The sequence below is a fragment of the Kogia breviceps genome, chromosome 8 (assembly GCF_026419965.1).
Source record: "Kogia breviceps isolate mKogBre1 chromosome 8, mKogBre1 haplotype 1, whole genome shotgun sequence".
Lineage (NCBI taxonomy): Eukaryota > Metazoa > Chordata > Mammalia > Artiodactyla > Physeteridae > Kogia > Kogia breviceps.
Window position 1 is genome coordinate 106,307,860 of NC_081317.1, and position 288,358 is coordinate 106,596,217.

Here is a 288,358-nt window from a genome sequence, read left to right on the forward strand (position 1 = left end):
CCCCAGGCTAAGGAGAAAGAAGCAAACATGTATAGAGCTGACACTTTTATATTCATTTTTTAAATTTAAACCTCAACCTTGGCGGGAAAATAAGCTTGGCGTAAAGGTCTTCTTATCACTATTTTTACAGAGGAAGAAGCTGTAGCTCCTTAAGATAATTTTCTGATAGTTATACAGTTACAGTAAGGGACGGAAGTGGGATTTGAACTCAGGTTGCTAATTTCCAGCGTTCCCACTCTTTTTGCCACTCCACAGTGTCTAGAATGGAAGTTTAGCATTTTCACTGTATTAGTCATTATCATTATTATTGCTAACAACAAGTGTTATTCATATTTGATGACTAATATTTCAAATTTATGTAGTCACAATCTTTGAGGCACTAAAAACTTTATGCAACTCTTCCGCTCTTGCCTAGTGCAGAAATGGTAGATATTTGGATTTGATATTATAAGTCATTCTGGTCTCATTCCCGTCTTAAAAGCAATTTTTCATGGGTTCAAACTCTAGGACTTGCGAAAATCTGGAATTGAAAACAATGCTTGCTTTGTCTTCAAAAGTCAGATTCATGACACACCAGATGTTCTGGTCTATGATAAAAAAATTCTTCTTAACCTTTAATGGAAGGAAACATAGACTGGTGATTGGGACACACATCCTTTACTCTTTTTTTATTATCACTTAAAAAGAACTGGGACTGTGGCTTCTCTTGGGTATACCACTCCCAAGGATGCAGAGTGCTGGAGAACTATTTCCTGGCCATGGGGCCTATTGTTCTACCCTAATGTTTACTGTTGGCTCAAAGGGTATCCATGACCAAATAATGGTCTCATTGCTCTTCACTCTTTTATCCCCCAAACAGACTGGAGTGAACCGTGTGCTCTGACTGCTTCCCTTCTTAGCTCCCGTCTGAGAAGCAGCTGGAACCGTGTGAGAGGAAGATGTTAAGTGAGTCCAAGGCAGGACCAGGCACGATAGTTTGGCTCTTTCAAAGGTGATGAACCAGAGAGTGCTGAGCTCCCGTGCGTAGTCCATCCTTTGACTGGCAAATGGGAGAACTAGGATGCCAACCTGAGGCCGTAGAACTCGAAAGCCCATGCTGAAGCTGTGGTTTTGAATTCACTGAGCCTCTACCACATGTAGGCATTTTACATATTCATTTAATTGTTAATTTTTTATTGAGGGCTGCCTCCTCAGTACTATTTTTAGCGCTGGGAATAGAGTAGTAAACAGACCAAAACCAGAAAATTATCACTCATGGAGCTTACATCCTTTAATGTACATATATGTTTTCTTTTAATCCTAATAACAATGATACGTATATACATACATAATGATATCGATCCTTAGCTGTGTACGTCCTTAGTTATGTAATCTTGAATAAATTGCTGCATTGGGTCTTAGTCTTCTCAAATGCAAAACAAGGAAAAGAACAACTCTGTGTATATATGGGGTGTGTATAATATACACATGATATCCACGTGTATATACATATAGATGTATAGTTGTTCTTGGTTTACACTTGAAAAGGATAAGACTTAATGTAGTGATTTACTCAAGATTACATAGATAAGGATAGTAGAATTTGAATTTGTATCAAGATCTCTGAATTCTAGCCATTCCCATTTTATCATACTGCCTTCTATGCATATGATTTATGGAAAACAGAGTTTTACTATTTAAAGTGGGATCATCTTTGGGGGAATAACCAAGAGCACTGATGGCATGACAGAGTATGTGCCATTTCATCGTATTTCCAAGAGTCAACCTATGGGTCCCTTTTTGTGTTTTATTCATTGTGACAAATTTCAGCTGGACAATCATTTTAGTAGTCCTTTGGGGAATTACGTGTATCTTATTATTTGTGTTTGGCAGAGTCCAATGGAGAAAGTGAACAACGTAGCCAGTGAGGTGGGCCCCAAGAGCTGGTTATCAAGGGTAATCTACAAGGTCAAAGGTAGAATGGTGGTAGAATGAAGGAGTTCATAGCCCTGTGCAGCAATCCCTTTTTTGTGAATTACCAAGATGCAAGGCAGAGAATATGAAGACATCAGATGAAAATGCTATCATAAGACCTTTTCCATCAATTCCCACTCAGAATCACTCAAAAGAAAACAAGGAAAGGAGAAGGAGAGGCATGAATTTCATCTTTGATGAAACTAGGGAAATTGGTTACCCCAAAACACAATTAATGAGGAAGGGATGGCAATGGCAGTGAAAGTCAAACAGGAATGGGCAGAGACTGAGAAAGGATGCTTCAGATGCTAATGTCAGACAAAGCTGTTGGGATAAATGTGGCTATCCTAAGGGTCAAAACCCACAGTCTCTTGTTGAAACAATTGGAGCGAACAGAATCTGACCATAGACATATCTCTGGACCCCATTTGACAGAGGCAAGAAGCACAGAAGGCAAGACTGATGAGGGAATTGCCCAAACAAGCCAGATGTGTAAGAAGCAGCCAGTTGGTGAGGAAGAGTAGTATGTATCGTGAGCAATGGTGGAAATGCTGATTTATTTTGCCCAAGAAGAAGTAAAAGCTAAAAGAAGTCTCTCCACCTCCCCACCCTGCCACTATTCTTGTATACAAACACAAACACATGCACATCTCTGAAATAAGAATTCCTGCTGGTCTGGTACATGGTCCTAGACCCTCTGCTCTCAAGCTTCTGGCAAATAGCTGATCCAGGAAAAGCTCACCTCAATCAAAGATGAATATTCTCAAAGAGGTATCTAAATATGATTTATATACATAGACCATGAAGGGAAAAAAGAAAAAGTAAACAAATGATAGGTCAAGACACTTGCCTGAAAAAAATCAATTTTTATGGAGCAGATGGTAATTCTGATGGAGTTCTTTATGATGATAATAATAATAAAATAACAAAATAATTTCTCTATGAAACAATAGCTCAGAGCAGAGATGCAATAGCTCAAAGAAAATAAGCAACACAATAGAAAATGATAGGATATAAGGTGGCACAGCTTATGAAAAAGTGAAAGAGAAAAATAAAACTATCTGAGAAATTAAGGCCACATGAGAAGGGATACGGAGGAGGACAAGAGTGAGAAAAGCAAGCATACAAATGACCTAAGAGCCAAGAGTGGCTGGAGAGAATGTGATAGAGATGAATGGTGGACCCTAGAGATCCAGCAAATGCAAAATTTGTGTCTCTAGTAAGAACAGCGAAAATAAAAGGAACAGAGAAAATATTTTAATATTGTATTTAAAGAAAAACTTCCAGAAATTAAAGAAGACTTGAATCTACACATTGAGAGGGAATGCTGCATCCTAGGGGGGAAAAAATTACACAGAACAATCAACACTAAGACACATCCCAATAAAGTTACTGGACTTCAAATACAAAGAAAGACTCCTTTGGGCAGGCAGACAAAAATACGAAGCCATTTATAAGTAGAGTGACCAAGAGCCAGTTTACTTCTGTTTTCCAGGCATAATTATTGTGGCCTTTTCACTCTCAAAAGTGTCCTGACTTAGCAAACAAATTATAGGATTGCCTTGCTTATATGAGGGCAATAAAAGAAGAGAATGAGAAAAAGAGGCATGCTTCAGACATCATCACAGAAACATTCAACACTAGAAGATAGTTTTTTAAAACTCCTATGAAGTCCTCAAAGAAAGAGAGTGTAACTCAGGAAAATTTTATACCCAACTAAACAGCCAATCAAATAGAAATAGAGTAGCCATTTGTTTTTGTATGTGTGAACCAGGGTGTATAATTCTTCTGAGTCCTTGCTGAATAAACTGTAGAAAGCAATCATCAAGTAACCATGAAAGAAAAGGAGGAACTGCAACAGATGTGCCCCAATTTAAAATCATCATATCTTTCAACTCCCTGCAACAGGTTTCTCTCTTTATTCCCTACTTCAGCTAATGCTACCACAAAATCCAATAGTCTAACTAGCAAACTGGGAGTTATCCTAGTCACCCCATCTCCTTCATTCTCACATCTAACCAGTTATAAAGTCCTGTCAAAGTGCAAAGCTTTCTCTCAAATCTTTCCTCTACTTTCCATCTCTGTTGCCCAGCCTTAGTTCAGGTATGACTCTCTCTTGTCTGGATTATTGCCATAGTCTCCTACCTGCAGAGTAATTTTAAAACATTTATCAGCTTGCATGGCACAGACACTGACCAACCAGAATGACGCCAGTTGTAGCGATGGTCCAGCACACCGATCCTTGTCAGCTGTCTTTTATCCCTAGCCTAATTGGTCTCCTCGCCTCCAATATCCACTTGCTCCGATTCATAATCCTCACTGTGATTTTTCTATGGCATAATGTGGATCGTATCACTCCTTGACTCAAGTTCTTTTAACAGTTTTCCATTACCTACAGCATAGTCCTATGGATGAAGACTAAACTCTCTGGCATGATGAACGAGGTCCCTTAGGACCTAGTCCCCACCTAGTTCTTAAAGTTTTCAATCTCATCACAGTCTCCCATTCAGTGCCCTACAGCCACTCTGAACTTCTCGCAGTTTGGTGAATGCCGCATAAGCTCTTTGAGATTCAGGTCTGCAGTGGACAAGTCAAGTGGCATATCTGGAATAGGAATGGAATGTACATTTCCCCAAAGGACCCCATTTCTGGTTCTGGAATGACATCTGAGCATCAGGAGAATCCACAGAAGTTCCAGGGCCAAGGGACAAAGTGACCTACCCAACAGGATACCAGCCACAGATCTTTTTTTATTCCTCACTTCCTTCTCATTTTGAGTTTCCTATGTTTATTAAACAGCGAGTCACTTTATATTATAGACACACTCCATCATTTTTTTTTTTTGGATTAGCTGACTGACAAGATAGTCCCTAAAGAGTGGATTCTCAAAGTGATACTGTTTCCTATCATTTGTGACAGATCAGCTACCTCTCCCACACGCCAACAAGGCAGGGCTGCCTCTAGGGATTAGAATTCAGTCTCTCATTTGCTCATTTAACAAGTGTTCGTGGGGCATCTCAGGCACTGGGCTCTGAGCTCCACATCCAGGATTGTGACAGATACGGGCCCTGTTCTTACGAGCCTTCAATTTTAAGTGGACCGCAAATGAATACAAATTACAAGGACACAAACAGAGTCCAGCTAAAGAGAATAGGTGGAAAATCTGCACGGTCGGAGGTCAGCAAAGTCCTCCCTGAGTAGATGCTACTTAAGCTGTGGCCTGAAGGCTGAGAAGGCACCAGGCAAAGACCTGGGGGAAACACAGTCTACGCAGAGGGCTGGTCAACACGGAAAAAAGCAAAACCACAGTGGCTTTCTCAGAACAGCGCTTAGAAAGAGCATCTCATCCGCTTATGCAAGGAGCACAATTTGTGTTCCTTGCAGATCTCTATACCCTTGTAAAAGAAATCAGACAGTCCTATTGTGAGTGTGCTTGTGAATAGTCTGGTGGAAAAATCGTGCTCAGAATCACATTCTCCTAAATGTGGTTTGTGAATTTCCCTTTACTTGCCTTTTTCATGACGGCCTTCCCCTCTGCAGTGCTCACTGCCAACCTCTACTGCAACATTTCTACCATCCTTTGAAGGCCCCATCAAGCCCTGCCTCCCCCATGGAAGCTTCTCTGACCACTCCAGCTCTCTGTGATCACCATCTTCTCTGAGCTCCTACAGCGCTTCCGTCTTCCTGTATGAGCTATTTTCTATAAAATATTTCCTTCCAGAGGCATGTGTCTTGTTCTCTTCCGATGATCTAAAAATAAGCATCACGTCTGTGTCCAGCCTCAGTGTCTGATGGATCAGCCTATAACATTTGTTCAATTTTGCAGTTTCAAATCTAAGTCGACTACTCACCTACCCTAAGAAGTCCAACACTGGATGTAGGATCATTGAGGTTTTATGAAGGGATTTGACCAGATGGATACATAAATAAATACATACAGAAAAATGGCCTAAAGTCATACATATTTCGTCTTCCAGGTAAGCACCTCAGAACACTTTCCATGTAAGCAAAAGATCATAGGAAGATTTCCTCAACCAGAATTCAGGGACTCGCAGCTATGAGAAAATCCCCAAACTTAAGAATCAGTCCCAAACTCAATTTTTAACACTTCAAAAAAAAAAAAAATAAGGCCAGGCTTCCCTGGTGGCTCAGTGGTTAAGAATCCGCCTGCCAATGCGGGGGACACGGGCTCGAGCCCTGGTCTGGGAAGATCCCACATGCCGCGGAGCAACTAAGCCCGTGCACCACAACTACTGAGCCTGTGCTCTAGAGCCCACGAGCCACAACGACTAAGCCCGTGAGCCACAACTACTGAAGCCCACGTGCCAAGAGCCCGTGCTCCGCAACAAGAGAAGCCACCGCGATGAGAAGCCCGCGCACCGCAGCGAAGAGTAGCCCCCGCTCGCCGCAACTAGAGAAAGTCCGTGTGTAGCAACAAAGACCCAATGCAGCCAAAAAATAATTTTTTAAAAAAAAAGGCCAAGTTCCAATTATTTTTACAGTACAAAAATTTTATTTTTTGTTAGGATAATTTAAAGTTTAAAACTGAAGTAGACATATTCATTTTACAAACAAGATATTCTTTCATAAGTAAGACCATTAAAAACAGTAAACAAAAAAGCTGTCTTTACAAAAAGCTCTGTGCATAGCAACTTTATACTGTATATAACTGACAAAGCAAAACGATAAAATGAAACTATACAGTTTGAAAATGAGACCTTACTGTACAAAAGGTAGAGAAGGGGATGGTTTTTAAACCATGCATATTGAAATGTGCAAAGAAAAACGGGGGGGAAAATACGATGCTATAACAAAAAATGAGATAAATAATGAAGTAAGTTGTCCCTTTAAGTGAAAAATCTTAACACAGCTCCTTTTACAAAGATAGGATAGAATTTGTAGTAACCTATAGAAATACGTATTCCAAGTGGCACAAAAATAACCTGGGACCGGAATGATTTAACAGCAATGACTAAAGAGGACAGAGTAGCTTTGTTTTTAATTTATTAGTACACTAAAACTCATCCTTACACACATTTGTACACTTAAATAGATCTGTCACTGCTGAGGTTCTAGCTGAATGGTCAAGGATGTCTGGTATTTAGTTACACACATTTTTCGGTGTAAAGCTACCAAGAAATTCTACAATCATTTTGAAGACAGTACTGCACTCATCTTCATGCAAGAGCAAACTTCACAGATTCTAAAAGCAATGCTACTTAAACAAAAACATTTCCTTATGTTGGACTGGCTCAAACCCAGGTCTAAACATGCTTAATTTTGTTCTGCTTTCACTTTTGGATGGTGACGTCTGTCACCACACTCTTCCTCTCCCATCCCGTTTTTCACTGGGGAACATTCTCTCGTGTGTTTCCCTGTTTTTTCGGTGCTTTAAGCCCTGACTAGGAGGGACAGGGGTGGTCAGCAGGAATTACAAGTATGCCAGGTTTCCAAACCCTTGGATTATCGTGTGCGTAGAAATACTATTTGGGTCCTATTGGGCAGTTCTAGAATGGATTAAAGGCAAACAAGACCACTGGGGGTTGAATAGGTGTGAGCACATGGAAGGGAGGCTGAATTTCTGAAGTTGTCCAAAATTGGCTCAGATGCACGAAACGTGTTTTTCCAGCAGAGCTGCATCCGTTGCTAATAGAACCCCGACCAAGAAGCCCAGACTGAAGTCTGCATAGAGACTGTACTGTGGTGCTAGTGAGTCAGCAAGGAGAACCCTGGTCTGGAAAAAAAAAATGACATCCTTGTTGGCAATCCAGATAATTCTGGATACATCTCCAGGATCGCACAGGCTTTCAAGACTTTACTCCATGTTAGCAGTTCCTGCAAGGCTTCTCCCGCTAAGAGCTAGTCCCAGAACTTACGAGTGCCTGTCGCAGGCCTGGGGAAATGCGTTGCTTGGAACACAGTTGCCCCTACTCTCTGACCCTGCCAAGAATCTAGGTGTCCATTTCTTTGAAGATCAGAAGAGAGATTAGGGCTTTTAACATGCCTCTTCTGTACCCCGTCACATTCTTGCCTGGAAAGCGTGTCAAGTTGAATACATATTTTTTTTCTTCAAGTGAGTTTAATGCCAAGAAAGGGGAAATCTGCAGCGAGAAGAAAGGATGTGGACATCCTAAGATTGACGATGAAGAGTCCAAGAAACAGAGTCACCGTCTTCAAATCAAGTTTCGGAAGTTCTGTGGGGCTTAAAGCTCTGTGCTGAACCAGGTAACCAAAGAGGAGGGGGGGGGGCTCTGAAAGGGAGATTCCACAGAGGCCACTTGGTTGGGAAAGTCACATGGCTTTGGCTGTCTTTAAGGTGAGACCCGTCTTTCCCTGGGATGCAAAGCCGGGGACACACTAAAACACGGGAATTCTCTGCACTGCTCAGGGGAGAATGTTGAACACTAATATAAATTTTAAAAATTACGTATTCACGAAGAGTGAATACCTAAAGGGACATGTAGACTATTTAGAAAGCAGACGGAGCTGGGAATGGATTGATGGGTTTGAGTATTCGTGTACGTGCATGGACTTGCATCACTGTTTCTGCATCGGGTTGTTCTACATAAGATACATGTTCTTGCCTGTGGGTCAGTAAAATGATGGAAAAAGAGGGGGATGCGGGATGGGGGATAAGAGTCTAGTAAGTAACTGCAGTAATAATCACACACCTTTTAAACTTGTTACTACATGTTTGCATCACTTCCATTTTACATCAGGAAGAGAGATTCCTCTCTCTTCCAAAAAGGTCTTAATTTCTACCTCTACTTACAATAAGTTACACGTTTATTTATTTAAATAATTGTAAAACATTTTAAAATTTTTCCCTTTTTTTGTTTTTTTTTTGTTTGTTTTTTAAAGAGATTAAACTATAAGCAAACACACATACAACAACATTTCATCATTCAATTCAGGTTTCATTTTAAGAAAGTCTTCCATGCTGGTACCCTGTTTTGTTCAATTTTTTTTCCTGCATAAACTAAATTGGTATCTGAAAGGCTTCATAGAAAATAGAAACTTTCAACTTTTTTTTTTCCTACAAAGAAAAACAAATAGTATCCAAAATATTAAGCATGAATCGTTTGCCAATTTTTTTTTCTTAAATATTTTACAAACATAGGAAGGTGGTTCTCATAATGTTCATAACAAAGAATTGCATTTCTGCTCTTAGCACTGACTACGTCAATGACATCTTTTGTCCTTGTTCCCAAGAGGGTCAGTTTGTGTAGTTACCGTCAGAGCTACACAAGAAATGTGAGACCAGGTAAGAGGCAGCTCCTTGCAAACCCAGATCTGTCCATCATGTTCACTTGGGGCACAACTTTCCCCAGAGAGCTCCTAGTGCTTTCTTCATTATTGGTCCATCAGAGTGAGCAGTTTTGTGCTATAAGAAAGCAGTTCTTCCTCTTCTTTACATCGGGGGCACGACAAGTCCGGTCATGGCTGCAAGGGAAGAGTGGCACAGGCATGAGACTTAGAGATTCTTTGCATTAAGGTCTAGAAACCAGAGAGAGGGGCGGGGCCTGGGATGGACAGCCTGGTACCATCCAGGGCGACGGTGCCCTCAGCTGATACGGGAACCCATTTTCTCCAGGTCTGGTCTAGCAGGCAGCCAATGAGAGGCACCGAAGCCTTACTGAATCACTGAAACATAAACAAAGCTTGTTGAAGTTTTGCTTGGGAGGCCGAAACTTACGTTTTGCTTTGCATTAGTTGTATACATGACGTAAGAGACATAACCATGTAAACTAAATTGTAATATATGTCTAATATATTTTTCACTATTAGACTAAAATAATTTCTAGATTATATGGTTGGGAGAGGAAAATAAATTCCAGGTGCCAAGCCTATTGAGTTACTTACTAGGCATCGTTTATAACAAATCGGACTTTCTATCCATCCTAGCTGAAATTGGATGAGTTGTTTTTTTTTTTTGTTTTCCTAGCTAGCTCATCTTCCTTTGGGGCTCACTGCTGTGTGTGATGTCCATTCACTAAGGGATGCTGATCCACTGGAACAAAAGACAATTTAGTTCCTAATTTGGGAGTCACCCCAGTCTCTGCTCTTCACCCCCAATCCAAGCGCGGTGTCCAGCGCCCCTGTGTCAAGAGGATATGGAAAATGCCTGTCTGGGTGGCATCAGGTCCAAGGTTTCCCCTCGATATATGAGAAATAAAGCAGCATCAGCACAGTGTGGAAAAATCACACAGCAAAACGCAACCCTCTGGCCTTGGCTTTCGGGTGATGAACCCATCGGATCTTCACATTCTTGGAAACCGGCAGAATAGTTTCCTTGTGTCCAGACTTCACACTGCATCTAGAATTTGGCCCTGTGAGTTTTGCTGTCTAAGCCTCATCTAGAGGGCTTATCAAACATCACGGAAGCATTTTCCTGAACCGTGCTCACTAACCTGATAAGCAAATGGACAAAATTCTTCCTGCTTCTTCCAACCTCTCTCTCTCTCTCTCTCTCCCCCTCCCTCCCTCCTTCCCTCCTCTCTCCCCCACCCCTCCCTTCCCCTCGCCCTCTCCTCTTCCCTTCCCTCCCTCTACCTCGTCTCCCTGCCAGCCAGTCTTCTTGGGCAACATTGTCAGCCATCTATTTCCCTGACCATACAGCCTTTATTGAATGTTTGTGAGATCCAGATTAAGGTCTTACACAGCGAGCAAACCCTTAATTATTTCTGCCTGTATTACTATATATTGAATCGATGTAACTTTTCAATAAAGGCAGTTCAATTCTGGACACTCCCCAGTGATTTGGAGATATAGCAACCCTGGTAATTATCCCAGAGTGTAGGGGGTATTTTATTTTATTCTTTTTTTTTTTTTTTCCTGGAGGGAGCTGGAAAACGAATCTGGCACATAGTGCATATACTATTATCTCGGCGATCTATACTCATCAACTGTGAATGCCTGATAAATGAGGTAGAAGGTGAGGAAAATGAACACTGCCTGTATAGCTCCCCAGCAGTAGGTGTTGGGCTCGCGTTTCCAACTTTAACTTGTCTATTACACTTCAGACTCATCAGCCCCTTCCTTTTCCCGCGTCCTCAGAGAGTTAGCTAAGGAGCTTATTAAAAGGGCAGAGCCTCTCCAGGAACAAGACCCACTGCATCACTGAAGAACAGCGGGTTTCATGGCTTTTCCTTCTTCTGCTTCTCACACCAGGCACTGCGCGGGCCGCACGCTGCTCCGTGGTGACCCCGACCTTTTGCTTGTGGAAACCGTAGCCAACAGACAGAAAGCAGCAGTTACTTGGGAGACTCCTTAACTGCGCCTTGTCCAATTTCTTTTTGCCTTTGACATTTCATGGGAATGTAATAATCCCTCCTTGGTCCAGGTGGAAAGTTGGTACGGGCGAACGGTGAAGAGAGGACCTATACTACTTCTGTCCCCGGAGAGACAGCGGGCTGTCGCAGCGCAGGCTCTGGGGTCAAAACGTCTGCGTTCAAGTCATCAGTCCCTGGCCGTGTGGCCCTGGGCAAGCTCCTTAACTAAAACTGGTGATACCAGCATGACCTTCGCCTTTGGGTCACACGAGAGGCTGGAACAAGATAATTCCTGTAAGGCCCTTGGTTCGGCATCCTGCACGTGGGATCCAGGCACCGTCAGCGAGTCTCGGAGAGTGTTGGCGGCACAGTCCCCCTGCAGGTGACTAAGACCACCTCACCTTCGAGCAAGTGGAGAGAAGAAACTCCCTCTCAGCCTGTGACCACCCTCCACCTCAGGCCACGTTTACACTCACCCACTGTCCCTGAAGAGACGGAGCGCCCTGCCACCCAGCAGCCCTTCATTCAGTGATTGCAGGCAGTGCTTTCAAGATCAGCGTGGCTCTCTCCCTCTCTGCACCCAACGGGACACCTGGTGATGCTGGACCTTGAACTGCTAGTCACCGGCCCCAAATGAGGAAGAACCAGAGGGAAGGCTTCCGGAAGGCGTCCTTTGTCAGCTCCAGCCTCTCTCCGCTATACGAAACGTCCTTCACCTTTCCTACTTCTTCGCACACGTTGCTTCTCAACCACCTTGGGATTGAGCGATCAGTCCTCCTGCTCAACAGACTAGGAGGCTGAGGCTCTCAGATGATAAGTGACTGGTACGGATGCACTGGTACGGCCTGCGGTGTCCGCTGAAGTCGAGTTCCGTGTTCTTCCCACATCTTGGAGGTTTCTCCTCGGAATTCTCTCCTATTTCTCCACGCACTACTTTTGTGTTTTCACAGGTCTTCGTTGTTTCGTCTCCAGCTCCTAATTTAAGTGTCGTTGTCTCCTTCCCCTCCCCCTTCAGGTTAAAGTCGCCAGGGAAATTCGGAGGGAGTTGTAGGACCTCGAAGAGGCTCAGGACTTCTCAGTGACTCTACAGAAATGAACTAGAGCCCAGGACCTGAGTCTGTGTGTAGCCAACTCAATTGTCACTCCTGCACACACAGCTGAGAACGTGCTGCTCCCGCACTCCGTCACCGGTAGTGACAGAAGCTCGCGTGGCTGAGGACCCTTAGAGGGGCTCTTCTGGCTGTTTCAGCTGCTGCTGCCTGCACCAGGAAACCTTGCTGTGACCACACAGACCGTTCCAGCTCTTTGGGACAACTGCACCCTGACCAGGTGACACCACAGGGGCCCTTCTTGGCATGCAGCCACTAGCAGGGTGGGGATTCCAGGCCACGGCTGCCAGTGCGAACTCTGTCCTGGCCTCCCTGCGGGCTGCAAGCTGGACAGGCCCCACGGATGGGTCTCCCTGGACACCACGGGCCCAGAAGGGTCTCAGTCAACCAGCACCGCTCCCCTGACTCAGTCCCTGCGTGAGAGAGGGGCTGGGGGAGGGGTGGCAAGTGGCAGTCGAGTTGCACTTTTCTTCCTCAAAGTGAAGCTGCAAATATTTGCAGGAGTCGCCTGGAATGAAGGAAGGGCTGTACCCCTCCTGTCCTGCTCCTGCCCCTGCGCTCACCCTGGCCCCTAGTCTTTCCTGGGCCTCTCACTCTGCCTTTGCCCAGCGAAACCTGTATGGCCCCCGCCAGGTTTTTTTGTGTTTTTAAAAAAGTTTTCTTGGAGCCTAGTTGATTTACAGTGCTGTGTTAGTTTCTGCTGTACAGCACCGTGAATCAGTGATACATATACATATATCCACTCTTTCTGAGGTTCTTTTCCCACATAGGCCGTGACAGAGTATTGAGCAGAGTTCCCTGGGCTCTACAGTAGGTCCTTATTGGTCATCTGTTGTATATATAGTAGTGTGTATACGTCAACCCCAATCCCCCAATTGGATAAATATCCCTCCCCACCCTTACCCCCTGGTAACCGTAAGTTTGTTTTCTGCATCTGTAACTCTATTTCTGTTTCGTAGATAGGTACGAGTTCCTTTGTACCCTTTTTTTAGATTCCACATGTAAGCCATATCATACGATATTTGTCTTTCTCTTTCTGACTTACTTCACTCAGTATGACAGTCTCTAGGTCCATCCATGTTGCTGCAACCCTGCCAGGTTTAAGGGACATGACTAAAACCATAGTACTTAGAAGGGGGGTTCACATTGCTGACGGGGAGATAAGGAAGGGGAATATGCAGCGAAAATTCAACAGTTGTTTTCCTATCCCAGTCTGGAGGTGAAGCCATCGTGGGAAAAGTTCTGAGCATGTCCCCTAACGACAGGCTAGAAACCACTGGTCTTTGTTGGGAGGTGTGGCAGGTGGAGACGCATAGCTACAGGCTGAGCCTGTTTCTCTCTGGATCTGACATCTGGATAAAAAGCAAATACATATATATATATATATATATATATATATATTTTTTTTCCCTTCAAATATACAGATGTTTCCAACTATTCCCATGCTGAGCGGCATGTAGACCCAGCTGCTTTGTCTAGTTAGAAGCAAAAGAATTTTTAGGGGCTCTTCTGAGGGCTGGGCTTTCAACTCCTATTTCACAGTTTGTCTGTCAAGTCACTTGACTTCAAGGAGGTACCATCGCTCTAATGGCAGAATGTGTCAGGAACCTGACATACCTCCCAGAGCTGTGCTTGGCCACAACGGGCGACTGCACCCTCACGGGTGTCCCCAAAGGCTCGGGAGCCCCTACGCAATCATAAAGCCACGAGGCAGATGCCATTCCAGGGACAGCACAGCCCATTCGAGGCTCTGCTGACCTCAGAGGCTTTGATCCGCGAGGGGTTAACCAAACCTCTGCCCTCTTTGGTTTTATCCAGCATTGCTTGCCGTGAATGTTTTCATGTCAAGACGCAGGGAGCAGCCTAAAAATAATGTGGGTCGTTAAGCTCCCTGGCGTTCAGCAGTTTCCAATTTGCTCTTTTGCCATCAGCTGCCTCCCATTCACAATGAGATGATTAGATTCTCATGTACTCATCACATTTGTGCTATGTCATGTCATATTATATTTTAGGACATTGCTCAAAAGTGGGTTTGACGGGGGATATTAATGTTTGTTCTTAGACCCAGTATCTCTTTTTTTTTTTCCTTTCTTCCCTACCCCACCCCTGATCAGGCACCTGCTATCAATTTTGACCAGCATGTAACCAGAATCCTCAGAACTTGCTCGTTGCTCCCGATGGATCTTGTCCATTCGTGCCATGGGACCGGGAATGCAGTGCAGATGGCAGGCTGACTCGGTAAGCGGTCGTCACCATGTGGCATCTGCTGTGGTGGCCAGGCACCTTCTGGGAGATGGTGACGTGGCCTTGTGAAAAGCAGAGGTCTGGGGAGTCCAGTGCTCCTGGAGGGCATATACGACCCACCGTAGTGAACTTGCGTCCTTGCAGAGTTGTGCGACTTCGCTGTTATTCCCCCGTCTTGCTCTTGGATAGAGAACTAGCCCACTTGTACAAGTCACCCGGGTCTCGTGATGAAAACGCCAAAGCATCTCCTTGTCGGTAAATGGCTAGAGATACAGGAGGGTGCTGAGCCGTTTGCTCTTTACTCCGCCGACCCCGCGGCTCACGTGCCACGCTCATGCCCTAGGTGCCGCTGCGCTTACCTCTGAATCCATTCCCGCTGCCGCTGGAGCAAGCAGGTGAAGGGGAGCCTTGGGGCCTGATGACAGGGGCAAAGGCACTCTTCTGTTTGACAGCAGGAAAAACTGAAGAGGAAAATGGGAGGATGGAGGACGTGCTGGAAGATCCAACAGTGGGGCTTGATGACATGACTGGAAAGCAAACAAACGCACAATCCTTTTTTTAGAAAGAGAAACATCTAGGAGGTAAGTTCTTTCTTCAGTACATACAAGCCCTACACATTGACTGAGAAATTACGGGTTTATTCCAGGCATTGTTCCTGATTCCAGGGATTCAGAGAAGAAGTTGAATGTGACAGTGTCCCTGCCCTGTCCCATGGGAGGAGGAAACGAACAAAACAACAAATAGAGAGTCATTGTCCTACTGGAGGAGCGTACACGACGCTGAGATACAGCAGGCAGAGTGCCTTTCCGCCTGGAGGAGTCGGGAAAGTGTCAGCAGGAGATGAAATTGTGATAGGTCTTAGTCCACAAGTAGAAGCTCGACAAGAGAAGGCTAAGACCAACAACTGAAAATTTCTCGAGTCTGCTAAAAACCAGAAACCTCTTTTTTCACCCTAAAAAGTAGTCCTGTCTGGGAGCCACGTGCTTCCCCGGCAATTCGAAGGGCACCAGAGGTTTGACCTGTACGGTCGGCATCTCTGAGCGCACCATCTCTGTGGGCCACTTCCTCATTAAATGTAAAAGTTTATTAACATTTAAGAGGATACCTCCTTCTTCCTCTACTTTCAGAGCTCCTGGGAAATAAAGCTGCAAGTCAGCCTCCTCTGATGTGATGTGTAGAAAAAAATACCAATATTAACATTAAAGTGACGTAAAGGAAGCCAAGAAATAAGTGTTGTGGATTTCCAGGGAACATAAAAGGCAATTTACGCAACCAAGGGCCCCCCACGTCTTAATGTTAGACGCTCCACCAACTCACATCATACAAGAAGATAATCTTCTCCTAGGTCCAGCCTGCTCGAGAAAGGGGTAAACTTGAGTTCACAAGGGTAGAATTGTTCGAGATAGCGTTTTATAGTACAAGGTCAAGTTTCAGGGGCTCATTTTAGCATAATGTCCAGAATTCTGAACTGTCCAAGTCACATGACTTGGTAAAAGAATTACTGGCATGTAATGGCAAAGGCCACGACAAAGGCTAGGAGTGCTGACTTCTACTTCAGAGCATCAGTGGTCCAGATACTCCACAAAGTAAATCTGAAAGTGAGAACGTGAGTGCGAGTTATGGTTCAAAGACCAAGTACAAGGTGAATTGAAGGTCCAGTGTTCCGATATCCTGTGGAAGACTCCATCCCCATTTCCCCCCTCTCCATATAAAGATGGACTTTGGGCTGTGTTCACAAATTGCCTATATAAAGCAGTCATACAGCGTACCTCCAATATGATGTCTTTTACAGCCGTACAACAAACCAAAGACTTCAAAAAAAAAAAAAGAGCTTTATCTAAAAACTTCTTATCCTGAAGCGGTCCTGATTTAAAGGGCAGTGCAGACGGAAGCATCCGAATACATCTCGGTCTTTCCACAAGTAATATGAATCAAAAGAAAAGAAATGGTGGTATCGATATATATAGAAGGAATAAACAAGGTCCTACTGTGTAGCACGGGGAACTACATTCAGTATCCTATGATAAACCGTAATGGAAAAGAATATGAAAAAGAACGTATATATATGTATAACTGAGTCACTTTGCTGTACAGCAGTAATTAACACAACATTGTAATTCAACTATACGTCAATAAAAAAATTAATTAAAAAAGAAAAAATTGGAAAGGAGGGAAAAAAATCCTTAAAGAATCTCACGTAATACTTGAAGATGCAAATGAAGAAGAAATCTGGCTAATTCACTATTGTTATGGGAGAGGATACAGGTTTAAGCACTGAGAATGGATCTTATTTATAGTTCTAAGTCAATCTCCTCTTCTAGCCTTGGTTTTAGCATCAGTGAAATGTGTGTGTGTGAGCAGGGTGGGTGGGTGAGTCCTCTCCTCTTTCTGTAAGTCACAGAATCAGAGGCCAAAGGCTCAGGAGCCCGATTCTGACCATAATCCAATCTCTGCCGTACTATGGGACCCATGCGAGTACCAAAATGGCACCTTGGTTTCTGAGTCTGCAATAGCACAATCTCCCCTCATACACCACGATAGAGGAGGGTTTTGATAATGTGAATTAGAGACACACACACACACACACACACTCAATTCCATGTATGTTCAGCCTATGACTCACTTTTACAAATACTTCTTTTCTAGTAACAGACCTAAAAGCATGCTCAATAGCATGGCCACCTCTCAGTGGGAAAGGAGTCACTTCAAGCTTCATTCACCAAGTGGTGTAAAAGAATTGTTACAGAGTTGAATAAGCACAGAGCTGTAACATGCCCATTTAAAATATTTTTAACAGAATTTTTGTAAAATGTCAAATTACATCCAAATTTAAAATTTAATGCAGCTATAAAAAAATCCTAAAGGAAATTGTAATCTGTGTGTGTCAACAAACGTAACTTCTATGTTTCTCTATTTAAGACAACACCACTGTTAGAGCCAGAAAGTTTTGTTAAAAACATTTTTCTTAAGGAGGCATTTGTCTTAACAGATATTAAAACTCACGAGAAGCCTACACAAATGAAATCAGTGTTATACTAGCATAGAAATAGGCAGACAAGTCCTTGGCGAAAATAGAGTCCAGAAACAGACCTGAGGATACATGAGAATTAGAACTTAATAAAGGTGACATTTCAAATTAGTGGGGAAATAAACACATGGGAACAATATGCTAGCCATTTGGAGACAGAATTTAGAGTGCTTCCTCTTGTTGAACACGAAAGTAAATCTAAGTGGATTAAACAGTTATTTGTAAAAGCAAAATTATAAAGGAGCTAGTAGAAGAATTAGGAAGTTATGTGATTTACCTAATCCTTTCAACCCCAAAACCTAAACAGAACATCACAAGACATGACAAAAATATTTCTGTAGCACATACAGAAACGGCAAATGACAAATTAGGAAAAATATCTGTCATAATTATTTAGATATATTCAGATTCTCGGTAGCTAATAAGTTTTTATAAATTAATCAGAGAACATCCCACTAGAAAAATGGGCAAGGGGAGTGAAAAGGAATGTCACAGAAGGAAAAATGAAAATGACCAAAAGGCCTTTATAGACCTATAAATGGTCAAACCGATTAGTAATCATATGCACATTAAAACAGTAATGAGATGTTATTTTCCACTTGCCAAATTGATAAAGATTAAGAAAAAATTAAGAGGGCAGGGAAACAGATACTATTCCTTTTCTAAGGGGAGTACTAACCTCTCTGGAGAGACTTCAATAATATGTATCAAAGTATTTGAAAATGTGCATATTTTTAACCCAGTAATTTAATTTCTAGAAATTAATCCCAAGAAGATAATCATAAATTTGCAAAAAAAAAAAAAAAAAAAAATCCAAGGGCATTTTTACAGTCTTGAAACACTGGGAAATAAGTGAAGTGACCAGCAATAGGGTAAACTATATTGGGTCCATAAAATGGAACACTATGCAGACATTAAAACTAATATTGGAGAAGAATATTTAATGGCATGGAAAGATACGCCTCCTTAGATGACTAAAGCAGATTACATAATAACATAAACAACGAGCCCACTTTTACTTTTTAAAAAATACACAAAGCAAAAGTCTAGAAGGATGTGATATACATCCAAATTTTTTTTTTTTTTTTTTTGCGGTACGCGGGCCTCTCACTGTTGTGGCCTCTCCCGTTGCGGAGCACAGGCTCCGGACGCGCAGGCTCAGCGGCCATGGCTCACGGGCCCAGCCGCCCCGCGGCATGTGGGATCTTCCCGGACCGGGGCTCAAACCCGCGTCCCCTGCACCGGCAGGCGGACTCTCAACCACTGAGCCACCAGGGAAGCCCCACATCCAAATTTTTAATGACTATATCTGGCTGACAAAATTGAGGATTCTTAACATTTCTTTCTCTTGTCTATATTTTCAAAATTTCCTACAACGAACATGTATTACTTTTGATGTAGCAGAAAGCAGCAAAAGCTGTTAAAAGAAACGGAAAATTCTCTGTTTCTTTGGGATGTTAATGTGCCTCTTTGATCTCAGGCTGAACTGCCTGTAGACAAGGTTGCCTGTTACCTCTTCTTTCACAAATTGCTGGGAGAGGCTTGTTGATTGTAGTTAACTCTGCAGTGCAAACGCCACGCCTAATATCTGTTCTCCATTCTTGGGACACAGGTCTGCACTGATGGATTTTTATGGAGCCTAGCTTCATATCTGTGACTGAGAATTTTGCCATTTCTCTTCTGCTCTCTTTTTCATTGATCTTACTGCTGAAACCCATTAGCTGTGCATCAGAGCAGACGCTGTAATTTTCAAAATGTATCTATCCATAACTGCAAGGCGATACTTTTTGAAAGTTAACCATGGTTATCTCTGCATAGAAATAAAGTGTGTCATTTTTCTTTTCTTTTTTACATAGGCGTGCTTTTCAATGCGTCTACAGTGAGAAAGTTACAATTGTCATAAGGTATTTATTTTTTTTTCCTTTCTGAAGAAAAAGATAATAGAAATACACCAAAATATTAACGAGGTGGTTTTTTACAATGGGAGTATACTTTCTTTTAAAAACCATTTCCACATGTTGTAAATGTTCTACCATAATCATTTAACACTCTACGACAGAAAATGTCTTGATATTTATTTTTGAAAATATGAAAATATTGAGGCCTGGGACAGACTCTAAGACTATATAACTGAAGTAGGACTCCCTGAGGCCAGGTTGGATTCTGTCTGTATGGATCCTGTTCCAAACTTTGCATGTGCTTGGTGGCTATTCTACTTTGGAAGAAGTGGTCCCTTGGGTGTTGCAGGCTTGTTGAGTAGAACATCTTGGGGACACCAGAGTGTACTGTTTTAGGAAAGCTGATCACACATACTTGAAATTGAAAATTTCTCTGGACACCTCTCTCTCTCTGTGGATAGAGGCCAAAGTAAAAGCAAGCACTTCTAGCCCAGAAATCTCCGTGAACGTGGGGAGTTAAGGAAAAACCACTTTTCTTCTTCTAAGGATTGATTGGCTTGCACCGTCCCAGCTGGAACTCACCAGGCACACATCCTCCTTTGCATCGAGCCATTGCATTTGTTGGCGCTAAGGGCTCTGTCAGCGTTTCATTATAACCTCCTATTGTCAGGGGTTTAGAATTCAGCCATAAAAACTTGCACTGAGCTGGAACTTGGCACATACTGCTACCGCCAGGAAGTGAAGTTTGTACGTGAAATTGAAAAAACATCTGTTTGGCCATTTCTGAAGTGGTATGAGAGCAAAAACAGTAAAGATGCAGGTTTCTGATACTCTGCGTTGGCCGTCATGCAAGTCAACTTGACTGAGAGGTTTGACTTTATTTCTTTTTAACGTCTCTGGCAAGTGACTGCTCCGTGGCATGGCCCAGCCACATCAGACTGGTTTAAAAAATAAAATGAAAAATCAGAGAAGGGTGTTTTCAGACACAAGCAACTGAACTGACGAAATGGCATCCCCCTGAACTTTTAAATTTTTTTTATTTTAAAAAATTCTTTTGTATTTCCCAGAGAATTTGAGACTTAGCTGGGTAGAAATACAGGTCACGTGCTATTGTAATGAACTCCATGGGGTATTCAGTATTTTTGCAGTAGGGGATTTTATTGTAATGAATGCACTGTTTGGAATTCCATTCCCAGTCTGCAATTCCTTGAGACCGTTCCTCAGAAAAGGAAGGTGCAAGGGTTCTCACAGACCCAGTAGGAAACAAGAGGACATTCTCTGCTGTGTCTCCCACTCCCTTTGGGCAGGGCACCTTCCTCTTTCTATTTTGTGTATGCTCTCTTGTTTTAATGGGTGACTTGAAGACAGGGTGTTACTATTTTTCTTGTGGCAGTGCGACTGACTGATCAAAAAAGGATAGTGGAGGGCTTCCCTGGTGGCGCAGTGGTTGGGAGTCCGCCTGCCGGTGCGGGGGACGCGGGTTCGTGCCCCGGTCCGGGAGGATCCCGCATGCCGCGGAGCGGCTGGGCCCGTGAGCCATGGCTGCTGAGCCTGCGCGTCCGGAGCCTGTGCTCCGCGACGGGAGAGGCCACAGCAGTGAGAGGCCCGCATACTGCAAAAAAAAAAAAAGAAAAAAAAAAAAAAAAAGGATAGTGGAAGGAAGTTGTCACTTGCTGGAGTGGGAAGGGTCCCTTTCTACCGAATGAATTATCTAGTAAGAAACATCAAGCCATTCACACCAGATGGGCAATTTCATCCATCCATTCACTCTCTCTCTCACTCTCTCTCTCTCTCTCTCTCTCTCTCTCTCTCTTTCTGTCTCTCCACCCACATCCCACCCACTCCTTCCTGTCTTTTTTATCTCTCTCCCTCACCCATCGCCACACTAAACACTATATTGTTATATTAACGATTTTGATCTACAAAAATGAGAATTTCACATCGTTCAACCTTGTATGTATGGTTGAACATATGAAATTACACATTTTGGAACTAAAAAAGAGGTGGTTTCACACGGCTCAGCCTAATAATGTGTTATAAAGACACGAAATATTTTTAATATTATTGAATAATTTTAAAACATGATATCCTGAATCTGATGATGTATGATCTAGCCACATTTTTACTGTTTATTGGCAATGAACCCTTGAGTAAGTCATTTAATAACCCTTCATATCTTAGAAGGGAAAATGATACTAGTATAATAAATTCTATTAATAAATATATAAACATGTAAATTATATACATAATAAATTATTATGATTATTATATCCATATTATATGGTTGTGAGGGTCTGATTGGACTCTGTGTGAACATGCTTTTTAAGCTGTAAAGGTGGAATGTGATTGTAAATTACTCTTACTGTTGTGACCGTTATCATGTGACATTATTTACACAATGGCTCTTTTGCCCTTGTATCACTTGCAGGGGCTATTGAAGATGTGGTCCTTTCTGCACACAGGGGGTGCCCTCTCCACAGGGATGCATGGGAGAAATCTCTCCAGGGTCTCAGCCACAGAAAAATCAGGTTTCTCTTGAGCGGCTGCTACTACTACTACTACGACTGTTGCTACTACTAATACTGTGTGGACATACAATTTTATAACAAATCGTGTTTGTCTCTTTGCTTTACCATCTTGTAAGCCTCCGAACCAAGTTAGTGACTCCCTTGAACAGACAGAACGGCATCCATACTAACCCTTGGATTCATCTAATTTTCCGATACATACTTTTCTCTTTTATCTGTTTCTTATAGTTTCTATTTTACACTTTCACACTACCCATCTGACTATTAATATTCCCCCAGAACATTTTTTGGAACAAGAGAAGGGAAAAACAAGTAAGTAAGTAAATAAATAAATGAAGCAAGCAACAGTTTGTTTTCCTCGGCCCCTCTGATCTCATTGATCTAACTGGCCATCTGACAGGAGACCACGAAGAGCTCATGTCTCCGCAGCACCGAGATTTTAGTTGTCCTGGGAGAACCAGCCTCTGCTGCTTGGCTACTGTATCTTCACCGCACGTAGTAGAGTGTTGAGTGTAATGAATTGAACAGATAACCCAGAAGTAACTCCTGGATGTGTGTCCCCAGGGAACCACAGGCCCAAAGGCTGAGAGCGGTGGCCTCCAGGCCCTAGGCACCACTTCCCGATCTGCGGTAGAAATGGCCTTGACTCGCCCCCGATCCTGGCACGAGGGAACCGCTCTGGGCAGCAGCGCCTTGCAACAAGGCACAGCATTTCAAGGACACTCCACTCAGTCACTCAGACTCTCCGCGGTGGCTTCTCCGCCAGCCTGAAATATTCCCTAAGTAGCCTCATCTGCTCTCAGCCTCCTGGGCTCACTGTGCAAGGTCCCAGCTTAGCCCCCAAAGCCACCCGCACGAGTTTTCATAACTTCCTAGAACGTCTGGCTTGCTGCTGGCCCACAGATTAGGATAAGAGCCTCTGTCCCCATATATTACCCTGTCACCGGCAGTCACGTCCCGTCTCTCTGGAGGTACATAAGGGAGGGGAGAGCCGTGTAACAAAGTGAAGAGGGAGATGGTGTGTTACACAGAATCACCTGAAGTCATCAGCTCTGTGTCCAGATTCTTGTCCTGCTCCATTCTAGCTGTGTGATCTTGCACAAGTCAGTTAACTGCTGGGTACCTAAACTTCCTTGCCTATACTGACCTCAGAGAATTCTTGTGAAGATTAAATAAAACACTACATCTGAAAGTGCCTAATGAGGGGTGTACAGAATGTTAACTGAATTGGAATCTTAATTCCTCGCTCTCATCTACACGAGCCACATCTGTTGTTTCCCTGTAAAAAGGGCATCGTTTCACTCCTTTTCTCTCCCTTGAAAGGCTTTGAGTAACCAGATGAGCCCAAGTCCACTAAAGGAAAAGTGCAAAAGGCAGGAAGGACCACTCCTCCGTGAGTCAGTAGGATGTTGGAATGCTACTCTCCCTCAACAGGCTGAAGAGTAAAACCCAGGGATAGAGAGACAGGGAGAGCTGGAGGGATGGACAGGGCACTTACTTCCATAAGGGGAGCCTGTGGGGGAGCCGTTCAGAAATCCTGGAGATCCTGGGACACCCAGGTTGGCCATAGGGACGTTGCTGTAGCCATTCATACTGTTACTGGAGGTGCTGTAGTTAGACTGCTGAGGGGTGGAGCTGGAAGAATAGCCCCGCGGAGAGATGCTGCTTGTGTTGCGGATGTATCCTGGACAACAGAGAGAAAGCCCAGATAAATGAACCTGTACACACACACACACACACACACACACACACACACACACACAGAGCACAGGCCAAATATGGCAGCATAGGTCCACACGGCCCCCAGTCTATAGAACTCCAAGTTGACTGTGGGCTGTAGTGGAAAAGTCTGCAGTTTTGTCTTCAAACTTTTTATACCTTCCTGTCTCTTCCCCATCTCGCACAAAACCATATCCCTGTAATTCCCCCCTTCCTCCTCTTTAGCATTGGCAGTCAACATCTCCAACTCACACCAAGGAGTGAATGACTAACGGCCGTGTGCAGTGACACCTCCCAAGTCCTATTTCATGTAACGCTAGAGCCCTCTGAGATACTGATGGGTATCACTGAGAAAAGCATTCTGTGGTCAAATAAAGCTTGGCAGACGGTGCGCACCACAGCATATTGAAGATTCGTACATGAAGGGCCTGGAGAATAAATAAACCGGTTTAACTTTGCTAACCTAGTGTTTTCCCAAATTGAACATAACATAGCATCTTTTCTGGGTATGATGGGGAAAAGGCATCCTAATAACATTTCAGGAGGCACTAGGGCTCTGAAGTTCACAGCTACAGAAGTCTGAAGTTGTTACCATGCCCTGCTGTGTGGGGCGGGGAACGTTTTCATTTAAAATGCATTGATAAGTTCATCTAAATGGGCTGTTCTTTCGAAATAATGCCATTTGCAGCAACATGGATAACACCCGAGCTTACCCTACTAAGTGAAGTAAGTGGGAAAGAAAAAGACAAATACCATATGATATCACTTATATGTGGAATCTAAAACATGGCACAAATGAACCAATCTGGGAAACAGAAAGAGACTCACAGACATAGAGAACAGACTTGTGGTTACCAAGGTGGAGGGATGGATTGGGAGTTTGGGGTTAGTAGATGCAAACTGTTAACATTTAGGATGGATAAACAACAAGGTCCTACTGTAGAGCACATGGAACTATATCCAATCTCCTGGGATAAACCATAATGGAAAAGAATATCAAAAAGAATGTACATATGTGTATAACTGAGTCATTCTTCTGTACAGCAGAAATTAATGCAACACTGTAAATCAACTACACTTCAATTTTTAAAAATAAGTTAAGCAAATAAATAAATGGGCTGTTCTTTGACCAAAGACTTGGAAGCATCAGCAATTGAATGCACGGAGATCCAATCCAGAGTGGGGTGGGTCCTCCCCATACTTCTGAAAGCCCAGCACAGAGACCTCACCTAATCTATCCTGAAATAACCCACATAGGATAGCTGTCTCTAAAGCTATTTAAGAAATGACCCAAATTTAGGGGGAAAAAGAAAGGTAATAATATGCCCACCCATATTTCTGTAAGAAGAACTCACCCTGAACATGAGACTGAGGGGTTCCCTTGCAATGGATGATAGAATTAGAAACAAAACTATCCCAAGGTTAGGTACATCCGCAGAAACATGTGCTCCTTTTAAAAAATGATTTATGATACAATTTAGCACCGTAATAAAATCAACCCCGGTGACAAAAACCTTTACTCAATATGCTTCACATGTGAAAGCACTGTTAACTGTGTTGCTGTATTTATATGTTTGTATACATTTGCATATACGTATGAGATAATACACAAACAGAAGTTACCAAACAAATCTAAGCCATTCACCCTTGGGACTAGGAATTTGGGTGTGATTAACGATAAGAGCGAAATAACTCAGCTTCTTTCCATTATTCAGTTTGATGATCACAATAGCAGAGGTGTAGATTTTATTCAAATAATACCCGCAAATCCAGTAAACCTAAACTTTCCTAAATTCACAATACTTAATCTCATTCTTAAATGTTTCCAATTAAAGGATTCTGCCAGCCACCTAAAGAGCTCAAAGTCTAACAATACACCTAATGTTGAGATAATCCAATGACTGCATTGCTTATGTGGGACACACTCTTCTGATGGCATAAGAACCAAGCTTTAACTCCTTCCACTCCAGCAGAACCAACCTTTTAAATGTGTAAGGTGTTTGACTTTTGACTCTGAGAAAGGCAGTACCTTGATTATTTCCCTGCGTCGACTCCGAGATGCTGGCCCCAAGCTGGCTGCCATAAGCATTGATGCCCATCACACTGCTGTGAGCTGGGGAGCTGGAGAGAGCCGGGATCTGGCCGGGGTTCCTGGGGACACTGTACAGGGCTTCAGCGATGTCTGCGGCACGCTTCAAAATGATGTCCTACAAAGTGGCAGGTCGAGGTGAGTGTTTTTAATCGAGCAGTAAGAGTTAAGAGAGTGCAAAATGCGAGCACCTAACCTGGTTATTGTGTGGTGTCCCATAGAGCGCCTCCACCAGATCTGCAGCTCTTTTCAACAGCATTTCCTAGAAAAAGAAAAGAAAAGGGTGGGACATAAGCAAAGGTAAGACCCCAAATGGCCAACACAGGGGAAAATTAACATAGAAAAATCAAAAGTCCAGGCATCCCCCCAAAGTGTAAGTAACTAGCCAAGAGGTCCTGTATTTGGTTTGACAGGTAGAATATAATCACACGTATGAATCCCCCTATAAATGCATATCTACATGAAATACCTCTCGATAAAAGGGCTCCATAAATTGCTTGGCTACCAAAACAAAACACAACCAAATTAAGGGCAAAGTTGGCTAAAATTAATAACGTCATGGGAGTTCCATTAAAAACTACGTACAGACCGTTCCATTAAAAAAACCTGGTATTCTGATTAACCAAATAGTCTCAAAGTGATTGATTGACCTGAGTTTAGCTGCTTGCCAAGGAGTTGTCCAGAGTACTGAAATTATCTTGGCAATGCCTTCCGCAAAATTTTACTCTAATAAAGATGAATTCTTTCAGTAATATTTCCCCCTGTTCACTTTAACCAGAGAGAATTAGTAATCAGGACTCCCTTTCCTCTCATTTTGTCTTTTCCACCTTCTGTTTTTAACAGTCTTTTAAATTGCTATTAACCTACTTTCCAGATATCATCTAATTTAATGGCGGGGCTGGGGATTTTTCCAAGAGGAAAATAAAGGTGCGATGCAGAAGCAACTGCGGCACTTGAAGTTCACTCACACCACAGAAAAGAGAACATGGCATTTTATAATGTATGTGCTTAAAATGCAAATTAAAATGTTAAAATTTCATAATTTCTCATTAACTAATACCTAATAAATTGACGTATTTTTAAATAAAGAAAGCTAAAATAATGGGCCAGATTCACTGTATAATTTTTGTGAGCAAGTTCATTTGAAACGGATACATTTCGTAGAAATCATACATGGATGTGTTTCTCACTTCCTTAAATATCTGTGTACGTACTAGGCCTTCAGTGAATACTTGATTGTGGATTACTATGTTCCTGTTAATTACGGGTAAACAAAATTATGTTTAAATACAAAGGGATGGGAACTTATACTTTTAAGCACTTATACAATTATTTATTTTCATAAAGTTGGCAATGTTTTATAAGCTGAGTAACTGTAGTGTGTTTGTTTTATAGGCCCAAATTTTCAGATTTCATATTTCCTCAGAGATTGATCATAACATATTTTAGTTAGTAGATACTTTATGCGCATCTTGTATCTCCAGCTTAGCCAAATGTCAATGCCTAATTTAATTTTAAAGATACTTAAGTCTCTAGATTTATCTAACTTCGCTGAAATTCTCCAAGAAGGTTTTCACATGTCATTTTCCAAAGCATTTTACCTTAGCTAATCTCTCAGGATCTCCAGGATGCCTTGGGATGACTTTCTGCAGTCTCTGAAAGCCATAGTCTATGGTGGGTTCATTTAAGGCTGAAAAACAAAAGTCTTCTTTTTGAGTACATAAACTGGCCATAAAGCAAAGCTTCTAATTAAGTCTGCCATGGGTAACAGAAAGGTCTCCAAATTTCAGGATTGTTATAATTATTTTATCATTTCTGCCTTAAGTACACACACTTATCATTCTCTCCTCGCTCTCAAATAATCAGAAACATTACACAATCAACCCTATCCCATCCCAGTTTCTTAGGAAGACGATAAGGACCTTTACATGCTTTTCCCTTCTTCCCCAGTACACCTTCATCATCTAGTAATTCTCCTAAACATCACTTTTTCTTAATTATGCCCTTAAATATTTATGTTCATACATATATAAACCTGTGAGTTTATTCTCATAAAACCCTCTTCTTATGCGTAATCGACTTTAAGAATTTTCAATTATGTTTTGTTACACATACGTTCACTTCATGTCAGGCTTCACCAGATACTGCCAAGTTCCATAGGAGCAGAATTCACACTTATTTTGTTTTGCCACTGTGTTCTCATTGTTGGAGATAGAGCCTGGCACATAATAGGCACTTATTGTCAGCAATTGTAAAATGAATGAGTGAGGGAATGAATGAATGAATGAATTTTGGCATTTCTACTGTGCTAAAGAGTTTTGGGGGTTGATTCCTTTAGCCTTTGTCCTTCTTTCCTCTCCTCTACTTTTTAAAAATTTGTTGCTTATATTTTATGGTTTTAAAATTAATACATGATCAAAGTAAAGAAGAAGATATAAAGGGTAAGATAATAATCACCTCCACTCCCATTAGGCAGCAGTAAACACAGGAGGGTGTATTTCCTTTTTAATCTTTTTGCATATATGTTTTATAAATATTTGTTTCTTTTATTTGAACTCTCAAAGCAACACCTTTTATTTAAAGAAATTATTAAAAATTTTTACATATAGAAGCAAAAATAAAATCATCCATAATCTCACCGTTTTAGAGATGATCTGGGTTAACATTTTTGCTTATATCCTCCAAGATTTAAACACACACACATACTTAAAATTATTCAGAGCATACTATTCACACCATTACATAACCTACTTTTTATCCATTTATCAAATTTTTCCCTAGGTTATTAAATATTCTTTTATAACATTACTTAAAATTCCTGCATATTTTTCCACGACATGGTCTATAATTTATTTAAATGGCTTCCTAATGTTTGGCATTTAACGTGGTCCTAATTTCTCACTATTATAAAAATCAGAGCAAAAAGTATCCTTTGTGCATAACTTTAATTCTTTCAATTAGAAAATTCTAAGAATTAGAATTACCGGAGCAAAAATTATGATTTATATTTAAGGCCTTTCACACTTACTGTCCGACCCCTCCTCAGGAGAACATATAAATTTATACTCACTCCAGCAAGGCATGTGGTCATTTTAACTTACATTTCTTTATTCATCAGTGAGGCTGACGTTTTTTTCCTTATACTTGCCGATCATTTTAATTTTTTCTTTTATGAACTGCTTGTAATACTTTCTGCACTCTTTTCTATTGAGAATTAGGCCTTTTTTTTTTTTTTTTACTTGTAAAAACACTTTACATATTAATACTTTTAACACTCGGGCACCATGTTACAGCGTGATGTCCTAATTTGTCGTTAGGTATTACAGGTAGAAAGACCATCCCAACTCCAAGATCTGGCAAGTACACATTCACACACACACACACACACACACACACACACACACACACACACACACACACGGTGGGGGGGTGTTGCATATACATACATATACATATAACGAATTCTTTAGGTCCACCAGTAAAATGTGTACTGTTCATCGTACAGGTAATAAGTTTTTCGGTTTTCATTTTTTGCTATGTATTTCACTTTTTGTTGATTTTATTGTGAATATGATTACTCCCTCATCATATTTTCTAAGAGTTTTACTAGCGCCTAGAAACACTTTGGTGGTTATATGTCTGCACAGGCAGTGTGTGTGAGGGTAGTGTGTGGTAGTATATACTATAGTCATTAAGAGAATCAGCTTTCGAGTCGGGTAGATCTTGGGTTTAAATTCCAGCTCCGCCATTAACTTCTGTGAGCTTCTGTTTAAAATCCATCTCATGGGTTTGCTGTCAAAATTAAATGAAACAATGTATAGCATGCGCCCAGCACAGTTCTTTGCAGGCAAAAGATCTTAACCGATAGTAGTTCTCTCTCATTTTGTAACCAAACCCCTGACAGATGTACTTATTTTTTCTGTTCATTCTTAGGCTTGTACATTCAGAGCATCTATATGTGATGATCATTTTGTCTCCTTTTGATAAGTACATTAATTCCGTTTAGTTCTCTGAATCCCATTCTTGTATTGGCTAAAACTTCCCAAAAAGTGTCTGAAAAGAGGATGATAGTGGATATTCTTGCTTTTTTTCCTTTAAAGTGGGAATGACACTCACACTTCAACACCAAATGTGATGTTGGCTATTTGAGGTAGATACTAGTTATCATGTTTTGATAAGGGCTTTTATCAGGACTTCTTAGAATTTTAGGAAATTACAGTCATACGAATTTTCTCCCTGGACCAATTTAAATTGTATTTTAGAGTAGATTTCTCAATGTTTCACAATTAATCCTTGACTCATGGATGTGGTATATCATTTGCTCAGTATACTTCTGAATACAATTTGTTAATGTTTCCTTATGATTGCTGGTGGGAGGATGAAATCCACGACATTACTGAGAATAGCGCCTGGCACATTTTAAGCCCTCAACGAGCGTCTGTTACTATTCTTGTCGCCGGGGATTTGTGTGCCCATGTTAATAACTGGGACAGTGTGCGTGGTGTCGTCGGCTTCTGAATTTTTATTTTATACCAGCTTGGAAAAAAATAAATTGAGAAGCTTTCTGTATTTTATCCTATGCACTATAAAACTCATATTGCATGGATATTATCTCTTGATTCAAAGTTTGAAAGAACCCCCGTGAAACTGCTCTTGTCAAAGTCACCAATAACATCTTAGCCAAACCAAGAGGAAATTTTCCATTCTTATCTTAAACTCAAGTGAGCATTTGACACTGGGAAAAACTCTCCCGCTGGAAATACTTCCACTCATTGGCTTCCACGAACGCACGCTGCCCTGTTTCACCCAGGCAATCGCAGCCTACTTCGAGGACTGCGCTTCCTCTGCCCCTCTGATGCTCCTTGTTGCCGAGGCAGTCTTCTGCTTGCCGATACGTTCTTCCTCAGCCACCTCGTTAGTGCCCCCTGGATTCCCATGTCAGGCGACCTGCGATTGCAAATCTTTATCTCCAGTTCAGATAGCTTGCCCAAGATTCAGCCTTATTTATCCAAGTATTGGCTGGAAATGTCCACCTGGATGGCCCATAGACTCCTCCCATTCAAGACACCCCGACCTCATGCTACTCACACTGAATGGCCACGAGCCATCAAGAAATCATGCATTTCATTAAGATTTTAACTGTTTTAGCATAGACTCTACTATAGTATTTGTTTGAAATTTCTAATCTCCTAGTTAAGACCCTCCACACCATCCGTCACCCCGCACCAACTTTGTTACAACATTCGGAATAGTCCTGTTTCTAATTTCGTCTTCCTTTAGTTCCAGAGAGAATATCCTAAAATTTCTAGGTGATTGAGCATTAAACTCTTAATTATTTATTCTAATTAATTGCACTGGATTCAAAAAGGTGGCCTGCAGAATAATCTGCCTTTTGAAATTTATTAAGTTTCTTGTGAATTCATATTAGTCTTGTCTGTGTTCCACGGGAAATGCCTTCAATGTATTATTTAATCTATCTTTTTGATCATATTATTTAACATCTTTTATACATAATTGCTACTATAAATTTATCCTTCCACATGTTCCTTGTATGTCTAATAGGTTTTTAATGTATATGTTTTTCTCTAGTGATTAGCAAGACGCACATCCTATTTTAATTTAAAATAGTCCCTCTGGCTTTCTGTAGAAGTATTTTATTTTTCCTAATTGTTTGAGTCTATGGAGCCCCCCCCCTCACATATTAAAAAAAAACTGTTGGGCTTCCCTGGTGGCTCAGTGGTTGAGAGTCCGCCTGCCGATGCAGGGGATATGGGTTCGTGCCCCGGTCCCGGAAGATCCCACGTGCCGCGGAGCAGCTGGGCCCGTGAGCCGTGGCCGCTGAGCCTGTGCGTCCGGAGCCTGTGCTCCCCAACGGGAGAGGCCCAAGTACCGCAAAAAAAAAAACAACACTGTTGCTTACCCTTAATTTCCCCACCTCATTCTCTGTACTTCTGCATTTTTGTTGATGGTTGATCCTCTTCGGCCAATATTCCTATTATTAGATTTTCTATGATCTGTCCCTTTAAGACATTAATTCTCATGTGTATGTTAAGCTTTGTCATCGTATTAACAATAATTCAGATACTATATGTTTAACCGCTTTCTCTGCTGACCAGGGGTCCTGAGGTGCCATAACTTTTCCTTTCTTGCATTCCTCACCGATCAGTTCTCCAGTAGTCGGGTTACCTCAGTAGGAATAAGAACTGAATTCTGTCAGGGCCCTTGAAATAAGAGAATGTCTTTCTGTTTTCCTCACATGTTAATGACAACTTCTCTGGACATGGAATTGTTGAGTGTACTCTTTCCATTCAAGATCTAGTTTCTGCTGTGTCGCTTGTTCTCACTCGGGGGGAGGGATCTGGGAGGCTTTGTCAGGGTTTCCCCCATTATTTCCTGGCCCAGCTCTTCTTTTCCCACGAGCGGAATGTCACACATCCTCCAACACAACCCCATCTGCACACATCAGCACAATGGCACAAAATTTCTGGCATATTGATGAGACCAGCCTAGCTTCACGCACGAATACCAGATTTCCCTTATTTTTATGTTTTCTTGAAAATATTCTCCAATATATCCTGGGGATGGGGGCCGATTAAACACTTGTACTCAGATTACCATCTTACCCAGAAACACATGTAAGAATAGCTGTGTGTATAATTGGAATCATTCCGTAAACTGTTTTTTTTTTTTTCTTTCTCCACTTAGCACTATAATGTCAGCAATTTTTGAAGACTTTTTCTTTAATAGTAGGATTTTTAGTGGCTATAATACTCAATAATGAAAATTGTGACGATCTCTGTTAGAATGAAGGTTTTACTATGTTACAGGCGTTATGCTAACGCCTTTTACATATATTAGCTCATTCAATCCTCATTACAACCCTAAGACATGGATTTTATCCCCATTTTAAATGCACCTCCAGGCAGTAAAGGTGGGATCTGTACCCTGGATTCTATAACCTCAAGGCCTGTGCTCTTCACCTTTTCTGCTGTAGAGCCAGAGATGTCATTCCAAGCCCCCGCTAGATATGCCAGCAGCCCCCGGGCCAAAGGCTACCACCCCTCTGGCCTTCGCTGCTGGACTGGAGTTGGCCAAGGGCAGAGTGTTGAAAGTGGCCGTGCTACCCTCTGCTCCCACCCAGCCACTCCCTGCGCCCCCTGCCCCCTCCTCAGACTCCTTCTGCAGCTTCTAGCAAAGGGCAGGTCAGAAAGTGCAGACCTGCCCAGAACACTGAGGGAGAGAGAAGCCCCATTTGGTATCAATCAGCAAACACAAACAGCGTCCCAGCGCTGCGGGGTGAGCAGACATAGTGAAAAAAATGGTCTAGATCAATCATAGCCTCGTCTTTTTTCAAATATGCACCACCTCATTACCTAAGATGCTGATTTTCTTACATGGAGAAAACGGAAATTTTAAACATGGGTACACTCGCACCGCGCTGAGCATAAAGTACGGGAATAGCCCATAAGGCAGGGAATCGAGCCGCCCTCCCCAAGGCCCCCGCTGTCTCCGTGACTGTCCTTGTCCCTCCTCTTCCAGCTGCATGGGCGACAGGTTCTCGCTCCCTCTCACCAGGGCTCTGGCGGTCCACCCTCAGCCGCCACTAACCTCCTTACTCCTCGGTCCTTCCTGCTGCCCACAGAGGGATCTGCTAAAGCTGGGCTCTGATCGGCGCGCGTAATGCTTCCTCTCTCTCATAGACGTTATCACACGGTTGTACCCACCGTTTTCCCTGTTAGATGAAAACCCCCAGGACACAAGGGTGATGTCTGGTTCATCTTGTCTGCCCCCCGCTCCTCGCTCCCCACCTAAGTCAGAAATAGCAGATTCTCCTGACCACACTGGGTTAGCAATTCACGTTTTAAACTGAATAAGCAACACAGACGTCGTACTCGTCTATTTCAAGATGAGAAAGGCAGTGACACACACCGTCACGTATATCTGTATGGACAGGGAATCATCGCACGGATATGCCTGTGAACAAACACACACACACACACACACACACACACACACACACACACACACACACACACACACACACACACACACACACACACACACACACACACACACCATGCCACTTAAGTGCAATTGTGAAGTAAAAATCATGAAGTCCAAACCGTTTACTCCACACCAAACTGTAAGAGGAAAAATCAGTCAGTCCCTCAAGGGTTCAGCCTTCAAAACACCAGGATTGCATTGGACAACTTTTACTCTGGTTCCAAACTCACGTCGCATCGGACCAGTTGTTTGGCCTCCTATCGCTTCAGCCTCACCTTGAGTCCCAACTTCCCCCCTCCCCCCTCCCTGGGTGTTCTCTGACTTTTCAGGCCTGGTGGGAGCCCAGTAAACCTCAATTAGCTAATGAGCTACCCGAGACCAGCACCGAGACTGTCTCTAAGGGCCAACCAGATCATTAACTGCCATCATCAGTGTGAATTTACAGCCTCTGCTACCACATGGAGCGGGGATGGTGTGAAGTCCTGCCAGCCCCTTGGCTGACGGGGCCATAGAGAAATGCTGGCAAGGCAAAAACACAGTAAATTAAAAATATGCTTCAATGTATAGGCTCTATTTATCTATGTCTTTCTTTAGTAACATAACATTAAGGTAAAAGGTCATATCCCCACTGAAATATAATTTATATTTACCTTTTATTAAATAATTATGGCATGGCATGAAGTTAAATATTACAGAAGCTAATCAAGGGGGAATTCAATAGAGAAAACTCAGACATGAGAATTTCGCCTTTGCTATACATAGAATGTCTTAATCCTCCACTGGGAGTCATTCGGGTTTGCTTAAGGAGTTTAATAATACACATTTCAACTGCCACAGAATCTAAATCCCATTTGGATCAGCCTTGGAAAAACTTCATCAATACCTTGAGATTTCATAATATTTCTCCCGAGAGCTTGGATCTTACGTGTCATTTCTTATTTTGACTGCAGGGATAATATATGAGGTTACTTACGTATCTTGGACCCAACGACTAGATATAAACTATAAGCAACGTGTGAAGGGTTCCTTTTATAAGTAAATAGTATTTAACTAAAAATATTTAACCCTGGGAACCACTCATTTAAAAAAAGGCTGGCTGTTGCTCAACATTAATTTTCCCAAAGCGTTGGTGAGATGGATAAATTCTATATGATTGTTTTTCCTTGGGAGGAGTCACAGAGAGAAGATAATGCTTACCCCAGCTTATGCCTCTACTTCTGTTTCCCAGAAATAGAGGGAACACTGGCTAACATGGAAAGGGGACTCCTGGCTAGAGTTCTGGTCAACCCTCAACAAAGACAGTGTTGACTTTGCAGGTAGGCGGTCACTTCTGCCATTGACCAGCAGAAGTACTTAGCACAAAGGCGGCATTATCAAGGGCCGATTGAGTTCCTTTACAGAACTTTGAGAGGAGGCCAAGAAGACGATGGGGTGAGGGAGATCTGAGTGTTCTGGCAGGCTGCCACTCTGGGATGCTGGCCTGGGTTGCAGCTTTCCTCACTAGTAAGTCTTCAGTTGGAGCCTAGGACATTACAGAGTCTATGGATGGCCATCAAGAGGCCGAGCCAACAAACGTCTAGAAGTCCGAGCCTAGTTGTGTGTCTGCAGCAAAGGATCTTCACTTCTATCACAGAGACCATGGGCCACTAAGGGGTCCAGGCCACAGAACTAGACGATCTCTCCAGTCCTAAGTCTCAAGTCCAACCTTCTCCAAGAATAAAGAAAGCAACGGAGAAAGAATCCTGCTCAAGAAAACGAAAATCTATGTAACGTGACTGCCAGATCAGAGGATGGACTTTTTTTTTTTTTTTTTCTCACTGCTGTGGCCTCTCCCGTTGCGGAGCACAGGCTCCGGACGCGCAGGCTCAGCGGCCACGGCTCACGGGCCCAGCCGCTCCGCGGCACGTGGGATCTTCCCGGACCGGGGCTCGAACCCGCGCATCCCCTGCATCGGCAGGCGGACTCTCAACCACTGCGCCACCGGGGAAGCCCAGAAGATGGACTTTGCTGTGCCAGCTGAGGAGAAAACATGCGTGAGGAACACCGCTCCCTACAGCTCTGGTCAAAGACAGTTACTCTCTATTGACAGGACAGGAAGGAGTACAACAGCCTTGTTTGCCTGGGGAGGAATCTGCATGCACACAGACTAGCTCCTGCCCTCGTGCCACCTTTAGGATGTCTCCATTCTGCTCTTCCCTCAGTGTCTGTGTCTTCAGAGTGCTTTGATCTTAACGTATTGATTCCTGTGAGGTCTGCCTTCTTTGTGCTATGATTTTGGTTCCTCTCTTTCTCTCCCAGTCCTTCCAATTTTCTCGTCTATTCATCTACCTTCTGCCATACTCCTCAGGTGTCCAAGATTCAAGGCTGTGTTCAATTGGCATTTTAATGCTCCCAAATTAAATAGTTTCATAGCATTTGATGGTGTGGTGGAGATAAAGCTGGCCTTTTCCTGGGATGCCTTAATTCCTAACCCTGACCAATCACACCACCTCCAAGGGCAGGTGGACTTTGCTTTATGTCTCTGCAAAAACAAAAGGTTGGGCTAACTGGCCTCTAAGACCCCTTGTAAGCTCTTGCATTATATGATCCTAAGACTGTTACTTATTTGGTGCAATGAAATTCTTCCTTGAGAAGTGGAGATGGGTGGAGTTGAGGCCAAGGGCTGTTGAATTAAGTTGTCTTTAACCTTTGCTACACTGAAATCTCTCCCTACGTCCATTTGTTTCAATGTAGCAAAGGTTCAGTGTCACCAATGTAAAAAGAAAAAGAACAAAGATAATATAGGAACACATTATTAAGAGGTGGTACCTGCCTTTGTGGACACAGGAATGAGAACACGAGGTGAGAAATAGCAGTGCACAAGTGAAAGATTAGAGGAAGCCTTTGATATTTAATTTTAAATGAAATATTAATTTAATATTTAATTACGCTTTGGTTTCAAGAAAAACTGCAGCAGCAAGACAGATTGTTTGAAGAAGGGAGTAATATACATGGTTAAGGAGACAACTGTAAAAATTAAAGATAAATTTCAAGGGTAAATCTAAATGCCACCACGGAGCAGTTATGAATATGCTCTGCTCTCTGTAATGCGTATTTAGAATATTATAGCTGAGACCACCAGGCCATTAAGAGGCTGTGATGTCTCTAGTGAAACAACAGCCCCTATTCTGGGGCCTCCAACGGAGACGACATTCCTCAGACTCGGCCGAATGATGGATCCGAATTTTACGGACAGTGGGAGTTTTAACTTCAGTAAAGCTACAGGCTACCAGGAGGGCTCTTCATGCAACCTGTTTCTAGTGCAAACCGGGAACAACTGGTACTTGGGCCCCTTTATGATATCCGAATTGGGTATTTTTAAGTAAAAATCAGATTCACTTCTTAAATGAGATTTTTCTTTTCAGGATAATGCTATAAGAAAAAAAAAGGAGAAATGTGAAGTGGGTGAGCTGTTGACAGTTGCCATCCAGCGTGCACGTCTGTGCAGTGCGGGTCAGTGGAAGCAGGACCCCACGCCCCGTGCCCAGCCTCGGGGAGGAGGCTATACGGGGTATGAGGTGGGCGGCAGGGCTGTGGAAATATCTAGGCCTCCCATTTCTCCTCCGAGCTGCTGCCTGGTTTGGGCCCTTTTCTTGTTGATTAATGCTTTCGCCCAAATAATGAACAGGGAAATCAAATGCATTTGTTTGTGCTAAAGGACTTGAGGACACGGGGAGGGGGAAGGGTAAGCTGTGACGAAGTGAGAGAGTGGCATGGACATATATACGCTACCAAACGTAAAACAGATAGCTAGTGGGAAGCAGCCGCATAGCACAGGGAGATCAGCTCGGTGCTCTGTGACCACCTAGAGGGGTGGCATAGGGAGGGTGGGAGGGAGGGAGACGCAAGAGGGAAGAGATATGGGGATACATGTATATGTATAGCTGATTCACTTTGTTATACAGCAGAAACTAGCACAACATTGTAAAGCAATGATACTCCAATAAAGATATTTTTTTTTAAAAAAAGTAAAACATAAGAATTGTTCTGGGAAGGAGGTGAGTTGACATGGATCCTTTGGCTTCTACTTGTGTCTCCATAGCCAGGGTGTTCTGTCGGCTTCTAAGTTCACTGCACACCTTGGGAAGCAGCTCCTGAGCCTGCACCTGGGCCAGCTGGGCCCTGTCGGCCTCTCCTCGGAAAGCCTGTTTCCCCTCCAACCCACGTGCAAACAGCACCCGTGCTCTCGGGCCGCCTTGGCCTCTACTCTGTCACCTAAAAACCCTGATTTCTAATCTTGACCCAGATATGAAAGGCGTGATATGGTGGGTCTTTCAAGAAGAAGCCACCTTTTACAGAAGAGAAGGCATGCAAAAGCAAGTCCACCCTTGATCAAACAGCAGTGAGGAAGGAAGCTACCAAGAACTCATCCCAGGAACTCTGTACCCCACAGCCAAGCACTTAGAATAGTATGTTTTGCTCATATTTGTATATTCCTGTACAAAATACATTTGCATATCTATGTAATTTCATCCTCCCCGTAAGATAGGTATCTTCCTATTTTTTAGGTTAGAAAACTAAGGTGAAGTATAGTTAGGTGATTTGCTGGAAAGTTCAGACTCAAATTCAGACCTCTAAACTGTGTCACTGACTGTCTTCCATTCCAATGCTAAGTTTTCTCAAGTTTAATAACAAACTGGAGTTCATACTTTTATGCCTTCTGCAATTTCAGTTATTCATGAAGAGGATAATTTCTATGACTTCTAGGGAATTCAAAGCACTTCATGGGCTCTAAGCCTACATATCACACTGAAATAGAAATATCCATTTAGCAATCTGGAACACCAGGGCACGAGTAAGGCAACCTCTGAGGCCCCCTCCATGCTCACTGGCCAGGCCTGTCTCCCGTGCACCTCCTCAGAGTAACAGCCAGAGAGACAAGGCCACTGGCATTTGCCAAGTAAAACTCCGGATGAAGCCAAATAATGGCCTTAGCGTGATTTCGTCGAAGAAGCTATACACCATTGGTAAATAGCACAGTTCAGTGGTTAAGAGCACAACTTTGGGATAAGGCTGCTATGTTCGGACCCAGCTCGGTGACCTTAGGCAGCAGGACTCTCATCTATAAAGTTGAGATATGAATGGAACCATTGACATGGGAAAAGGTGGTGATTATATGAGCTCAAAAGACAGAGCCTGGCCCTACGTGCTCAGTAGATGACAGACGTCATCACTGAAGTACTAGCATCATTTTTTTTTCTTAGAAGTTCTGTCGGAACTTAACCAGCAATCAAATGTGAGACCCAGACTCTGCAGAAGGTCATAGGAAGATCCTGAAAAGCTGTGCACATCTGCCCCCATACCCTCAGTGACCTGCCATCCACTCATGCATCATGATTTTTCACTGGTTTCTGTGGACGGTACAGATTTTACAATTGTAGATGGTGGAAATTCTACCCCCAAATGCCTTGTTCCAGACTTTCTCTCCCTGCATCCTCAAGACAGACAAGAAGTATACTGAACAACCGATAACCATGGTCCCATTGGGTGCCCCTACCAGGATTATATTTCTGCACTGCCAGTTTTTTGTAGAAAAGTCTTCAAGGGGTGTAGGGGATCTCTTCCCCCCCTAAGCCTTGGCTGGTACCATCTCTAGGTCTCAGACCAGACAGAGGAAATGGGACCTTTCCTGATGAGCTAGATTCTGGTGTGGATCTCTTGACTCTGCAGCAGCAGGCTGCACTTTAGCAAATCGTGGTCGGAGGAAAACAGACCTGCAAAGTCACATGTGTGAAGAAAACGTGTTGCTTTTCAGAGCCCTGATGTTGTTTATGCTGTACTTGGCAGCAACAACTGTGGAAAGCTGATTACTGTGTTTTGTCTAATTATACCAGGTAAGTTCCATCTAACAGGCTTGGGCTTACTGTGGTGGTGCATCCTTGGACACAGGAACCATCAACAGTTGGACCATGAACCATAAGATGTGTGTGGTGGGGTGGCGGCTGAGGGAGGGGAGGTTTTCTGGAGGCTGCCTCCCTACCTCCTCCTTTTTGAGTCTCTTTCTAGAAGATTCCACCTAAGAGTCAATACTATCGCGTGCGTGGTGTAATGACTCAGTCTCAAAAGAACCGCCCCACGTTGTCGAATACTTTACAAGCCAGGAAGTCACTGCAGCAGCCTGATGAGCAGGACTCAGGTTTCCCAAACTCATTTCTTTGTTTAAAACACAGATTCTCAGACCCTCCCAGAAGAGTACAACTCGATATGTCTGGAGCGGGGCCCGGCATGATCCTTATCCTCAGCCAAATTCGGGAAGCATCTATGGGTCCTAGTCTAATTAGCACCAGAGCTTTACAGATGAAGAAAATGAGGCTCAGAGAGGTCAGGTGACTTGACAAAAGGACAAACGAGACACGGATGACACAGCCCACATCCAAAAGCAGGTCTTGTGGCTGAGTCCGCTGCCCCTCTTAGATTCCATCCCATCCCGGAATCTCACTCCATCCCCACTAAAACCCTCTAGGTTCCCTCTAGGTTCAGGGTTTCCCTTTCCTCTGGAATCAATGTGATATTTTCCACCTCACCACGGAGCTGAGTGTTGTGTCTCAGGCTTCAGTGGGCTCTGAAGCATCTTCCTGTCGTAGCACTGGTTGGGACTGGAGGAGCTGATTCCCAAGGGGCTCGCAACATGTGGCTCTGAGGCCAGGCTGGCCGGAACGCCTCGCAGGGAGACGGCCACCACGATCCTGAAGGGTCTCTGGAGGAGGCCCCAGCCCCATCTCCAGTCACCGCGGGGAAGCCACTGCCTTTCCAGCTGTTGGTCTAAGATTCCCAATGGGTTGTAAATTAGCTTGACATGTTAGTGGCTGCTAGCTGAGTGGACCAGAAAAGAGACCACCCATCCACTTCCTGTGGTGTCTGGTCCCCTCTTTGGATAACATCAGCCGCTTGTCTCCACCAACCCGAGTCGCATTTGGCTCAGGAACCTCAAAGTGGAAGTTTTTAGGGAGAGTGACCAGGCTCCTGAGCTATCCTGGACCGTGTTTGTATTTCTGTTTTCTTCTCTGACTGCGAAAGCGTACACTCCTGCCTCACCCCTAACTGCCTCCCAAGGTCCTTCCTTCTCAAAGGCGAGAAGGATGAAGTTTCACTGCTTCATCTGGAAATACTTTCTTTGTACCTAAAGAATCAAGATTGCTGATGTGTGCTGTTTCAGTATTTAAACGTGTGATGCTGGTTTCTTATATATTTTCTTCATTAATTTTTAGTTTAAAATTACTTCCTTTTGTTAGAAAATAATAAATTTAAGGAAAGAAAAGGAAAAAAATTAAATAATAATATCAACATCCAGAAGCCACCACTGTTAACACCTTAGTATGCAGGCTTTCGTACCTTGGGTTTTTAATGCAACTACTCTTTTTCATATATATATATTATATATAATTATATTATATATAATTATAATATAGTGATATTTTATATATTATATAATTATAATTTTTTCATATATATGTGAAAAAATTATATATATATTTCATATATAATATATATATATAATTGGACCATACAGTTTTTAAGCTTTTCTTTAAAAAAATCACCATCTTTCATGTAATTAAATATCCATCCACAGCATTACTTTTAATATCTAAAATGTGTTTCAGTGTAAGGATGTTTTGTGGGGGCTTTGGGGGGTTTTTTGTGTGTTTTTTTTGCGGTACGTGGGCCTGTCACTGTCGCGGCCTCTCCCGTTGCGGAGCACAGGCTCCGGACGCGCAGGCGCAGCGGCCATGGCTCACGGGCCCAGCCGCTCCGCGGCACGTGGGATCCTCCCGGACCGGGGCACGAACCCGCGTCCCCTGCATCGGCAGGCGGACTCTCAACCACTAGCACCACCAGGGAAGCCCTGTAAGGATGTGTTGTTATTTATTTAATGAGTTCCCTAATGGACACTAAGAATGCTTTTAATTTTTCACGATTATAGACAGTGCTCCAATGAATAACCTTCAGGCAAACTCAATTCTTTCCCAAGTATACATTCCTAAAAGTAGAATTGTTGAGTTAAAGGGTACATACACTTTTTTAAGGCTAGTACCGTTAGGGTACTCCCCTGGAGCCATCTACCTTCCCAGAGTAGGATGTTAGAAAGTCCCCACTTTCTTCTAATTTTGCCATCCTAGGCATTTTCTTTGTTTTAAAAAAATCTTTGCCAACTTGATAGGAAGAAAAATTTGTTATCCTGTAGTTGCCTTAATTTGCTTTTATTTGATTATTAATGTGGTTGGGATTTTTCAAAACATGTTTATTGCTTGATTATATTCCTTCCTGAATTAACTCCTGGTGCTCCTTGCTAGCTTTTTAAAATTAATCTTTATTGGCGTATAGTTGCTTCACAACGTTGTGTTAGTTTCTGCTGTACAGCACAGTGAGTCAGCTATACGTATACATAGATCCCCTCTTTTTGGGTTTCCTTCCCATTTAGGTCACCACAGAGCACTGAGAAGTGTTCCCTGTGCTATACGGTAGGCTCTCATTAGTTACCTATTTTATACCTAGTAGTGTATATATGTCAATCCCAATCTCCCAATCCATCCCACACCCCCTTCCCCCACCAGTACCTCGCTAGCTTTTAATTTGGGGGGTGTTCTGCTTAACTTGTAAGATATCTAATGTTCACCTGGTTATCCACAACGTATAACATAATGGCTGACAAAGAGTAGGCATAAAATGAAGTTTGCTGAACAAATGAATGAATCTTTTTATATGTAAGATAATATGTCATATGTAACAAATACTTTCCCAGTTTGTCCTTTTCCTTTTGATTTAATGAGGGAAACTCAGACATGCAAAAATTTTCTTTTCATGTAATAACACACTTACGCTTGGTGGTTTCTGTCTTTGGGATCAAGATTAGCAAGGCTCAATTATAATAATTTTTGAAATGCCTACATTTTTAATTAAAAATATTTAATTCAAATATGTTTCAGTTTATGATATGAAATTAGATATCTAACCTTTTTTTTAATGCTTAACTAGTTGGCCCAACACCGTTCGTTAAACATTCCATATTTTCCTCATTGACTTGAGACGTCTCCTCACGCATACAAATGCTTCCGTATTTATACTATTCGTGTGTACAAAAACTGTTTATTTTTAAGGGTTCTCTTCTGTTGCATGACATTTCTATATGTTCCTGCAAAACCCCATACTATTCTAGTTATTGAAACTTAAAATAGGTTTTAAAGTCTGGTAGGGCAAGGCCCTCTCATTTTTCAAAATGCGGGGTCCTACTTTAGCACCTTTACTTTTTACAGGTGAACTTTTGTAAAGTTTCCCCAAATGTTTTGTTGGTACTTTGATTGGCATTGTGTTAAATGTATTCATTAATCGACATCATTACAATATTAAATCTTCCCACCTCTCCGCCAGCTGGAAGTATTTTGTCCTTCCTCTGAACTCCCTTAGCACTTTATACCTTTTTAAAAATTACTTTTCTGAGCTATACCCACCCAATTTTTCAAACCTGAAACCCGAGAGTCGTCCCCTCCCCTTCCTTCCCCAACCTTCACCCCATCCAATCAATCATCAAGTCCCGTCAATGTTACCTCCTAAATTTCATCCACTCCTGCCTGTCCCCACCACCAGCACTCCAGTCCAAGCTGCCATCATTTCTGACCGGGGCCACCACACTGGCCTCCAACTGACCTCCCTAGCTTCCAAGCCATTCTCACTGCTGCAGCCAGAATGCTCTTTTAAAAGGCATATCTGATCATGGCACTCACAGCTTTAATTATTCCAACAGCTCCCATGGCACTGGGGATAGAGCCAAACAAGCAGGCTCAACCCTCTCTTCCCTTGAACCCAAGCTCTCTTTAACATTCTTTCTTCCCTGTTCATAGTTGCCATGAACTATATCCCATGTTCTTTCCTACCACAGGGCCTTTGCACATACTGCTTCATGTGTTTGAACTGTCCTTAACCTTCCCTATCGTTTTAAGATTCCTCTGACATATATCCCCAGCATCCTATACAACTCGTCACATTTGTAATTCCTTGTTCAAGTCAGCCTCCGTGATGATAACAGTAATAGCAATAATAACATTAATAATATACACCTTTTGAATAATAAGATACAGTTGCTCTCTATTTCAAATGCTTCACATGCAGAGGTGCTCTAGACCTGGTGTGTACCAGCTCATGAGAGCAGGTTGTTAAATTTTCAGGAATGCTGTGAGCTAGCTGATGTCATACTGGTAGCTTGAAATCAGCCGTGGTGAGAGTACCTGTACCATGGAAATCAGCAAATGCTACAAACCAATGCTCCCCCGTCCCTTTTCCCTGGAGAGCTGGCCGTTAAACCTTTACCGGCACACCACTGTTGCCATGCACCGTATTAGTCAGTCCTCGTCACAGGTCTGGAAGGAAGGTAGCCCATTATCTAGATGGGGAAACTAAGAGGTTAAGTCACTCCTGCCAGATTTAAAACTATGTAGAGGCCAGCCAAGCTGTGCGTCCAGCCAGTCTGACCCCAGAGCATAAGCAGTTCACGTTTATTTCACTATATCATAACGTCGAGGAAGGAAGGTTCCCCCTGGTCTGACTGGTCTGCAGTGTCCCCAGCCCAGAGCACAGAGCTGAGCAGAAGAGGCACGTTCAACTGATATTTGCTTCAGGAATCAGTCAACGATGGCTCAGCACATCAGGAAAACAGAGCTATTTGCCGACACCGCGTTGCTAAACAGAAGTCACCAGACAGGAGGGCCAGAGCCCTGCGTCCTTGTTCTGACTCCACATTGAATTCAATGGGCAAGTCATTTCTCCCTGGGTCTCAGTTTTCTCACCTGCAACAGAGGGAGTTTGACCAGATGCTCTTCGATGTCTCATTACCTCCAAAATGTTTGGATTTACTTGTAACGTAACATCTATTATTTTTGCTGTTATGTGGGCTCCTTTTATTTTTTTCTTTTTTTAAAAAATCAGGCTTATGGCCCCCTCTCAGGCTGTCATCTGTTCTCTACCTGAGACACTTGCCCCCAATTCCTTGACTGCCGGGTGCTATTCTAGCTAACGCTGGTGAACCAAACAGAAAACACAGCCCCGAGGAGGTCCAGGGACGGAGGAAATGTGAATGGAGAGGACAGGAGGTCAAAAAGATAAGGACAGAGGCAGACAGACTTCCACACCTGCGATACACGTCTCTGCTCAATGCCCCTTCCTCAGAGAGACCCTCCCTCATTCTCTATCCCGTCCTTGTCACTATCTGACATTATATCACGTATGTTCTTGTTGTTTGTCTCCGCCTCTAGAATGCAAGCTTTATTAAGATGGTGGGCTTTGTCTTGCCCACTTCTATATCCCAGAGCCCAGAGCTGTGCCAGCCCATGGTAGGCATGTAATAAATGCTCATTTAAATGACTCAACAACTATGTCCCTTTGGAGCTAGAATAGTAAATATTTTATCGCAAGTGCGATAGAGTCTTCCATAGATCCACAAAAAAGGGTAACCCAACCAAGATGTGCCTATCACAGAGAGAAAACCTCAAAGGCAAAATGTTAAATATATGCCTAAAAATCACCCTCTTCCTCCTACTCCTAACTGATATCTAACCTGACATTTATGCTTAAGAACGGGAGGTTAAGTCCAAATGAGAAAGAATACACTATAAAATAATATTATTAGAAATTCATAATATGTCTGATATCGTTTCTTGATTTCTATATTTCTTTCTTTCCCCTTATCTTCTCTTCAAAGTAACAATATTCTAGTTGATCTCCCTGCCCTCAGCTGTTCCCCTGACTAACTCAGTCTTTATATATCAACAGCATTCGTTTTTCCTAAGATAACAGCTTTGAGTTACTCTCCCTCACATAGGAACCTTCAGTGTCATCTTAGATCTTGCCAAATTAAGTCCTAGCTCCCATACAAGGCCTTTTTTTTCATTTTTTAAAACTGCGGTAAAATACACATAACCAAATTTACCCTTTTAACCCACTTCTAAATGTGCACTTCAGTGGTGTTAAGTACGTTCACTTTGTTGTGCAGCCAACCTCCAGAACTTCTGCATCTTGCAAAACTAAAACCCTGTACCCGTTAAACAACAATTGCCCCCATCCCCCCAGCCCTGGTAACCACCATTCGACTTTCTGTCTCTGTGAACACGAACTTTACATCAGTTCCCCAGGCTTTACTTCATGTGACCTTGTTTAATGTCACGTGACCCTGTCTTAGGCACCATACAGAACTTTTGAGCTGTTTTATGGTTTCCTTCCCTGCCATGCCTAGCTCATCTCAGCTAAGTTCTGGTATAAGTTCTACCTAAATGGATCCCCACAGCTGCTGAACCAGCCTTCTCTCCTACAGATACAAGCACACGTCACCCTTTGCACCTTTGCATGTAAGAGTCCCATAGTTGAAACTCTCTTCCTTTTTCTCTTTACCTATCCAAGTCCTCCCCATCCTTAAAAATGGCCTTCAACTTCATCTCCTTCTTGAAACCCCATCCCACTACTGTAGCCCACATTAAAGTCACTCTTCCTGAAACTCATATTCCATTCACTGGAAGTACTAAACATTTTTTTTTTGGTGGTATGCGGGCCTCTCACTGTTGTGGCCTCTCCCGTTGTGGAGCACAGGCTCCGGACGCACAGGCCCAGTGGCCATGGCCCACGGGCCCAGCCGCTCCGCAGCACGTGGGATCTTCCCAGCCCAGGGCACGAACCCGTGTCTCCTGCATCCGCAGGCGGACTCTCAACCACTGCGCCACCAGGGAAGCCCGGAAGTACTAAACATTTTGAACACCCTGACTCTCCTGCTGTTCTGTGCAATATACCGTTGCCTCTTCCAATAGTTTCTAAATTTCCAAATAGGGACCATGTCTTCTATGTCATTGTCCCTTTAACAAGGGAAAAAAGTAGTAGATACAATGTAGGCATTCAACAAATATTGAACCAATTAGATAATTTCTACTTTCATAAAATTTTAAAATAATTTGAATCACTCTGCAGCATCATTAGGCAACTTTCTTGAATCCTTTTCAAGAAAATTTAGTCATAGCCAGCAACTCTGTTGAATTTTTTAATCTGATTTGCTTGGATAAAAATCTAGCATGGTTCCAGCTGAATTAAATTCATAAGGATGGACTCCTGAAATGAGGTGCCATGACCGTCTCCCAGACTGCAGAAATTGCTTACATAAAATACAAATTTAGAATCAGGTTCACATGTCCCCGTGCAATGCCTATCGCCCAGTCCACACTTCCCACACCAGTAGAAAGACCTAGAAGAGTCAGAACGATTATAAAGTGTAAAGGTAGGAACTAGAGCAAAGGTGAACCAGGAGCCAGTCTCCCTCGGAATCATTTTCTCACCCACCTGTGTAAATGAACCTCCCTGGAGCTCCTTTGCAGAACTGTTTGGATTTATAAGATAATGTCACTTCTACTACTCCAGGAATGTGCCGAGGAGGAGTCTGCACTCTGATGGCATGAGGAGTTATTAGCTGAGGAATGAACAGGCAGAGAAATAAAACACCTATTGTACAAGTTATCCTGGAGATACTGAGCGCAGGAGCATCTCCTGCTGCTACCCCCTCCCCCATCCAGGGCAAACTGGTGCTCTCATGACACCCCAGATGCTTTGAATGCCCCGTCCCTGTGTCTCACGCGCTTCTCTCTCTCACCCTGGAATTTCCTTTTAACCCAACCTGTCTACGCGTCCCTTCCTATCAGCCCAGCTCAAGTCCCTCTCACCTCCTGTGCCCACCCAACCCCCCCGCCTGTAATCATTCCCTTCCCTCGTTCCTACACTGCCATGACCTCACGAGTTGATTTGGCAATTTCCATTACAACCTTAGCACCGTTACATATCTTTTGGTCACTTGTTTTGCTGTTTTTCTCATTATCACAGTAGAAAAATTGGAAATTACAGAAAAATAAAGAGAAAAATGTTAACATTGCATAACCCAGAGACAACCATTATTAATCTTTGGCATGTTTCCAGTACTCTTCTATGGTTGTGTTATATAATTAGATTTTACATCCATAGATACTGTTGTCCTGTTTTTTCTTCACTTCGCATTATAGCGTGTGTTCCCTTTGCCTGTGTCATTAAAAATATTTCAAATAAAATTTTTAAATAAATGATGACACTTCATCATTTAACCACTCTCCTATTATCCAATATGTATCCAGTTTCTAATTTTTCACAATTATAAACAGTACTGCAGTGGATATTTATCTTTTTGAGGGATCCATGCCTGCAGTGAATTGTGGCTTACATGTCTTTTAATCCTGGTGCCCCACTTATAACAGGTACTCAGTAGTGTGTGTTCATGCTGCTGATATTGCAGAATTACTAGTTTCTCCAGATCAAAACAATCTTCGGGCCAAAGAAAATCAGGGAAGCAAGGTGCCTTTGCCTACCTCGCTCCATACCAGCATAGTCCCAAACACCACTTGGAGGCCATCAAAGAAGTTGTCCCCAATGATGATGACCATAGCTCCTCCGGTGGTCCAGCCCTCACTCGGGCTAATGGCTTTGATGCATGGAGTAGCTGAGAAGATAGGAAAGAAAAAGTCAGGTTTTGCCCTGTGGTGATTGAAGTTTGGAGTTTGGGGGCTGGCTGCTCTTGAAAGCTCTTGGTCATCTCAGAAGTTCAAGTTGAGCTTTGCTGACTTGCCATCATTCCCTAATTGGTTGTTGGTTTTCACCAGGTCATTAAGGCCTAATGAGTTGACCACTATATCTGAAAATGGCCCATTGTGCAAAAGGTGCTTTTAAAACTCTGTTGTTTTTCCCCATGTTTTTATAAGTTGATCACACTACAAATGTGTAAATCCCTTTTCTCTCCCCATCTCCTCTGTCCCAAGATGTCAAGATCTACAAGGTCTCTTAATGTGCTAGAGAGAGAAGGAGAAAGCAAAACCTACCACAGTTGAAGGGTTTTTTCAGCTCTATCGGGAGACAATTTCTAATCACTTTCCTAACTTTGTAGGAAGGATTTTCCCTCCTTCTTCCATATGTTCCAGGCCTCTGGACTTTACATCCCAACAGGAACCCAATATGGTTTTCAGGCCATAACTAAAGTCAATCCATCACTCCATTTCCAAAGTTGACAGGGTCAAAGGTGGAGGAGAACTTTGGCAGGACTCCAAAAACATGAACCCCCTTTGAACAGCCAGTCAATCACATCCAATCAGTCAAAAGAAACTGGATGGGTTCCTAGTTCTGAACCCTGGGATTTTCTTCTCCCCTTTCAGTGCCCACTGTGGGAGAATTAACACCACTCCAAATTCTTTACTGATTCAATCATTTTCTTTCAGTTCATTAATTCCTGTTTGAAACAATACAAGACACATTTTAAGGGCCAAGATGGGGTGGGGTCTGGTGGGCAGTACACAGCAAGACATCACACTAAAATAGGAGCCCCGTTTAGCCATTCATTCTATATTACAAGAGTTGAGTTGTACACTAATGAGTTGAGGAGTGGGGAAAAAAGAATGTAGATGGGATTTACTTAGGTTTGTCAGTTATCTTCCTCGATATACTTTATTTTTTTGGACAACTTGAAGTTTAACAGTTACCAGTATTTCTAATTACTTTAACGCACTTGGAAAACTACCCAGAGCAGACCATGATTTCTTCTTGTCCAAGCAAACAAAAATCAATTAGTGTCAGTTTCATTCTGCACATTGTTTTGTTTTGCCCACAATCTGTTTAAGGGCACATCTGACACTTATTCATACATGTCTGGCACGGTAATGTTCCTGTTTAACTAAGATGTCATAGGCCTACATTTGCCTGAAATGCCCCTCTAGCAAAAAAAGGAAAAAAAAAAGAAAAACCCACAGAACCGAATGAAAGAGCCGATGAGGCATGGGGGCCTGAACATTGGCTGGAAGATGTGTGGGGCTTACATGAAAGCGGGCAGAAGTCACCGTTTACAGCTTCATTTTTAAATCCACATGGTCTTGTGTACTTTCTCCACTCCTACCCAGAGACATCAATTTGAAATTCAAACAAGGAAATTTGTGGAGAAGATCATTTGTCTGCCAGGCTCAGCCTGGACAGCAGAGAGCCCTACCTTCCGATGGGTCCAGCCTTCTCGCTCTCCGCCCGTGCTTCGAGTTGTTATGAACAAACATGTTGTCGGAAACAGCCAGCACGTGTCCATCCACGTTCACCGTTGTTGACAACACGACCTGCAGATTTCAAGGACGGGGTGAGGGTGGGGGTGAGTTAGTTTCTCAGAAAGTCGTAAAAGTCGCAGAACTCTTTTGCCAGACTTCCATATGGCTAACAAGAGACGGACCAGAACTTTGGGATGAGCCGTGCTCCCGGCATCTCAAAGGGTTAACCTCCTCCTGTAACAACAGCAGAGCATCGTGGAAGAAGAGGCCGCCTTTCGCCCATGTGCTGTCACGTGTTTGTGCTCCAGCTATGCCCAGGTGATGACGTGTGGAAGCTGGCAATCTGACTGGCTGGTTCTAGGAACCTCATCTCTATCAAAGGACTTGGACGATCATTCCCAGGTGACCCTTCGGGCTGCGGTCACAACAGGAGCAGATTGTGTGTGATCAGGAAGCTAAGACGGAAACACCAGCCGGGAGGTCATTTCTCCTTTCTCGGGAATGGGTTCTTGAGCATCTGATGTGTGCGCCAAAGTAACGCTGGGGTATGGACGTGCTACCTGGTGTCCCCCATGCTGGAGAGCAGCGGCAGAGATGCTCAGCCCTTGGGTGAGAAGGTAAGGTTTCGGAATTCAGTGCTGAAAATGTAGGACGTTTAGCATCTGACCAGACGAAAGGGAAGAGACGGGTGTGGAGTAGTGGAAGGGCGTGTTTTAAAGTCCAACAAAACGGAACTCAAATCCCATGCCTGCTACTGCCTAACTTAGAACCTTTGAAGAATTATACTTCACCTTTACAGGTGTCCACTTTTCTTATCTGTAAAACATACACAACAAGGCCTATCTTGAGGACTGAATGAGATAAAATAAGGATAAAATGAGAGAATAAATGTAAAGCATTTATGGATGAGTTCCCATCCGAGTTGCCTCGCCCCTGCCTTGTCTGGCCAGTGGATAGGACAGAGGATATTACTCATTGAGCCCCTCCCACAGTCTAAGCTCTGGAGGGGAGGCTCCAGCAAGGGAGACTCAGGGGCTAGGTAACCACAAAAGTTACAAGGCATAGTCCCTACCCTCAAAGAGCTTACTTTCAGGTTGGAGAAACATGGCAAACAAGCAAAACAAGTAGCACACAGAATGAGGTCAGATTGAGTTCTCTGTGTGTGCTGCAGATCAGGGTTCAGGAGAAGTTCAAAGAGGTGGTGATCAGCCAAGGAACAGTGGGAAAGCCCAGCAGAAATGCATTGACTTGGGCATATCCACCACCTACTTACTGACCCAGGAAGGTGAGTTCATCCTAGATGCCAGTCTACTTGTTAGTTACACATGGCATTTTCTTTTTGAGAAAGGAACTTGTTACATACATATTCACGTATATGTATAGACCTGAGGAAAGGCATTGAATAGATACGTAATAAAGAGCTGTGTTTAAAAATGGCTCTTCCTGTCCACTACCCAATTAAATTCACTGATATTCTACTTGGAATTTTTCTGCCATCCCTTCCTTACTTATTAAACGAAGTGGGGACAAACCTTGACGCTGCCTTACCTCTTAGCATGAAAGAAGATTCACTCGACAGCACTTCAAGTTTTTTTACTATGAATTATTCCAAGCAAACAAAATAAATATAATGAGCCCCCTTTTTTAGAGCGAAATTTACATGCATTGAAATGTACAAATCTTAGCTGCACAATTTTGACAAATGGATACAACTAGGTAATCCACGCCGTATCACAATATAGAACATTTCTATCTCCCCAGAAAGTTATCTGGTGCCCCTTTTCAGTACACCCTACCCTCTACCCCTCGCCGAGGCAACACTCTCGTGAATTTTTTTAACCTTAAATAGGATTTCAGATGGTATCTCTAAAAAGAATTTTTATATATATTGTAATATAATAAGGGTTTGGGAGAACCCCTAAAATCATGAGTCCACAAAGTATTTCACCTAGCCTGGTGCCACGGCATAACAGTGGCATACAGGAATTTTTACATGGACATAAATGGCTGTAGTTATTAACTCAAAAGCATTCACTGAGCTCCTGGTATGTATTGGGTATTATTATGTCAGGCCCTGGAGATTCTAAGACCACAGAACAATGTGTTCCTGGTTGGCTAGTGTCTCTCACTATCCTCACCTGTGAAGGCACTACCGATTTGGTGTCCCTGCCTCGCTGTGACACCAGAATGAACTTAAAGGAACCTCCGTTGTCATTTCAGAAAATTATATCAGTGTAACTGCTCACAATTCAGGGATGCAGCCTGTCTAGCTCCAGGTCTGTTTTCAATTGTGTCCATGTTAACATGGTAAGAGTGTGGGGAAAGGCCTTCCAGAAAGTTCCTATCGTGCGGTGGCAACCATAAGACAGAGACATCCATCACTCCTTGCAAGGGCACGAGGCACAAGCTCTTCTCAGGGCCTCTCAGCGGAGCACAGGATGGAATTATAGTCAAAGGGAGAGAGGGGCTGAGTCTCGTGGTCCTGGGGTTAAGATGAACGCGAAGGCTGAAAGCAATCACCTCTCTTTCTGCTTACCCGCAGAAAATAATAGGACAAAGCGGAGTAAAAAAAAGAGGAATCAGATCACTTTTATAAATTGTGTGCGTAAATGGATTTTCAAAGACATAGCTGTTAAGATGCAGGGGTGGCAAAGAAGGTAGGCTCCAAAATCCCTCTTATAGTCTTGGGCTTTGTAACTGGAAGGATGCTGATTTCATCACATTATTCAGGTCAGACCAAAGAAAGAGTATGTCTTAGTTTATATGCATAAAATACCACACCCACTCCTCAGCTTAATACTTGCTGTTCCCTTGATCAGAAACACTGTTCCCATCCTTCAACACACAAGTTTAAAAAAAAAAAAAAAAAAAAAAAAAAGACATAGCTGTCATCCCTGGAAAAAAACAAAAACGAGAGGGTGCTTCAGGCTTTAACTGCTAACGAGCTGTGCTAGGCACAAGGAGGGGAACCTCAACCTGTGTGAAGATTATGTGGATATAGAGCATTCTGTCCAAGACCACGTTAATTCATTCCACAAGCTCCTTGTTATACTGTACTTGAACGCTCCTCTTCCATTCCTGCCACAAAATATGGGGCTTTCTTGAGCCAGCTGATTTCATCATTGTCCATTTGGGTGGAGTGAGACTTGGTTCCAAAGAGAACATTTCCCGAATGACATACCCTGATGGTTCAGATGCACTTCATTATTTTCTATTAACAATGGAAATAAATTTTAATCTCTTGCTGGCTAGCGCTGGCCTCTCATGACAGCAAGGGAATTAACCTGAATTATTTCAGTGTCTGCAAAATTTATTACAAGATTTTAAATTATGTCCAAATGTATGTGCGTGTGCCTGTATATATATATAGATATGAGGCAAGTTCCCGTTTTTAATATTCCAAGTATCTTAGACTGTGAGGGATCTAAGAGAGCCTGCCAACTTAACTGAATTTATAAAACGTAAAGGATTTGATACACAAACTCCACCACGTGAAAACAGACATGTTTGGTGGTGGTTCTTTTTTTTAGGAATGGTTGTTTTTCTTATACATGGAGACACACACAAATATTGACTTTTCCATACACTCACTCTCCTTCTGGAAGAGTGAACTACATTATGGAGGTGAAGATACATTTGGTACATTCAAAGCTTCGAACTTAACTTCCTTCACTGTTTTCTGATGAACGATGACAACACTGATATTATTCTATTCAGAGCAGTTAAAGTTTCTGAATGTTTGAAGACTGAAGGAAGTGGACTGTGCATTCCAGCATCGTCTCCCTCCCAGGCCTTCCCCTTCCACAAGCCAACTTCTTTCCCCCAGTGAGTATTTCCTGGGTCACGAAGGCTGACCTTTTCCATCTGGAATCAATCAGTCAACCCCTGACAACTTCCTGAAACACCTCACTCCATTTCCTGTTCTCTCCCCCTTCTCTCTTTCCCCCTGGTTTGCTTCACTCTTCAAAACTGCAGGCCACAGCAGCTTAATGTTAGAGGGTCAGACACAGTTAGACTCCAAAACACTACACAAGGACACCTTTGACCTTCAAAAATCTTTACATCTTAGCTAAACAAATCAAGGTCAACATTTCGTACCATTACCTTGTTAACTATTTGTAGGCATCTTTGCCAACGATCTTCTGATCACAGACTCATCAATACCGCTTGTTCTCCTAAGATCATAAACTGATCTGTTTTGGAAGTAGCGAATTTAGTATTGACAAAATACCATTAGTGTTTTAGCTTGAGGGACCTGGGGCTTCCCTGGTGGCGCAGTGGTTGAGAGTCCGCCCGCCGATGCAGGGGACACGGGTTCGTGCCCCGGTCCGGGAGGATCCCACATGCCGCGGAGCGGCTGGGCCCGTGAGCCATGGCTGCTGAGCCTGTGCTCCGCAATGGGAGAGGCCACAACGGTGAGAGGCCACGACGGTGAGAGGCCCGCGTACCACAAAAAAAAAAAAAAAAAAGAGTTTGAGGGAACTGAAACTAAAAATCTCGAGTATTATAATAAACATATGGAGAGTATTCCATCCAAAAGGACTTCTCTGTCTCATCAGTGTCTCCTATCACCTAAACCTGATACCTAGTCTTTTATACAGCTGTCAGACTCTCTTGGCACTGCCATTCTGCTGGCACAGCCCGAAAGGATGCCAATTAGGAATACAGATGTCCATAATCTGTGTGGGATGGACCCCCAGCTTTTGCTGTTGACACTGGTGACAGCTTTCATTTGTTTCTCAAAGTTGGTGTATCTGTATTTCAGCTCAAAGGTCCAGTAGGAGAGTCTGCAGATCTGAAAACTAAGACATTGTAGACTAGAGCTCTCCTCAACTGGTACGCTTCAACTCAACACAAAAGCAACAACCAATTATATTCACGCAAATATCATTTATGACATGGGCGCTTTCATTCAAGGTGTCAAGAAAGAGAAGTAAGGATCTATTGAAATTGCTTGCATTTTTTTAAGCGAAAGTAGTTTTTCACGTTTTGCCATTCCTCATTTTGTTTAGCGCGATCTCTAATTTTTGGTGAGGCCAGATCAACAAACGCAGACCAATTGGTGCGTGACAGTGTAGGTTCCATTTTGAATCATCCAATTAAACGGCAGTTTTAGCTGATTATCCAGAAGTAGAAACGCAAGTAAAAAGTTTGTATCTCCCCTTGAAAATTACAAGAAAGTTTTAAGAACAAAAGCTACAACTGTGTGAGCAGTCCGCTCAAAGTACTCAAGAAAACGGATTGGCTTTCTCAAATTATATTTTCCTTCTCATTACCCAGAAGCACTTCCATGTCCCCCACTCTAATAATTTATACAAAGCAGGAGCTGAGGTGTAAAGAGCTCTTTCCTGCCTATAAAAGGCCACAGTGGGAGTTACCCTTTAGGTGGACACATCCGTTAATCTGCCTATACAACTAATTTTCCAATAGGGGAGCTGTTTCTTTGGCATCAGAATGACGGCATATGGCCGGAGGACTTCTACCACCCTGATTTATTCCCACCATTGGGTTATTTTTACGCCTCACTCCAAAATGTCTATGGCTCTTTGGAGCATCACACTTAAACAACAACAAAAAATCTATCCTTCTCAAAGCTCTAACTGTATGACTTAGTTGAATCAGAGGAATGCCAGCTTGGATACTACTCCAAGCCAGCCTTTCTCAGCCCATACTCAGGTGTTCCTACAGAGACCCTGAGTCTCACACAGGAGGGTAAAAGAAAGAGAGAAGTCAGAATGAAAAAGGTGTGGGATGACTAAATGATCTGCTCTTTGAAACAGGCGAGAATCCCAGTGTCTGTACTTGCTAGAGAATAATCGCATTGGTTGGAAACCTGCCTGTATGGATCAGAGTGGTTGCTTTGAAAACACGCGCAATTCTACCATGAGTCAGACACGTTTCCCCTCCATTTCAACGAGGATCATGTACCTTCTAACTGAAGATGGGGCGCTTGGTAGTTTAATCTCAGTACAGTTACAATAGGTAGCATTTATAGCCCGCTCGGCGTGGGAGACTCTGATACCTACTTACAAACGCGCGTACACCAAGCTAAATAAAATGGCCTCGAAAATCCCTGTTATTTTGCCAAGTATGGAAAAAAATTCTTTATGACATTTTACATCTGGAAATGGAATTAAATTCATGATGTGCTTTTCCCTTATAACTGTTCAGTTGCTGTATATGTTATTTCAGCTTTCCCAAAGCATAACTATTATGTGGGATTCTATTTTCCACCTGTGGAAGGAGGAAAGAAACACAGAGACCACTAAAGGGACAGAGAAAATCAAGACAGACTTCTGGTTGCGGTATGCAATCAGGTTTGGAGTCCATATCGTGAGAAGAAACACTCCATTGATGTTTTTAAACACTGGCGAGTTCTCACGTTCGACAAGGGGAATCTGATGAAACAATTAGCCTAAGCCTCCGTAATTCAACCCAGGCAAAGAACAAACAAATTGGCTACTGCAAATTGTTTCTCCCTACCTCTTTATTCTTGGCACACATTACATTTTCAAGCCAGATTTAAAGCCCGGATTTTTCTTTGTTACTAGACTTCGGAGTCTCCAAAATCACCTTTAAACACCTACCTACCCCGTAAGTATGGATTTCGTCATCCTTTTTTTTTTTTTTTCTATGGAATTCCCAGCATTCTTAGCAAGCGCTGATGTTTCATATTCCCCAAAGGTTACTTTTTCTGTTCAGTTGAGTATCAAGTAGCAAACGAGAGAACGCAAAGTTGATTGCTGCTGAGACAGATGTGGGCCGTTCTGGAGTTGCTCACAGCAAAAGGGAGGGGGAATGTGGCATTAATGACATAAGGCCCAAGAAGATACATTCGTAAGTCACCAGACAGCGTGCTGTGTTTCAGTGAGTCAGAGGTATTTTGTGATCTTCCAGGAACCATGCCACATGCAATGGAAGCCTACAGAAAACACTGTCACTCCCTCAAGGCGTTTACCATGCAACCGATAAAGCAGAACAAACACTACACATAATCAGGAGATATTACTATGTGGTAAGACATAATTGAGGGCTGAATTATGTGGCCACTGTATCCTCTAGGAGTCCAAAGGTAAGAAAATTAACCCGAACTGAAGGCAGTAACAAACAGTTTCATCAGGAAAATGAGATTTGAGATAGGGCCTTGAAGAGTTGAAAAACTTTTATTATACAGCTCAAGGGTACCAAAACGATTATCCTGGCAATAAAAAAAAAAAAATTCTAACTGGCGTAAGTGGAGCAGTATGCCAAAGGCCATGTCTGCTGGCATATTTTGGCAAGTCTGGCTTAGGATGGACACCTTTGGGGGCTTGTTTATTAAACACTAGTTGAATATGTACAGATATCAAGTGGCAACTTTTTTTTTTTTTTTTTTTTTTTTGCGGTACGCGGGCCTCTCACTGTTGTGGCCTCTCCCGTTGCGGAGCACAGGCTCCGGACGCGCAGGCCTAGCGGCCATGGCTCACGGGCTTAGTTGCTCCGCGGCATGTGGGATCTTCCCGGACCAGGGCACGAACCCGTGTCTCCTGCATCGGCAGGCGGATTCTCAACCACTGCGCCACCAGGGAAGCCCTCAAGTGGCAACTTTTTTATCCTGCCTTTTAGTTCATCAGGAAGCCCAAAGGTCATTAACCTGCTTTACGACCAAATTTCTCTTCATCTCAAAGGCCGGTGATGCTTGCTACATCTACCCTACATCATTTTATTCCATTGAGGGCAATGCTTGTCCCATCCGCAACGTATGCCAAGAGGGATGGTTATGGTCCAGGGCAGTATTTTACTAGCAAACATTCTGAGGCTCACAGGGGAGCCTTAACACATTCGATGCCGTTCTTGATTTGGCTGGGCCATTCTCTTTCACCAAACTCTGTCCCTAGGGACCTCGTGAATCACCTGTCATGCGTCCAAACCCAGGAGCACGTAGGCCCCCTAAGCAGCTTAAGAACCTATGCACTCTTACTGTGAAACTAAGAAAGCTTTGCTTTCCAGGAAGTTCTGCATCTGATGGTCCTGGAAAATGTTCAAGGGTAGGTTTTAGTGCCCAAATTTGAGTCTCTTAAAGCGTTGGAGCATTTAGGGTTTGTTTCTACCTAACTGAAATCTGGCATATCCTTTCCCAAGGGTTATATAGGCAGCTACCTGCTTTTGTGTCTCTCCTTTTCTCCCACAGATAATTCAAAACACAGTTCCTGTGTGAGTTGGTCAAAATTCTTAAACCCTCATTCTTGTCCTCATGTTGAGATACCAAAAGTAGGGGGTGAGGGTAGTGGGCAAAAGAGTATACTGTCCAACAGGCAAGAGCTTGAAGTGACCCACAGAAAGCTTTTCCCAAGCTTAAAGCATTAGACTGGGCAAAAGATCCTCAGACCTTCAGAGGTTTTCTTCTGACTCCAAATAGATAATTACGATTTCTTAACTTGGACTCGCTGGCTGGTGCTATCACCAGATAATGGACCCACCTGTTGATCAGAGATGCCATAAGTCAAGTGCTTTTCCTTCTGTGCTTTAAAAGTGTGGCTCAGTAGCCCAGCGACCTTCACACGGTGGGTGAGATCACAGAGCACCTGGGGTGGCTCTTGAACTGAAGAAACCTGCTCAGGAGCTGTATTAAATTTTTACCATGTGGAGTTCATTTAAGCTCTCGTTTCCCTCTTCACGGGTGTGAGAGAAATAGTCACCATTTTTTTTTTAATTTAAGGAAAATAGATGGTGATGCCATTAAAACGTTTTATATAAGAGCTGGGGTTTAAGAGGTCATACGGGTTTGTTGGATGGAGCTTGGCCCTGTTCCAAGGCATGAGTAGCCGTGCCCTTTGCTCTGGCATCGTTCAGTCACATAGACGAATGGCCGCCACCCAGCTGTGTGGACCAGGGGCCCTGCCATCCACGTGAACTTCCCCGTTGTTTTTGTGCAGTGGCTGCATCCAGCACGTTGCAGTAACAGGCTGTAGGCCTCGCACGTTATCCAACTACCCTGATGACGTCAGTGTGTCCTCAGACGCCTCACTTCGTTTCTCCATTCTGATGGAGGAGATCTTGGTGTCTTCCCGCCACCTTGCACGTCTGCTTTCTTCCTCAGAGGTCTGCGAGACCTGCTAGGTGTGTCCTTGCAAAGCGCCAACCCCTCCCTCACCTCCTCCGGGACCCCCTCAAAAGGCCCTTCTGGCAGGCCCCTCCTGGGGTTGTACACAGATCCCTATAATCAAACAGGAATCCATTCAGCACTGATGTCTCTCCCAACCTGACCCTGGAAATGACTTTTCTTTCACCGGAAAGAATGTATGCACCCCTCCACACCTCATGACTTCTTATCTTTTGAAGCAAAGGATGGCAAGAACTGTTGATATAGCTCCATTCTCTCCCTGACATAGCTATATAACAAAATGATTACTTTGGTGGACCTCATCTAAAAAGGGGATCATTAGGGGTGAACCTGAGACACCCGAGAGTCACTCAGAAAAGTTCAGCAAACGCTAGGAAGAATCTTTTTTTTTTTTTTTTTTTTTTTTTTTGCGGTACGCGGGCCTCTCACTGTTGTGGCCTCTCCCGTTGCGGAGCACAGGCTCCGGACGCGCAGGCCTAGCGGCCATGGCTCACGGGCTTAGTTGCTCCGCGGCATGTGGGATCTTCCCGGACCAGGGCACGAACCCGTGTCTCCTGCATCGGCAGGCGGATTCTCAACCACTGCGCCGCCAGGGAAGCCCTAGGAAGAATCTTTATCCCGATAACGAGAAAGCTACACGTTGGAATAAAGGAATTCAGTTTAAATGATTCTAGGGCTGGAGATTGAAGGCACCCGCTGCCTGACTCCAGAAAGAGTCATGTAGCAGTTGGTGCTAACCCATATGATGGGAAATACTGCAGTCTTCTACAGTGGTCAGGTCTGTTTAAAACAGAGTCCTTTTGAGGCAGGGCGGGGTGGGGGAATTGGCAAGGCCTCTAAGCTTCCCAGTCTCAAGTACGTGATGTGCTGACGTGTGTCCTATGATAGCTGATGCTGTGGAAAACTCTGAAAGCTACTGAGAAGAGCATCCACACTTGCTGTCAGTACAATGGCAGGTAGCGCTGGGCTCCCATACCACCCGTGCTTGGCCGCACCGCTGAGCCCCAGCAGGCAATACAGGGACACCTGGCACAGGGCCCCTGTGATCCCAGTCAGTTCACCTGAAGACCTCAGAGAGGCAGGGCGAAGCTGCGTAAACCACTCATTTAGCTCACCTTCCTTATCTCCCCACTAGGATACAAGTCCCCCAAGGGTGAGGAATTTTCTCTGTTTTGCTTGCTGATATATCTGCAGCACCTAGGATAGTGCCTGGCTCACAGAATTTCCTCAGCAGTATTGGTGGGTGAATGAATCAATGAATGAGGGCATCTGTGTTTTCACTCTGACTTGGAGCAGACCCAGCCAGCCTTTCTATGAGGGTGAACTGGAAACAAAAGCCCTGATTGTTGTCAACTTCTACTGTGTTTCAGGATTTGAATGGGGGTAATGACAGCCTGCCTGACTCTTCCAAGACAGTGGCTTGATTTTCTTCTGGATTTTCCAAGTGTCTGCTCTCCACCCACGAGGCAGAGAAATAAGGAATGAGGTGCATTATGTCTTAACAGGCCTGTCAGCTTAAACTATACATACATATTCCTTTTCCTTTCCTTCACCGAGCTGTTAATCTGCGTGTTTCAACTAATTGTTCCATTTCAAGGAGGGCAGAAGTGATTTTCTGCCTTAATGGTCCATGGATTCAGATACTTCCGGGGCCCTTTTCTTATTCTCCTTCCTCCTTTCCTCCCTCCCTCCCTCCCTTTCTTCCTTCCTTCCTATCTTTTCTCTTTCTTTCTCTTAAAAAATTCATTTAATAGGGCTTCCCTGGTGGCACAGCGGTTAAGAATCCACCTACCAAGGCAGGGGACATGGGTTGGAGCCCTGGTCCGGGAAGATCCCGCATGCCACGGAGCAACTAAGCCCGTGCACCACGACTACTGAGCCCTCGTGCCACAACTACTGAAGCCCGCACACCTAGAGCCCACACTCGGCAACAAGAGAAGCCACCTCGATGGGAAGCCCGCGCACCGCAACGAAGAGTAGCCCCTGCTCTCTGCAACTAGAGAAAGCCCGCACGCAGCAACGAAGACCCACGCAGCCAAAAATAAATAAATAAAAATTCATTAAAAAAAAAAATTCATTTAATAACAATTTTTTGAGCTCCACAGAGCGACTGGCATTGGGGAGAAATACAAAACTAAATAAAACATACAGATTATCCTCAAGCAGCACACAGGCTATTAGACAAATAATAATTGGAAGACAATGTGATCAATGGCATAGTAGAAGCCTGTAGAGAGAAGCAGGTTGGCCAATAGGTGTGCCAGAAAATGCCTCACTAAAGAGGTGACACTCAGGTGTAGGCTTGAAGCATGAACAGAAGTCACAGATTGGTGAGGAGTGAAGGGTTCCCAGGCAGCGGGGCGAACATGTGAGAAGGTTCCAAGCAATATTCCATGGAATAGAAATCAGTGAGGTGTGCCTGGTGGGTGGGGGCACGTAAGGAAGCATCAGGAAGGGCGCATAGCAGAAGCCCTGCCTGGTAGGAAGCTACTTCTCAGGCATATGCCTTTTAAAGTCTGAGCTTTTGTCCATGGACAGGAGATATTTATAACCTACTTTAAGCAGAGGAGTGACATGTTTTAAAAGATCACTTTGGCAGCTGTGCTGAGGACGCATTAGACAAGGAAGGAGGAGAGGCAAGGGCCTATTGCAGTTTTTCAGGAGAGAGAGGTGGACTTTACAGATACTTAGGAGGAAGCACTGAGTTCTGCTGTGAGCACACGCTCACTAGTCATCCAAGGGAAGATGCCCAGGAGGGAGGCAGAGCTGGGTGTCTGCGGCTCCAGAGAAGGGGGGGGGGTCTGAGGATGTGGGTCCGGGAGTCATCTAGGAACAGGTGGTCTTTAGAGCCAAGAGAATGGGAAGATCATCAGGATGAGTCCTAAGTGGACAGGTCCCCATCGTAAGGGCTAAATTACATGGAGGATGCCCATTGGGTGTTAGATGCATTTCATTTCTTTATATCAAGGGTCCGTGGAATTCTCGGAGATGTGTTAAGAGTCTCGGAACCCCTGAAATTTGAAGCAAAACTTTGTTGAAATGTAGCTTTTTACTGGGACAAAACCACAGCTCATACCAAATTCTCAAAGGGGTCTGAGCCCCCCCCCCCAAAAAAAGGGTTTAAAACCCTTGTGTTTCAATAAATATTTTATATGCCCATGATACTTAGGACTTGAACTGAATGAAAGAGAGGTTTGGTTCAGATTGGAAAATAAGTTTGATATAATGATTTTGTTCTCATTTGATCAGTTTTGGAAAAAAGAATTTAGGTTCCACCAATGTTTGGGGGGTAGTGGAAAGAGAAGGGGTGAGAGAGGAGAAAGAGATTAGCCGGATTCATGATTTGGTTAGAAATATTTTGTATTTTTATCCTGCTCCGATCAAATCTCCACGAAAAAACAAAACAAAAAACTTCAGATTAAATCTACATTTGATCATATAACAAAAGTAGAGAATTGAAGTTATTTGTCCATATGGCTTAAAATTATGACATTTGTCATTCTGAATGATATATATGTATATTCTAGGAATTCCTAAGCTACCATTCCTTTAGATCACGCTCATGATTATCTACCATCTCTGGTTTTGTTTCATATTTTGAACTTGATCCAAGCTTTTCACTTGACCACTACAGCACACAGTCAAGCCTTTCTCCATGTAAAAGATCTTTCATAGAAGGCTATACTTGTCATAGAATCTGAGTACAGTATAAAAATTGTCAATTCTTTTGTGAATCAAAGGATACTCTGAAAACCCAGTGATAGAATGAGAAAAATATTTGCAAATCACTTATCTGATAAGAGCCTAGTATTCCGAATATATAAAGAACTCTTACAACTCTACAATAAAAAAGTAAACCAGTTTGAAAATAGGCAAAAGATCCGAATAGAGATTTCTCCAGAGAAGATCCACAAATGGCCAAAAAGTACATGAAAAGATGCTCAAATATTTAGTCATTAGGGAAAGACAAATCAAAGCCATAATGAGATACCACTTCCCACTTACAGGATGGCTAGGATTTTTTCTTTTTAAACAGGAAATAACAAGTAGTGGAAAAGATATGGAGAAATTGGGACCTTTATACATTAGTGATGGGAATGTAAAATGGTGCAGCCACTGTGGAAAATAGCTTGTCAGTTCCTCAAAAAGTTAAAGCTGGAGTTACCATATGACCCAGAAATTCTACTCTTAGGTATATACCCAAGATATCAAAAACATGTTCACAAAATAACTTGTATATAAATGTTCATAACAGCATGATTTATAAAAGCCAGAAAGTAGAAACAACCATTCTTACAGTGGAATATTATTCAGCCATAAAAAGAAATGAAATACTGACGCATGCTACAATATGGATGGACCTTGAAAACATTATGCTAAGTGAAAGAAACCAGACACAAAAGGCCACATATTGTATCATTCCATTTACAGGAAATGTCCAGAATAGACAAATCTGTAGAGACGGAAAGTAGATTAGTGGTTGTCAGGGGGTCGAGAGAAAAGGGAATTGGGAAGTATGGGGTTTCTTTCTGGGATGATGGAAATGTTCTGGAATGATATGGTGGTAACTGTTGCACAACACTGTGAATATACTAAAAGCCACTGGATTGCACACTTTAAAATGGGCTAAATGATGAATATATGTTATACGAATTTTATCTCAATTAAAAAAATGCAAAGAAAATTTTTTCCAGTTGACTTTAGCTCTACCCCAGAAATAAGACAGTCCTAGAATCCACAAACTTAAAAAAAAAAATCTTTTCCCTTGTCTTTGCAAAAGTCAAGTACATTCACACAGGATGAGAATTCCTCGTATTCTGAGATGAACAATATTTATCCTAACCCTGTTAAAAAATTCAGGCACATTAAAAATTTCACTTAGTAAATAACTGGAGAAGTAGAGGAGATATTAGGTGCATCTGCTTAGTGAGTACATTTCTAAACTTTGGGATGAATAAAATAAAATAAAATAAATAAAATGACAAGGCATTCTATTTAAAGCCTCCTAGAAGTGTCTTCTCAAATTTAAAACTCTTTGGAAGGGATGATAGAGAATAAGGGGGGGATAGGAATCTAAGCTGCCTGCTTCTTTCCCTGCCTCTGTTTCTTCCAGACGTGAAAGCTAAGCTTTGGTCATCTGGGCGCTTTGGAATTCTTTTGAATTTCACTCTTTTCTGGACTGAAATTATTTACGTTTCCGTTTGGAACACTGAGTACCATACACTTCCACTATGCACAATGTTCCTGCTTGACCACCCCCACCAAGAAAATCATTTCATTTCTATTTGTCTTCTTATCATGCAGCAGGGGAAGAGTCTGCAGGATGGAGAGCTGAGGTTTAACTTGTTCAGGCGAGGCTTGTATTAGTGCTACACAACGAACAAAAAAACATGTCCCAATCACAGCCAGATTGTTTGATACCCATGATGCGATGAAAAAACATTACAGGAATTTTTGTTTTTCAGGGTCATGCTCACTGGCCTTGCATGTACCCATCTCTCCTATTAACTCTTTAATGACTCTGCTGCTAAACCACAGAAGCTCTTTTTTTTTTGCGGTACGCGGGCCTCTCGCTGTTGGGGCCTCTCCCGTTGCGGAGCACAGGCTCCGGACGCGCAGGCCCAGCGGCCATGGCTCACGGGCCCAGCCGCTCCACGGCACGTGGGATCCTCCCGGACTGGGGCACGAACCCGCGTCCCCTGCATCGGCAGGCGGACTCTCAACCACTGCGCCACCAGGGAAGCCCCACAGAAACTCTTTGAGCAACAGGCAGGAGCAGCTGCATCATTTGGAATCTGCATCATGTGGGATCCAGTGTAAAACGAATATGTGCAGCCCGTTGTTCAGAAATTATTCAGAATTTAGCAAAAGGCAACAGCAAAGCATAAACCTAGCAGCTGCACACGCTGCAAACCCAAGGTCCGGTGGAAAGAGTTTGATCAGACACATCCTCCTGGCTCTGGGTTCCACTACCTCCTTCCCGTGATTATAGAGGCGAGTTACTTAAACTCCCAGAACCGCACTTTCCCCACCTGAAACGTGTGGCTAATTATCCCCATCTCTCACGTTGCTGCCAGGATTTTTTTTTTTAAGACTCAAGCCTGAATAATATTGTTTAACGTGTTTTCCATTTTTCTATGGGGAAAGGAGCGGGAGGTATTTCAATTGGGCGTGTGTGGCAGGAAAGCCATTTGGTGGATTAAATGTGGGTCCTTCAAAGATGAAGGAAGGGGGCCAAGAGGGGCGGCTTCCCTCGCATCTCCAGCCTGACACACTTTGCCTCTCGCTCTGTGTTTTTATTAGCTTGTATCCCCAGTACATCAGTGGCAGGGGTGATGAAACCGGTGGCAGATTGAACTGCCAGGCAGCTGGGTTACTGTCCCGTGGGTCTTGTTGTCATGCTGAGATCTTAAAGTGACCACGGCTGCTTGGTCTGCTGCCCTCCCAGACACTCTGAGAGAGACCACTGAAGAGTTCGTCGTGGCAAAGGAAAGGAAGAGGCTGTTGCTTGCAGAAAGCACAGAGAAGCTGCTTTGGAAAATCCCAAGGTGGCTAAGTATCAAGAACACTGTCCCTGCTTGTGGGTAGCTGTGTGTGCCAAGGGCAGCCTGAGGGCTTAAAATGAAATCTCCAGCCTGGGTTGGTGCCCCGTCCCTGGGGCTCTGGTAATGCAGGCAGAAGGCCTTAAACACTACAAAATTGAAGAAACCCTCAGTACTATCTGAAGAGGGCGGTCATTTACAGTTATCTTTTTTGCTGTTAGCAGCACCCATGAATAATGTTTTCTAAGGGGGGGGGGGGGAAAGAAAGGAAAAGACAAAAAAAGAGTGCTAAGGAGAAAGAAAACAGGATGACTTATTTACCAGGAAAGAACGGCAGGCCCCTTACCTGAAACCTTCTCATGTCCCTTGGGTTTCCTGCTGTTTTCAAACAATTCTGATTGCACTTGAGGAAAAATTTTAAAAAGAATCTGTGAAGAGAAAGCAACGTGTTACCTTTTTAAGTAAACATGTTTTAGGAGAGAATATATCTGCATTGCATTCGATTTGATTGGAAAGTGATTGGATTTCAGGTCTGGGGAATTTCAGCCAGCCCTGCCTGGGAAGGAACGTAGCTGACCCACTGCAGTTCGCAAATTTGGATGTTCTTGGTTCCCAGTTGGCACCATCACTGCTGAGGGCTGTGAAGTGGCTCACAAGCTGGGCCTCTGGTTTGTACACCCACCCCCGAGTGGCTAGGGCATGCTCTCTCCAAAAAAGAGACACAGAGACAAGGGGAGAGAAAAGAAGAAAAAAAGGCTTCACAAGCAGCAGTGACTCCTGCTGTACAAAATTAGCTTGCTCCAGAGGGTTCAAAGTGGCATGACTTAGCCCGGAATCCCAGGGTTCGTCACGTATGTGGCTTTCCGCTGGCCACACACGTCTTCATGCACACATACACACAAAGGGGGCCTGATATTTTCAACTGATGGATATAAAATCAGAAAATAATGTTACTGTCCAAAGACAGTCTCAGTCTGTGCAGGGATATGCTGGGGTTTTTATGATTAATAACAAGTGTGAATGTCCTTTCAGACCTTCTATAGATTATCCAGAAATATACAAAGGCACAGAATAATGGTCTGAGGTTATCATTTGTAAGACATTTTTTAAGCCAATATTCTCCTAGATAACCTTTTTGTGCACTTTTAAAATTGGGCTTCTTTGATCAGATGAGTACAGAAACCAAGAAAAATGGCAGAAGTGGTCTTTTCAGCCATTTACCTATTTAATGTTTGGAATGTTGTTTCGAAATACAATAAGTTTTTCATTTATTTCACTTGCAGAGTCCTTTCCTTAAAAAAAAAAAAAAAAAAAAAAAAATCCAGCTTTTGCAGTGTTAAAGTCCCAGGTGAGCAAGGCCTATTTCCCTTTCTGTTACTATGACAACGAAATTTTACCGCAGTCCCAAAGTCCCTTCAGAACTCTACCATCCAGGCCTTGAATTAGAACTTTAAAGGAAAAGATATACATTTTTTCCCCAGGATTTACCAACAAAAATAAGTAGAAATCAACAATGCTTCCAAAAACTCTATTTTAAAGCAACGGTTGGTGAGATGCTGTCGTGGTGACCTTCTGTTTATTTTTATTTCTTTAACAATCACACGAAAGAATTAGAGAGCGCTCCAATTAATTGTATTTAGCACTTAAAAAAAAAAAGAAAACCTGATGGGGAGATAAACAGTAAATGATGAAAGGGGAGAGAAGAGGAATTGCCCTTTCAGAGCATTTTCTCTAGATTTGCTAAAAATATTTGGCCAAGTGCTCCTGACCCCTATCTATAAATAAGGTTGGGTGTGAATTTGGAAAGAATAGCTAAATATTTTTTTTCATAATTTTATAGCATCTGCTTTTCACTTCTCTCTTTGCATCCTTTCTGGGGCGGGGGCTAAACATTGCTTCCTGGGCCATAAAGGTGTCCAGGGCCTTTATCCGAGGTACCAGGCAGAGAATAACAAGGCAGAGGAAGCACTCCTTGCTGCTTTATGCGGTGTTCACATTCACAGCCTGCCTCTGCTTTCGAAAGTGCAGTGGGGCGTCTGTCCAGAGCAGCCGGAGTGCGTTAGAAAGGAGAGCTGCTTGTATTTAAGAACAGATTGGTCAAAATTCAAACATTTTCTTTCTTAAGGTGAAGCATTCTTTCACTTGTGCCTTCCTAGCGGGGTCACCTACAGCAACTTAAAATGCCTGGAGATGCTCTCACAAAAGACTTAAAACTGGCCTTTTCCTCACTTGAGTCTCTTTCCAAACAATAACGCCTGCCCTCACACCACCTTTATCCTCCAACACCCGCCCCTCTCCCATGAGTGATTTACATCTTTTCCCCTACTAAAACCAAATTTTCTTTTTCTCACAAATTCCTTGGGTTTTGGCAAGTCTTAGCACAACTGGACTCCTTATAATGCATTCTGTGTGTTACACCTCCCCTCACCTACCCACCCCCCTCACCTTCTCGAAAATGTATCTGTTGAAAACATTAATGTTCATGAAGGCATTATTATATGAATGGTATGAAAGTGCAAAGGAGATAAATGTTTACATAAAATCAAATTGATTTAGGGAAAGAAGGGGCCCGCTGAAAGGCTTTATTCATTTTAAATTATTACCCTTTACAGTTCTTTGGCTAGAAAACATCCAGTTTTGACTCTTTTGCTGGCCTGGGGTCTGAGTTTGGAACCTACCCAGCCCCCTGCACACTAAGGATATAACATCCTGTTCACAAAGGGGAAGCGAGGGGTGGAGGAGGGAGGGAGGAGGGGGAGAGAGAAAGAAAATTCTCTTACATTGTATAGTACTTTCTAAAAGAAGGCGTAGCTACTTCTAAATGGCTAGCACCAGAAATTATGACCTGAGTATTTTAGATGTGGACACAGAAATCAATTTAAAGGAATTCTGGGGCTTACAGACATCTCCATTTTTTTCCTCTTCCTTTTACTGATGTCTCCCACTTTCCTTCCCTTTCCCCCTCCACCCGCTATGCTCAGAGGCTTGGTACAGAACCCTCTACTAACCATCCCATCCATTAACCATAGGGTAACTTGCAGGGAATAAATCTCCTAGGTCTAGATCCCTCTGAAGCCTGGAAAATGTCAGCTCTCTCCACTCAGCAACGGGAAACAAAAATGAATTACAAGATTCAGACCAAATGTGCAGAGACTCATCAGGATGGAAGTTGTAATTTTCACTTTCTCCAAACAATGCTGACTCCAGAAATATTCTAACCACTTAGCAGGGTACACTCTATGAGGCTTCTGATCTCATTCCTTAAGAGTGAATGCTAACGGCGACAGGTTTATCCTTGTTTTATTAGAGAAAGAGGCATAGAGAGTGGGGTCCAAATCTGAACTCAAGCCCTCAGCTTTCAATCTGGTTTCTGGGTCGAGTGAGGCAATAGGACAGACCCAAAGGCAGTCCTTCACTGCACTGATATCTAAAATGCTGACAGTGTACTAGTCTTGAACCTGCTACCAACTAACTATGTAACCAAGTTACTTTGCTCCACTAGGCCTCAGTTTCTTTGACTGTTAAAAGGAGGGTTTAACTGGATTATCTCTAGGGTTTCTTCCAACCTTAGTATTCTATGACTGCAAAGAAAAATGTGTAGAGTTGACAACCCTCCAGAAATGGCAACGCTGGAAGAAGAAACCACTGGAAACAAAAGTCTGTGACTTAGTGAAGTCCAAGTGGGGGTGTGTGCGGGGGTTTTCTTAAAGAGAGAACAAACCCCCTGATCGGAGACTGTGAAAGAAGAATAAGCAAGGACAGCTGATGGGTGGCAAGTGGGGCATCTTGGCTGGTGCCTTGGCCAGAGCTGGTGGGACCCAGAGGTTGTATGGGCCAGTTGTTGAGTGAGAGGCACCATTCTCTTAGGATCCTTTCTCTGTGCTTCAGCAGCAGGAGAAGGTAGCTCAGGAATATCACAGATCAGAGCCATCTCTGTCCCTGCTCACCATCCTGTGTGGTCCAGAAGCTGAAGGGTACAGGGGTCACAGAGGGGGAGAAAGAAGGTTTGCCAAATGTGAGCTCCATGCCACACTCTGAGCTATGTGCTTGATATCCAACGCCTCATTTATTTCTCACAACAACTGTATGAGTGATGAATCATCTCACAGCTAGGAAAACCAAAGGCACCAAGAATTTAAGAAATTTGGCCCAAGATCACATGGCTTGTCAATGGCAGAAACGAGGATTTGAACCTGGGTCTTTCTGGCAGCAAGCTCCACTGGGCATTCTGTGTTTCCTGCACCAATTACACTGTGGTGATGGTTGCACAACTCTGTCAGTATAGGGAAAGCCATTGAATGATACGCTTTGAATGGGTGAGCTTTATAGTACGTAAACTATATCTCAATATAACTGTTTAAAAAGAAACTTCAGAAAACATAGTCTGAAAAAAATCAAAAACAACCCCCAAAGCCCATGAAGGATTCTAGTTTCTTGGCGAGGGAGAGAGAGGACTATAGTATCCCAAAAGGAAAACACGAGGTCAAAGATAGTTGCGTGGAAGTAAATGCTTACGACTGAAACCCCCTGATGAATTCATTCATTTACTCATTTGGCCGATTATTAAGTGTGGAGTACGTGCCATAAAGATTCAGCAGAATGGCCAACAAGAGGGACAAAATCTTGCCCTCATGGAGCACACAACCAAACTATTTGAAAAATGCTTCTTCAGTTTCTGAGATGAGCCTGGAGACCCCTGAATACAGGTCCGAATAAGATCCCAGAGGATTACCTAGTACCCAAGAAATCTCTTCTCCTCCTAATCTCTGGAATATTAGAACACTTGGCATCGTTCAAGAACACAATACAAGCTCGTAGGTGGCTCTAGACGTGTCCTGAGCCCACCCCAAATTAAAACTGAGACTCAAACTAGATGTACAAATAGGGTGCAGAGTTCAGGTCCAGGGGTGGGGTCCATGGGGAATCTCTAAATCACAGGAAGGGTAACTACTTAATACTCATGCCAGACTTTGAGCTTATAGCCAACGATCTAGTACAAAACACAGCATACTATTTCTCCAGAATGGTGGAAGAGGCCATTCAATTGACCTCCAATCAGAAGACCAAGATCTAGCGCCTTCTAAAAAATTATAATACAAAAAAATCTTTCAGAAAGCACCGTGGAAGGCACAAAGTCTTCTTTCAAGAAAAAAAATTAGATAGGAGTGTATATCAAAAGAATGTGAACTTGGCACTAGTAACGGCTACCATTATGCAGAGCCTTACTCTGTGCAAAATAACAAGTAAAGTACCTTTCACTTTGAAATTTCATTCCTTATTCCCTTAAAAAAAATTCTAATTCCATCTACCCTGGAAACAGCTTCTGTGATGACATGGCCACATCTTATACACAACGGAGATGGGAACGTCCCCACACTCTCTGAGGGCCGAGAACGGGGGTGCCGTATCTGGTTCCCTCTCTGCCACAATGGCCACATATGCAGGTTGGATCACTAAAGGCTGGGCCATATATAGAGTTGATAAACCATGTAGGTGCTTAAAGGTCTATGTCTATTGATTTTTCAGGAAGACACATTTCATCTGGATTAACTGCTAAACCTCCTTTTCCAGAGTCCAATAAATTAAAATATCATTGCCTTCCACTGTTTGTGCATACTTCTGAAAAGAAGATAATCCCTTTCTCTTAGAACACTCTCTCTTATCATTTGTGAGAACTACCTGGGATGGGCTGAATCATAAAATCCTATTTGAAAGAAATGGGCAGTTACCTCTCTTCTCCCAGGATGCTTTCAAGCTTACAGTCTTTACAGGAAGAGGGAGAAGTCGTGTCGGAGGGTCACGTCCATGGGGCCATTTTCTTACTCTAAGAACAGCCTGCATGGCAGCTCACTCTGCTTTAGATGGTAGGAAAACCCCTAAGTGATTGGTTTCCACTTGAGACCAGTGTAAAACACAAAGATAATGTTCTAGCTTTAATCTAGGTCTTAAGTGTAACATCCTCTTTGAACCTTCTGAGAATAGAGATAACACGTTTTCCTCCCTGCAACGCCTCCAACAGAATCCAAACTCAGGTAGCCCAAATAAGGAGAAAGACAGCAGTGGGCCCCGGCCTCGGCTGGAAGATGACGTGCCCTTGATTAATCTGTTGATTGTTGAGGTGTCAGCCCAAGATTAGAAAGGGCCCTGAAGCTCTTAAGGCCTTGTGAAGACTCTCACTCAAGTCCACAAAAAAGAAGAGACTGTGGGAGGTCAAACTTCGAGGTGGCTCTTGCTACACCCCCCAAAAAAACGTGACAATGGGACATCTGAGAATGCTTGCTACTTGCAGTCTGCTTGGTAAGATGGCAGTTGGTACAAAGACCCAAGAAGATCCATGGAAAGAGGAGATAATTTAAAATCGTTGACTGACTGGCTTATTTAAGCTTAAATCAAATACTCATTTTTATAAGCTGATTTTCCATGCAATCCATTTATTTAAATGACTCCTTAAAAGGTAAATATAAGTACACAAACAGAGTAAGTACAGCATCTTTACTCTCCACAGACATTCCTAAAGGGTTGTATTACCGCAAAAACTTATTCACCTGCATGATTCCAATGAAAGCCCATTTCAGATCTGAAAGATTTAAATTTACAGAAAATTTTTAAGGAATATATTTTCTTACTTCTGATTACATTCAATCCCTCTAACTCCCCTTGGCTCAAAGTCTAATTATGATAAGGATTATGATCATAATAAATAGCCCCTATTCATTGACTTCATATTATTAGCCATGTATGGTTTCATTTAATCGCCCCAACTCTGAGAGTAGGAGAAATAACATTACCATTTTACAGAGGAGATAATCAAGACTCATAAAGGTTAGATTACTTGCCCCAAATCAAACAGCTAGTAAGTGGAAGAGCCCGGAGTGGACCTCAGGTTTGTCTGACTCAGGAAAACGTTGTTAAGGTGGGAGCTTGGCCAAGTTTCTTCTGAAGGAAAAGATGGAACATGTTGCCAAGCAGCTCTTTTTTTCAGGGGACCAGGGAGTGCCTCATGGATCTACAGAGGGGATCATGTCGCTGTCTACATCTTACTCTCTGCAAGTAAGAATGGGGTCACTCCTCATGTTACGAAACAAAACAAGCAAACCAACAACGTCTATCATTCCTATCAGGGACTGTGTTCTCTAGAAATTCTGTGGCTGTATTGGATTCTGCAGAGGAAGATAAGCAAGTCTATCAGATACTTGGAAAACAAGACACCTCAAGAACCCACATGGTCTCAAGAGGGCATGGCCCACATAGCTGTAATCTCTACAAGAAGAGTGTAAAAGGTTGCTTGAGTGGATGAGGAAGACGCAAGGTCATTCGTCCATCAAGACTATGGAGGAAAAAAAGCTGGAAGTCAAATATGTAACATAAGAAGTTGAATTAAGTCTTGGAACATTTTTTTGAGAATAAGTCACCAAAGCTAAAATTTGAAAGCATTACCCAGGGGACGGAGGGGAGTCTTCTACATTGGAGATTTTTAAATAGACCAGCAAGCGAATTCCTTTGAAGGCAGATAATTTCACTCCATGTGGCACCTCACTGGGGTGTCCCTATCAAGCCATTTCCAGATGATGTCAAGCCTTTTGCAGTTATTATTATTGTTGTTGTTGTTGCTTAATATTTCAATAGGGACCTTCAGTTTCATCCTCTGTAACATGACCTCGTAGGCCGATAGCGAGGATTAGTTATCCATGCAAAGTCTTTGGGTAAATGCCTGGTAACGTCACCACTCGCTACGGCCCCCTCCCCCGAATTGCCCCTTCTCCCCCCACCACACTTAAAAATGGCCCATTTTCCAAACAAAACTATACCAGAGGGGAGTTGCCACAAATTCAAACCTGGTTCTCTCTGCACTGTTTATCTCTCCAGTACTGGTATATACTCCACTTGAAGAACTTCCCTTAATTTTTAGGGAGAGGTACTTTAAAAAAAAAAAAGAAGAAGAAGAAGGAAAGAGAAAAAACATGTAATTAATCCATTACAACAGATTGTAGGAAAAGCACAACAACAACAAAAAATGGTAGGTCAAAAATCCTCATCATGGTTTCCAGTAAACTATGGTCAGGCAAAAAGAATTCAGAGCCACGTACACCCGCTAACTGGCAGTGAGCCCATCAAATCATTTTCTCTTCAGCATTCACTCCAATTACAAGCTCCTGGAAGTGGCATTTCAGTTTGGCAATAAACCCTTCGTTACCAAACACCAACTCCTGAGTGGGATCTGCTGTGCTCATTTAGGTACCAGAAGGCAATGACTTCCCCCACTGTGTAATTCTGATTCCATAGCCACAGATTTCATTTCCAAGCCATTTCATGATTTCTTCCGAAGTGAGGGTCTCCCAAGCTCAAGTGTCAAGGAATTGACTGTAAACAGCCACCGAGGTGCAAAAACAGGGGCTACTTCGATTCTCCACTTATTTCTGACTAGCGACACACTACAGTTTCTGAGGACCTGGTGTTTTATGTTGGGATTTTTTTTTTTCCCTCTGTATTCAGACATGTCTTCACTCTCCTGAATTCCATCACTTGGCACCAGGAAGCTTGTAGGGAAAACAATCTCTAAGGAAAAGTCCTTGTTTTTGCACTCAGATGAAAATCTGACACCACTAAGGAAAATAATAATTGAACTCTTTGGGCTTGAATTGGAATGAAACACAACACTAAGAGCATGTTTGTAATTCCAATTGTTCTCATAAAATGTCTTTGGAGGGCTCTCTGCAACGTGCACAGTTCCATCTTTTCCTCTTTTTGTTGTTGTTTTTAACTCCAATCCTTTTCTTTGCCCTATCCTTTCCTCTCCCTTCTCACCAAGAAAGAAAAAAGACTGAGCAAAACTGAACATGCTACAGACTGACTTCAGAAAACATCTTGCAGTTGGACTTCAGAATTCGTTTACAAATCTATTTCCCTTTCTGATTCCATGACTACTCGGGTGAAGGAGAGAAATGAAGTTATTAGCCAGCCATCAGCTTAATGGGTCCTTACTATCCTATTTCCTTAGTGCCCCTTCTCCCCTTCTGCAGCCTTCCCCTCCTACTCCCGCCTTTCTGCCCTCCCCGTAAAGCTCATCTATGCTAGGCTGAGCAGTGAACACCAATTACACCAAGAGCCCTTTGCTGCTGCCTGGTCCGCTGGTTTTACTGTTTTGCCAGATGGTTGAGGCCAATGTGTAAAGCTTTCTACCCTACCATTAATTCATAACTCGGTAATAACTTTCCCACGGCTCTAGGAAATTGAAATGAAGTGCAAATGTGAATATTTGGAAAGGGAATCAGGGTTGGACAACTATTTTACACCTGACAGAATAGATACCAGTCAGACAAAAAGATGCCCCTCTTTACACAGGCTGGAGCGTTACTTTCCCGAAACTAAGGCCAACTGACTCCGTATGCGATATTGGATAATGTAGCAAACCAAGCTCAGAGTTGGGGTTCCTCCTATTCTCGCCTTCTCTCTGCAGCTTCCAGCTTTATACCTATTGCACCTATGGGTCCATTCACTAATGACCTTGAGTTTGAGCGTCTATGTAATTGTTATATTCTGATGACAGAATTATAGATTAGCAGATATGAGTGCATTCTCTTGCTGAGACAGGACACCATCCAACGTTTGTTAGCATCATTAAACTAAAACTGACTTTTCACCTGCTCCCATACCATATGCAGCTGCAAATTTTTAAATTAAACTATGAAGCCATGCATAAATTTACATATATTACAGACTAGCCTCTCCATTTAACATGCAAATGTACTCCAATGTTTCAGAACACCTTCTGTCGCTAATTAATTTGCTGAATTATAATTAGACTAATCCTGCATAATTAATAAGCACAGATTTTTTTTTAATTTGTAAGCAGCTTGAGGAGATCATTCACTTCCTTCTATAAACTGCTAAGTAAGTGTTAAAAAAAATCTGGAAAGAACATGTGTGAAAAGGTATGTTTGATGTCGCATACAAACTCAAACTAGCGTGGAAGATGCAGAAATCAGTACTGATAAAGGTACATATTTGAAGCCAACATTCAAACAATTAAAAAAAAAACCACATTCAGAGGATGGTGACTAATTCTCCCTTTGTCTCCTTGTATACAGTGTTTTATTCTTTGCCTTCTATCCATCGGCTCTTCCAAGATCACAGAGGCGGGAGAGGATTAAAGTAACCGTATGTTGTATTAGGAGAGATAATGATATTAACACTCGACTGTATATCAAAACACTCTGTGCATGCTGGGTGCTTATAAGCCCCTTTGATGGTATTTGGAATCATTTTCATTTTGGCTGCCAAAAACACCCGAGATCCATCTAGTGGAAACAATTAAGTTCCATTAGTACTGTATCCATTTGGTAATGATTACAATGAAGGGTCCCTCTTTAATGCTGAAGAGTAGAGTCTCAAAGAAACGTATGCATCTATGCACTTGAAAACGTGAAACCATACAGTTTTACAACCAAGCATGAAGCTTTAATTTTGACCCCTAAAATAAACCAGGATCAGGAGAGCTCAAAGTATGGGTAGATGACCAGTTAGAAAATTTGAAGCAAGGTGGGAATCTAGAAGGCCAAGGTATGCTTAATAGATAGCCACACAAATTGAGATTCTAGAAAGACAAAGTGGGAAATGTGTGTTCTGGCAGGGAAGTTATTAAACCTTCAAAGAGAAATCGAATTTTAGAGAAAATAGAGAGCTCCTTGGCCCTTCCACTCAGCAAAATCACTAATATCAGCGGCCAAAAGATTGTTAGGCCAAAAGGATGGAGCCACCTGAAATGAGCTTGGCTTTCTATCATTGCAATTTCATTTTTTATAGTGACTCTATACACAATAGAAACATCTTCTAAAGAATGGGAAACAATATACACTAATGATGAAAAATGTGAAAGAGAAGTTAAGGAAACACTCCCATTTACCATTGCAACAAAAAGAATAAAATACCTAGGAATAAACCGACCTATGGAGACAAAAGACCTGTATGCAGAAAACTATAAGACACTGATGACAGAAATTAAAGATGATATAAACAGATGGAGAGATATACCATGTTCTTGGACTGGAAGAATCAACATTGTGAAAAGGACTGTACTACCCAAAGCAATCTACAGAATCAATGCAATCCCTATCAAACTACCAACAGCATTTTTCACAGAAGCAGAACAAAAAATTTCACAATTTGTATGGAAACACAAAAGACCCCGAATAGCCAAAGCAATCCTGAGAAAGAAAAACGGAGCTGGAGGAATCAGGCTCTCAGACTTCAGACTATACTACAAAGCTACAGTAATCAAGACAGTATGGTACTGACACAAAAAACAGAAATATAGATAAATGAAACAGGATGGAAAGCCCAGAGATAAACTCACACACATATGGTCACCTTATTTTTAAAGGAGGCAAGAATACACTACAGAGAAAAGACAGCCTCTTCAATAAGTGGTACTGGGAAAACTGGACAGCTACATGTAAAAGAATGAAATTAGAACACTGCCTAACACCATACACAAAAATAAACTCAAAATGGATTAAAGACCTAAATGTAAGGCCAGACACTATAAAACTCTTCAAGGAAAACATAGGCAGAATACTCTATGACATAAATCACAGCAAGATCCTTTTTGACCCACCTCCTAGAGAAATGGAAATAAAAACAAAAAGAAACATATGGGACATAATGAAACTTAAAAGCTTTTGCACAGCAAAGGAGAACATAAACAAGACGAAAAGACAACCCTCAGAATGGGAGAAAATATTTGCAAATGAAGCAACTGACAAAGGATTAATCTCCAAAATTTATAAGCAGCTCATGCAGCTCAATATCAAAAAATCAAACAACCCAGTCCAAAAATGGGCAGAGGACCTAAATAGACATTTCTCCAAAGAAGATATACAGATTGCCAACAAACACATGAAAGGATGCTCTACATCACTAATCATTAGAGAAATGCAAATCAAAACTACAATGAGGTAACACCTCACACCAGTCAGAATGGGCATCATCAAAAAATCTACAAACAATAAATGCTGGAGAGGGTGTGGAGAAAAGGGAACCTTCTTGCACTGTTGGTGGGAATGTAAATTGATACAGCCACTATGGAGAACAGTATGGAGGTTCCTTAAAAAACTAAAAACAGAACTACCATATGACCCAGCAATCCCACTACTGGGCATATACCCTGAGAAAACCATAATTCAAAAAGAGTTATGTACCACAATGTTCACTGCAGCTCTATTTACAATAGCCAGGACATGGAAGCAACCTAAGTGTCCATCGACAGATGAATGGATAAAGAAGATGTGGCACGTATATACAATGGAATATTACTCAGCCATAAAAAGAAATGAAATTGAGTTATTTGTAGTGAGGTGGATGGACCTAGAGTCGGTCATACAGAGTGAAGTAAGTCAGAAAGAGAAAAACAAATACCGTATGCTAACACATATATATGGAATCTAAAAAAAAAAAAAAAAAGGTTCTGAAGAACCTAGGGGCAGGACAGGAATAAAGATGCAGACATAGAGAATGGACTTGAGGACACAGGGAGAGGAAAGGGTAAGCTGGGACAAAGTGAGAGAGTGGCATGGACATATATACACTACCAAATGTAAAACAGATAGCTAGTGGGAAGCAGCCGCATAGCACAGGGAGATCAGCTTGGTGGTTTGTGACCACCTAGAGCGGTGGGATGGGGGGGTGGGAGGGAGACGCAAGAGGGAGGAGATATGGGAATATATGTATATGTATAGCTGATTCATTTTGTTGTAAATCTGAAACTAACACACCAGTGTAAATCAATTATACTCCGATAAAGATGTTTAAAAAAAAAAGAAAAAGAATGGGAAACAATTTTCCCAGGTTCATTACCGAAACAAATATATCTTCTCCCTTACTAGCCAGCCAACATTTTTTTTCTTTTGACAAAGCTAACACATAAGCTAGCTTGAGACTTGGGAAGAAAGTTAAAAAGTGCACTGATCCCTCAGAGGCCCGTGGCCACATCCAGGAGCAGATGCCAGGGGCTAAATGGTGGGCCTGTTTCTGCTTCTGCCCTGACATGCATTTATTAGACTCCTCTCCTCCTTATCCGGAAGGAGGACCCACAACAGCTACCTCCTGGGGCTAGTGCAATGACTAACCAGAGTGAGAAGAATATTTTGAAAGCACCTGGAAAAAGCTGCTGCAATTTTTCTGAGCAAAGCAATGTTATTACTTGGATAGTTTGGACACATAAGACATTTGGACCATTCTTCTGGTCCAAACCATAGCCTTTCTTTGCCGTTGGTCTCCATCTGAAGAGATTAAATGGTTCAGGAAGATTTTTAAAAGCCTAAAAGAAAGGGAGCTTTCTGTGCCTTTCTGAGTTACTCAGAAGGAACAAAACAACAGCTGGAATAATAATATTAATAAGAGGCTAAAATTATTTCCTTTCCAAAAAATATACGAATGGCAGTGGAAATCTTTAATAATCTTCACCTTTCAAGAAAAGTCATTTTAATGTATTGTGCTTGTCTTTCAGAGTCCCCATACCCCATTTTGAGTGGTTATAAGAGGAAATCTGGTTGCTCCGTAGTTGGGAACGTGTGCGGGTCTATTTTTCTAAAGCCAAAATGTGTTTAATGGTTAAATTCAGAGTGAAAGGGAGGGTCTCCCCACTTCCTACCATAATGTGTTAGACCGACTCGGTGCATCCTACCGACTCTCTGGGGAGCATCTTAGAGATGGAAAGAGCCAGACAGGTCGCCTGGTCAAAATCCCTGTATTGACAGGAAAGTGGTTTGGTTTTGGCGTTTGGGGGGTATTTTCTTCAGCTTTGCCCAGTCAATTTATAACTATCTACCAGTGGGAGAGAGCAAAGGGGAAACAATTATGATCCACATATAGTTAGCTTTTGAGAAATTCCTGACAAGTTCTTAGGGGGGAAGAGAAATGACTTAGGGGCATTTAAACACAAAGGTGTAAAACAATTAGCTCACAAATCCACATCTCCGGCTGGCGGGTTTTTCCCCTCACAGATATATTCCAGGAAATTTCTCTAAATTAATTTTTTTGGCAGGAGGATTTTCCTCCACGAATATCATTCTAGTTTATGCTTGTGATTCATTCTCTCTCTTTCCCTTTCTCTTCTCTGTCTTCCCAGTTTCCAAATTCAGGATGGTGTGTTATGGTTTTTAAGGCCTTCATCAAAGTTTACGGGGGAGAGTTGAGTTGGGAAGAAGGGGTGACTGCAGAAAAGAAACCAGGATGAGAATTACATCAAAGCTCCATTTCATCTGAAAAGTATGACGGCTCGCCTCCACTCCAGCCATGAAGACCCACATTCACAGCTAATGTAACCTTCATGCCAAAAAAAGGGAAAAAGAAAGAACGTGTAACCTGACAGGTAGCAGGTGGTACATATGGAATTATCATTGGCTATTAACACCAGGTCAGATATCATATTAGCCACTTTCAGACTGCATTTGCCAAACCCACATAAAAATATAAAACCGGGTATTTCAATATTCTGTTGCTCCCTTAGCAAAACAGATTTCCTTATATTACTCATAGTGGAGTCAGCCGGCTTTCATTAGAATTTTTTAAACTTTTTTTTCCTTAAAGGAAGAACTAAACCTAGTTGACGGAAAAGAGAAACTGGGACAAAAATCAGGTCAAGAATTTGATACAAAAGGCATTCAGATAAAGCTAATAATATTCCAGAGTGTTGTTAGTTGAGCAGACTATGATTACATTCGTCTAATCTCAACCCAACCCCTATATAATCTACATGAGGTTCCAGGAATCAGACAATATTTCCTTTTTTTTTTTCATTCAAACTTTGTTGATTCTAAGTCCTCTATTCACTCTGTGGGATGTGACTAACTTTTTGGAGGTTTCCAAATCTTAGTACCAAAAAATGAAACCTTTCTTTTAGCTGCCTTTAAGAGATTTTTACATGTTCCCCCCTTTTCTTCATTGTCTGGAATACAATTGCATTTTGTATTAACCGTGGTCATCTCAGAAAGACCACTCACTAGTCAGTTTTCATTTTGCCCATGAGTAGAGAACCAGAATCTCTCCTTTCATTTTCTCTTTTAAAAAACTAAGGCTCTGACGAAAAATCTCATGATGGAGCCAGAAACCATCTAGACCCCAGCCTCTCCACGGAGAACACAAGCGGTCCCAGGGCACTTTTCCTGGGCCATCCCACATTTCTAACCTTTCTCTTCCATACCATAGGATCAGGACACTGGATTACCAAAACAGGACATGAAACTGAACCACTTTATTTCAAAAATGGAGCTCTTTGAGCTATTGGGATTTCTCACTCCAGGTTCAAAAGGAGGCTAGATGTGAATGGGGCAGATTCATGTGACGCCCATGAGTTGGCCCCAGTTTGCTTAAAACAAGACCCTGAGTTCATTTTCAGGGTTCAAAAGTCCTTGACTGAGCCTCGCCAAACTCCAGCTGTCCAAAGAAGTCCCAACTGATGAGATTTTATCTTTTTTTTTAAAGCTGGTTTTATGTTACTTGGTGTTGTACAAGTCCAGACCATTTCTAAAGATTAAAGTTGATTTTTGATACTTATTCCTACCCTTCATTAAATGAGATCTATTCTTAACGCCTGCTGCAGCACATAGTGTATTCACCTGAGACCGTAAAATCAGGATGACTCTAATAAAGAAAACTGTTCTTGGGCTTCCCTGGTGGCGCAGTGGTTGAGAGTCTGCCTGCCGATGCAGGGGACACGGGTTCGTGCCCCGGTCCGGGAGGATCCCACGTGCCGCGGAGCGGCTGGGCCCGTGAGCCGTGGCCGCTGAGCCTGCGCGTCCGGAGCCTGTGCTCCGCAACGGGAGAGGCCACAACAGTGAGAGGCCTGCGTACCGTTAAAAAAAAAAAAAAGAGAGAACTGTTCATTGCGTCAACACGCACACATGCACACACGAGACAGAGTAGCACAGAAAAATAGAAACGTTGCATCTAGTCCCTAAAACTCAGCTGCAACTTTCAGTGCTGTTGGCTTTCTCTCCCTCCAAAATGCCTTTGAAAGAAGTTCTCATAAGCCAAAAGAACCACCGCAAGTTCTTTTCAGGATGCGGCAGAGAATGAAATAAATGACTAAAATTTTAGCATCGTGAGGGGAAAGGAAGACCTGGGGAAACAACATGCTCAATATCAAATAATCTTCAAAAACCTGAGACTGGGTTTTACCCAAATGAGCCTTCCCTGCCCTAGACTTTGGAGTTGGGTTCATGGTCTCTCCCCACTCGGTGGATAACGGAACGCAGCCATTAACGAAAAAAAAAAAAAAAAAAGACTCCCCCTGGGGACTCAAACAGCTGACCTGGAAGTAAAACATCTCAGCCCTTCGCTCAGAGGCCACAGAGCCTGTTCAGCTTTCTCAGCGAGTAGCAGGACTGGGTCCAGGAGCATGGGAAAGCGATGGCCACAGCTCCCTGGGGAAGACGCACAGGAGGTCGCGCGGCCAGGCTGGGAGAAAGGCAGCTCTTGCAGCCCAGTAGTGGCTGACTCGGACACCAGCAATACAATGCTAGCTTCTCCCTGTCGAACCCATGGGCAGGACGGCCACCCCCAGAAACGGCCCAGAAAAGCCTCTGGCCCAGCACAATCCTGTCCCACGCATGAGTCGGAATGTATCGGCTGATCATTTGAGCTGAATTGAAGCTAAAAGTCCTCCACTCCTCCCGTTAGAATCCTGCCTTGAAATACAGCAGAACCAGAAAAATCAGGCCCACTTCTTCCACCAGCCCTCAGCTTGCCGAGGTGATCACGACAAAGCCACGCTGAACAAACAGCTAGGCTCCAGTCCGCGTCTAAAGTTCTTTATTTTTTAAGGAAAAAAAAGAAAAGAAAAGGAGATTTCACCACTCCTGGTGTGGCATGCCTGCTTCCAATATTTTTTTAATAATACAGGTTTTGAGCTGATCAAAATGTGCTCCCATCCCTCTGCTTTGTTATCCAAGGTCTTGAGCTGGAGGTGAGGGGGGCATCTTTAGTTCAAGTTCAGAATGAAAGTCAAGTCAGAATGAAAGGCCCAGTGAAGTCTAACTCATGGTCCTTCACAGTTTGTCCTAATCTTTTATGATTTCGTTAGGAATATATTCTACCTTGGGGCTGGCCAAGATGATCATAATGCCTTTTTTTGGTGAACAAAACTAGGCAGATTGACTTTTTTTTTTTTTTTTTTTGTGGTACGCGGGCCTCTCACTGTTGTGGCCTCTCCCATTGCGGGGCACAGGCTCCGGACGCGCAGGCTCAGCGGCCATGGCTCACGGGCCCAGCCGCTCCGCGGCATGTGGGATCTTCCCGGACCGGGGCACGAACCCGTATCCCCTGCATCGGCAGGCAGATTCTCAACCACTGCGCCACCAGGGAAGCCCGGCAGATTGACTTTTATGTTACAATTTAGAAAAACAACAACAACAAATAAAACAAGAGATAAAGTAGTTCGTGGACCAATTTTGTTCTTAACTCTTTGAACCTGGGCTTCACCCTTCTCCGAATGAGATGACTCACTGAAAAGTGAAGCAAAATGTCATCTCCGTTCCATGTGATGTATAAAATTAATCCCCCGCGCTTATGTTAATACCGATCACGTAACGTAGGATGCAGTCTGACCTACAGGATAAAACGGAAGAGGGAGGAGAACATGCTCCATCGCTGTCTATACTGCCGACAATATTTTCACCTCTCTGTGTTTCACTCGCCTATCTCGCGCCCCGTACACGTTACCTCACATCTTCCCTGTAAAATGGGCAGTACCTCTGAGAGATGCTGGGAGAATTACTGAGGTGCTTTGGGAAACAACTTAAAACACCTTTTAGAACTTTCCTGTAAAACGGCAGATATCGTTTCTCCCATAGAGACGATATCGGTCTTGTGGTGAAGAACCACAACACATTTAGCAAAGTGTCCTTCTCAGTAAAAAAAAGATCCCACGCAGGTGACCCTCTGCCCAAAGTGTTCCGTTTATTTCCTGAGAATAAATTACATGGAGACACTGGGCTTAAAGATGGCGGAAGAGTAAGACGCGGAGATCTCCTTCCTCCTCACAGAGACATCAGAAATACATCTACACGTGGAGCTTCTCCTGTAGAGCACCCACCGAACGCTGGCAGAGGACCTCGGACCTCCAAAAAGGCAAGAAACTCCCCACATATCTGGGTAGGGCAAAAGAAAAAAGAATAAACAGGGACAAAAGAATAGGGACGGGACCTACGCCAGTGGGAGGGAGCCGAGAAGGAGGAAAGACTCCCACACACTAGAGGCCCCTTTGCGGGCGGAGACTGCGGGCGCCGGGAGGGGGAAGCTCCGGAGCCGCGGAGGACAGCTCAGCCACAGGGGTGCGGAGGGCAAAGCGGAGAGATTCCCGCAGAGGATCGGTGCCGACCGGCGCTCACCAGCCCGAGAGGCTTGTCTGCTCGCCCGCCGGGGCGGGCGGGGCCGGGAGCTGAGGCTCGGGCTTCAGTCGGATCCCGGGGAAAGGGCTGGAGTTGGCAGAGTGAAGACAGCTTGAAGGGGGCTAGTGCACCACGGCTGGCCGGGAGGGAGTTCGGGAGAAGTCTGGAGCTGCCGAAGAGGCAAGAGACCTTTTCCTCCCTCTTTGCTGCCTGGGCGCGAGGAGAGGGGATTAAGTGCGCCGCTTAAAGGAGCTCCAGAAGCGGGCGCGGAGCTGCCGAAGAGACAAGAGACTTTTTCTTGCCTCTTTGCTTCCTCGGGTGTGAGGTGAGGGGATTAAGAGCACCGCGTAGAGGAGCTCCAGAAACGGGCGCGAGCCGCGGCTGTCGGCACGGACAGTAGAGACGGGTGTCGGACGCTAAGGTTGCTGCTGCCACCACCAAGAGGCCTGTGTGTGAGCACAGGTCACTCTCCACACCGGCCCTCCCGGGAGCCCGTGCAGTCCGCCACTGCCGGGGTCCCGGGATCCAGGGACAGCTTCCCTGGGAGAACGCACGGCGCGCCTTGGGCCTGTGCAGCGTCACGTCGGCCTCTGACGTCGCGGACTCGCCCCGCCCCCGTGCCACTCCCTCCCCGCAGCCTGAGTGAGCTGGAGCCCCCGAATCAACTGCTCCTTTAACATCGTCCTGTCTGAGCGAAGGGCAGTCGCCCTCGGACAACCTACACGCAGAGGCGGGACCAAGTCCAAAGCTGAACCCCAGGAGCTGTGCGAACAGAGAGGAGAGGGGGAGATCTCTCCCAACAGCCTCAGAAGCGGTGGATTAAAGCTCCACAATCAACTTGAAGTGCCCTGCATCTGTTGAAAACCTGAATAGACAACGAATCATCCCAAGTTGAGGAGGTGGACTTTGGGAGCAAGATATACTATTATTTTCCCCTTTTTTTTCTTTTTGTGGGTGTGTATGTGTGTGCTGCTGTGTGAGATTTTGTCTGTATAGCTTTGCTTGCACCATTTGTCCTAGGGTTAGACCGACCCATTTTTCTGTTTTTTGTTTGTTTTTTTTTGTTTTTTTGTGGTTTTTTTTTGTTTTTTTTTGTTTTTTTTTTTTTGTTTGTTTTGTTTTTTAAAAGGAAATTTTTCTTCGTAATAATTATTTTTTATTTTAATAACTATACTTTATACTACTGTCTTCTCCCTTTCTTTCTTCCTTTCATCCCTCCTTCCCTCCTTTCTTCCTTCCTTCCCCCTTCTTTCCTCCCTTCCTCTCTTCCTTCCTCCCTTTCTTCCTCTGCACCTTCCGTCCTTGCTTTCTTGCTTCCTTCCTTCATTTCTTCCTTCCTTCCCTCCCTCCCTCCTTCCTTCCTTTTCTTTCCTCTCTATTTATTCTACCTTTTATTTTGAGCCGTGTGGATTAAAGGTTCTTGGCGCCCCAGCCAGGCACCAGGGCGGTGTCCCTGAGGTGGGAGAACCAACCTCAAGACACTAGTCCACAAGAGACCTCCCAGCTCCACGTAATATCAGACGGCGAAAATCTCCCAGAGACCTCCATCTCAACACCAAGACCCAGCTTCACTCAAGGACCAGCAAAGAACAGTGCTGGACACCCTATCCCCAACAAAGAGCAAGACAGGTCTACAGCCCCATCCATTAGCAGAGAGACTGCCTAAAATCATAATAAGGTTACCAACATCCCCAAACACACCACCAGACGAGGACCTGCCCACCAGAAGGACAAGATCCAGCCTCATCCACCAGAACAGAGGCACTAGTCCCCCCAACCAGGGAATCTACTCAACCCACTGAACCAACCTTAGCCACTGGGGACAGCCACCAAAAACAACAGGAACTACGAACCTGCAGCGTGCAAAAAGGAGACCTCAAACACAGTAAGATAAGCGAAATGAGAAGACAGAAAAACACACAACAGATGAAGGAGCAAGATAAAAACACACCAGACCTAACAGATGAAGAGGTAATAGCCAATCTACCTGAAAGAGAATTTAGAATAATGATGGTGAAGATGATGCAAAATCTTGGAAATAGAATAGACAATTTGCAAGAAACAGTTAACAGGGACCTAGAAGAAATAAAGAGGAAGCAAGCAACGATGAGCAACACAATAAATGAAATTAAAAATACTCTAGATGGGATCAATAGCAGAATAACTGAGGCAGAAGGACGGATAAGTGACCTGGAAGATAAAATAGTGGAAATAACTACTGCAGAGCAGAAGAAAGAAAAAAGAATGAAAAGAACTGAGGACAGTCTCAGAGACCTCTGGGACAACATTAAACGCACCAACATTCGAATTATAGGGGTCCCAGAAGAAGAAGAGAAAAAGAAAGGGACTGAGAAAATATTTGAAGAGATTATAGTTGAAAACTTCCCTAATATAGGAAAGGAAATAGTCAATCAAGTCCAGGAAGCACAGAGAGTTCCATACAGGATAAACCCAAAGAGAAACACGCCACGACACATAATAATCAAACTGTCAAAAATTAAATACAAAGAAAACATATTAAAAGCAGCAAGGGAAAAACAACAAATAACACACAAGGGAATCCCCATAAGATTAACATCTGATCTTTCAGCAGAAACTCTACAAGCCAGAAGGGAGTGGCAGGACATATTTAAAGTGATGAAGGAAAAAAACCTACAACCAAGATTACTCTACCCAGCAAGGATCTCATTCAGATTTGATGGAGAAATTAAAACCTTTACAGACAAGCAAAAACTGAGAGAGTTCAGCACCACCAAACCAGCTCTACAACAAATGCTAAAGGAACTTCTCTAGGCAAGAAACACAAGAGAAGGAAAAGACCTACAAGAACAACCCGAAACAAGTAAATGGTAATAGGAGCATACATATCGATAATTACCTTAAATGTAAATGGATTAAATGCTCCCACCAAAAGACACAGACTGGCTGAATGGATACAAAAACAAGACCCATATATATGCTGTCTACAAGAGACCCACTTCAGACCTAGGGACACATACAGACTGAAAGTAAGGGGATGGAAAAAGATATTCCATGCAAATGGAAATCAGAAGAAAGCTGGAGTAGCAATTCTCATATCAGACAAAATAGACTTTAAAATAAAGACTATTACAAGAGACAAAGAAGGACACTACATAATGATCAAGGGATCGATCCATGAAGAAGATATAACAATTGTAAATATTTATGCACCCAACATAGGAGCACCTCAATACATAAGGCAAATACTAACAGCCTTAAAAGGGGAAATCGACAGCAACACAATTATAATGGGGGACTTTAACACCCCACTTTCACCAATGGACAGATCATCCAAAATGAAAATAAATAAGGAAACACAAGCTTTAAATGATACATTACACAAGATGGACTTAATTGATATTTATAGGACATTCCATCCAAAAACAACAGAATACACATTTTTCTCAAGTGCTCATGGAACATTCTCCAGGATTGATCATATATTGGGTCACAAATCTAGCCTTGGCAAATTTAAGAAAATTGAAATCGTATCAAGTATCTTTTCCGACCACAACGCTATGAGACTAAATATCAATTATAGGAAAAGATCTGTAAAAAATACAAACACATGGAGGCTAAACAATACACTACTTAATAACGAAGTGATCACTGAAGAAATCAAAGAGGAAATCAAAAAATACTTAGAAACAAATGACAATGGAGACACAACGACCCAAAACCTATGGGATACAGCAAAAGCAGTTCTAAGAGGCAAGTTTATAGCAATACAATCATACCTTAAGAAACAGGAAACATCTCGAATAAACAACCTAACTTTGCACTTAAAGCAATTAGAGAAAGAAGAACAAAAAACCCCCAAATTTAGCAGAAGGAAAGAAATCATAAAGATCAGATCAGAAATAAATGAAAAAGAAGTGAAGGAAACAATAGCAAAGATCAATAAAACTAAAAGCTGGTTCTTTGAGAAGATAAATAAAATTGATAAACCATTAGCCAGACTCATCAAGAATAAAAGGGAGAAGACTCAAATCAATAGAATTAGAAATGAAAAAGGAGATATAACAACTGACACTGCAGAAATACAAAAGATTATTAGAGATTACTACAAGCAACTGTATGCCAATAAAATGGACAACCTGGAAGAAATGGACAAATTCTTAGAAATGCACAACCTGCCGAGACTGAACCAGGAAGAAATAGAAAATATGAACAGACCAATCACAAGCACTGAAATTGAAACTGTGATTAAAAATCTTCCAGCAAACAAAAGTCCAGGACCAGATGGCTTCACAGGCGAATTCTATCAAACATTTAGAGAAGAGCTAACACCTATCCTTCTCAAACTCTTCCAACAGATAGCAGAGGGAGGAACACTCCCAAACTCATTCTATGAGGCCAACATCACCCTGATACCAAAACCAGACAAAGACGTCACAAAGAAAGAAAACTACAGGCCAATATCACTGATGAACATAGATGCAAAAATCCTCAACAAAATATTAGCAAACAGAATACAACAGCACATTAAAAGGATCATACACCATGATCAAGTGGGGTTTATCCCAGGAATGCAAGGATTCTTCAATATACGCAAATCAATCAATGTGATACACCATATCAACAAACTGAAGGAGAAAAACCATATGATCATCTCAATAGATGCAGAGAAAGCTTTTGACAAAATTCAACACTCATTTATGATAAAAACCTTGCAGAAAGTGGGCATAGAGGGAACTTTCCTCAACATAATAAAGGCCATATATGACAAACCCACAGCTAGCATCGTTCTCAATGGTGAAAAACTGAAACCTTTTCCACTAAGATCAGGAACAAGACAAGGTTGCCCACTCTCACCACTCTTATTCAACATAGTTTTGGAAGTTCTAGCCACAGCAATCAGAGAAGAAAAAGAAATAAAAGGAATCCAAATAGGAAAAGAAGAAGTAAAGCTGTCACTGTTTGCAGATGACATGATACTATACATAGAGAATCCTAAGGATGCTACCAGAAAACTACTAGAGCTAATCAATGAATTTGGTAAAGTTGCAGGATACAAAATTAATGCACAGAAATCTCTGGCATTCTTATACACTAATGATGAAAAATCTGAGAGTGAAATTAAGAAAACGCTCCCATTTACCATTGCAACAAAAAGAATAAAATATCTAGGAATAAACCTACCTAAGGAGACAAAAGACTTGTATGCAGAAAACTATAAGACACTGATGAAAGAAATTAAAGATGATACAAATAGGTGGAGAAATATACCATGTTCTTGGATTGGAAGAATCAACATTGTGAAAATGACTATACTACCCAAAGCAATCTACCGATTCAATGCAATCCCTATCAAATTACCACTGGCATTTTTTACAGAACTAGAACAAAAAATTTCACAATTTGTATGGAAACACAAAAGACCCCGAATAGCCAAAGCAATCTTGAGAACGAGAAATGGAGCTGGAGGAATCAGGCTCCCTGACTTCAGACTCTACTACAAGGCCACAGTAATCAAGACAGTATGGTACTGGCACAAAAACAGAAATATAGATCAATGGAACAGGATAGAGAGCCCAGAGATAAACCCACACACATATGGTCACCTTATCTTTGATAAAGGAGGGAAGGATATACAGTGGAGAAAAGACAGCCTCTTCAATAAGTGGTGCTGGGAAAACTGGACAGCTACATGTAAAAGTATGAAATTAGAACAATCCCTAACACCACACACAAAAATAAACTCAAAATGGGTTAAAGACCTAAATGTAAGGCCAGACACTATCAAACTCTTAGAGGAAAACATAGGCAGAACACTATACGACATAAATCACAGCAAGATCCTTTTTGACCCATCTCCTAGAGAAATGGAAATAAAAACACAAATAAACAAATGGGACCTAATGAAACTTAAAAGCTTTTGCACAGCAAAGGATACCATAAACAAGACCAAAAGACAACCCTCAGAATGGGAGAAAATATTTGCAAATGAAGCAACTGACAAAGGATTAATTTCCAAAATTTATAAGCAACTCATGCAGCTCAACAACAAAAAAACAAACAACCCAATCCAAAAATGGGCAGAAGAACTAAATAGACATTTCTCCAAAGAAGATATACAGATTGCTAACAAACACATGAAAGAATGCTCAACCTCATTAATCATTAGAGAAATGCAAATCAAAACTACAATGAGATATCATCTCACACCGGTCAGATTGGCCATCATCAAAAACTCTAGAAACAATAAATGCTGGAGAGGGTGTGGAGAAAAGGGAACCCTCTTGCACTGCTGGTGGGAATGTAAATTGATACAGCCGCTATGGAGAACAGTATGGAGGTTCCTTAAAAAACTACAAATAGAACTACCATACGACCCAGCAATCCCACTACTGGGAATATACCCTGAGAAAACTATAATTCAGAAAGACTCATGTACCAAAATGTTCATTGCAGCTCTATTTACAATAGCCAGGACATGGAAGCAACCTAAGTGTCCATCAACAGATGAATGGATAAAGAAGATGTGGCACATATATACAATGGAATATTACTCAGCCATAAAAAGAAATGAAACTGAGTTATTTATAATGAGGTGGATGGACCTGGAGTCTGTCATACAGAGTGAAGTAAGTCAGAAGGAGAAAAACAAATACCGTATGCTAACACATATATATGGACTCTAAGGGAAAAAAATGTCATGAAGAGGTTAGTGGTAGGATGGGAATAAAACACAGACTTACTCGAACATGGACTTGAGGATATGGGGAGGGGGAGGGGTGGGCTGTTACGAAGTGGGGGAGTGGCAGGGACATATATACACTATCAAATGTAAATTAGATAGCTGGTGGGAAGCTGCTGCATAGCACAGGGAGATCACCTCTGTGCTGTGTGACCGCCTGGGGGGGTGGGATAGGGAGGGTGGGAGAGAGGGTGATGCAAGAGGGAGGAGATGTGGGAGCATGTGTGTATGTATAACTGATTTAGTTTGTTGTAGAGGGAAAACTAACACACTATTGTAAAACAATTATACTCCAATAAAGATGTTAAAAAAAAAAAAAAATTAAAAAAAAAAAAAAAAAAAAAAAAAAAAAAAATTACATGGAAGGAGGGCACCACGTCTGGTAATTAAGTCGCCAAGTGAAGAGAAGGGATCGACGCTTACACTTTAGGGGTTAAACCCAGAGCCGATGACTTCGGGAAGGAATTCACGTTCCGTATTCAGCTGTGAAACAAACTGGGAGTTCTGTGTTTGGTGTCTGAAACATCTTTCGAAACACGAAGTCAATTTAATATCAATAATTGCCAGATAGATGCTCGATTAAATGAACCAACTCAGACAGCTTTGTTCGCAGAGAAAACAGGGCCAAATGGCTTTCATTAGCATGACTAATCCTGAAGTTGCGTGGTTCAATAATCAGACGTCTAAGCATGAATTTTGACTCTTGCAATATAGAGTCTGGCACAAGACACTATAAATCCAGCTATCCTACGCCTTTAACATACAGGCTGGATGTCAGAAAAGCAAGGTGACATTTCAAGTACCCATATCAAGTACAACGGTGCCCACTGGAGCTCGGTAAAAGACCAGATGCATGGAAAATAAGGAGCTCGCCCTTCAATGCGGGGCTGAGGCTTTTCCCAGACCTGTTTCTGGGGTGCTCTGGAAACACCTGCTTTGCCCTTGGGGGGGACAGTCTTAACGGTGGTTTCAAAAACCAGGCCTGTTTTCACAGCTCTCCAGCAGCCCTGTGATGCCGGCATTTTCCTGTTGTGATCACAAGACCAAATGGGGCCCCGTCACGTGGAGAGTTGGTAGTATTTTCACCTCAGCCCCTGAGAATATTTCTGTTTTTTGGAAATTCGGACATATCTCTTCTTGTAACGCTCTCGATTGTGAAAAGTTATGACCAATTTTATCCCTAAACTACCTGTGAATTTCAGAATCTCTCTCAGGCTTTAACTGGAAAAGAATGGGCTTTGCAGGAAAGCAGGGGTGTATAAACTGAGCCAAGGGAGGTCAGCAGAGTGACTGGTGAGGGTGGAAGCCGGGGGACTGTCAGGGCCTGGGCTCCACCGAGGTCTGGGCGCTGGTACAGGGTGGACTTGTGCAGTGTTGGCAGAGCACTTGGGACCTTGCAGAAGGCACCCTGTGTACGTTGTCACTTGTCTCTAACCCCCAGCTGCAGCCACTCGCCCTTGACCCACCATGACATCACTCCAGCTAGGCCTTGTGACTAAACCTCATCAGTTGCCTTTTGAAGAGTGTGTGTGTGTGTGTGTGTGTGTGTGTGTGTGTGTGTGTGTGTGTGTGTGCGCGCACATGTGTGTGGACTGCCAGAAACACAGAAGAGCTCTTCGGGGCCTAATCACGGGGCGGCCAAACCTCTGCTCGAGTCTCCTTTGGAGGTCTGTGGGAGCCTTTGGTCTGAGCAGCTGCCTCTGAGTCACGATGGGCCTTGGGGCCCCAAATCCCTTCATAGGCCATCTGGGGAAAGGGAGAGAGAACTCAGCTTTTCATTTCTATGATACAAAAGAAGGTGTTTTTTTAAAGCCCTTATAACCTATGCGGGGAATGCATTTAAAAGTCAAGCACGATTATCTCTATATTTTGGGTTGAAATTCACAGACGCTTGATTAGAAATGTTTCTGAAGTACAGCTGATTTCTGCAAGTATCAGCCAGTTTCTTCCAGGCTGTACTCTCTGTTGTTGTGTGTGTGTGTGTGTGTGTGTGTGTGTGTGTGTGTGTGTTTGTGTGTTGTTATCATAACAGTTCTCTTACTTTCCCAGTTTACATGGCTGCAAACTGTTCCTCAACCCTCCCTAACCCAACAAGAGTCTTCAGGAGCCTGGACTCAGACGTGCTATCAGCTCAGAGGAGTGAAGAGGTGTCGGGCCCTCTGCTGTGAGGCAGGACCACCAGGTGAGGGCTCCCTGTCCCCAGGTACCTACAGACCACACCACGACGTGTGAAGAGGACCTCTTCGTCCTCTCCCTGGGGTGGCCTGGTTGAGAAATGAAGGGTTTCTGTGAATTCCCTGGGACTGAATCAAAGGCAGCCTGGCTCACCCACTGGAGATGCCGTTGCAAAAGGAAGGTACTTAGGAAACATCCTGTCTGGCCCATGAACTCTCTCCTCCCACCCCCACCTTTCCTGTCTTTCTAATGTTCTTCCCAAGTCTCGCTAAGAAATAATACATGACTGCTTGGATTGGATGGTGATCAAGTCTCTTAGGAAATACTCTGGAGAGGTGGAGAGGACTCCTGCCTCTGTGAGCTGAGCCTCAGTCTTTATCCCTCGACCTGGACTTTTTCTCCAGCATCACCTTCTCTGATTCAGAGTGCACCCTATTGAGGGTTTTCATTTCGTCAGAAAATCTGTGTGGGTCCCAGTTTCCATGAGGCTCATTGATCCCTCCCACGTGTTTTACTTTGTAGAGAAGTGAAGGCCAACTCCCAGAGGCCCGAGTCCTGTCCACATTTCCAGGCTATTTCCTATGAGATTTTATCACCTTCAACCCAGGCAATAGTTTATTTTTTCGCAGCAAGACTTGAGAGGTACCCTAGAAAGTTCTACACATCACCCTTGAAGCAATCTAAATTCACTAAACTGCCTGAAAGGCATGAGAAGAGGGCCTCCAACAGTTCAGGTAATCTCTTGGGATCAGGAAGAAAGTCCCCATGATCCCTTGGGGCCAGCAAGAGGATGTTGAAGTCCCAGGATTCAGGAAACAGAAGAGAGTTTCAGGACTGTGATGGTTAGTTTTGAATGTCAACTTGGCTGGGCTAGAGTACCCAGTCACTCAATCAAACACTAATCCAGGTGTTACTGTGAGGGTATTTTGTGAATGTGGTTCACGTCTATAATCAGTCGACTTTCAGTAAAGAAGACCATCCTCATAATGTGGGTGGGTCTCATCCAATTGGTTGGAGGCCTCTAAAGAGCAAAGATGGACGTTTCCCAGAAATTCTGCCCCAAGATTCCAGCGTCAATTCCTGCCTGAGCCTCTAGGCTGCCAGGCTGCCCTATGGGTTTTGGACTTGCCAACCCAACTGCATGAGCCAATTCCTTAAAATAAATAAATTAATATATACACTTAATTTATTTATTTTAAGGCATTATATAGAGAGATATAATTTTTTAAATTATATATATTATTTATTTAAAGAATTATATATATGTACACACACACACACACACATATATATATGATCTCCTATTGGTTCCTCTCCAGAGAGAACTTCCATCATAGACACTTAAAGACACAGAAGAACCTGACAGGACCAAAAAGTGGGCGCTTTTTCACCTGGGTGGATAACTCCTGGGTGAGCTGTCCTGTTCTCGGTGCACATTTAACATTCCTTGTGAGTGTCAGAAGATGGGATGGGGGTGAAGAAGAGGGACTGTCACTGTGCTCGTGCGGCCATGGCCTTACAACACTTACTTCTACATCTCAGTTGGAACTTAACTCTGAAACAGAGTGAGTTTACATGATCTTGTTATTATTACGGTCCAGCTATAATTAAAGTGTGTCAAGTATTATGGGTTTTTTTTTTTTTTTTTTTTCTTCTCTGAGAAATCCCCTACGTCTCCAGAAGGGTTACATAACTAATAAGACAATCTTGTCAGGAATAAAACCTGGCCTGTATGGCCTCAGGAAATGTATTTACTCCATTCAGTGAAAACAGAAATACAAGGAATCAGGCCCATTGTATACGGAAACAAGGCTTGTCCCCTTTCCTCCACACAACTGCGGCCAAGCTTTCAGAAATGGTCAAAATGGGTTTCCCCTAATTAGTAGGGAAAAGAAACGGTTGAGAATCTGGTAGATTAAATGGTTTTCTTTAGGGTGAATTCAGTCGGGGGTGGGGGTGGGGGTGGGGTGGGGTGGGGCAGCGGGGGGAAGGCACAGCTAGCATGGATTCCTAAAACATTTACCCTGCTTTCTTGGGGCTGTTTGGCATTTACGATGCACATGCCGAATTTCCATGTGCTTCAGGAAGAGAAGAACCTCCTAGAAACCTGGTCTTTATGAGCTCAAGTCTTACATGTGTTGACTGCAAAAGAGAGTAAGAAACCCACAGAAACCTTTCATTTGTTCCAGTCCCTGGAGATGGAAATCTATTCCACCATGGAGACGGATGGTGGAAATGAACCAGAGGATGTCCCTTTTCCACCAGGAAGTGGATCAGACTTGGCAAAGCTACAAACTGGGCAGGAAATATTCCCTACCTTCCAAGATGAACCTCCTACGTGGGAGGGTCCTACCCTACAGGGCTCTTAATTGAGAAGAATATCATAGCAACACTCCATAAGTGGTAGTTGTTGTTATTATTATCAGTTCAAAAAGAACTGGGCAGAGTCCTACTGCAAATAATACAACTACCTAAGGCTCACCGAGCGCTGACAACGATCTGCTTGTATGAATCCATCTGTACGCTCACAATGCATTAACTGCATTGTATTCATGCGTTGCATTAATTGTAACGTATGAATGCGCTGAATGCTTGTGAGATGAGTATCATTCACATCCTCCTTTTACACAGACGGGGAAACTGAGATGTAAAGAGGTAAGGCACTTGCACGAGGTCACACAGCTACTGGACGACGTAGAAGGGATACGAGCCCAGGAATTCTGGCTCCAGAGTTGTGTTTAACCACAGCACTCATCCAACTCCCATGAGGGGGAGAAGTGATCACTGCAATTTCTGTTTTCCTCTGAAGCATTTTTATCGGGTGATTTAAAGCACTGAATTCAATGTTTATTGAGAGCAGACACTCAATAAGGCTGTTTATTGTGTGATCATTCTGTTTTGAAGGCAGAGAACGTTTCTGTTTTAAAATGTATTCCCTTTGTTCCTTCGTTCCCTTCTACCGGGTACCTTTTTATTTTCTGCTTTTGAAACCTAAGTTCTACCCATCTTTCGGGGCACACACAAAGGTCATCTCCTTTATAAATCTTGATCCTTCAGTCCACTGGGTTGCTCCCTCCTTGGCATACATGCACGCATGCACGAGGAAGGTCGTACTGGTCCTGGGGGAGGCTTTACAACTCCTTTCTCCACCCCCGCTCCCCCACCCTATCACTAAGTTGCAGGCCTTAACCAGATGCAGGTAACTAGTGAGAAGACAAGCGATGTGGAATTGTGTTAGAAAGGGCTGAGGTTTTCAAGAGACAGACAGACAGGGAGAGAGAAGGGGAAAAAGTGAGAGGGTGGGAACTTAGGGATGAGACTGAGGAGAGGGGATACAGATTTCGTGGCAGCTGAGGACAGGAGAAGGGTGGAGAACAAAATAACGATGCAAAATCTTATGAACTGCATTCCCCTCACTGACTTTACTGCTCCTCGAAAGATGCCTAGAAGAAAACTAGAATTATTTTCAAGTACTTCTGAAATGCTTGGATGTGACACACGCTGAGACGGGCACGCACAGGCTTTTGGTTTTACTCAGCTCACATGCCCAAGGCTCATCCAAGGTCATGTGTACTTCTTGACTGTACTGCTGACTTGGTCCTTAATCTTCCACTGACTTGAGTTGTCCCAAGTAGTATAGAAGAAAAGTTCTGGGAGAGCTGGTTTAGAGCCCATCACTTCACAGCTGTGTGACTTTAGGGAAGTCACTGAACTGCTCTGAGCCTCCCTAATATCCACCTATAAGAAGCAAGTAAGACAATCTATGCAGAAGTGTGCTGGGAACCATGAAGTGCTACATAAATGTCACCGCGGCTCACTGCCTGGAAGGGACTCATTGAAATCTTGTTGATTGATTGACTGACTGATTAACTCTGGCCAGCTTCCTTAAAACTTCCCTCACTGAGCTGAGAAGTGGGACAGCTCTGCAAGTCAAGCGACATCCAAGAAAACTCACTTGGCTTTAGAGCAGCCTAGTCCAAGGGGTTTTTAAGTTTATAAATTTACTTACAAACAAACCACTTTCTGTTGTTCAATGAATTGCACTTTGGTTGAGATGATGAGATTCTTCAGAAGAAATGAGAATGTCATTTTGGCTAAAGGCACATTTGAAGTTGGAAGGACCTGGATTCCCAGAATCTAATTGGAGAAGACAGAGACGCCAACCCCAGCTCTGGACACACAGTAGGCGTTTCTGAAAACACTAGGGCTTTGATTGGGTCCATCCATTTCTGACTACGCTGGCCTGCCTGGTAAGGTTACCGTGAAACACCTCAGCACTTCCGTGACCTCATGCAAACACAAACGACTTGAAGTTGAATAGCGTTGAAGCGAAGGAAACTTCAAACTAAATTTTTATTGAAATTCTCCCCATTGTCAGCCGACATTTTCAATTTTCATTTCCCTGCCTCAGCCCGTTTTGCCATAGAAACTTGGATGTTTTCATTGAACAGCAGCCAGTGAACATTGGACTGAAGGGGTACACTATAAATTTGGAAAAATAAATAAATGCTTCAGAACTTCCACTTGAAAACCACAGCTAAAAATGAAATCAAATCTGACCCACCCCTTTTCTTTTAAATTGTGGGAACAGACTCAGTCTGCCTCAATTTTTAAGCCCATATTAAATTTTATATAAGCACCTTGGAGACCCATGCCTGGCCTGGTCTGAAGCAACTGTGGACCCTTTGACTCATACACAAGGTTTGAACAGCTTGAATGAGAAGGTATCATCCCTCCTACACCATGTTCTTTAATAAACACGTGTGCTTAAACAATAAAAGGGAAGAAAAACCGGTTTATGGGTATAGAGAAAATAATTTACTCCAAATTGCTCCTTTGATGAATGTGGACAAAAGAATAAAATTTGTCACCCAGCTAATATTACCATCAATATTTTGTCCAGCTACATTCCTTCCAATTTAAAAACAGTTCAATATCCCTTTTACCTTCAAGTAGCAGCACTTAATAAACAGTGATGGATGGTTTTTATTTTTGTTCGCATTTCAGTCTTCCCTGCTTCTGTTACGAGGGCACTGTTTTGCTTGGGGGAAATGTAGATCTTCCGTCTTTCTTGCATTGACATACATCCCTCAAGGAAAGACGGCCATATTTAATTCATAACCCCCATCGGCTACACAAACATACAACTTCCCATCAATTAGGCAACACAGAGATGCTGTTAAAAATCAATGAGCTTATTATTAAATATATTTTTTTCATGTAGCAATAATAGTTATTGCCGCGCTATTGTTATTACTGCAATGTCAGCTGTTTAGGCAGCTTTTCAGAGAGTTTGATTGGTTTCGATGTTGCTAGCAAGGCATTCTATGAAACGAGGGATCCAGTTGAGGCTTTCCCGTTCTGTCTCCTGCCATATTTAGAAGCCATCAAGAGAAGGGGGGAAATGAATGCTGTAGAGGAAGGAAACTTGGACTGGAAGCAAAAGACCTGGGTTCTAGACCCAGCTCTGCACGTAACTAGCTGTGTGGCCTTGGGTAAGTCTCTTCTCCATTCTGAGCCTTAGCTTTCCTCATTTCTAAAAATGAGAGGGTTAGCCCACATGATTGCTGGGGTCCCCTCCATTCTGAAATGTGGGTTTTTCTAATAACTGTTGTTTTACTGGCAACGGAAACAGGGAGAAATTGGTTCAGTTCAGCAACCCTCAATTGTTCTTTTCAAAAGACTCTTGTTTTAAAAAAAAAGGAGTGGGTAGAGCAGGGGAAATGCTACCAAATCTGGAACAGACGTTCAATTGATCTGAAAACCAAATACGTCCATATTTGTGTTTTCATCCTCGTTGTGTGTTTATTAAAAATAATTTTGATATTTTGACACATGCCACTACTGTGGGAGCCTCCTGCCTACAAACAGAGATGTTAAAACTGTGCCAGCACATGCAAAGGTTAAAAACAACATTGCACAGATTTTGGCAACTACATCATATGCTGTCTGGCCGCAGCTGATCTGAACTGAGTCCCCCATAATTACAGGAGAAGGTGGAACAGGTTTGCTGCTAATTGGAAAATTCCGCAAATGGCAGCACTGAAGTAAATTGACAGTCGTTAGAATATTAGCAAAATGAGAGTACTGATTAGTAAAAAGCTCAGATGCAGACTTTTTTTTTTACTGCCGGATTCTACTGGCAAATTGATAATAAAAGCTGAACTTAATAATAACAGCTGTTATTTGACCTGGTAATATTTTTTTTAATCTGTTGCTGTTCCCAGACCAATAACACATAAAGAAGGTCTGTATCCACTGTTGCAAAATTATTTTGAATCCCAAAAGGTATGTTCAGAGTCAGTGAAGGAAAACGGTGCTTAAAGGGGCAGCCCATCAATAGCCACGTTCTAATGTGAAAGCGCATTCACTGCATAGCTGTGAGTTGTCTTGTTCTCACCTGCCACCTTCCAACAGGCCTGGGTGGAGGTGCTGGGTGTTAAGGAGTCCTTTTCGGAACAGGGCCTGAATTTTATTTACAGTTCATTTTAAATCTGTGACTGGTAACAATGTCAAAGTTAACTTATTTTTCACTTTAAAGTGGACAGGAAGGAAAGTTGGACTTTGCCAGATTCTGAGCCTTCTATCAACACTTAGCTGTTTGTACTTATTATTTTTCAGCCAGATGGGAGGACATTTGGGAATGGACATATTAATTAGGAATGCTGCCATGAATCTATGGAAAAGGGACTGTAACTTCACCACACATAGTTCTACATTATGCGGACACACACGAATATGCCCGGAAGCCTTGCATTTTGGGGTTCTCTGATCCACTATTGGTGGGGGTACAAGTTGGTCCAATCTTTCTAGCTTTATGGCAATATGGATCAAAGATCTTAAAAGTGCATATAGCCTTGGACCCAGCAATTCTTTTTTAAGGGTTTGTCCCAGAGAAAGAGTCATGGATACATCTAAAGCTTTACCTACAAAAGTTGTTCCTTGCAGCATTGTTTATAATAAATTTAAGTGCAGAAACCACGTTTGTCCTGAAATGAATAATTGACTATGATATACAAAAGAATACTACATAATTATGTAAAATCTGTTGTAGAATATTTAATGATATGGGAAGATAGTCTAATAAGTGAAAAAAAAAATCAGACAACTAAAGAATAAACAGGATATGCACTCTTTTTTAACTATACAAACAGAGACAAGACTGGAAGAGGGGTAACCAAGGAGATCAATGGTTCTTCCTGAGTGGTGGGCTAATTAATGGGTAGTTTTCATTTTATTCTCTTTTGCTGGTCTATATTTTCTAAATTTTCTCAAGTTAGCATGCATAGCTTCAGTCAGAAGAAAATACACAAATTATTTTTAGAATTAAAAAAATCTCTAGAGGGTTCCTATTGTTGTTTTACATAAAAATTCAATCTATAGCAGCGGGCACAACCATATTCCCAAATAACAAGTTGGTTCCTTGACTAAAAATCCACATTTGATCTAGGGAAGGAAAAGGACCAGCTGAAAGCAAATCCTAAAACTCTAGATAAAGAGCCAGCCTGCTGATTACAGTTAATACACACACACACACACACACACACACACACACACACACAGTAACCCTCTTTTTGACATCTGTTCTCTGAAAAACACAGGTCAGCAACCACTTTAGGCCCTTACAGAAATGGACTTCCTTTTCTGACTTTGGACCTCATACTCTGGTAGTTTTGTCGTTTTCTTTTGCCCTTACTACGATAACACAGACCCCCGTTTGTTCTGAAGACGTGCAGGAGGGGGTCACTGCAATTTTCAGGGTTTGTCTATCCACTAGTCGACTGGAGGGGCGTGGGGGGGTTGCCATATGGACACAGACAAATCCAGATCCAACCCACGGCCTCACAGAACACACTCCGTCCGTGTATTATCACAAGTAAAGTTCACTCCTAACCAGACGCAGCCATGCTGCCTAGGCCCCACTGACGGATCTCTGCATATGTAACCTCAGCCACAAAATGTTAGTACTTGAGCTCTCAAAGACACCCCCTGTACTTGAATATCAGCCAAGAAGTTGAGCCAGGCTGCAGCATTGCAGAGCTGGCCTTAGACTGCGTGTACATCTGCTGGGGCGAAGATGGATGCATTGTGTTTCTTAACAGGTCTGCTTTTAAAAAACCGTGTATTAACATCCTACGGCACCGTTGCCAAAAACATAAAATTCCAAAGGCAAATCCCCTCAGCTCCAACGCTGCCAGGACTGGGCCGCCTAGGCTCCGCCCAGGGACTGTAAACGGCCACAGTTGCTTCTAGCAAGGAGCACAAAGCCCACCCCATTAGTTTCAGTCACAGGACCAAGCGACTGTCAAGCTGCTTCTCGCCAGGAGTGTGGGTGGGCAATGAGCAGGCTCCCAACGCGACAACTAGACTCAATTGACTGTAACCCAGAATTTTTTTTAAGTGGCTTTTTTGGATGATGGTACCCAGCGCCCCCCCCGCCCCCCCCACCACATCCTTCATCCCTTCTAATGGGTTCTGCAGCACCGAGACAACAAAGCGATGGGGAGGGGGAGGGGGGCGTTGCTGCAGTCCGTGTGTGCCCAATACAGTTAAGGGTGGAGAGGGAGGTAGGATTGGAAAGGGGGTAAAAAATCAAGTCACTTTCAATCAAGTGTCACACCTTTAAATAGTGGTTAAATCTTTGCATTATGCAGCTCATCCCTTTACAACATGGGGTTCCCTTAGAGAATTCCCTGTTTACACTGGGAATTCCTCCAGGGCCTCATCAATAAAGCTGAACAGATGTCAGGGTGGAATGCCAGCGGCAATGGCTGTTGTCAGGGGTACTGGGGAGGGAGGCATAGAACAATGAGAGAGGCGTCTGCTACACAAAGCCTCACGCGTGGGTCAGGTTCTGCCAGCGTGTAGAGATTCCACCCTACCCTTTGTCTGGGCACATTGCCTTTCTTGTTTCTCGATGACAAGGGTTGACACATGTCACCCGGCCCTATCAGGAGTGTTATTTGTTTGCCACTTGCATATGCACCAGTGTTCCTGACCTCCCCTGCCTGCCTCTCCACCGAATGCACTAAGCAACGCGGAAACTCTCCAGCGCTACCCCAATCCAGGATTTCATTATGCACTTTGAGTCGAAAGTGGGATGTAGATGTCCTTCTTTTTAATTAAAAACATGATTGATGAGACTTAACTGACAGTAGGAAATGCAATTTAAATATTCCTTAAAGAGGCACTAACCCTGTTTGCGTGGCGAGGCTTGCGTCTGTCTCCAAAGTTGCAACCAGCGGGAGAGAGGAAATTAAAATAAAAGCCCGTCAAAAGTCCGCTGGCTGTGGAAGGGTTGGTAACATTACACAGCATCTGCAGCCGTGTAACCAGAAACTTAACGCGCATTAGGAGCTAATGTGAGGTGTTCCTCGGTAATGGGGCTCTTCACTGTGATGAAAGGCGGCAGATGAGTGGAGAAGAATACGACAGGGGAGCGTGTCCAAGCAAAAACCAACGAATTCACCGTATTTTTAAGGGACGATTGGCTTTGGCTTCGGAAGACCTTATCCCCACACTCCCCATTTGTCAGCTCTACAAAAGTGGTTTTTCCGCTCGCTCGCTCGCTGCCGTGTTGCTGGATTTCTCCGTCCTCGGCCCCTCTCTCGAGCTGCTTTCCCTACACCGTCCTTTTAAAGTCCTCAATACAAGAAGTCCTCCGTGCCTGGGACAGTCCATCTGCAGCCTGGACTGAGGCTGCAGGTCTAAGGCAAACAGGAAAGCGTTCACAATTTTGTTTTAAAGGGCTTCTCAGATTTATTCCCTCGGTGACTGCTAAGTTATAAGGAAAAAGTATGCGGACCACGGGATACAGTAATGGGAAGCCCAAAATGCACTAGTCGGAGGCAGGAGCAAGTTTTCCTAATTACGGGACCTTGGCCTGGGTGTTTTCAATCTAGAAATAATAGATGAAGAATCTTGGTCTGTATTAAAGTAGCATAACTTAAATACCAACAATAATAGCAGTTTGAAATTTATTTTCAAAATAAATCTCCCTTTCTCTTTCTCGGTATCATTTACAAAGGGATATTTTTGGTTGTTGTTTCGGGCTGCTTTGTCTTGTTTTCCATGGAAATAGTTATTTTCTGAGAAACAGCAACTTTGAATTAAAAAGAGAATAATACTTTCCTAAAAGTACACACAAGAATAGCCGAGTCCACCCTCTGGAAGCCTACTCACAGCACAATCTTCATATGTTTTTCAGACCTAAAGATTTTATACTAGGTTTGCAAAATCCCCTAAAGAGCAACAGATACTACACAGTCTAGATCTTTTCCATTTAAGTCCTAGTTAAAGACTGAGAAAACGAAAAGCTTTTATTGAAATGCTTGGATTAAAAGGAAACGGGGTTACAATTGGAGTTGATTTTTGGTGAGCGTTTAACTAGCAAAGGTTAATTAGAATTGTAGCAATGAGATGTAAAATAACAGATTCTGATCAATTGATTAATGAGATGTCGGAAGGAACAAGAATTCACCTTTGGGAGGAACATATTAAAAATGAAATATATTTGCAAAGCCATAATGTCTTCCCTCTGATTTCGTTCATTAACGCTAGCAGCAGCTGTAGAAGGTTTTTCCATCTATGACAATCTGCAGAAAAGGATGGCCCCCAAATCCACCAGAAGTACCACCAAAATGTTACCCAGTGTGCCCTAACACCCATAAAGGTTCACAAAGTCTCTAGGAAGAGGCCAAAATCTTCAGCAGTTCCTCTCGGTCCTCTCCTCTCTGCATTCCTTCTGCATTATAGATTCAGATTCATTTAAAAGATAAGTGGTTTTGAAATTCTGAAACTATTTAAATCGGGCACGTTATGCCCATTCTGGATTTATCGATTCATTAGCCCCCGTATCGATTTCACAGCTGACGTGGGGATGGGGTAGGGGAAAGAATGTCACGAACATTTTTCCTTTCTCATGCCGTGGTCCTGGTGGACAAACAGATCCCCCCCGTTTGTGGCATAGATGTTCTTTGTCACAATAACCTACAGTATATTATGTTTATATATGTCCTTCAGGCATGTCACAGCAGTTTGGCATTCTGAGCTGCTCTACCACAGTGTACATTAAATAGTCATGTAGTTACATTAAACAGTGGGGAGTTCACACTTCACAACCACTCAGTGTTTTAAAACAGATGTGGGCTGTCTGTTGTCAGACTCTAGTGCAAAAGCTCAGAAGGATCTGGGTGGGAAACACAATCTCCAAATGACTGAGGGCTCCCTCAATTTTCCACACAAGTTCCTTCATCCCCCACATACTAGAGGTTGAGCGTGAGAGAGATTTGGGGGAAAGGGAGAGGAAAAAAAAGACAGGGGGCCAGGAAGCGACAACTTTTATGTCTTATAGAACAGAGATCTGAAAAAAAGAATTAAGAATTCGGAATAGTTTGTGGCATGGAATATTTTGAGCGGGGTGGGCTTGCTAGGGTATCGTGGGATTTACTGACAGAAGAATTTTTGACAGTTGATGGACAGATGAATTCCGTCATGGAAGCGTTAGTCGAAAGCGGCAAGGCCAGATGGAAACTCACAGCTTGTCTTTAATATTAATTTTCTTTTTTTTTTTTTTCAGGAGATCAGAATTCCCTAATTCCCTAAAATGTTTCAATGCATCTTGAGGTATTATTTTTCAGATGCCTTTCTCCACCTACTCTTAGTAAGAGTGTTCCTTTGTGTTAATGTTTCCTCCCTTACTTTGAAAAAAAAAAAAAAAAAAGGCCTAGTTTGTTCTTTTCCTTCCTTCCTTCCTCTCTCTCTCTTTCTTTCTTTCCTTTTTTCCTCTAGCTGTACAGCTGTTAACATTTTTCCTTCATTTCCAGCAAACACAGAAAGATAAATATAGTAACCTCGTAAGATACTAAATCTAAATATGAGAAATGCATCCCGAAGCAATTGTGACTTAGAGCTCTGATAAAGGAACTAACGATAAGACTGTCTTTGTGGCTGAATGAAAGGCGTAACTCTTCCTGCTTTCCGAAAGATGGAAGGGGCAATTGTTTTCAGGGTGTCCATCTTCTGGACAGTAAGAATGAAGTCATCTACTCTGCTCAGTGATGCACTGGGGAGAGCACTGAGCTCAGAATCAAGGGCCAGACCTCCGGTCTTGGCTCTGCGTACTTCTCGGCGTGATATTACCTGAGTCACGACAGTTGCCTGGGCCTCAGTTTCCTTATCTGCAAAATATGCTTGGTATTGCAAGAAGGCAGGGATCTCCACGGCTCCTTTGAGGATACCTCAACACCTCTAGGAGTCAAGCTGACTGTTGTTATCAATAAGTCACGACTACTCCATTCCTAAGCTCACTGCCGACCTTCTTAGGGACCAGATAACCCCTCCGTGGCAGTTTAGGGACGGGAACGATGCCCCCACCTTTATTCTCAGTCTTTTTTCTGCTGTTCCACACAAAACATAACTACTGCACATCCTGTCGCGGTGACTTCATTCCTAAGGCAAATATCTAAAAATTTAAAAATGAGTGACCAGGATGATAGTCGCTATTCCAACAAAACAAAACCCAAATGCTCCTCACTTTCCAGTTCTGTGACCTTCTTTCCCTAGTTCCTTTATTTTACGTCACTAGACCCACTCAAGTGGAGAGCAGTACTTTAAAACTAAGAGATCTTTCTTCTGTGTCTGTGTGTTATCTGTTTTCCTAATAGTCTTTCAAGTTTAATGGAAAAACATTCACGTGGGACAGCTTTCTCCAGTTACCTGATGCATCACTTTGGTTAGATGTTGATTCCCTGTGTGTGTGTGTGTGTGTGAGTTTGTCTTGGTTGACCAGAAAAGTCTTTTGAAATTAATGTAATGAAAACATTTAGCTAAACCAAGGAATCCGAAACAAAGGAATGGATTGTGGTTTGTTGGAAAAATGACACGGGGGCTTCCCTACATCAGCTGCAAGACCATTTCATCTGTGGCAGTGATGTACACCCCCAGCAACAAGTTCTCATCATCCTCTGACACGTCCCAGGGACGTAACCAGGGACAAGTCACTTTGTCCTTTATCTGTGAAGCAGAGAGAAGATGATTAAGCTAGACAAGAGAAGAGTTTGAGATAGAACTAATATGAATAACGTCAGATCAATTCGGGTTCCAGAAGATGGGAAGCAAGACTAGTGGGTAGGATTTACCAAGGAGCAGATCTGGCTCAATATGAGAAAAACTTGCTAAAGTATAACACAGCTCAAAATCAAAATCGGCTCCCAGGTTGGGCAAGATTTCCCCATCATGATAACTGAGCCATTGTCAAGGGTGCTGTAAAGAGAGCTGCTGTGTGACTTAGCAGGTGTGGACTAGATGACACCTAAGCCCCTGCGAATCAAAATATATGTATCTTTGATGATTTCAGATGCACAGCTGGTCAATAGGGTGCTTCACAAAATACTTGGAAATGTAGTCACAGAAGAATAGACTATTAGAACCGGAGAAGACCTTGGGGGGGGGTGGGGAACTCGGGGCAGCCCCTACATTCCTCTGAAGCTGGTGGCAGAGCCAGGGTTAGCAATGACATGTCTGAAGAGTATTTTGTGAACTAGTTTCTCATATACCTCTGTTGAGCCTCACAGCAACCTTCTGAGGTGGCACCTACCAACTGTACATTTTACGTGACTTGCATAAGTCCGGGCAGTCAGCAAGCAGGAGAGTCAGGGTTGGAACTCCAGGTGCCATCCCCGAGCTGCTCCCTTGTCTCCTGGGCACTTTTCTTTCCAAGATCTCTGAGCATTTCTCTCTGAGTCTCCTTATTCCTGCAGCATCCACGCAGATATGCGTGAGTATTATCAGCTGCAGAGACTCATCAATTACCAGGGATGGAAAGGAAACTCTATGGTCATTTCCCTCCTTTCTTTTGTTTTCCAAAAAAGAAAACTGAGGCTTGCAGAAGTCATCGTTTAGTGAGCCCTCTGAAATGAAAACCTTGATTTCTCAAAGACCCTAAAATAGGCACCCGCCCCCTCAACAAGGCAAGTGATGATTTAAACCAGGTGAGTGCAAGAATGATTTCATTCATTGCATTTTTCCATGTGCCTCTTGAGGGAAGGCATGTGGAACATGTGTATGTAGAGAGAGACCCCCGACCACCGTCGCCTCCCCCTCCTCCTTGCACATGGTAGACTAGTAAATGTTTGCCAACTATTTGCAAGGCCAACAGTGGGGATTATTTTTCCCATGTGCCAAGCAACTTCATCCTAAAGGAAAGATTTCACTCTGGCGAGATTTAATAACAATTATAATGCTACTTTGTACAGCACTCTAGTTCTAAAATATTTTTTCCAAGCATTATTTCATTGGTTAGTTGATAGGGTGTGACACCAAACCTCAAGAGTGTGAAGAGTGAGGTGGCAGTAATAGTAGGGGTAGAGGCCACTCCTTTCTGGTCCTGGGGCCTCCCCACCCCCGTGCTTCCACTGCTGCTGAGCTGGATGACAACTGGTGTCCCCGACGCCATTGCTTCTCCCCATCCTTGATGTTTACCTTTCCCATCTGACATTTTTTGGGTGGCGGGGATGGGACAAGAGCACTACAGAAGAAGCAAGGGAACCTGGGAAAGGAAGGGGCCTCAGAAACCATGACCCCTCCCACCATATGACGCCTCCCACCATATGACCCCGTCATCTGTGCTTTATGCCATGCAGAAGCATTACAGACACCCAAGTTGACCGGAAGGCTCCAACTACAGACCCGGACCACTGGCTGTTGTCAGAGGGGCCAGACCCACGTCCACATCGCCAACGGGCCCTGTCCTCTTCCTCTCCTTCTTTACAAAACTTCCCACTGTCACCAAACTATTTTCTGCAACACTGCAATAAATTTGTTAAAATGTTGTGAGAGTCTCCAAAGTGAACCATGTCCAATCATAAGATGGCCTGGGGTCTTAGTCCGTGTTAGGCCACACCACGGCGAAATGATGGATGACCTGTTCATTCAACATATGTTTATTGATTATTTGCTAAGTACTGTGCTGGAGGCTGGAAAGAGAAAAGCATGTTCCTGCCCTCAGGGAACTTGTGATCCAGTGGAAGAGATGGACGCTGGAGAGAAAACTGTGAGATGATGTGTCGGGACGCAGGACAGAGGGGAGCCCAGGATGGAAACTCAGGAAGAACAATGAACCCCATCAGGGCACACAGGATGAGTCTCAAGCAGAGCTGCCAGTCTGAAAACTAAACATGTAAAAGCCACCTCCGGCGACCTGTATTCTAATAGAACCTTTTCCCAGCTGACTTTGGTGTGTGTCTTAGGGGATGGAGGTGTGGTTCGATGGCAGCCCCAAATCAGGCGCCTTCTTTTTTCTTTTTTTTTTTTTTTTTTTTGTGATACGCGGGCCTCTCACTGTTGTGGCCTCTCCCGTTGCGGAGCACAGGCTCCGGACGCGCAGGCTCAGCGGCCATGGCTCACGGACCCAGCCGCTCGGCGGCACGTGGGATCCTCCCGAACCGGGGCACGAACCCGCGTCCCCTGCATCGGCAGGCGGACTCCCAACCACTGCGCCACCAGGGAAGCCCGGGCGCCTTCTTTTTGAAGAATGTACAAATTCAGTCACCCTCAGGATAATATTGCTCCATGTCAGCCCTCAGTTTGTGGAGTAAATGAGGCCTCCAAGGAAAGGGGGTGTTTCCAGGGAACCTGGAAATAGACGGACTGGGCATAAGTCCTATCATGTTGTCAAGCATTCAATTTCTTTAACCTTTTTAAGATGTTGTATAATTTATGTTTGGTTCATTTGTAGGATATTTTTTGGAGGCGTTCGTATTTTGCAGTTTTGAAAACTGGTAACAAAGAACATTTTCATTCTGGAAAACAGATAACTGAAAAGCCTTCAGCATGGGCCCAGGGGGTGACCACGGGGTCCTGAAAGAGTGTCTGTTTGTGGATTCACCGCTTTGCAGTCACTCTGGGCCCTCACTCGGGTGTATGTACATGATGCAATCTGACACTGCGAATGGCTAGCATGGTGTATCTGTCGGCGTGCGCTCACTTCGATCATGGGAAATGTTGAGGATTCTTCTGAGGGATTTACTGTGTCCTAGTCCTTGATATGAGAAAAAACATATGTGGACATATTATATATATAAATAAATATTATATAGAACATATGTCATATATAATGAATATTATGTAAGATGTATACATATATTCACCTCCATAAATGTCTGTTGGATTAATATATTTATCAATATATTCATTAATTACAGCAACTCCCTTCCCAACGCCCTGGGATTTGGGCAGCAGCTCTGATGTGGTAGAAGGATTTTAGAACTGTCTCCTCCCTTTCCTTTCTTTCTTGTATTCTCAATGCTCCCCCAAACCCCTGATCTGAATTCTTCTCCCCCTTCCAGGGCCGAGCTCTTTGTTACCCAGAAGTTCCTGGATCCTCAAATGGTCTGAAAATCGGTCCACCTACGTCTGGTTCAGGATTGAGAGAAGCTGCAAATTCCTCCACCCAGCAAAGAGAAAGTCTTTAGGCTGCAGTGTCCTGGAAATACACTGTTTTTCTTTGCTGGGAGCAGCATTCCTCCAGTACTTGGGGGTTTCCGAAGCCTTTTACAGTCGTTAGTAAACTGACACGCCATCCCTGTGGGGCTTAGCCCCCCTTTTAGAGAGGCTCCAGAGAGATTAACTGCTGTCTAGGGTCACCCAGAGCAGAGTCGAAGCCCAAGCCCCCTGCCCAGGCGCCTGCAGAGATACATATATGGCAAAGTCGCTCTGCAGCTGGAAACTGAAAGCCTTCTCTAACTTGACCTAAGCCTAAATTGGAGATTCTACACATATCTCCTTTCCTCGATAATTAAATGAGGTTGGGGCTTTGAGGCCCAGAGCGGCTGTGAAAGCTGGACCGCCCCTCTGTCCCTGCCCCGCCTATACCACCTCCAGCCTAGGGGTTGCTTCCTTTTGGGGCCACAGAACTTAATGACCACTGTATATGCTCTTCTATTGGTCAAGGTTGCTTTGTGGACTTGGCGCAAATGGGTTGGAGGACGTTTTGTAGATGTGTACGTGGTGCACTGTATGCGTTCTACCTCAGGGAAGGGGTAAGTTCCTTGAGCACGGGAATTTTCTCCCTGAAACCTGTCTGAAAACTAGAGTTTATCTTCACGAGGAACTTCACAGGGCTCTTTTCTCTTTAAGCTTGAGCACCTTGTCTCAACTGGGTAGGGGCTGAATTGGACTCACAGCCAAATATTTGTTTCTTCTGTGGAATAAAACTGTTAAACTAGACTCCAGAGGCCACCTGGTGGAAACATCTTATTTAAAAGTGAGTTTTCCCAACTCCTGGCTCTCTGTTCCTTCCTGTTTCCCATCTTGCTAGGGAAGCATCTTGTACCTGGTTGCCTTCAGAAAACTAGATGACGATTGCATTAGTCCTGGACACCTGGCTCGTAGATTAGGTGACAACCCACCAGCTATTAAAACAGGACCCTCTGGGTTGAGCTGGAAAGCTGGGCGGCCCCCGAAAAATGCAGTCTTCCTAGTATAATCCCCAGCCAAAACACCAAAACACTATGAAAGAGGACTATTTTGATCTAGAATATTCTTCTCTTCCTCCCCCATTCTTTGCTGGAACTAGAGCGGAGTAAGAGACCAGAGAATTCCCATGACTGTTTTGATATCCTGAAGGATCACAAATGTCCTTATCAGCTTTCAGCCAGAGGAAGAAAAATCCTGGAGGAGAACAGGGTCCCACTGTGCTCCAGACTCGTGGCCCCCAGCCACACCCCAAACAGGCTCTTGTTCGCCCTTGGAAAACACCTGTCTGAACACATGAGCTTTAAAAAGAGGACCTCGCCATAAAAAATTCATCTCCTTAAAATTTTTTATTCAAATTATGTCAATCACTATTATTTGCTCGGCTTCTGTTGGGTACTCTATGGGGATAAGAGAAAAGCATAAGCAGGGTTCCAGAAGCCACGGCTAATATGAGGAAAAGACGTAGATGACAGAACTAGCAAGAAACTTAACAACCTAACGTTTATAGACAACTCTGTAACTCAGGTGAAGTAATCTTTCTCATCGCTAAACTCCTAAGTACACCTACGAGCCCATCTCTCTTTAGACCTCTAGCATTGCCTGCTCGGCTAGTGCATTCCTCCTGGGTGTCAGTCTTCTGTCCCCTGATACGACTAGGAATTTTTGCAGGCAGAGGTCCAAGTGTGACCTTTGAACCCCCCTTAGCATCTAGCACAGAACTTTGTACATGGGTGGCCTTCAAAAACTATAGATGGGGCTTCTTCCCTGGTGGCGCAGTGGTTGGGAGTCCGCCTGCCGATGCAGGGGACGCGGGTTCGTGCCCCGGTCCGGGAGGATCCCACGTGCCGCGGGGCGGCTGGGCCCGTGAGCCGTGGCCGCCGAGCCTGCGCGTCCGGAGCCTGTGCTCCGCGACGGGAGAGGCCACGGCGGTGAGAGGCCCGCGTACCGCAGAAAAATAAATAAATAAAAACTATAGACGGAGGCTCGATGATTAAGCGCAGTGGCATATCCAGCTAAGGAGTCGGGGCCTCAGAGGTATTCTGACTCGAGGCCTCTGTTTGGTAGGAAGGGATGCAGGTATTCGGGCCTGTTCTTAAGGAAGTTGTTTAACTCTTTGGGCTTCAGGTGTCTCAAATGCAAAACAAAATACTGGATTCGATTTTAAGACCCAAGGGTTTGATACATGTCCTTATTCCATGTGGGAATCCTTCACGCATGTGAAGATTGCTTGGCTGCTTCCAAGCTTCTCCAGAATCATGACCTGGGCTATGGGTCCATGACCCAGTTTCAGGGCCTGCATGATTCTAATTCTCTCTTTGTCACAGGCCCAGTTTATCAGTGTTCTTCTGCTGTGGCCCCAAAGCTGAACCCAATAACTTTCTATACCTTATTTCACATGAGTTTCTTTGGGGCCATAACTCTCTCAGTCTACCTTTACATGGTGGTCCATTCCAGGGAATTTCTAACATTTCTTCCCCTGTATAGTTCTGTGTGCTGCTAACTTCAGGGCCAGCTAGACTAAGGGAACCCTGCCACCCTCTTCTGTGCTTTTCCTGCATTTTATTCTCATTCTATGCAAGCTCTTGGCCTGAATGAATCTTGTTGCATCCCCTGGTTAGAGGAACAAAGAGAATCTGCCCAGGTTCACCCAACTCTGAGGGGTCTCCCGTCCCAAAAATCAAGATATGGGGAGAGTGGTATAATTTATAAAGAATTGACTCTTTCTTTCTTTCCCTACTTTATGTCTTTTTTCAACTTAAGCTGTGTTTAGCTTCAGGGGTACAGTGAAAGTCGGTGGAGTTCGTTTCTGATAATGCATTCCTTTGAGGGCCCCTGAATAATGGGTCTATAACTGAGATTATAGGGACAAAAACACAGAGAGTTGGAAGGAAGGTGGTTCTGATTCCAGCTCTGTTAAATTTTTAATGCTGCTGGAGGGTAACTAAATTGACTGGGGGACAGGGAATGTATATTCCTGGTGTTAGATAAGAATTCAGGACTCCTAAACCTCCTAAAATGATCTTTCTTTCATACTGAATGCAGGAGAGCTTTTTACTATTAATAAAGAATGCTGAAGTGTGGTCTCAGAATGAACAAGGGGCTGGAACTGGAAGGTTGGTCCAAGGTCCAAGCAGAGCGGCCGCCATCTTTGTGGTTTGCCTGCCGAGGCACCAGGAAGTCCTCACGGACCAAAGGCTTCTCTTCCACTGTCTGGTATGACGGGGAAATGCCACCATCAGATTAAATCATTTCTGAGAAGGAGTTCTTCAACTTCCAGAATCTCCTATCAAAGTGTACCCGTTTAGAACAGCCAAATCTCCTAAGCCTTTATCAGCAGTGTATTTGGAATGAGGCAATAGCTAACTAAGAACAAAGTCCCTTCGGGAGTGAGACACAGCAAATGTGAGCATCGGATGGAGGGCAGGCCAAAGAGAGTGTATACGAACGAGACCAGTACGTAGCCACCTTGGGAATGGGGCCTGTACCTTATTCTCCAAGGCCTAGCATGGTATCTTACATCATATACAAATATGCCTGCTAAGAGAAAAGTGAATGAGAGGAAAATGGAAAAGTACCAAAGACCTCCCAGTTTTCCAGTCATCTGGATGGTAGAGAGGGGACCACAGCCATTAATGGGAAAGATTTATTCTTCCGGATTCTACAGGGATGGTATCATTTTCACCCTTCTGTGCCCTCCACCCACCCCATCTCCATAACCTAAACCAGGAACTGCTCCCAAACTATCCTCAGGTCGACACCCACCTCTATATCCAATCTGCCAACCAAGGTAGAAACACAGAAGGCAGCCCAGACTTCTCCCTCTGACTCACTCTCACATCCAACCAAATCCTGCTGCTTCTGCATCTACCAGTAGCTTTCAAGATTGTCCCCTGCTCTCTGTGCCTACCGCTATGCCTTCGTTCAAGCCTCCATCACTTCTTGCTCAAATTAGCTGGCCGTCCCCTAGTTGGTTGCCCAGCCTTTGGGCTCTGTCCCCCATGCGCACCTGGCTCCACACCCCACCTCTAGTCAAAGGCAAATTCAATCAGATCACACACACACACACACCCCAAATTTTTAAATTCTTCTCCAACCACCCCCGACACCACCACTGCATTTAGACCAGAGTCCATACTTGGCCTAAGAATGCCTTGACACCCGACACCTCCCTCCCTCCCCAGCCCCACCGTGAGCCCTGCAGACACATACGCCTTCTCTCTTGCACGTGCTGTTGTTCCTTCTCCCTGGATGCTGTTCCCTCCTTCCCCCCCCCAGTAACCCTGCTTCACTCCTCACCCAGTCTGGGCATGCCCCACTTCGGGAAATTATCCATGATTCTGCTTTTTTCCAAGGCAGTAGTGGGTGCCCTTCCTATAAATTTGGCACAGACCTTTGATAAACACTTACATGTTCTTCTGTCATTTTTGGCTTCCTTGTCTTTTCCTCTAGCTGAACTAAGACCTTCTGGAGAACAGGGACTGTGACACTCAACACAGCCCATAGAGCAGAAAGTCTGTTCCGTGGAAGATGCATGATAAATATCTCTTTAAGGGCATGAATGATGCCAGAAAGTTCTTCCAAAGAGCTTAGTTGGCCAAGTATTCATTCATTCATTCTTTCTTTCTTTCTTTCTTTCTTTCATTCATGGAGTCATTCTACAAGCCTCCTCTACTTTGGAGGTAGACTCTGACTAGAGGTTAATCCTAAGGGAACGGGTTCTCTCAGTGATTCGACTTCTCCTTGCCCTGTCTTGAAGAAACCAAAATGACAACGAGTGCAGTGTCTCTCCCACCACACACACTCGCCCCAACTCAGGGGTTCTGTGGACGAGTGAAAACTCTTAGCGTGTTATTTCTCTGGAGAGCAGACACTGTCACTCTGGGGAAACAAGCCAATTCTACGACTTTGAACAAGCAACCACATAGAACAGCCTAGAAGACGACCGGTGAAAAGTCGCTTCTTTTCCGGATACCCCTCTGATCCCGAGGAAGCAAACCAGCACATCGCTTTACCTTCCCCAGTTACAACGTCTTGTGAGGGATGGGCCCAGAGTCCCACTCTAATTATACCCTGTTTGACTAGGAAACGAAGCTCCTGATTGCACTCCGAAATCTCAAACTGAAGCGACATTTATAACTACATTAAAAAGGAAACGCTCTTTTGCTGTGTGCCTTCACTCCAGATAATTGTACGGCGGTAATACTGTTGAGGGCCTAAGGCCCTTCCCAAAATGACAGAACAGAGCCATGACTCATAAAGTGAAGGAAAGAGTAGTTCCCTCCTTGAGCCCTGAACACAAGGGAAATAAACAGAGCCTTAACTGAAAGATGAACGCACCTCATGGAACTCCGGAGTCTGGGAACTCGGGAAGTTCCAAAAGCTAATCCTGCATCCGTGCTCCCTGCTTCGGCCTCTTCTTATCTCTGCGAAAGGAGGCCAGCCGGGGTGTGCCTTCACCCAGACTCCATCTACGGTCGCAGGCTCCAGGGCAGCTGGCGGGTTACCGCAAGTGATCTCTGAATCCTAACGCACACCAGATACCATGGCTAAATAAAAAATGGGTCTTGCACAGACATACTTTCTTGCACAGATATACCTTCTCCTTTCAAAAGTTTTCAGTCATCATTATCATCATCATCGTTATATATTGAGGGCTTACAACGTGCCCCGTACCTTCCAACACTGTCTATACACGAACTGATTTAATCCTCACAACCACATTACCATGTGGGGGTACATTACCATTATTGTTCCTACTTTCACAGATGAGAAAACACAGGTACAGAGAGCTCAAGTAACTTTCCCGTGGTCACACAGCTAAAAGAAGTGGAGCTGCAATTTAGCCAGACCATCAGGTTCCAGCATGCCGCACAATGACTAGATGATGCTGCCTCCCCCATTTCTCATTTAATGGTTAAAATTACCCCCCTAAGCACGTTGGGAATCTGATGATTTCCTTTTATTTATTTTTTTCTGTTTAACAAGGATCCACGCATAGTTTGGAACCATACTGATTGGGCTAAACAAAAATATTGTAAGAGCTACTCCCTGAAAAAATATTCCTCCTGCTAATGCTTGGAGTTGGCTATCAGAGATCTCTTCCATGGGTTTCAAGGTGACCTTCTTCGTGCCCTCTTAAGATGCAAGTACCTCTAACAAGGGTAATAAAAGAAGTCACTAGTACCCACGCTAAGGCGAGAGCGAGGTTTCTGGATCATTCCCTCAGTAGCAGAAAAGACAAAAATCAAGGACATTAAAAGGATATTATGGGAAGTAGGGGAAGGGGAGCTTGGGAGTGTTGGAAAAGGAGAAAAGGGAGATGGTCCTGAAAAGGATGGCAAGTGGCCACATTCGGAAACAGTCAGGGAAGTCGAAAATAAACCTGGCCTACTTCACAGTTTTGCCTAGAGCTGGCCTAGGGGCATGCGTCAGTACCACACAGGATGGCATTTTTGGTGACATGTTTTAAAGTCAGTGAAGGGCTAAATCATTATTTCTAGAACTATTAACCTCACCACCTTTTGCAATAAAAACTGTACCAATAAGCAAAAGGCCAAGCAAATCTGAGACTTTACCTGAGGAAGACAAGAGGGCATAGCTTCTCAGGCTAGAAATGTATTAACGAATAGCGTCTGATGACCAACTTTGAAAAAGGGTGGCCTCCTTTATCAGAGCATCTGAAATGAGCCACCCCACTAAGCTGGCTCTTTTCCCCTTTTATCACTGATGAAGAGTGGAAAGCTAGGTTCCTCTACTTTTGCAAAGACCCCTCTTCCGTTAAGCTCATACAATGGCCTCTCAAATTCCATAGTTTGCTAAAACAAGATGGCTGCCATCACCAACACCCACCCCATATCATACTTGCACACTTTTATTAAAAAGAATAATAGACATGTATTACAATACAATGGGTCTCATTTCTCAATTACAATGAAAGGCTGGGAAGTTCATGCAGAGTCTTTGCATAAAGATGCATCTGCAACACATGGGTCCTCAGACTCTACATGCTCCTGTGTTCCAGAAGGCTCCCGAGGGCTGAGGCAGGTAGTCAAGCCACCTTTGACCACTGCCCTGAACATCTCATCTCATTTGGTCAAAGAGGGACAAAAGTCACCATTAAGAACACCTTATCAGGGACTTCCCTGGTGGTTCAGTGGTTAAGAATCTGCCTGCCGATGAAGGGGATACGGGTTCGAGCCCTGGTCCGGGAAGATCCCACACGCCGTGGAGCAACTAAGCCCGTGCGCTACAACTGCTGAAGCCTGCGTGCCACAACTTCTGAAGCCTGCACGCCACAACTTCTGAAGCCCGCGTGCCACGACTTCTGAAGCCCGCGCGCCTAGAGCCCCTGCTCCACAACAAGAGAAGCCACCGCAACGAGAAGCCGGCACACCGCAACGAAGAGTAGCCCCAGCTCGCCGCAACTAGAGAAAGCCCGCACGTAGCAACGAGGACCCATGCGGCCAAAAATAAATAAATAAATTTATTTTAAAAACAAACAAAAAAACACCTTATCCATTGCTACACCTTAGTATTAATGCTCGGGAGTAAGAGTTATTACAGCTAAATGAACAACAAAAAGACTAGGTCTTCTTAGGGGAGGAATGGGTTAAAGTCTGTTAAACTGCTGACCCGGGGGCTCAAAGATGTCACCGGAATTGTTCATCATCTACCTCGGGCATAGAACCACAATCTTAGGATTTGGGCCACTTTCGGGCAACCTTTTTAATGCCTTGGTGCTCCAAATTGTGTCAGAAAGGCATAAATCACAGGCCAGTTAACAAAGGAGGCCAATCCTCCACAATTGTAACACAAATAGATACAAAGCATCCAGAATGAAAATAAGTGCAACTCATAAATGAAATGAAAGTAAAAGAGTTTTTTCTTCCTCCCACCACCCCTACCCTGAGCTGATACCCCAACTTAGAACAAAGTAGTTTTTACAGATTTTCAAAAGAAAAAAAATCTCTCTGAGCATGCTGTACCTTTCTCCCAAAATGAAAACCAAAAATAGATGTTGCTTCCCTAATTTATCTGATTTGGAAATTATTTGTCATATTTAGAAATTGATTTTTCCAGTCAATTAAATTAGCCAGTAATTTGATATCACCATCTTATTTCATTATATAGAACACATGCTGAAATGGCACACAACCTCATTTTCATTTATTATTTTTGCAAATTTAGTACTCATAAAAAGGTGTTGGATTGACAGTGCCAGCAGCTAGCCTCTTCCCTGCTGGCTGGGAGAGAGCCTAAGCAGTGGTTACGTGAGCTGGAGCCCAGGCCCATGCAGGCTGGGATTACCAGCTGTGAGAGCAAGATCTAATCCCACGACGGACAGCTCTTTATTCTCTGCTCCAGAATCCATCCAATTGAACATGATAAATGGCGCCACCACTGGATGGAATCCACCCCCTCACTTCTCAATGGCCACCTGGTATTTCTATGATGCCTCTGTCCAAAGAATTTTTAAACACTTTCCAAGTCATCCAACTCAGTTCTCCAACCCTTTTAGACAAAGACAGATCTTTGAAAGCCTGAAAATTCACTTGGGAGGAGAGAGGACACTCACGCACTTTGCTGGAGCAGAAATGAGTGAGTTTTTGCCTCTCTGCAGCTTCTAAGGGTGTACTGCTATGTTCTACTACAGGGAGAATGAGGTTGAAGATTTCTTTTGGCCCCATAGGTTCTTAGGAAGAAATGAAAGTACCAAGCGTTTCCTGGGTGATCAAAAGCACAGAAAGGAGCAGTGGCTTCAAGCATGCACCCTAAGACAAAAAGGCAAGGTCAAGATTAACGTTCGGCGGTCGTCAAAAATGATACTTTTGTTTAATCATTTTTAATGTGAACACTTCGAAGAGTGATCAAAGGGGGCTCTGTTAATAATTAAACCAGGAAAACAGGCATGTAAACCAGAACCGTCTGGGGCTACCTGGGGCATATGCTCACCCTGCGCATGTTGGAATTTACAAACCGCCTGGGCGATCGTTAAGTTAAGAACTATTACAAATCATTTCAGCCTTTTGACTCTTCCCCAATATGCCTGGTTCACTCCTTGCAGACTTTGTTCATTTTCCCCAACTCCCATGCCTGGAGTATCCTTCCTAACCCGCCCTTCATCTAGGCAAAACCTACACTTTAGTTAAAACCCAAATGAATGTCCATCTCTCCCCCACCGCTCTTTTTGCCTACTCCAAATCATTCTATTCTTTTCCTTTTCTGATTTTTTTTTTTTTTTTAGTATTTATTATGTATGTCATATAACACAGCTCTGATCTACAGAATGCTTTGGAGTTTCTCCTATTTGTTGTGTTCAGTATGAAGTTCTTTTCCCAATTAGGCTGTAAAGCCCCTGGAGGGCTGGGATCTCTTGTTGCTTCTCTTGCATCCTCCGCAGGACAGCCTCCCACCTTATTCAAGATGTTCAGACAGCTAGGGGCAGGACAGGAATAAAGACGCCGAGGTACAGAATGGACTTGAGGACACGGGGAGGGGGAAGGTTAAGCTGGGCTGAAGTGAGAGAGTGGCATGGACATATATACACCACCAAACGTAAACTAGACAGCTAGTGGGAAGCAGCCTCATAGCACAGGGAGATCAGCTCGGTGCTTTGTGACCACCTAGAGGGGTGGGATAGGGAGGGTGGGAGGGAGGGAGACACGAGAGGGAAGAGATATGGGGATATATGAATATGTATAGCTGATTCACTTTGTCATAAAGCAGAAACTAACACACCATTGTAAAGCAATTATACTCCAATAAAGATGTTAAAAAAAAAAAAAAAAAAAGATGTTCAGACGGGAAAACAAACAAGCAAACAAACTTCACAGAGCCCACCTAATTGAGCTGCAGATCAAGCACCTGAAGCCCAGTGCCGCCTTCCCAGAGACCCCCCAGCTCTAACACAGCCTGGGGTATGGTCCCCTGCTCTGTGTCTCCATGGGACTTAGTACAATTCACTAACTGACACACACCACTGTGGTATTTCTTGACCGTAATGACTGGACCATAATGGCTTGTTTACATGGCTGTTGATCCACCACATTGGAAAGCTTTGGAGGGCAGGAATTCTGTTGGATTGATGATTACATCTCCCACATATACATAATAGACCTTCATCGAAGGATGATCGGAGGAATGAATGAACACATCGTTTCCCTTAATGTACTAATACAAGCTCTAATTGGATTTAATCGGATTACTAAAATTTAGTCAGGAGAGAAGAGACATCTTCCCTTCCCTAGACAAGTCATAGGAAGCAGACCGGGGAAGCTGATTCCTGGCTTCTGCTTGCTTTCTAGACTGGCTAAGAGAATCCATTTCCATTGGCTTTCAGCACCCTGCCATGGAGTAGAAAATGCACTGAATTCAAAGTCAGAGCAAGTGATCTGGGAGCTGCCCTCCACTGGGTCTCTAGCACCACCAGCAAGACACTGCTTTGGGCTTCAGATTTACCATCAGAAACAGAAGAAGCCTCACCCCAAGGACCGGAGAGGCCCCTCCAACGCCAGTGCTTATTGCCCCAAACCCCAACTCATGGAGCACCCCTCCAGGTGAACGAGGGTCCCTGGGCGGGGCGACACAGCCCCACAGGGCTGGATGCACCAGGACTCCTGCTCTCCTCAGTCAGGGATTGACAGCTGAGCAGACAGAGCCTCTGACTCTCCCTCCAGCTGCTTCCCGGTGGGAAAGTGAGCTTCACAGTAGCACATTAGGTTACATATTAAACAGATGGGATGCAGATTTGAGACCTCTTAAAGGCTGGGGTTTTTCCTTTTTTTTTTTTTTCCCCCCACAAGCTGCTGTCAAGGTGTGTTCGTATCTCTTTATTTAAACAGCCTCCTTAAGTCTTGGTACCCAGAGCTGGGACTCAAAAAAACAACTGAGTAGAATAAATAATCTATCATGCTAGCAACATAATTATAAGAACATATGTTAGCTCGAACTAGCTATATTCTAATCATATTAAGGGTATGTGTGGGAGAGAGAAGGATGGCAGGAGTGTCTCAAAATAGTGCAGGCGGAGGAAGGGTGATAACAGGCTTACATGGGAATCCAAACTGCTTTCCTGGAGCCTCCATTCTAGCATCCCTAGCGTCCCAGAGGGCCGCCTCAGGGGGCTGCCTGCTGTGAAACGCAGCCACCTGGGTCTGGACCTCCAGCGGCATCTTGGCTGCCCCTCCTGAGCTCCCAGGCCAAGAAGGCAGTGTTCCCGTTTCACCCAGTCGCTCTCTGCCAGGTGCAGAGATAGCACAGGTCCAGGGAGAAGGAGCCCAAGAGGGAAGGGCAACCAACGGGTCCTGGTTCTCACAAACGTCCCACGCTCAGAGGCACCGAAGAAAACATATCCACATATTTTTTGCCAGCCTTCATCAAGGGAGTCAATTGGAAAGATATACATATATACATAGTTTCAGCTGCCTCCTCCTCTCTGCTCATCCAGATGTCACCGTTCAAGGACCTACTCAAATCTCCCTTCTCGTCCCCACCCACCGCCAGCTTCACCCACCTCTCCTGCTGGGGAGCTCCCACACATCTTCAGGCCTCCTGTCCCCATCTCTCCCAACAGGAAGCCTTTCCCGCTCCCTACACGGGTTTGGTCCCCTGGTTATTTGCTGCCATAGCGTCCTGCCGTTCTGGATGATACTGATATTCATTGCACTTTTAATTATACCGTGTCTGTCTTCCCCATATGGATTGCTGCCTCTGCAAAGGTAGAAGCTGTAATTTGTTCATCACGGTGACGGCTGCGCAGGCTTTGGGACCTGGGGTCTCCGCTCTGAGGATGCAGACACAGCGTGGCAGCTTGTGACACAGCTGTAAACTAGGTGCCCTAAGAACTGCCCTACGCTGGGAGGATCAGAGAAGGGGGTCCGGTGCACAACCTCGGGAACAACTTGAGACTGCGGCAGAGCGGAGAAACCACGTGCATCACTGTGATCAGAAAGCCTCGGCTCCGTCCTAGCCTGGCCGAGCTGGAGACCAAGGACTGATGCATGCATGGTCTTCCCTCGCAGGTACCAGAAGCTGCTGCCAGGTCCTTAAGCAGAGGTGCAGATGCCATCAAGTTTACGCTCCAGGAACTTAAAAATTCGGAGGCAGAAGAAGCGCCTGGAGACAGGAGACCAGCCGTGAGGCCACTACATTTGCCACGGTGAGAGATCAGGGGCTAAATTACGGTAAAGGCCATGGGAATGGAGAGGAGGAAACAGTTCCAGAGACATTTTCTGGGTAGGATTATTATTTGTTTTATGAGACGCTAAGCATTTGTGGGGAGGGGGCTTAAAAAGCGAAGGGCATAAAAGAGATTTAATAAATACTTGCCAACCTGTAAAATACATACACTCATGTGTTTAGGAACATATATAAAAATGAAAATGGATTTTTATGAAAATATTTAAAAATACTGTTATTTTCAGTACATCTTCTATATTTGTAGGTAGTCTGTTGATGTTTTGAAAAGGAGAAGAAATAAAAGACATGAAGGAAGGAAAAAGGATAGCGCTTGGGAGAGTCGACGGCTTATACTCTCAAAAATGCATTCACAAGCCATGTTCAAGGGCACTTTCACCTGACTGTTCCCATCCAGGTTACAGCCCTTTAAAAGGTCTCATTTTGGGGCTTCCCTGGTGGCGCAGTGGTTAAGAATCCGCCTGCCGATGCAGGGGACGCGGGTTCGTGCCCCGGACCGGGAAGATCCCACATGCCGCGGAGCGGCTGGGCCCGTGAGCCATGGCCGCTGAGTCTGTGCGTCCAGAGCCTGTGCTCCACAACGGGAGAGGCCACAACAGTGAGAGGCCCGCGTACCAAAAAAAAAAAAAAAAAGGTCTCATTTTGGCTACAGTTAACTGCTACCTTCTGTATAGGTAAGTGAGAATCGATAAGAAATGGAAATCTTGATGTACATTTTCTCCTCCCAAAAAGCAAGGTACAGGATGGTAGGATGTACAGGTAGGTCTGCAGATGCATGGGGAAGGGAGAGCGGGAACATCAGAGGAAGTCGGGAAGGCAAGGCTGGAGCCCTACGGGGGGGCAGGTGGCACTGCTGAGCCAAGGAAGTTTCCATGGTCGCCCGCTCTCCAATTCTTACCCAATTTTCGCTTTTAAATGCTAACATTTAAACAGTATTCTTTCCCAAGATGACACACAGTCAGAATTGAATGTAATCCAGACTATTATGTCAACAGCACTGATATAAAACACATGACATTTGTGCATATCCCCAAGGAAACACTGCTCATCAAGTGGAAGAAAGCGGGAAGTCCAGATTGATCTATTACCCACTGCTGTGCATTTGCCAATATCCACATTGATAGATGGGAAATCTTGGCCAGGAGCACATTTATTGCTACATTTTCTACTGCTCTTAAAACACAAACCAGAGGGGCCACAGGGCACATCAAAAAGCATTCACTTTCACTCTTTGAAAGGAAGACGACTGTGGGATGTTTGTGTCCAGACTATCTTCTGCCTCGTGACACCTCACCTCTTTGCTAAAATGCAGCTTTCACCTCTAAGAGCAGACCTTTCCGCCCACAGCTGATGAAGATGATGGTACTTTGTGTAAGAAAACACAGGATATTCTGCAAGGCCCTTTCAGACGTATTTCCTCACAAGCATCTCACCAAACAAACAAATGCTCTAAAATACATTGGGTAGTTACAGACAGTCCTGTTGGGAAAAGGAGAACTTGACATTTAAGGGTGGCAGAGTGACTTTGGCCCTTGTCCCCCTCCTGGTCCAGGATGGAAGACATTTCCACTCCCCGGCAGGTTGCCTCCACCACGCCCACTGCCTCCCAGCCCCACTGTCTATGGAACTAGTATTTGGCTGGGTCCTTCACATTATTTACTTCTGCCCAAGGATGGGCAAGAAAGAGAGAGGCTACAGTACAGAGGCCAATGGCCAATGTCAACCCTCCTGTTCGTTAAGCCAAAGAAGCCAGTGTTTAAACTCAAGGACTGTCCTGTAACTCAGCCAAAGAGGTTCAACCGAGCACCTCCGGATGGGGGTGAGACGGGGAGGGGGGCAGAACCAAAATGATCAGCCTCCCCTCCACAGCCAACCGAGAGGGTGACTGCTAGAGAGGGTCAGACCTCCTGTGAGCTCCCCAGACAGACAGCTAATCCGCACAACGGTCCGAGCTCTCCGGAGATGTCCCACTCATTTCTAACCAAAGAGCAACTCACACCTGGATTCAGCCTGCCCAGCCCCACCGGGAGCCTCCCGACAGAAACAGCCCAGTGGGTCCAGAGCAGGAAAAGGTAAAAGTAAATAAACGCTGCCTTAATCTCTCCCGTAGATTGGAACAATCTGAACCAACCTGTAATTTCAACCAGACATGCGGGGAGAATAATTTTTAAAACTTTGCAAAACAGAAATGTACCTCTACTCATTATGATTTCCTGGGCATATTTTTTTTTCCTTCCTAGCCCTTCTCCATCTGCACTTTATTCAATGAACACATCTGCATTCCTTCTCTCTCTCTCTCTCTCTTTTTTTTTTTTTTTTTTTTTTTTTGGCCAGAAACTCTATACAACCTTATCACTGACACCTCTCTGCAGTTTCAAATTCCAACTTTGCGCCAAATCCCCATTTCCTGCTGCTTAATTTCCATTCATTTACTCTTGTTTTTCCTTCTTCTGCCATTCCCAGCATGGACCAGCTCCAGCCCAGCTTCTTCTAATTTTTTAAGGAAGGCTCCCCATCGAGTGCTATTGGAATCTGAGCCTGCGCTCCATGCCAGTGACTGGCCATTGTTTATACTACCTAACAACAGTTGCCAATAGGACTGCTCCTTTCCTTTTCTTTGTTTCACTCCCTGAGTGTGTACACTAAGGCCCAAGAGAACTTTTCCCCCCCCCCCGCATATGGTGACCCAGTGGGTCTGGTTTTATTATGACTTCAGTAGAATCTGAAGTAGCCTCTTTCCATCTCTTTTCCGAGAGGAAAAATAAAAGAAAACCGAGCTCGGATGCTTTGTTTACCCTCCTCTCAGTGGCACGGATCAACCTCAGCCCCTGCTAAACTGCTCTGAGGACTGGGTCCTTGGGAGCCTCATCAAGTGAGGGCAGTAAAAGGGCAAGAGAAAGGCACTGGGGCAGGATAGGCTGAGGCCGAGCTTTACAGAGAGGTGGAGGAATGACCACTCAGGGGTTCTTGGGCTCAAGGAGGTCTTAGATTTGTTAAGATGTTTCTGCGAAGAAACGGAGTCACAGATGTAGGGAACAGACTTGTGGTTAGCAACGGGGGAAGGGGGTGGTGGGGTGATCTGGGAGGTTGGGACTGACATATACACAGTACTACGTATAAAATAGGTAACTCATGAGAACCTACTGTACAGCACAGGGCACTCTACGCAGTGCTCTGTGGTGACCGAAATGCGAAGGAAATCCAGAGAAGAAGGGATCTATGTATACGTACGGCTGATTAACTTTGCCCACAGCAGAAACTAACACAACATTGTAGAGCAACTATACTCCAATAAAAATCAATTAAAAATTAAGGCAAGATTGTTCTGCAAAGACGGGAGCTACGTAGGGTTGGTTTTCTGGCTTCTGGGGCTTGGGGTGGGGGGGACGGGGGCGGGGGGGGAGGGGAGGACTCATTCTTAAAATATGTTCTTCCAAGCAAATGACTTGTGGTATAAAAAGGTAACCAACATTTTTCTTCCCACAGAGGGACTGATTCTAATCTGTTGTTTGGGGAGGGTTTTTGTTTGTTTGTTTTTAATTTTTTCTTCCTAAACCCATAGCTCAGCTGCCAGCTCGGTCCTCCACATCACAGACATTTCATCATCACTCCAAATATCTCTGTCTGCAACTTCTGCCCCCTTCCTCTCCCTCTGGGTTTCATTACCTAGATTTACATCTCTGCAGCCCCATCGAAAACATGGCATCCAAAATAGAAGTGTTAAAAGTCAGATGCCTCAGAATCAAATGTCATCAAGAAGTGAGAGAAGAAAATCGTCCGTCGTCACAAGCACTCCTGATCATCTCTCCTCCCATCTGTTCCCACTGCAGCCCCTAAATTGCAGAGCAGCCTCCCTGAAATCCCGCTACACCCAGGTTTCTTTGTCCACCTGGCCTCTGGTCTCCTGATATCAGGTTCTCCTATGCTGCATTCCTTCTCTGAAGTTGCAGTTAAAACGTGTTGTGTCCAAGAGGAGAAAGTTCCATCCCACAAAGTCTGAAATGTTCTCAGACACTTTCTTTCCCTAGCTTGCACAGCAATAATATCACTTCTCAGGAGGGCAAAGGGAAGGCACCTTCTTACACAGTTTTATGGTGTGGATGTGCCTCCAAAACATAACTTTTTGTGGATTTACTTCATTCACATTTTAAGAGCAAAGTCATTTCTCCAGCAGAGCAGAGTTGGGTTATCCTCCTGATTCAACCCAGGCCAACAGTCCCTCAAATAGTATAACTTAAATAACACCAAAGGCCGGAAAGCATTTCTCCGACTTTCAAAAATTATTTGTGTGTCTGGTCAGTCCATCTCAAGAACAGGAACAATAATTAGATGATAAAGCTCCATTCTGCAGATAAGAAACCAATAGATCAGGGCTGTACCCAAGGGCAAGTCTGAGACAGAGTAAACATGAATGATCCAAATCCCAGCCTACTTGTGTTTCCTGGTTTCTGGCAGGGCTACCCTTGAACCCATCTGTTACCCTGAAGCAATGATCTTCAAGCATCTAAGGTAGGAGGACCGGAACTTCACTGGCAACTCAAAGATTATGACCATCCACCCTCACTTTGTTCCTCCAGCCCATGACGGACAGATTCAGCCCTTGCTCCGTGATGTAGGAATACTCAGTATCATGACCGCATTTGAGTTCCTGAGTGAAGGAAAGTCTGTCATCAGATGGACAGCCTACTTTAAAAGAGGTGGGAGTCCATCTGGAAGGACCAGTCCCACACCCCGGGCCATCTGTGGCTCTCTTCACCCAGCTTGGCATAGGGTCCCTGAAGCTAGCTTGTAAAGTAGGCAGTAATGCCCATTTTCCAACAATGGAAGGCAAAGCAAAATTACTGCCTCTGAAAACAAACTTCACATACAAATAAACAAATCGATGGCCAGAATAAATAGTCGTCAGATTACACTGGTGCGATAAATGAACGAGGGATTAAAATTTGTGGGGCTATCATTTGTCACATTAACAGTCAAGATGAACCCCACTGGGAAGGTTCAATTTACTGTAAATTTTCTGCTTTGCTGGAGGATACCTGTAGATGTTTCTCACACTAGATGACTCAGTAAAAGAAGCAACGGTCCTCTGAAAATATTTTGCATATTCAAGAGCCTTTACTCTTCGACACTGTTCTTTCTCAAAAGCATCATCAAAAGATCTCCTGAGAGCTGGAGTTGTTGGGTTGGTCAGGATTCTTTATGTCAGTGAAGAATACCACTGGTAGATTCTTCAGAAAGCCAGAATATAATATGTAATTAATTAAATCCACTTAAAGGTATCTTTTCCCACCTCTTTCAATTCCTTAACTTTAGACTCTTAAAACTATGGATGAGGATAATGCTATTGGACTATAAATATATATGTGTATATATATATCCACATTTTTTTAATGTTATATGTGTATTCATAAATATCAATATAAAAACCCCAAGACTCATTTCATTATATGCATGGCACATGGTGGGAAAAGAGGCAATAAATGTGTACTATGCTGTGTTGTACAGATGAAAAAGAGAAATAGCAGAAAGTTACGATTAGAATTCAAAAAGAAAGTTGAAACGAGCTTGGGTGATAGGATACATGAAAATTCACTATAGTATTCTCTCCACTTTTATGTGTGTTTGAAGTTTTCCAAAAGAGAAAGGTTAAAATGTAAACTTAAAAGATAGGAATTCAGGGCTTCCCTGGTGGCGCAGTGGTTGATAGTCCGCCTGCCGATGCAGGGAACACGGGTTCGAGCCCCGGTCCGGGAAGATCCCACGTGCCGCGGAGCGGCTGGGCCCATGAGCCGTGGCCGCTGAGCCTGTGCGTCCGGAGCCTGTGCTCTGCAACAGGAGAGGCCACAACAGTGAGAGGCCCGCGTACCAAAAAAAAAAAAAAAAAAAGATAGGAATTCAACTTCCCTGCAGTAATTTAAATGAATTTTATAATTTGTTATTTACGGGACATTTTGAGTAAACAACAACATGGAGACTCTTCCTCATTTTGCTGGTTTTCCTAAACTGCTCTAAATTCTGAACAGAAAAGAATGGATCTCTTTGGAAGGGCTCCGCGCACCAGGGGAGCCCACAGTTGAGAATGGGTAAACCAAATGGTAGTGTGTGTCCTCCCCGAGATGGGAAACACGATTCGTCATTATTCCTATCAAGTTAAAAGCTCACTTTTTGTTACCTTTCTGTGGATTACGGTCTATCCAAATTGTCTTTAGAAAATGTATAAGCCAACCATATTTTACATAATTCTAAAATGTCCTTGCAGGGAATTCCCTGGCTTCCACTGCAGGGGGCACGGGTTCGATCCCTGGCCGGGGAACTAAGATCCCGTAGGCCGCGCAGCACAGCCAAAAAAATACTTCCACCCATTTCCCAGCTGACCTGGGCATAAGGAATAGTCATATCTAAACACAAATAATAAACGAGGGTGGGGAGGGATGTGCGTTTTGAATACCAAATACAAATCCTATTTGTTTCCTGCTCCATTCAAACATGTATTGTGAGTTCGTATATCCCCACACATGAAGGGTAAAACAAAGAAACGAGAGGGTGGTCGAATTTTTGATTCCAAATCCTATCCGAGACCCACTTTCTTGAGGCTTATGAGCAATGTGAGTACGGGGTGTCGGGGGGTGGTACCCTCGGATGCACCTGGTTTCCTGGTACCCAGTTTCAAGAGGTCTGCCTCGGATATCAAGTTAGTCCCAGGATTAACAGTCCCCTCCAGAAGCAAGAAGTATTGGCCCTGATGTAAATATGCCGGTTCCAAGAGACGGCAACCCCTTTGGATCCACTTCTGTTATCCAGACATATCCGAACCCAAAGCCACCATCCATCACGGGAAATACCACATACTTTCTTGGATCCACACAGCCTGACCCCAAGAAAAAAAATCTGCAAGTGTGTGACATCAACATGTTTTCCTCGGCTAACAAGCTTCTCTATTCTCCAGCAGCCAAAAACTTTAAGTGCCTCTTAAACAAAGACAGCCCCACGAAGAATAATGATGTCAAGCCCAAGCCCTAGTTCCATGGTGTGAACACAACATCTACAGAACCCAAGTTAAAAATGATTTACAGACAGTTTGATCAGAGTCAGATGTAAAATGGTGTCTCACTGGAGACAGGCCAGGGGCTATCAATCCGAATCCCCTACAATAAGTGATGTCATTAGTCAGAATCGATACATTATGGAGCCGATTTTCTCTTTTGTCTCTTGGCCCCGGGAGTTTTTTGTTGCGTTTCATCAGTAGATTGCAAGGCACTCGTGTTACAAAGTGGCTGACAGGAATCACAACCGGGACTCCGTCACACGGCTCTTTGGAGGAGCAGAGGAAAAGTTCAAGGATTAAATCCAATTAGACATGGGAGACTCGGAATAACTAGTCCAAGGTCTTTGTTGGCAGGTCGATGTTGAACTTGTCTAACCCATTCCTGTTGTTTATATAACTTTGAGGGGCATGACTTTGGACTCTCAGGTGTAAGAACAGTTTGGGGGGGAAATGCTTAGTTCCACGTCCCCCCATGGGAGAAATCACCTGGTCACCCTGGCTTAGCCAAGATTTAGGGAACTGACTCTCCCTGACACCAGACAGCCCCGTTTACCTGTGAGATCTTCACGTCCCTTCATGTCCCTTTTAGTCTTCTTAAATCCCTGAAGAATGGCCAGAGTGTGGCCATTTAATATGAGGGCAGTTCTGTAAGATCCTCCCCTCGTACCAACCTGCAGACAATACTTCTTCTCTCGTTAACGTTATCAAGGATATTTTGCATCATACACAGCCTCGTGTTGTCTTTGAGGATCTTCCAAAGCTCTCTTAAGGGGTATGGTAGACAATAGGAATGAAAACAGGAGAATTAAAGAAACTTAGACTCTCATTTTCTTATTGCCTTCAAGCTCTTCCTAGAGAAAAATCCTCTCTTCAGTCCCATGTGCGTCTCCAATACAGGATATTTTTCCAGCTCACTGGTATTTCATAAACACCATTTGTTGTCATGTGGTTAAATTAAAACTGAGGATATCAAACATCAAACAGTATGTTAATGTCAAGTATGCTTGAATAAATAGTAAGAGTTCAACTGAATGGAATATGTGGATTGCTAGCTAATTAAGCAAGAAGCAGGTGTGAAAAAAATCTAATTTAGGCAATTTTTTTATAATTAATAATGTTTACTTGTAGTACCCTTCTAGTGGGGCTCTAGTTTAGCCTCTTGTGAATTGCCAGAAGTTTACTCCAGTATTTTAAAATTATAATTGAATGGAGACTTTTACGAGATATCAGGTTTCCTTGCTGATGATGAAGCAAGTGCTCTGTACATGGAAAAGTCCTGACAGTACTCTGTATCAATAGGATCAATGAGCAAATCACTCCCGGCAATTAAAACTTAAAGCACACACAGGCAGACCTCCACACCCAAAAGTTCCCTTGTAAACCCCAGCACCTGTGAAGGTAGAAGTGAACTTGGATGAACCAACGTGAATGAGAATATCGTGTGCATACCAATCGCTGGACATGGATGATAGGTGCTTTGGTGAGTGTCTGCAAAGAGCAGTGACAGGGAACATTTTGTTGCAATTAGGAACAAAAAAAATTAAGATCCTATCTAAACTGTCCTGGCAAATTGCATACCACCCATCAATGAATCCAAGTATACATTTAAATTTGGTTTTCTTTCCAAGAAGCCAAATGGAAGAAAAGGAGGAGAAAATGTCCGCAGATGTGAAAACAGACCTGGATTATTTCATGGACGTGACATATCTACTGCATTTAATTAAAAGAAGAATGTATGAGAACAATGTATCCTTCTCAATTGGGTTGAGGGAACAAAACAGGACTGGATTAGATAGGACAACTGTAATCTCCAGAGACAGGCCCGTGTTTAATGGGAGCAGCACATGTTTGATATGCAGGGAAGTAAGTGGGTGTCCTGGACACAATCCACTATTCATCATAATACCACAGCCTTGTTCATTCCCAGAGAAGAGACTGGAAACCATGAAACCATATGTAGAATATTAAAAATCATTTAACGTTAAAATGCACATTAGGAGAGCATGCACTTTGGGCAAGGCTGCAGTCCAAGAGAGCTCTGAGAACTCTCCAGTTCAGTAGATAATGGTTGTAAAGGTAGACTGAGTTGTCCACACACACACACACACACACACACGGACTCTTACAGAAAGTTGGTCCTTAGCTCTACGATGCTGCCTTTTCTCACTCTATTTTCCTTACTGATTTCTGTAGTGAAGTCACTGGTCAGTATTAATAATTGATTGAGATATGATACCTAGAGCATCATTACATCAATTTATAATTAAAGACAAGAAACACCGGTTCCTCTCCCATCACCCATCATTCGGAATCAAATTTTGTATATATATATATATATGTAAAATATATGTGTGTGTGTGTGTGTGTGTGTGTGTGGCAGATATTACATTGTTTCACAGACAGACTCAATAACCTTACTATATTTCCATGGTCTTTTCATTGTCACTTAATTATTCACAGCCCTGCCCCTAACCACATGGAATTTTATTTCCCATAAGAGCGATGTTTACTTTGGTTTCCTTTGTTGGAACTCAAAGTACGTATTCAGTCTATAAAGATTTAGTGTAACATATTTTGTTCAGCAACATTAAAAGCACGCACTAACAGACCTTGTCCTCCCTTGCTTTGCGTCTACGCAGAGTCTGTGTGCCTTCCATCTCGTATCACTCCCCAGCAAAGGCAATGCCGAGTCCCGCCCCAGGTTGCGTGGCAATGCTAATGCCTTCGGAGACCAAGAGTTCTATTTATTTTCCTCAGTTGCCAAAAATAATATATGGAGTGAAAAGTGAATGCCTCGAAGCTGAGCCTGCACCTGGGGAGAAATCCTATTCGTCAACTTTTAGCAGGAGATGACAGACATCAGAGATGGTACCAACTCAAACTGTCGGTAGTTTGAGTCTTACCATTATAACTAAAAACACAGGACAGATGACTGCTATAAGGCTGCAGGGGACATTAAAAGTCCCCTGCCGAAGGCGACCCACCTCCTTCCCCATCCCACCAACAAACTCATTGCAGGGCTCTAAAGTCACCTCTTCCACCCGTTGTCCCAGCTCTGCAGGTGGCAGATGGCAGGACATTTACTTGAATGGCAAACATCAGATCAAACGAGAGGGAAACCCAGAGGTCCGTCCCTGACCAAGAGCAGCATGGCTGTGAGACTGCCGTTGACAGGGCTCTAGCCAAGTGTTTCCTGCCCTCAGCTACACCGACTGCAGCTGACACAGCACGACTCACTGAAGAGTGCCTGACTGTGGAGGAGGTGTGTCACCCCCCTAACTGATCCTTTGGGGAGGAGGTTGAAACAGTGCAAGGAAGGGGAAGCCAAAGGGAAATTAGGGTGGGGAACTCCTAGCAACCCAGGTGTGGGTACCTATTCCAGCATGCTCCAGGTCGGGCTGGCTCCTTCTCAGAGGAAAAGAGGGCTTTTGCTCAAAGCCTGAGGCCTGAAGAACAGCGATATCTTTCTAATGGGGGAAGGGGGGCACATGATTTCTGGAGAGTTTGATGAGAAGCCTGGCAAGGCAAGAACAGGCATACTTGACGTTAGGGACTGACAACTGCCCCTGGCCCCAAGCAGATGGAGAAAGCAAAGCGCCGCACTGCAGCGTAGGCGCTGTTTTCCCTCCGCTCTCTTCCCAACCCAAGCCTGTTTCTAGGAGACTCTGGGACCCCGAGGGGATCACTTCCTGGACTTTGCCCTCACCCGCCCATTTACCAAACAACAGAACATCAGTCTAGGCAAAAAGAAAGGGAACAGTAGTTGCAAGAAGGTAACTGCAGTCTGAGAGTTTTGCTGCGAGAACTACAGGAGGGCTGTATTCCATTACATGAAGTATGAGGTGGAGGTTTCAGAACCGTCTTTGTGAAAAAACCAGAGTTCTTTCTCAGCATCCTCATGAGAAGTTGCCTTGGCCCATCTCCTCCCTGTGTGCCTGAGAAAAGATCCAGCCTATTACACTCCTTCCTGCGGCTTCAACCTTCTTGCCTTTTGGGTGATGAGAGCCTTGATAAAGCAAGGCAAACCTAGACAATCAGTGCTCTGCAGTGCACGAGAAGACAAAAAGTTTTCCAGACCAAGACGGTGCTACAAAGAGCCTGGCACCCTTCTTGGCACATGGTTGGAGATGTGCCAAAAAGAGATCTGTTTCTGTGGTCTGGCAGTGGATGACCTGACCTGACATCATACCAGAATATATATAATTTCTTAAGTCAATATCAACAGCATATGGGAGAAGTGCTCATGGATAAGTGGATTTAGCTTCAATAGATGGTGGGGAGGCTAATCAACTAATTCATCTTCAGAGATGATGCAGGAAAATGCAGATGAGTCTATATATTCGGGAAATCAAACCTCTAATGAATGGTGCACCCAGCTTGTTACTGGGTGGGAGCTGACTTTGGGTGGAGGCTGGAAAGGAAAGGGTAGTAGATGTTTATTAAATCATGGCTAAGGACAGAGGCTAGAGGTAAGAGCTTGGGAATCTGTCGTTAAGTCTTGAAAGTGAAAACAGAAAAATAGAGCTCTTTCTTGGGTAGAGAATCGGGATGCATGTGTATGTGTGTTGGGGGTGGGTAGATACATTTAATGGATCACTACCCACTTTCCATGAGAGGCAGCCAAGAGTTCAGATTGCAGTTCTGACCTCAGACTGCCTGGGTTCGAGTCCTGCTCCCCTATGTACTAACTTGGGCAGATTTCTTAATCTAAGTCTTATACACTCATATGTAAAAATACAGGTCATAATAGGAGCTCCCACACAGGAGTGTAATTGTGAAGCTAAAATGAGGTAGCTAGGTAAAACACCCCTCACGGTGCCTGGCACACGGTGTATGTACTCACAGTATGTACGCACATACTTATGTACTTACAATATGCAGCTTAACTGAAAAAATCAGGACAAAAGCTTTTAAATATATACCTAGGCTGCAGGTGGTCATTTTTCCGGACACTGGGGGGCTATTTAGTGAGACAGGGTACCTGAGAGCTACTTAAGAATGTCAGTGATGGGCTTCCCTGGTGGCGCAGTGGTTGAGAATCCGCCTGCCGATGCAGGAGACACGGGTTCGTGCCCTGGTCCGGGAAGATCCCACATGCCGCGGAGCAACTAAGCCCGTGAGCCATGGCCGCTAGGCCTGCGCATCCGGAGCCCGTGCTCCGCAACGGGAGAGGCCACAACAGTGAGAGGCCCACATACCGCAAAAAAAAAAAAGTCCTTTTCCAGTGGAGATTATGGTCACTGGTCCCTGGATTCTCCCTGTATCAGAGACTCCTTCTCTGAAGACAGCCCAAAGTCAAATCTTGGAGAATAAAGAATTGTCTAAGAAGATGTAGGTTCAAGTCTGATTAACAACAAAATCCATCCCTGAAAGTTGACAAATTCCTCCCTATTCCATATTTGAATGGCTTCCCTTGGTGTCTAGAACTGGCTCCGTTTCTGGTGGGCAGCCTAGGAATCGGAGATTTAAAAAAATACATCAAACGGTGTGAGCTAGGAAGGAGGCTCTGAAACCAATCACCTGTTCCAGAAAATGGAAGACAGTTGAGACTCTTGTCCCTGGTGGCCTCCCCGTACTTCTGAGGGGCGGGGAATGAGCCTAAGGACCCCTCTGAGTCCCACCGGACCTGGGTCTCTTTTATGGCTGGTAGGAAATACAGTATCAACGTGTGTGGAGCATCCATCCTGGGAAGACACTTTCCAAACTGAGACTGTAAAGGGCAAAGGACATTGTCAATGAGAACCCGAGAACATCTCAGGACATAGTAAATGTGTGTCACCGCCATATTACTTGGAAGGTCTTTCTCACCCATGAATCTCATTCGAAGCAGGTTAGTTAAAAGCTCAGGCTTCAGAGTCAGACAAATCTGGGTTGCTGAGTAACCATGGGCAAGGAATGTCAGCTCTCCTGGCACCAGTTTCCTCGCCTATAAAACGCGGATGACGTCATTACCTATTTCTTAAGGTTGCAGTAAAAATCCAATGGGGTGACGTGTAAAACAGGCTTAGTCCAGGGCCTAATATGCAGCAAATGCTCAACGAATGTGAGCCGTTTTATTTCTTATTCTCACAACAGGCCTTTGAAACAGGTTTTGTTCTCTTCCCATTATCAGGAAGGAAGTGGCCACACAGAGGTGAGTGACTTGGGTAAGGGGGTGCTGTCCCGTCTACATCATACCCTCTTCTGGTTCCATCCTTTCTGGTCTGCTTTCGAAAGAGAAGAGCCCTTTGGATCCCTGGACAGGACAGGCCAAGGGTCCCGGATTCCAGATAAAGCAGGAAGCTGCTTTCCGGGTTGGTCTCCGACCTTCCCATCCTGAGCTGGTGTCATTGCGTAAGTGAAATGCTCTGCCGGCACTTCCATCCTGCCCGACAGGAGCCTTTATAACTGCTCCGCCTCTGGGAGCACGTGTGGGTCTCCGAGCCTGGCGCTGAAGCAGGTGCGGGCATATTTTAAGCTCCGGCAAATAACTTTAATTGAGCTCTCCTTAGACATATGAACCCACCAAGCTATTTTTTTTTTTCCTCCCTTCTAATAAAAAAAGACCCACAACAAACCAGATGGGTCTCGGTCCCTCCCCGACACCTCCTCCCCACTCTTCAGGCTCCCCTAATAAATCTTTTAACTCTAACGAAATTACCTTGCTTGAAGTGGGTATTTTATGTGGTTGCATGTGTGCACCCGAGCTGCCTCTGTGGGCCGGAACGGGGGTCACAAGTTACGCACGCAGCCCGCAGAAGTGAGGCCTGCTGGTTCAGGCCAGGTTGGTACTCATCCAGAACTTTCTATTGCAAATTGTTTCCCTATATCTCCTGACCACCTCTGGGGCTTCCCCCACCTCTCATCAGATTACAAACCTTCACCTTTCACTGTCCTCACCTAAAGTAGAACCTCCACCTTGGTGTGGACCTTCCGTGCTGCTGGCTAATGTGGAAGGATCTAGAGAGAATCCCCTCCACTAGAAGCCAGCTTGACTCCTGGGCCACGTGTCCAGAAAGAGTGATGGAAAAAGGAAGCCGGACGCCTCCTGTCACCAGAACGAGGCAGCGCTGGGGCACGGGGTTCTGTCTCATTTTGCAGACGTGAGCTCCCTTCTGAGGCCCCATGAGAAGATGGCAGCAGGAGGAGGAGGGAAATGCGATGTGAATGGATTCCAGATCCCCACTAGAAAAAAAGACTTCAAGAATCGCCCAGGGCAAGAGAGTGAAGAGCAACACGCTCTGGGCTCTGATTTACGAGCCCTGGATTAGTGGTAGGAGGGCCCAGGAGGAGTCATTTACAACAGAAATTATTGCAGGCCAATGTTGGTTGGTATTTTAAATCACTCACTAATATTGATAGGTTAATGCCTGTCACACTTGCTTAAGGGTCACAGGGAAAAAACAAGACAAAACAAAACAAAAAACACCAAGCTTCATCCTCGACTTGGTACCGGCTAAGTATAATGTAGATACACCTTTTTTGGTTTTGTGGTTTTGTTTTGCTCTGTTTTTTTCCTTGAGCAAAGCCTGCTGTATTATTTATGGTCTTCTGAGTCACGGGCTGTAGCCTGTATGTGGATTCTAAAAGGTTGATTTGCAAAAAAACAAAAACAGGGCACCCGTCTAGCGAGGCTGGTGGGAACGCAGGCACTGCTCACAGCGGGCCCCTCCAAGGGCCCTCGGCTGTTCGGGGAGCCTCGGGCAGCCAGGGCCAGATGGCGAGGGCATATTGTTCCCTTTTCGGTGACAGTCCTGCTGTAGCAGATAAAGTTAAATCAAAAGGTTAGCGCTCTGCAAGGGGGTGGCCGAGTGGCTGCAGCTGACAGGGGCCAAGAATACTGAACAGCGAGGACACAGCGGCTGTTCCTTCCCTCGGAAGGGAACACGAGGAAGGGGGTGCAAAGGAAAAACCTTGGCTGCACAAATGAAGTGGGGAGAGTCAGGGGTCTCGGGGCCCTTCCTTCACGGGGCCTGAGGAGAAGCCGAAAAATACACCCTTGGTCCACCCACGACCAAGGCTGGAGCGAGGGACAGTTGCTCTCCATCAGTCAGAGGTCAAAAGAGCTCCCCCGCACACACACCGCACCCCGACTTGACTTTCCCCAATAAACAGTGCATTCCTTTGGGGGTGATTAGGTGGTATTTGCAAGGTCGGGGGAGCACAGCCTGGGAGGGTCAGATGCCCACATCTGTCGTGAGTGGAATAAAACTTTGGAACCCAGGCAGGCAGCTCAGGATCATTTCTAATGGGTGCATAAGATTTCCAACCCGGACACAGAATTCACGGATCACTTCCTAGGATGTCAGAGCTGGAAAAGATTGAAGAAACTATGGAAACCGCCTCTCTCCCCCCTCCACACCCCTGCAACTCACCCCACACTTTACAGATGGACCAAAAGAAGAAGGCCGGGGTGGAAAAGTGATTTGCTCAAGGCTCAAGGTCACACGAGGGAGGACGTGCATCCAGCACCGAGGGCCAGCCTTCTGCTGTACCACCTGGGCGGCCACCAGCAGGATGCATGGCGTGGCAGGGGTCCGAGTGGGGGGGTGGGGGGGGTGCAGAATCACACGATCTATAAGGTGTGCGAGTTTTAAACAGACTGGGAGAGGATGTTCCCATAAAAATAAACGGATCCAATGTGCAACAGAATGCCGTTTGGGTGTTGTTTGTTAAATCACCTTTTTCATAAATCATGTCTGAGCTTAGCTTGTGCTTCAAAATCTTCCCCCCGACCCCCAGCTCCAGGGGTGGGAGCTTCTGCTTTCCTCTCCTCTGCTGGGCTCCGCCCTGCGCTCTAACCCGAAGACACGTCCTCACGTTCCTTTTTTCTTTGAGTTTCCAAAGCACACCATTTACCCAGAGGCCTGCCGTTTCCAGGGTGTGGAATACAAGTAGGCTGTCTGCAGAGTGTCTGTTATTTACCTGTGAGACTCAGGCGGTCCTTCGGTGCCAAGGGGTCTCTCAGGTAAATATGAACTTGGGCAGACTCAAAAAGGAAAGAAAAAAAAAAAAAAGGTAAACATTAAAAGAGGTATTTAGGGAGTTTGAAAGGCTGATTCCATTCTTTTTCGTTAAGTGCCTTTCTTTCCCCTGCCCCACTTCAGTCCTCTAAACAGAATATAATTTATGCGATTTCAATGCTTCTGACGCTGTTCTAATTTAGACCATATTTACGGGCTGAGCCTTGTTTTTTTTTTTTTTACCACATTTGACTGGCTTGGCTGCATAGCAACCCGTTTCTGTTAAGCAGTGTTTTGACTTCCCTTTGAAAATTTACTTAGGAGAAGGTGGTATTTCCAACAGTGTGTACAATCATTGATGAAACCAGTTTAACTTTAAAAAAAAAAAAAAAAAAAAAAAAAAAAAGGGAGCTCTATTTCCATTCAAGCATACTTAAAAAAAAAAAAAAAAACTTCTCATATCCCTCAGTTTCCAACTCCACATCTGTCCTCGGGGGTTAGATTGCTTTACCCCCTTGAAGCTTGTGGAAGTTTCTCACTGCACTAGGAAATGCACAGGAATTTGTTCCTTCCCAAAGAGGGCGAGGTCTGAGAGCCATATCTCTGTCTATTGACTAGAGTTCCAAATGGACACGATTTGAGAGATTCTAAATTCTTGCTAAAGATAAGAACTTAACAGCGGGGAGAGGCAGATGAGATCATGTTGTCCGGCTCTGATTTTACAGGTGAGCTCACTGAACACACAGGTAAACTGGCGCAGGTCCCAGATGGAGTGGGCAGGACCGAGGCCAGGACCCGGTCCCCGACTCCTCTCCAAGCACTCCTGCCATCACCTCCCACTGACTGACTGTCTAGCACCCGGCTCGAGGTTTGAGCAACCGGTGACTTCATTCTGCAGGCCTGACGATCACCAGAAAACAAGAGTACATAAGAAATCTGATCAAAGCCTAGCGCATCCGATTATACTTAATACAAGCTGAGAACACTGCTGGAGAAATATCCTAGTTATCAAAGTGAAAACCTCCACCCTTAGGCCGGTTTGGGAAGGTCTCTGATTTGGAGAATAACTAGTGACGAGAGCCAGAAACTGAGTAAGATCTTAGTTTGAACTCTGAATGTCGTGGGAACTAAACAAACAACTGAGTATCTTTAAATATGCAGTTTCGTTAATATTTTTAAAATATGTACCTGACAGTACACAAATATATTAACAGTAAAGTAAGTAGGACTTGAAGTGTAAAATATTATGAGCTCCCACTGTCCCTCTCCGCCCCTCTACTCTCTGCTCCCACCCCAGCCAAAAAATACAGTTTTCCAAGAACTGCATTTTTCTGACATCTTGTGCCTTTTGAGGTCCAGGGAGACTTCCCATTTTCCACACTCAGCACTTTGAGGGCCAGCAGGGTCAAGGCACCAGTATTCCCCAAAGATCCCTGAGATTTCATCCAGAACAATCCGGCTACTGGGCGCTCCGCCCCTCTCGTTACTAGCTGACATCAATTTCTCAAGGAAGCGTTACCTTTCCGTTGTTGTTTTCTACCAGACACACAAAGCAGAAAGATTAATCAGAGACAGGACGCAGTGACAGCAGTCCCAGACTCAGCTCTGAGTCCTGCTCCTTAAACACCACGTGCCCAGGTTAGAAAACATAAAATGAAACTTTATTACGGCATGGTCTCAGAAGCTTCTATTACCCCTGAACTGAAATTCACATCTTCTGCTCAACTCGGAGACCAGGGACTACAGGGGAAAATGAAAGAAATGATACACGTTTCAAAGCTTACAGCAGTTTACATCATGCAAAACTGAAAGGGCCTTGGAGGCTTCATCCTCACTGAAGTAGAGTTGGTACAGAATCGGTGAGGTCCCAAGAAAACAGGCCACAGGCACATAATGTAATGTAGGCAAACATGGAAGCAATATCAGATACCTTTCCCACTGCTTCGTTATGATAAAATTCAGATGCAAATTTTTTACTGGTTAAATAATGTGACAGGGTTATAATAGACATCCAAGCAGTCGTAAGTTAAGTAATATGCTCTGCAGATTATTAATATGCTGCTCATACACACTGGCTTTAGTAAACAAAATATCTGAAATACACAGTCTGCTTTTTATTTCACTTTTTAAATTGTGCTCTATATTTTTATGTAAACAAGACATATATTTTGTGTGTGTTATATATAGTTCTTATATAAACAAGATTCTAAGATTCTTTCATCTTTTTCTTGCCTAACCCAAAACTGCAGGATTAGGTTAAATGAGTAGAGTGTTTATATTTCCAAGCATCATTTAAAGAAGAAAAAAAAAAAAAAAAAAGTTTTCTTTTCATTTCTACAGTAACTCAAACTTACCCTGAGTTGTGAAAACTGGCATTGTGTACGCAATTACCAAAGAGGATTAATAGATGGAAAGTCATCACAGAATCTGAAAATTCTGTTTAGGGAGAGCTGATGACTGGTGATTTCAGAGCTGACTTTGCACAGCTGCCAAAGGAAAGTTAAAATTACATCTAAAGGATGAACAGCTGTGGTCAAAATTATGCTGCAATGTTAATCTTTATGAGCTTCTTCGATAGGATTCAAACCAATGCCAAAATTATCCAGAGATTCCTTCCACAGAATGAGTCAGAGTTACCATGTTCTAAGGTTTGGGTTTTCTTGCAAATAAAATAATAGTAAATTTGATTACATTAAAACTCTCCTCAGATGAAAATTAAAAATGCAACTCTGTTGCATCATGCTTTTTTATAAAGATGAATTAAAATGTCTTCATTGCTCTTAAAGCATGTGGTTAAAATTATTAAATTATTATTAAATCTAGTTCTCAAAAACCACTTGCAGCTTTTTTTCCATGTTCTTCCACATGTTACAATGGAGATCCCTAAAATTTTGCCAATTTGGCAACAGGTCCCATAGATGGTTATTAAGCAACGCTCAACTGTTAAGCTTTCTAACTTTCATAATATTTTGTAGTCCCCTACAGAACGCAAACTACCATCCGCCATCTTTAGAATAATTCGTAATGTTCTGGGCAAAACCTTAGGAAAATGACACAGAGTTAGAGTTAGCTGCCAAGATACAATATATTTCTACTGAAGACTAATAATATTTGGAAATGATTTCCTGTATTTCTTCTCTACTTATTTGTTAACCTGATATAGTTTCCAGGGCTTGGAATGTTCATGCCTTTTGTATTCTAAAAAGAGATTAGGGGCTTCCTGAAAAAGACCAAAAAATCAACTTACTTTCCCTAGCTTGAGTCTCACTTCATGCTGAAGGTCTTTTAAGCCTTCCAAGTAAACATAACTGTGCATATATTAGTGGTGCTTGCTTTGAAAAAAACAAAAAGAGAAGAAAAAGAAAGGAAGGTTGGTCTTTCCCTGTAAATATGGACTCGTAAGCCTCTAAATGATTTGCCAGGCCGAATCAGATAATGAAGGGTTTAAACTTTGCCACTTTGGGGTTAATGTGGAAGGCTTGTCAACATCAGATTGTTTAGACATTAAAAGGAACGCGCTGTGTGCCTCCTTTTAAACCCCATGTTCACTTGAGTTGCAGCTCCCAGTGAATTTACCCAGCTGTAAGTGATTCCAGATGCTCTGCAGTGACAAGCTTCAGTCTCAGGGTACTTATTCATTTCACATTAAAATCTCATGTTCCCAGGTCTGAGCTGTTATCTGCCTGAGATCTGATTAGGGAATACAGCAAAGAGGCATTTCCAACCCCAGAGCCTGCCCTGACTCCCTGGCACCCATCTCTGACCATCAGGCATCTCGGAGGTGACAGCAAAGGGGAGGGTGCTGGCTCAGACCTATCATTCTTATCCACATCACCTACGCCAAGGCCTTCCACGAGGCTATCTCGTTGACTCCTGCATGGAGCCCTGGCACCTCAGCCTGGCTAATTCCGCAATCCAACACAAGCTTCCTCCCCCCAGTTAAAAGGGGCAGGGCATGTGATTCTGTACATTGTCTGGCACAGCACCCAAGCGTGAGGAAAGGCACTCAGTCCATGCAGTATGAGTGATGACTGATTTGCCAGGTCCACAAGCCTTCAATTCTCTCTCTAGCCCCCAGCTATGTTCGGACCACGACAGAAGAAGGAAAGTAGAAGGGCGAGGGAAGAGAAGGAAACAGAAAGGAGGTCAGGGGCATAGAGAGAGCACCTAAGTCCACCAAGCTGGTTGTGCCTTTTTTCCCACGCAAAGGAGTGACGGTCCTTCCTGACCTCTGGCACGAACAGGGTACTTCGATCTGGGTCTGTTTTTACTTCTTTACCCAAGGTGCAGAAGTACAAACGCTACTGGCTGACAGCTCTTCCATGACACACGTCCAAGACGTTTTTCAGGTTACAGAATTATAAGGTGAGACGAAGACTGTGGACCGAGATGAAAGATAATGGAGGCCATGTGGGGAGGATGCTCTACCTCTGTGATGCCAGAGCTCGAGAAAAAAATTAGGATCATTATTTTTTTTGTTTGTTTTTAAATTTTCCCCTCCAGCTAGGTTTTGGGTTTGGTTTGGGCTTTCCTGTCCTGTTTTGTTTTGTCTGGCCCCGTTGTCACCGTGGTCACAGGCTGCTGGGCAGCCCCAGAGCCCATCAGGAGCTCCTGTCACTGGACTCTCGTCACACTGGAAGCTCCAGAAAACATGCACTGAATACTGTAACCACCACCCCACACACTCAGCCTCCCCCAGGAGGAGTGGAGAAGAATCACTCAAACCCCCAGGTTCAGAAGGGAGAGGATTTAAGAAGTCAGGGTAGCCCCCGACCCGCCTTGGGGGGCTTGCATGAGGAAAACGAGACGGCCACATGCAAGGGGAGAGGCGGCATTTGGTCTGGTGGAAGGCAGCTTTTCTTTTATGACCGCTAAACGCCTGCCTTTCTCCCTAAGCAATTACAGTGCTGTTTCCCATCAAGATGGCTGTTAGCAGGGATCTCCAAGTTGCTGCAAATAAATCAAAAAGGCTATTGGCAGCTGTCGTGGGCAGTGGCCTGGATGGTCATTCTGGTCATTCCGTGATGGTGGGAAAGGGCATCGCAGCGATGGTCCGAGCTGAGCTGTATGTAGCTTGTAGCTAAAGGAAAGAGGGCAGCGGCCCCCTGAGGCCCAAAGGGGTCAAAGGGAAAGGTATGCTGCAGGTTCAGAACCGGAGGGCACCTATGAACTTGAACTCCCCCCACCCCCTTGGCAATGTTTTTGCCCAAAGACACACAACCAAGGCACCTCCCTTCTGCACACGGAGTGACATCGAATGCTGTCGTTACAGTTAATTAGAAGCAGCACAAAGGGGCGACTCGGTGCGCGGTGGGCACAGTTCATGCAGTAATGAAAGCTTTTAGAAGACGACGCCGAGGACGCTTGTTAGACACTGAGGGCAAATAACAGGTCTGATGCCGGGGCGGGGGGGGGGGGGGAGGATTTCACTCTACAACTTGCGGTGGTGGCTTCTGGCTGGAAAACAGGCTACTCAAACCTTGCGGCACCTTTGATTTTCTTGTGCTGTGGAATGTTCTCAGAATATCAGTCCTGAACCTGTCTTTGTGTGGATGTACACACACACACACACCCACCCATGAAGGATCCACCGAGAGAGCGATGGTGAGTTTCCCATGGCATGGCACAATCCTCTCGGCTCACTCTGTCATTTTCACACCCGTATCCCACAGAACCATGACGCAGAAGGCATCTCCTCCATGACAGTGGAGTGAAATGAGAGTAAATGATTTGGGGAAAGCTGCCAGGGGCGTTTGGAGGCCAGGTGGGCTGTGTCCTCGGAGGGAAATGCATGCTGGGCTAAGGAGCGGTCCCCACGCCGGACAGTCTCCATGCGCCAGCTGCAGACCCAAGCCCTGCCCCCGGCCCCCGAGTCACTTTGTGTCATGCCACACAGCATTTGGATCCGGAGACGGCTGTGGCATGCTGCGTAATATTTTTAAAAGCCCATTTCCCTGTTCAAGGGGGAAGCAGGTGGAAAGCAGAACCCCTGAAGGGCAGATACTTTGAAAGGCCCCACAGGCAATTCTCCAATAAAAGAGCGAGCAAAGCTGGCATATATCCCAAACTTTCAAATTGACCTTCTCTCTTGATCTGGGACTTAATGCCTCCAAACCAAACTAATTCCAAAAGTCACCTTCTCAACTTCTCTGCACAATTTTTTTTTTTTTTTAAACAAATGAAAGCTCAGGTAGAGGCTCCCCTCGCAGCCCTTCTGACGTCCTTAGCTGCTTAAATTAAATCTGAATGGTTCGTCTCTTTTTATTATATGATGGGCCATATGTCACCAAAATAAAAACCCAGCTGAAATCCCAGTACAGATAAAGGGCATGAAAGGCTGTTCCGGCCACAAAATAGAGACCCTGTTTAAATCTTATTAAACAATAACACCCACCCAAGCAACCCCTCCCCCTCTGGAAAAAAAAATTCAGGAAGGAAATTGTGGTTAAATCATCTCATAGTTTGGCAAAAACTTCTACCTCTGAAAAATGAAAAGGGGAAAAAAAAAAAAACCTTCATTCTGTGCTGGACTCACACAGGCTAATAAAAAGCAGGACTGTATTGCTTTGCACTGTAGCTGTCAAATTCTCAGCAATGAAATACAGATCCTGACTCTCCCCGTCCCTGGAGTCCGACCCCCTCAGACCACCAAAAAAGGAACAACGGGGCCAGGGGTGGGGCGGTGGGTGGGACATCATTTATCCTCTCCCACTCCAGAGTGAATCTTGTTTGTTGCTTTGTTTTATTTTTAATTTTTGGTTTTTTGGCCTGCACATCTCGTTTCCTGAATCAAGTTTCCATGGTTCTTATGAACAGAGTTAGATAGATATGTAAGGGGGTGTCTGGAGCTTTGGCTTTAAAGAGCTGTGATTCTGCTTTCTTACAAAGATACTACACACTTACATTCAGGGAAGGTCAGGCATTGCCACACTGGTATGTGTGTCTTTAAATTAAGAAAAGAAAGAGAGTGAGAGAGAGAGAGATCAAAAAGAAAAAACATTTCCATTTCACAGGGTCCCCTAGTGGCCTCAAACGCTCCTCCTCCACCATCAAAAATTCATAAAGGGGATCTCAGCATTCTTTACCGAATGGATCCCAGTGGCACCATAGACCTTGTTGGGGAGAGAGGTAATAAATATCGAATTATACACCTCATGGGAAGAAAGGACTGAAGACGCGGCTTCAAGCCCTCCACATGGTCCCTGGGGGAGCAGGGTCCAGACTCAAGGTCCAGCGCAGAAAGGAAATGGGTCAAGTGGGTCAATTTCTAGACCAATGACCTTTGACCTGCTTAATGACACTGGGAGGCCACCACTAAAAAAAAAAAAAAAAAAAAAGAGAGAGAGAAATGCCAAATGTCTTGGAGGAAAGATGTGGGAGGAAGGGTGCATTTGGGACCACAAGAAAACGGCAACCACAGCACTGTGTGTGGGACGATCTGTGGACCCCCTTGTTAACTGTGATTTGTCCTTGGGAGGATTTGTCCAGCTGAGTGGTAGAACGTCCCAGAGTGGAGAACTTCATTTACATATCAACTATGTGGGGCTCCCAGCCCCCGGAATGGCTCATCTTTTGCCTGAAACTCCAAGAGCATTTCTTGCTCATTCCACCTCTTGCCCACAGCAGAGCCCTCCCCTCTCCCTACGATGCCCCCAAGACTTCTTCCTCATCTCCGCTGCTGACCCTCACTTCCGGCTGCCACCGTCCTGTGAGCAGCCACACGCGTGGGCTCAGTGCTCGGCTGTCGGGCACCACTCCCTCTGCACGTGCATTTTTGCCGTCTCCCTATTTCTATCTCCTAACCAGCAGGAGCTCCCAGCCCCCGCGCCACCCTCCCACACCTCACACTGTCACGGATTCACACTGTCGTCACGGATGTGACATGTCGGTTGTTGCAAAGCAAAAGGAAGGGTCTGGGTTCCAAAATGAAATGTACAGGGCAACGGAAGTGGGGGGAAAAGCACAAACAAGTGTGTCCAGAGAGCACCTATCTGCATCTTCCTGGTTTAAAAATGTGCACAGTTATCCACTCAATAAACAGTATACAGAATAGGTACCCAGTACTCCTTTCCTTAAATCAAAGGATCTAGATTTTCAAACTAATCTTGCAACTAGATGCAAGTTGGGAGTCGCACAATTGGTTAATACAATTTTCTGGGGACCAGAACACTTCCAGGTAGTCTCAGAGTGCTCCTGGACTAAGCTTGAAAAATAACTAAGTAAAAAGCACTTGGCTGCACTGGTCCCAGAGGGAGGTCCCAGGAGTTCCAGCCCCTCATATTACTATATCAAGCTGACCCAATTAGAGTTGGAATTCGGATGGGCATTTTTAGCTCCTGCTCTCAGAGACCTGGGCTGAAGTTCCCGTTTATGCTTCAAAAACAGTTAAAGCTCTTCTTCATCCTCTACACTCTCTGAACTCTACTGCCAACTCCATGAGCTAGTCCTGCAGACATCTGCTAAATGGTAAGTGGCGAGAAAACTGCCCAGAACACCTACACTGAGCTGTTCTTTCTCCCCGGTCCCAGAACAAGGGCTGGGCGGCCGCGAGCCTGAGCCCTCTTCAGCTGGACTCCATAGCAAAAGCCCCCCCTGCCCCCCCCGCCCCGCCCGGTTAGCTGGGGACTCCACGTCTTCACCCTTACCCTTCTCCTCCTCACTCCTGGCCCCTTCCGCAGTGCCTCTGACCCTCCACCAAAAAGTAGCTGTGAGAAGTACAAGGTGAGACACAGATCAGTCCCAGGGGAAGAGTTTTAGTGCCAGGCTCCGTGGGGGAGGAGCCTGAAACTACCACCTTTAAAAGGAGGCTGGGCGATGGTGTGTGGATTTCTCTGATCTGTGTTTACACTGCCCTCCAAGATCATTAAGAGGCCTGTTCGGTGGCTCCTAACCTTTTGAGAGTGGTAACCCCTTAGTGCCGTCAGATTTCACCAGCCACTCTCCTTTCACCTCCACCTCTATGGAGGGAAAAAGTGTTCTGTTCCTTTTTTTTTTTTAAGTTAACATTGGTTTAACTTATTTCAGTTTTCAGAATATGGAACAGGTCCTTAAATTCAACAGAAACATACAAGGGTGACATATGCACCAAATTTTTTGTGTTTATATTGTACCATGTTATTATGTTATTATAATGTATATAAACACTGTATATAAATGTATTGTTATATATCCATGTTATATTTATATATTATTAATATATTACAGTTATACATTTCTATTTATAAGGTTTATATTTATAGGTAAGATAGGTCTAATAATCTTGATTCTATGGTGAAAAAATGAGACTCAAAGTAGTTCAGCGGCTCTCTACAAATCACCCAGCAGAACAAGGACTCACACCCTCATCTTCTCTACAGGCACAAATATGTTCATCCCAGCATTTTTGGAAGTAAAAAATTTAGAACTTCTAGATCTCAAAAATAACACTGAAATGGTTAAGTATATTATGTCACATTCATCTGCTCAATGGAAGAGTATCTACTCGTTAGCAAAAGCACAAAGAATATATCAGAGCCTGGAAAATGCTTTTCACTCAATGTGAAAGTTGAAATAACAGAATACAAAAATCGCTTGCGCCCTAACAGGCATAAAAACACACCCATAAAAAAGACTGAAGGGAACACACAAAAGTGAAAATCCTTATGCTCAAGTGCGGAGAGTTAGAGTGATTTTTTTCCCTTCTATTTTCCAGACTTTTATTTTGCTTTGCTCTCTCTTTTTTTTTTTTTTTTTTTTTGCGGTACGCGGGCCTCTCACTGTTGTGGCCTCTCCCGTTGCGGAGCACAGGCTCCGGACGCGCAGGCTCAGCGGCCACGGCTCACGGGCCCAGCCGCTCCGCGGCACGTGGGATCTTCCCGGACCGGGGCACGAACCCGTGTCCCCTGCATCGGCAGGCGGATTCTCAACCACTGCGCCACCAGGGAAGCCCCCTGCTCTCTCATTTTATAACTGAAAAGAAAACTGATCAAACACATGTCCCCAGATCCAAGCTCAGTGCTGCCCCCAGTGGGAAGATGTCTTTCACTCCCCTGTCTCCTCCCCTGGCCGCTCACTGGCACCCCTTTGGGGGACTGGGCTTTGGGTTCCCAGCACTACCTAAGTAGCCGAAAGCAAAGAAACATCAGGACTCCCAAGTGCCAGTCTCCAAGGTCACCCCCTCAGCCCCAGCTTCCCGAACCCTGTGCTCGGCTCTCGGCTGTGTGTAGTCCCTGTTCATCAGGGGCCTCTGGGCTTATGAATTATGAAAGCTCTCTGGGTGTGCCCACTGGTGCATATGGATCAGCTGAGACCCGAGGGCTGGAGACATAACAAAGGATTTCCCCCCTTGGTATCAATGTCAATTTAAAAACCAAAAACTTTGCTTTGTGAACTTTATCCTTCCACGACGGTGGGGTGTTGTTTAAAAGATACCTTAGGATAACTGCTCAATGATTGCTTTAAAAATACAGAGTAAAATCTAAGCACTTTTTTCAGTGGTGTATTTTTTTTCCCCCTCCACGTTTGCCACGCTGCCATATGCTGGGTTCTCTCCTCCGAGAGCTCGTGGTAATGGGTACCAGGGTCAAGGAGAGGTGGGGGGCTAACCAAAAGGGGTGGGTTTACCTTGTGGGTTTATGTAGGTACTTGGATGTAAACTGGAATCCCCCCAAAAATATTTCTGGAATGTGAAATTGAGGAGGAGCTAGGTCTTCAAATTTATGAAGAGTATAACAACTAGAGCATTTCACAGAGCAGCGCAAAAAAAAAAAAAAAAGGTCTGTTTTGCTGGAACAGTCTGGCCGACTAAATTTGAGTGTCAGATTCACACACAGTTGCATTAGCCATATAATTAAAAGCGTATGTAAATAGACTCCCAAATCCAGGTTTGTTTACATTTACAAGCAAGCAAGGCACAGAGCCTGGGAAAACTCAATGAGTTCCATCAAGCCTGCTAGTACCTCAGAACACCCAGCACCCCACACGCCCAGTTTCCAGGCGATGACATTCGCCCAGTGTTCCTTGATGCCTAGATTTTGGGAACAGTCCAGGGTTCTTTCTTTGGGTAGAGGCCGTCAGATTTTTACAGAATGAGATCTGCAAAGCTCAGATCTGTAGCTACCCGTCCTGGGTGTTCTCAAAGATTATCCACCCACTCCCTGAAACTGAGAAACATCTCAAAAAAATGAGATTTCTGCCAAGACAAAACAAAACAAAACACCCACGCCTCTACAATAAGCAAAGGAAAAGGTATCTTTCTTCTGCCTTCAGATCTCAGGGACATTAGATTCTGCTCTTAAGGGGGAGAACTGTTTGATATCTGAAAAGCGATAAAACAGAACTGAGCAAAGCATGGGCTGCCATGGAGAGGAAAGTTACCGAGATGGGAATTCACCAGTACAATTCAAGCCGCCAATGAGTTCTCAGCGTTCCCCGGGGCTCCACGTGGCAGGCCCCCTCTTTTCTGCCAACACTGTATGAGACGTACCCTTTAAATTGGCTGGGAATTTAGCTGCCATCTTCTCTGAAATACCCAGTGGCTGCATATAAAATATATGGTGCCACCGCAGATTTCTTCACTCATGATATACACATAAAATTTCAGCCTACTCTATCAGTAAACCCAGGTGGCGGGCCCCTGGAGAGCAAGGCGGGATACATGGTCCAGGGGACTGGAGAAGTTTCCTGAGTCAACGTGGCCCTAATGAGAAAGCCAGGCACTCACTGGAGAAGCCAGATTTCTGAACAGAAGGCAACGCTGTAGTGCTACCACTAACTAGCTGTGTGACCCTGGATAAGCCACTTAACCTCTCTGGGTTTTGGTTTCCTCCTCTGTAAAGGTATACGCTAAAGGTCATTCTCAAGTCCCTGACATTCACCGAAAGGCTATTCTTGGTCCAGCGGGAGAGCAGTTAAGGGGAACAGGAAGTCATGGGACTCTCGCTATTGAAAAACAAAGTGAGGTGCTGGCAAAGTTTCATGAGCTTAACAGTGATGTTGCCTAGCCCTAAGATATGCATTCATTTATACCACACGTATTTTCTAAGCAACTACTGGCTGCTGGGTACACAGACCGGAGTGTAAAACACCATGGCTCTTGCCCTCCTGAATCTTACGTTTCAGCGTGGCAGTTGTCTCTGAATCTTTCAAGCATCCTCTCGGTACGTACCAGCTTATACGTACCAGGCTGGGTCCAGCTCCTTTGCCTTGGTCGTGCTGCAGCCCCCCCACCGGCAATGCCCTCCACCTATTTAAATCCCACATAGATTTCAACTCCCAGTTCCGGGCTTCCCTGGTGGCGCAGTGGTTGGGGGTCCGCCTGCCGATGCAGGGGACGCGGGTTCGTGCCCCGGTCCGGGAGGATCCCACGTGCCGCGGAGCGGCTGGGCCCGTGAGCCGTGGCCACTGAGCCTGCGCGTCCAGAGCCTGTGCTCCGCAACGGGAGAGGCCACAACGGTGAGAGGCCCGCGTGCCGCAAAAAAAAAAAAAAAAAAAAAAAAAAAAAGGTTCCGATCAACTCCCAGTTCCTTTGTGAAGCCTTCCTCTCTTACTGCAGTCTACGCTGACCTCGCTCTTCTCTGGGCTACAGTACTTAAAGGAGCACTGTTGAACGTGAAATCATATCACTCGTGAATTAGTGTTAAGTGCCCCCAAATTATTACCCTAACTAGATTATACACTCCCCAAAGACAGGGACAGTGCCTCCCTTTTTGTCACATCCCGCATGGTGCCAAACTTAGTAGTTTCTCAACACCTGTGGCTTGATTGATGCTTACCTGTGTAAAAATCTCAATTAAGGGGGCTGTCTTCTGGTTATCTGAGAGTTAATTTTTATTTCAACCTTTACTGTTTAATCCTACTTTCTTAAGGTGGCACATCAATAAAAACAAATTTTTTTAAAACTAGCTTTTTTGGGTTTGGGCAGGCACATTACTTTGTGGTTCATCAGTATCAGCAACACTGCTCCGTGATCTGTAATAGACACGGGCGGAGAAAGTTCCTGAGACGGGAGCTGAATCTGTGTTGACTCTAAGCCAGTGGGTCTCAAACTATTTAAAGCAGCTGAACTCTTCTGTCAAATAAAATTTTACAGAGAAGCCCAATGTGGATAAAGTCTCTGCCAAAGCCAAAATGGGGAGCCCAGGCCCTTGCCTGGTCATCCTGTTCTCACCCCCACCAGCTCTGTGGCACTTCTCTTGGACTCTCAACCCCAAAACCCCTGCTCTAGACTTTACCCCCACATTTTAAAAAATCCATAATAATTTTCATCTTTCTCATTAAAGTAGAAGGGAGAAGGCTAAAGAGGTGGGAAGGGGGCAAGGAGAGAGAAATCAGTGATGTGGTCACATTCACTGGATAATAATCTAAATTATATAAGATATGATATGTACATCCTATATAAGTGTTTTCTATTAGATAAAACATTGATTGAGACCTTAATTGTGTATCCAGCTGTGTGTATTATATGCCCCCACTTTACAGATGAGGAAACTGAGGCACAGAGAGCTTGCCCAAGGTCATACAGTCGGCAGTTAGTAAAGCTGGGAGTTGATCCCACCTCAAGTCCCAAGAGTCCTTCTCTTACTCACTCCACCACAGCTGTCTCCACAGGTCATTCAAGCCTTCAAAAACCAACAATCAAACCATCTTTGATTTGCTCTACACTTCAGAGGTTTCTAAGAACTTTTATGCCTGGTGTCCCGTCTGAGCCATTCAACTGTCGTGTATGAGGATCATTGCTTCAGTTCTTCAGCTGGGCCAAGTGAGGCTCACAAAGGTTCAAGTCTATCCAGATAACACAGCCAAACCGAAGCCCGGATCTCCTGAGCCCTAAGTTCAGTGCTTCTACATCAGACGACTCTTCCCTAAACCAAACTTCACAAGAATCCCACACCCTTTTAATGCCCCTCCAGAAAGCTTCTGCGACACTCCTAGAAGGCCCTCCTCCCAGGGGGTTCCAAGCACTAACTTGGGATCCAGGTAGTAGCTGGGTGTCTACAGACACGTCATCAACCACGTAAGTATATGTTATAGTAATACACAAAAAATAATAATTAAAAAAGATCTCTTGAGGACACCAACTTACTAGGGTTTTCACTCTACAGGGAATCTTACAGTTCACTGACTTCTTTCACAGGTACATTCCATGAACAACTCAGTCGTGTTCAAGGGCTGTTCCTACTACCTCGGCCCTGCCTGCCCCTCCCAGCCTGGCACTTCTTGTCTGTAGATCCATTTCGTCAGCCATCGGAGGGAAGGTTGGGAGGGTGGGCAGGTGGGAAAATAGGGGGTGGGGACACACACTGCCACCCTGGGGCCTTTGCCACGCCTCCAAGAGCCCTGGACACATCAAAGAGGTGCCCTCAGAGCCTCAACAACCAGAGACCAGCAGACAAGCTTCGATCTTGCAAAGGCTCCATTAGCCTCTGTGCAGCAGCTGTTAGTGACCTCCTCCCCGCTCCCCCGCCACTAATGGTGAACTCCCCACACATGTGCAGAAATATTCTACATGATCATACGGGCACACATGTAAATGAATTTTACAAACCCCTGTACACACATATGAACGTTGACATATATATGTATTAAGAAACATTTTTCAATCTGGCAGAAATTATCCCTTGGGTGTCGCCACTTGAATGGAGACGTATAACACAGCGGGGAAAAGAAACAAAAGAATGGAAAGCATGATCTCAGCTTTCAATCAATCAATGAATCAATCAGCTTATATATACTGAGTAACTTCTATGTAGCTGGCACTATGCTAAGCTCTAGAAATAGAAAAGTAACGTGACATAGTCCAGCAAGGAATGTACAATCTAGTTGGAGAGAGAATTAGAATCATGACATTTTGTATTTTGCAAAATAGCCCCTGTTTTACAGAACGCTTTCTCAAACACCATCCCCCATGCTTCACAGGACATCTACTACCATCCCCATTTTGCAGATGAGGAAATGGAGGCTCAACATTGATTTGTCCCAAGTCGCATAACTAAAGAGCGAAAGAGCAAGAACTTCAACTCGGTTCTTCAAGCTCCAAATCCACAGCTCTTTCCAAGAAACCATGCTGGTTCTGCAAAGCAAGACCAATCCAGGCAAACTAAAATAACAGTATCATATGATCCAATTGTATTAAATTAATGGGTGAGACCCGACTATGAGGGACAGGTGGGCTGAAGAGGAAGCAACGCTGGACTTAGATGCAGACAACCATGCTCTGTCACTTGCTGGTGAATCTATGATGACATCACGCAAATCCCTTAACCAATTCGAGCCTCAGTTTTCTACAGAATGGTGACACCGGCAGCCACCCCAGGGGGCTGGTGTCGGGCGTAAGAGAAATAATGTCTGTGAAGATGCTCAACAGACAGAATAGGAACAAAGGAGTGTGACTTGTTAGGTATGGGTGGTGGCGTGGCAGGAAGAGGCTGCCCTCAGCTGGGGATGTCGGCAGAGAAAACGATGCTATGCGATCTAGAAAAATGGTAGAGATGAACTTACTCGCAGAGCCAAAATAGAGACACAGACGTAGAGAACAAACTTATGGAGGATACCAAAGGGGGAAGGGGGGGGGATGAACTGGGAGAATGGGACTGACATATATACACTACTATGTATAAAATAGGTAACTAATGAGAACCTACCGTATAGCACAGGGAACTCTACTCAGTGCTCTGTGGTGACCTAAATGGGAAGGAAATCTACAAAAGAGGGGATATACGTATACCTGATTCACTCTGTGACACGGCAGAAACTAACACAACATTGTAAAGCAGCTATACTCTAAAAAAAATTAATCTTAAAAACATGCCTGAGCCAGCGCCACCTTCAAGCACGTTTCACCGCCTCCCAAGTGACGCGAGGAGTCCCGCTTGGCTCACATCGCATTCAAATCTGGGTTCTAAAGATCTATGTTGTAGCAAGTTCGTGGAAGAGCAAGACTTCATCTGATCCGCTCAAGAAGATGAACAAACAACACGGTTTGCAGAGCACATTATCTGGCATAAGAAACTCCGATTCTTTCAAGAAATATCCATCTAACCGGGGGGTTTTAGAGACCACAGGCATTATCCCACTCAGCCCCGTACCTCTGAGGCACTTGGAAGTAAAAGTGATTCCGACATATGACGATGCAGGTGTTCGCAGAGAACTCTCCCTGTATTTCTGGTCCATCTGCAACAGAAAGACCAGGTGTGTTCCGTATAAATCATGAGAAGAAGGGCCTGAGAGGCTCCTTTCCACAAGCTCGGCTGACGTGGCTTCAGGATAAAAGGGCAGGTGGGTTGCGCAGTGTCTGTGCTGACCAGTAAGTCCACGTGGTCAGCAGGAGCGCACTTGCCAGGAAGCCTTCCACTGAGGGTTCATGGTTTCCCTCTCTGCCAGTTCACTTGGCCGAGGGGTCAGCTGCTAGAGCCTGAAGCTGCATTAGGATTAGCATGGGAATTTAGCCCCTGAGGACTCTCTCCAGTCATCTCCTCTTCTCAGCCCCCAGTGCAGATAGAAGAAGAAGCCCAAGGTCAAGAAGCAAGATCTCCATTCCTCTGCACGCAGTAGGTATACGATAACATCTCACCCAAACCAGTTTTACGTAATCAGTCACATTGTGGAAATAAGCATCCTGATACACATGCGTACATACAGCACAGTGCTCCGGGTGTCCACACACTCACACACACACACACATCTATACACGTATAATCATTAGACCCATTCCTACAACAGCACATCCTTCCTCTGAGGTTAAAAGATCCTGTTTAGGGCTTCCCTGGTGGCGCAGTGGTGGAGAGTCTGCCTGCCGATGCAGGGGACGCAGGTTCGTGCCCCGGTCCGGGAGGATCCCACATGCCGCGGAGCGGCTGGGCCCGTGAGCCATGGCCGCTGAGCCTGCGCGTTCAGAGCCTGTGCTCCGCAACGAGAGAGGCCGCAGCGGTGAGAGGCCCGCGTACCGCAAAAAAAAAAAAAAAAAAAACAAAAAAAAAAAAACCTGTTTAAATATGCATTGAATCACTTTGCTGTACCCGAGAAACTAACACCACATTGTAAATCAGCTATACTGCAATTTTTTTAAGTAAGGAAAAAAAAAATACGATCAAGGAAAAAGTAAAATAAATATGCATTGAGATTAATAACAAAAAGGTCTGTAAGTAGAAACTTTACAAGATCATATAGAGTTTTAAACAGAAAGCTTAAGATATACAAGGTTGAGAGTAACCTGAGAACCCTCCTCCATGTCAACCTGTAATGAAAAAGAAAATGCTCAATTCAGTCAGTTTGGGGCCAAGTCCTCCTGTCCAGGTTCTTGAAGACTGTGTTAGAAAAAAAAAAATAGCCAGCCCTTCTTATCTCAACAAAATCTGCCATCCCAGAACTGAATTCAAATATTCTGCATTTTTAAGCCAAGAAAAGGGAAAGGGCTGTCTTTACCACATCAGTAGACTCGCCTGGAAATATTAAATTGACTCAACCCATGTTTTATTAGACACAGCTTAACAACTCCGAGTTTACGAAACTCAGCCAAACAGCATCAGGCTTCAGCATAAACTTCTGCTAACTAGCCCACATAGTTCCCATATGCTATGAGATGTTGTTTGAGCCGACGGGGTATCTTATAATTATAAACACACGTCTTTCAGCTCTTCTGTGTACTCTTCCCAGGCAGAACGGAAATATGTCACTTAAATTAGCACTTGGAGTACAGTGTGGCTGCCAAATTTGGGTTAGCACAAACAGGGTAAATAAAGCAGCACCAAATTAAAACGGTAAAATAAACTTCTTTATGCTCCAGTGGAAACTAAGTCCTAGCTGAATGGCAGCTAATGGGTCTGGGAAAAGGATATCCCTCAAACTGTAGCTCTTGGCTTTTGAATAAGGTTTCCTCATCCAAGGATCTCGAAGCAATTTCTTACAAAACTCGAGTAGTGTGAAGAAAAAAAAAAAAAGTAGATGCTATTTCTCTTGCAAACTCTTTCGCCATCATTTTTCTTCATCATCCCCTTTCTATAATACTGGGAAGGTTTATATTTTTATTCTTATGTAACTCATGGGGAAAGAGAAAGATGTTAGAGAAATAAATGAAAGCAGATAGAGGTGACATAAGTTGGCAAAGTTGTAGAGCTAGAAAATGATGTAGAAATCTAATCGTAAAAAGTCTTCCAGAGAGGAGCCTTTGTGGCTACCCTGTATAATCATAACTAGCACTTTCTGAGCGCCTACGGTGTGCCTGGGACAGATCTCAGAGATTTTTATACATTATCTCACTTTGTCCTCCCATAACCCCATGAGACAGGAATTATTCTCTCCATTTTGCCCACACATCCTGAATGTACTCTGGAACCCAAAAGTGGGGAGGAGGTAACCAGGCGGGAGGGCAGAAAAAACAAAAGGGAGGATTCATAACAGCTTTATCGGTGAGCTCTGAGCATCAGGAGGAAAAGAGCCAAAACAGACTAGTGGTGTCTTCGTACAATGGAATACTACTTGGCAATGAAGAAGCAACAACTATTGATAGTTGGACAAATCTTAGAAATATTTTGCTGAGTGAGAGAAGCCTTCCAGAAATCAGTACACTTTTTTATTTATGAAGTTCTAGAATACCATCCATAGTGGTAAATTATCGCACCACAAGTTGTCTCTCAAGGGAGGAGCAGGGACAAGAATTGACTGAGAAGGGACATCAAGGAACCGTCTGAGGTGATTGGAAGGTTCTCTGTCTTGATAGGGCTTTGGATTACCCAGGTGTACTCATCTGTCAAAACTCATCCAATGGTACACTTAAGATTTGTGAAGTTTATTTTGTGTACATTTTCCCTTAAGAGAAGAACAGGAACAGTCAACAAATATTGAATTCTAGTTAGTGATAGGCTTATTGAAGTACTTGGAAAGAATCTACTGTTGACTGATAACCTCAAATTTACTTTGAGATCAGCCAAATTTATACAGATTGCTGGATGGATAGAGAGATAAACAAATATGTGATAAGGCAAGTTTTACAAAATGTTTAATAATGAACTCTGGATGGTGAGTATAGAGGTATCACTGTAAAATTCTTTCAACACTGTGTATTTTAATATTTTTATAATAAAATGGAAAATGGCAGGAGGACAGGGAGAAAAGACAGACTATGAAGGAAAGTGAAGGAAAGGCTTGGAAAAGAGAAGGATGAGAGAGGAAGATCATGAAGAGAAGTATGGGAAAGGAAAAGTGGAAGGAAGTCAAGTTGGAGGTTGCCAGAAAATACCAACAGAAATCATGGGAGGAAAATATACAAGAAAGGGAAGAAAAAATAAGAAGAAAGGGGGCCACGTATGTAGTAAGAAACGAAGGGCAGATGAGGTGAAAGAAACAGGCAAGAATGGAGAAAGACAGCGTATAGACTGGTGGTTAACAATGCCCAGGTCTTTTCCAAACCACCCAGCTCAATGAAGCTGAACTGTGACTTGTACAACCGGTCTCATAGCTGCCATGCCACTGCCATGTGGGGATACACTTGGTCAGAATCTAGATTAAGAGTGTGGAGAGGATTTGAGCATCTCTTGTATTAAAGCCACTGACCCATCAAGCCCAAAGACTAGAGGCAACATGGTATCCTGAAATGCTTTCCAAACTCCATTGTTTAGCAATAGAATTTCTTTAGATAAAAATTTCATGCTTATAAATTACAAGAAGATGATAGGCAAAAGGGGTGATGCTCTGGTCATTGCGGCAACATGGCGGCCAGGTCCTGGGTGCTGAGTTGACCCACTACCTCTCACTGCCCCTCACCCCACCCCAGTGACACTTCCGGAATCTCTTCAGATCCCCAAGGCCATGGATATACTAGCTAAGTAGAAAGCCCATGGCATTAAAAAACAGAACATGAGGTCATGATTCTATCGCAAAGTGATGACTTCAGGCAAGTCATTGAATGACCCAGAGTCTTAGTTTTATCGTCTCCATCTGCACTGTCAACCACTCTAGGGTAAGAGGCTCAATTAAGGCATTACTATATAAATTTTAAAGGCTTTCATAGATGCTCAACAATTAGGACTCCTCTTCCCTTATAAATTTGCCTCATATGCACATCAAGAGTCTGTGAGCCAACCTCTGGTTCCAAATGGCCTCCAGCCAACAGGTCCCTAAGTCGTCTCTGCTATCTTCCTACTACAAGAGCCAGAGAGACAACAAAACAAAAGAAATCTGACAACAACATGGAAATTTCCTTGTAAAATGTATCTCAAATTCATTTGCTTCTTTCTAACTCTACTGCCACCTATGTGATCTGAGTCAGAAGAGCCACATTAATTGCTCTCCCAACTGCTTCCATCCCCAACTACCTTCCAGTCCATTCTTCATACAGCAGCCAAGGAGAAAACTGAAACCACCATGTGGACCACAAGCTTGAGATGCTCTCCCAGAAAACAGAGGAAAAGAACAAAGAAATGCAATGGAAGAGAGATGAAAAAACATAATAGAGGAATGTTTTTTCTGAGTTGAAGAAATGTATGTAGATTTTGAAAGCTCATTATGTTCCAGGAATAATCAATGAAAGTCAAGGCATTACCCGACTTTCCCATTTCAACATTAAATGCTAGAATCACTAGGCAATGTCTAAGTAGTTTTAAGTGGAAAAGGGTATGACCCAAGAGTTTTACAGCCAATATTTTTAAAGTGAAAACCTCAGAAAAAGACTCTTAGATATGCAAAGTGTCAAAAAATATAGCACCTATGCACCCTTCATGAGAAGATTATTTGAGGATGTAATCCAACTTCTGAAAACTGAAGCAAAATTAAAAGTTCAAAAGTGCAGATATCATAATATGAAGGAAATAGTGGAAACACTGAGATCAATTAAAATAGAGGTGAGCCTAATAATCAATACCAATATTGCTACAAAACTTAAAGATAGGGCTTCCCTGGTGGCACAGTGGTTGAGAGTCTGCCTGCCGATGCAGGGGACACGGGTTCGTGCTCCAGTCCGGGAAGATCCCACATGCTGCGGAGCGGCTGGGCCCGTGAGCCATGGCCACTGAGCCTGCGTGTCTAGAGCCTGTGCTCCGCAACGGGAGAGGTCACAACAGCGAGACGCCCGCGTACCACAAAAAAAAAAAAAAAAAAAAACTTAAATATAAGTGCTAAAAATAGTTATTCAAAGGGAAGCTATGTAATTTAAAAATTTGATATATTTACATTAATCTGGTTATAAAAGTCAAATTTATCATTTTAAAAGACTAAGAAATAGCATAAAGAGAAAGAGGATGAAAGGGATGATGTAAAAGCAAAATTGTACTAAATTACTTGTACTAAATAGAAAGATGCATTTCACTCATGGTTGATAGTAAGAAAAATATAGGCTAAGAAGGTTTTTGAAAAGAATTTAACCAATAGTAAAATTTTAAAGGATACATTTATTCAGAAATATTCAAGATTAAAAGCAAAGAAAACAAGTCCTATGTACAAAAAGAGAACAAACAAAGGAAAGAGCAAGGAAATAGAAAAGGAACAAGATGACAGATTATGGCCAAAATTATCAGCTATAACAGTAACTGAATCACTTTGCTACACCTGAAACTAACACAACATTTTTAATCAACTATACTCCAATATAAAATAAACAATTTTTTAATTAAAAAAATAAATGTAAATAACTTAAACTCTCCTATTAAAGGGTGATTGAATAATGAAAAGATACATGCACCCCAATGTTCATGGCAGCATTGTTTATAATTGCCAAGACATGGAAGCAACCTAAGGGTTCATCCAGACAAATGGTTAAAGAAGATGTGGTATTTTATATATATAAATACACACACACACACACACACACACACACACACACACACACACACACACACAATGGAATACAACTCAGCCATAAAAAAAGAATGAAGCTTTGCCATTTACAACAACATGGATGGACTTGGAGGGTATTATGCTAAGTGAAATAAGCCAGATAGAGAGAGACAAATACTGTATGATATCACTTATATATGGAATCTACAAATACAATAAAGTAGTGAACATTAAAAAAAGAAACAAACTCACAGATATAGAGAACAAACTAGTGGTTACCATTGGGGATAGGGAAGAGGGGAGGGGCAATATAGGGGTAGGGAATTAAGAGGTACAAACAATGTATAAAATAAGCTACAAGGATATATTGTATAACACACGGAATATAGCCAATATTTTATAATAACTATAAATGGAGTATAGCATTTAAAAATTGTGAATGACTATGTTGTAACCCGTAACTTATATAATATTGTACATAAAACATACTTCAACTTGAAAAAAAATTTTAAGGGACTGAATGAGATATTCACATTGAATGAAAAATATATCCAGCTGCATGCTATTTAAAGGAATGTTCTGATGTTCCATTATTAAAATGATAAATTAAACATTGAAAATGGAAGAATTTTATGGTATGTCAACTCTAAGTCAATAAAACTGTTTAAGAAAAAAGAACACTCAAATCAAAGATGAGAAATAAAAGGACTTGCAAAGGATTATGAGGCAAAGGTAAGCAAAAACAAGGGAGAGGTCACAAAATTAACAGTAGACAAAGTAAAGTTAAAGGCAAAATATTCTAAACTGAATAAAAATATATAAGTTTATAATAATAAAAAGTTAATGTTTATATTGATAATAATACATAGTAATCATGAATGTAAATGCACTATATCGAAATATATAAATCTTTAAATATTAGAATGCCAAGAATAACTTTGCAGAAAGATCATTATAGCTAGAGATTTCAACATAGCCCTCCTACTCTTTGGCAGATAAAATAGACTAAAAAATAAACAAGGTTGGAGAAGATGTGAATAACAGTCAAAGTTTTTTTAGGGTCCCTAGAAGTAAAAATGGTCCAAAGCACATTCTCTAATCAAAATGCAATAATTCAAGGTAATCTCTTTGATGTTAACAAAAATAATTCACTTAGAAATCAAAAATGCAGTTTGAGTACTTATAAATAATTGACAGGGGAAAAAAAAAAGTATGGCAGCTCACATCCAAAACCATACATAGAGAAAAATGCATGGCCCCAAATGCTTTTTTATGGTGAAAAAGAAGAAAAACTAAAAATAACTAAGCTGAAATTTCAATCAAGGAAACTTGAAAGTGAAATAAACCCACAAAGGAAAAAGATGGACTTAACAGAGATGAAAGCAGACCCAATCAAGTAGAACTGACAAATAAATTTAAATAAATAATTTAAGTATAACTTAGGCGAACTTCTGCCAAGGAGAATAGGAAGAGAGGGTGAGGGAGTGAGAGGCAAAGAGACGCAAATGCACCTACTTCATCAGAAACGAGGAACATCAGGGATTTAACCAAAGATGAAGTAGAGATTTTTAAAACTGTAGAATACTATGAGAACTACTTGTTAATGAGTAAGAAAAATGTTGACTAAATCCACAAGTTGTAGGAAAATGCTGAATTTCAGGATAAAACTTCTTCAAGAAGAAGTCGAAAAGGTACACTGACCAATGATTGTTATAAAACTGTTTTCAAAAGGCATCACGTGAGCAAAGATTTTGTGTTCACAATGGAGGGGGTGGAGGTGGGTCACCGTGAGATCCTGGAGAGGGCACCTACAGCTCACTCCCTCCGGCCCATTCCATGCTAAAATATGTCCCATTTCATGCTGTGGTTTCATTCCTCGGAGATCAGCAGGTCTCACAGCTACATTCTCTCTGATTATCACCATTGTTCACGTGATTTAAAAAATTATTTAATGGACTAGGAGAAAATATTTGCAAATGATGTGACCAAAAAGGGCTTAATTTCCAAAATATACAAAGAGCTCATACAACTCAATAACAAAAAGAACAGGGACTTCTCTGCTGGCACAGTGGTTAAGAATCCGCCTGCCAGGGCTTGCCTGGTGGCGCAGTGGTTGGGAGTCCGCCTGCCGATGCAGGGGACACGGGTTCGTGCCCCGGTCCGGGAGGATCCCACATGCGGCGGAGCGGCTGGGCCCGTGAGCCGTGGCCGCTGAGCCTGCACGTCCAGAGCCTTGTGCCCCATGGCGGGAGAGGCCACAACAGTGAGAGGCCCGCGTACTGTGGGAAAAAAAAAAAAAAAAACGAATCCGCCTGCCAGTGCAGGGGACATGGGTTCGATCCCTGGTCTGGGAAGATCCTACATGTCGCAAAGCAACTAAGCCCGTGTGCCACAACAACTGAGCCTGCGCTCTAGATCCCGCCAGCCACAACTACTGAGCCCGCGTGCTGCAACTCCTGTAGCCCACACTCCTAGAGCCTGTGCTCCGCAACAAGAGAAGCCACCACAATGAGAAGCCCGTGCACTGCAACGAAGAGTAGCCCCAGCTCACTGCAAGTAGAGGAAGGCTGCACGCAGCAACAAAGACCCAATGCAGCCAAAAACAAACAAACAAACAACCCAATCGAAAAATGGGCAGAAGACCGAAACAGACATTTCTCCAAAGAAGATATACAGACGGCCCAGAGGCACATGAAAAGATGCTCAACATCTCTAGTGATTAGAGAAATGCAAATCAAAACTACAATGAGGCATCACCTCACGCTGGTCAGAATGGCCATCATTAAAAAGTCTACAAATAATAAATGTTGGAGAGGGTGTGGAAAAATGGGAACCCTCTTATGCTGTTGGTGGGAATGTAAATTGGTGCAGCAATTATGGAAAACAATATGGAGGTTCCTCAAAAACTAAACATAGAGTTACCATATGATCCAGCAATCCCACTCCTGGGCATATACCTAGGCAAAACTATAATTCCAAAAGATGCATGCACCCCTGTGTTCATAGCAGCACTATTTACAATAGCCAAGACATGGAAACAACCTAGATGTCCAATGACAGATGAATAGATAAAGGAGATGTGGTACATATATTAAACTGGAGGGGACTTCCCTGGTGGTCCAGTGATTAAGAATCTGCCTTCCAATGTAGGGCACAAGGGTTTGATCCCTGGTTGGGAAACTAAGATCCCACATGCTGAGAGGCAACTAAGCCTACATGCTGCAACTACTGAGCCCACGTGCCACAACTACTGAGCCTGTGCACCACAACTAGAGAGAAGCCCACACACCACAACGAAAGATCCTGCGTGCCACAACTAAGACCCAACATAGCCAATAAATAAATAAATAAATAAATAAATAAATAAAATTTTTTAAAAGAATAGTATTTTTTACAGATAAATGGAATACTACTCAGACATTTTTTTAAAAATGAAATAATGCCATTTGCAGCAACATGGATGGACCTAGAGATTATGATACTAAGCGAAGTAAGCCAGAAAGAGAAAGATAAATGCCATATGATATCACTTATATGTGGAATCTAAAATACGACACAAACTTATCTACGAAACAGAAACAGACTCACAGATATCGAGAACAGACTTGTGGTTGCCAAGAGGGAAGGAGGGTGCAGGAGGGAAGGATTGGGAGTTTGGGATAAACGGATGCAAACTAGTATATAAAAGATGGATAAACAACGAAGTCCTACCGTATAGCATAGGGAACTATATTCAATATCCTGTGATAAACCATAACGGAAAAGAATATGAAAAAGAATATATATATGTATAACTGAGTCACTATGCTGTACAGCAGAAGTTAACACAACATTGTAAATCAACTACATTTCAATAAACTTTTTAAAAACTTATTTTAATTTAACAGGCCAATTGTAACCATCTCCATGAAACCTAGAGCAGAGTAGAAAGAGCATTCAAACTGGGGGGCCAGAAGCCTGAGGTCCAATCCTGTTTTACCACTAACCACAGTTTTAAAACTATTTTGGAGAAGGCTGCTTCTCTCTCTCCGGCCCTCAGCTGGCACATAAGCTTCGGTCTGCATGTGCTGTGATTCCACGGATCTAGTTTAGAAAACAAATCTAAAAGGAAGAACAGCAATGCCAGTTCCAAAAGCAGCTCCCTCGGCACATGTATTTATAATGTCTTCCCCATCCCCTCCCTCGGCCTCCTCATCCTCCATCACCATCACTGGAATTACTGGACAGAAGTTAGAAACTTCCATCTGGAAGACCACAGGACACCTACCATGCAAAATCAGGCGAGACCTAATTCTACTTGCCAGAGCCTCCCAGTGTCATGAGGGAGATACGACTGCCAATGTCAAACAGTAGCAGAAAAAAAGAGAGGATTCAGGGACCAAATGGGAGGTTCGGGGAAGTGAGTGAGGCTGAGTCCACGGCAGAAGCAGAACTCGAGCTTCCTTGCACTGTTCCAAGCCATACGCGAAGAATGGATTGCCCAGTCTTGAAGGAGACATAGGCAACGTGAAGAAAGATGAAGAAAGTATATTTTAAGTGGTCATGTCAGCGCATAACTGCCATAATTTGCAGAATGTCTGCATCCCGATACAGAGGGACCATCCCACATAAACCCCCTCTTGGTGACGTTCTGCTTTCTTCCCATTTATTCATAGTACTTTCTGGGTTGTGTTTCAGAGTGTCATTTAATGTCATTTTATGACTCCCTGGTTGTAAGTGTCTGAGTATTACCAGGGCTTCGAGATTTACAGCCTATTTTAAACTCAGATAATGATGTTTAATTTGTTATTGGCTGTGTAAAGGTTAACAAAGAAATAACTCAAATTATCATCTCAGGGATAACGCATTACAAGAGGGCAATTAAGCACAGTACCTGGGATTACACAAAAGATTGATATCTCGTTACAAGAGTACAGATGAGTTCTGATTTCACAATACAGGAAATACACTCGTCACCACCATCTCTTTGCATAAACAAATAGCGGGTCGGCTCAGCACCACTGAGTAACCAGAAGGGGAAGAAAACACTTTTCAAGAAAAGGAAAGATTGATATGCAGCCAATTTCTTGTAGAAGAACTGGAGAAGAAAGAAAGAAACTCGGTCTCCTGGAGAAAATGAGGTTGATGTTACTCAAGTCAAAGATTAGGTTCCCTCTTAGACGTAAACAAACGATGGTAATGAGCAAGCAAAATAGACAGGGGTCCAATAGGCCCTTGAGAAGAGAAAGCAAAACAAATAAAAGCGTCAAAGCCAAATCGTTATTAAATTGTCCCTGAAATGGAAAATGAAAAACAATCTATTCCAACCATCACTGTTGTCTCTCTTCTTCTGCCCAAAACACCTTTCCATGATGACTTGGTATCTGCATTCCCCTGGTTCTGGTGCCAGTAAAAATATAAATAAATAATAGGCTTAAAAATTCACTAGAGGGCTTCCCTGGTGGCGCAGTGGTTAGGAGTCTGCCTGCCAATGCAGGGGACACGAGTTCAAGTCCTGGTCCTGGAAGATCTCACATGCGGCGGAGCACCTAAGCCTGTGCGCCACAGCTACTGAACCTGCGCTCTAGAGACCACGAGCCACAACTACTGAAGCCCGTGTGCCACAACTACTGAAGCCCGTGCACCTAGAGTCCGTGCTCTGCAACAAGAGAAGCCACCGCAATGAGAAGCCCGTGCACTGCAACGAAGAGTAGCCCCCGCTCACCTCAAGTAGAGAAAGCCTGTGTGCAAACAAAGACCCAATGCAGCCAAAAATAAATAAAATTATTTTTTAAAAAAACTCATTAGAGATGTATTTGTATTTCTCAGCCCTCTCCTTCTGGAGTCGGCTAACAAATGCAGCGTGTCTCATCTGACTAATGCCCTATTTATCTCCCTCAAAGAGGACTCCCAATTTTTTTTTTTCTAGATTCATTTTCCATCCCTTTCTTCCTCTTCCCTCTGTAGTCTTGGTCTCTCTCCAACTGGGTTTTTAATTTCCTCTTTCATTCCTCCCCACATCTTCTGCTTTCTCTCACGTTCTCACTCCAGAGTTCATCTCTCCTTTTTGGTTCTTTGCCTCTCATTTCCCAAACCTTCTCCCGTGAGCTTGCATTTTCTCTTCTGTGAGAGTTCCTGCTCTCTCTCCCCTCCTCCTGCTTGTCACGTTCAGTCTTTTCACCCAGTTCTTCTCTGTCTAGTTTATCTACCATCCCATTCTTCAGCAATTCTCAGTTCTCTCAGCTTTTCTGTCACTTGCCACCTCCCACCAAATTTCTCCATCCCCCACTGTGCAGCTCAAACCCTTCTCTATTTGGGCAAAGACGTCTAAACAAAGTCTTCGAAGCAGACATTCCCCTGTGCTCTTGACCTCAAAACTTTCAGCAATAGCAGAGGATCGGTCCACCCTGGCCAAAAATTCCTGAGTAGCCAGAAACTCATAACCAGAACCATGAAAATTGCAGAAATCACAATGGCATTGTCCCAGTATATTTTTGGAGTCCTGGAGCCTCCTAAATAACAGTCAAGTGAGAGCCTGGCATTTTTTGAGTCCTTACCCCCGATCACGCTACCACTGGGGCGTTGATATGGGCCCAGTCTTCTGTTTGGCTTTATGTCATTCGGGAAAGAAACAAGGGGTGGTGTGTATAATTTGCCACCAGGCTTCACATTTTTGGCTTGCCCCGTTGACAAAGCAACACAAATGCTACCTATGCCACCGTCATCGACGTCAAGTAGCATTTATGAAGCACAGACCTATTTTGCATCGAGTGCCAAGCCTCGGGGAAGATGGGGAGTCATGGTCGCTGTTGTGTCAGCAGTTCCAGCCTGCAAACCAACCGGCACCACCAGCAATGCTCTCCAGTGCTGAGGCCATATTGCAAGAGGAAAATCAGACGGTCCAATTCAATAACTAGCCTCTGTTGACACATAAATAAATGCACTATTCATGAGTTCCTTTAATCAACTGGCTGTACCTTGGTTCCGTAATCCCTAATAAGTGGAATTGTTAGTATTTCATCAGGATGTGTACATTCTAGCAGGCTTGAATGTCACACCAGGGAGTCAAGCTCAGACAACACTGTCACATGGAAACACCTGGGATCAGGGGATAACGCATTAGTTAAGCAAACTAACCTTGAGCTTTTGGAACTGAAATATCAACAAAAGGATAAAATAAATGTGCAAATTGTTCGTCCCTGTGGACATTAGCCAGGCGTTTGTTCTTTAGCCAACAACAATCAACAGGCACAACATACCATAAAAATGCCAGCGGAGGAGCTAATCCAATAAATAAAGAAAAATCCATGTATTATGGATAGGCCGCCAATGGTTATGCCGCCGTGCGAAGTGAGCAGTGAATTCAAATAAGGGCGGGCAGGCGGGAGTCAAAGTGAGACCCACCTCAGGGAGGGGCCCTGACCGCTAACATAAATTTCAGATTTAACGCTTTCTTTGGCATATGATTTCTGGCATGCAAAGCAACCATATGGCAATTTGGGCACCTAAAAAATTGTAATAAAACGCAACTCAGTGCACACAAAGTGCCAGGCACTGTGCCTGACAATGGCTTGTTGCCTCTCAAAGGGAAATCCTGCCAAGCTGTTCACCCAAGACCGGAAGGGAAGGGAAGGGAAGGGAGACATGGGTCGGGGTCTTCTAACACTGGCTCCTACCTTTCAAAAAAATGTTCATATATTGAGAAGAAAAGAGGGAGGAAGGAAGGAAGAAGGAAAACAGGTTGACGGAAAGAGATCTGACTAGATATCTGAAAGCATATTTATCCAATGTTATTATTAGTGGTCAGTCCTCACCTGTGGACTTTTTTTTTCCTCTTACAGTATCTATACTTTCAAATAATCTTTCTCCATTACACACAGAATGTGTAGAAAAGAAAGTACACTTGTTTAAATTTTTTTAAAAAACATCTCTACCTATTTTCCCTCCCCACCCCTGTTCCCCACGCAGCCTCCAGAGCCGAATGATGCGTTCACATAAGGGCCCCAGAAATAGGAAGGATGACAGATAAAAGTGACCTGAAATAAACTGAACTCACTACCTGACTATGAAAAAGAAGAGAGCTTCCCTTCCCAAGGCATAATAGCCAGGAGAACCTCGGTACCACCCAACTTTAGCACAGATGAGGTGAGAGAGGTGATCAGGAAAAGGAAATTAGGGATTCAGGTCCTCCTTGCGGGAAAGCTGGCTGGGACCCCACTTCCAAGCTTATGGCCGCCTTGCCTGACGCCACATCAGGAAGTCTGCTGGGGGCGGGGGGTGGGCTTGATGGGAGATGGATTTTATTTTGTTGTTTGGTTCTTGGATAAGGGTGTTAGGCAAAAAATTATTGATGAACTACTTTGTCATCGTTAAGAGTATTGCTGACACGCTCCCAGCAGGCCCACTGCGAGGCAGACAGGGCCCGTCTACCCAACGCCTTTTGTAGCCGAGACATGTGCTGTGCATTAGGCAAGGTGTGTAAATTATAACAGCCCAAGTTCTCCGGCGAAGGCCCGGGTCTGAGCACCCCTCAGCCTCCTTCTCCCTTCTGTGCTCTATCTCCCCACGGCACTAGCCTCAAAGCCAGTGGGGCTCCTCAGAGAACACATTAACAGACAGAGGCTCCAGCTTGGAGTAAATATGGCAGGATTGAAATGCAGAGGGAATTATACTTCTTTCCCTTGCAGACTTTGGAGCGCTGAGTGAGAAATAAATAATGAGGGTAATAATGGGCCCAATTCTTCCTGGCTCCACCTCTCCCCCTGGGTGTAGAGTCTTCTAAAGTTGGAGGGTGGCTGCTTGCGGCTCTGGATTCCATCTCGAAGCCGACAGGAGGGCCAGCCTTGGGCAGGAGAGCAGGTGGCTAGAAGAAGCCCTGCTCTGGACAGTTCCCCAGACAGTTTTCATCTGGGGAGGGTCTCTTCCTGGGTCCGGCCTCATTTTGCCCAGAGAACAAAGGAAATGCCCGATTGTTTTGGGGGGTAGGAATCTGATCCTACTCTGTACGCCAAAGACTCTTCTGGCTTGCTCCTTTACACCCACTCTGGGAGTCTCTCAGAACTTTTTAGAAAAATGGAGCTGGGAGGTTTGGAGTGCTGAGTGACCTACACATAAGTGGTATGGCTTACCCTCGGGCACTGAGCCTGTGGGCAAACGTGCTCAAAAGTAGCCAGAGGGCTTCCCTGGTGGTGCTAGTGGTTGAGAGTCCGCCTGCCGATACAAGGGACACGGGTTCGTGTCCTGGTCCGGGAAGATCCCACATGCCGCGGAGCGGCTGGGCCCGTGAGCCGTGGCCGCTGAGCCTGCGCGTCCGGAGCCTGTGCTCTGCAACAGGAGAGGCCACAGCAGTGAGAGGCCCACGTACCGCAAAAAAAAAAAAAAAAAAAAAAGTGGCCAGAAACTTCCAGGCTCTTTTAGAAAAGGTGCTGAAAGTCCTGCTACATCTTCTTCCCCACACCTATTCAATCACTGCTGCCAATGTATTTTCTGTGGGTGAGAATTTTCATAATTTCCCTGATAGCTCTGTCTTTTCTCTCTACTCCCAATCCTTTCCCCAAAAGAGGGCGATGAATGTCATTTACAATTAGTACTTGGACAGTCATCCCTCAGTATCCAAGGGGGATTGGTTCCAGGATCGCCACAGATACCAAAATCCCCACAGGCTCAAATGCCTTCTATAAAATGGTGTAGTATTTGCATATAACCTACAGCGCACCAATGTAAATGCTATGTAAATCGTTGTAAATACAATGTAAATGCTATGTAAATACTTGCTGGTGTGCCACAAATTCAAGTTTGGCTTTTTGGAACTTTCTAGAATTTTTTTCTTTGGATAGTTTTGCTCTGTGTTCGGTGGAACCTGAGGTTGTGGAACCAGCAGATATGGAGGGCCTGGAGGCCCAACTGTATGTGGTTAAAGCAGCAGGGAGGTCAATCTCCTGCACTTGAACTTCCAGGATCAGATCCAGCCTCAGGAGGGTGGAGCCTGCTGGGGTCATTTCTATGGGGTGCACATTGGTGCAGACCAGGGTGTTGGGGACCTCCTCCTGACCCTGGGCAAGCTCAGGCTGAAATCTGAAGCCCTCTTAGAAGCAACAATAGGTGGTGTTCAGAGAGGTAACTCTCACTGCCAGAAGCCTGCAGGTGGATAACAAGCAAGTCTTAGCACCCTGGGCCATCAGTACAGGTGCCTGAGTGATTCCCTGGACTCTACCCCAGACATGACCCCCCAGGAGAAGGTGGTGGACAGCTTGCTTCCAGCCCTGTCCTGAGAAGGCAAACATTGGCCCTCCCACCACCAAATTCTTGAAACCTCTGATCTGAACCCTTATATCTTCTCCTGAAAAAATCATATCTCTGGCAAAGCACCAAGAGAACAATTAGGGATTAACCAAAGTGTTCTCTCTTGCCAGCAAGAGTTTGAACTCTCAGGGGACCAGGGGCAGTTTGTACTGAAGCTCTTTGTCTCTGCAACTCCCTCGTCTTTGTTTTCTATCTCGTTAGGCGTTTTCCTTCCACTGTGCAGAGGACTTTTGCTTCTAGGTAGCATTTAATTGTTGAATTAATATTTTCTCCATGTTCAAAGGCATTAGGACAATAGGGATATGTTGGGGGGGGAGGGGGGATTAAAATTACTCAAGATAAAAAAAAAACCAACATGTGGAGTTTGTTGTTACTATTGGCTTTGATATTTATAAATCCTTTACACATGGCTTTTTTATTTTTAAACCCCAATGTCTCTAAACCGGCAAACATTTGGTAAAATTCTTGCAAGAAAAATGAATAAGGTAGAATTTCTTTCATGATTTGTATCGATACCTAACTTCCAAATTGTACTCCAAGTGCAAATTACTTCAACTCTTAAGACAGAGCTAAAATCAAAGTGGTCCCTTATATAATGCTACGTATAAAAACAACTCCACCAAAATAAAAACCATCATTTTTTTAAGCACAACTGTCCCCTAAAAGGCACTTGAGCCCCTCAACTTTCCAAACGGGATCTTCATAACCAGGGCTGAGAGATAGCTGTCATAGCTCAAACTGAGCCCACTTCAACCAGAATACAGAGCCTGGTTATAAAGAGGAAAACGAAATTGTCTTTAATTTCCTCATTTACCTAGAACAATGGGATCATACACAACCATCCCATGGGGCTGCAGGTATTCCTTCAAGGCAGACAAGAGACACGAGGAAAATAATTGAGGCACAGAGAGGAAGACCCATCTGCCCAGAAACACAACCTTAATGGCAAAAATCAAATTAAAGTGCAGGGTTTCCTTATCTATCATGTTTTCTACCAGGTCACGAAAAGCCTACAGACTGTTGTTAAGGAGTTACTTAGACAACAGCTGGGCTATTTTTTTGTAAGAGGTGTTTTCTATATTGATGTCTACGGCAACAACTTTATTATGAGAGAGTGCGTCCTATGTGTGTTTTTAACGGGAAGAGTTTAAAAGTTACTAGGAACAGGACCATTGGATAAGCAGTGACATCAAAGCATGAGTCTTCCCCAAAGTAGCCACAACTTAATTTGCCACTTTAAAATGGTCAGGGCCTCCATGTAGCGTGTCTCCATTGGCATCCTGATTCCTCCTCAACAGAAGGGGAAAAAGTCCTTCCTGCAGGAAGGAAGACCCATTTTTACAAACAGCTAAGCATCCCTGAACCTAGATGAATCCTGAGCAGGAACAAAAAGTTAAAACATACTCTGAGTCAAGTCTTCAAAGGGCTGGTCTAGGCGACCCTTCTTAGGAATGTTGTAATTACATTAGAAAGGAGAATCAAAGCAGAACATAAAAAACAGATCCAGAGCCATCATCACACCACCTTAACCACTGACTCTTTTACTTTCCTTGATTTCTGCAGGCATATTTTCCAGAGCACCAGGGTACCTACAATATACATTCTATATTTTTCACTGAACATTTTCCCACACGGCTAGACAGATAATTCTTTTCAATGGCTATGTACTAGCGCATCGAACTGCTGTGCCATCCTCTGCTTAGCCGTTCTCCTCTTTGTGAAACAAGTTAGGTTGCCCAGGTCTTTGCAATTCTAGATAATAAATGATGTAGTGAACATCTTCGTGGATAGAGGGTTTTTCTTTCTGTTATGTGATCCCCAATGATTCTATTTTTAAATCAACAATCTCGAATATACTTCCTGGTGAGAAAACTACATTGCCTGGTTACTTACCTTTTCTTGACACCGTCTCTTTGCCAGTGCCCAGGAAGGGTGTTCTCAGAACAAAACTCAGAAGCCCCGAGCAAGGCTGATGTTGGCTTTAGTAGGACATGGCATCCCGCCAAGGCCTCGTCCCTCTGCTTCTAAGAGACTAGAAATAGTATTTTAACTTCTGAGTTGTGTCTCTTCAGAACCAGAGTAATTTCTTTTTCCCTTTAGAGGTCGTGGGACTCAGCAAGATGAACACAGCAGTACCCACTCAGCACATACTTTGCAGCCCACAATCTGATGTAATTACCATCAGAAAGCACTCCTCTGACCATCTCCGTGTTGTCACCTTCATGTGGCCCAAGATGAGAGCGTAGTCTTTCTCACCAGAAGGGCTAAATAAATTTTTTTTCTGCTACTGAAGGAGCAGGTCTTTCAAGGAAGCCATAGGAGAAGCAAAGAAATTGATCGAGTTAACATACAGAAGCCTTAAAAAATATTCTCAATGAGACATGAAGTATAATTTAGAGAACTGTGGTTTATCCTTGCTCTCTGGAACCACGCTTCTTCAATGAAGATGGCTTCATTGTGATCTGATCATTTCACTGATTTGATCATTTCATATTACCATGTTTTTTTGTTTTCTTTTTTAACACTACCATGTTTTAAATGACTGGGTTAACAGGGAGTGAGGTTGGCCTTTGGGTGAGCTGTCAGGATGCCATGCTTTGTGACCTGCCTTCCACACTGGCTCAGTCCATGACCTTGAGTGAGTCCCTGATCATCCCTGTGGCCTCTGACATTCTCCATTCACAAAATGTGAATCACTTTGGTATCGGTTCCCTTTGGGAAACTCGAGATGCAATTTGCCTCATCATGTTTTCCTGCCAATATTGTCATTTACTATTTGTTCTCCTGTACTTCACTTGAGCTGTTTATCGAAGATCATCTAATCCAGGGTCAATTTGTAAAAACAAACAACAAAACAGATATGCAAAGAAATAAATACCAAATTAGTCCCTTTTAGAAAACAAAAGCACAAGTGGAGGCTGCTAGGAAGGGTCATGCTGAGAGTATGGAGAAGACATTGAGACTTTTTAAAACCCAGCATGGACGTCCCAGGCTCACACTGGGCCTCCAAACCATAGAGCAGAGGCTGGGCTGCAAGATTGGGATTGTCCTGGATTCTTGGATCAGACTCAGATCTTGACCCCCTAAAGAACCATCACTTTCCCACACACTTGAAACTTTTTCCATACACACGCACACACATACACACACACACACACACACACACACACACACACACACACACACACACACACACACACACACACACACACACACACACACACCACGGACAAGGAACTCCCAATTCCACACCTCAGCCCAGCCTGGTATAACTTGAAAAGTATCACACACAGGTTTCCCTTAAAAATAATTTTACCAGATATCTCAGTGTTTTTCCCTGAAAAAAGAAAGATATTGCTGCATAGTTTCCAAGTGAAATAGTTTTAAATGTCCTACATTTGGGCTAATATTTGAATCCACTTGGGAGACCGTGTCCCCAATTCCAATGCAATCATCATGACCAGCAGGGCCTGGGACATCTTCGAGGTCAATATTCGTTTTCACAGATTGCGTACAAGATGGACTTGAGTGAAACACGGGTGTGGGTCTATTTTTACAAAGCGGTATTTACAGCATATGGCTAGAGGCAGGGACGCTTTTCTAAGGCCCTGTCCTCAGGAAGAAGACGGAAAACCACAATGTGCATGACGGCTGTATTCACACATTTTTCTCCTTCGTTTACTGCACTTCCCTCCACACGCTTCCTATTCTGCATCTGACCAATAACACTGCAAAACACGCTCTGCCTTTATCACCCTGAGAAGCCTTGGTTGAGGAGGACCCAGTGGGGTCACATTCCAGGCCCATTAAATTGATGTTTAAGCCACCGTTCAATACCAAAAAGGCAGCTGCTGGTGCCACAGAGAAACAGACTGGGGTGGTGCCCAAGATATGCCATGTATCAATCTACTCCGTTAACCACCCAAATACTCACTGAGATAACTGTAGGGCTTCCCTGGTGGCGCAGTGGTTGAGAATCCGCCTGCCGATACAGGAGACACGGGTTCGTGCCCTGGTCCGGGAAGATCCCACATGCCGCGGAGCAACTACGCCCGTGAGCCATGACCGCTAGGCCTGCGCGTCCGGAGCCTGTGCTCCGCAATGGGAGAGGCCACAACAGTGAGAGGCCCGCATACCGCAAAAAAAAAAAAAAAAAAAAATTGGAAAAGAGATAACTGTAATTAATGGAGAGTTGGGGGCAGGGGGAATCCACTATTGAAAAGTGCAGCCAGGGATACTTCCTGGCGGTCCAGTGGTTAGGAGTCGGCGCTTTCATTGCCGAGGCTGTTGGTTCGATCCCTGGTAGGGGAACTAAGATCCCGCAAGCCACGCAGCGCAGCCAAAAAGAAAAAGAAAAACTAAAAAAAAAAAAAAAAGTGCAGGGAGGATAAGAATTACGCTTCACGTTTTATTTTTTCCTTTTGCCTGAAATTCTAATGCTGAAATTAAATTAGCAGCGTTTTATCACCTTTGCTTTCTATATCCCAGGCATCTTTTCACTTAGAAACTAAACAGGGAAAAAAAAAAAAAAAAAAGCTACTCTATATAGAAATACATAGTTAACTGTCCATCCCAGAATAAACAAACTAGTCTCAACCCCATTTATCAACCTCTCAAAGACAAAACTAAAATAAAACAAAAATAAAAACAACACACAGTGTGTGTGTAAAATTGCAGGCAAAGGTAGTTAAGCTGAAGAGTTTGTGATATTCTATTCAGCATGCTCAAACTAAAAACAAATTTTGGATTGCTTATATATTCTGAAGTGTTTCCTGCCTACATATCCTCAGAACTCCCAGGAGCTTTCCTGGACACATGGAAAATTTCAAGTTGAGCCATTTTTAAGTTATCCATGAGTGAAAAGGGGAAAAAAAAAAAAAAAAAAAAAAAAGCACATGGAGTGGGAGTTTGAATTTGTCCTCAGAGAAGAAAAAAGTTATTTTGTTCTTTCTTTCCCTTCCCTTGAGTTCCTTGACAATGGCTGAACATACTTCACCCAAGATTTTTATTTTTCAGAAAGAAGAGAATCGCCTTTGTGCTAAAGCCAAGTATGAACATATTCAGCGTGTTCTACACGAGCGCGGCACCGGGGAATTCTGAAGGCAGATCTACGTGTAACCGTAAAACGAGCATTACCAGACACAAATCACATCGCACATCATAATGATAAATAACTGCAGGAGTAGGAAAGCAAGCATGGACTCGGTCTCCATCATCCAAGAAAGAATTCTACTTTTCAAATGATCTTAAAGCTCTTAACACAGAAATAATCATCCACAAGGAGGAGATCGTTTACTGAAACACAAACACGGCAAAAGCCTGGCAGCTGGATTGTTGACTGGGTTTCGGGTCCTCCAGCTGTGACTCTCTAAGAAATACTGCCCCCAAATTAAAGGCTTCCGAGAGTCTTTGCAAACGGCCTCCGTGTGGTATGTCGCAGAGCCTAGCAATTGTGTGCCAATAGCAGGCGGGGCAGAGAGGTATAGCAATCCTGGAATGTTTATTGGAGAAGAGTTGAACAGCTCAGGAGAGGATAGGGCCAAAACTGTTTTGCAGGGAAACACCCCACTCAGAAATGTCGTTCCTGGCTTCGTGTCATGAATCTCACATAAATATCTGAGAAGATTGCTGACATCCTAGAGCCAAGAGGAAAAACATGCACTGAAAGAACGAGCCAGAGAAGCCAGAACATGGAATAATCATTTCCCTGGCCGCCCTGCACTTCAGATACCAATGCCTGAGACTCCCGTGAAGAAGGAACAAGAAAATGGATGAGAGATGCTACACCCGGCCAGGAAGGGAAGAAACTTTGATAAATAAACTTGTCACGGAGATAGGCCACACCTCAGAAAGGAAAGGCGGCGCGGGGTGGGGGAGGGGAGGCGGCAGAGGAGGGAACCTGCACGGGCCGGCCGGGCTGGAGGGGGGAGGTGGTGTGCCCAAGGTGATGGTGTCCTTCCATCTCCCATCTCGGCTGGTCCAGGAGGCAGGGGAAACCGAATATTAGCATTGTCTGGTGGCCCGGGCGATTTTTCCCCTTCTCATAATATAACTTTGTGACTATGTCGAAGAGAGTGTCTGCTGTTATTGGTCTAATGAGCTAACTCTGAAATCTGAGCTAAAGACAGCTCCCTAGTGGCTGCTCACTGTTCCACAGACAGAAAGGAAACTCCTTTCAGGGGCCCATCAGGGTGAACCACTGCTGACAGCTTGGAACGGCACAGCACACAGATTTATTTCACAGACAGCCACAGACAGGAATTTAGCACCCTGTGCTGGCCTCCTGCTTCGCGGAGAAGGTGTTAAAATGCAACCATGCAGAGCTCTCCCTTGAACAAAACCCAGTAGCGACTAATCAAGCGGTCACCCGTCCCCCCGGCAGAAAATTCTGGGCGCGGAGCAGCTGAGCGCTGAGCTGGGCACCCCATCCTGACAGCTGCTGCTCGGGCGCCCGCTGCAGCTTGAGAGCTGCCTCGGAAATCGCGAAATATTTTGCCTGACCTTTCAACTTACAAATTAATTGATTTCTAAACAACGGCGAATGTTATTTATTTATTTATGACATCTCGGAATGCGAGCTCGCGGGGAAGGGCAGACACCCGGGAGAATATTCCCTGAGGCCCGCTGAGGCATCGGACTCTGAGGGCGCTGGCTCTCACTGTCTCTCCTCAACATGCCTTCCCAGGATCCAGAGCTCAGAGGCACTGACGTGCAGACCTTTACCTGCCCGCCCTCAGCAAGTCCATAACGTTGTACTACCTGCATGAAATAAGCACGTTGACTTTGTTTTATGCATCTATGTGTGTGCGTGTAGACGTATGTATGTATGTATGTATATATGTGCATGTGTGTATATAAAATATATATACACACACGCATATATGTCTCCAAGGTAGGCTTCACCTTCAAATTTGTAGCAAAAGTTACTAACTCTCTCCCCACCGCTGCCCACCCTAAACAAGTACTCAACAGTTGATCAGCTGAGCTATTTAGGGATAAAGGCAAACCACATTTATTAAAGCAACTGAAACTGCATCCTGGTAACCAGGGGTCGTTCCCAGGGAAATTGCATACCGTTGGTGATATTGTTTATATTGATTATTTTGCTAATGTCGCTCTCACACACGCTACAGTTTCTTCTCTTTAGGTTGTGTTTCTGAAACAACCAACTTGTTCCGGTAAGAGGAGGAGAAAAAAGAGAGAAGAAAGAGGAGGGACAGGAGAAGAAATATTTTCCTTGCTTATCTTCTATGCTGCGAACAAGCTCCTTGTTTTCTCATTTTAAATTCCATTCTGAATGGCTCTAAATGCTGTCCTCACCCACTGTATTCCCAATAAACCTATGTCTTCAGGTCACTTCTCTTTCTGTCCACCTCAACTCTTAAAGTTTGCCAATGGATAAATAATAATGACCAGATACTCTCTCAGTCTGATTTTGTCCCCATGCAAGATGCCAAAGGCAGACACACATCAGTCCAAACAGCAATCCACATCCCAGAAGGTCTTTAATCAACGACGCAGAAGTGACCATGGGATGGCGCCATCAACTGAAAGGACTCTGCCCAAGAAGCCTAACTGCATCTTTGCAGAATCAAGTCCACAAATAGCTACTGCTCTGCAGCACCCTCCCAGGTGTGTTTTGCTGTTCTGTCAGTATTCTCAGAGGAGTATAACATTTATTTGGACTTTTTTCTTTAACCAACGTGTTATCAAATTTCTGGGACACTTGTGTAGCCAAAGGGGGCATAATATCAATTAAAAAAAACGGATACCTAGGCAAGCGCCCCCTCTCGGAGCTCCTTCTCCAGAGCAGGTAACCTTTTCCCACCTCACTGCGGTAACTTACAAAGGGAGCCTTGAAAGAAGTAAAGGCTCAGAAAACTGAGGCGAGGAAAGAAACCTCATCACCTCAGGGAGCCAAACCCGTCTGCTCCCATTCCAACACAGAGAAGAAAAAATGATGCCCTGTTTATTTTTCTACTTCTCCCACTTCTTTGCAGGCATATCATTTTCCTAGAGTTCTTGTGTCGTAGGTCTTGGTTAAAGGGACGAGATTTAATTTTTGTTTTTAAAGTCAGAGGGGGTGTGTGTGTAGGGTGGGGCACAGGGGAAGGAGGGAAGGAAACCACAGGGAAGATGTGTCAGAGGGACTCTCTAGGGGAGGTGGCCTCTGCCAGTTTTACGTAAGGGCATGTATGTAAATTTCATATCCTACTTAACTAGTATAGGAAACATTAGGATAAGTGTATTTCTATTCATATAAAAATCATGGTGTGTAGGAACACTACACAAAGAAAAATGCAATAAAAGATAAATAACTTGCAATAGACTGAGAAATGTGCCTTAATCCCAAATTGAGAATCACCTAAGCGATTCCTGATACCTACTAAGTTTGTCCCCTTGCTCTAATTCTCCCTCTTGTTCTCTTCCAAGAGTGGGAAGTATATATCTAGTATATTCAACAGGCCCTTTCATTTCTTTGTTTGCTTTTTTTTTTTTTTTTTGCGGTATGCGGGCCTCTCACTGTTGTGGCCTCTCCCGTTGCGGAGCACAGGCTCCGGACGCGCAGGCGCAGCGGCCATGGCTCACGGGCTGAGTTGCTCCGCGGCATGTGGGATCTTCCCGGACCAGGGCACGAACCCGTGTCTCCTGCATCGGCAGGCGGATTCTCAACCACTGCGCCACCAGGGAAGCCCTCTTTGTTTGCTTTTTGAGATGAAATCAGTTCAGACGAAGATGAAGTGTGAACCCACATGGGCAGGTGAGGTCCTGCACTTTTCCACTAATGGACATAGTGACGGTTTTTATTCTGGACTTGGACGCATCTATTCTGCCTTTGAGACATTTTCCCTACTTGTAGTATTTGCAGATTTCAAACAGGTACTACAAGTGAGGCACCCCGGTAAAAGGAAATGACCCTGTCTCTTGCTTAGTATGTGGTGCGTATACTCAGAGCGACCCCAATACCTCTGACCTTTTCTGTGAAAGATTAAGCAAAGTTTTCCAAGATGCAGGTCTTCTGTTGTTCACTCCTGAAACAAACAGTCATGATACCAACTGTGTGTTAGGCATTATTCCAGATGTTCGGGATAAACCACTAAACGGAAAGACAAAAACCTCTGCCTTTCTATGACTTAGTAAGTGGGCGTCAGGGAGGGCAATATGGACAACTGACAAACAAACGAGCAAAATATACAGCATGTTAATTGGTAAAAAGTGCAGTGAGAAAAATCAAACAGGAAAGAGGGCCAGGAACTGCGGGATTGGGAAGGAAGTGTCCACTGAGATGACATTTAAGCCACGACACAAAGGACAGCTGAGCAAAACCTTCACACTGAAATCTACAGTTCCAGTTAAAAAGTAGATGTGAATTAACTGATGACAGCAATTTCTCCATCCGTTTTTATCATTCCAATCACAGCCAATGGTAAAACAGCTGTATTCCTCCCTATTTTTCTTCCAGAGGCCAGACTGTGATTTCCCACACTCTGCTTTTCCCACTGAACTTGTACCATTTGGTTCCTGCTGTCTTAACAGTAGGTTCCCTCATTCCTTTAAGTAGTATTTGCTGAGCGCCTACTCTGTGTCAGCATTTTGAGGAAGAAATACCAAGATGGCGAGAGGCAGCGTCTATCACGTCACGCATGACTCTCTCCCCGAGAGTAATCATCATCTACCCACTCCACCAGCTCCCACCCATGCTACCACCAGCTCCCACCCATGCTACTTGCTCTTTTTTCCTTCTTAAGGCAAACAAATTCAGGGATCTCCATTCAGTACTTGGAATTTTTAAATTCTAGATGCCCCCCCCCCAAAATTATAAACAGATGTGCTCTGGTTACAACAATTCAGATTCCCTGGTTTTCTGATACACAGGACTTTAAATCGCATTTCTACGCACTATTAAAAAATCAAGGCAAGCCACAACAAGAAGACTCCATGCAATTGTGTATCACAGGTAAAAGAAAACCTTGTCGATATGAAATCAGACAGTGTAAAATTCTCTCCCAGAGGAACCTGGCATTATTACATCCCCCATCAATCATGGTATTGTTTCTCCAACAACTGTATCAGACTCGGCATATGGATATTGCTATGTCATCCTACCAATTCAGCAGGGAAGTCGGATGCCATTACAAACAAGCCCAGGCCCACCAAAATCTAAATTCTTTCAGGAGATTTCAAAGTCCTCATTGGTTTCCAGCCATGATCAACTCTCCAAATTCCAGGACTTTAGCATTGGGTGTAATGGAATTTGACCTAAACATTAATGTGTGACCTATATATATACATTTATGAGAAAACTCTATGAATTTGACCTAGGCATATGTGAAGAAATGCTATATATACATTATAATATAATAATATATAATATGATCATATATTATTAGATGGCATATACTTTAAATCTTAAATTATCAAAGATTAGTTCCTATTCTGGACATTCCATTTAATGACAGGTAGTAATTCCCTCCAGCCCATATTATGGATAACGTATAGATCACCTGTAGACAGTATCTAGGCAATGTTCCAAGTGTCAAGGATACAATAGATAGATACACTAATGGATCCAGTGAAGCCTCGCCTTCTAAAATGACTTTTTTTTCAGTAGAAATTTGGGCTTTTGTTCATCAGATACTCCCAAGATGGGTTAAAGATTACAACACCAAGCTTAAGTTTAGTATAGATACTGGCTGAACTTTGAAACTGCCTCTTCTTTATCCCCTTGTGCCATTAGGAAGAAAACACTCCCCCTCCCCTCTCTTCGCCAGCCCCCCACCAGACTAAAAAGTTGACTTTGAAGGTTTCCCTTTCCCTTAACTTTCCCTTTGTCCCCGCCACTGATAAACCACAGCAAGTGAAGTGACGGTCTTGCCTTGGCCCCTGCACAGAAAACGGCCACAATACATCCACCTTATGTACCTTATTTAGAATCCTCTGTAAATTCACCCAAAAGTCATGAACTACATAATACTAATTCTTATAGGTTGACATATTTCCCTGATCCTTCATGAGCCACATGGGGAAACAGTTTTCTCCTGATCTGAATGAAGAAGAAAAACAGTGATCCTAATCAACCATTTGCCCTTAGTGGCTTCCCTAAACAAATCTGGGAAAGCGCTTAAAGGCTTGGGAATAACCATGACCCTGCTTGATGCACTGTAATAACCCTGCCTAATTATACTGATATAAAAACTAATTGGAAAGATAGCAAATGTCAGGGTAAGATGCAAATCGTAGGGTGTTAATTGCTGAACAGGTGCTGGAATAGAATTAAATGAGCATTCTGATTAAAAGAGTGGAGGAAACAAATGTGGACCCCTGATACAAACTTGGCCGTGTGATTTCTTCAGAGGTCCATTCCACTAGAAAAAGGTCACGGTGCTGGGACCTCTGTCCCATGATGGGTAGACCAAGAAAATAAGAGTGACCACGAAGGAAAAAAAAAAAAAAATTTAGCAACAATATCAACATGACTTCTAGAACCCACTGCTAAATTTGAGCCCTGGAGATACCCAGCATATTTTAGGAGTTCTTTGGTGCGTGCATAAGCTGAGAGAATCAGGAGTGTATAAATGCTCACCTTTCCCCAGCTACAAGCCTGTGCCCTTCCACCTTGAACCGGAAGTCCTCCTATTCCCCCATGGCATAACCACAGTTCTGAGTGCTACTAAGGACCCACTACACATTTGTGGGCTGACCAAGTGCTTGATGAATCAGCTGACTCAATAGCATGGCTTGACTTCCTTAAGTTGAGACAGTATGAGAGCCATGGCAGTGGGGTGGGGTGACTTGACATGGAGAACAGATCAGAGGCTCCAATTGCTAGAAGCTACTCATTCTTTCTCTTTTAGTTTTTTACTGTGGTAAGAAACACTTAACCTGAGATCTACCCTCTTAACAAACTTTTTTTTTTTTTGGCTGTGCAGCACAGTCTGTGGGATCTCAGTTCCCTGACCAGGGATGGAACCCAGGCCCTCGGCAGTGAAAGCTCCAAGTCCTAACCATCGGACCGTCAGGGAATTCCCAAAGCTGCTCATTCTTATTACCAGTGGTACTTACTGATGCTCTAGTAATCCAAATTTTAAACTACATCTATAAAGGAGATTTCCTCCCTAGCCCAGCGTGTCAATGAAGGTTTCTTCACAAACTCCTGGTGCCTTGGTCAAGCTCTTGGACAACCATCGTGAAATTTCCTGATGTGTGGCAAAGGCTGGACCAATGGCACCTGCGTGCTGAGTCCTTCAAGAGAGAAGAACCCCTGGGGACAGTGACTATAGGTGGACGCTGGTGATAGCAGATAGCAGCTCCTAAGCTCTAGGGTTCTTGATAAGACCCCTTCCCGATACCGCAATGGCCTCCATGGCTCTACAACCTCAAGAAGCCTTTTTCTTCCCACCGGAAGGAATGCTCTACTTCAAAGCCCTAAGATTTTCCCCAATCGACTGCCATAAATAACCTAGAAGGGAATTGTTCCATTTCCAGGTAGGATGCTACAGCGTAAATGTTCTTTTCTCCCAGTAGTTTGCAGGCCTTTGAGATTTATGATGCCAGAAACCTACATAGGCTCTTCGGTGCCGGGCAGGTGAAGCAGCCGGTCTTGCTCTATTCTGATATTTCTCACGCTACCCTGCCCCCAGGATAAGAGCAATTCATTTACTGTGCTCATTTCACTTGGGGATCTCTTTGCCATCCTGCCTACGCAGATTTGGTTTTGGTGATATAGGCTAAGGGCAGCAGGGGACAGATGTCAGCAAAATTAACTCTTCTCACTCAGACCTATGTCTACTAAAGGTAGAGCAGAGAACTGATCAACCCAGTTTGCTCCCTTTTATTTTATTTCATTTTTGTTTCATTTCATTTTTCTTCGTATTTAATAGATTTGGCTTCTACTTAAATTGGTCAAAAGAAAATCATATGCTGGTTACATCAGAACAATGCTTCAACTTCAGCAACCCAATTTCCAAATGCAAACAGAGGAGATTCCAAATGCTTTAAGAAGGAAATGTGGGTGCAGGAGGCATGGGTGAGATTCCACCTTGTTTATTTATGCTTTTATAAGGACACTGAGAATAATAATAAAACAGGATAGGAAAGAGAAAAATTTTGCTCCAGCCTAGAGATGGGTGGGTATAACCTCCTCACTCTTTCCTTGTCTTTGATCTTAGGAAAAGCTCACTCTCTCTTGTTCACTCTCTCTTTAAGGAACAAAAATAAACTGTCTCCTGAGTAATAAAGTCAAGACAGTTGCCAGTAAAAATTGGTTAAGGTCATCACTTCTGAAGGTCAAACAAGTTTGAGACAAGCTGTCATGTGGGATCACCATTCAGCACATTTAGTTAAATGGGTAAAAATAATAAAAAATAATGACAGTAGTAGAGTTATCTTAAAAAAAAAAAAAAAGAAAGAAAAAAGCACAGAAGGCAGAGCAAATGAGAGAACCAGATGTCTTGAAAGAATGCTGGGAAACGCTTAAGAGAAAGATTTCTCCCACCCCAAACAAAAGCTTCCCCAAGGATCTTTTGAGACTTGCTGTCAGTATCTGATGTCGCTGCAACATCGTATATCCTTTTGGTGTTTTGTTGTGCAGTTTTCTTATTTATTTATTTTGTTTGAACAAAGAAGACACAATAGGGAAAACTTTTCTTTTAAAGGATGGCAATTCGAGTTGACCCCAAAGTGAGCATTTCCCCAGGTCCCCTGTGCTTCTGCCTTGTCTAAAGATCCAAAAGACACTCGAAGTTAATATTGCTCCGATGCTGGATTGGAGCAGAAAGAGGCCAGCTTCACATTCAGCTTTTCTGAAAATGATACCATGGATTGAAGGGAGAAGAAGATACCACCATTTATCCAGGTTCCAAAGGAAGATCTCCACTCTTTATAAAACAGAGCGTGAACAGGTCGAAGCTAAGAGACTGTTAGGGGATGCAAATGAGCTCTCACGGGAGATCTCCACGGCTCCAAAAACAAACTCGGAATCCACACTGTCAGTGCAGCCGGGGTTCTAGGTTATGCCATATCCTCTCACAGGGCAAAGTGGGCAAGCCAGGCCTGGGGCTTTTACGATCCATTTGCGTTTTACAGGCTACAAGCTCAACCACAGAACCAAAAAGTCTCTGTGCCAAGGGATGCTTTAAAACTCCAGTGAGGCTCCCCGCAAGATGCAAGCTCCAAGGATTGCTCCTTGCCAGTGACAATTAGAACAATCTGAAAATGTTCCTCCCAGAAAAATACACTCTTTTCTGTTGTAACAGAGGTGTAAACGCCAGCCAATCTCTTTTGGCACCCAGTACTGTAAGAAGTGCTTTCACTGTGCCACCTCCCGACAAAAACGCCCTCAATGAGCGTCCTCCAAGGACCAGCTTTGAAAAGGGGTTTTGCGTATCAGGTTAATGCATGCACTTGGCACGGCCCAACTTTTGCACCAAAGGCTCTGGGGTATGGGGTGATAAGAGCCAGGTTCTGTTTGTTAACGATAAGGCAATTATTTCTTTGGTACTTCATAGGAAAAAAAAAAAATCTTACAGCAAAGATTCAAACAAGGATCCCTAGGGAGACAACGGAACTCGTAGGTTGGAAAAGTTTTTGTTTTTTTTTTCTTCTTCTTCACAGGAGCAAACAAACGGGCCATTGAGAGCAACAGACCAGCTAAGACAAAGTTACCGACAAACACGCTGGCAGTCAGCTCCTGCCGAAGTCCCCGGTAACTTAGGGAGGGATTACAGGCAATGAGAGGAACGAGGGACAGAAAAAAGACAGACACAAAATGAGAGGAAAGGAAAAAGAGAAAATGAGGAAAGAACAAGGGTGAGGTGAAAGTGAAGAGGCAAGAAAGAGAACAGAGACGGTGGAGATGAGATAAAAGAAAGGACAGACTGTGCCATTGGCAGCACTTCCCATGTGTATAGAGATGGAAGAGGTCCATGAACTTGGATGGGTAAACATTAGATCTTGATTTTCACTGCCCCCAACCTAAATTTAGCAGCTCCTTCCATTTTCAATGTAGACAATAAGCCCCAATGGTATTATAGATCCATAGGATTCTCTGGACCATCAATGGGGTCCATGGTTAAAAAACAAAGTGGCGGAGGGGGGCGCAGTTTAGAACTCCAAAATTCTGGGAAGGTATTAGGCATCCTCCCCCTTTGCAGGCATAATAGTTCAGAGGAGAGGTGGGCAAAATTTTCAGTTTGGAAAGGAGATTCTTTCATTTACTCCCTGGGTCTGGTTTTCTGCCTTTAGGCCGAGGTTTCTGAACCTTGCCTGGAACGCTCTAATGTGCAACAAGTTTAGGCTTCAGATGCCAGGGAGCTTTCAGAAGTTTTTCTCAAGGTCACCACATCTGAGTAACAGCTGAGAGTTAGTTCCACAGTTTTGCAGGTCAGATCCAACATGACAATTTTTTTTTTCTGACACAGTTTTGCCCAGCTGGTTCCCGCTAAGCTCTGTAAAACTCGAAAAAATGGTAGGCTGTGACTTCCCAAAGAAGCATGTCACTGACGCCTCATTTTTAGTTTCCTACTGGGAGAAAAAAAAATGCTGAAGAGATCAAGATAGTCTACAGATGGAATGGGTCTCAAAACAACTGGCCTTGTGCTCAAGCCTTGACATCACAGAATCCTGCTGTCAGGGTAGGCTTGCATCCAGAAGTCAGTGGACCATTGGCCCCATGACCTATGGGGTAACTACTAGTTAAGGCCTCTATAGGTGCTGGTGCGGAGCAGCTGAGCCCATGCCCTTGCAAATTCCCACCTAGCAGTCCAGTATCACAGGTGGGACTGTCCCAAGTGATAGAAATCATGCAAACTCACCAAACTGCCCTCTCTGCTCTAGTCTGCCGGTACTTAGGTTTACTGCAGAACCTGGGCTCTGTGGTAGAAGTTTCTAAGCTAAAGCATCCCCACCCTCACGAAGCAAGGAGACCTTACACCTTGACTTGGGGCTTCCTTGGTGCTGGATTAGGTTGGAAATTCTCAGACTAGGCGTCACACTCAAACCACCTACCTGATCGGGGTTAAGAAAGGGGGAGAAAAAAAAAAAAAAAGAAAGGGGGAGAAAGTTTGCAGCGAAGAGCCAATTTTGAGAAATTTCAAGCACTTTTCTCATCTAAAGAGGGGAGTGTTTTAGAGGACAGGAGAGGGCTTCTCAAAGAGAAGCCCACAGCTCCGCTTCCGCTTGAGCGAAAGAATGTTTCTACCTGACAAGGAAGAGCTTGGGGGCCTCCAAGTGAGTCACGCCCACGTGTAGGTGGTGCGGCCATCAGGGGTCGGAAGGTCAGGCAGAGGGAAGAGAAAGATGCTCAACGAGATGGGCCCCAACGCAAACCATACACAGGATAGGCTTACGTCAATGTCTGGTTTATTTGCTTCCAGTCGCAGTGATGGGAATTAGACGATTGCTTTAAAAACTCAGAAGCCACCGTAAAAATAGAAAATTATTGCTTCCTGTCATGACCAAATATTAAACACAGTGCACACCTAATGACTCTACCCCTCCCCAGGGAAGGAGCTTTACGAACAATAAAATCCCAGCAGACTGGCACTGTTTGGGTTTGGAGGTCTCATTACGGGCTCACTGATCCAATACAATTTACAAGCTCAGCGGACTCCACTCGAAGTGAAAACCACCAAGTCACAGTTATAAACGGAACACCAGTAAAACCAGCATTTCACTCTTCATCAGGGAAGGAAAAGGGGGAAGGAAGGATCAGGAAGAAAGGCATTAGGGACAAGTTGCTCATGGCAATAGTTCTGACCCCCTGCGTCGGAATCAAGTTCAGATCCACCACTAGAGAGCAACGCAGGGACTTCCCTGGCGGTCCAGTGGTTAGGACTCCACGCTTTCACTGCTGAGGGCTCGGGTTTGATCCCTGGTCAGGGAAATAAGATCCCACAAGCGGCGCGGCTCAGCCAAAAAAAAAAAAAAGCACAAGGCAGGCGGGGAGAAAGCAAGGGAGACCCTAAAGGTGAAGGCAGGAAGGAAAAAGAACGTGAACAAAGGTGAAAGGGGTACATGGGTACAAGGGTGGGGCACGAGAGAAGCAGAAGAGGAATTTTTAAATCTGCTGCCCCCTTTTCTACACAGGCTGACTCGACACGACATCAAATTCTCAAAGTTAGGGGGTTTTTTTAAGTTCACTAAATTACCCAGATAGATGTCTACGTGATGGTTATCCTTCATCTTGTGACTCAACATCTGGATGATAAAATGCATAAGCCAGTCTACGCTGACTTGGGCAAGCACCAAGTGGACCGCTCACGTTAAATCGAAGGAAAGTCTGGCTCTTGTTCAAACGTCAGCCCAGACCAAGTCGGGAGAGAGGAGCTTCCCCTTTACCTTTAACTTCATGCAATTTATCACTTGAGCCTAAACAATCCCACATGTGTGAAGCATTGAAGACAGAGACTCGGGGAAGGCCGAACAAAGGCTTTCAGGAAAGGCAGAAAGTGAACAGGAGACGGACGGTGGACTCGAAGCAAAAGCAATGCCGGGGAGGCGACAAGTCCATAAAACAGGGACTAGACGGAACATGAGCCCGAGGCACCGAGAGGTGACAAAAGAGAGAGAAGATACAGAACACGGGGCTGCGGGGGAGTGCTGGGTGGAGAAACTGGCAAAGACGAGGGGCCCCCAAAATGCTGCTGGTTCCCAGTAAAGCTTCCTGCTCACCTCTCAGCCTCCAAACTGAATCTCCTAAGTGTGAATCAACTTCCACACGGACATGTGGGGCAAAGGTGACAAGCCCCAGGTGAAGACAGAAACAACGCCACCAGGAGGAACCGCACACGTGCTGGTTGGCCCTGGGGCCAGCTGGGGCTCAGAGCCCCTTCACGCATCCCTCACCCCTTCCCAGCACTGTATGGCAGCCCTGCCTTCCTTATTATTCAGATAAGAAACTGGGATTCAGGTAGCGCTGCCAGATAAAATACAGGATGCCCAACTGATTTTGAATTTCAGACAAACAACGAATACTTTTTCAGTGTAAGTATATTGCATGAGAAAGGCTCATACTTCTCAGTATTTGTTGTTTTTCTGAAATGCAAATTTAACTGGGACTTATTTATACTAAAAAAAAAAAAAATCATTCGTGTTTATCTGATATTTAAATTTAACTGAGATTATTCTACAGTCATTATCCTTCGACGGGAATAATAGTCATTTCAAGCACTCAACCCACAGGTCATAAATCTACGTCCTCCGTACAAACTCACCTCTTCTGGAGTAAGAAAAAGCCTTTTGCACAGAAGACACCGGCTACATGCGAACTGACTACTGTAGTCCACTAAAATGCCATCAGTCTGACCCCTGGCTTGGAAGGTGATGAGTCCTCCAAATCTCGGTCTCGTTAGAAGCTTTGCAGACCAGCAGCAGTATATCGACATGAAAGCCATAGCTTTTCCTGCCCGCTCCCTCAGCTTTCATAGACCATCCCAGCTTTGTCTTGGGAGCTAGAGAGCCTGTCTCTAATCCCAGCTGAGTCTTTGACCTGCTTGTTACACAGCCCCTGGAGTAGTTGCTCTTCAATTGGGCTTTCTCATCTGAAATGGGATGACAGAGCCAGTACCTAGCCATAATGAGTCATGTGCTTAGCTTTAAATCAATCATGAAAATAACCTGTGCAATTGTGCAAATTGGACCCAAAGCCAAAAAAAAAAGGCTCATTCCTGGTCTCTATAGTGACCCACCTCAGAGGTTGTACTGAAGGGGCTATGTATAACAGCATTCAGAGGGGCAGTGACCCTAAGTGTTCCACCATTTTGCAAGTTCTCTTTTTTTAAGAGTCCCAGGATCTTATGGGCCTTAAAAAAAACTGGAGGTGTTAACCCCAAAGTGTTGGCCTGAATCCAATGGTTCCATCCCTCCAAATTCCTCCATTTCTGCCATTATTTCAGTGGGACTAGGAATTTCTCCCTGACTTCCTTCTCGAAAGCTCCTGTTATATGGGAGCAGCTGCAGTGTTTCTCACCAGCTCTGGCTCCTTGGTGGTCTTGAGGGGGCTGAAAGGTTAAGATCAGAGCAGAACTTTTCTGGAGGACAATCATTTAATTAATTACCTGGTCCAGACTGATGAGATGCTGACTCTCTATAGACTTGGGTCTTGGCTACCCAGCATGCTTTGGGCATCCTGTCACTCAACAACTCTCCTTTCTGATCAGACACCTCCTCCAATGCAACTCTAGGTCACTGTGCAGCACAGAACAGAGCCCCAAAAAGAACAACTTTTACAAGATTTCAATCAACAAATAACCTGGTCAAGCCCTAATGGGTAGAATCCTAAATCTGCAAATCATCTGCGGATAACGACCTTTTCATCTCCTTGGGATATGTGTCCTATTTTCCAGCCATTTGGTCTGGTAGCCTCTTGGCTGGGTCAAAAATAGACCCAGAAGAACTTATCCAGCCCTGTTTGCTCAAACAGAAAGGGAGAGAAAATAACTGGAAGTTCTAGAAAGTTCTCTCTGGGTGAGCATGTAGTCTTATCAATCTTTCCTAAGTTCTATGGCCTTTGTTCCCCTGAAAGCCAGACAGACAACTTTGGAAAAAGATACCTTTCTTATAGACAAATATCTATTTCTTATTCCCAGCACAGCACCATCTCAGAGTACTCTTCTTCCACTTCTGGACTCATCTACCTCCTGGCAAATCTGCCATTTAATCACATCGCACAATTTTATGAGGAAGAATCCGGAAGTTGAAGTGTACCATTATCTGTTCTGAACAACCCCATACATCCAGCTGGTCCTCTGACTTTCGATGGGAATTGATCCGGGGGACCTGCACAAGTACTTTGAATGAGAGGATGCTAGTAAAGACGAACTGGTTTGGGTCTTTCTCCCTCTTTTCTAAAGAATTACTTATAAACGGTTCAGGTCTGGCCTCTGAGTTTCTGCTTTCTCACAAACATCCAGGCTACTAAAAAATTCACAGATTGCCAGATGGTACAACAGCAGTTCTTTGCAAAGGATCTGAGCTTTCCAGTGAACAAAGGACGCATACTCATGGGGACAAGTGGCAACATCAGCAAAAGCTTTGGAGGGGTGGGTGTATTGGGGGAGGGGAAGTGGGGTGTGGAGAGGTGAGAAAATGGGCCTTTCACCTCCCTGACTGGTATCTGGCAAGGAAAAAACTGATTCCCAGCTGCTGCTGGTGGAAGAAGGCACACACGTCCAGAAGAAGTTGAAAGAAACAAAATCAGAAACTGAAACATTTTATTTCACAAAATTTGAAGCCTGTGCCCATCTTCCCAATCCCTGATGGTACAGGGTGGTGGAAATAATGCCCAAGCTTTGGCAGGTAAACCTATATATTCCCAAAGAGCCACGAAAAGGAACGCCTTTGTGAACTATTGTAACGCCTTCCTAATAGGTTACCTTGCATTCATTCTCCATTTTCTAATGGTACTACTCAGAATCCTTTGATATCTTCCTGCTGCCAACACAACAATGTCAACACACTTTTGTAAAGGCATATAAAGTCTTTGGAAATCTGGGCCCAAATAATCCTTCCAACCTCTCCTACTGTCCCCCATTACACATATCCATGCACCTCTAAAATAACAGGCAGATTTAAGGAATTCTTTCCCTTCCACATGCCTTTTCCTGCATGCTTTCCTTCTCCTAGAATGCCCTTGGACCTCACCTGCCTATGTCCACGTTACAGCTCTCACCGCTTACACCGCTGCCTAGATGAAATTCATCTTCCCACTTTCAGTCCTTCCAGAGTTCTTATCTCTACCTCTTTTGTGGTACTTTTCACATTCTACATTCTATCACAGTTACTTCTGCACATCTTTTGTTTTTGCCATTTGAACTGTAAGCTCCTGATGGGAAAGATTTGTGTCTACTGGATCTTATTATCCCTAAGAGGACCTTGCAACGTCCATGACATGACAGGCCCTAGATAAATATTTCCTGAATGATTCATTCTCTCTTACAACCCTAGCTCTCTCTTCTTGGCATTGTTTTGTACCACTCTGCCCCTGCGGGGTAAGATTGCTAAGCAGTTGTCAGATACAGGTACTGACAAGAAAGGTCCTATAAAAACTGGCAAAAGATTCCGTCATCCAAACCCTCTGATGCTTGGCAGTCAGAGATTAATCTGCCAACTAATATTTACTGAGTGTCTGTAGTATCCAAGCCACTCGTTAGACACTGAGAGACACAGGCTAATAATTGCTATGACTTTTTTAAAAGCATCTATTCTGTCACGCACTGTATGGGCACCAAACACACGTTAATGATTTAACACAACAACTCAGTGGAAGAGGTAGTACCATTAACACCATCACAGAGCTAATGATGTTAGAGTCAAGACTTAAGTGACATATGTTGTGTGACATCCAAGAATTACAGCATAGTTGGAAATGTAAGGCAAGCCCACATAGGGAAAAAGATAACGATACCCATACATCCTAACAAGAGCGAGTATATGTGACAGTGTCAGTGCAAAGACTTTGGCTACAAGAATTGATTTCTTTCAAATGGTAGAATCTAAACCTGGTCTTGAAAAGGGGATCAGATTTATATTGGCAGAGAGTTGGCGGTGGGGATTCCAGGCTGGACTGATACGTGCAGAGGGAGATGGGGGGCATATTCGAGGTCTGTTTGATGGAACAAACATTTTGATTCTTAGAGAAAGAAATGATGGGACTAGAAACTTGAAACCTGTCTACCATTCACTCATCTAGTCTTCAAAGCCCTTTCACAGTTTGCAAATGTATTTTTTCTCCGTGTGATTATTTAAACTGTCAGCTCCATGAGAGCAGAACCTTGCCTGTCGTATCCCCTGATGGCCTCTCAGTGCCAGGGATTCACGAATATTAGCTTAATAACCGAACAACAGAAAAAATTACTAAATGAATGAATGATGGAGTGAATCAATGTATAGACAACGAGGCTAGCTTGTGTCAAATGCTGAAGTTCTGAAGTCTAGGAAGACTGGTCAGTCTAGTGGAGGTAGTATAATTCTCAAAAATTAAACCAATTACAGAAATGAAGATCATAACTCTTCAGTTCTTTAATTAGGAGGAGGAGAATGATTTTTCTCAAAGGAAATTTTGTTTCTTGTTTCCCACTTGTCTCAGCTTGTCATCCAATGAAGAGTCTCAACCCAAAGGGACATTCTTCTGCACCAGAAATCAGAAGAGTCCCTTCCCCTACCTGTATCTCCCCCAAATGGCCAAGAAACTAGCAAAGGTTTTACTAGAAAACGAAGCAAGGAGAACATGAAAGAATGATGTTTTCACTTTGGTTAAATAATCTGTGTTTTTTTTAGTGAGAACATCTAAACCTCCCCGAGGGAATGGAATTTTGACTTAAAAAAAAAAAAAAAAGCCCAAGGCCAGGATTTCGTAGACTCTTCACAGCACTGGGCTCCCCTATGCCCAGTAGGGAGATGGAGAGTCTGTGCAGAGTAGGCACACATGAATAGCTCCCGTAAATTATTGGTGAGCAAGGATGATGAATTAGCATGCCTGACACCCAAACCTGGGCCTCTGCTAGGAGCAGAGAATTTAGAGCTGGAAGGTAATGTAAAGCTTTACCCATTAATCCAAAGCACTTCATTTTACAGATAGGGAAGCTGAGGCTCAGAGAGGCAGCTCATGACCTCCATGACATTAGACCGCTAGTTAGTGAACGATCTGGGGTCAGAAGCATGTGTCCTGATCCTAGCCCAGGGCCATTCCCGTTACATCATGTTGTCTCTCTGGGGACCGATATTCCATCAAACCTGTCACACCGTTGCATGTGACCTGTACAATCTCAGAGTTAAATGATACTTCAGAGGCCAGCAATGCCCACCGCTTCCCAGAGGACCCATCCTCTCTCCTAGTGCTCCCAGCAGGAGTTCTTCAAACCATGCTCACCAGGTTTTCCTGCTCAACAGCTCTACATTCTGGGAAGCTTCTCCTTCTATTACACCAAACCCCTTCTCTCTATAACTTCCACCTGCTGACGACACTCCAATTTCACCACGGAAGCTGGCTTTGGGACCTACCTCCTTAAGACTCATTTCTTCCTCTGTAAAATTAAGATTTTTCTCAACTGCTGAAGATTAGTTAAGATGAGTTAGTGAACACAAATTGCTTAGCACTGTGCCCAGCACACCATAAGCGCCAGTTAGATGTTAGATAAATGTTGAGTATTGTTCTTATCCATCCTTCTCAGAGACAGAATTCTTCGTTCAGGAGGAGTCACTACTGATATACCTGATTCGTCCATTCCTAGGGAGAGGGAGGGACCGAAAACCAGCCTGAGTGGCGTAGGATGGTAAGAATCCACTGGGCTTTGTGGACATAAATCTGACCTACAGTGCGCTACTATCCAAATATTGCTTCTCTGCTGAAAGGGACAGTGGGATTAAAAGCAGAATCTGCACCACAAATCGAGAAGAGATCAATACGGAGTTCATTGGATAAATTAACCAAAAGAAAAACTCCGATGTCCAGGATTAATGTCACACCCTCTAGCGTGCACGGAAGGTCCATAAGGGCTTTACTTCCCATGGGTATTCTCTGAAAGCTCCCATCCCACCAGTAACGCTTTCTGGAGTTAAGCGATACACGGAGAGAGGAATAGTAAGTATGGCCCAGAGGCAAGAGGAACCAAACACTTCTCTGGTAGAACAAAGTAGCTGGTGAGGCAGAGGTAAGCAGGAAGAGGATGTGCCAGATGGCAGGGGGAGGGCAGGCGAGAAGCCTGGACCAGAGGCGGGGAAAGCAGCAGGTGAGGATGCCTTCCAAGACGGTAGCAGGAGAAAGCTTCACTAAAAAAAGAAAAAACTCATACTCATTAGGATGGCAACTATTAAAAAAAAAAAAAAAAACCCACTAAACTAAACAAGAAAATCACTAGTAATTTGGGATGTGGCGAAATGGAACCTTTGTGCTCTGCTGGTGGGAATGTAAAATGGCATAACTGCTATGGACGTGGCATGATGGTTCTCTGAACTACCATGTGATCCAGCAGTTCCACTTCTGGGTGTCTACCCAAAAGAATTAAAAACAGAGACTCGCAGAGATATTTGTACATCCATATTCATAGCAATATTTTTCACAGTAGCCAAAAGGTTGGAGCAACCCCTGTGTCCACTGACAGACGAATAGAACAAAATGTAGTACAACCAGACAGTGGAATATTATACTGCCTTAAAAATGAAGGAAATCTTGATACATATTGCAACATTAAGGAAACTTAAGGATATCATGCTGTGAAATAAACCAGTCAAAGCAGGACAAATACAGTATCATATGAGGTACCTACAGGAGTCAAATTCATAGAGAAAGTATCAATAGGATGGTGGTTGCCAGGAACTGGGGGGAAGGGGAAATGTGGAGAGAGTTTCCATTTGGGAAGATGAAAAGAGTTCTGTTAACGGATGCTGGGGATGGTTGCACAGCAAGGTGAATGTACTTAATACCTCTAAGCTGTACACTTAAAAATGGTTAAGATAGTCAATTTATGTTATATATATGTTACCACAATTTTAAAAAAAAATTTTTTTTAAAGGAAGATAGTATCAGGAAAACGCCTCGTGGGCAAATAAACACCAGGTATTTCTGTGTAAACCTTCTGAATGAAGATCATTCTGATGCTTGTTTGGCTTCTTGAAAAAGAAAATAAACAAAAAACATGGAAACTTAAAACAGTCCTTCTGGAAGCAGAGCTCATAAATAGAGGAGTCCAGGATCCGAAGACAAAAGTCTGGGATATTTTGCATGTGAGAAACAGGTTGGAGCTGCCCTTTAGCAGAAAATATCATACTCGTGTGCACATGGGCAGGGGCAGCCTACAAAGATTCAGAAAGAACTCTTGTCCCCTCCTCCCATCTGACTTTTCATGGGGCTGCAAGAACAGGAACAGTGAAGACTCGTTTTCCTTCTCCCAAGTCTGTGAGATTGTCCCTAAAATCCTCTTCCCATGGACCACCAAACTCTCCTGAGCCCAGAGATGCGGTAGCTGTTCAGAAGAAGTTTCAGAGAGAAAAAGAGAGTCTAAAGAAAGCACAGCCCACGAAAAACAAGGTTGAATCAGTGCTTCCTTCTGAAACCGCAAACGTAAATCCGTTTGAGCCCTTTTATTTTTATTTACAACGCAGAGGTCTTTATGGACAAGGTGTAGGCTGAAGACCTCGGTACGGATTATGTTTTCATTGTTGGTTTTGTTTTGTTCTGTTTTGTTGAGTTCTCTTCAGATAGGAACTTTGAATTTTTACACTCAAAATGAATAAACTCTATACTGCCACTCTGGGCGCGCATTTCTACACAGAAGGAAGGCTCTGCTGGAGGCCCGTGATTCAGCAGCAAGTCCTGCTGGGCTGTGTGTTGGCCTGGCTTTTTGGAGAGGGGTGTGGCTGCCCAAGAATTCACAAAAGCATGCCGAAAAGACAATTGAAAATAAAATTTATGTTTCTAGAGAGATTAAGGCAGGCAGTCATTTAGACGGGGAAAAAAATATTCCCGGTCTGGGGCTAAGTCTTAGGCAATGGAGAACTCAGTCTTCGATGGGGGCGCCCTATTGTACAATCCAGTGATTTTCAATTAAGGGTCCACGAGGTTGTGAAAGCTATTTTTCGTATTTCAAACAGCCCATTGGCGATGGAATGTCTGCCCAAGACATGGTCACGTGGGCTAAATGAAAAGTCAAGTGGTTTCGTGTTTGAGCTGGCAGTCTATCAAGTTAGTGTGGTAACACTGGTGGTTCTAATCCAGATCAGAAACTCTGAGTGGCCATTGATGAGGTCAAGGGCATTTCTTTTTTTTAATTTTCAATGATTTCTTTCTTTCTTTTGGCTGCGCTGCGTGGCATGCGGGGATCTTAGTTCAGTTCCCCGACCGGGGATCGAACCCCTGCCCCCTGCGGCGGAAGTGCAGAGTCTTAACCGTCCTGACCGCCAGGGAAGTCCTGAGATCAAGGGCATTTCTGGAATGAGATTTTTCCTCCCCATTCGGTTGTACGTCTTCAGTTAATAAAAATGAAATTACAGCTGGATTGTTACTCGTTAATTGCAGCTTGGCAGGCAAAATCTTGCAGAACCTGGTTCGCCAAAGGAAAAAATAAGAGGGGTCCCTGGCAGTGAAAATTTGGGAACCACTTTCGATCTGCCCCTTCCCCTCCCCCGGACATACACAATTCCAAGGGAATAAACAGGCTTCCCTGGAGCCAGAGTGGAACATGCCTATTGTGTGAGAAAACTCAAAGAGAGACAGTGTAAATTAACTGCATATGGTTAGATGGAGAGAGCAGGGGAAGGAGATAATTAGTGGGTGTTATAGGAACAAGGGCGAAGAAGAGAGTTATATGTTTACTCAGAGGAAATCCAAAATAGACTACTTAGCACCCGTTTGGTGCTCATGGGTCATCTCAACATCTGTAGGCCGGCAGGTGTTGAACCCAGGGACCAGAAGCAACCGCTCAAGCCCTGGATGACACGAGACACCCATCCCACCTCCGGCAAATGGAAGCCTGCCTTCATCCCCTTTTCCCTTCCACAAATGAAGGGAAGAAGGCAAAGGAATGCCCGAAAGACAGTCAGAAGCAACAAGCAAGAGTCCGGCGAAGGAACAAGCAGTGTCTTCAAACAAAGTCCCTACGATGAGGAAGCCGAACCAACGCATCTGTTTACAATAAGATGAGTTCTCTAAAAATCTGATCCGGGTCCATTTATAGCACCCTTTGGTATGTATGTTTCCATGTGTAGATGCACAACATTTCGGAAGTAACACATATTTCAAGTGATGCAGAGACGTCCCTGGGCTGTTTTATTGTGCACAGGCTAGTAAAAATAAATGCCACAGTCACATAAAGCTCCTTAAGACGCAGCTAAAATACAATTTCCACCTTCTCAGAAGAATTTAAAGCATTCTAGCACAAACAATGAAGGCACACAACCTGAAAATCTTTTCTCTCCATAGATGCCAAAAGCCTACGTACATTAACATGTGTATCATGTATAGCATGTTTGGCTCTCTCCGAGTTCAGGTTCTACATAGTTTCTTAGAGAAAGAACTGCTACTAAATGCAGAGCCTTTAGGATGTGTGCTTATGAGATGTAAGGTGCAGGTTAGCATTTACGGGTTTGTAAGCATTTCTGAAGCTGGTTTGTGGGTTGTTTAGTACAGGAAGAGACGCAACAATCATGAGGTTAGAGTACCCTCTTGAAAGAGGAGCTAAAGTTAGTTAAAAAAAAAAAAAAAAAAAGACTAGATGAAGATTAGTGAGCTTGGTGGACACGCTGGAAAGGACGGGGTCCGTGTCTAGGCTGCCCTCATGGACCTCATATTCCCCAGAGGATCCAAACGCATCCTAGGAAGTTGGGAAATCATGTCAAGTGTGATCACATAAATTGGGACAGAGAGTGCTGGGAGGAAAGGTTTGTGGCAGGGAGAGGATCACAGGCCAGAAGTAAGGACAGCTGTGTTCTAGGGCCAACTCTGCTCCAACCAGCTGTGCAACCGCGGGCAAGTCGTGTCACCATTCCCGAGTTCAGTCTTTTCACTGATCAAATGAGAAAGACAGCTGGCCCCCAAGAGTTCTTACAACTCATTAATTCTAAGCTTCTGTGCCCTTTCAGAAAAACCCAAAAAATTCCAGAGCTCCCTAAATGGATCTCACCTGAACCTCCTAAGGTCGGCAGCATATACATCCAGCAAGCATTCTCTATTTGTCTATCCTCCTCCTCCAAGTAATCTCTGAGAATACTGCAAAACTGCAATGGACATTTTAGCTACCTTCTGAAACCTACAGCAACAGGCCATACCCTCCAGGTATACCCTTCACGATACTATTGAACGGGGATATTGAGTGCTTTCTCCAAGGTCAGAAGCTAGGACAGGATCAGAATTCCAGCCTCCTCATTCCTAGGGCTATGCTATACTTTCCATGAAGAAAGCAAGCTGGCTTTCTGGGAAGAATGCCAGAGGTTCTATTCTCCCAACTGAGAATTCGTTGGAATATTGGAATAACAACTTTGGAGGCTGTGGTCTCTCCAATCCATTTCAGGGCCTGTCTAGAAACACAAAAACCCAGAGAAAGAAGCAAGAGGGAATTATTCCGTTTTTTAACGAAAGAGAAAAAAATTAGGGGTGGGAATATGGGATTTCTTAAAAATTACATGATTGCTGGAAGTTAAATTGGTATTCCTTCATTGGTTTGTAAGTTCTGTTTCCAATCACAAAAACATACAGCTGAGGATGCCGAAATCACATTTCAATGAATTAGCATCTTGTCCCAAAGAATCTTTCCCACTCTGAACAAAACATAGAACCCAGAATGCAACCCTCTATGGTAGAAAGGAATCTCCCTCAGTGCAACAGAGAGCTTCTCTCATCATCCTCTAAACCATAATCTAACTTGACAGTCTTCAAGCCCAACAGCACAATCACGGAGAATGATAAGAAAGTTACTGCGTAACTTGGGAAATACTGCCTCTTCTGGGAAACTGATTGAGACCCTATCCTGCCAGATGGGAGAGATGTCATCCTTTACCATCTTTTACCATCCACACACGCCTTATTAGGCTGAAGTCAGTGCACCTGGAAAATAATCCCATCATAGATTTAGAGACATATGTTCAAAAAAGGAAGGTTCTGACTTCTTCCAAGACAGACCAACCAAAACAAGAAAACACATGGTGGACCAGCTCCGAGCCTTGAACATAAAATGAAACCAACCTTACGGCAAAGCCCAGTGATCCACACTCAGAGTTGAGATTCTAAAGGAAAGAAGCCAGAAATAGTTTTTTTTAAATCACTTTTTTCCCCTACCTGTCGATGATGACAGGATCTGAAGGAGTCTCATTTCGGTTGCCACAACTTTTCTTCTCGCAACATCGACTGTAGATTGGGAAGAGCCAAAAGAGTAAGAGAAATGCGTTAAAATCAAGAAAATACAATGAGCATACAATGTAAGAACATTCACAAAAACGGGTACGTCCTAGGTAGCTGCTCAACTATCAGCTGCTTGAGCATGAATTTACGGCCATGTTCAAAAGCAACACTAAACTTGAAACCCAGACTCTTCATTCAAATTCTCCCTCTGTGACTTATAAACTGGGTCATTCTCAGCAAATCACAACTTTTCTGAGAGCTATATTTATAATTTGAATGATGGACAACTGGATTTTAAGATCTAGAACGTCACCTCCAGCTCTGTGATGAATGCTTTTATTATTGTATTTATTATCATATATTTTTTAGATCTTTGTGTCTTAACAAATACTTGAAGGAAGAGGGGAAAGGCAAATGTATGAAAAAGACCCCAGGTAGCTGCCTGGATTACTATAAACCTTAGTTATATAACATCTTTCTTCAGAGAACTCAGGGTACTTTGTAACCATTTATTCATTCATTCATTTCCATGAGTTTCTAAAGATGAAGAAAGAAGACAGCAACTATGGTGTGTCTTGTCAAATTGGGGGAAAAAATGAGGCAGGGAGCTGTGAAATGATATCTCCAATAATTTTCAACAAGTCCAGAACCGAAACGGGGCTCGGCATGTAAGCCCCATCCTGCAAACTCTGCGTCCCAAGACTTCCACTGGCAAAGTGCTGGGTTTCAGGTAGATACCCACGAAACGCTTACGGAATCATCTGAGAGGAAGAGAGAAAGAAGGGGCCCTAGAGCAAATACAACAGATGGGAAGGACTCCGTAGGACCTAAAGAGGACAAAACACTCCCCCTCCAAAGGTACCTGTGTGAAAGACCTAAACAAATATGAAAAGGGCAAGAGAGGCTGGGTGGCTGGAAGCGCTGGAAAATCACATCACTGTGGTGTCTGTCCGCTGCTTGTCAGGGCCACAGACTTCTAAATACCTCTCGGCTCATCCAAGCATGTGGTCCACCATCAATAGGAGCTGGTGAAGGATGTAGCCTTGACATGGCTTATAAGAAAAGCATGATCGTCCACACCAGTTGGAGCATATGTGTCGTAAATGTTAGCAATAACCAAACTTATGTAAGTGTTGCCCTCCCCGTGACAGTTTCTGTATAGTTTAATATCGATGCAGCACAAAGTGGGAATCGGGGCTCTGGCGTCTAACGCAACTTTGTCACTGACGAGTAGCACGGATTTAGTCAAATCTCTTTCGCTCCTCTGGGATTTGCCTTGCTTATCTATAAAATTAAAGTGTTGGACTAGATTATCTCCAGAGTCTCTTTTAGGTTTGAGAAGGGCACAGGCTATGAGATTCCCTGAACATCCTTCGACTCAAAAGTGGTGACAGATTAAGGAAAAGGCGAAGTCACTGTGGCAGCAGGGACCCAAAGGCCTACCACCATCTCAGTCTTAGATTTACTTTCTGGCTCTGTGCAGTGCACTTACCCTCTCTGATCCTCTGGAGAATTACCAACAAACAGACAGATATTTTTAAAAATGTTTAAGTCCATCTCTCTCATGCAGGGATGTGTGGATTATTCAGTGAACAATTCTACCATGCTCAAAAAGTTAAAAATACTTGAGAGATGCTAAAAAAAAAAAAACTTGCAGCCAATGGGCACCATGAGGTTGTAAGAAATTTAATCAAATTAGTAAGAAGTAAAAGAAAAATTGTCTCAAGTTTTTTAAATACCAGAGTTTGCCACTGGGACGTGGAAATAATAGTTTGCCTTTGAAATTATATTAGGTCTTAACTTTTAAAACTTCCATCTCAAGATTAACACCAATAAAAATTCTGACCGGCTGCTCTCCCAGAACCTTTGTCTCTCTTCCCAACTCCCTACCCCACCCGTTGCTCCTGCCTCCACCATCCCTGTCTCCCCCCCCTCTCCTATTTCTATTGCTTAAGTCAGCAGAATAATACCTTTGCAACTCAGGCAAACCTTTCTTCTTAGCAAGACAATTTCAAAAAGCCCTATACATGCTAGTTATCTGAAGACCTTCTAACTAGACTCCTCTTTGACATCACCAGCGTGTCAACCTAACCCAAATCTGTGTGCAATTCTAAGTACAATTTAATTACAAGAGAACACTCTCAGGACGTGCCAATCTATTTAGCTTGAGAAGGAATGATTCTAAGGAGGCCGAGTAAGTTTGCAAAATTGCTCAGCTGAATTCAGCTGCTTTCCATGGGGACTTTCTCTGGAGGAAAAGAAAAACAGATAAAAATGTAAGCCTGGTGCCAGTGTAATACAATGTGGGGAATCAACTCAGGGAAGGAAATGATACTCCAAGAAAAATGCAGTGAAACTTTAGGACCCAATCTTCCATTTTCCAACAGTAACATATTTAAGTATAATCTCTAACTTTAACACCCAGAAAAGATGTAGCAGACACTTGGCTGTCGGACTATAATAGTGAAGGAATAAAAATTATAGGAGTGGACTGTATTCACCCCATCTGAGCCCTTCGTAAAATTTCTCTTGGTTAGCCAAAGCTAGTGCTTTTTTTCTTTCTTTCTTTCTATTTTAAAAAGAAAAGGTCTCATCAAGATGTCCTAGTTATTCTTTATTTCATTTCTTAAATGACATTCCGTCCTCAAGCCAGCAATAGTAACATAAGCAAAGGGAAATGGAGAGTAGAAAACATTCATGAACCCACATTCCCCCAAACAATCGCTCTGGGATCAGGATGTGGGGAGTTGACATGAAGAACCGGGTCCCTGAATTACTCAGATAATCAGCTCAAATCTCCCTTCCTTTGCTATCGAGACAAGGCCTGAGTGACCAACTTCAAGTTCAGCTACTTTCATGAAAAGGCTTTTTAGGGTTATTTTCTAACAAGCCATTCTCCAAGTCTGAAAGTATTTTTAAAAACTGAACAAGACTAATAAAAAAGGAAAAGATGGGAAACAAACAAAGAGAAGAGGCAACTGCATTGAGCACTAGGTTAAGGTTGTGTCCCTGACTACCACGGAGAGGCTCCGAAGTACTCTTTCTTTCCCAATGAATGAAAATGAAGGCTCTTTCTCTGCTCCTTGTTGGGCTTGCTTTGGCATATTTTATTCTGGTCCTTATTTGGAGAACCTTTTACCTGAAATACTCTCAGTTCGCTTACAGGCCTCTTCCACCCTCCCTGTCTCCTCGTGGTGGTCTTTGGAGAGGGAAAGAGAAAAAAAGCAAACCAGTTGGGGACGGGTGGTGGGAAATATGAGACATTTTCTCCCAATCCTGAATCTTACCTGCATTGTTTCAGAAAGGGATCAAGATGGAGGGCTGTGCAAAGGAAAAAAGCCCCAGCCCTGGACCACAGGGTGTCTAGTCAGCCAAACTCCTGCTCGAGACCAGCCAGTGTGCCCTTTCCCCTCCAAAATCGTTTTTAAAATTCAACCCTCAACTTTCAAAAATCTGTCTCTAATTTCAAACTCAAATAAGCGCACAGCATGGTGGCTTTTGTTTTGTTTTCTTCTCCCCAACTCCTCCCTGCGATTGCATAACAAAAGTGTCTAAATTCACACCATCTGGCCGATAAAGACACTGGCCTCACTGCCCGGCTGGCCCATCTGATTAGGGCCCAGTCTAGCCTGCGCCTTGTGGCGAAAAGTCACAGCTGTGGGGTTTGCTCACGCTCAATACAACTCTGTTATTAGCCAGCTGTAGGCCTTGAGACGACTTCTGTTCAAATTATAATATCTTTTAACCCTCTGAGCATTGAGGGCACAGGGGTGGCTGGCAGCGACATAACAACTAGACTTCTTGCTAATAATTGGCAAAATGAACTAAAGCAGGGAAGAGGGGAGAGGAGACAATTGGGGAAGGGAGAGAAAAGTTATACCTAAAAGAGATTTATTTTGTTGCCACCTCAAAGCTAAACACCAGTTTATGAGCTTTTTTTTAAAAAAACTAAAGATTACAGAACACAAAACCATTCAGGAAAATTCCCAGGTATGCCCAAGAACACCATGCAAATGAGACTAAGTGTGTGCAGTACCCACTGAGAAACAGGGCATCTGATTCATCCCTTAATCGCTGACTGTGATAACCGACTCTTAAAATGTGAGAGAAGGAACTTTTTTCCCTGAAAAAAGTCAACCAGCTCTGACTGACAGATTGAATGGGAACTTCCCTTTCAGATGCATCCAATATTTGCCATCACCCCAGCTCATCCCCCAAAACACACACACACACATACATACACAGTTTGGGAAGAAAATAGCAGAGCGTCTGCCCAGGTCTCAAATGCAGAAAAGTTACAGTACATTAAATTTTTATATTGTGTTACTAATGCAGACTAAACTAGAGGCTTTAAAAATTGATGCTGCTACTTAAACAGCATAAAATGAGGAGGATTTGATTGGGCTTAAAAAATAAAAATGTCAGCCTTAACTACAGCTGGATAGGGCATGCAAGTATTATTTTAAGTGATAGGTATAATTCTTCAGACAATGGGCCAGATTTAGGTTTTGTTTTCTTTTCTTTTAAGAAGATAATCTCTCCAAACAAAGACATTTAAAAGTAGAAAGAAGAATTTTAAAAAAAAACAACAACAAACCTGCCTTTCACTTAGCCAACCAAATACAAGTGTTCTATTTAATCTAGGTACTACATGTAAGTTCATCTTGGAATTGTACTTTCTTTCTGAATGTACCTATCAAGGGGCCCTGGGATAACGAAGTAGCTATCTGCTTACCCTATTGTCCCACACCTCACCCAGCTACTCGTAGGAGAGGAAGCCTCAAGTCCCCTCAGCTGAGGCCACTGGCAGAGTTGAACTTTGCAGTTGGCAAAGTTTGTTTTTCTAATACTTGGTCAAAACCAAAACAAACATGTCTGATTGTTATGGTTTCTTCCTGACTGCGTGGGGAGGGAGACGGGGCTGCCGGGAGCTGCCCATAAAACAGTGCAAACTAAATCAGACTGCCTGCAATTACCCAAAGTCTGGAGTTGGAAGACATTCACTGAAGCAACAGTGGAGTAAGGAAGAATTGATGCTTTCTCCCCAGTCAGAGATTTCGGAGGAAGAAACATGTGCATGGAATAGCATTTAAATTTTTATAATAAAATAACCACCTCTTCCCAGAGTTTCCTTTCTATAGCTTTTCTCCTTTGCTGTGGGATTCCCCCATAACCAGCACATATTAGGCACTCAATAAACATCTATTGAAAGAATGAATCAATGTACGGGTTATTTTTTTAAATTTTCTTCTGGTCCAGCAGAAGAAAGGACTCGAAATGGACTGGTCTCAGAAGAGAAGATGGGAAAAGGTGTAGGAATTCGACTTAGACTGCACCTTTCACAACCTGGCCCTCAGAATGCAGCAGTTGCTCCAGACCTCGTACCTCCCCGGTTGGGGCCCTCTCCCCCACTTCCTCCCATCCACAGGTGGTGAACCCGACTGGTCTTTCTAGCCGGTAGTTCCTCCTGACCTAAGAAACTCCCGTGGCTCGGGAAATCTAGGAAAAGCAACTTCCCTGGAGGAAGAAAACGCTTACTGCATCACAGACAGATCTGCCTCAGCTGCGGGGCAAGGGGTAGCGCCCCCAGAGCGGGCCGTTCCATCCCCTGCGGTGGTCGCGCGCCCAGACTGCCAGTCGTTGCAGGACCTTGACTCGGTAACTCCACAAGTGGCCCCTCCTTGGCACCCACCCCTAGCGGGTCGGACCGGCGGGCCTTGGACCGCGACCGACTCAGGGAAAGCCCCCAATCCCAAACTTGACCCGCGGCCGCCCAGCCCCTCCCCGCGCGGCCGCCGACCTTCCACGGAGCACAGGAAACTCCTGAGACGCCTGGGGGTGGAATGCTGAGTGGTCCTGGGTTTCCTTTTCGACTCCCAACCGATGTGCTCTTAGAATCTGTCTTTTAAAGAGGCAAGCCCGGGCGGCGACGCCCTCTACGCGCGCCGGCGCCCGCGAAGGTCGGCGCCCGAGACGCACACGAGCCAGCGCGCCGGGCGCGGCTCACCTGCCCCGCGCTCCGGCAAAGCCTGCAGGAAAACACGGCTCTTACCTGCACATTACTTCGTGTGTCAGGAGAACTCGGCACATTTCCGGATTCTTATTTTGTCCCTCGTAAGCTATGGGCTGCGGAAGGGGCGGGGGCAGGGTGGGGAGATACGAGGGAGTGGAGGGACAAAGAAAAGGGGACTTAAGAGCGAGCACAAAATCGGGGTTCCTCTCTCTGCCCGCTACTTCCTCGGGAGCGCCCGCTCGCAGCACAGAACCTGAGCTGTGGCCTGGTTAACTCGAGCGAAAGAGTAAGAGAAAAGTTTGCCCTGGTGAGGACGTATTTCTTGCAAAAGGGAATGTTTGGGGGGAACTGAATCTCCCAATAATTGTTTCCCCTCTTCATCCCTTTGCTCGCCTACTCCCATCTCCAGCGTCTCCCCAGCCAGAAAGATAGGACAATGGGGGAGTGAGAGGGAACATTTATTTTTCCAGAGCAGACAGTGTGGGTTTCTGTGCAGGGGCTGTGAAGACTGACCCAGGAAATCGCGGAGGGTAGGGGGGAGGGCAGAGACAGGCCAGAGGGGGGAGGGGCGGGACGGAGGGCCCCACCCCCCACCCCCGCGAGAGGAGGAACCAAGTGGACAGCCGGGCTCACCTGCTTGGTGACCGAGTCGATGAGCCTTACGTACAGGTCCTGCTCCGTGCGGACACCTGCCGGGGAGGCAGGAGGGCGCGAGGTGAGGGCCGCGGAGACCTGCCCGGGCATCCCAAACCTGTCCCGCCGTGGGGCCCGGGCCCGAGCGCAGGCGGAGCCGTCCTGGGGGCAAACACCACCCGCCCGCCGCCCGCTCCCCGCCCCGGCCCTGAGCGAGCCTCCCGCAGCCCTGCTCTCCCCAGGCCTGGAGCCCGCCTGCCCTGCCGGTGACCGCGACAAGGTCAACTGCCTTCCTTGAAAAGAGGAACAAGCGGGAGCCGCGGGCACTCAGGGCGCTCACCGTTGCTGTAGAGGAGCTGTAACTTGTAGTGGGTGCCATTGTTGGTCTTCTCGTTGCCTTGTTCCTGAAAAGACAGAGTCCCTTGCTTTCCAGCCCCCGAAAAGGAGAGCGAGGGGGCTTCCCTAACCCCCTTCCCACTACCTTTCTCCCAGTCACCGGGCAGCTTTGAACAGCCCCCTGCCCAGGTCCGGGTCAAAGGACAGGAGCATCTGCCGCTGGCCAAGCTCCAGAACTTTCCAAGGCTCGCGGTCACTTGACCCTCTCCAACCGTCCATCCCTCCCCCCTTAAAAATGCCCTCAGAAGCGCGACCCCGGAGCTGGGGCCACCGTACACTATGTCCAGGCTGCCTTTAAACAGGCCCCAGCCAGCCTATCGGGTTCTGCCTGTCCTGCAGAAAGGTGAAGGGACCTGTCACTTGGAAGAGCAGCATTTGGCCCTGTCCCACCAGGACCGCAGCCTTGGAGCCACTAGCTCAGGGACGCAGGTCCGGGTTCAAGAAGAACCTTGGGAAGAGCTGTTTCCAAAGCTTGAATGGTTACAGCTGAAGAGACGGAGGCCCAGAGAGAGAGCAAGGGACTTTCCTTTCCTCCCACATCAGCTTCGTTTGAGATAAAATCCAGCGCCCATACCGGGGCCTGGGCCGGGGCAGGCACTGCCTTGGGAACCAGAGTGGGAGAGAAGGCTGGGGGTGGAGGGGCAAGGCTGGGCTATGGGTTTCCACCTTGTACCTATCTAGCCCACCCTGCCGCGCTGGCAGGTGCAAATAATAAGATAATAATAACCCGGAGAAGGGCAGTGGCGGCTTTGAGTATACGTTTAAACTATGCTCTAGTTGGAAGGACTTTGCTCCGCCGTCAGTCCGCGCTCAGGCTCTGCTAATGATCCGGAATCCGGGTGCGCAGAGCCACAAGCGCCGCTGCAGCGGGAGGTGCGGGCGGGGAGTGCCGGCGGGAGAAGCTGCGGGGAAATCGACTGATTTAAGGGCTAGGGGTGAGAAGCCTCGATTTATCATCCCTGCTGATGTGAGCGGAAAAGCGTCGGGAGTGACAGATGGGCTCTTTAGTGCTTTGCAAGGAGGTAGTTATTAGGCCGCGAGGGGAAGAGGGGGACCTCCGCTTACTTTGTCGTTCTCCACAAAGTCTACGAAGGCGGTGCGCTCTATCTCCACCGGCTGCCCCTGCCTGTCGTAGAGCGCCAGGACGAAGTGAAAGAAGTTGGATTTCCTCAAGTTGGAAGGAGGCTGCTTCTCAAAGTGGGCCCGGGACAGGGCTACTCCGCTGCGCACGAAGAGACACGGGGGACACCAGACACGGGGAAGGAGAGAAAGACACGAAGTTACCAACGCGCCCACGCAACATCACAGAGGGTCAAGGGTCCACGTCCCGGTCCAGGCTTCTGGACCCCTCGGGTGCTTTTTTCTATTAGGATTAAGAAGCGGGAACTCCTTAGAGGAGCCACAGTAGCCACGGGGGTCAGGTAGCAGGGCCCACGACTCTGGACTTTGCCACCTCCAGCCGTTCCAGCCTCCGGGCATCTCATGCCCAGTAGCTCAATGTCCGGACTTTAGTGGAGACCAAGGAATCGCGACTGCAGGCCGAAGCCCGGAGGGTACCCCCCCCCCCCCCGAGACGGCGGCCCAAGTCTTGTCGTTGTGCCGCCCCGATCTTCTTCCTCTTCCCGCCGCCGACCGGGTCAGGATTCGGAGCTGGGCCCGAGGGGTAGGGGACTAAGAGCCTCGTTATTTTTGAACAAGTGACCCTTTTCCTTCATCTTCATTGGAGTGACCTGTCCTGGCACTACTGCCCACAACGCACCAGCCCCCAAGCTATCTCGGAAAGGCGGTGGGAGAGAACCCTCTGGGGGCGGATGGGATGCCCAGAGGCCAAGTCTCGGTCCTACAGGGAGAGGCCTCACCTCCTGCTTCCCTCGCTCTTCCGAAAAGTTGCTCCTGGGACAGCGGCAGGGCAGAATCCCCCTCGGCCAGTACTAGCGATCGAGCACCACCGCGGACGACATAATACTGAGGACCCCGCCCCTAGAACTAATGAGCTTAGAGAAGCCGAAAAGTTGAGGCAGAGCGCGTCCTCGCCTGGGGCCGAGAGTCTCCCCGCTCTAGCCGCATCTCTGGGCGGCGCCGGCCAAACGCGCTGACCGCGAAAGCCGTGTTGGAGGACCCGGCAGGCGCCCTGAAGCGTGTTGAGTATGTGCACACACCTCCCTGCCGACCTGTCGCGGCCGGGAACAAACTGGCCGCCAGATCACATTTAACGGGAGACTCGGGGTCCAAGCGAGCAAGCAGATGGACGGAGCAGCTCCGGGCGCTGGGGTCGCGGGGCGTCTTGCCCCAGGGCGCGAGCACTTTCCCTCTTTTGAAGGGCGTAAAATTTTGACTAGACTCCCCCAACGGACAGCCTGTTCCAACTTTAACAATTACTTGATCTGGGAAAGGAAGAAAGTAGGGGAGGTGTCTTTCAGGAGCTCGGCTAGGGAACTGCGCCGTGGAGACCGGTCTGCGGCGCTGCCTGGTTTCCCTCCGCCTGCAGCCCAGCGAGTCCCCAGACGGCCGCGGAAAGCCACCGCCACGGCGTGCCATCTGCTGAAGGACACTGGCGCCCCCCCGGCCTCGGGCAGGAGGGAGGGAGCCGCCGCCTGCCCCGGTCTCCTGAGCGATGCGACTTTTGCTTCCTCTCCTCCAAGGGTGGCGGCCCGGTTCGCTCTACCCGGGACACCTAGAGTCCTGGCCTGGAAAGGAGTAATTTCTCCGCGTGATGTCGGGACTGCGAGGGGGATGGCCAGGAGAGTGGATAGAGAGGCGTCAGTGGTGGGTAGAAGTCTTGCGGGTAAGGGGGCTGTCTCTTGCAGACAAGGTCTTGGAGATCACAGACCTCAGCTCAATAGCGGTGGTGAGGGTGGGGAAGCAGAATGGTCTTCACGGGGTGGCAGCCTAGGCAAGGCGTTTACTACGTCAGCAGGAGAACGCTCGCAAACAAAGTCAACTTCAGGGACCAGCAAAACTAGAGGCTTGTGATGCCTGCGTTTGCGGTGCGTCTCCTTTCTTCCGTGACTCTTTCGACTGTTACTCCTTCGTCTTTTCTCTTTAGTCTCTTCTCTCCCCGCACCCCCGCCTCTGTGCATCTAGTCCACTGTTGGCTCTCTGCGCCCGTACCCTCCAGCCTGCCCCCTCCCAGGGCACCCGGCGGCTCTGCCTTCCGGGGCAGGCGCTCCGGCCTCTCCTGCTCCTCTAGCCGCCATCTGGCCTTGGGCTCTCGGCCTCCAAGAATCGGCCGGCAAGATGCGGGAGGAGAGGCGCTCGTAAGCAGCTGGGCGAAACCCGGGAGTCTCCGGGAAGCCGGCTCTCCTCCAGCGGCCGCCGCTGCCGGCTCCGGTCCTCACGCTGTGCTCCTGGTTGGGCCCGTCTCGCAGAACTAGGGGCTGAGCTAAGGGGCATCAGATACTACTTTGTTATTTTTCCTCCCAAAGAGTAGTCTGTGGGGAAGGAGTGGGGCATCCAGGCAGTTCAGAAACTCGAGTGTTGGCTGCGGGGTAAGTGTTCCCCTAACTGCAGCGACCTGCCTGCCGGAGGGCGAGCCCTAGCGCGCGGGGCCCGGGCGACAGATGCTGGGGAGAGAGAGCGATCGCGAGCAAGAACAGCGAGGGGGGGGGGTGACACACACACACACAGAGAAAGACAGTGAGAGCGGGGGAGCGAACAAGCGAGAGATTGCGAGCGTAATATTGTGCGGCCGTCTCGTTACCTCTGCGCAGCGACATTGGCGTCCACCACGCCGACATTCCGGACCCAGGACCTGACCGAATCCATCTCGGCGCCCAGCGTTTTCTCTTTCAGAGCTGGTCCTCTTCCTAAAGTATCTTGGATCCCAAACATTTAAAAAGTCTGATCTACTGTCGCTTTAAAAATGAGTTACGACGCTGTCCTCACTGTTCCCAACGTTGTCACCAAACCGTCTCCTCTAAAGCAATCCAGGAAAAGGGATCAAGCGCCGAAGTTTGAGTCTCTCTTGTGACAAAAAAATTTAAAAAGATAACCCGTCCTTTGCTTCCACGCGTGAGGTGCGGACTGATGTAGTTAAAGTTTGGGTTATATCCTCCTTAAGTTCAGATCTGCCGCCTCAGGCCCTCCGCCCTAGGTCTCTCGCATCCTTCCAGTGGCAGCGCTGCCTCCAGAAAGTGATCACAATTTTGAAGCATCACCTGTTCTGGGAGAAACAGGAGGAGATTGATGGCCGCCTAATCTCTCCCCTTCCTCCTGGTCCCCCCCCCCGCCCCCCTCCCTGCTCCTCCCCACCGCTCCAATTTAGAAAAAAAAAAAAAAAATCCCCAACAGGATCAGTTGTGAAAGGAAGGGGAAGACCCGGAGCCGAGAGGAGGCGGTGGCTGCGAGCGCTGCGGAGCCGGGATACAGCCGCTCGCCTGCCCCATGAATGGGTTACTACGGCCCGGGCCGCGGAAGGCGGAGCCGCGGCCCGATAAGGAGCCTCATTTGCATGGACGCTCGCGATTGGCCGGCGCTGGGCAGGCCCGGCCGACGTCCTCGGGCGGCGCGCGCCCCGCTCGGCGTTGCCTGGAGTCCGGGAGGTGAAAGGGGACAGAAAGCTGCGGGCCCTGGGTCCTAGCCCGAGCCCCATGTGCGTGCGTGAGATGAGGGCCCGCAAATCCTGCACTGAAGCGGGGTAACAATCCGGCACTGCCGGCTGGTACGCGCCGCCTCAGTCTGGTCGCGGGAGCGGGAGGCTTCCATGGATCCTGTCTCTAAATGCAGATTTTTGTAGCCTGCGGGAGGCGTATTCATTCCCGGGGCTTGGGTTCTGAGTGCAGGTTTGTGAAGAAGCGGAGTGTGACCGCATGTACTTATGTTTGGTGCAAAAGTTCCTGAGAGCAACCCAGTTTCCCTGGACGGCTCTCCCAAGTCTCCTGGAGTTACTTGGTGACACTCAGGTTTTGTGTGCGGTTTACAAGTTGAGAGACAAGGATATATGAATGAAGGCGGGGGTGGGGACGAACAAGGCTCAAGTGCTATTCAAATAAACAGAGTGTCGGGGGAAACGGTCAAAGAGCTAAGGAAAATACCCCCGGGCGGACGCGAGCGGGAGTTGCACCCGTGCAGATGAGAGGTTGCTGACAGATCGTGGCAGGCTGAGTGCTAGAGCTGCCCTGCCTTGTCCCGGGAGCCCCCTCCTGTCCCCCGTCCCCCCCCCACCCAGTTCCCGAAGCCCGGGGGAGCCAGCAGAGGAGCTGCTGGGAGGCAGCGGGGGAGTCGCGGAAACTTTGCCCAAGGCGCGCGGTCGCCGCGGTGCTGGCCGCGGGCTGATGATGGCCGGGAGACGGCTGCAGCTCCGCTAAACAGCTGAAACTCTAGGCGGCTTTTTAACTACGCCGCGCAGCTCGCAGTGCCTATTAAAACTCCTCCTGGCTGGGTGTTATTTTCTTGCTTCTCCTTTTGTATTCTGATCTGCGCATAGATCTGCTACTGAAATCTAGAACACCAGCGCGAAAACAGATTTGAAGACAATGAATGCAAATCTGTGCTCAAAGACCATCTGCCGTGGAGGAGACAAATCAGCTGCTCCGCAGTTCGAGCGACTGTGCCCGAGCCTCCCGGCCTCATTACCGAGAGGGCCTTGGCGAAAGCCTGGATTTCATTCAGGAGACTCCCCCCCACCACCACTTAGGACTCAAATTTGAGTGTGAATTGACTCCCGACCAGATCCCATAGGTGTGTAGGTGAGCGCTCACAAATGAACTGCGAGAGTTTGCCGCTAGAGGACACAGCGCCTTGCAACTCGTTTGCCTGGGCGTACAGGAAGCTCGCGCTTTCAGAAACGCCGCTCTCCTGAGAAAGGGACGGATCCGCGCCTCCGCTCTACCCCTGGGGCAAACCGCGACCTGACTGCGGGGAGCGCCTGTCTTTACTGCGGAGATTCTCTTGAAAACCGATGGGGAGGAGGAGAGGGTGCCCTGACCCTCTTTACACAAACCTGGATCCTGGGATTAGGGTGGTTGATGGTGGGGGTAGAGGGCGTAGAGACCGTGAAGTCCCCGCCTCTGGGTTGTGTGGACTGCGGCACCCCGACTCCAGGGCTCTGGATTGGCCTCATTAGACAAGAGGGTTAAGAGGGAGCCATAAGGGCAACTGGGCATAAGAATATGGAACGGGACTGTTGTAAAAGTCAAGTAAGATGGGAGTTGTCCAAAGAAGGAGGAAGGAGAGTGGGAGAAAAATTGGTAGGATGCAACTTACTACCTTGTTTCAGCTAGGCAATTCTCTATTGTATGCAGATTTTACGGGTAATTTCAGCCCTTGCAAAAACTAACCGCCCGGAGTCTTCTACCCAGGCCCCACTCTCTTTGTAAATCTCTCTGAACCTCAAGTAACCACCTACCCCCATCCTCATCCTCGGGCTGTGCCCCGCGGAGCCAATGGGCTCCTTGGCGGAGAATGTTGAACAGCCCGTGTCCCCTCAAGACGTGTTGAGGAGCCCGGCGATTTTTTTTTTCAGGGGGCCTCTGACCTGCAGCATCTCGTACCAGGAGAGGTACGGGACGCAGCAGCCCGGAGGGGCCGCGAGGCAGCCGTGGGTCCGGGCCAGGCCCGGACCGTCTTCCCCTCGGGTCCGTGTTGGCTGGGGTTAAAGGGCAGACCCGGGGTCGAGGACACTGGCTCTCCTCTCCCGCAACAGCTGCTACCCAAATTTGTGCCCCTCAGGAAGCGAATGAATGGGTTCTTACTCCCGGGTCCCTGCTGCCCGCCCCAGACCAGACCCACCGCACCCCACCTCCCAGAGACGGGTTCAGGGGCCGTGGTGCTCTGCCGGGTGGCAGTCTTAAACACCGTGGCCCCGGAACTATGAGCTGGGTGTAGCGGGGAGCCGCACCGCTCCTCGCGGGCTCGACTACCGCCCTGGGCGATCGGGGCGAACGGCCGCCAAGATGCCGCGGGCCCTGTGGGCTTCGAGCCGTGGACGCCGAAGTTCCCTCCAGGCTGGGACCGAGTTCCCTGGCTAGCGCCGGGAGGGGGGTGGAGGGGGCCAGGAACGGGGGAGCAGCCTTGGGCCCGGCAAGGCGGCGCTTGGGCCTTCGCGGAGCAGGGAGCGTCTCTGCCCCCCCGAGTTGGGTTTAATTAGCTTCGTGTGGGTATTCGGGAGGGGTGGGCGCAGAGTCGGCCACGCGCGCCGAGGAGGAACGCGGGTTAGTGACGGAGTGAGCGGCGGTGGCTGCGCCTGGAGGGTCTCTCGCCTCTCTCTCGCCTCCGGCGACCCCCGAACAAACCTTTTCGAACACGCCACACAAAACCCGCCCTGAGCCGCACGGGGGCCCGACAGGCGCAGCTGCGGCCCGGGAAAAGCCCGGCCCGGCGGGGGCGAGGCGCCCGCGCGCGCCTCCCGGGCTCTGGCCCGCCAGCTTCGTTCCTCCCCCGGCCGGGGTCGAGAAAATCCGAGATGAACATTATTAAAATGCTTCCCGACCATCTAGTTACATAAAACCGAGGCGGGGATGGTGTTATTCCGTCTTTTACCCTGTCCCCTCCTTTGTTCGCTCTTCCCAATGAACCCCCGGGTATTTTCCCCCGTTCATATTTCACATCTGCGTCTCGGTGCGCTATGTTCAATTTCCTCCCGATTGGCTGTAAGGCCCATTTCCCCAGTCTCTCGGTCCAGTCTCCTGGGCGCCACGTCTCTCCTCCGGGTCAGAGGTTCGAGCTTTTTCTTAGAAAATTGCTCTCCGGGCCTAGTTCTCGTCCAGCATGGCCCTGAGGTGAAATCGGAGGTGTGAGAACGCTTCCCTCCCACAGCCCGACCTCCACCCCCAGCCCCAGACACACACGCGGCGCCTGGGTCTAAGCAACCCGACGGACCCAGGGAATGAGATCCACAGGGACAGTCAGTCTGGGTTTGATAAATGAAATAAGTAGCAGTCTCTTCGGACGTGAATTTTCAAATTTGTTTGTTTTAGTTGGCATCTTTGATTTTTATTTGTCCGAGTAGAAATAGTTTTGTCACCATCTCAGAACCCTGACGAATATTTAGCTCACAGCGCTTCGTGAAATAATCTTTTTAAATATCCATGTCTCCTCCCTCCCACTTCAAATTTCAACTTTGCATCAGTTAAATATCCAAATCCACTAACTCCATTCCAAATGTCTTACTGAAATTGGACTTGAATGCTCCATTAATGAGAATTCCCGGGGACGGTGGGGAGGGCGGGGGCGGAGAAACTACGGTATTCACAAATGTACTACAAATATGTCACGGGGACTCCACCATCCATACCGAACAGAGCCCTTTTAGGACAATTTGGTAAGAATTTAGATTCTCTTCCTGATTTGCTTTTACATACTGAAGGGGATTTTACATACTGAAGAGCTACAGAAACACTGAGGCGTCGAAAAACACTTTCTAGACCCACGATGTGCCACCAAGGCCAGTCAAAATGGACTGAGGGAGCCAGAGTTGTTTCTATCCTAAACTTCTATCCTAAACAACTATCCTAAAGTTGTTTCTATCCGACAACTCCAGAAAATCTCTTCCTCCTCCTCTCTCTTTTTCTTCCTCTTCTTTTCTCTCCCGCTCCCTCTCCCCCCTCAGAAATACCCTTCCCTCCCATGTACTCCTTGTTCCGGGAGTGCTGAGCGAGCGAGGGAACCGAGGCAGAGATGCGGAAAGGTCAAGAGAACAAAATGTTAGAAGCAGCAGTGGCGTTTGGGCGTTCGGAGCGCGGATGTCGGAGCAGAGCCCGCGGTGTGTGTGTGTTGGGGGACAGGTGATCCGTAGAGAGAGCAGTGCCTGGTGCGGCCTCCACGCGCACCTGGGGACCTGATTTCCTGGGTGCGTTGGGTGGCGTGCTCAAGTCCTGGGTTTGGGCTGTGCTGGGGTAAACCAGCCGGTTGCAGTCCCTTCCAGGAACCTGCGCACCAAGGCGGTGGCACCTCCGTCACCGAGGTATTAAGGCGCAGCGATCTAGGGGCGAATTGACCCTCACTAAGAGGCCCAATCGAGCAAGTCTCCACGCAGAATAGGGCTAAGAGGAAGGCACAAACGAACGGAGGCAGGACGTTTACCAAACACTGCCTGGGAGTCAGGCAGTGCCACGCACTTTCTCACCCTTAAACTTGACAGCCACACTTGAAGCGGGACCTGTTTGCCCCCATTTTACAGTTGAATGAAATGAGGATGGGAGATGACAAGTAGCATCTCAGCTGATAAGTAGGGAACAAAGACCCCTGCCAGTGTCCCACTTCCAAGGCAACACAATGGCGAGCAATTTAAGGCCTTTAAACAGAAAAAGTTCAATGTACTCCTCCCCGCCGTTTTTCGGTTTCTCGGCTCAGTCGAGGGGAAGATAACTGAGGAGCTCCTCCGAAGTGCCCCCCTCTTTTCCTAGTGGTCCCCGCTCCCCACCCCAGCCGGCAAGGGAAAGCCCTCGAGACCCGCCAGCTCCCTCCCCGCTCGCTGCGGAGGTGTGAACGATGTGTTGATTATTCACATTTTTGCCGAGCGTACACTCCGCCGCGGCCGGCGGCGCCACATTTCGCACGTACACGCACGTACACACTTGTACACGCGCGCTCCGCGGCCCCGCGCTCTGCGCGCAGGGGCATCGCGCCCCCCCACCCCAAGGACCCCCTCCTTGGCTAGGGGAGGGGTGACAATAGGGTCCCACCCTCCCTTGCACAGGTCGCCTCTTCCTCCAAGCCCCAGAAACACAGTCTTGGCTTCCAGATCCAACTTTCTTCTCAATAATACACTTGTCTTCCCAACTCCCCCTCCTGGATTATGTGGGGAGGCAGGAGTGGGTACAGCTACAGATATGGCACCAGCTAGAATATCATTCCACTGGGCACCAGGCTACCTCCTCCTCCAGCACACAGACTGCGCCGTCACCTCCACGCACACCACACACCTTGGCGACAAAAGAGAAAATCGGGAAAAGGCACTTGAGTAAAAGGCATGCTTTCACGTTGTCCTTAACGGTGTAAACTGGACTTCTAGCTCTGGGATCTCCTCAAACACGGCCCAAGGCCTAGAAATTCCATTTCTGGCTGATGGGAACCCACCTCCGCACCTCCAGGGAGCCGGACAAGCTTTTCAGGGTGGGAGGGTCCAGGGTGAGGAAACCTCAGAACCGGCTGGGAAAACAGCTAGCTCGTCGGGCTGTGTAGCTCTGTCCCAGCCTCGAAGGGGCGACAGAATTTCCACTTACTCTGGCTTCTCGGAGGAGGCCAGGCAGGGGTCGCGGTGCTTGAGGTGTCCCCCGCGGGAACAGTCTCGAGGGCCCGGAAGCGCTTGGAACAGTCGAGGGCCCGGAAGCGCTTGAAACAGTATTTTGGGCAATGCCGGCCGCGCCCTATAGGGGGCGCTGGACTAAAGGCCGTAAAACCCTCACAACTGCCGCACTTTTTTGCAGCTCTGACCTGGGGCAAGTTGGAGCGCACCCGTGGTTCCTACAGGGCGAGGCAGCGTGAAGAAGGAGAAACTCTTCCGGCTTTGGTGTCCTCAGACCCAGGTTAGAGCCACGCATTTACTGATGAGGTCTTGGGCATTTGATCTGACTTGTCGGAGCCTCAGTTTCCTGATGGGTAAAATGGGGGTGTTATTCCTTTGAGCCACAGTTTCCTGATTGGTAAAATGGGGATATTTATTCCCCCAGAGATTCACTTGCCTTATGGACAAGAAGACAGCTTCGGTGAAAATATCCGGCACGTAGTAGGTGTTCAATAAAGGCCGGTTTCCCTTCACTATCTGCATCTGTAAAATGAGCAGGATGATGTTGGCTTATTGTACGTCACTAGGTCCTGTGAGTCCCCTATGGGGATGGTTTCCTCCCCCCACCCCACCCCGCCTGTGAGCTCCTGGAGCAGGAATTCTCACTTGCTTGTCTTAGCTCGTTGGCCTGCAAGGGCTGGTTCCCGCAGTGCGCGCTCAGTTTTTTTTGTTTTTTTGTTTTTTTTTTGAACATGGAATTTCTCTAGGCAAGTGCTTTGGAACTTATTTGGTGCCCACAAAGGGCACGGAAGGCACCCGATGGAGGTGCTTTCCCGGGGAGGGGCTGGGACTTCCTAGGAGTCTGCGATGGGGGCGCAGCGCTGCCTTTTCCCGTCGCAGTGGACTGATCACACCCAGAGCTCGAGCGCGGTTGGCTCTGAGGCCGCTGCAGGTGGGCAGGCGTGCTGGGATCGCGGAAACCCCCAGAGAATTGAAGAAAATCGCGAGACGTTCTGGAAAGGTCCTCCTGTTGGTGCGGCAAACACCAGTTGATTGGTGGGTCACAGAGGAACCAGGAGCCCCTCCCCGCGCTGCGCCCTCCGCGTGGCACGCGGCTCTCCAGGCGCTGCGTGCGGTCTCCGTGTCCGCGGAGCTGAACTCCCGGAGCAGCGCTTTCCAGAATCGGCGTTCAGCTGGGCAGGGAAACCAGGGGGGGAAAGAAACCAGACGCAGTGAGCCTGGGGGTGGCAGAAAAGGAGGCTGGGGGCCCGGGGGAAGAGAGAGGTTCCAAAATTTTATATTCCATTGGACTAAAGCCTCCTAGAAGCTCCTTTTTAACTGCAACTTTTAAGCAAAAGCACTGCATGTTAAATGCAGAAAAATATGTATGGAAACAAAGCAACAACAAAAGAAATAACCACCACTAATGACACTAACAAAAAACGGTTGTTAACATTTGGGTAGGTTTTCTCTCAACCTTTCTTGCTTATTTCTATATGCTGATTTGTAACTTTTCTGCTCACTTAACATAGCATATTTTTCCATACCACTGAATATTTGCCTACAATAACGTTTAATATTGGCATTCTATTTCATTATCCAGAAAAGAGACACTATAAATTGTTTAACCAATTGCTATTGTTGAATATTTAAGTTATTTCTAATTTTTCACCATTATAAATAACACTGTGATGAACATCTTTGTATATGTTGCTTTTCACATACTATAATTCCTTCCTTGAGATAAAGTCTTAGAAGTAAACTTGCAAAATCAAGGGCTATGCATTTTTCTTAAGGCTTGTTACAGATTGATAAATTGTCCTCTGGAAAGACAATATTTACTCTCTCCCTGCCCCCACCCTCAATTTTCCTCAATCTTGGAAGTTATTTTCTTGTTTTAAAATTTTGTCAATTTGTTGGATTGGAAATGTCTTTTGATATTTAAAATTTTTCTTTTAATGTATTTATTTTATTTATTTTTGGCTGTGTTGGGTCTTCGTTGCTCCACGCGGGCTTTCTCTAGTTGCGGCGTGCGGGGCCTACTCTTCTCTGAGGTGTGCACGATTCTCATTGCGGTGACTTCTCTTGTTGCAGAGCACAGGCTCTAGGCATACAGGCTTCAGTAGTTGTGACGTGTGAGCTCAGCAGTTTTGGCTTGCAGGCTCTAGAGCTCAGCCTCAATAGTTGTGGCGCATGGGCTTAGTTGCTCCGCAGCTTGTGGGATCTTCCCAGACCAACGCTCGAACCGGTGTCCACTGCATTGGCAGGCTGATTCTTAACCACTGTGCCACCAGGGAAGCCCTGATATTTTTATTTGAAATTTATTTGTATTTTATGAATTTCCAGTAAGGAGAAATTGTTTTTCATTCTTCTTTTTTGGCCATTGTACATTTGGGGGGAGTTGCAAGTTCTTATTTTATTAGGATATTACATTTTAATTTATCATATATGTTGCAAATATTTCCCCAATCTTTGTTTGCCCTTCATTTTATTTATGGTAATGTTTTGGTGGCAGATATAGATGTATTTAAAATTTTTAAATCTCTAAGTAACAAAATAACAGTGGCTTAAATGATAAAGACACTTAATTATCTGACATAACAAGAAGTCTGGGGGTAGATGGCCCCAAGTTAAGGGTACCACTCACTAATGCCATTAACTACCTGGTTCTTTTGCTCTTCATCCCTTTGTCCTTTGCATGTTGAGTTTTTTTTTTACATCTTGATTGGAGTATAATTGCTTTACAATGTTGTGTTAGTTTCTGCTGTACAACAAAGTGAATCCACTATTGGTATACCTATATCCTCTCCCTCTTGAGCCTCCCTCTCACCCTCCCCCATCCCACCCCTCTAGGTGGTCACAAAGCACCGAGCTGATCTCCCTGTGTTATACAGCAGCTTCCCACTAGCTATCTGTTTTTACACATGGTAGTGTATATATGTCAACGCTACTCTCTCAATTTGTCCCACCCTCCCCATCCCCCCCTGTGTCCACAAGGCCATTCTCTACGTCTGCATCTCTATTCCTGCCTTGCCTCTAGGTTCATCAGTGTCTCATGGTGGTGAGATTGTTGATGTAGCTGCAGACACCATAGCACAAATTCAAGGCAGGAAGCAAGAGGAACAGAGGTACCAGAAGATTCTGTCCCTTTGTATAGCTAAGTAAAAGCTTTTCCTGCAACATCCCTTATGTCTCCTTTGCTATAATTAAGTTAATGGATATCCATAGTCAGATAGGTAGCTGAGAAAGCAAGTACCCACTTTTCCATCCTCTTTGTGATAGGCCTCAGAGCTGGGGATTGAAAATGGCAGTGGGATTAGGCAATCAATAGAGCCCAACATAAAAAAGTGTCTTTAAATCATATGCAGTTAAATCCACCCATCTTTTCCATTATAATATCCTCCTTTTGTGTCATTCTCAGGTAATCCTTCCCCATTCTAAAATAATTTAAATATTAACTTATATTTTCTTATGATTTCTTTTTCCATTAAAATATTTTCCCTCAGTAAGTAGATTTGTTTGTTGTGGTCTTGGTTCCACTTTCAACAGTAAGCACCAAGGTCTTAGAAGACTAATTTAAATAGAAGGTTAGTTATAGATACATTTAAATATTTAATTCACTCTTATTTTATTCAAAACATCTTTGCTATTTATATATCAACTACATGCCATCTGGAATTTATTTTTGTTATGTTATGAGGTGGAAATCAAAATTCTGTCACCAAATTGTTAGTTGTACCAATAGCACTTATTACATAATCTATCATTTCCCCTAAAATGTGAAATGTCACTATATTTTTAAATAAATATTGAGATTTTTAAACTGGAAATGTATGAGATATTTAGAAACTAGGAAAACCACATGCTCCTCAGTTTACTGTTTTCCTTTATGTCCTACAGTGCAACTTTATAGTATTCTTCATATAGGTCTAGCAAAAAATTTGTTCAAATTATTCCTAGGTAATCTTTGAATATAAATATTTATATATTTGTAATTCCTAACTGATTAGTGTTGAAATCTAAGGAAGTTGTTTATTTATTATGCAATCAGTCATCTTACTTACTCCTTATAAGTTGTTTAGTTTTTTAACTGATTCAGTAGACTTTCCAAATAGACAATTATATCACCTATTCATGGTCTCTTTCCTTCTGGTAAATATACCTGATTTATTTTACTTGTCTTGTTGCATTGGCTAGGTCCTCAAATACAATGGCAAATGGTAGAAGTGTTGGAGAGAAACCTTGTCTTGTACCTGACAATTACAGATATTTTTGTAATATGTCATTATTAAATTAAGTATTATGTCAGATATTATAAAATAAGTATTCCTTTTAGGTTACTAAGAGTTTTGATCACAAATATATGTTGAACTATATCAAATACCTTTTTAGCACTTTTTAGGACTATCATAAAACTTTTCTTTCTATTATTGTGACTACTTATATTAATACATTTACTAATGTTGGCTTATCCTTGTATTTCTATAATAAACCCAACAGGGTCAATCATTTATTCATTCTTTACAAATTTATCAAACACTTGCCTTGCTGGAGACACCATGGTAAGGAATGCCAGGTCCACGCCCTTGTGGAATTTATATTCCAATAAGGAAGATAACAGTTTTTACGAAACATCAGGTTTTGTAAAACCAAGCTATGTAAAAATAATCTCTGTTCTTTCTTATGTTCAATATTAGTTTAAATAGCATAGAATCTATGTATTTCTAAACTAACAGTACTTGCCCATAAGGCATGGAGCTTTTGATAAGTTATAAATTTATTTGATGGTTATTAATTTATTCAAGTTTCTATCTCTCAGTGAATATATTTGGGAAATTTTAATTTTCATAGAAAATAAAAAATCATTTGTATTTTAAAATATATAACCATAGAGCTGTGCCTAGTTTTATGATAATTTTCATTTTCTATATATGAAGTAATTTATTTTCTCATTTCCACTTGCATATTTGAATTTTATATTCTGGTTTGTTTTTATTCCTCATGACTATCCCAGCTTACATCAATGGCACACTAAAAACTTGGTATTATCTGATTTTCTAATATTGGCCAATCTGATGGACATAAAGTTACATCTCACTGTTGTTTTAATATGCATTTCTTTGATTACTGGTGGAGATGAGCATCTCCTCAGATACTTTTTAACCATCTGGGCCCCCTCCAGTTGCTCATTTTCCCACTGGATTCTCAGCCTTGGTGATTGTTGTTGCTAATACTTCTTGCTGCTGCTACTGTTAATGTTGATGATTTGCAGAAGTACCTTGTCTGTTGAGATGTTAATCCATCGTCAGTTTTAGATGTTACAAATAATATCTCTGAATCTGTCATTTGTCATTATTGTCACTATTGTCCTTTTTTGAATATAAATGCTTCATTTTTATAGAGTCAAATCTATCCATTTTGTGCTTTGGGATCTTATTTAAGGGCTTTCTGTACCTCGAGATCACAAAGAAATACCCCTACTTTTTTTTTTTTTTTTTTTTTTTTTTTTGCGGTACGCGGGCCTCTCACTGTTGTGGCCTCTCCCGTTGTGGAGCACAGGCTCCAGATGCGCAGGCTCAGTGGCCATGGCTCACGGACCCAGACGCTCCATATAGCCAAGGTTCCAAGCCTTGGTTATTGTAAATAATGCTGCCATGAACAATGTGGTACATGTCTCTTTTTGAATTATGCTTTTCTCAGGGTATATGCCCAGTAGTGGGATTGCTGGGTCATATGGTAGTTCTATTTTTAGTTTTTTAAGGAAGCTCCATACTGTTTTCCATGGTGGCTGTATCAATTTACATTCCCACCAACAGTGCAAGAGGGTTCCCTTTTCTCCACACCCTCTCCAGCATTTGTTGTTTGTAGATTTTCTGATGATGCCCATTCTAACTGGTGTGAGGTGATACCTCATTGTAGTTTTGATTTGCATTTCTCTAATAATGAGTGATGTTGAGCATCTTTTCATGTGCCTCTTGGCCATCTGCATGTCTTCCTTGGTTAAATGTCTATTTAGGTCTTCTGCCCATTTTTTAACTGGATCATTTGTTTTTTCGATATTGAGCTTCATGAGCTGTTTGTATATTTTGGAGATTAATCCTTTCTCTGTTGTTTCATTTGCAAATATTTTCTCCCATTCTGAGGGTTGTCTTTGTGTCTTATTTATGGTTTCCTTTGCTGTGCAAAAGCTTTTAAGTACCATTTGTTTATTTTTGTTTTTATTTCCATTACTCTAGGAGGTGGGTCAAAAAAGATCTTGCTGTGGTTTATGTCTAAGAGTGTTGTTTGTTTGTTTGTTTGTTTTGTGGTACACAGGCCTCTCACTGTTGTGGCCTCTCCCGTTGTGGAGCACAGGCTCCGGACACGCAGGCTCAGCGGCCATGGCTCACAGGCGTAGCTGCTCCACAGCATGTGGGATCTTCCCGGACTGGGGCACAAACCCGTGTCCCCTGCATCAGCAGGTGGACACTCAACCACTGTGCCACCAGGGAAGCCCCAGTCTGCATCTTTTGGTTGGGGCATTTAATCCATTTACAGTCAAAGTTATTATCAATATGTATGTTCCTACTACCATTTTCTTAATTGTTTTTGGTTTGTTTTTGTGGGTCTTTTTCTTTTCGTGTTTCCCGCCTAGAGAAGTTTCCTTAGCATTTGTTGTAAAGCTGGTTTGGTGGTGCTGAATTCTCTTAGCTTTTGCTTGTCTGAAAAGCTTTTGATTTCTCCATTAAATCTGAATGAGATCCCTGCTGGGTAGAATAATATTGGTTGAAGATTTTTCTCTTTCATCACTTAAAGAATATCCTGCCACTCCCTTCTAGTCTGCAGAAAAATCATCTGATAACCTTATGAGGATTCCTTTGTATGCTATTTTTTGTTTTTCCCTTGCTGCTTTTAATATTTTTTCTTTGAACATAATTTTTGTTAGTTTGATTAATATGTGTCTTGGTGTGTTTTTCCTAGGGTTTATCCTGTATGGGACTCTCTGTGCTTCCTGGATTTGGGTGACTATTTCCTTTCCCATGTTAGAGAAGTTTTTGACTATAATCTCTTCAAATATTTTCTCAGATCCTTTCTTTTTTTCTTCTTCATCTGGGACCCCTATAATTCAAATGTTGGTTTTAGTGTTGTCCCAGAGGTCTCTGAGAGTGTCTTCAATTCTTTTCATTCTTTTTTCTTTATTCTGCTCCTCGGCAGTTATTTCCACCATTTTGTCTTCCAGCTCACTTATTCGTTCTTCTGCCTCAGTTATTCTGTTATTGATTCCTTCTAGTGTATTTTTCGTTTCAGTTATTGTGTTGTTCATCTTTGTTTGTTTGTTCTTTAGTTCTTCTAGATCTTTGTTAAACATTTCTTGTATTTTCTCAGTCCGTGCCTCCATTCTATAATCTCTCTTGAGTTTAACTTGCAACGTGGTCTAGATTTTGTTTTCTCCCTTAAGTGAACCACAAAAATGTGATGGTTACATTGTAACATGGTAAGAAAGAAAATTGTCCCCAATCAGGTTTGGGACAGAACTTCTTTTATGAATGTGATGTAATTACAATGCCTTCTGGGAAGTAATTAGCATTCTTGAGCAACTTTTGGATAACCTTTACTGAGATCATGAGCACCTTCTGAGAAGTTGTGCATCTTGAGAGGGATCTGATAATACTGACTGGCACCACTGTATTACACCACCATCCATTTTCTATCAATTTTTCTGCCAAGAGAAAAGCCTTTGAAGGGACTAGCTCAGGACACTATCCCCTCGTGGCAAATTTGGTATACAACTTTGACATGGACTTGTAATAATATTTTTCAGAAAAGTTGCTTTCATGACAGTTGGTACAGTGTTCACTTTGGCAGCACATATACTAAAATTGCAATGATACAGAGAAAATTAGCATGGCCCCTGAACAAGGAGAACAGTTGATACAGTCTTCAGCTCTTCATTAAATACATTTCCCAGTTGACCAAAGTATTTCTTTGAGTAATTTTTCTGGAAATGATATGTGGATATTATTATTTTTACAGCAATATCACTGCCTCCGTTACAGTTCTGTTTGATAATAATCCCCAAGGGTTGTTTAGAATCATTTCACACAATATTGACATTAAGTGTTAGCTTCCAGTACATTCTCTACTCTCATTGTGATGACAGTCATTTAAAAGTGTCATTTTTCCAGTGATTCTACACTGGTTCATCAGATTTATCTCTCTCTCTTCTTTCCCTCTCTCTTTAACTACAAATTTCTCTTCAAATGTCTAAAGACTTTACATAGCCAGTGATTGCTCTTCTGACAAAGGGGTGTCAAGTTAAGGATCCTGGGCAAGCTGCTTCACATTTCTGAGCTTCAGTTTTCCCATCTGTAAGATGTCATTATGATACATTTCAGCTATTTTTGTTATGCTTTCAGATAATAGGAGTCGAGATGGTGTCTTGTATGGACTTTGTTCAGCTCCTCCAGGACTCAGTGAAGAAGGAGGAGAAACTCTTAGAACCACTGTACATTTTACTTTTCTCAATTTAAGCTCCAGTGGTCTATGGAGAATAGGAAGGCAGCTATAGCTGGAGGCCGCTGTACTAAAGAGCCTCATTCTTATGTCTGAGAGTTTTGTTTTCATGTTTGTTATGACGAACCATGTTAACTGGGGCAGCGACCTTTAATTTAGGGGCCCCTCTGCCCTCCTGAGGTGCCCACACCGTGTTTAGGATACAGCCTCAAACAGATGACTGTTATGAGTGCTGAATAGGTCTCCTCCCCTGAGAATCTTGCTATGCCCAGTGCATGGCTCTGGGGCACAGATAGAATTGGGAGGTCCCCCATGTCACCTCCAGTTCCTGCTGCTCTGATTTAGGGCACACTGGTGGGGTGACTTCCACCAGTCCCCGGGTAATTTTTCATCAGAAGAAAATTAGTGAAAGGAATGCAGAGGAAACACCTGTCATGGCAAACCCTTCCCTCAATCCGGTCTCACCTGTAATATGTCTTGGAGAAATTCCTTAAAGTTTATTATATGAGAATGGCACCTTTCTCTGGTTTCCAGTTATAATGTGTCTTTTTATTACAATATTCTTTTGGCAATTTCAATAGGAATTTGGAGGCTGGGCTCAGAGGACTGGAATCTCTTACTCAGGTCTGTATTCCCAGCACCTAGTAAAATATAGTAAGTGTAAAGAATGTGTGTATGATGAAGAAGAGATGAATTCAGTGAATTCTGATCATATAACGTAGGGTCTAAATCAGGACCCTTTTGAGAATTAAAGGGGACACTGACCAGTGAGTCACCAGATTACCAGGAGTAAAATAGGACTCTTCCCAGAAAACAGGGATATAATGTCACTCTGTGCTTAGGAGAAATGGGGAAGAAAGAGGAGAAAGAAAGAGGAAAAAGAGGAGGGTGGAAGAATGAGAGAGAAAATAATGTGCTGGGAAACCAACTTTGAGATGGAGACTGGGATGTAAGAAAGTGATTGAAGAATGCTCTTGTCAACAGTGAATGAGGTGGAGTGAGAGAAGTAAGATTGGGCCGAGGGAGAAGTTAACCTTGATGAGACACAGCGAACTTAGAAGCTGGGATGACCCTTCAGAGATATCCCAGATCAAGGCAAGGAACCTGTGCCTTTTTACTCCAGCATCATCTGGTCAAGGGATATATTCTGACCATGGGAAGGTGGTATGATCTTGCGAGAGGCAGCTTTCTTCCATAAAAGTCAATTCCCTCCCAGGGATGTAGCTGTGTATCTTCACCAGCCAACACGCCCAGTAGCTAGGGTGTGCTAAGGGCTTAAAGCAGGGTCTGGGTAGCTCACCACAGTGGCCACTTCTGTCTACCCCTGGTGCTACTCAATCACCTCCTTCAGAGAGTAAGTTCACCCCCATCTGGGAAGTTCAGAGGGGATTCAGTCAAACGAGCTGCAGCTGGACCCACAGCCACAGCTGATACTCATCATCTTCCTCTACTACCCAATTCTAGATTCCCCTTGCTCTCAACTAGCACTTGCGCTGGTCAGGGTGACTTAGAACCTCATCCATGAGAAGTTTGAGTCTCCAGTGACCATACCTCTCTCAGGCTGTGGCTGTTGGATGTTTCCATTAGCCATCAGAATTGGGTACCAAGAGATTCCCCCATTGGATCACTTGTGAGCCAAACACATCCCTCCCTGCTCCCCTTGTGTAACAGCAACCCCCCTTCTCCCAGTGATCAGGGTCAATTACCACAGGCAGGATGGTGACCCCTTTATTCGGCTGCTGGTCTCTTAGCACAAGGAGCCCCAAATGGCCAAGCAATAGTCACAGCTTAAAGTTTAAAGTTCTGTGGTGAAAGTATTCCCTTTCTGGAGACCAGGACCTCTAGGTACTTACAGTGTCAAGGAAAAGAAGCCTAAGTTCCCTAAGTGGGTCACCGAGAATGAAGAAAATGGGGCTACTTCTACTTCCCTACCATGTTTCTCAGCCTTCTGTGTTCTGTCTATTGGGAACACAGTAACACATAATAGCATCCATTAAGGGAGTATGCTAAATCCTGGAAAATGGTACCCCATCTTCATAAGATATCATCTGGAAGCTGGCACATCAATTATTCTATCAGAGCAGCAGTTTCTGGGTGGTGAGATATATGACTGGGCCAATTGGTCCCCTGCTCATGTGCCCACTGAGCCCCCTCCCTCATTAGAAAGTGGGTCCCCTGGTCTGATGGGTTGTTTTGCAGGATCCCATGTTGGTGGAGCAATACTGTGTAAACAGAGTTGTGTTGGCTTCAGCACTACAAGCAGGAAAGGCAAACCCACATCCCAATTATGTGTCCATCTTAGTCAAGATGAATCACAGATCACTTTACACCAAGGGGTAGGTGTCTATCCAGAGGCTCAGCATTGGTCTGTTGCTGGCAGTCTGGACATTGGGCAGTGGCAGTGGTCAATCTTTGTGAGTGGACCCTCATATGGTTGGGCCCCTGCATTTCTGCCACCATGGCTGTGCTGTTCGTGTGCTCCTTGTCTCAGCATTGTAGTGTCAGAGGTTGGCTGATGACAACTGACTGAGTCATTATGTTTGCTTGGCTGTTAAGTACCTCTTTCCTGGTAGATACTGTCTGGTGTGTGTTAGCATGTAACAGAGATCTTCACTCTTCATTCCCACTCCAATGGGTCCAATGACCGAGGACAGAGCTCCATAGATTACCAGGTTCCCTTTTGCCCCCTCTCTAACAGGCTAGGGGCATGATGACACTTTGGGTGCCCAGGTATCAATGTCAACTTGGAATATATGTCCAACAGTCCTCCCTCATGTCTAAATTGTCACCTTTCCCCAGGGAACAACTACTGAAATAAATGGCCCTAGATCCCTTTTGAGAAGGACATTGGCAGTGATTACAGACTTGCCACGGTGTTGTAGGGCCCATTCTTCTGAGTTCCCTTCCTCTACTTCATTCAGTGGGTTCCAGGTCTGAAAACTGCTCAGGTCTGGAAACGGGACATGGGATCATGAGCTTTATCTGGATGGCTGCCCTCAACCTCCTGACCACCCTTCCTTGCTTCCTATTTATTCTACGGACTGAGTGACACCCCTGTTGGCTGCTCATCTGTCTTGTCCCTCTGGTTGCCTGTTGAGGGATTTGGGGGCTGAGCAAGAAGAAGTTATGACCGCAAGAAGACAGTAGCACACAACGAGCTTGCTTTGGGCAGTGCTTGGATAGGCATGGGGGTGCCCCTCACAGCAGGAGACCTTCCAGAGCCGGGGGACACCATCCAGAGGGGAAGAAGGCAAGAGAACTCACAGGGGAGAAGGGAACCAGAGGGGGCTTAGGTGTCTGGGAGATGTCATGCAGTAGCACGGCAGGGAGTCTCTGGGTCAGGAGAGCTCCAAAGGGCAGCTGTGGCAGCCAGTGTTGTATAGCCCCAGGATTCGTCTTGTCTATGGCTAGCAGATGTGGGGTACATATGTTTTGCAAGGATATGCCAAGCAGGCTCTAAGTAGCTAAAAATCTATTGGGGCTATATTTAAAGCAATTGGGTGCTTTAAATTTAAAATTTTGAGCTTGACTCTCATGGGCTTTTGAGCTAATGGTCTCAGCATGTTATGAAGAAGTGAACAACTTAGTGGCAATATGCAGGTGTCCTCTTTGGCTCATTGACATAACTCCATGTTCTCTTCGTTATCTCTCACTCCCCCAGGTCGGGTCCCCTGGCTGCTAATGAGATTTTGCTTCCATGTACCTCTGATGGCTAAGTGCCCCATTTGGCCTCTACTACTGAAGGATCTTTTCCTCCCCATTGCTACAGAAGCCCAGTCACCTAACAGCGACTCTGACCATTTGCCCTGACCAGTAGAAAGTCTCAGTGATGCTGGCACCCCTCTCGCTAGCTCATTTCTCATTGCTTTGATGAACAGCATGCCTTCCAGGTCCTCCCAGGGCACACGGTGGGCTGCTGAGTTTTCCAGCCTTATGTGGCATGCCCTCTTCACCGAAGCTTTTGATTCTGTCTTCCACAACTGCCCCAAACCATCCTGTGTGTTAGTGGTATCTCCCATGATCCCAGAGTCCCAGGGTCCCTGGGTCCTTGCCAAGGTACTAAATACTGCTGTGTGCCTTCAAATCCACAAACTCTACCCTACTTTGTGTCCCACCCACCTTGATCCAGTGTCCTCAGAATCCATCCTCATATAAACTCTCCTGGCTCTTGCTAGCACATGGTACCTGGGTCCTGCAGCTCCTTCGGGGCACAGTCCATTTCCTCTCTTAGCAGGCCCAGCACTTCCCTGACCAGGTTATGTTGGGACCTGACCTTACTTATTGGCCTGATGGCTAGAAGTGAAGGTGAGGTTAGGTCCTGAGAGGGGTGTATGCTGCCTGGAAGGACTGAGACCTGTGCATTGTCTTCAAGCAGATGGAAGGTGCCAGCTGTTAACAGGAAGGAGTGGCTGCTTCTCTAGGCTCAGGATGTTCAAGGGCCTCTGGGAATTCAGACGTTCAAGTGTAGATGGCACCATCCAATCTCTCAGGGTCCCATTCTTCCTGATCAGGACCCTTGACATCTGGAGCTATGGGACTCATAATTCAGTGCCAGGCTGGTCCTTGGCCTTTTCTGTCTTTGATCTACAGAGTATGAGTGTCTCTTTACATGCTGCCAGGGAGGCCTCTGCATTCCACACTGTGAGGCATCCATTGCACCCAGCAATAGTGATCCCATTTTGTAAAACTTATAATTACTACTACCCTGGTTGTTATTGGACTGAATGTCTGTGTCCCTCCCCCCTAAATTTATAGGTTGAAGCCCTAACCCCCTCCCTGCCCCCCCCCTCAGTGTGATGGTATTTGAGGATGAGGCCTTTGGGAAGTACTTGGGTTTAGATGAGGTCATGAGGGTGGAGCCCCCATGATGGGATTAGTGCCCTTGTAAGAAGAGACCCAGGAGCACTCTCCCCTGCCGTGTTGAGGACACAGCAAAAGGCAGCCGTCTGCACACCAGGAACAGGGCCTCACCAAGAAACGAATTTGCCAGCACCTTGATCTTGGACATTCCAGCCTCCAGAGCTGTGAGAAATAAATGTCTGCTGTTTAAGTCACCCACTCTATGGTACTGTGTGAAGCAGCCTGAGCAGAAAAAGACACTGGCTCATCTCAAAGCCCTGAGTTATTTCACCCACCAGTAACATTTTCTCCCATCATTTTCTTATATTTCACTACCAGTAAAAGTTTTAGCAAGTGCACAACTGCAACATGACAGTGCCCCTCCATACCCACTTGCCACCAATGCTGTGTCCCTCACTGCCAGCCTGCCAGCTGGTGATCTATCTCCAAAATCCCATTCTCAAGGACTGCTTCCTGGGACCGCTGCCACTGCCAACTGTTATGGTTGGGCTCTCAGAGAAACAGACCATGAGACTCTAAGATTCATGAGCAAGAGTTCTGTTGGGGAGTGCTCTCAAAACCAAAACCTGTGAAGGAGCAAAGACAGCAGAACTGGTTGGGAGGGAGAAACTGATCTGTCTCAAGGAGCCCTGAAGCTTGGAGAACCGGGTCCTCAGACAGCCCTGCAGAGTGGAGTCTGCACACACACCACATCCTTCTGCTGTCCCGGCAGGAGCTCTGAGTCAGTGGCGTTTGGGGGCAGTGGTTCTACGAAGGTGAGACCCACTGTGAGCCCTTCATCTGGGAGGATGGCAAAGACACCCTGCTCCACCTCAGCGACTTCCCTTTCCACCTTCTCCCAGTTTTTTCCCATGTAAAGTGCATAGCCCCGTTCAAGGAGCAGACGAACCCCTCCTTAGGTTTCTATCTGTTAAATGGCTAAGCAGAATGGGTGATAGTACAAAGCCCAGAAAACTGAGAACAAACTCGAGCTGTATTTGTGTTGCTTCTTCTAATGTTTTCAGAGCGACTTCTCATCTATTATTCCCATATTTGACTTTCCAACATCCCTATAAGTAACAGGAAGGAGGACTATTCCCTTTTAGCAAATGAAAAGCTGGGTCATAATGAGTGTGGGTATGTCAAAGCCAAGCAACTAGCAGAACAAGGCTTAGAAAGTTGGACTTTTTTTAAGAGCAAGAATTCTATAGACCAACAATGGGTCAGAAATGTATTAGGAAACAGTGGCTACCGGGATGTATCTTAAAATGTCTATCCTTTCCTGACAGATGTCAGATAGGAAGGTAAGAGGACAATTGGTGGTTTTTCTAAACCGGTTATTCAATAAAGGTATATTGGGTGTTTAAAAAATATACCCAAGTATACTTGGGATTGGGAGTTTGGGATTAGCAGATACAAACTGTTGTGTATGGGATGGATAAACAACAAGGTCCTACTGTATAGCACAGGGAGCTGTACTCAATATCCTGTGATAAACTCTAGTGGAAAAGAAAAAAAAAGATATGTCCAATTCAGTTTTTTATTTCTTAACATTTATAAGCCTTTAGAAGCCTTACATGTAGGATCTCTGTCTATAACAAATATTGCTCACACCATGATGTTAGTTTCGTGGTCAACTGCACTGAATCAGTTTTGTCCTTGCAACTCCTCTTTGTAAATAAAAGGAAAATGTGGTCATTGGGAGTTCACTGACTATACCAATCTATTTTGAGCCTTTTCCAAAGGTAACGAAGAAAGCCAACATTTCCTCAAAGTGCCCCGGCTGACTTGACTAAATAATCACCAACAGCCAAAAGAAATACTCTTTTCGTCCAGAAAGGATCAGAGAGAAGATTCCCCTGATGGCAGCCACGCAAATAAACCCTGGCCCACAATTTTACATCCTAGATGAAATCGAGAAGTTGCATGGATGTAGTAGTTTAACCACAATTGAAACACTACACGGTACTAGTCCTATAATTTTCACCCACATGTCCTTATAGCCACAGTAATGGGTCCAGGAGACTCCTGAAATTCACCGGCCGACCACACTGCGTTCAGAACCTTCAGCAAACCCGTTCTCCCCTATGGTTTGAGCAACAGATGCCCGGTCATAGGTGTGGGTAATGAGGTGGCTGTGGCCATGGTTTCAGGCTGCTGTCGCTCGAGGTTTATTGAACAAATATGAAAGAATCAGAAGGTCCTTCGAGGGGGCGGCGGGGGAGGGGATCAGATGGAGACAGTCGGAAATACGAACTTCCAGTTATAAGATAAATAAGTACTAAAGATGTAATGTGCAGCATGATAAATATAATTATCACTGTTGTACGTTATACATTAAAGCTGTTAAGAGGGTAAATCCGAAGAGTCCTCATCACAAGAAAAAAAAAAATGTGTCTGTTTCTTTAACCTGGTACCCGTATGAGGCGCTGGATGTTCACTAAATGTATCGCGATAATCACTTTCACGATGTACGTAAAGCAGATCATTATACCTTAAACTTATTCAGTGCTGTATGTCAATTATATCTCAAAAATGGGATAAAAAAATGTAATACAAAAATAATAACTTAAAAATTAATTGATTAAAAGTTTGATGATTACACTTGATAATGATAAAGATCACAGTGGCGGGCTTCCCTGGTGGCGCAGTGGTTGAGAGTCCGCCTGCCGATGCAGGGGACACGGGTTCGGGGCCCGGTCCGGGAGGATCCCACGTGCCGCGGAGCGGCTGGACCCGTGAGCCGTGGCCGCTGAGCCTGCGCGTCCGGAGCCTGTGCTCCGCGACGGGAGAGGCCACAACAGTGAGAGGCCTGCGTACCGCAAAAAAAAAAAAAAAAAAATATATATATATATATATATATATATATATATATATATATATATATAAATAAATAATAAAAATGTTCAACCCTTTTCACAACCATTCAAAAATGTACAACAGTTGAAATTATATTTAAGGAATCTATAGTTCATTGACACATATAACATTGACATACTTTGAACCCAGTCAAACGTTTTCGATAGCAAATATTTCAAAATCCTGATGAAATTTGAATTTGTAGGAGGTACGTGCATTGTGAGAGCAATCACTCTTTTAGATGGCGCTGAATAGGGACACATCAGCCACCGAGATCCAGAAGCATCTCATTTTGGTAAAGACTGCGATTCTGGCCCTCACGTGAAGCTGGGCACACCAGGAGTACCGGTGTCCCCTGCCAAGCCACCTCCCCATCATCTCATTGGAGCACCACCACGGCCCTGAGGGCTCCTTGCCAGTGGTGGGTGGAGGAACGTTCATTGGATGTCTGCTGCCATCGATTTGGATCTCAGGGGGTTCGGATCATGTGACTCTCTTCGGCACATTGCGATGGAACGGGTGCCGATGTCACTTAGGCTCAATTTCACTCATCATGCTCAATACCTACAGGCAGGACCAGCTTTGAGACCAGGCAGCCGGTGCCACCACCCAGGGCCACATGCTTGAAGGACTGCACGCTTGATTTAATGCTCTGCTATCACCATCTTGAAATTCTTTTTTTTTTTTTTTTTTGCGGTACGCGGGCCTCTCACTGTTGTAGCCTCTCCCGTTGCGAAGCACAGGCTCCGGACGCGCAGGCTCAGCGGCCACGGCTCACGGGCCCAGCCGCTCCGCGGCATGTGGGATCTTCCCGGACCGGGACACGAACCCGTATCCCCTGCATCGGCAGGCGGACTCTCAACCACTGCGCCACCAGGGAAGCCCTTGAAATTCTTAATAGTTTGTTTTTTTGGTGGAGATAAAGGGACCCTAATAATTTTTTAACAGGAGACCCTTCATTTTCTTTGCACACTGGGACACATCATTATATTGCCAGCCCTCTCGCACTGCTCATGACCTGATGGGAGACCCTCTGCTCCCCTGGGGGGCTTCAGTATCTCACAGCAAACTGTACACTCTGGCATAGTACACAGGTTGCAAAGCTTGGCAATATCTCATTTAATTTTTGTAGCAATCCTAAGAGGCTATTACTATGAGCATCCCCATTTTATTTTATTTTATTTTTTGGCCACGCTGTGTGGCTTGTGGGATCATAGTTCCCTGACCAGGGATTGAACCCGGGCCTTCAGCAGTGAAAGCATGGAATCCTAACCACTGGACCCCTGGGGAATTCCTTAAGCATCCCCATTTTATTTATTTTTTTCTTGTTTTATTCACTCTTTTTTGAGGGCGTGGGCGCTGGGTTGAGTCTTCATTGCTATGCATGGGCTTTTCTCTAATTGCAGCGAGTGGGAGCTACCCTTCGTTGCGGTGCACAGGCTTCTCAGTGTGGTGGCTTCTCTTGTGGCGGAGCACGGGCTCTAGGCGTGCGGGCTTCAGTAGTTGCAGCACGCGGGCTCAGTAGTTGTGTCACACGGGCTTAGTGGGATCCGCGGCATGTGGGATCTTCCTAGACCAGGGATCGAACCCATGCCCCCTGCATTGGCAGGTGGATTCTTAACCACTGCGCCACCAGGGAAGTCCCAGCATCCCCATTTTAAAGATGAGAAAATTAAGACAGAATGGCTAAGTAACCTCTCAGAGGCCAAGCAGCTCTAGGGCACCGCTAGATTCACATACAACTGTCTGGCTCAGGGACTGAATTCCTAAGTCTGCCAACTTTTAGTCCTGGGCTTCATCCATGGAATCTCAATTATTAATACTCAAAAAAGCAGCAAGGAGAACAGTGTAAGAAAAGATTCAGAGGGCTCTCTGACAAATATATTTTCAAAAACCACCTTAATACTCTGGAACTCAAAAGACCATCCCAGTTGTCATAAATACAAAATTAGGTCTGATGCATTCATGGCATCTCTTAGATTTCTTTTTAATAAATTTATTTATTTATTTTATATTTTATTTTAGGCTCTGTTGGGTTTTTGTTCCTGGGCGTGGGCTTTCTCTCGTTGCGGCGAGCGGGGGCTACTCTTTGTTGCGTTGTGTGGGCTTCTCACTGCAGTGGCTTCTCTTGTTGCAGAGCTTGGGCTCTCGGCACACGGGCTTCAGTAGTTGTGGCACACGGGCTCAGTAGTCGTGGCTCACAGGCTCTAGAGTGCAGGCTCAGTAGTTGTGGTGCACAGGCTTAGTTGCTCCGCAGCACGTGGGATCTTCCCGGACCAGGGCTCGAACCGCGTCGCCTGCACTGGCAGGTGGATTCTTAATCACTGCGCCACCAGGGAAGTCCGCATCTCTGAGATTTTAAGCATAAAAAAATTGCGTGACTTGGACAACTTTTGGCTTATGAGCATGAAAAGGCTGGCTCAGTAACCTTCCAGGGAAATGACCACAGGGCTCTGACCCACATATGACAGCCCCCCTTCACCTCTACCCCAGGGTACACATGTTATCGCCCACCGCCAGCCCTCAACATTGGCAACACGTCTGCTGGACATGAGCATGGTAGCTCGTTTGACTTGGACACAACCTTGTTAAGGCATAAAGCATGTGGATGTGGACGTGCCCTCCAGCCATGCCCAAGTGCACGTGCACATATATGGCTATGTGTTAACACCTGTATGCATGTGCGTAATGTATATGCACACCTGTACACATAAACTCATCCATGTATATATACACACACGTGTGCACACATACACAGGCACATGCACGCATGCCTGTGCACATTCATATATGCTCACATGCATGTGAGCGCACATATGCGTACACATGTGCTGGAAGCTGTGCGTATAGGCACAGCATACAGGCATGTACACATCCATGTACATGCACGTGCAGTACAATGCACATACATGCATGTACACAGAGACACATGGGCACATGTACACAATACACATGTGCATGTGTCCATGCACACACCAGTACACAGAGACACATACACAATACACCCACACACATATATATATACACATGCATGCACTTACACGTGCACACATAGTTCTGGGACAGGCCAGCCCTCCGGGGGAGCTGCAGTCCTCTCCATCTAAACAGTGCAGAACACAGCACTCTTTCTTTGACCATTGTTCTCTGTACAAAAACAAACTCCCAGCCAAGTTTGACTTTATTTTGTGACTTGCGTGCAACTTCCATCTGAGTGCTGTTGGAAAGACTGTTGAACTTGACAAAGTGTAAGAAGCTGATGTCACTTCTGTGAGTTGCTGCAGATGGCCTGAGCAGGTCGACGGCGAGGGCCAGACCTCAGAGGCCAGAGCTGCCTGGCCCCTCCACGCGGGGCCTCTGGGCCGGCTGACGTCAGAGGACTCCGTTCTCTGTTGTGTCGCCTGTAGAGCCACCCTCTGCTCTGCAAGCAGCCACTGCCTTCCCTGGGCTGCATCCACAGCCTCCAGACCCTCTCCTTCCTGGACCCCTAAACCTTGGAGAAAGAAAGACTTTCATGACAAGTTTTATTAGCGATGCCTCTTGTGCATACTCTCTGGGATAGGTCAATGCTCTTAACCCCGTTTTACAGAGAGGGAAACAGACCCAGAGAGGGCAAATGCTTCACTCAAAGTCACACAGCATGTTGGGGCAGAAGTAGGACCATCAGCCCCAGACTATTTATTGGGCTAAGAAACAAGGATTTGTGATGCAGGATTCTAGGGAGTTCAAGCTGAAGGTTCTGGAACTCAGACCTCAGGACCTCCAGAGATGGACACAGTGACAGCATCCAAAATCTTCATTGCTGCGTGACACTGCCTCACCACCCACCCCCAGCTCCCACCTTCCCTTTGTTCCGCTAGCTGGGTAATGTATTCCAGTCGCCTAAATGTAGCTAGGCTACAGCTTCTAAAGAACTTCAATAGCTACAGGACCTTCTGGCGCCATCAGCTAGATTCCAAAGACAGAGCAGAAAGCAACTGGATTATAGTCTGTCTTGATTTTTCTTCTAACTGATGCTGAAACGCTCACATCTCGCCGCTGCATCACTGGCCCTCACAGCGAGGGGTGGGGGCGGTGGCATAGGCTGCCCTCCACCACTCCTTCAATCCCCCCAGCAGCACTTAGCATGAGGCTGGACATAAGCAAGAGCCCGGTACCCACTTGTAAAAAGGAAATGAAAGAAGAGGGCAAGGCAGAGATGACAGACGTGCAAACTGGGAAAACACGAAAACCAAAGGCCACAAACCTCAGCGCAGAAAGTAGGTCCCCTGGGCCAAAGCGTGTGTTTATGCCTGGCTCTCCCAAGGAGCTTTACAGAGGGCAAATCAGCCCACGTGCTGCTAACGGTGCGTCCTGGGACGGAGCCCAGATGCTTGGTGTGCGCTGCTGAGCTTGTGAGTTCCGACTACCAGAGGCTCGCAGGTTTGACAGATCCAACTTGGCCCTGCTGGTGTTGGGGGTTCCCGAGAATATACAGACCCCGGACGCCCCACCTCCTCCATGTGGATGGAAAGGTCATCTGCAGGGAGCCCTCCATGTCCTCCTACACGAAACTCTGTCCTCATCTTCCTGGGCTTTCTTCCCAAAGATCCCCCCTTCAGCAAATCTCCACCCACTCTTCTTTTTTTAAAATTGAAGTATAGTTGATTTACAGTGTTGTGTTAGTTTCAGGTGTACAGCAAAGTGATTCAGTTGTGCATATACATATATCCATTCTTTTTCAGATTCTTTTCCCTTATAGGTCGTCACAAAATATTGAGTAGAGTTCTCTGTGCTATACAGAAGGTCCTTGTTGGTTATCTATTTTATATCTAGTCGTGTGTATCTGTTCATCCCAAACTCCTAATTTACTCCCCCCTCTTCCCCCTTTGGTAACCATAAATTTGTTGTCTACATCTGTGGATCTACTTCTATTTTGTCCATAAGTTCATTTGTATCACTTTTTTTAGATTCCACATAGAAGCAATATCCTATGATGTTTGTCTTTCTCTCTCTGGCTTACTTCACTTAGTATGATCATCTCTAGGTCCATCCATGTTGCTGCAAATGGCATGATTTCATTCTTTTTTATGGCTGAGTAATATTCCATTGTATATATGTACCACATCTTCTTTATCCATTTCTCTGTTGATGGACATTTAGGTTGCTTCCATGTCTTGGCCGTTGTAAACAGTGCTGCTATGAACACTGGGGTGCGTGTGTCCTTTTGAATTATAGTTTTCTCTGGATGTATGCCCAGGAGTGGGATTGCTGGGTCATATGGCAGCTCTATTTTTAGATTTTTTTTTTTTTAATTTTAATTTTTTTTTTTTTTGCGGTATGCGGGCCTCTCACTGCTGTGGCCTCTCCCGTTGCGGAGCACAGGCTCCGGACGCGCAGGCGCAGCGGCCATGGCTCACGGGCTTAGTTGCTCCGCGGCACGTGGGATCTTCCCGGACCAGGGCACGAACCCGTGTCCCCTGCATCGGCAGGCGGATTCTCAACCACTGCGCCACCAGGGAAGCCCTATTTTTAGATTTTTAAGGGACCTCCATACTGTTCTCCATAGTGGCTGCACCAATTTACATTCCCACCAACAGTTTAGGCGGGTTCCCTTTTCTCCACAAAATCTTTACCCGCTCTTGTGAGTGACACCCACCAGCCTCAGGCAAGTTGGGATGGCATGAGCACGCGGCACGTTTGTCACCCGCTTTAGTTCCCCAGCATTCTGTCCCCTTCCCTGTCAGGCCCTTGCCTCTGTGTTAGTTGGCTCAGCCTCTGCCGAAACGAAATCTCATAGGCTACAATGGCTTAAACTACAGACATTTATTGTCTCGCGGTTCTGGAGGCTGGACGTCTAAGATTAGGGTGTTGACAGGGTTGGTTTCACTGGAGGCCTCTCTCCGTGGTTTGCAGACGGCCACCTTCTGTGTCCTCACACGATCATCCCCCTGTGCACATGTACCTGGTGTCTCTCTGTATCCAAGTTTTCTCTTTTCATAAGGACACTGGTCAGACTGGACTGGGGCCCATCCCAACAGCCTCATTTAACTTCATCATCTCTCTGAAGGTCCTGTCTGCAAAAACGATCACACTCTGAGGTTCTGGGGGTTAGAGCTTCAACATAGGAATTGGGGGAGGGGGACACAATTCAGCCCATAACACCTTCTTGGGAGTCTGAATGGGAGACAGTCTGATTTCCCCAGCGGAAGCTGCAGAGGTCCTCCTCGCTCCATTCCCGGCCTCCCTTGCTGCTGGGCCGGGCATGGAACTTGGCCAATGGATGCTTGGCCCCCGGACTCTGGGTCTGGAGCAGGTGAGGCAGGCGCTGGGGACACACGGGCACCCTCTTCCTTTGGTGTTGGTGACAGCACGGCAAGAGCAGCCAGACCGTGTCCCTGGAGCGGACGAGGCGGTGCGGCTGGCATCAGAGCCCACTTCAGCGAGTCCGTGCTCCCGGCCCGGAGCACAGCGTGAAGTGCACAGCGGTACCCGGCGCTCAGCTCAGCGATGGAGGTTTCCAGTTTCCACAGCATGGTTTTGGGCATGGTTCCTGACAGCTTAGCCTCAAACCCTGGTCCTCCAGTCCTCCCTGTGATTCTGTGAGCTGCCTGATATGCTTTCTAGCAAGTTCCTTTTCTGCTTAAAGCAGTCAGAGCCAGATTCTATTGCTTGTGATTGAGAATCTGAACTCCAACAGAGGAGAAACTTTTCACTTTTGAGTGAGATCTCCACTGACTTTAAATAAAATAGGGAATAAAATCAACTTTCATGTAATTCGGGAACAAAAAAAAAGACTTTCAACAGAACTATTCATTGAATTGCATAAACAATAAAAGTTTTACCTCCAGACCAATCTCATAGAACACTCTCCCTCAAGAGCTTATGATGGCTCCCTAGTGCCCACAGTTTCGAGTTAAGCTCCTTTGTCTGGCTTTTAAGAACCTCCATAACATAATTACAGCCTGTCTGTCCCCTCTCGTGCCCTTCTGCTGCGGTCTTCTACAGTCAGAACAGCCTCCTGCTTGGTGGTGAAGCACACAGGTTTTCTCATCAGACTGCTTTTGTTTGAATCCAGCCCACCTTCTGGGAATGTGAAGCTGGATGCTTGAAATCTCTCAGCCTCAGTTTCCTTGTATGTACAACGGAGATGGTGATGGTCCGTGGAAGGCATTTTGATTGACTTCTTACCATCTCTATCCCAGGAGGTGAGTCTGACTCAGCAGGTCTCAGGTAGAGTTACAGGACCACCAGCAAGAGCATCACCTGGGAATTTGTTAGGAATGCCATCCCAGACGTGCAGTGTCAGGCATTCTGGGGGTGGAGCCCGGCATTCTGTTTTAACAAGCCGTCCTGGGGATTCTGATGTAGCTAGTGTGAGGACCACTGCTCTAAGCTAGTACTGGTTCCATCACCACTGCCAGCGACTAATTAAGAAGAGCCAAGACTAATACCAACAAGACTCATGGAAAAAGTTGCTGCGGCTTCTAGAAAACAAGCTTCTTGGCTCCTAGGAGAAAGCCATTGATCCGCCCCCACCCTCTCCCCCAGGATTGTAGAGGAAATAAGATGCAGTCAGGAGGGAGGATGGAGCTGATGCATGGTGAGGACAGTCCTGGGAGGCGCACTGAGAAATGAGAAATGAAGCCAGAGCTGTGATGAAACCCTGCCCACAACCCACCCTACTTCCAAATATCCAGTTACATGAGCCAGAAAAATGCCTTATTTTTCAGCTGATTTGAGTCAGCTTTCTGTGACTTGCAGCCAAAAGAATCCTAATGATTTACCTCCTAAGATTGCTGTGAGGTGAGATTATACACAACGTCTGATACCCTGGAAATGCTCAGGACATGTCTATCATCAGTATCGTTAGTATTATTATCACTATGATTACTAAATACATTCCAGATGCACTGAAACCAACTGTATCTTGACCAGTTCTATTTTTCCGGCCGGGAACACACACCATCAAGTGCTTTCGTTTTTCTAAATCCCACCTTCCTATTTCAAGGCCCATCTCAAATGGAATCTCTTCTGAAGCCGTTGAGAATTCGAGTTGTTTTCATCCTCTCCACTGAATTCCTGTTGTGTCCGTTTCCATGTCTTCGTCTTCCCTGGTTTGGTATATGACTGTGATACAATTGTGTCCACAGGGGCTGTTTATACAGTTGGACAGTTGAATACGACACAGCTTTCCCTGCCATGGGTGGGCGGGGGTAGGGATTGCGGCGGTGGGCAGGCCCGTGTGTCAAACCTTTGCTTTCTCTTCCCAGCGACAATGTAAGCTTGTTGCAAGCAGAGCCCAAGTGTTTTGTTTTTCTGCAAGACCTAGAATGATGCTGAGAGCTAGGGCAAGGCGAACTGATACTCTTTAGAGCACCCACCAGATACCACTCGAATGCTTTACCTGTATTATCACACAAAGTTCTTATAACAGTTCTACAAGTAGTTACAACTGTATTTCTCAGGCCCACCAGCATGGCAGGAAAAATAGTTGCAAAAGAAACCTTTAAAGACTGTGTTCTCCGTGTTCAACCTTACTGGGAATTCCAGACCATCTGAGACCCAAATTGTTCTGAGATTCCCCCAAAAGTGTGGCTCGCCTGTGTTCTGTAAACCATCCTCTTGGCTCACCCCTGCATCTGCCATATTCCCCCTGTCATCCTCCCCCAACTTCACCCCCCTGACCACGCTGTTCCTACCACGGCCAAGGTGCGAGGGTCCGATGTGCTGGGGTCCTGCACCCCTTTGCCATGTTGGAGCCTGGGATGGAGAATACCATCCAGGGATGCTCTGATACACATGCTGCCGATGGTCCAGCACAGACACGCGGCCTCTCACCTCCTCACCACCGTGAACGTGCCGTCTTCCTTCTTGTAGCTTCTGAAGCATCTCTCATCCTGTGAACTCACTCACGCCTTCTGTTTTGATGACTCCCAACCCAGGGAAGCCCAGGCCGATTCACTTCATCTGCTTTCCTGCTGCCAAGCACAGTTGAGGAAAAGCCAGCACCCTAGTGCCTGCCTTTGCTTCCACTGACACTGGTAGTTCTTTAACTCATTTCCTGCCAGCTGTTGAACCCTTTCACTCTTGTCTGCTCACATACCATCACGTAGATGGCAACATTAGGGGAAGCTGGGTGAGGGGTATATGGAAAGTCTCTACTGTCTTTGCAGCTTTTCTGTAGATCTCAAATGAATGCAAAATTAAAAGTTTATTTTAAAGAAACGGGGTGCAGACATAAATAAATCAATAACACACTGAGTATTATTTTATGACAATGACACATGTTTCTGATTAATGGTCTTTTTCTTTGGAGGAGACCCTTCTGGAGTCTAAGGAAATTCCCTCCTCCAATATCTGGGCAGTATCATGTGAACAAGATTATCTTGTTTGTGTCTTTTTTATTCTGATGATGATATAAATTATTGGGGAAATGATAGAGTAGGTCAGAACAAACAGGATAGGGGAGTTTGATCATGGCTGGGTTGTGTTTCTGCAACCTGCTATCATCCTCGGATAAAGAACATTCTGGTTCCTTAAAGCCTGGCTAAACTTTTTAAGAGGCCCAAGGTGCTCATGACCAAGGAGTGTCCGATAGAGAATGATGGCTAGCAACGTATTTTAGTGACTCCACCCCTCCACCACTGCATGTGCCTTCTGATTTAAAACTTTCTATTCTACATTGTAAAAATTCAGTTCTGGGGGACAAGTCTTAATGACAAAGAGACTTTTCTCTACAAAGTAAATAAGTATACAGTGAGTTCCTTTGATGTATCTTAAAGTTCATTCTCGGGTGCATTTAGCATGTTTCTTGGTGCTCTATTGTGTGCCAGGCGCAGTCCCGCGGAATTTACATCCTGGTTGGGGAGTCAGATTAGAAATGTCGAAATAAACAAGGAAGGTTATTTCTGGTTATATGAGTCTGCTAAGGCTGCTGAAACAAAATACCACAGACTGTGTGGATTAAGCACCAGAAATTTATTTTCTCACAGTTCTGGAGGCTGGAGGTCCAGTACCAAGGTGTTGGCAGGTTTGGTTTCTCCTGAGGCCTCTCTTCTTGACTTGCAGACGGCCACCTTCTTGCTCTGTCCTTACATGGCCTTTCCTCTGTGCACACACATCCCTGGTGTCTCTTCCTCTTTGTATAAGAACATCAGTCCATTGGTCCTATTGGATTAAGGCCCCTCTCGTATGATCTCATTTAACCTTAAGTACTTCTGCAAAGGCCCAATCTCCAAATACGGTCACATTGAGGGGTTTGGGCTTCAACACACAAATTGCAGTTGGGGGGGGGACAGTCAGCCCAAAACACTGGTGCTGATAAGCACCATGAATAAAAATAAATATAAGAATGAGAGGGGGGACTTCCCTGGCAGTCCAGTGGTTAGGACTCCATGCTTCCACTGCAGGGGGCATGGGTTCGATCCCTGGTCGGGGAACTAAGATCCCACATGCCGTGTGGTACGGCCAAAAAATGAATAAAATAAATATAAATTTTTTAAAAAAATAAAGAATGAGAGTGAGGTCATAGGGCCAGGGTTTAGATGGGGTGGCGAAGGAAGTCCTCTCCTAGGAGCGCTGAGGCCTGACAGACGAGACATCTGTTCCCAGATGTGCACCACTTACAAGCTAGTCTGGCTTTAGACATTCATAAAAATGGATGGTGAAAGGAGCTTTATGATTCAGCTGCTCCAAACCCCTCATTTCTAGACCATGGAAGTCTAGAAAAGATAAACAGCAATTTACAACTGTTTTGCACTTATAACCTCTCACTCCATCCTTATACCAGCCTTGTACTGGAAGACTTTGTTTTAATCCTTATTATGGAACAGATTCAACATAGACAAGAGTGGGCCCAATAGCATAATGAACCCTCTCTCTTCTTCAAAACTTTGTTAGTCTTTCATCTCTTCCCCTTTCTTTCCCCCAGAATATTTTAAAATAAATTCCACATCTGGATTCACCAGTATATATTTCGGCCTGCATTACCAGCGAATAAAGGAATTCTTTGTTGTCACTGTTGGTTTTTTTTATAACTAGTAAGTGTTGTCACCCTCAGCGAGGGCACTGAGACCCCATGCTCTGGTGAATGTCACACCTCTGGAAGATCCAGGCTCTTCTAGTACACAGCTAACGTACTGCCAATAGTGGGAATCACTGCCAATAACTTAAGAATCATTTCCCTAAGTGTGTAATGCAATTAATGAGTTTACACACATCTTTTTAGGAACACAGTTAAGTAAATGAGGGAACATCACTATTTCTTTTTTGCTCCCCGTTTAAAAAAAAAAAAAGGCTGAGTGTGGGGTGGCAGAGAGAAGGTAATTCTAGTAGAAACTGCATTATCTAGGTAAAGAATCAATAGGCCTTGTGTTAACGTGCCTCCAGGATATTGCCATTAATATCGAACGCGGACTCCATCCCCAAATCCGGGGACGATTTGCCTGGACTGGGGCGCCATCTAGTGGAATTTCCCACATTCTCTTCAGTACTGAGTCTAGCCCCGCACTGAACGCCAGGTGGCCTGCTCAGCCTCTCAAAGTTTCCCTAGGCCTTTGGGGTAAAAACTGATTTTTAACAGGAAAAACCTATTCCGGTATTTCTTCTCTTTATTTCGAAGGTGCAGCTGCATATCATAGACTACTTGGCTCACCTTTCCTCAAAACTTCGATTATGAGCTCTGATTCCTGGATTTTCTATTTGTTTGTTTTTCATAGGAGGTGCCCACGGTTCCTGATAGGGCAGTTGCCAGGCAAGCCTGGGTGTGTGCGTGTGTGTGTCTGTGTGTGTGTGTCTCTGTGTGTGTGTCTCTGTGTGTGTGTGTACAGATTATTAATGCAGCGTGGTGGGCTGCCGCACTGTGATGCAGTTGACTTTTCAAGCCAGGCCTGATGTGAGCCTCGCTTGATCTTTTCCAGAGGCTCAAGCATCCACTGCAGCCGCTGGGTCGCTGCAGGGACTGTTCTCACGGAGGTGTGTGGCCTCGCAGGGAAGTTTTCCTGGACACATCCAGCCCACATTGGCAGTTCATACAGTTAAGTCACTCGGAACACGGGCGAGTAGGTGATGCTTCCAGCTGGTCAATCAATTTGGCGCATTTTATTTGCACTTATCCTCCATCCGGGCTTCTTTTTGTAGCCATAACCTCCGAAGCACTTGGGAAGGGAGAAGCACTTTTTCAAGGTCCTTAAGCAACCAAGCGATATGTATTTCCCTCTTTAAAAAATATACCCACTACCTCCCTGAAATCTAGGTCTTAAGGAATGATTTCATGAATAAAATAAGGATTTTTTTTTTCAAAATCCTATTCACAAGAGTATATTTTGGTAAGGACAATGTCTCTTAATTGGAAGGGGGCAGTTATAGAATCTTCTCAGAGTTTGATAAAAAAAAAAAAAATGAATCGTCTCTATAAAAATATGCTCCAATATACAACATTGTGATTCACTGCCTCCCAAAACGGCTTAAAAACTACAAACTAGAGAAAGGGAGTATGTAGTGCTGTGGTTCATGGTCTTCTCAGCATCCAGAATTTCTTTTCAATTCAACATTATTCAATCAATCACTGGAGTACTTGCCAGGTGCCAGGCACTGGGCTGGGTGCTGAGTATACAAAAATAAATAAATAGACACGATCCATGACTTTAAGAAATGTTGTAATGTTTTCTCATTTTATTATTTTCCTCCATAGACCTCACACTTTTTTTTTTTTTTTGGTTTTTGTGGTACACGGACCTCTCACTGTTGTGGCCTCTCCCGCTGCAGAGCACAGGCTCTGGATGCACAGGCTCAGGGGCCATGGCTCACGGGCCCAGCCTCTCCGCGGCATGTGGGATCTTCCCGGACCGGGGTATGAACCCGTGTCCCCTGCACCGGCAGGTGGATTCTCAACCACTGCGCCACCAGGGAAGCCCAGACCTCACACTTTGAAAGCATCTATTCATACAACTTCAGTTATTGGTTATTTTCTATTTGTCTTTCCATGAGACAACAAATGTCACTGCCATGAGGAATTCAAGGCCTTGCATAGAACCTGATACACAGCAGGTGCTCTGTAAATGTTTGCTCAGTTTTACTGAACTGAGTTGATAAAATTCCAATCAAAAGTGAAAACAGGGAGTTCCCTGGTGGCCTAGTGGTTGGGATTCCGGGCTTTCACTGCCGTGGCCCGGGTTCAATCCCTGGCCGCAAACTGAGATCCTGCAAACTGTTCAGTGCGGCCAAAAAAAAAAAGTGAAAACATAGTTAATGTTTGCGTTTTATCACGGGTAAACTATTTTTCTAAAGGAGAAACTGATTTCTCATAGGGCTTTTGAAATACTGAAACTAACCTCTGAATGCTCTGTTTAATCTGAGAGTACCAGTTGTCAAGAGCCACGGACTAGAAACCCAGAATCTGCCGTCCTTGGAAAAACTCTTCACGTTTTAAGAATTTCAGTTATTCAGTAGAAGTCGCTAAGATGTTTGGTTAGTGAGAGGAATGTAAATACAAATTCTTTTCTCATATCAGGAACCAAAACCAATTCTAGAAGAGTTAAAGAGTTAAAGGTTTTAAAATGAGAGGGGTCGGGGGAGAAGGGAGGGAGACAGGGAGGAAAGAAAAAAGGTATAAATGAATACAGATCTTCCTCAACTTACGGCGGGCTTATGTCCTGATAAACCCATTGTCAGTTGAAAATATCATAGGTCAAAAATGCATTTAATACCCCTAACCTACCAAACATCACAGCTCGGCCCAGCCTACCTTAAACCCACTCAGAACATTTACCTTAGCCCACAGTTGGGCAAAATGATCTAACCCAAGGCCTATTTTATAATCAAGTGCTGACTATCTCATGTAATGTATTGAATTTTGTACTGAAAGTGCAAAACATAATGTTTGTCTGGGTACAGAATGGTTGTAAGTGTATCCGTTGCTGACCCTTCTCTGATCATGTGGCTGACTGGGAGCCTCAGCTCGCTGCCACTATCCAGCATCAGAAGAGAGTACTGGTAAAGCAACTATTTGCCACTAAAAATTAATTTAAAAAATTTTTTAAATTTAAAAAAAAGAGAGTACTGTACTGCATGTCACTAGCCTGAAAAAAGATGAAAATTCAAAATTTGAAGTTCAGTTTCTACTGAATACGTATCACTTTTGCACCATCGTAAAGGCAAAAAAATCCTAAGTTTCAGGTAGATAACTATGTTCCATCATAAGTGGGGAACTGTCTGTATCTGATTTCTGAGTGGGAAGGGACGTTCTGCATAAAAATAAGTAAAAAAATATTCCAGTTAGAAAACTCGACATTCGACTTTTGAAAAACCCTAAAAGGCAAGTAGCAAACTGGGAAACAAATTTACAACAAATATGGCAAAGGCTGAATGATATTAATCAAAGAATCAAAGCATATTATGAGTAGAATAGACAATCAGGCAAAGATGTCTAAATGGGGCAGACACGGAGCCCTCACTCACCCAGCATGGATGTCATCTCCTCTGTGCCCTCCTGTACGGGAGACCAGAACGCTGAAAACTACATTTCCCTGACTTCCTTGCTGGAGGGTGTTCATTTCAGATATATATACAGACATCAAACGAGACCAGGGAGCTCTGTTAGACTCTAAAAAAATCTCCCTTTCCTAAAGCCACATTGGTTTGGGCACAATTCAGGTTGGCATTTTGCAACACTGTGAAGCCTTGATTCGTTGATGTTCTTCTCTTTCAGAGTAATCCTTTCCTAAGCACCTAGCATTACTACTTGCAAGGGGTATACCCAGCCATTGAGTGCAATGTGTCCCCGGGTTTCTGGCTAGGAGATCCAGTAAAGAAAAGTATGATCGTGGATACTCTGACCCACGGCGGTCCTGAAACATGACGTCTGCTTGGCCCGTTTGCCTGAGTCTCTGCCTCAATTACCAGTTCCCATGCCTTTCACCTCGTTTGCCCCCAGGGCCCGTGTCCTGCACTGAACCTAGCCTGGCTGGCTGTGTTCGCATTGCCTCTGTTAGCTCTCAGATTCCCCTGGGTATCAGAGCTCACTGTCTATTTCTTGTCTTCCCCAGCCCTTGGGGGTGGGGAGGTGGCAGTTAATATCATGAGTGCACGTGTATTTCTCTAGCTGAAGCCACGTGGTTGCCTGATATCTAGAATCCCTAGCTGTCACACACCACCCACCGGATTGGACATCCAAGTTTTGATTCTTAGCGGAATCAAGCCTGAGCTACTCATGCATCTGGGACATTGTACCTTATACCGCATGTCTGTGTTTGGTGGAAGGGTCTCTACCATTCAGTCGAGGCTCCTACCCAAGCAATAACCTGTACCTAAGGAAACGGAACATCGTCAATGCCAGCTCACTTCCACCTCTGCTGTCTTGCTACCATGTTCCAGCATCTTTGTTCTGGATCTCAGTGAACTTATGATAGCACAAGGGTTATATCCAAACAAATGGTTTTCCTTAAAACAATCAAGAAGTCTAGATTCTTTCCAATTTCGTAGTCATTTCTGAGGATTAAAAAAATCCTCTGAATAATAAATAAGTGCAATTGGTAGAGCTGTATTTTTTCAGATGGGTGGCACTCTTAATGGCAATTCCGCCTAGTGCATTGGCTAGAGAGCGCCACCTAGCGGGGAAATAAGCTGCCTATCATGGAGGTGCCAGAAAATAAAACGGAGAGAGAATAAAATGATACCTCTTATTGACATTAGAGATATATGGAATCCCACAGGGACAAATCACTGTACTAAAAACAGGAAAGAAGGAAAAGCTCTTGAAGTTACTAAATCATTCCAACAAAACTATTCTGGTACCTTTTCAGAATAAATATATAAATTTATTTTCAGGTAGATAACTATGTACTTTTTTAGGATATTATGTAATTGAACTTTATACTCCCCGTTTTTAGGCAAATATGCAAATAACAAGTTAAAGTTTACAATAGCTTTTTAGTGAAGGAAATTATGTCCAATATATGTCAGAGAATCAAAGGAGTTTAGACTCAATCTCCTACTTTCTGTAGCTTCCATACAGTAAATGTTAATATTCATATTGATGGAAAGCAGTGGTTCTCAAGTAGTGCACATAAGAGCCATGTTTCTAAACATGACGGTGTGTTTTAAAATCCAAATTTCTGGTCTCTAAACGCCAGCGACTCAGACTCACTGGTCTGGATTAGGGCCCAGAAATCTGCATTTTTAACAAGCACACTAAGTGATTCTAAAACACGTGGTCTCTTAACAGGCTTGGAGACATGATTTAAGACACTGTAAGATGCCATGGTTCCTTCTGAATCATTAAAGAACAATGAAATTATGTGTATTCAAATGTTACTTTAATGCTTCAAAAGCTCGCAACCCCAGGGGAGTAACAGTCAGCGTTCGCAATCAGCGTACCTGATAATACAAAACAATTCAGCTGGGCTTCCCTGGTGGCGCAGTGGTTGAGAATCCGCCTGCCGATGCAGGAGACACGGGTTCGTGCCCCGGTCCGGGAGGATCCCACATGCCGCGGAGCAACTAAGCCCGCGAGCCATGGCCGCTGCGCCTGCGCGTCCGGAGCCTGGGCTCCGCAACGGGAGAGGCCACAACAGTGAGAGGCCCGCATACCGAAAAAAAAAAAAAAAAAAAATCCAGTACCTGAGCACGTGGGGTAGCAGGTAACTCACTCCTGAGTGTCAGAAACAGGGTTCGAGGTTCAATATTCCCACTGGGAAACAGAGGCATAGGAAGACTTGCTACTTGCCCAATGTCTACCTGCCAACCAACCCCAGACCACATTTCAGAACACGTGTTATTTCTCCCTAGGGCCTGCCTCTCCCCACAGCTGGAGCCACTGCCCTTCTCTGCAGGTTCAGCTCTGAAACCCCCCCAGTGAAGCTCCACTACCCTCGGAGGAGTCCCCTAGGCAGTGACAGCGAGAGCAGTGAGTTCTCCTGACTTCTTTTTTTAAAATGAATTTATTCATTTATTTGTTTTTATTTTTGGCTGTATTGGGTCTTCACTGCACTGCACGGGCTTCCCATTGTCGTGGCTTCTCTCGTTGTGGAGCACGGGCTCTAGGCGCGAGGGCCTCAGTAGTTGTGGCGCACGGGCTCAGTTGCTCCGCGGCATGTGGGATCTTCCCAGCCCAGGGCTTGAACCTGTGTGCCCTGCATTGGCAGGCGGATTCTTAACCACTGCGCCACTAGGGAAGCCCCCCTGACTTCTTAAAATATCTCCCTAAGGCTTGCGTAATAAAACTGGATTCTATCCAAAACAAAATGACCAATTCAGAGAGTACCAGCTCCTGCCTTTTCAGCCCAATTCTATCAGGTCTTCTTCAAATATACATAGATAGGTATCCTCCAGTTCTTCCCCCTCAGCTATTTACAGCAGTGATTCTCAACCTTGACTGCCATTAGAATCATTACAGATGCTTGAAAAGATTCCAATGCCTGCTCATCAGCATATACAAAACTTAATTCAAAATGGATCAAAGACCTAAATGTAAGCGGGGAGGGGGGACCCCAAGAAGAAAACAGGGGCAAATCATCAAGACCTTGGATTTGGCAATGGATTCTTAGATATGGCACCAAAAGCAAAAGCAATGAAAGAAAAAGTAGGTAAACTGGACTTTATCAAAATTTTAAAATTTTATACATCAAAGCAAGTGAAAAGACCACCTATGGAATGGGAGAAAATGTTTGCTAAATCATATATCTGAGAAGGGTCTAGTATCTAGAATATATAAAGAACTATTACAACTCAACAAAAATAACAACAATAAAACAGGCCATTCAATTAAAAACACGGACATAAGACTTGAATGAACATTTCCACAAAGAGGATATACAAATGGCCAACAAGAACATGAAAAGATGTTCACCAGTGTTAATTATTAGGGCTAAGGCAAATCAAAAGCACAAGGAGAAACCAATTTATACCCACTAAGATCCTATCATTTAAAAGGGGGTGGAAATAACAGCTTTTGGTAAAGATGTAGAGAAAGTGGAACATTGCTGTTAGGATTGTAATATAGTACAGCTGCTATAGAAAAACAGTTTGACAGGTCCTCAAAAAGTTAAAGGTAAATTTACTCTATGACCTAGCAATTTCACTCCTAGGTATATGACCAAAAGATTTGAAAACAGATACTAGAAAAAGAATTTGTACACAAATGTTCATAGCAGCATCATTCACAATAGCCAATAAGTAGCAACAACCCAAATGCCCATCACCTTGGACCTAGAGACTGTCATACAGAGCGAAGTGAGTCAGAAAGAGAAAAACAAGTGTCGTATATTAACGAATATATGTGGAATCTGAAAAAAATCGGTACAGACGATCTTATTTACAAAGCAGAAATAGAGACACAGACGTAGAGAACAAAGTTATGGATACCATGGGGGGAAGGCAGGGGGTGGGAGGAAGTGGGAGATTGGGACTGACATATATACACTGTTGATACTATGTATAAAATAAATAACTATGGGCTTCCCTGGTGGTGCAGTGGTTGAGAGTCCGCCTGCTGATGCAGGGGACACGAGTTCGTGCCCCGGTCCGGGAAGATCCCACATGCCGCAGAGCAGCTGGGCTCGTGAGCCATGGCCGCTGAGCCTGTGCATCCGGAGCCTGTGCTCCGCAAGGGGAGAGGCCACAATGGTGAGAGGCCCGCCTACCACAAAATAAATAAATAAATAAATAAATAATGAGAACCTACTGTACAGCACAGGGAACTCTACTCAGTGCTCTGCAGTGACCTAAATGGGAAGGAAATCCAAAAAAAGAGGGGATACCTGTATATTTATAGTTGATTCACTTTGCTGTACAGTAGAAACTAACACAACATCATAAAGCAACTATACTCTAATAAGAAAATTTTTTAAATGCCAATCAACTGATGAATGGATAAACAAAATGTGGTATATTCATACAATGGAGTATTATTCAGCCATCAAAAGGAATGAAGTATTGATACCTGCTACAACACAGATGAATCTCAAAAACATTATGCTACATGAAAGATGACAGACACAAAATGTCACATATTGAATGATTCCATTTATACGAAATATCCAAAATAGGTAAAGCCATAGGGACTGAAAGCAGATTAGTGATTTCCAGGGGCTGGGAAAGGGGGCTGGGGAAAGTAGGGCGTGAATGCTTGATGGGTACAGGGTTTCCTTTTGAGATGACAAAGATATTCTGGAACTAAATAGAGGTAATGGTTGCATAATGAATGTACTAAACACCACTGAATTGTTCACTTAAAAATGGTGAATATACCACTCCAGACCTATTAAATCTGGATTTCTGGGGTGGGACCTAAGCATCGGGATACAATGAAGCTCTCCAGGCGACTTCAACATGCAAACAAGGGTCAGAGTCACTGACTAATATAAGTCTCATCATTCCCAGAGCCCCAGTGGGATCTGGAATTGTAGCCCTGAAAAGTCCAGGCAGCATCTTTTTTGAACACACTATGGCCCTTTGTCTTGGCTCTCTGGGGTTCACCAACCCCCCTTCCAGGGGCTGGTGTCCAGGAGGAATCTTGCCGACATCCCCGTCAGCCATAGCCGGCTTTGTTCTATCCAATGGTCTCTTCCACCAAATCCTAACGTCGAGTCCAGGCTTGGGTGGTCATGGTCCTGGTACACTTTCCAAAGTTCTGGAAGGAATTCTCACAACGACCAGGCTTTGCAGTGGCTTCTTCACACTGTCTCTGCCATTTCACCATTGATGTGATTGCACGGAGTCTAAACACTTTCCTTTCAGGAATTCCAACCATATGTGTCAAGGGGAGAGGCGAAGGTCCAGCGGAAAATGCCAAGTGCTCCCTTGCAGCGAGGCGTGGGCACGTCACCCAAGTTGGCCAATAGGAGGAACCCATTCCAGACTTTGAAATGAGCGAGAGAGGCAGAGAAGCAAAGGCAGCAGGGGCGCCTCCTGGGGGCAGTTGCTGGGCACTCAGTGGTCATTGTCCAGGGCAGGAGGGTCAGCAGCCCAATCTCTGGGATCTCTGAGCTCAGCACCACCAAGAGCGCCAGTGTCCCACCCGTTTGGCGCGCGGTTTGCGGCTGCTTTCTGCCTGCATAGCCTCTGCTATTTTAATATGTTCAATTCATTCTTAAATTAGAGATGATTTCTTAGATTAGTCGTATCATATCCTTTTCCTTTGCATTCAGACATTCCTCCGTTCATCTCCCTAACACCCTTCCCCTTACCTGCCTAACTTTGACCTAAACTGATGGCTTGGACTTGATCTTGGTGGTATGGGGTGTAGAGAAATAACCTTCCCAACCTCTTTGTAGCTCAGCTCCTGCCAGCTCCGTGTCCCCCTTGATGTGGCTGGCCCCTTGACCTCGGCAGGGCTCACAGCCGTGGCAGATGAGGGCTCCACCCCTTGCTGGGGGCGACAGTGGGGGGAAAGAGAAATATGCAAATTAATTTCAAACGGTGATAAGAGACATGAGGACAATCAAAGAAGATAAAGGGTAGGTGGACAGCAGGAGAGGGTGGAGTGGGCCCTGTGCTTCATTGATTGTCCACATGGTCAGGGAATGAATGACATTGGAGCTGAGGTCGGAGTCATGAAAAGCCAAGTAGGTGGCCATTGGGGGAAGAGCTTTGTGGACAGGGGCCAACTAAAGAAGGCCACTTATCCTTTGCCTCTGTCCCCATTGAGAGGTGGAATCTATGGATCCAGCTGAATCCTCTGGATGTGGCTGGGCTCCATAACTGCCTGCACCAATAGAAGCTGGCAGGATTGGTGCTGGGCCAATTTCCAGGCCATAAGAGACTGGCAACTTCCACTTCCTGTCTCTTGGAAGACCCTTGCTTGCGAACCCTGAGCCACCGAGTGAGAAGTCTGGCTACTGACACTAACTAAGCAGAGAGAGGTCTTCCAGGTCCATCCATGTTGTAGCAGAACTTCCTTCCTTTATAAGGCTGAATAATGTTCCATTGTATGTATATACCATGTGTTCTTTATCCTTTCTTCATCACTGGACGTCTGGGTTTCTTGTTTACTCTCAAATCACACACCCACTTACTCTCACCTCTGGAAGCTCCCCAAGTCTGCATCACCTGATGATGACAGAGGCAGAAACACAGTGGCTGCCCAGAGTTGGGGCACGGCAGGGACAGTGGGTTGGGAGCCACCCTTTGCAGGGTCACTTTTGGAAACTGGGAGTAGCGTCAGAGGTGCTGGCTGGGCACATCATCTGGGGTTCTGCTTTCCCTGGGACGTCGTGCCCTCAATCAGCGGGTCCACTCTTCTCCTATTGGTCGAGGTCAAAAACCATAGCCATTGGTGGTGGAAGCTCTGCAGCCTCCATTAGGACCGAAGTTTGAGATGGAAGCTTATCCTCCCTGCCCCCACCCCAGGTGACTTGACAGGCTTTCCTAAGGCAGAATCTGGTTAAGTTGGCTCTGGTGATCCTAGAACTCATCCATCTTTATAGACGATTTCTTCTATGGATAACTAAGCTCCTTTGTTACATTTCTTTAATAATTTTTATTTCATCATAAACATTGAAAAGATTCAAAAAGGCAAAGGGAAGAAAAAAAGTAGCCATAATTTCACCACCAGGAAACAATTCCCCATCAGGTCCTTGCGTCTCCCTTCTTTTTAAAAAAAATTATTTATTTATTTATTTATCTTTGGCTGTGTTGGGTCTTCGTTGCTGCGCGTGGGCTTTCTCTAGTTGAGGCAAGCGGGGGCTACTCTTCGTTGCGGTGCACGGGCTTCTCATAGCGGTGGCTTCTCTTGTTGCAGAGCACGGGCTCTAGGTGCGCGAACTTCCGTAGTTGTGGCTCGTGGGCTCTAGAGCACAGGCTCAGTAGTTGTGGCCCATGGGCTTAGTTGCTCCGTGGCATGTGGGATCTTCCCGGACCAGGGCTTGAACCCGTGTCCCCTGCATTGGCAGGTGGATTCTTAACCACGGCACCACCAGGGAAGCCCTAGAAGCAAGTCTTTGCCAAAGACTCCGACAGCCTCAACACATCTGAGGTTTACAGGGAAAGGAGGTTAGTACTGGCAGGAAAAAGTTCATTGTCTCAGGGACGGGTCATGCTGAAGAATCTAAAAGGCTTGATGTGCCTCCCGAAACATACTGAAGCTGAGGGACTGATGCTGCCTTCACTTCTACCCCAGAAGGGAGCTGGGGTGCTGAGAGGATGGCAGAGGGGTCAGTGAGGACATTGCAGGAGACAACAGAGGACACGGAGGGAGAATGAGCATTTAGATGCCTGGGAGGAATGGGCTCCACTGATAAGTAAATAAATACTTTATACCTCTGGACTCCAGCAGTCTATGATACCATAATTGTAGGGTCACTTAATATGTTAGCAATATTAAGAAGAAAGGGAATATGTCATGACCACCAGGTGGCATAGTACTTTATCAAAACTAAAATAAATAAAAATAATTTAGATGGGCAAAAGAATAGATGAGTAGATCAATGGTATGGAATAGTCCAGAAATAGATCCACATAAATATGGTTAACTGATCTTTGACAAAGAAGCAAAGGGAATACAATGGAGCAAAGATAGTCTTTTCAACAAATGGTGCTGGAATAACTGGACATCCACATGCAAAAAAGAAAAATAGAATCTACATAAATAACACCCTTCACAAAAGTTCACTCAAAAATATCAATAGATCACAGAAATATAAAATGCAAAATTATAAAACTCCTAGAAGATAGGGGAAAATCTCAATGACCTTGCATTTGGAGATGACTCTCTGGATATGACACAAAAGACATGACCATGAAAGAAAAAAGGCAATAAGCTGGACTGAATTAAAATTTTCCATTCTGCAAAAGACAATGTCAAGGGACTTCCCTGGTGGCACAGTGGTTAAGAATCACCTGCCAATGCAGGGGACATAGGCTTGAGCCCTGGTCCGGGAAGATCGCACATGCTGCGGAGCAACTAAGCCCACGCACCACAACTACTGAGCTCGCGCGCCACAACTACTGAAGCCTGCGTACCTAGAGCCCATGCTCCGCAACAAGAGAAGACACTGCAATGAGAAGCTCGCACACCACAACAAAGAGTAGCCCCCACTCGCCACAACTAGAGAAAACTCATGCGCAGCAATGAAGACCCAACACAGCCAAAAATACAAATAAATAAATAAATAAATAAATAAATAAGAATGCGTATTTTTAAAAAAAGACAATGTCAAGAAAATGAAAAGACAAGCCACAGACTGGCAGAAAATACTGCAAAAGACACATCTGATAAAGGACTGTTATCCAAACTATACAAAGAACTCTCAAAACTCAACAATAAGAAAACAAACAACCTGATTAAAAAAATGGGTCAAAGACCTTAACAGACATTTCACCATTGAAGATATACAGATGGCAAATAAGCATATGAAAAGATGTTCCACATCATATACCATAGGGAAATGCAAATTAGAACAACAGTGAGATAAAACTGCACAACTATTAGAATGGCCAACATCCAGAACATTGACAACACCAAATGCTGGAGGGGACGTGGAGCAACAGGAACTCTCATTTGTTGCTGGTAGGAATGCAAAATGGTACAGCCACTCTGGAAGACAGTTTGGCAGTTTCTTATAAAATTAAACATACCCTTACTGTAAAATCCAACAGTCGTGCTTCTCGGTATTTACCCAAAAGAGCTGAAAACTCATGTCCACACAAAAACCTGCAGGCAAATGTTTGTCACAGCTTTATTCACAACTGTCTAAACTTGGAAGAAATCAAGATGTCCTTCAGTAGGTAAATGGGTAAATAAACTATGGTCCATCCAGACAACAGAATATTATTCAGTGCTAAAAAGAAATTAGCTATCAAGCCATGAAAAAAAAGGCGGAAACTTAAATGCATATTATTAAACAAACTATTCTTATGATACTATAATGGTGCATATGTGTCATTATACATTTGTCCAAACCCACAGAATGTGCAATACCAAGAGTGAATTTTACTGTAAACTGTGGACTTTGAGTGATTATAATACGTCAACATAGGTTCATCAGCTGTTTGTAACAAATGTACCATCTGGTGGGGGTGGGGAGTGTGTGGAGGCAGAGGGTCTATGGGACATCTCTGTATCTTCTCAATTTTACTATGAAGCTAAAACTGCTCTAAAAACATAAAGTCTTAAAGTCTTTAACTATAATAAATTAATCAAATTAATTAAAATAAACATTAATAACTCTTGTAATACAAGCTTTTTAGATGCAGGAAATCATGACTTGAGTTCCAAAACTATGAAAAGGTCTATTATCTTAGTCTATGCAGCTCTCCCTAGAGGATAAAAATAAAATATTTTTTCCCCTAATTATCTTAGCTCAGAGTTCCAAATATGTAAAATAAAACCTTTCTTAGCTAGACTATATCAGTATTGGTTATTCAGTAGTCATAACAATAATAACAAAACCGAACAGGTTAACCATGGGTAGGATAGGAAGCAAGGACCCCATTTCCTGGGAGAGAATTTTTGAAGTAGAGGAGGAGTAGCTGAGTGCAGACCTGGCATGTTGAGTTTTATTCTCAGGCTGCAGATTCCCCTGAAAGCATGCAGTCCATGTAGATTCCTGAGTCTGAGCTCAAACCAAGAAGTTTCTTCACCTGCTGTTTCTGGGGGTTTTTTGTTTGCTTGTTTTAGGATGACTTACCCATGCTTGAGTTCTTAATTTTGGTTTATCTTTAAGTTGGCAATATGAAGCAATTTTTCTCAAGAAGAATGCATGGATATATTTTGTGAGCTCTACATAGCAAAGAATGTTTTTGTGTTAATTTCTCACACAAACAAACTTTACTACATAAAAAGTTCTCAAAAGGGCTTCCCTGGTGGCGCAGTGGTTGAGAGTCCGCCTGCCGATGCAGGGGACACGGGTTCGTGCCCCGGTCCGGGAAGATCCCACATGCCGCCGAGCGGCTGGGCCCGTGAGCCATGGCCGCTGAGCCTATGCGTCCGGAGCCTGGGCTCTGCAACGGGAGAGGCCACGACAGTGAGAGGCCCGCGTAGCGCAAAAAAAAAAAAAAAAAAAAAGTTCTCCAAAGAATGCTAGAGTTGCTGATGCTTTATGTTTTTTCTGACATTCACTTTTGCAAAAGAAAAATCTGTGGACAGTCTGGTCTTGTTCCCTTTTAGGACACCAGTTGTGAAGCCCAAATTAATGTAGAAGATATTTTTCTTTATCCTTGTCATTCTAACTTTTTCCAGGAAGTGAGATGCTGTTTTCAGAGCCTCACTTTGAAACACGATGATTCTTTTCTATGTACACACAATGCCTTTTTTCAAAAAGATTGTCTCCATTTCATCCTTGATGATTGCTTCTGCTTGAGGTATTCTGTTTCTTAAAGAGCCCTAGTAAACCGTGGGTTGGATCTCTAAACTCTGTCATCCGTATCGATTATCTTAATAATCCCTCACACTTGTCTTTTTCTTTCTGTTTCTCTAGAACTTTTCAGATGTGTTTCTCATGTCATTGATTTAGCTTATCCACGGATCAGCTCTATCCTTTGCAGCTTCAAATGAAGGTTTTCACGTTGCTCTGATGACCTTCCTGATCTTAAGCTATCGTTGATGGCAATTAACCAAAAATCCTGAGTCAATTCAGCTTACACAGTAAGGAAGTCTATGATTTCACGTAACAAGGATTTCTCAGACCATCAGCTGGATATGAGCATGACGTACATGGCTCCTGACCCAATTTCTATTATCTTGGAAGTCATCATCTACTCTGTCTTTGCTGGACTTACATGGAATCCTTTCCCACTTCCACTGCCTAGTACTTTGATTTAATTATCCATTGAAATACCTGAAAGGATATAATCCTGGAGACCTGCCTCCAGGACTTCCTGCCCCTGACTTTGCCGATGGTATTTCCTTGAGGGGACTGATTGATTGCTCTTTCTAGGACCTAGGACGTACCAGGATGCAAGGCATGTTCTTCCCCGGAATCATCTCTCTGTCTCTGTCTCCCCCGTCTCTGTCTGTCTGTCTCTCTCTTTTCCTGTTCGTCTCCAGGAGTGGCAGTCCCAGTATGGATGTGTTCTGAACTGTAGTGATACCCAGTGACGATCAAGGGATTGGAATGGTCCTTGTGCTGCAGGCACAGGCTGCTTCCAGGAACAGCCTTAGAGAGATGGCCTCACCATTCACTGGTTGGTTCGAGTCTTGACTTTTTGATCCAGGATGAGGACTAAAGAGGCACATGCCCTTATTCCAAGCTGGCAGCAGGCTGAGCGGCCTGCTCATTAATTTACTTTCAGCATGATTCCCTCGGTCCTGATCTTAGTAGACCCTCCTTCCAAATTCAGATATTGGGTTGATTGTCAGTATGAATTGATGACGATTGGCAAGTTTGGGTCGTTTTCTGTGTCGATGTAGATACAGATATCTTTATCTGAACTTGCACTAATCAGAAAATATGCTACTTTTTGAAAAACCAGTCACCCCAAATCCACTATCAAAATCTGAACTCGACCGCAAGCAATTGGCATGCCTGCATCAGTGAGCATATTCAGCAATCCGGAGCCCAGGTTACAGGGTATACAGAGCTATCATCTTCCCCACGCTGTTCTAGGGATGAAGCCCTACATGATTTCCACGTTAGGGTGGAAACTAACAATCTGGATCCAGTGTAGACAAAAACTTTAATGCTGTTGACGTGTTATTTCATTATAGACTCACATTGCTGTACATGTCCACTGCATGGTGTAGAAGGAAAACATAATTGTAACTGATATGGCTCAGAGATATTGTAAATATATGTTCCACAGAGACCTAATAATGAATTCATCAACTGTTATGTAATTGAGGCTTTAAAGTGCTTTATTTTTTTTTCAAAAATTCTTAGTGGGTTTTTATGCTTAAGAGTATAATGGTGGGGTTTTTTGTGTGTTTTTTTTTTTTTCTTTTCAGAAAACAAGTAGTTGAGGTTTTAGGTGACCAGGGAAGCATTATTATTTTTCCCACTTAAAAAAAAAATAAGGCTACCACTCTCTAAACAATTGTCCTTCAACACATTTTCAGGAAAGAGTGAGTTTTCGATATCAAGGGATAACTTATGTCAGCGGGCGGTTAGAACTGGGTCAGCACTCCTAGCCAGTGTCATTTTCCTGTCCCTTCTTGATCTGCTCTGCTCGCCTCTCCTTTCCTGGTGGTTGCAGGTGGATGGGTCCCAGTTGTTGTCTCTGTACTATCTTGGAACTCTGGAGCTATAGTACTGTCAACCTTGTCTCTAATGACTGACCCCAGCAGCCAGTGTTACTTCTGGTGGAGGCGTCTACAGGCCAAGCAAGAGTAATAACTAATGGTGGTCAGCAGATTGCACAGTGAGGAACTGCTGCAAAGCCAAGATTGGATCAGCGCCTGTAGGAAAGGAAAGGAAAGACTCCTCTCCCCTCCCCCACACCTCTTCTTCCCTCCCTCTCTCCCTCTCCCATCTCTCTTTCTCTCTCTCCCTTACACACACACACACACACACAGGCACACACACGTGCTGTTCGTGCTACAAACAGCAGCATAAGGAATTAAATAACATGAAAGAAATGAATCCATTTTCCTCTTTTCACCTCCTCCAGACCTGGCAGCTGGTAAAGATTGCTCTCATGGACATCATGTGTCAGTGATAATTTAAATGATCTCATTATTTCCTCATCAAAATAGCATTTTCTAACCTAACTATTGGCAGAAACCGACTTTAAAGAAAAAAGAATAAACGAATCCAACAACATCTGATTTATTTCTTTTAATCAAATACCCTGGCTTAGACCAAAGTGATAACACATTTTTGCATCCCCTCCCCACCCCCCCAAAAAAAACATCTTATTTCTGAAAAATTAGGGATGTAGTAAAGTGCATTTGTTTGTATATTAAGTATTTGCAAGTATTTATTAACCCAGAGATTGGCAAACTACAGGCCAAATCTAGCCCACTGACTGTTTTTGTACAACCTGTAGGCTAAAAATAGTTTTTATATTTTTAGATGGCTGGGAGCAAAAAACTAAAAGAAGATTGATATTATGTGACATGTGCAAGTTATATAAAATTCAGATTTTGAAAAAACTTCAGATTTTGATGCCCATAAATGACATTTTATTGGAACTCAGCCATGCTCATGCATTACATATTGTCTATGGCTGTCAACTCAGCTACCTTCTACATCCTCCACTAGGAGCACACAGGGCCATCTAGGCCCTTCTCCACCACACAGGAGCCTAGAAACCCTTGCAGGGTGGACCTTTCTCGGTCCTCTCTGTCTAGACCTTTCACTCAGCCCTTTCTGACTCACCACGTGGATGACATCATGTTAGAGGTAGCAGTTCTCTGGGACTTGACTTTTCCCCCATCTGTACCTGGAAAGTGAGGAACAAAGCCAGTGCTCTGAGATTTCCCAAGCTACCTGGACATGTAGAACGTGGTCCCCCTTCAGGGGAAGAAGCCAGGACACAAGTGCCTGATTATTTTCTCTCCTGAATTCCTGTCTGGTCAGCACCTCCCTTATGAAATAACCTGAGTTCTCTACCTAAGGCGTATGTGTCAAAATGCCAGCTCTAACCCCCCAAACATAGAGAGAGCTTTTAAAATTCAGAAAATAAACATTTTCTCTCTCCATAAAGCCTGGCTTTCAAAACTATAATTTCAATACGGAATCAACAAAGTCAGCTTTTGAAAGTCAAAGTTCATCAATGGCCTTTTTATTCCAGGTACTACCCTCCCTCACCTGTCCCGCAGTTTACAGCTTAACATCCATGGTGAAAGGCCGTGGGGAGACATGATTTACAGGGGTATGAAAAACATGTCAGTTTAATATTTCAAAATATTATTCTTATTACCTTTGCTAAGTTAAAATCTTTTGTAAACATTTTTCGTCTTTAAAAAAAAAATTATATTATACCCTAGCAGAACACTTTGAACTCAACTGTTGTATTAGTTTGCTCAGGCTGCCATAACAAAATTTCCCAGTCTGGATGACTCAAAGAACACACATGTCTTTTCTCACGATTCTGGAGGCCGGAAGTCTAAGATATGAGCAGGGTTGGTTTTTCCTGGGTTCTTGACCAAGGTTCTCTCCTTGGCTTGCTGATGGCTACCTTCTCCCTGTGTCCTCACGTGGTCTTCCCTCTGTGTGCACTTATGCCTGTCTCAACCTCCTCTTTTTTTTTTTTTTTTTTTTTTTTTTTTTCGGTACGCGGGCCTCTCACTGTTGTGGCCTCTCCCGTTGCGGAGCACAGGCTCCGGACGCGCAGGCTCAGCCGATCCGCGGCATGTGGGATCTTCCCGGACCGGGGCACGAACCCGTGTCCCCTGCATCGGCAGGCGGACTCTCAACCACTGCGCCACCAGGGAAGCCCCTCAACCTCCTCTTATAAAAGCACCAGTCCTGTTGGATTAAGGCCCACCTTAATGACTTCATTTTAACTTAACCACATATCTAAACGCCCCATCGGGACTTCGCTGGTGGCACAGTGGTTAAGAATCCACCTGCCAATGCAGGGGACACGGGTTCAAGCCCTGGACCGGGAAGATCCTACATGCCGCAGAGCAGCTAAGCCCGTGCGCCACAGCTACTGAAGCCCGCACGCCTAGAGCCCGTGCTCCGCAACAAGAGAAGCCACTGCAATGAGAAGCCCGTGCAGCTCAACGAAGAGCAGCCCCCGCTCGCCACAACTAGAGAGAGCCCATGCGCAGCAACGAAGACGCAACACGGCCAAAAATAAATAAATAATTAAATCTATAAAAATCAAAAAATAAAGGCCCCATCTCTAAACACAGTCACATTGGGGGGCCAAGGCTTCCGCTTATGAATGGGCGGGGGGCACAATTTCATCTGTAACAGTTGTCAAGGCAGTATCAAATGAAGGTTTTATGTTGTTGCTGCTGGTATGTCTCCCACAAAAGGATTACAGGAATACAAACTTCAGTGGACAAATGTGGGTTGATCACGTGAGTTTTCCGTCACATGACACGTTCTGGATGTCGTATAAGATCAGGGTGGTTCTCCCGGCAACAGTGACACAGTTCATTCTGGAGCAATGCTTTCCAACCCTGACTGTACATCAGAATCACCTAGAGAGCTTTAAAAGCAATGATTTGTAGCAGGTAAAAAAGCCACTATCTTGACAACTGCCACCAAAGTTCCTCTTAGGGAAGGAAACCTTTCTGTTCAGGAGAGCATGTTGACTACAAAAGAGGAGAAGGAAACAGCCTCTGAGAGCTGAGGTTAGAAGACAGAGCAAAGAAACAGGTCATTGTTTTGCATAAGCAATAAGCTGGAATTGGAGGCACGGGGGAAAGAACTAAAGAGAAGGGAGGAGGAGGGAAAAGAGAAAGGTGAGATGATGGGAGAGGAGAGTGGAGCCTGAGGGCAAAGCTGGCCAAAGGAGGAAAATCCCAGGGGTAAGTGGATGTATTCTGCTAGGGCTGCCATAACACAGGCCACATGCTGCATGGCTTAAACAACAGAAATGTATTTCTCACTCTTCTGGAGACTAGAAGTCCAAGACCAAGATGTCAGGAGGGTTGGTGCCTTCTGAAGGCTGTGAGGGAGAATCTGTTCCAGGCCCCTCTCCTTGGCCTGTAGATGTCCATCCTCATGTTCACATGGCATTCTTCCTGTATGCCTGCCTGGGTCCAAATTTCCTCTTAAGGATACCAGTCATATCAGATTAGGGCCCACCCTGATGACCTTATTTTAAATGATTACCTCTGTAAAGACTGTATAAAGTCACATTCGAAAGGGGTTAGGACTCAAGGATATCTTTTGGTGGGGACCACATTTCAACCCGTAATAGTGGGCCAAAGAGGACACACTGATGTCTCATGTTCAGGGCAGAGTTATTTGTGTTCTGGGGGTAAACCTCTACTTCCTCAGAGTAAAACCACGGGGGATTTAGACGTCTGGCAGCCCAAAGCATCCTCCACGGCCAGTCAGAAGGTGAGGGACAGTGACCAGAAGCACAGTCAAGCTTCCCACAGTTTAGCCGAGAGCCACCCAAGAAGCGGCTGTGGTGAGGCCTCAAACTTCTTCCCCAAATAGATAATCTCAGAAGGAGGAGAGATTGCCATCAGACCTACCTTATAGACACACCGTCAGACCCCAGCAGACCTACAGAATCAAAGTCCAAGGAATCCAAGAGCTTCGAACCCAACCCCCAAGACAAGCCTGATGCCCTGTTTTAGAACCACTGCAGTCACCTAAAGCAGAAAAGGGTCCAGGTCTCGTCTGTCCTCTCTGGAATTGTTTAGCCCTAAATCTTAGTTACATTCTTCACCCTTGTTACCTCCCAAGATACAGAATCTCCCAGGAGTGACTAATAATAGAGTTGACCCCCGTTTTCAATATAGCCCCCTGACTCTCCAAAACTATGGCTGAATTATTTGGGGGAGAGGGGTCCTGTCTTCCGAAATCACACCAGTTTTTTTCTGATTGAATATTTTCTCATAAAGCCTTTCCAGAGGATTTAAGTAGGTTTTAGACGCAACTCTTGCACGCTGACAATATTCACAATGTTTCACGTGACTGAGAGGTAACCACGATCTGCGTAAGTCACTTTGCTGCAGTCACTGATTTTTCTGAAGGAGACAGTGCTTGAAAAGAAGTGGGTAAAGCAATATTATGGTGTCAAGATTAACAAAGCTGGCGCGAAGTGGTCAGAAAAGTTTTTAATCAGTAACATACTCTTGTAGTGGGGAAAAAAAGTGCAGCGGGAACTGAACTCAACTTCGATTCATACAGAGGTGAACTGGGCGTTTTAATGGGAGAATGAGGGGATAGGGAGGGGGTGAGAGGGGGTTCAGTAGAGTCAGGGACGTGAAAAATTATTGGGTTGGCCAAAAAGTTTGTTCGGGTTTTTCTGTAAGATGTTAAGGTGAAAATCCGAACGAACTTTTTGGCCAACCCAGTACTAAAAGCAGGAGGGAGGTTGGTCCCTGTGAAACCCATCTGGGTTGCTAACTGGGACCCCCTCCCACAGAGGCTGGGAGACAGGGCCCTGTCTTCAGGTGGCGTCTGGAAGAAACAGTAAATTCTTTTAGCAGCCTTGAGTGTTCTCAGGCAGGCACTTTAAGGCGGGCCTAGGGTCAGCTTGGAGCTTGGAGCTGTTAGAAACTGAGTGAATGTTCGTTCATATCTTTATAGGCCAAGGTGGAGGGCTCAGAGGAGCCTGGCTGGGGTTTGATCAAGGAGAGAAGCTTGGTCAGTCTGCAGCCCTGAGAACTTGCTCGAAGTTTCATGCCTGCCACCATCAGACCCAACAAGACTCTTTTTTTTAAACTGACCAAATTGGCAGACAAGTTCTAAAGGGTAATAGGACTTGGTCTTAACCTGTTTGGGTTTTCGGGTTTACACTAAAGAGCAAGGCACAGTCAGTCCGGTGAACCATGTGCATGGCCACAGCCATAGGCTGTGGGATGTGACCAGCAGACCCCTGTTGTGCTGATAGCACAGGTTTATTGTCACCATGAATCACAAGCAGCCTTGGGCTTCCCTGGTGGCGCAGTGGTTGAGAGTCTGCCTGCCGATGCAGGGGACATGGGTTCGTGCCCCGGTCCGGGAAGATCCCACGTGCCGCGGAGCGGCTGGGCCCGTGAGCCGTGGCCGCTGAGCCTGCGCGTCCGGAGCCTGTGCTCCGCAACGGGAGAGGCCACAGTAGTGAGAAGCCCGCGTACCGCAAAAAAAAAAAAAAAAAAAAAAAAGCAGCAGCCTTGACAACAAGTAGACATGCTCCCCAAGCCAGGACATTGGCTTGATTATCATAATTAAAGTGTGAGATAAAAATCTGTCTGTTCTACTGTATGATTCCCTGGCTATAACATTCTCAAAATGAAACAAATCGTAGGGATAGAAAAGAGATTGGCTGCCAAAGGTTAGGGACTGTGTGGAGGGTATGAGTATAAAATGTTGGCATGAGAGGTACTTCCTCTTATCTCATCCCTTTACAGAGGTGATGGGCGAGTCCTGTGTCTTGATTGTGGTACTGTTTTCAGGCATCTCCACATGTGATGAAATGGCACAGAACTATACACACGCGTTGTCCCAATGGTAACTTCCTGATGTCCATGTTGTACTATACTGATGTCAGAGGTCACCAATGGAGTCACAAAAAGACAAATACTGTACGACTCCTCCTGCGTAAGGTACCTAAAGTAGACAAATTCTTAGAGACAGAAAGCACAATGGTGGTTGCCAGGGAGGGGATGTGGGGAGCTGTTGTTTAATGGCTACAGAGTTTTGTTTTGCAGGATGAAAAGAATTCTAGACTTTGGTTGCAAAACTATGGGAACGTACTGAACACTACTGAACTGTATACTTAAAGTGACTAACGTGGTAAATTTTATACTATGTATATTTACCACAATAAAATTTTTTTTAGTATTTAACTTTTAAAAAGGTAACTATTGGAGGAACCTGGGTGAAGTGTACCTGGTTCCTCTCAATACCATCTTTGCCACCTACTGTGAATCTATAATTATTTTTATTTTATTTGTTTATTTATGTATTACGTACATACGTATGTATTTTTGCCACACTACGTGGCTTGTGGGATCTTAGTTCCCTGACCAGGGATTGAACCCACACCCTCGGCAGTGAAAGCGCAGAGTCCTAACTACTGGGTCGCCAGGAAATTCCCTATAATTATTTTTTTTTTAAAAAAATCAGTGTATCAATCTATGTGTACCCCACTTTCACAGTAGTTAACTATTACATTGTACAACATATCAACTCTATCAGCTAAATGGAGGTAGAGCTAATTTCTTGTGGATGCATCACAGCTTAGTTTACTCTTAATCAGGCACGCTTCAAGAGTTTTAACTAGGCTCTTACATGGTTTGAGAGCTGTTCTACTTTAAAACATTTTAGCATGGAAAATGTGAGATGTATGTGTGTTCATTGGTTTTATTCTACATCTTAGGTGAGTAAACATTTGAAGTACCCTAGTCATGAATACACCCTCTAGGAGTCGTTAGTGACCATACACAAGAAACAGAAGCCCATACACCCAGGGCCGCTACTACAACTATTTTCTGTTAATTGCACTCAACACCAGACGATTTATTTTCTAGCATAATGATGTTAAAAATAATCGATAAAGTGTGCAGTATTCAAGATATATGGGTCGGTTAAATATATTGAACAGGCACCTTCACTTTTGTAATAACAGGATATAAGAATTTGGCCAACCTAGAAGGCTATACCCTTCAGAGTGGTACCCTGGGCTTAGAACTCTGGGACAGGGCATTAGCATAAGATTCTGTCTCCTCATCCAACTAGAACATTGGTTGAAACATGTTACTCAAATAGCCTTCCATTTGCCTCAAGTAAACTCCATTAAGGTGCTTGCTGTGATGGAGGAAAGGACAGAGAGCTGGAACTTGGTTAAATTTACAAATTATATACATTATATGACTCCATCTGTGCTCCTTGCTAATAAACATGGAAATGTGTTGCAGAATTCAGTCAGATACATCTTCTCCTGGGAGGATACCACTTGACAGCAAGGTTGAAGAGAGAACATTGGTAGCCCTAACTTACCTATAACTTTTTTTTTTTTTTTAGAATTTATTACTGTCTCTCTGTAAGTGCATCAACTGGATGTAGAGCAGCAAGAAACACAGCATTGAAAATCAGTTATACCCCATTATAAAAATAAATTAAAGGGCTTCCCTGGTGGCGCAGCGGTTGAGAGTCCGCCTGCCGATGCAGGGGACACGGGTTCGTGCCCCGGTCCGGGAAGATCCCACATGCCGCGGAGCGGCTGGGCCCGTGAGCCATGGCCGCTGAGCCTGTGCGTCCCGAGCCTGCGCTCCGCAACGGGAGAGGCCACAACAGTGAGAGGCCCGTGTACCACACACAAAAAAATAAAATTAATTAATTAATTAATTAATTTTTAAAAAAAGACAGTGAGAGAGAGAGGAATTCTTTTTTTTCTCAATCTATTATTTATTTGTTTATTTAGTAAATTTTTTTAAAATTTTTTAATTTAATTTTATTTATTTTTTTATACAGCAGGTTCTTATTAGTCATCAATTTTACACACATCAGTGTATACATGTCAATCCCAATCTCCCAATTCACCACAGCATCACCACCGCCCCCCGTGGCTTTCCGCCCTTGGTGTCCATACGTTTGTTCTCTACATCTGTGTCTCAATTTCTGCCCTGCAAACCGGTTCATCTGTACCATTTTTCTAGGTTCCACATATATGCGTTAATATACGATATTTGTTTTTCTCCTTCTGACTTACTTCACTCTGTATGACAGTCTCTAGACTTTTGAGGATTCCAATATCTACAAAAAGACCTCGTAATTGCAGGCAACCAAATTGGCTTAGATCTGTTCACAACAGGGGCTCAGGCCTTGACATTTCTCTGCCTCAAACCATCTCTTTCATGTTTTATGACACAGAGAGGGCTTAATGGGGCGTTTCAACCAGGCACTCACTAAAGAACTTGAGTAGATTGACGGTGTGTGTGTGTTTGTGTGTGTGTGTGTGTGTGTGTGTGTGTGTGTGTGTGTGAACTGCCCTATGCTCTCTGCTCCCAGTAGCCTTCCCAGACTTCCTTTTCTTTCTTTCTCTTTTTTTTTGGCCCACGGGATCTTAGTTCCCTGACCAGGGGTCAAACCCAGGCACTTGGCACTGAAAGCATGGAGTCTCAACCACTGGACCACCAGGGAATTCCCCAGACCTCATTTTCTGAGTCAGTGTGACCACTCCAGGGTCCACAGTTCTGAGAAAACATCCACCACACTGCATTGCCGTATTTTGTTTTCTGGTCAGTCATCATGTGAGACTTCAGACTCCTGAGGCCAAAGATCTTAGTCATCTGTGCTGGCATCAGCTCCATGCACAGAGCTGGAAAGCAGTTGAGTGATGGAATATTGGCATAGGGAGGAAATGTAAGGACTGCATCTTCCATGGGTCACATTATATCCTTTTCATTCGAAGTGCAACAGCAGACAAACTCCAAGGCTGTTTCACTTTATATATATATAATGACTCTTTGGGACTCGGCCAAGCCTTCAGGCATATGGGATCCTGATATTGAGCTCTTTACTTTTCTGACATTTTAAATTATGATTTTTTTCCAAAAATCTTATATATATATAATACATTATAATAATATAATATATATTTATAAGTATATATATTTCATATATATATATATATTTCTTAAATTTTTGTCTAAGGCATTGCCTGGCAAGTCAGATGAAAACTCTTCTGTCCTGAAAACAGAAGACACACATATATATTTTTATAAAAGTATAAATTTTTATAACTGATTTTAGCAACCAAATTTGAGCCCATTTAATATCTTGTGATATTACAGACTCTCAAAAAAGACTTTGGGGCTGCTCTAAGGAAGTGTGAATAATAAAGGGGAAGTTGGTTAAGAGACAATATCTGTAATACTTCTGGCCATATTATTGAAACGAAATCTGATTTCTGAATGCCCCCAGCCAGATGCAGGTCAGTCTGAAACAAGAATATGAATACACTGTGACCCCAAATTCCCATTGATGTGTGGAAGGAAAATCAAAATGGAGTCACTATTGCTAAGAGTGCTCTCTGAAATGGAGCTGGAAGGCTGCTGAGGAAACGTGACTTATGCGCGTCTCAATCTGGATGGAATCTGACCTTTTGACCACTTATTGTCCTAACGAAGACATCCAGAACATCTGCCAGAAACTCAAGATACTTACTGGGCCCTTACCCTAAAAGAGCTCATGGCATCCTATCCCTTAAAGGGCAACCACTGTATTTCCTTTCTTTTGTCAGAGTACAGCCTCACGGCTTCGCCTTTATAAGCCCCTGACTCTTTCTCTTCCTCAGAACACTTTTTCAGTTTTACCCAAATCTGTGTCCCCTGAATTGCAATTCTTTTTTTTTTTTTTCTCTTTTTAAAGTTTTGGCCTTGCTGCACAGCTTGTGGGATTCCCCACCAGGGATCAAACCCAGGCCACGGCAGTGACAGCACTGAATCCCAAACACTAAGCCACCAGGAAACTCCCACAAATTGCAATTCTTAAGACCCCAAGTAAAGCGTTGTGTTCTTTGCAGCGTCAATACTGATTCTCGGTCAACACATGAGATGCCCAGGACTTGTGCTAGAATCAATCATTTTGTTGAATGCTGAAAATACAGTTTCACTTTTAGGTAATTGCTGAGAAATAATCTGATCTCAATTTTGTTTAGGCTGCCTATACCCATCATTAAGGCTAAGAACAACAGTAATTACAATGGCCGACACTGAGGACAGGAGCAAAAATCCCTATGGTCTGCACTGGCCAGACCTCAACAGTCAGGCAGCGGTGACCAAAGAGACAATCGGTTCAGTGGTTTGAGGATTTCCTATCTGAGGGGTGAGGTTGGCTGTGTGAGGTTGTAAACACAGGCCATATTCAAGGTTGGTCAACAGCACCTCACTTCTGGGGATACGTTCCCTCATGCCTGGTCATTTGTCAGCAACTGTAGGGGATAAGTCTCTGATTCTCAGCCCCACTGGGCCCAAAGCCCCATTTTGTAATAAATATTTTGTAATGACCCCTTTACCAACCTAAAATGATATTAACAGCTTATTTAAGCTACCGATACATAATTTTTAAAAAACCATAATGCTTTAACTTGGGAATAAAAAGGAATGTAAAATAAAATAAAATAAAATGTATTTCAATACATGAATGTTTGGACATAATCACACTAGAAGGCATATTAAAGTGTCAAATGCTTGCAGCCATGTTCAATGTTAAAAACGCAGACAGATGCATATAAATTGTATTGATGATTCAGATACTATGCATGGCCTCGTCCCCGGTGATGGTAATTTTCCCATGTGGTGAACAACTCTTGGCAAAGTTTTTGATGAAATAAAGAACAGATATTGTATGATTCCACCTATATGAGGTCCCTAGAATAGACAAATTCACAGAGACAGAAGGTAGATTAGAGGTTATTAAGGGCCGGGGGCAGGGAAAAGAGGGAACTATTGCTTAATGTATAGAGAGCTTCTGTTTGGGGTAATGAAAAAGGTTTGGAATTATATTGCAGTGACGTTGCACAACATTGCAAATGTACTCAATGCCACTTAATTGTGCCCTTAAAGATGGTTAAAATGATAAAATTGTATGTTTTGTATTTTTTACCACAATTTTTTAAAAATCTTGCAAAAAAAAAAAAAGCGCGTTTTCTTTATACATAAACTGGGTTAGATCCCAGCTCAGATAATTAATAATAAATGGTCTGTCACTTACATGGATGTCCCGAGGGACATCTGAAAGTCATGCCACACAGTTCTTTGTTATTCAGGACTGCTCCACACTTCGCAGGGTGTCTGCCTTCACTGGCAACCCCACTAAATGCCATTTTTGTTGCAGTAAAAATGGTCCCACCACATCACAATAGCCCCTCTGTGGCCCAATCGAACTGAGATGCGGGGAGTAAGAGCCAGGTAGGTTGTCTGGGTTGGAGTTCAGCCAGCGCCTGCGGTCCTCGGGACCACTAGAACGATCGCCAGGGAGCCAGTAGAAATCCAGGTGTTTGATGCAGCAACCTGGAGCGTGCGGAGCGCGGGGAAGAAGGTCTGCTCCCGGTTCTGGGAGCGGGCTCCTCGTTGCCTGGGCAGCAGGACGTCTGCAGCTCCCTCCCAGGCCGGGGAGCGAAAGCGCGTGGAACGAGTCGAGGCCCCGCGCGGGGTCCGGCGGGTCTGAACGCAGCCATCCACGGATGATGCGGCAGTGCTGCTGGCTGTGACCGCGCCGATGACAGCTACTGTTTATTGAATAATTAGCAAGTTCGAGACTAGATTTTTCATGAACTTTTAACAACCTCTTTATTACCGGCGAGAAAAACAAGCTCAGGCTGTGTGCCAAGAAGCTAGGGAAGTCCAGGGCCATTGAAACAAGGCTGGGGCGCTGTCGCAGAGACCCAAATCCGCTCGTTCTGGGTCTCCCCGGGCAGACCACCAAGCGCGGTTGCTGCCAAACTCCATCTCCCCTCCCTGCCGTTGGCTCGGACTTCGGCCACGCAGAGGGCCCCCACTTTCCCGCCGGCCGGAGGACCACATCGCCAGAGCCCTTTTCTCCCGGATTTCTCCCACCGGGGAATCTGAGCGACAGAGGGGCCTGAGCCCACCCGCCCCCACCCCCACCCCCCCGATGCGTGATGCCATCTCAAGGGTGTAAAGACTTGGGAAGCAGCGCCTTCTCCCAAGATGCTTGGAGACCCTAGAGCCAGAATAATTGTGGTTGATTGACAGCTGCCTTACGGAGCCGACTTCTTTCCCGGACTCGAGGCTGGCGTGTTTGCCTGCGGAGGCTCCGCCCCTAGATCTAGTTTGGGATCTAGGGCAGAGAGGCAGGACTGAATGTCCCTATTGTTACCCTTACCATCCCTTTACAGGGAGCCTGAAGAGCCCTCTGATGTCAGTTCCTCCCCCACGGAGGACACCGATGTGAACCCTTAACTTCAACCTTCTCCCTGCCGCCTCCCCCCACCCCAGCGCTTACTGGGTGGGACTCGCCTGTCAGTGGGCACTGGTGGCCACCGTTTTCTGTCCGTGCACAAGACCTTTGCGTGCAGGGCCAGTCTTCCGTGCCCTTTTAACCCTAGCCCATGCTCCATGGTAATTAATAAAATCATTAGGTACATAGATATAATAATTAGGGCAACTGCCTTTCTTTTTTTTCTTTTCTTTACACTTTCACTCACCTCATTTGATCCTCACAACAGACCTTTGTAGGAGATGTTATTGTTATTCCCATTCTACAGATGAGGAAGTGTGAGGCCCAAGTCACGTGCCTGGAATATGGCAGAACCAGGTCTTGAATCCAGGTCCTCTCACCCCAAACCCCAGTGCCCTCAACAAGGGGTTCACGCACCTGCTGGTAAGTCCTCTGAGTGAGTCTTTAGAAAAGTCATTCTTCCTGAGAGCACAGTGTCCAAAGTTCTTTAGCAGGTCCTTGAAAAAGTAGCGAGACTTGTTCTTTCTCTCAAACTTTTGAAATAACTTAACACCCATGAACGAGTTTGAGGCTCCGGAAGGCTCAGAGAGCAGGAGTTATGCTTCCTGTTTCACTGAGGGAGCAGCAGAGAGGACCATCTTTTTCCAGGGCCGGTGATATCGTGATTATAACAGGCAATATGTATATTTGGCCTTTGACCCATTCCTGGCACAAAGCTCTGAAAACTCTTGACGCAAGCCCTTAAGGTGCCTTTTGTTAGGCTAACGAGGTGACTTTTGGAAAGCCCTCTGTAAGGGGTGGGGGCTGGGTGCCTGTGGAGCCAACCATGTGACTAGAGGGTTGGAACTTTCAGCCGTACCCTGTGATTTCCAGGGAGAGGAGAGGGGCTGGAGGTTGAGTCAGCTGCCAATGACCAATGATTCAATCAATCATGACTGTGTAATGAAGCCTCCACAAAACCCCAAAAAGGACAGAGTTCAGAGAGCGTATAGGTTGGAGAACACGTGGAGATGCTGGGAGAATGGCCTCAGAGGGGTCATGGAAGCTTCGCGCCCTTTCCTCCATTTCTTGCCCTATGCATCTCCTCCATTTGGCTCTTGCTGAGTGATACGTTTTCATTATAAACCAGTGATCTAGTGAGTCAACAGGTTTCCCAAGTTCTGTGAGCTGTTCTAGCAAATTAATCAAACCCAAGGAGGAGGTCACGGGAACCTCTGACATATAGAGGGACAGTCAAAGCACAGGTGACTGCCTGGACTTGTGACTGGTGACTGAAGTCCAAGACTGGACTGGGTCCGGTCTTTTGTAAAGAGGAGGTGAACAGGCAGAAGGGGAAAGCGTCTTTTTGATGAAAGGCCTGTGAGACCCAGGGCAAAGCAGTGTCACTTCCTGGTCCAGGTGTGAAAAGGACAGCTGGGCACATTGGCAGAGCTTGCCACGTCCATGAAAATGGCCCAGATGCAGCCTTTTCGTGTGGGTGGAACAGCTGGGCAAAAGCAAAGCACCACCCTCTCATGGCCTGCAGGCTGAGGACTTGCACAGACAGGCGAGAGCAGAACAGAAGCAGGTCTGGTCCTTAGCACGTGTGAGACCCTTGCAAGGAACTCTGAGAACTGATTGGCAGGCTCCAAGCAGAGGTTTGAAGTCGTCCATTTCTGCATGTAGGCCAGGGTGCCAAAGACCATGGACATCACTGCTAATGGACCCTTGTCTGTATCCACAGGCCTGACAGGCTGGGAAAAAGTCAAGGGGTTTAGATATTTTTTCTTTTGGATTATTTTCCTAGGAGAGCTTTCTAGAGACTGGGTTAAAGGGCACCAAAGCTTTTTTCCCCTGTGGGATTCCCAGAACTGGTTCCCAGGCCCAGCTACCATGTTCCTCTTTTCCACCCTGCCCCAGTCCCAGGGACTCGATGACTTTCATTTTCTCTTAGTGCTGCCCCTCTTCTCTAACCCATGGGGTTGCTTCTCACCCAAGACCTCCCCATGCCTGCTCCCACCCCCACAGCTTCCTCCATTCTCACTGCCTCTGAAGACAAACTCCTGGGTCCATCTCATTTTCTAGTATCTAACACAAGAATACAATAAGGGGACGACTGAGACATTTAAACGAGACAAAAGGGTATACATTTTGGAAGTCTCATTTCCTCACTTATAATTCCTGATTCTTTCTTGAGATAATTACTGGATATCTATTTAAGACATCAGATCCTCCTAACCTGGGGTCCACGCTGAAGATTCAGGGGTCGTCTAAGTCAGCCAAGGTCTGGCCAGGAAAGCGAAACCACACCAGTTATTTTAACAGAGAGAATGTAATGTAAGGTATTGATTAATCAGAGCCTGGAGGACTGGAAGACAAGAGGGAGACACTAGGTAGCTCAGAAATAATAACTGTAGGAAACAGCTCCCCACCTGGGCTTGGGGGGACTAGAAGCTTGGAGACGGTTTCCATGGAGCTGGGACCCAGACCCCTGAGAAGAGGTGTGATAGGTTAAATTGTGTCCCCTCAAAAAAACATATATTGGAGACCTAACCCCCAGTACCTCTGAATGTGACCTTCCTTATTTGAAAAGTGGGTCCTTACAGAGGTAATCTTGTTATAAGGAGGTCATTAGAATGGGTCCTAATCTAGTATGAAGATATCCTTATGGAAAGAAGAGATGAGGACACAGAGATACGTGGAGGGAAGACAATGTGAAGACACAATGAGAAGACGGCACGCATGTGACTGGAGCCATGACGTATCTATGAGCTGAGGAACACTGAGATTGCAGGAAGCACCAGAAGCCAGAAGAGGCAGGGAACCTTCTCCTCTGGAGCTGTCAGACGGAGCTCGGCTCTGCCCACCCCTTCATCTCAGACTTCCAGCCTCCAGAACCTGAGACAATCCATCTCTGTTGTTTTAAGCTATCCAGTGTTTGGTAGTTTGTTTCGGTAGCCAAGAGGAGGGTGGTACCCAGAGGGTGGTGTCTCATGAGGACACCAGGAGGCTGATTCTGAGAGCGTGGAAACAACTGGAAACAGGAACCAACCACTGCTAGAATCACCTTCCGCTACTAGGATGGAACACTATCATTGGCTGGACGCTGGCAGACACGGTGAGCGAAACGGAAGACCTTCTCTCCCTTCCACCCTTCCAGCGCCCCCCCCCCTTACCGGTTTGCTCCCTGGCCAATGCCCATGTGGTAGGGGTCAGCTCTTAGGGGAGCAACTTGGTGTGCTTTGTCTCAGCAGACAGAGGAGAGCTTAATACCAGCCTGGGGCGTGAGAGCTTGGGTGGGAAAAAATATATATCACAGCTTTATTCTCATCATCTTCTCTCTGAGATCTAGCATTTCCTTCCCTTATGAATATGGGCCAAAAATAAATGGACAAAACCACAGTTGTATTCAGTAGACCCTGTAGCTCTGTCACTAATGCTTTCACTGCGCATCAGAATCACCGCAGATATTTCAAATGATCACGTGGGCCCATCATCACTACTTGAAAATTATAGTAGGTGTTAGACTTGCCATCAGGTCTAGTAATTTAACGTGCTAATGAAGAAGCAAATATATTACTAACGATTTTGTTTTTAAATGTTTTCGTAACTTTAGTATACGACTTCCTTTTGTCCTTCAATTATTATTGTATTTTATGCATTAAAAATCTTATTTGGGAGAAAATATCCAAAGACTTCACCAGACTGACAAGTGGCACACACACACAAAATGTGAGAACATTAAGAAGAAGGAGGGGGAATTCCCTGGTGGTCCAGTGGTTAGGACTCTGTGCTTTCACTGCTGTGGGCGCAGGTTCAATCCCTGGTTGGGGAACTAAGATCCCGCAAGCCACATGTCACAGCCAAAAAGAAAGAGGAAGGAGGAATGAATAGGTGAAGCCCAGATGATTTTTAAGGCAGTGAAAGTATTCCGTGTGATACTATAATAGTGGTTACATGACATTATATATTTCTCCAAACCTACAGAATGTACAACCCCAAGAATAAACCCTAATGTAAACTATAGACTTAGGTTGACAATGATGTGTCCGTGGAGGGTCATCAGTTATAACAGATGTACCACCTGGTGGGGATGTTGGTAATGGGGGAAGCTGTGCATCTGGAGAGAAGAAGGTATATGGGAACTCTCTGTACCTTCCTCTCAATTTTGCTGTGAACCTAACACTAAAAAATAAAGCGCATTTTTTATAAAAGTAACGTACGTGTAACGTGAACTGATTCTCTCCTCTTTATTCCAGAAAGTGGGACTCATCCAGTAGTGACACAAATGCTGGTTGAATGGGGTAAGGGATGGGATTCTTTTTTTTTAATTTATTTTTTATTGAAGTATAGTTGAATTACAATATTATGTTAATTACTGCTGTACAGCAAAATGACTCATTTATACATGTATATACATTGTTTTTCATATTCTTTTCCATTATGGTTTATCATAGGATATTAAATATAGTTCCCTGTGCTATACAGTAGGACCTTGTTGTTTATCCATCCTATATATTCCAGTTTGCATCTGCTGACGCCAAACTCCCATTCCTACCCTCTCTCACGCCCCTCCCCCTTGGCCACCACCAGTCTATTCTCTATGTTCCTGATTCTGTTTGTTTCACAGATAGGTTCATTCATATTTTATATTCCACATATAAGTGATATCATATGGTATTTGTCTTGGATGGGATTCTTTTTTTAAAAAATTAATTTATTTATTTTATTTTCTGCTGTGTTGGGTCTTCATTGCCGCGCACAGACTTTCTCTAGTTGAGGCGAGCGGGGGCTACTCTTCGTTGTGGTGTGTGGGCTTCTCACTGCGGTGGTTTCTCTTGTTGAGGAGCCTGGGCTCTAGGCACACAGGCTTCAGTAGTTGTGGCATGGGCTCAGTAGTTGTGGCTCGCGGGCTCTAGAGAGCAGGCTCAGTAGTTGTGGTGCACAGGCTTAGTTGCTTCACGGCATGTGGGATCTTCCTGGACTAAGGCTTGAACCTGTGTCCCCTGCATTGGCAGGCGGATTCTTAACCACTGCGCCACCAGGGAAGTCCTCACCAAGAACTTTATTTTTTATTTATTTATTGTGGCTGCGTTGGGTCTTCGTTGCGGCGCGCAGGCTTTCTCTAGTTGCAGTGAGGGGGGGGGCTACTGTTCGTTGCGGTGCGCGGGCTTCTCATGGCAGTGGCTTCTCTTGTTGCAGAGCACGGGCTCTAGGCTCCCCGGCTTCAGTAGTTGTGGCTCACGGGCTCTAGAGCGCAGGCTCAGTAATTGTGGTGCACGGGCTTAGTTGCTCCGCGGCACGTGGGATCTTCCCAGACCAGGGCTCAAACCCGTGTCCCCTGCATTGGCAGGCGGATTCTTAACCACTGCGCCACCAGGGAAGCCCTTGGATGGGATTCTTATTCCAGCACAAGCTTGAAAGAAGGGGTGATTGGGAGCGGTGGTCTGACTCCAGCCTTCTTGAGTGTGAGTTGGAGCACATGATTGCTTCTTTCCTGGGCCTCCATTGGTAGAGAAGGAGGCTTACCTTTCCCATCCTCCCAGGACTCAGTATGGGTCACTGCACACAGGCAGGGCCAGCTCCAGGGACGTCCACAAAGCGCTCCTTGCCCAGACTAACCCTGCACTTAGTCTGAAGCTCTGGTGGTGCCATCTTAAAGTTCTAAATAATTTTGAGCAAGGGCCCTTCCATCTTCATCTGGCACCAAGCCCCAGAAATTGTGAAGCCAAGTCCTGCTCCCAGGAAATGTGCAGGCTGGGCTCTGGAGTTCCAAATATTTAGGGTATGACAGAGACTGTACTTGCAACCCTCATGTGAATTAATAATTCACTTCTGCTCTTTAATAAAAGCCAAGCCTTCCCTATCGGCTTCTCCCAATAATTCAAATAATACTTTATTTTTCTACCCAAGGAAAGAAGGAACTAGGCTTTTATACTGTTCAGATATTCTTGGTCTCTTGACATCTTTGAGGACTCCTAATTGAGAAATGGATAAAGTGTTTTTAAAAACAACATTTGACATCACTCCCGGATGTATGGCAGATCAGAAATTTGAGACTTCTATACAACCTACAAGTTGTGCGGGGTTTGCTTGGCTTTTATTTTTAAATTTTTTTTATTTTTTGCCAAGGCATGCGGCATGTGGGATCTGAGTTCCCCGACCAGGGATGGAACCTGTGGCCTCCGCAGTGGAAGGGCAGAGTCCTAACCATTGGACTGCAAGGTAATTTCCTGCTTGGCTTTTATTACTTTTTTTTTTTTTTTTTTTTTTTTTTACATTTCTGATTGGAAGTGCTTCAAGATTTCAGAAACAAAACATTCCAGATATTGATGGTTCTGTCCCTGAGTGTGTGGTTCAAAGTCCTCGAATTTGCACTGTTCTTGGGAACCAGCCCTCAAGTCTGCAGCAGCCTGGGAAGCTCAGTGCTTTCTTCCTGCATCTGGACTGGGGTGAAAGAACAGTGGGGAGATACCCAGAGCCAAGGTTGTAGAATTAACCCTACCAATCAGAATTTTAAAAGCTTTAGAAAAAAACATCCTTTGCATCATTTCATTGGTTACTTCAACACATAAGGTGATGCCAGCTGAGGGATAAAATAGCACTTTCCTCCTTCTACGTCAGGGACTGTCTATCTATAACGCAGCTGTCAGACGTGGAAGTTGGGTGGAGTCATCCAGGAAATCAACAGGGCGCTGAGGGCTTCTCACGCTGGATTCTGAGGCTGTGGGTTTTTTCTAACTTCCTGGATTCGAATGCTCCTCACTTATTACTGAAAAGGAGATTTGGGGGGCTTCCCTGGGGCTTCCCTGGTGGCGCAGTGGTTGAGAATCCGCCTGCCGATGCAGGGGACACGGGTTCGTGCCCCGGTCCGGGAAGATCCCACATGCCGCGGAGCGGCTGGGCCCGTGAGCCATGGCCGCTGCGCCTGCGCGTCCGGAGCCTGTGCTCCGCGACGGGAGAGGCCACAGCGGTGAGAGGCCCGCGTACCGCAAAAAAATAATAAAAAATAATTTAAAAAGGAGATTTGGGGGGACATACAGAGTGCATAAGCCCACAAGCTCTGGAACTAAATTCTCTAGCTAGACTAGCGGTGTGATCCTGATTTAAGCACACTGCTTTAGTCCTCTTGTTGGCACAAGGTGGGTAATAAAGACACTTACCTCTCCAGGGTTGCTGTGAGGATTAAGTGAACTAACCAATGTAAAACACTTAGAACAGGTCCGGCATTCAGTAAGGTTTCTATGGATGGCAGCTTGAAAATAAGCCTGCGGTTTACCCGCATCTCTCTAGGTGCCCAGGAAACACAAGCTATGCTCTCTCTCTTCTAGGAATGTAGTATTTAAATTGTGCTTCTTGGGTCCTCGCAGGTTCCTCTGAAGGGTATCCATATCCGTGGCGGCCGTGGGAGATGACGGTGGAGGATTATGAGCAGGTAGCCCTTTATCCCACTTAAGACAGGAATCTTTATTTATCTAACGTCTATAGACAGTCCCCAACTTAACCATTTTTCGCGCTTACGATGGTGCAAAAGCAATATGCAATCAGTAGAAACCATACTTAAGATTTTGAATTTTGATATCTTCCTGGGCTAGGGATGTGTGGCACCGTAATTTTCTTTCTTTTTTTTTTAAACGTCTTTATTGGAGTATAATTGCTTTACAATGTTGTGTTAGTTTCTGCTGTATAACAAAGTGAATCAGCTATACGTATACACATATCCCCATATCCCCTCCCTCTTGGGTCTCCCTCCCACATTTCCATATCCCACCCCTCCAGGTGGACACAAAGCACCGAGCTGATCTCCCTGTGCCATGCAGCTGCTTCCCACTAGCTATCTATTTTATATTTGGTAGTGTATTTATGACCATGCCTCTCTCTCACTTCGTCCCAGCTTACCCTTCCCCCTCCCCATATCCTCAAGTCCATTCTCTACGTTTGCATCTTTATTCCTGTCCTGCCCCTAGGTTCTTTAGAACCTTTTTTTTTTTTTTTTTTTTTTTTAGATTCCATATATATGTGTTAGCATACAGTATTTGTTTTTCTCTTTTTTAAAAAAAAAATTAATTTATTTATTTATTTTTGACTGTGTTGGGTCTTTGTTTCTGTGCGAGGGCTTTCTCTAGTTGCGGCGAGCCGGGGGCCACTCTTCATCGCGGTGCGCGGGCCTCTCACTATCGCGGCCTCTCCTGCTGCGGAGCACAGGCTCCAGATGCACAGGCTCAGTAGTTGTGGCTTACGGGCCTAGTTGCTCTGCGGCATGTGGGATCCTCCCAGACCAGGGCTCGAACCCGTGTCCCCTGCATTGGCAGGCAGATTCTCAACCACTGCGCCACCAGGGAAGCCCCTGTTCTTCTCCTTCTGACTTACTTCACTCTGTATGACAATCTCTAGGTCCATCCACCTCACTACAACTAACTCAATTTCACTGCTTTTTATGGCTGAGTAATATTCCATTGTATATATGTGGCACCATACTTTTCTGTGATGCTGGGCAGCCACAGCTTTTAGTCAGCCATGCAATCATGAGAGTAAACAACTGATACACTTACACCCGTCCTATTTTTCACTTTCAGAGCAGTATTCAAAAAATTACATGAGATAGTCAACACTTTCTTATAAAATAGTCTTTGTGGTAGGTGATTTTGCCAAACTGTAGGCTAAGGTAAGTGTTCTGAGCACATTTAAGGTAGGCTGGGCTAAGCTAGGATGTCTAGTAAGTTAGGTGTATTAAATGCATTTTTGACCTACTACATTTTCAACTTACCATGTGTTTATCAGGATGTAACCATGTTGTAAGTCAAGGAGGATATGTATGTTGAGTTCTGAGGTAAGATTTCATTTGAAGAAAACATCCCGAGCAAGGCTCTAAAGAGTTTGAAAACCACTGCTCCTGGAAACTGCTATCTAAACGGAGACCCAGGGATGTACCCAGGAAACATGTAAGCAGTTCTGCACAGCAGTGTGATTTAGGTTCCCTATTAGTCAGGGTCACAGGAGGAGCAAGTGACCCACACTCCAATGGGTTATTAGAGGAGAGTATAATGAGGGCACTCTTGGTATATGGAAGCCAGAGAGAGATGATCCATTACCTGGAGCCAGTACCGCTCAGAGACCTGAAGAGGGAAGGAGAAGAAATATCTGGATTCTAGAGAAGGTACATGCATGGAGTGGGTGCCTGACAGCAGCTGTCACCTTTGTAAAGGGATGCAGCCAATCTGTGGGAACCTGTGAGGGATGGAGCCAGGAGAAAGGATACTCTGACCACGCTCTCTTCTCATCCTTCAATCCCCTGCAGGGGACTCCCAATTGCTAAACCCAACCAGAAGCCAAAGGGCAAGGGAGTCTATCCGTATTCTGATATAGCCACAGTGGTGTGCTGGTCAACAAACATTTAACAACAAGCTCTGAACTCTCTGTGTGTGTGTGTGTGTGTGTGTGTGTGTGTGTGTGTGTGCACTTATTGGTAGTGTTTGATGATTTCCATGGTGTAAACACTCCTGCCATGGTCACCAAACACGGAGCTAGGAACAGATGCACGTAATCACCTTTTGAGGCTCCAGCATGCCACTGAAGGAGACCACGTGGGTCAACTGCCTCCCCACCCCCGGCCATAGCGCGGGGTAGAGAGTGGATCTAAAAGGGAGATTGGGGTTGACATATATACACTGATATGTATAAAATGGATAACTAATAAGAACCTGCTGTATACAAAAATAAATAAAATTCAAAAAAAAAAGGGGGCTTCCCTGGTGGCGCAGTGGTTGAGAGTCCGCCTGCCGATGCAGGGGACACGGGTTCGTGCCCCGGTTCGGGAAGATCCCACATGCCGCGGAGCGGCTGGGCCCGTGAGCCATGGCTGCTAAGCCTGCGCGTCCGGAGCCTGTGCTCCGCAACGGGAGAGGCCACGACAGTGAGAGGCCCGCGTACTGAAAAAAAAAAAAAAAAAAAAAAAAATCCTTAAAAAAAAAAAAAAAAAGAAACTGTACGATAAAAAATAAATAAATAAAATAAAAATAAAAGGGCAAACAAAAGACATCCTGGGCTAGTGTTGCTGTCCATGCTGCAGGTGCCAACATCGGGCCAAGGGTTCTGACGTTTGGGAGCAAGGGTACCAGTGCCTCCTTCTTCACCATCAACATGACTGCCATTTGCAATGCTAATAAAGAGTAGTTAAGTCCAATAAGCATTTGGCAGGTCAGGAATGCAGGTGACAGAGGGAATGAGACAGGAAGAGAGAGAGAGATGTGGATTCCATTCTAGGCTGGGGAACGTCTGCATTCCTCACAGATAACCACGTTGTATTATAGAGACACAACGCAGGTGGGGTAGGAAGTTGTACTTCTCCAGCTTCAATTAACTTCATCTGGTAGCTCAACAACATCCTATGACTGGCTGGGGCTGGGTCCTGTAGAGGGAGGAGGGGTGACACACTAGAAATGGGAGTCCCAGGGGTGGAGCCATAATACACCATCTGGCATGAGCTCCAAATCTTAGAGGTCATAGTATCATCCTGTTGTTTGCTGGCATGGTAGTGGCTGCAGAGCCATTAAACTGACTGTTCTGAAGCTGTGTGTACCCGTCCTGGCTGAGCCATTGCTGGAGGGAGTGGGAGTCTGTTATGCTTAGGACCAGCTGTCTGGGTCCCGGTGTTATTCTTCTGTATGAGGAAGGCATAGCGCCATTTCTCCGGGTAACAACGTGAAATAGGAGATCAGCTACCACCTACCACTAATGGTCTGTCCTGCCACCCCCATTATCCACGCCAATGGCTCACGTTCTCCTTCCAAGACAGCAGCATCACAAACTTACCAAGTAAGACTGCAGGTATTGAGGCTGGCCTAAACAGAGAGCCAGGTCCAAAACATGACCCTGTGACAAAAGAAATGGCACTAAATGAAATCTTCCCTTCGTGTCCTGCATCCACCTCTAATCAACTGCCTTTATTTCCCTCTCAGAATAAGGTACTGCTAAACCAGTCGTGTAAATTTATGTTGACAGGATCCTACCATGAGATTTGAGAGGAGTATTCTAATAGCATCCATTCTGATTGTTTACGGGAAACTAAGGGCACTGGGCAGCCCTCCCACCTTTAATGGGCCATTGAAGAGACTACAAGCACCACGGCATCTACGAAAATATCCTGAGACATAAAAGATGGAGAGCACAGTACTCAAAGATGCAGAGGAAGAGTGGGCTCTGGAGCAGTATATAATACAGAGACAGGAGAAAATGCTAGAAAACAGACTGTAAAACAGATTTCAGCAAAAATGAAGAGGAATTGAGATGTCAGTGGATCTGGCTAAAAGGCAGAGAAATAGAAAAGGAAATTGATGCAGAGGGAAAAATGAAAAGTTAAATATTCAATTTAAAAGATTAAATCTGCATTGGAATCAGGAAAGAGTAGGCAAAAAGTGAAGAAAACATAATCCAAATATAAATAATGTTTGCCTAAGAGAGTAGGTCCTAAAAGTTAAAAAAAAAAGAAAAAAAGCAGAAAATTTGAAACTCTGGTGATGGATGTTTACTACACTTATTATGGTGATCATTTCACAATAAATATAGAATCATTATGTTGTACACCTGTAACTAAAATGTTGTGTGTTGATTATATCTCAATCTTAAAATAAGAATCATTTTGCTAAGCTCTATGATAACATAAAAGAAAAGGATGACAAAATGAAAACTAGCAGATGTAAAGACTAAACAAGAGAGACCCACTATGTGGGCGATTATTATGTCATATCTCTGAAAGAGAATCAGGATCTGCGGCAACAAAAGCAGAATGCTGGATATTACACAATAAACGAGGTTTTTTTCCTTTGAAAGAAATTGCATGGTATAGTGACTAAAACCTCAGATCCTGGAGTGAAGTAGACCTAAGCTCCTATCTCAGGAGTCCTCTTACGAGTCCTTGAACCTCAGTTTCATCATCTGCAAATTGGGAGGGGTAATAGCTATCTCGTCATAGGGTGGTCATAATGTCATACATACAGAGCACTTAGCAGTGTATCTGGCAAAAGTATCAGCATTTCAAAGGGGCTCACTGAGTACCAAGCAAAGCTAATGACAAAAAACCCACCTACAAGTACATGTGATAGAATTGGTAAATATCAAGATGGCAGAATAAAGAACTTATAAAGCATTTGTGGAAGAGGGAAATGTAACCTAAAGGCAAAGAAAGCCCATCTACTTCAAACTTTTCCTATAAAACCACCTTAAATGATAAAGAACATGTGCCAGCTATTACAGTTTTGAGGGAATAAGGTAGTTAATCAAGATTATGGACTCAGTCAAGTCCTGTATCAAAAACAACCAAGACACATTGTCTCAGCTATTCAAGGACTCAGAAAGCGTATCTCCTCTATAGATCTTTCTTAAGTCAGGTACCAAAAGGCTTTTTACAGACACCAAGACACACAGCAAATAAAGAACTCAACAGGGTTAATTTGTGCTGTGAAAGGATGGCTAGTGAACATTAAAAACCTGTTCTGTGTTGAATAAAGCCTAATAATTATTGAAAATGTGATTATAAGATAGAACGCAAATGTCAAAAAAATAATTAATTATAACCTCAATGCAATTCCAGATTATACCAACAAAGACAGGTAGGAGTGAAAGTAGATGGAAGTGAAAGCATAGTGAGTTTTTCATCTTACTTAGGAGGGAATCAATAAGTACTCTTTCATTCTTGTCATTGGTGATAATAGAATTATGAGTGAAGGATACTTTTAGATATATAGGAAGTAGGCACCAGTACTATATTAAAATACCATTTGTAAGGGACTTCTCTAGTGGCGCAGTGGTTAAGAATCCATCTGCCAATTCAGGACACACAGGTTCGAGCCCTGATCTGGGAAGATCCCACATGCTGTGAAGCAACTAAGCCCATGAGCCACAACTACTGAGCCCGCATGCCACAGCTATTGAAACCCGCATGCATAGAGCCCACGCTCCACAACAAGAGAAGCCACTGCAATGAGAAGCCCGTGCACCACAATGAAGAGTAGCCCCTGCTCGCCGCAACTAGAGAAAGGCCCCGTGCAGCAACGAAGACCCAACAGAGCCAAAAAGTTAAAAATACATATATATATACCATTTGTATTAGAGTAGGCTAACTGCTAAAACAAAGAATCCTTCAATCTGGGAATTCCCTGGTGGTCCAGTGGTTAGGACTTGGTGCTTTCACTGCCGTAGCCTGGGTTCAATCCCTGGCCGGGGAACTAAGATCCACATGTTGGGGCCAAAAAAAAAAAAAAAACAATCCTTCAATCTTAGTGATATATCAGAGTAAAATGTATTTCTTACTTATGGCTCCAGTGCATGCAGTGGGGAGGGAGTAGGGAAGGGTTCTTCTCACAAGGCCCCACCTAGATCCAAGGAAAGTGAGTAATCTCGCTTAGCTGTGTGCTCAAGGGAAGAGGAGTGTGTGGATTCTGCTTGGCGGCAGCACTCTGGTCATAAAAATAATTCTGCTTCCTTCTTCCTTCACAGAGAAGGCACACCTCGTCTAGTATCAATACTGTATTAGTCAGGCTTCAGTCAAGAAAACAGAAACTAGTATCACAAATGAGGAATGCAATACAGGGAACTGGGTGCTTACAAAATGGTTGGAAGATCTCAGGAAGCAGAGGTCAGGGAAAACTGGTTGACGGTTGGGAAATTCTATGCAGAACTTTCAGGAAGTTGCCATTCAATCAACCCAGCTCCCTGAAGCACCAAAGCAGGCACCACGCGAGATCTCACTGTGAAGCTGCTGCAGCCCTCGTGTGACACAGAAACCAGGACGCCACCATCGGCCCATGTGTCTATCCTGCTGGAGTTCGAGGAAGACGTACCTTCTTCTCGTCCACTGTGTGAATCTCACACGGGTACTTCTCACTGGCAGAACCTAAACTGGAAGAGCCTGATGGCAAGGGATTCTGAGAAGCAAGTGTTCAGAAGGGAGTGAAGATGATGATGAGCTGAAGCAAACCTTCTAAATCACTGAAGGAAAAACCACAGAAAACATAGTACAGTCAATTCTCATTATATACAATAGTTATAATCTATAAAGCCCCCCTCTGAGCACTGAATTACCAAATGCTGAGCCATTGCTCCTATGAGAAATACAGGGTAATGTTCCTCTGAGCTTCTGGACACAGCATTTTCATCAACTGATCAATACACAACTTTATTTTATATGTTTTCTGTTTAAAGACTCTTTACAAGCCCACCTAGGAGATATTGTGTGTTCGACTCCAGACCACCGTAATAAAGCAATTATCTCAATAAGACAAGTCACATGAATTTTTTTGGTTTCTCAGTGCATATAAAAGTTATGGACACACTCTCCTGTTGTCTATTAAGTGTACAATAGCATAATCTCCAAAAAACCATGTACCCACCTTGATTGAAAAATGTTTTATTGCTAAAAAATGCTAACCATCATCCAAGCCTTCAACAATATATATTAAATACAGGCATACCTCATTTTATTGTGCTTCACGTTATTGCACTTTGCAAATACTTCAACAAGTTGTAGTAGTAACATCAAAGATCACTGATTACAGACCCTCATAACAATTATAATTATAGTGAAAAAGTTTGAAATATTTCAAGAATTACCAAAATGTGACATAGAGACGCAAAGCGAACAAACGCTGTTAGAAAAATGGTGCCAGTAGACCTGCTCCACTGTGCAAGGCTGCCACAAACCTTCACTTTGTAAAAAAACATGGTATCTGCAAAGTGCAATAAAGTGAAGCATAATAAAATGAGGTATACGTGTATTTAATATATACTGGTGATTCACTAACATTGAACTCACACTCAACAGCACTATATATAGCTCATGCCTGAACAAAGCTTATGTACTGCACTTATTTTCTCCAAAAGACACATCGCAGCTTTCTTGTGCTTAGAAGGGCTTCAGCAATAGGCTTGGGGACCACTTGAATGATGAAATCACCAACAAAAGGCGCAAAAATGCAAAAACTTGATGGCACTAATAGACCACACAAAAGATGCTTGTTACAATCAGAGCTGAACCAAGAAGGCAGAGCATTCCCTGGAGTGACCTCAGCAAGGAACGTGTATTTCGAGCAACTGAAATTCTCCACTGCTTTGCACGTGTCTGTATACGATCGCAAAAATGCCATGTGTGTAGATTTTGAGGTTACAGATAAATTCCAGTTAATGGGTAAATTCACAAATACAGAATCCTCAAATAATGTGGATCAACTGTACATGTAACAGAAGACAGAAAGTAAAGGAAATCAAAGCACTAAAATAGAAAACAAAAAATAAATACACATTTAAAAAACTCAGAGTAATCCAAGGCAAACGAAAATGACAGAGGCAGCATTGGTCATCTATCTAATTGTTGGAACAGATTAGGATGTTGGTAAGCATATAAATGGCTACTAGCTTTCTTGAGAGTGATTTCCTTGTAAATATCAAAAGACTTAAAATGTTCAGACTCTGACCTAGCATTGCAAACTAGAAATTTTAGCCTACGTTAATAGGCCTAGATGTACACCAAAATTTAAATACAAGAATAGTTATCTCAACAAAATTTATAATAGCAAAAGAAAAAGTATAAATAACCTATATGTCCTATAATAGAAGTCTAGCTAACTAAGTTATGGTACCTCTATAAAATAAAATAGTATGCAGCCTTCAATCATAATGTTATGAAATGATATTAAATGCATGGGAAGATACTCATCGTAAAAGCCCACAAAAAATTAGAAAATACTGTATAGAGTTTGATTCCATTTTTATATCTAAAAAGGGTAAAAGAGGAACTTATGTAATTATTTAAATAATTGTAAAGGTAAACTTCTTAACAAAATCTTAGCAAATAAAGATGGAATACAAGTACATGTAAAGAATTAAACGTTCTAATGTAAATATCAACTTTTAATATGAAACTGACTATGTCAGAATCAGGGAAAAGACAAAGATACTACTATTATTTATGTTACCACCAATGAAATAAGACAAAGAAAAAAAGGAATTGGGACATCATTATTAAAGGAAATAAATATCATTACTTACATGTGATTTATTTGTGGACCTAGAAAACCCAATTAATTCAGTAAAGATATTTTAGAAATAATTAAGTTGGATATCTGGTAAAAATAAATACAATAAATACATGAGAAGCTGTTCAACATGATTGGCCACTAAGGAAACACAAACTAAAACCGCAATAATATACTAATCCATACCTATTAGAATGGCTAAAATTTAAACCACACTGAAGATTGGCAAAGGTTATGGTAGAATTGGAGCTCTCATTTACCACTAGTGGGAATGTAAAATGACATGATCATTTTGAAAATTGTTTGGAAAACAGTTGGACAGTTTGCTAAAAATGTTAAACACATCCCTCCCACAGGACCCAGCCATTCCATTTGTAGATATTTACTCAGGAGAAAAGAAATCACATGTCCACACAAAGACTTGTACGTAAATATTCATAGCACCTTTATGTGTAATTGCCAAAAACTGAGAACAATTTCCATCAGCAGGTAAATGGATAAACAGATTGTGGTCTATCCACATGATAGAATACTAGATAGCAATAAGAAGAAACGAACTATTGATACACAAAACAACATAGATGAATTTCCAAATAATTATGCTGAGCAGACAAGCAAAAAAGGGTACATGCTGTAGGATTCCATTAATTAAAAATTCTAGAAAATGCAACCTATAGTGCCCGAAAGCAGATGAGCGCTTGCCTTGGGCCAGTGGAAGACAAAGGGACATAAGGAAGCTTTTGGGGGGCATAATTGTGGAGATGTTTTTATAAATGTGTACCTATGTCAAAACTCATCTAAGCATCACTTTTTTTTTTTTTCTTTTGGCCGTGCGACTTGCGGGATCTTAGTTCCCCGACCAGGGATTGAACTTGGGCCCTAGGCAGTGAATGCGTGGAGTCCTAACCACTGGACCGCCAGGGAATTCCCATGTATCACTTTCAATACATGCGATTTATTGTGTATCAATTATGCCTCAATAAAGCTGAAAAAATATAAATAAATAAATAAATAAATAAATAAATACAGTAACCCATATATACTGTTTTTACATAGTAGGAATAACCAGCTAGAGAATACAACGGGAAAATGTCTCTTTCAACATTCCAACACAAAATATGAAATAACCTACAATAAATGTAATAAGCAGTGTGGTGGGCAGTGTATGAA

At 44.5% G+C, this 288,358-nt stretch overlaps 1 protein-coding gene and 1 pseudogene across 1 annotated transcript; one reads left to right on the forward strand and one right to left on the reverse strand.

Moving 5' to 3' along the window:
• Positions 1-6,451: 6,451 nt before the first annotated feature.
• EBF2 (EBF transcription factor 2) lies at positions 6,452-209,826 on the reverse strand. Its single transcript, XM_059071725.2, has 16 exons — positions 209,128-209,826; positions 206,493-206,649; positions 205,372-205,435; positions 205,032-205,087; positions 204,438-204,511; positions 198,323-198,391; positions 65,939-66,020; positions 49,902-50,019; positions 48,241-48,371; positions 47,192-47,318; positions 27,442-27,530; positions 26,037-26,102; positions 25,781-25,958; positions 23,531-23,716; positions 14,938-15,105; positions 6,452-9,396 (listed from the first exon to the last, which is right to left on the reverse strand). Exons 1-16 carry the CDS (start codon positions 209,256-209,258, stop codon positions 9,365-9,367), a joined length of 1,728 nt encoding a protein of 575 aa, XP_058927708.1. The 5' UTR covers positions 209,259-209,826; the 3' UTR covers positions 6,452-9,364.
• Positions 209,827-223,421: 13,595 nt separating this feature from the next.
• LOC131762031 (U6 spliceosomal RNA) lies at positions 223,422-223,522 on the forward strand (annotated as a pseudogene).
• The last annotated feature ends 64,836 nt before the right edge of the window (positions 223,523-288,358 follow it).

Coding starts and splice junctions, on each gene's coding strand:
- EBF2 (XM_059071725.2), bottom strand. CDS start 209,258: ATGTTTGGGATCCAAGATACTTTAGGAAGAGGACCAGCTCTGAAAGAG. Junction 47,319..48,240: donor CTATGCTGGTATGGAGCGAG/GTAGGCAAAGGC, acceptor TTCATTCCTCAG/CTAATAACTCCTCATGCCAT. Junction 27,531..47,191: donor AGGGAGGTTCATTTACACAG/GTGGGTGAGAAA, acceptor TTTGTTTTTCAG/CCTTAAATGAACCCACCATA.